A 268784-nucleotide genomic window follows, 5' to 3' on the forward strand; every position below is an offset into this window, starting at 1 on the left:
ACCATCAGAGTTTTAAATTGATATAAAGTGATTTCATAACTCTTTTGGCCTATTATTGGTATTTTGTTAAACTTTCGCATGTCTTTTTGTTTAAGAGGTCGAGGCCTTGGGGGTGTTAGATTGTTCCTTGTAATAAACCATCAGAGTTTTAAGTTGATATAAAGTGATTTCATAACTTTTTTGACCTATTATTGGTATTTTATTAAACTTCTGCGTGTCCTTTTGTTTAAGGAGTTGAGGGTTCTCCAACCTAAGTGTTAAAGTGAGTGTCCGCACAATTCAATGGATTGGATCGTGCCGAATAGATATATATCTTAGACTGACTTGTAAGAATAAATTGTCTAAACCTCTTAATATTGATATAAATATATAACTATTGTGAGTTGTATATGTTAATTATCATTTTGATTTGACTTAATAGTGAAATATTAATTGAAAAAATCGAATTAAACTGATTATATAAATCTCTATATTATATATTAATCGTTTATCCTTTTCATTCTTTAATTAGGTATTTAAATGAACCCTGTTTCCAAACAGTTGGTATATTAAGTTGAATTTTCAAGACATAGTTGTTGAGAATTTATTTATTAAAAAATTTGTCAGCATCCTTTATGTCGTCACCATATAAGATTGAACAGTCTTTTTGACTTTTTGTTTTACGTGGGATGAGCTTGATCTCCGCCAGGAAAAGTGTTTTTTTATTAGTAAAATAAATTGCACATTTCCTGTTATCTAACTTTATCCATCCTTTCTTATTTACTTGTCAAATATTTTTTAATTTAATTTTTCTTTTTATTTATTAATTTTGATAAATTAAGAAAGAACAAATTTTTTCTTCCTATTATACTCTTAATTTATTAAATATTGAATTAATGTCTTTCAAAAATATAGTAAATAAATATGTTTAAAACTCTATCAATTAATAAAAATAAAATAATAAACTCACTATATCAATTATTATTTTCTTAATAAATGTGCCAAATCAAAATTTAATAAATAAAAAAAATGGAAAAAATAATATCTAGAGCTTGTTATAATATCTAGAGATATTCAAAGATTTTTACAAAATGGTTATTTACCACTACTTTTTCTGCACCATCATTGCTAATTTTCACAGTCATCATCACTACTAATCACTATTTATAATTATCACCACCAACCATCATTAATTGTCATAACAATTCACTAAATAACTAGTGATAATCATCACCATCAATCACCACTATATATCGTAAATTACTATCTTCGTTCAACGCTAATTTCATTAGCTATCAGTATCAATCACTATCGCCACCAACTAACACCATTAGCCACCAACATAACTATTACCACAGTTAATCACTATTGTCAGCCACCGTCAACCACTAATTACTTACTACCCACAATCAACACCAATATCCCCAATCAACACCCACAACCACCACTGCTAGCAAACACCAGCACCACCAACTGCCATATAATAAAAATAAGATGTAAACAACGATGGAGTGGTATAATTAAATAGTAGTTACCAGAATATCGAGCCTTCCAAATTTTTTGTTGATGAAGTCTACAAGAGAAGAAATACTAGCTGGATCCATAACATCAAGTTGATGAAACAAAATCTGATCATCACTAGTAATGTTTGCCTCCTTTTTAAGCCTTTCAATAGCTTTAATGCCTCTCTTTTCATCTCTTGATGTCAACACCACCACTACTCCTTTGCTTGCTAATTGCTTGCATGTTTCATATCCTATTCCTTTGTTCCCTCCCGTCACTACTGCATACCTGATCATATATACCACATATTTCTTAGATATGCGCACAAAAATTTAAGTTATATATACTGATAAACAGGAAAACTACTAATAATTAAGTTACCTTGTGCTCTGGAGGCTGATGGTTTTCTCTGCCATATTCAACTTTTTGGACTACCAATGTATTGGGTTTGGTAGACGTACTCTAGCTAGAAGATGAAATTATATAATATGGATATTGGAGAGAAAAAAGGCCCCGTAATTATTGACTATAGTTTTTTTTCCCCTCACGTCAGGCTAGTCCTGTTTCTAGTGTTTAAAAGTAGGAGTAGTTCCATACGGAAAATAATGTGAATAATATTATTAGGCGTATCCCTCAAAGTTCAACAAATTAATCCAATTATAGACTGGGAACAGAAACAACTAAAACTAACCTTGTCGGCATATGTGAAAAATAATATTAGAAAAATATTTTTTACAAGCCAGACATTCCCTTGAAGACAATACTATTTTTTTTATCCAATTATGTATGCTTTGACCTTTATTCATATTTGTTTGTGTTAGAGCGTTTTGAATTGACTTATAAAATGTTTATAAGTTTTTATAAGTTTTTTTTTAGTATTTGACTGATCAATTTAAATTTATTTTGTATTTAAAATTAGCTCAAAAAAATAATTGAATTTGTTTGGCTTAATTTATCTAAAACACTTTATAAGCTGAAAACAACTTATAAATCAAAAAAATAAATTAGTCTATCCAATTTATTTATTTTTAGCTTATAAATAATTTTCAACTTATAAGCTGATTAAACATATTATTAGTCTTATACACTTGTCCTCATTTTTAGGGCTAAGTTGAACCATTATCATATGTCATCCATAGCAAGTTGCCCAAATCACTATTCTTTTGTTGACCATTGTTCTAACTTGCTTAGGTTCGAATTTCAAAATCTATATATGCCTGCATTTTTCACATTTTAATTATTTTAGATGCTAAATAACTGTCGGCTACATGAAGTTTTGTTCTTGAAGAGCTGTAGCATGAAAAAGCACAATTTAGTTATTTCTTAAATTAAGGCTTAATTGTTGTCGTTAAATATGTTGTTCGAATTCTCCAAAAATAGCACTTATGTCAAGGCCAGCCCATTAATGAATATTAAAAGCATTAAAAATGAGCAGGAAGATTATATATTCTTGCAGTACTTTACTCAAGTCTACCCATGTAAATTATTTTCTATAGTGATATCAATTGTTTTTTTCGACTCATTTTCTTTTTCTTATTCAGAAAAAAATTTCACCTAAAATTCTTGGTATGGTATAGCGAACTTTTTTACGATTAAGGAGCTGTTGATTGATATAATCCTGGTACTAAACTAGTCCTGTTACTTTAGTGATGAGATAACATACAAAATGATGATACAACACACATTTGCATTTCATTGAAGATTATTAATCAGTACATGTTATTCTAGGCCTTATTGGCTTATAGCATCAGCTGCGCGTTCACAATGAACAACATACTGTCATTCGAATGATGAGACTTCATTTCGATCAAAGAACAAACCAGAAGGACCATCATCAGGCTGCAAAGCAAGCCTTACAGGACTCTCCGCGCCTTCTTCAATAGACAATATCCCACGATTGTAATTGATATCTGTTTTCACAAAACCAGGGCAGACGCAATTGATCTGTATAGACGGATGCTTCTTTGCCATGACCCTTGAGTAAGAGTTCATTGCTGCTTTAGAGAGTATGTAGGCTGACATGAAAGGCGGCCAGCCCTTTGCTTGAAGGGAATCTTCTTTGAAGTCCTTCAGATATTGATTTATCACCTCTTCTATTTTCTCTTCTGTTGGGTTTTCGCTGTCACTTAATAATCCTTTAGCCCATTCATGTTTCAAGTTCTGGAAATTCAATCAGAAACTTTCAGTCACTAGTCATGGATATTATCCATTTAACGACATTGATTAACAAACTTGTCATGTACAACACATAAAGAATAAGATTGACACTATCAAACATGTCCTAGTCCTCCTATGCATATGTGAAAGCTTTTTCCTAAATTAGCCGGCCTACACTTCGGCTACTAATAATGGAATAAAACCTTACAACTATATAGGATATGTTAACCTCTCTTGAGTGAGTACAGTGAAAGAATCTCGTCTCGCCTCACCCGCCCATTTGTCTTATGGCCTAATCGACTCGCTTTTCAATCAAAGTGATTTTATAACCGTAAAGAAAAACCTTTCTTTCGGGATCAATCCTGTCCCTAGATGTAGCAGTGAATCAGCGGAACATTCAAAGAAGCTACGCACCTTAACTGAATGTTAATGAAAGAAAGTCCTTTCATCCTAAAAATTTAATAGCTAAATCACATTAAACTGAAAAATGCAGCTATGTAGGTATGGTAAAATTGCAAAAAAGATCTGAAGAAATGTTGCCAGGTTAATACCTTTAGCTTTCCCATGGAGGAGGAAACGTTCACAATCCTCGGCGACTTAGATAAATGGAGGAGTGGAATAAATGTTTCAGTCATTCTCTTTATACCATAATAGTTTGTTTCAAGACACTCCTTTGCCAACTCAAATGACTGAGTCAATATGTCATTCCAGTTGACTTGAGATCCTCCTGTCTATAGCAGAGAGAATGATGAAAATAAAGTGTGCAAACGATGAAGTCACATGTCAAAAGTTGAATTTTCCACAAAGAGAAAGAAAGTTATGGCTGCTGATCATGTTGCTTGATTGTAGAATCTAATCTATCTATCTCTCTCTCTATATATAATAAAGTTAGCTATAGAAAAGGTGATGTGAAACTTCTCTATAACCTCTATTACTATTTATCTTTTTTCTCCTTTTTTTGAACATTTGTTAGTTTTCTCTTCATTTTAATGTAGTTATTATTTATATAATTGTTGAAAATTAATGTTTTGTTGTAAATATATTATATTAATGTTGACATTCATAACTTCAAGGTGTAATTCTATCATTATGTGTAATAATACATACACCTCCACCACCTCCTCATTTATTTTCTATATACACCCCTTGATCTCTCCCACATTCTCAAGGATTAATGTCATGTTTATTGTTATCTCTTTGTATGCCTCTATGTAACACTATAAATAGAGATCTTGAAGATTTGAGAAACACTTGAATATACTTGGAAGAATAAGAAAACTCTCCTCTCTTGTCTCTCTTCATTTGAGACTCTAATGTATGTGCGTTTTTATCATATATTTATCATTTTTGTATAGAGAAAAATTTTATATGCTCTTGCTTTGCCTTTATTTTTCTTCTTAAATAATTTCTTTGTAATTTTTCATGGTTATAATTATTTTCTATCAACTCTTCTGAATTTATAAAATTTTCACCAAATAAATGAAGTAAATTTATATTATATTAATCTCAGAACGTTTTTTTCCTCAAAATTCTTAGTTCTTTTCATCTTTTCATTCATAATACTTAACAATTTATTTTTTCAATGAAAAAAACTTAAATTTTTTCATTCGATTTTCAAAAAGAGGAAGGAAGAAACTTAAAAATACAGAAAAGATCAAACGACGAAAGCTTTCAAGGAGAAAAAAATATGTCAAGACAGGAATAATAAAAATTTCATCAACATTCAAATCACCATCATCTTAAAACTTGACTTGTATTAGAAAGATTATGTCAACACATTCCTATTGAATAAGCTAAATATATGCATTGACAATTTCCAGATATTTTAAAGTTAATGCATAATCTTATATAGATAGGCATAGACAAGATGATATGATACCTCTCTAAAGGGCAGTCCGGTGCACTAAAGCTCCCGCTATGCGCAGGGTTCGGGGAAGGGTACCTCTCTATAAATTAAAATATTATTACACCTTCCATCCACTTAACACTATAATTGTGAAACAAATTGGTACTTAATATTTATAATAGAAGGTTTAATTTAATTTACTTTATTAATACGCCATAAAATTCTTCTATAAATTTGGGTTAATAGCTTATATACCGAGTTAATTAAGCATGTATATCTTGCCCATTGTCTTTTCTAAAATTCTTCAAATAGATTGAACATATTATTTTTGTTATAGTATTACTTTGTGCATTTATGAATCTTTAAGACTTAAAAAACTTTATAACTTGATCAAAAAATTTGAACACCGATATAATTACATCTACTCACTAAATGAATATCCATATTTAACGAAACATCTTCATTTAATCTGTTTATGTCATGAATTCATAATATTAGACTGGTGAGTATGAGTAGAAAACTAATAGAAGTTTGTTGTGTTTATATTTTTTTGGGGTGATACAATGAGGTGTGTTTTTTGAGAAATTTTTGATATCATATTTTCATTCAATTATTTCTTGAGTAGCAAAGACTAGATAAACATTCAACTTGGGTGGATAAATATATAGTCAAAGATTTGCCAACAAGTTATTTTTATACATATTATTTCATATTTGCTTAAAATAAAATATAGTTAATGTTTTTATGTAATATTGGTTTAATATTTGAAAACTTAAGTTTCGGAAAAGACGTTAGGTGGATATTATGATTTCTTCTGTTTAGATAACACTTTCGAAAGAAATATTTAAAATACATTGATCCTAATAAAAAATATTTTTTGATGATTTTAATATTCGATTATTAGAAGAAAAAAATAGATCGTGAATTTGATGAGCATTTGTCCATATATAATTAGAAATAAAATATTTTTCATTTTACAAGAAATTTTTAAAATTGGAGTTGTGTTTGGTTATACTTTTTCACAAATGATAGAAAATAGTATTTCATTTGTAATTCTGAATATGGAGTAATTGAGAAGTTTTTCAAATTCCTATTTCAACTTCCAAGTTTAATTTGAAATTTTCTTGATCAAAATTAATTTTTAAATAAAGTAAAAAATATTTCAGAAAGAAGATTAATTTATAATTTTTTATGATGAAACAGGTGATGTAGTTCTTTTACTCCGTGCTTAGCACGGCTAAGTTCACTATTCATAAAACAGGACATGTTCTGGTTCTTGACAATGTACAGCAGAAACCTCATCCCAATATCATGGTTAACTTTACACCCAAATCAAGTTGCACTATTAATCAAATATGTAGTAAAAAGAAAGGTCTAGTATTGTTAATTTTGATGGCCGTGCCTAATTATGATAAATCTTGGGGGTTATGAATTCTCTTAGACGCGTCACAGAACATACATTAGGATATGAGCTTAAGTTCAATGCATGAGGTAATTATAATTACAGGTAAGTAACTATATTAGAACGTAATTACAAGTAAATCTCTATCATAAGCATCAATAGGTAACCTGATGAAAATGGTAACAAACCTGCTACTATTACATTACACTTGATATATGTCATACAGTGACCAACTAGTCTGGTATTGAGACAAAAGTAATTACTCCTTTTATTTCAATTTATTTGTCTAATTTTCTTTTCGGATCCGTTTAAGAAAAATGTTCTTTTTCCTTTTTCGGCAATTTCAACTTTCCACATGAGAATAAGATTAAAAGATACTTTGGTATTCTACATGTCCATAGTTTAAGATCAAAAGATTCAATTATTTTAAACTCTATGTCAAATCAAAATAAAACAAACAAATAAAAACAAAGCGAGTTATTGATTCAAAGTTAAAAAGTCATACCCCACTGGACTCTTGTGTAGCTCCTAAGGCATCAGCATCTATACTGACTCCACCTATTCCTGCATTGTTCACCTAACCAATAAAAAAAACAAAACATCCACATCTCGTTTTACCAAATTATATTGTTTTGGTCGTAAAACAAGAAAGTTAAATCAAGAACATTAATATACCAAGATATCAAGCCTGCCAATTTTTGTCTTAATGAATTCAGCCAAAGAAGCAATACTAGAATCATCCACAACATCAAGCTGATGAAACACCACATTTTCAGCCAAACCAAAGCCTTTAAGTTTCTCCAAAGCTTCAAGCCCTCTCTTCTCATTTCTAGCACCCAAAATCACCAACACTCCATGAGAAGCTAGCTGCCTGCATATTTCAAATCCTATCCCTTTGTTTGCCCCTGTAACTACTGCATATCTGCACGCAAATCAATTTATATAACATAGTTTGAATCTGCATGAAACTTTAAAAAATAAACAAAGACTTCTAAAATTACAATCTAAAACATGTCATATAGTCTTTGTATGACTTTAAATGTTTGAAACATAGTAACATTATGCCGTTGACCATGAAATATATGTTATAAAAACTTAGATTAAGGTAAAATGGAAAATTAAAATTAATTATTTTCAAAGTAAGAAATATTGTTTGAGACATATAAATCAGATAAGGAAAATGTGACACATAGTAAATTACTTTGTGGCTCTGCCTTCTGCCATTGAGAGTAGTTTTGATTGTGATTGAAGAAAACTACAGTTTTATTTTCCTTTTTAGCCAATTGTTTTCTCGTTTCTAGTGAGCTTTATATATATGGCAAAGTGGCTATCCACGTGTATGCATTTATAACTTCACATGATACACAGGGAACAATAAGATCCTATTAGAGATCTGATAAAGTATTTTATTTTATTTAAAGTAAAACTTGTTATCACTAGTCTAGAAGTATCTAATCTAATTAATTTGAAGTGAAAGAAGGTTCCTATAGAACATAAACATTTAATGTAGGTTAATTTTCTTAAAAGATTTCAATTACTTTATAAATTTATGTCAAAAAATAACAAAAATGAAATGAAGTATCTTTGTATGCAAATACTTTTTCTAATAGGAAGGAAAATGATGGATAAGAATTTAAAGTTACTTTTCATATTCTAGTCTAGTTTCAATGTAGGACGTTGTCATTTTAAAATAAGATCACAAGAGTTAGTTTTATAATCATGATTCTAATGTGAGACTCAAAGTTACTTCTTTGGTTTAGTTTCAATACAAAAAAAGTCCCAAGTTCTTCGCGGTGCAACCAAATCCCAACTACAAGCAGATTGACATAAATTAAAGTGATAAACAGATGGAGTAGTAAAATTCTACAAGTGAAGTTTGAGAAAATTGTATATATGCAGTCTTGTTTTTATATATAAAGTAGGTTGAGAGATGCATAATAACAAGTATTGAAAGAAAATACAGTAATAAATAAGTCATGCTACAAATAAAGTAGAAAAGATCAATAACAACAACAAATAATACGATAATTGAAGAAAAAGAACAAGTCATAATAAAATTGATTACACAAATACAATAAATGCAAAACTAGTCTTCCAACTGAGTCGTGTTGCCCGAATAATTATCGATAGAAGACCAATGTGGAATACGACAAGTGAAACTTATTTTTTCTACTTCCACTACAAAAGTCATTTTCAAATTTGTTTTCTAACAAAAAAAATATGTTTTCTAAAAATTTTGACCTATCAAACATAGAAAAATCTCAGAAATTCCTTTTTCTCGTTTCGAGTCTGGTTGGACTGAATGATCAACGAATACTCTTGAGACTAAAATAACCTTGACTTCATCTTTTCTATTTTTCTTATTTGCTTTAAATATTAGGATATCGATTATAGAATTTTATATAATGCATTAGCTATCCTATTTTTTAGGTAAAATTACCCTTTTACACATATTCCCCTAATATATTTACTTTTATTCCCATATACACCAAAAAATTTCCAAATTCCTTCTTTTTCCTTTCTCTCTCTATACCTCTCTGATACATCCGCCTATTTCTTTATTCTTGCCCTAATTTGCTCTAGTTAATTTGTTACTCTTCAAGGTTCCAAATAAGGTATATTTCAATCTTTCCTTATATGGAATTTTACTTCATCCTCATTCAATCTGATTTCTCCTAAAATTTGTATATTTTGATTTCTTCTGAAAATCTTTGAAAAATCTTCTAAATTTTTATCATTTGTTTTCTTCTGTAAATCTTTCTGTTTTTATTTCTCATACCTTCAATGGAATCTGTTCATGGTCTCAAACAGTCCACTAAAAATCAACGAATTTTTGTTTCTCCTGGTTCTGATTCGTCTTGGGAAGGTTACGACGAAGTTAGATCCAAACATCGTAACGATCCAACAGTGATGAATAAGCTACGTGAGAAATTGAAGTCGAAAGTTACAGTTAAACATGCACCCAAAGAAATAGACAACAAGATTGAAGGGGTTACAACACGCCCTAATCTCCCAAAGGTATGTGGTCAATTAAGTTTTTTGTTTTAGAATGAAAATTTTGTGAAGGTTTTAATGATTCTGATACATATCATTTATGTATCAGATTCATAATGTATTTTTAAAAGGAATTTTTTTTGGAGATTTTATATTTCTGATACATCATGTTTAAGTATCAGTTTCTGTTGTTTTAATTTTTAATGATTCTGATACATATACATTTATGTATCAGATACATAATGTCTTTTTCAAATGTATTTTTTTGGAGATTTTCTATTTCTGATACATCATGTTTAAGTGTCAGTTTCTGTTGTTTTAATTTTTAATGATTCTGATACATATACATTTATGTATCAGATACATAATGTCTTTTTCAAATGTATTTTTTTGGAGATTTTCTATTTCTGATACATCATGTTTAAGTGTCATTTTATGTTGTTTCAAGTTTTAACGAAGCTGATACATATCATTTATGTATCAGATACATAATGTCTTTTTCAAATGCAATTATTTGAGATTTACTATTTCTGATACATTATGTTTAAGTCTCAGTTTCTGTTATTTCAAGTTTAATGATTCTGATACATCTACATTTATGTATCAGATACATAATGTCTGTTTCATATGCAATTTTTTGAGAATTATTATTTCTGATACATCATCTTTAAGTCTCAGTATTTGTTATTTTCAAGTTTTAATGATTTTGATACATATACATTTATGTATCAGATACATAATGTTTTTTTCAAATGCAATTTTTTGGAGATTTACTATTTCTGATACATCATGTGTAAGTGTCATTTTTTGATGTTTCAAGTTTTAATGATTCTGATACTTCTACATTTATGTATCAGAATATAATATATAATTATTTTTGATACATCTTCTGTATGTATCAGATTCTCATCTCATGCATCAGATATTTTAATGCATATGATACATCGTATTTATGTATAAAGTTCAAGTTGTATTTAAGCATTTTTATGTCAATGCAGGGAATGAAATACGTCATCAAGAAGATCCCGTCCCACCCATTGAGATTCGGAACGGCATATAGGGCTAATTTTCTTGATGATTTTGAATCATCAATAGGTGGAGATATTGTTGTCAGAAGGCCATGGATGGTTATGTTAGCGATAACGACGATCCAAAAAAAACTAGGAGAGACATCTCTCCAAACCAAGGAGAACTGATTGATGTCCAGTAGTTTTTTTTTTATAGTAAACATTTTAGGTGATTCTGATTCTTTTAATGTATCTGATACATAAACTGTAATGTATCAGATTTAATATGTTTTAATATTTTCATACATCAGATTTACTATGTTTTTCTCTGGTGTCAAAATCGAATATAAAATCAAAGTTTATGTTTTATATTTCTACTGTATCAAACTTGTATCGAGTATAATATTCATAAGTGTCATATTTTGTGAATTTTGATACATGAATCAAGTTTTATTTATTATGATACATCATGCACATGTATCAGATTCTCATTTCTCAATATTTAATGATTCCGATACATTAATTTTTAAAATTCACGTACATAACTGTCGCCTTCTTTAATAGATCAGTAATTGATATAAAGAGCCAATCTTTTATCCATAAATAGCTGATGTGCATTAACTATTCTATAGCTAAAGTTATGTATCAGATACATAACTTATGTATCAGCAAAAGTGAAAAAATAACTGAAATCAAATTCGGTATGAATTTATGCTCTGTTTTTTCCATTCGAGACGATGCTCTGTTTTTTGGCTTGAATCTTCATGAACATAACAATTGATTTTTTTAACAATTGATGTATCAGATACATAACTTATGTATCACCAAAACTGAAAAAAAATTGAAATCGAAGTTGGTTTGAATTTATGCTCTGTTTTTTTGGCTTGAATCTTCAACTTCACAACCGTTATTTTTTTAACCAAATTAATCTCATTAATTAGATTAATAATTGATTTAAAGAACCAATCATCCATTATATTAAGATATTATCCATAAATAGATGATCTTCATTAATTACTCATTAGATAATTGATGTATCAGATACAAAACTAATGTATCAGAAAAGTTGAAAAAAAAGGGGATATCGGGTAATTTTGATACAATGAGGGATGTATAGTAATTAGACTTTTCCATTATGGGATTTAGGTAAAGTTTACTATTTTTTATACAATGACCCAAACATTCACAAAAACAAAAACATACGCAATAGATAATCCAATAATTATTTAACTTATGTATGGTAGTTTATACCGTATAAATAATATGTTCCTGCATAACTTTGTCCATGAAACTATATTTCTCGGCTCCCATAAATGATAATACGATTGAATATATCGGATCTCTACAAATTATGTATTTATTAAGAATCCAATATGAATACAATAATATTTTTTAAAAGTCCAAACAACATAACTATAATTGCTGAGATTCTCAATTTCATTAGAAAGGTGACACCTCTTTCCTATTGAAAAACTTTCCTGATGGACCTCCCTCGGGTAAAAGAGCAAGACAAACAGGACTTTCAGCACCCTCTTCAACACTTAATGTGCCACAATTGCAACATATATCAGTTTTCACATAACCTGGACAAACACAATTGATTAGAAAATTTGGGTATTTCTTAGCCAATATTCTTGTGTAACCATTTAGGGCTGCTTTTGATAGGATATAAGCAGATAAAATTGGAGGCCAATTTTTGCTTTCCAACAAACCCTCCTTGAAATCTTTGAGGAAAACATTCAAAACCTCATCCACTTTGTCTTCTGTTAGATTGTCACAATCATTTAAGACTCTTATAGCCCATTCATTCCGTACATTCTGAAATAAAACATTGTGTCAGATCAGTTTGTTTAATGTACTAAAAATAGATTGTTCGTGATACAATATGTTGTTATAAGATTGGTATGAAATTAGATAAAATATTTACCTCTAGTTTTCCACCACTAGAGGAGACATTGACAATACGTGGTGAATCAGATAATTGAAGTAGCGGTAATAATTCTTGTATCATCCATTTTGCACCATAGTAATTTGTTTTTATACATTCTTCAGCTGCATCATCTGTTTGAGTTGCTACCTTTATCTTCTCAATGAATAGGTCTTGCTGCAATAAGACCAACACAAGATTATAAGCAAATGAAGAATCGACGTGATGACAAGAGGGGGTTGTATTGACGGTAAACACTCTTTACTTTCATTTCTGAGATTGCGAGTTCAAGTCACCTTTTCGATCCTGAGGAGGGGTAAAAAAATATTAAATAAATAAATAAAAAATCGATGTGATACAGTCACTTACTTCTGGGCTTATAGTAACATCTTTATCCAAAAGCACTCCAAGAACTGCCGCATTATTCACCTGTTTAGGTTAAGTATCGTTAAGCAAATTCATGAATCTATTAAGCAAACACAAAACTATACAGAAAATTGAGTTAGGAATGCAAATAGCTTGATTTGAGAAAACATTTTTAATTTTTCATGTTCGGTTGGTCAAAATTTTTGAAAATAATTTTCTATAGCAAAACAAGATCCTTAAAAATGAGAAAAACGAGTTCTCTAATAGAAGTAGGAAAACCAAATTTCATATATGGTATTCCACATTGATTGTGTGCTCCTACAACACACCATATCTTCATCCCCACTCCTACCACCAATAGTATTTATCTAAAATATTACATAATAAATGTCTTTCGAATAATATATATTTTTTTGCTTATGTATCAAACACGAGAAAATAGGTAAGAAAATCAATATCTACCTTAATACCAAACACACAAATTTTTCTATAATCCGAATAGCGCGTCGTAGTAATGGAATTTTTCAATAATATCCATCGTCAATTCATTATTAAATAGGATTAGCGACAGATTTTTGCTGTTTAATTTTTGTTCTTTCGTAGGTTTGGACTCAGTTGTACAGAAAGAAAAAGGAGTGGAAGAGAAAATACCAAGATATCAAGCTTGCCAAATCTGTTCTTGATGAAATCTTTGAGTCTTACAATGCTAGAAATGTCAGTCACATCAAGTTGATGAAAAATAATATTATAATTAGAGAGGCCATACATCTTTAACATATCAATAACAGCTTCATTCCCCCTTTTCTCATCTCTTGCTGTTAAGATCACCACTATTCCCTTTGATGCTAGTTGTCTACATATTTCTAATCCCATCCCTTTGTTGCCTCCACTCACAACTGCAATCCTGATAACAACAAATTAATCCAAATCATAAGAAATTAAAATAATATGTTCATTTATTTGCTGGATCAGGATTTAAAAGGAGTTGATTTCTCAAATCGTCCACTCACAACTGCAATCCTGATAACAACAAATTAATCCAAATCATAAGAAATTAAAATAATATGTTCATTTAATTTGCTGGATCAGGATTTAAAAGGAGTTTGATTTCTCAAATCGTCACTTAATTAATAATTATTAGCATCTCAGAAAGTCAAAACTGGAATCATCAAGAGGAAATTAAGCTGATAATTAACTTTTTGAAACAATAACTATTAGTTAGTAACGGCTCTGAGAAATCAATCCAAATTTGGAATAGGTAGATTCTGCTTTAAAAAGAAGTGAAATTGAGTACTTACCGTTCAGTTGCCAGGAAGTTGAAAGTTTCAGCCATAGTATGAAGATTTTGCGTCTTTGAATGTGTAAAGGAAAGAAAGAAAGAAAAACTATACAGTAGTATTTATTAATAAAAGTATGTATAGGGGTGAGTTTATGTATTGATACAAAAGTTTTTGGCATATAGTCCAAAAAAGAGAAGAAGGTAAATACTTACCAGTACAATAACTGATTAATGTTACGATAGAAAAGTAGTGGATTTTCCAGTTTTTTTAGTAGACTCACTTAAAAGAATAATATTATTCTCTTCCTTACCTTTTTAGATCGTCAGACTATAAATAGTTTCACGCAATGTGTAATGTATATACACAATTGATATTTTCTCAACTCTTTTTCTTTTATTGTTTCTTTTTCTTATTAATTTGTTATGTTTGTTTGTTTTATAACACGTTATCAGCACGAGACTCCATTACTTTGAGCTATTTTAAACAGAAAACAAAAGGGTAAGAATTTTATTTTCTTAAAATGTCTAATATCTGTAAACTTGAATTTGTTGCTCTTGATATACCTGGAAAAGACTACTTATCATGGGCAATAGATGCCGAAATACACCTAGAATCGATAGGTCTGACAGACATTATCAAAGATGACAATAAGGCATCTAGTCAACACCGTGTCAAAGCCATGATATTTCTCCGTCACCATCTTGACGAGAGGCTAAAATTACAGTACCTCACATTAAAAGACCCCTTTACACTGTGGAAGAATCTAAAAGAAAGATGTGACCACGTGAAGTTGATCATCCTTCCACAGGCACGTCATGATTGGCTCAATTTGAGATTAATGAATTTTAAAAATATAACTAAATATAATTTTGTCAGTACAGTTAAATTTATACGGAGAAGAAATCACTAAGCAAGACAAACTTGAAAAAACATACTCCGTATTTCTACCTGCGAATATGCTCCTGCAGAAGCAATATTGTGAAAAGGGTTTAAAAAATATTCTAAATTACTCTCACCTTCTTATTGCTGAACGACATAACAAACTGTTAATGAAAAATCATGATAGTCGGCCCGTTGGTTCTTTGTCACTCTCTGAAGTGAATCAGTCAAACTATAACCAACGAGAAAGAGGTCATGGCCCCAGTTGTGGTTGTGGTCGAAGAAGAAATTATAATTATGATACTCGTCTAGCACCGACAAAATGACCAGCAATATAAAAAGAAGAGTGAAAAGCAAGAAGCTATACCAAAGAAAAATTCAGAAATTATATGTCATAGATGTGGAGGTATGGGGCACTAATCACGAACCTGCCGGTCATCAAAACGTCTGATTTAGCTATATCAAACCTCCTTGAAAAGATCAGAGAAAATAATTCAGAGACAAACTTTATCTCTGAAGAAAATATTGAGTCTATGCATATGGATGTAGCTGATTTCTTCAATTTGCTAGAAGGAAATATGAATATTGATAAGTCTGATAATATTTAAATAATTTTTTTTATTTGTCTGTACTAAATAATATGTTTATATTTTTCTAATCCATGTAAATACATAAAATTTGTATAATGAGCCATTTTTTATTATAATATTTACTTTATGTTTTTGGAAGAAAAATATGGATATGTCTCAAATTTTGTTTGGATCAATGATCAATCGCAAGGATATTTGCGTAATTTATAGTGGAACGACTCATGCCATTTTTAAAGACGAGAAATATTTTTTCTACTTGCTTAGAAGAAAAGGAAATATTACTACAATTTTTGGTAATTTGAAAATGATTGAAGGCTCTAGAAAAGCTATTATATTTCTGTCTAAGGGGACAAAGATTGTTATAGACGATGCACTATTCTCTTCTAAATTCCAAAAAACTTGTTAAGTTTTAAAGATATCCGCAGAAATGGATATTATGTCGAGACACTAAATGAAATGAATATTGAATATCTTGGTATAACCAAGAGTGTCTCAGGCCAGAAATATATTTTTTAAAAATTACCAACTTTGTCGTCTGACCTATATTATGCAAAAATTAGTGCAATTGAAGCGCATATGATGGTAAACCAGAAATTTACTGATTTAAATACATTTGTGCTATGGCATGATCGAATAGGTCATCCTGGATCAATAATGATGAGACGAATCCTTGAAAATTCAATTGGACATCCATTAAAGAACCAGAAGATTCTTACGAATAATGAATTTTCATGTGCCGCTTGTTATCAAAGTAAATTAATTGTCAGACCATCGATCCTGAATGTTGGCATTCGAATCTCCTGGCTTTTTAAAGCGTATACATGGAGATATATGTGGACCTATTCATCCACCTAATGGATTATTTAGATATTTTATGATCCTAATAGATGCATCGTCTAGATGGTCTCATGTGTGTCTCATATCATCTCGCAACCTGACGTTTGTGAAGTTGTTAGCACAAATAATAAGATTAAGGGCGCAATTCCTAGATTATCCAATTAAGACTATTCGACTTGATAATGCTGGAGAATTTACATTCCAAGCTTTTGATGATTATTGCTTATAAATTGGGATAAAAATTAAATATTTTATTGCTCATGTTCATACTCAAAATGGTCTTGCAGAGTCATTTATTAAGCTCCTACAATTGATAGCCAAACATCTACTAATGAAAATAAAATTGTTAATTACTGTTTGGGGTCATGCTATTTTACATGCAGCAACACTTGTACGTCTCAGACTGACACATTATAATAAATACTCTCCATCACAATTAGTATTTGGTCATGAGTCAAATATAGCCCATCTATGAATTTTTAGTTATGCGGTAAACGTGCCTGTAGCACCACCACAACGTACAAAAATGGGCCCTCAACGAAGGTTGGGCATTTATGTTGGGTTTGACTTACCCTCCATAATTTTCTACCTTGAATCGTTGACATGTGACTTATTCACTGCTCGATTTACAGATTGTCGGTTTGATGAAATGATTTTTCTGCCATTAGGGGGAGAGAAAAGGAACCTGAAAAAGAAATTGCGTAGAAAGTTTCATCACTATCTCATTTTGATCCACACACCCGTACATGTGAGCAAGAGGTCCAGAAGATCATCTACTAACAGACAATAGCAAATCTAATGCCAGATGCATTTACTGATTTGCAACGGATAAGTAAGTCACATATCTCTGCAGTGAATGTGCCTATCCGGATTGATGTCCCAAAAGAACCATCTACTAGTATCATAACTTCTGAATCTCAAACACGCCTGAAGCGTGGTAGACCATTTGGTTCAAAGGATAAAAATCCTAGAAAGAGAAGCGTGAGGAATAACAAAAATAATACTACAAAAGAACCTCTCGAAGAAGGTAAAGATTTGAGTAAACCTGATGATCCTGAAGAAATCAGTGAATCCGAGACTCAAGTAAATGAAGAACTTTCAATAAGTTTTACCGGTGATGAGATAAATTTAGATCGATAAAAAATTACGGTGGATAATATTTTTGCATATAATGTTGCACTTAACCTCATTCAAGATAATGAAAGTCTTGAGTCTAAATCCATTAAAAAATATCGATGTAGATGTGATTGGTCAAAATGGCAAAAGACAATTCAATCAGAATTAGACTCACTTTCTAAACGTGAGGTTTTTGGACCTATAGTCCAAACCCCTGAAGGTGTAAAACTAGTTGGATATAAATGAGTTTTTGTGCGAAAATGAAATGAGAGAAATAAAATTTTAAGATACAAGGCACGCCTTGCTTCACAAGAATTCTCTCAAAGACCCAGGGTCAACTATGAAGAAACATATTTACCTGTTATTGATGGAATAACATTTTGATATCTCATCAGTGTAGCTGTACATAAAAATCTTGAAATACATCTAATGGATGTAGTTACAACTTAATTTTATGGTTCACTTGATAATGAAATTTACATGAAAAACCTAGAAGGATTAAAATTGCCTGAAGCATCTACTAAACCTCGGGAGATGTACTTAATGAAATTGCAAAGATCATTATATGGTCTGAAACAATCAGGGCGCATGTGGTATAATCGCTTTAGTGAGTACTTGATAAATGAAGGTTATATAAATAATGTCATTTGTCCATATGTTTTTATTAAGAAAATGGAATCAGAGTTTGTTATACTCGCCGTTTATGTTGATGACATAAATCTCATTGGAACTCTTGAAGAGGTCCAAAAGACGATTGAGTATCTAAAGAAAGAATTTGAGATGAAAGATCTTGGAAAGACAAAACTTTGTCTAGGTCTGCAAATTGAACATTTAGCAGACGGGGTCTTTGTCCACCAATCTGCCTACACTGACAAAATCTTAAAACGATTTTACATGGATAAAACACATCCATTAAGTACTCCAATGGTTGTTCGATCACTTGAAGTAGAAAAAGATCTATTTCGACCTCCAGAAGAGGATGAACAACTTCTTGGTCCTGAAGTACCATATCTCAGTGCTATTGGTGCACTTATGTACCTTGCTAACACAATTAGGTCTGATATAACATTTTCTGTTAATTTGCTGGCAAGGTATAGTTCATCCCAAGGCGAAGGCATTGGAACGGTATTAAACATATCTTGCGATACCTAAAAGGTATCATTGATATGCGTTTATTTTATACTAACAAAAGTTGTGCAGATCTTATTGGTTATGCAGATGCAGGTTATTTATCAGACTCACATAAAAATCGATCTCAGACTGACTATCTATTTACACACGGAGGAACTACTATATCATGACGATCTACAAAACAGTCTATTGTTGTTAGTTCTTCAAATCATGCTGAAATAATAACAATTAATGAAGTAAATAGAGAATGTGTGTGGTTGAAATCAATGATACAGTTCGTTAAAGAAAGATGCAGCCTAGAAAATGATGTCAAAGTACCCACAATTATATTCGAAGACAATGCCGCGTGCATAGCTCAATTGAAAGATGGCTTCATAAAAGGAGACAGAACGAAACATATTTCACCAAAATTATTCTTCACACATGATTTACAAAAAAATGGTGATATTGATGTACAACAAGTTCGTACGAGTGATAATCTTGCAGATTTATTCACAAAGGCATTACCAACATCAACTTTTGAGAAACTAAGATATAAGATTGGAATGCGTCGTCTCTAAAATATCAAATGAAGTTTTCATCAGGGGGAGTAAAATACGCGTTGCACTCTTTTTTCCTTAACTAAAGTTTTGTCTCACTGGATTTTCCTAGTAAGGTTTTTAATGAGGCAACAATCAAGGCGTATTGCCAGATATGTGTACTCTTTTTCCTTCATTAGGTTTTTTCCCATTGGATTTTTCCTAGTAATATTTTAACGAGACACAACATCTATGAGGGTTCAAAATTACTATGTATATTATTTCTTGTAAAAAAAAAAATTTTAACGTGGACATCCAAGGGGGGTGTATTACGCAAGTGGATGTCCACTTGGGCAAATTGCCCACCTTTTCTTGGCAATTTTCCCACCTGTTCTTATCTATATAATGCCAATTTTGGCAACGAAAACGGTGAGACATACAAAAACACAAATACACTGCTTTCTCTCTTCTGATCTTTTTCCTTAAAACGGTGAGACATACAAAAACACAAATATACTGCTTTCTCTCTTCTGATCTTTTTCCTTATTCTCTCCTTATTTTTATCAAGTTAGCTTATTTTATAATAATTATGTATTTATTCGTTTAGGGCAAATATTGCGAGTGCAGGCTCCTCTTTTACCAAAAAGGAGTGTGTGCTAGGTAGAAGGTACTAAAATAATGGTCAAAAAGCACAACAGTGTAGTTGGGAATTGAGACAAATGACAGCAACAAGTTCTTGGACCACAGAAGCTTGTTTCATATTATCTTTTTTGTGTTGGATATCTAAATACAAAATATTATATCAAAAGTATTTGGATATGATCTAGGGAAAACGATATGATATATTCCTCAATTTTATTGCAATTTTGTTATTTAGAATTGATATAACTTCATTATAAAAATGATTCACATATAACCTCTGCCGTTACAAAAATGACTCATATCAACTCTAAATAAGAAAATTGCGGTGTATATAATCTAATATAAATATTATGGAAGATGGAGTGTGGAGCAAATGGGAGTGAACATGAGTTGTGTTGAAGGTTAGAGATGATGTAGTTAATGTGGAATGACACTTGTGAAAATTGTTTTCCTTTAGGGAAGTTGTATTCCTCTTTTTTAAGAAACTTAGAAAATGTTCTAGATAAAATGTACTCCAAAAATTTTGACCAACCAAACATGAAAAAGTTAATATTTTCGTTTGTACCAAACACATCCTTAAGAAACGTCACCTTCAAGCCCAAATCAAATTGTTTCAAATGCTGTTTCATTTCATCAAAAATGAATATAGTTCAATAGATGGGATGCTGGGAGAGGGTATCAGCTTTTATTCTAAGATAACAAATACATCTCCTAGCCAAAAACAAATGTTACATATGCTTCATCAGATCAACAAGAATGGCTTACAACAAAAAAGTGCATTCAAAAATGAAATATTTGAAGAGCCCTCATCTCTTTCGTGGTTCAGCAACATTTGTCATTGTAATTGTACACCTAATACAGTCAGAGTTAACGAATTTTTTTCACCTTAACAGGCAATTTGGAGCACCAGACTTTACTTCACTTCTCGTGGAACTGTGATCTCAACCCAGGAAGTGCTTCACTATTCGTGAACAAGAGGGCCATAAACAGGATACCACATATTTTGTCTCACATATTTAATGGTCTCTTCCTGCATCCAACGAATGAAGCTCTTGAAAAAAAAAGGCGGAAATACATTTTTCTTTACTGTATATACCATTATGATTGTCGTTTCATTTCGTGTAGGAAATTCTAGTAACCTTTTCATACCTTTGACATATGCTGCAACTCTCTTGCCCCAACTTCACCGTGACCTTCTGCCAGGTCTTCAGCCACAGCAGCCCGTAAAACAGAAGCTCCAACCTCTGCTGTAATATCCCGAATACTGCACACAAAAAAGAAATATTAGATACGAGTCGTCGAGTACCTGTAGGAAGCAATTTCGCCTTTGATACCTCTTAAGTGAATGCAGCAAGTGCAAACTGATTACATGCAAAAGATTAACTAGCCCGCATTCATTGCCACAAAGTTTAGATCTCTAAATGCATGTTCAGAAAAATAAGCAAATATATAAAGGAGCAACTAAGGGTGAGCTGAGTGATCGAGTGTTGCTCATGTGAACTAACAAAGATTCGGGTGTAGTAGCATTCACCCGGAGTGGTTATAAGCACTTTACTGTCACTGTCACATGATAGCAGCAAAGTGTGTGCAATCCTTGTGTCAGCATGTAACAGAAAGAATCAAAATCAGGAGAGATAAACCTAGACACTTGTGCTTTAGAAATCTGCACCTTGAAATTGAAGCAGCATCATCATCAACATTTTGTACATTGTTAATTTTGACTCCTCAAATATGCTTACAAAAGTTAAATGGCGTAGTAACAAGGGAGACAGGATTAAGCATGTGATCTAGAAATCCTATAAGGCCAAAACTAGTCGCTAATACATTCAACTAACACAATGTAATAATGATATAAAATTTATAAGTTGAAAAAATCAGTCATATCTAGGTGACTGCAGAGACAGGTGGGGATGATTTAGTGCTTAGGATTTCACGTCTCCAAAATAAAGCTCCGTGAGCAAAGAATGCCTTCTCAAGGACCAAGAACTTACTCATCAATGGATGGATACAAGATTCCTCTTTTGATTTCGTCATCGGACATGTAAGAAGCGAGGCTGCACGATCAAAATAAATATACAAATCAGTAAATAAGAGAAGGTTTTAAGGCACCACATGTTTTAAACTAAACACAATACAAATTGAAAATCTCACACCACTGATGGTCAAGTCAAGTACAAGGAAACAGGATTGTCAGATCATACCACTCAGCAGCAGCTTCTAACATTGTATCACTTATGTTTCGAGCGCCAGAAAGAAGAGCTCCCAGACCAATGCTGAATTGTCAACAATAATCTTAGATGAGTGTAACGTTCAAAACAGTTAAACATAGGTTGTTTACAATCAGCACCTACCCGGGGAAGAGATACATGTTATTCGCTTGATTTACATGGCCTATCTTACCATTCCCTGAGAACATATTAGAATAGGATTCATGAGGTAATACATCATCAATAAGTGCAAAAGACGCTTAGACTGGGTTGAGATGAATTAATGAAAAGGAGTTGCTCAGCGACTGCAACAAGTATGCATTAAGGATAGAGAGAAAAAATGCATTCAAGAAACCAGAAACTACCTAGATCAACATTTGCAAAGGGACTCCCACTAGCAAAAACAATATCTTCTCCAGCAAGCTTGAAAGCATCAACAGGACAGCATTCAGCTGTTGAACAGAATATACAATATGAAATGCCAGACAAACAGCCGATAGAGGAAGCAAAAGATGGATGACAAGACAAACCATTGTTTGTAGGATTTGACATGGCAAAAATTGCAGGTCTAACAGAATCTGACTCTTTCATGGCCCTCAGCACCTGAACATTACGCCAACATTACAAAAACACAAGATGATATCGAAGGAACAGACTTACAGCAAGAAACTTTCAAGTGATTTAACTGATCAAAAAGAATGTTCAAGTGATCTAATCCTAAGAGCGAATAACACCTCACATCATACTTCAATGAGAAAATTCCAGAAAATAAGAGATCACTTCAACAGTCACATATTCTCTTTCTTATGATTTATCGTAGAAAATCTTGAAGTACAAGTTTGTTGAGAAGGGATGAAAAAGGAAAAAAATATCTCAGATGGTCACTCAACTATGGAATTGAGTGACTTTTGAGTTAAAAATCCATAGTTGAGTGACTTTGTAAGTAAAACATCAATAGTTGAGTGACTTTTGAGTTAAAAACTAAGTTGAGTGACTGTATGAGAGAAAAGTCCATAGTTGAGTGACTTTCTGAGAAAAAAGTCCATAGTTGAGTGACTTTCTGAGAAAAGAGTCCATAGGTGAGTGACCATCTGAGATATTACCTCTTTGTTGAAAAGGGATGAAAAGGAAAAAATAATTGTCTGAAAGGAACCTGCTAAAGGTAATCAAAGTAATAGGAAGAAAATCGGTAGATGAGATTAGATATAATTGTCAATGGCATAAGATTCACAAGTATGCAGTAAATCAAGCGAATTGATCAGAAAATACGGTTTATATATGTTATACTCCATGATATCATTTAAGGCGGAGCAAAGGAGTCCAGATGTGGATATATGACAAGAAAATTCAAATAAAATATTGTCCTACACTTGTTAAAGATAAGAGTAAAATGATTGAACGTGCCAAATAAGTAACTTCAGCCAGCTAGAGAATAAAATTCCAACCATTTCCATAAAGTTTCACGATAAGCTAAGATGTCACGCAATTAAAAATAGCTGATCCAATGACACGGTTATAAAATCTGAGCGTCGTAAATAAATGCTAAAGAAGAAAAAACAAAGTACATGACCCACCTCCTCATGAAAAATGCCTCCAACTCCTGACAAACCAAGAAGTACATGAGGCTTCACCTTTTTGACCTGAAAAATATTTAACGCCAGCCTTATTGTATTGGAAATCATAAAGAGCACTAAGATGAAGATAGCAATATTAGTCCCCTACGGCCCAACAATCAACAAGGTCAACAAATTTTAACAAAGCACAGACATCCTTCTACTAAGAGCAACTTAGTTTTGAGATTCTATCAACATTACCACTTCAGCGAGCCCTGCTCCTTCCTGTAGTCCTAGCCCCTCAATCTCGTGATGGGCTTTAGCAAATGGTAATGCTGCTGGATCAATATCTTTCCTATCCATAGTGATAAGACCCTGCATCAACAATCGCCAATGACCATTACTCATCCCGTTGGAAGGAAGCAAATCTTTAACACCAGCTGATGTCATGGACAGAAAGACATATGGTACTTGTCACAGAGCCCAGAGGCCTGTTGATGTGATTAATGAATGAAATGTTGTTTTCATCTATAATACAGTTTTTTTTTCAATATTTAATGCCTATGTTTTCCCCCAATCTAAAATGCAAGTATGGTTAGATATATTTAATAAAAGACGTGTGCAAAATGAGGGAACACATTCACATGTTCTGAATCAACGTGCACTATAAACAATCTGTATATATACAAAACCTCACATTTTTATCCAGAAGAAAAAAGTTGGGATCTGCTGATGGTCCAGCCATTCTTGAAACGGCTTGTAATGCCATCTTAAGAACACCAAGCCCCGCACTGAAATTCAGAAATCAATAAAGAAGAGAATACAAAATTAAGTCACCTCAAACAGGCATCTAAATAAGACAGGATTTATTAGTAACCAAGGATTGGTTGTCAAAATAAATTTTTCCATTACCTTCCTGCTCCAACTACCACTATCTTTTGGTTGGCAAAATCAGTCAATGGCCGGCCCTGTGCCCGAACAGTTCCTAATAGCCCAGCAAGAGCAACACCAGCTGTTCCCTATTGAACAAGAAGAGCACAAGATAATTCTTTCTGCCAGAGGTGGCTGCAGAAAGGAGAACAAGGGCCAACAAATAACCTCCAGAAAAAAATCTACCAAGCAAACTACCTGGATATCATCATTGAACATGCAAAACTTTTTCCGATAGCGATCCAGTGTCTCAAAAGCCCACTTTGCTTGAAAATCTTCAAACTAATTGCATTATTCAGATATATCAGGGCAATAGAAATAAAATAGTATCAGATATCTATCTTTGATAATAAATGGACCTGCACAACAGCCTTTGGCCAACGAGCATGAACAGCTTCCACAAATTCATCAACTATGGACAAATATTCTTCTCCTTCTAACCTAGGTTGTCGCAGTCCAAGATCTGTAAAATTAAAATCATGTAAGAAGCAGTAAACCTTGCACCCAACTTGGAGAACAGAATGAGGAGGGGGTGAAAAAGGCTAATTTACAAAAACTAGAACTATATTATATCTGATAGTTGCATCCTTTCTCAACACAAATTGAATAGAGCCACTGTGTGGCTATATGGCATTAAGAAAATGGACATTGGGCCTAACTCAAGTATTTGGTGTTAAGTAAATGGACCTTGGCCATAACTCAATCCAAAAAGCTAGCTCATAATATGAGAATTTCCCAAGACCATAAAAGGATATAACAACCAATTACCTCAACCAATATGGAACATTAACACCCCTCTTACACGCTTAAGAGTTGACATTTGGTGCATGGACAATGTAACATGGGACCCAACATTGGATAAACCAAGAATAAGGATGGGCCAAACTCTGATGACATGTTAAGAAAATGGAACTTGACCTGACAATCCCAAAAGCTAACTCATGAAGAGAGGTTTGACAAAGATCATATATGTGAACTACCCCAAGAGAGGAGGAGGAGGAGGAGGAACGTGAAACAACTTTTAGGAGTTTATACTTTTACTCATCAAGACTGTAAACTTACAGAATAGTAATTATTGTAGAGTCAACAGTATGTGCAGATTAAAGACAGCTAACAACAAGAAGACCATAATTTTTTAGGATGAACCGCGAGGACCAGAAAATCCACCAGCATGGAGGAAGCCAAAAACAAATGAGGTGTGAGCATATTAGATTACTAATACTTTTTTTTGGAGGAATACTACACATTAAAAAATCTTACTCACAAAGAGGATCTTCTAGAAGCTTCGGATTGTTGGTCCCGACGTCAAGCATAACTGGGAGCACCTGTTAGGCATAGGCATAGGTAAATCTGGCAGACAACATATTTTCAAACATGAAGGCACATCATAACATGGAAGTGTTAAGTTTTTTTTTGGGAAGTATAACAATCACTAGTTCTAATATTCAAGGAGCATATCTTTATTTAATTTTAATTTACGTCTTTTTGGGTAGGCTAGTTAGTCAGATTGATATCCTTGCCAAATCCGTATCAAACGTCTATGTTTCATAGCAGTTCAGATTTACAAAGCAACATATGCAAAAGATACAAAACATATGCAACACATACACTGATAATGATAGCTCATGAATGTGAAATTGCAGAACAAAGCCATACATACTCTTTGTGGGTTGATACCAGCAGCTGCTACATACATGTCAAGCTTTCCAATTGGTATACCTATCCCCTGAACTCCAAGATCGCCAAGGCCAAGAATACGGCTTCCATCTGTCAGCACAATCATGTCTACCTGCAAACAAAAGAAGATAACGCATTGGGTGACTCTATTTGAACAAAGCTGTGAGTCTTCATTCTAAAAAGACAATCCATATCAAAGAGGTTAAGGTCTGGAAGATTTTCTCAGCTACACTTTTGTTTTAAGTTTGCATAACTCTGAAATATCAACTATGTAACTTTCTGTACCCAAGTCTTCCACACAAATTTCTGAAATGAAAAATGTAAGGAATAATATAACTTGGGTCTGAAATTGTCAGTGTACTTAAAAACAAACCAATGACCAGTGCCTTAGCTCCTCATCATCCAAACTAAACATCACAAATTCCTGCATAAGTCAATAGAAGGCAGGAGAAGCTAATGAAATATTTCATGTGAAGGCATAAAGGAGGCAGCACATTTCGGCAGATTGGTTATCTGTAAACTCAAAATTTACAAACATGTTTTCATGGGAATATGTCTCTGGAGATTCACAGACGAGAAGAAAGTTATTTGAAGGTATTCTAAGTAAAGTATGGTGCGGATGACCCTTTGGAATTGAAAATGAACATGGATATCCACTAGGTTCTGGCCAGGACCATAATTGAAATGATCAAGTTTCTAGATTAACAGGTTGGGAGCTAGTGGACGAAGGTTCTAGATGACAGCACCTTTGTTTTGTTTTTTGTTTATATAGAGAAAAAAAAAAACAGGACAACTTTTCATCAAGAGTTCATTGTTGGGCATCAGGTGTTCTCTTTTGTCTACATTGTAATATGGAGAAAACAGGAAAACCAATTTGTATAGAGGATTGGTTAGAATTTTGTAAACTTAATTCATGCTTGTATCATATAAATTTTGTACAGACTACATACAAAAATCATAGAAAAGTTAGAAACTACACAAAGTTGGGGCCAATCACTAACTACACTGTCTCGGCCAATCAAAAACTGATGCATTGGTGAAAGCATCAGTTGTGAACTAACATAGTACCTGAGTAGAAGGCCAGTTGAAGATCATTGACATCATCTCTCCCTTATCTTTGGCACTGAAATACATGCCACGTGGACGTCTAAACAAGCCAGAGTAGTTTTGGCAAACCAATCCTACTGTTGGGGTGTATATTATGGGGGCAAAATCTTTGATATTGTCAATTAGAACCTGAGAAGAAAGTTAGGGATTTAACTTCAGGTAGAAATAGTTTATTTGAGACTTAGCATTTGCAAGCATGATTTGCAACCACCAGACTTACTCGGTAGTACAATGTCTCATTCCTGTCATGCAGCCTGTTTAAGATCCTCCATTTTGCTAACGAAACAACACTGTCTGGTTGACCTTCAGTATTTTTCTCAAGTGACCGAAATGACTCCACTAGCGGTACAGCAAAAGAAAGAATATGGTATCAGACACCACAACTTCATGACATATATCTTACAACAAAACTTATTAAAACGGAAAGACATAACAATACACTGATGGACATGGATAATACATAAGATAGTTGAATAGACAAAAAAATAAAAAGCTTTCGAGAAGATTTGCCAGAATGCAGTAAAAATGGAACATTGGAACCAAGAAGTAATTTTAATTATCAGAAAGAGTAGATTTAAATGTTCCAAAAATTCCTCCTCTATTTTTCAGCAGGGAGGAACTAAATATAAAGTTTTTAATTCATGTTGGTGCCAACATGCAACATGCCTACTAAGACAAGAAAGCCAAAATATAAAAGATCTCAAACTACTTTTTTTTCAATAACCAAGAAATCCGTTGTTTCCAGCTTTGAAATCGGTAGATAATGAGTTCACCCTTTACCAACTTAAATACCAGACTTTTTATTTTGATAAGTAAACTTAAATACCAGACCTTTTCTTTTTGATAAGTAAACTTAAATACCAGACTTGGGTCACAATATGATTCAAACTCGTGATGTGCGTCAAGTATACATTCCATGTTGTATTACCTTTGCCATTAAAACAAAGTCCTAGGGAAAAAAAGTAAAATTGGATGGTGATGTCAAGCCTCCTTAAAAGTTCCACAAAATATTCTTGGAATATTTGGAATTAGAGAGCATAATGTTGGCACCTCATAAATCACAATGGTAGGTAAATAAATATGTCGAACCAACTTAGACAACTCTTCCAGCACTTCATTCCATCAAGCATTTTCTTCTAGTTATTACTAGATAGTCTGGAGAAAACTAACAGAACCGTTCATCCATGTTAAAGAATCCTCACCAACAAGGTACGCTCCGAAATCACTTGTGAAAACTAATAACAACCAGAATTTTGGCTTAGGAAATTTCTAAGGGGATGAACTCTCCACCCTGCCAAAGAAAAAGGAGAATAGATTGATAGATGAAAAAACCCACAAGTATTACTACCAAATTAAGTTGATGTTCTCGTCAAATTTTCATGGCAGTCCTCATTGTCTGTATTGGTTCTCAACATACTTCGACATACTTTTGGGTAATAGTACTTCGAACCAAATAGTACTTTAAAACCAGGTCGTATCTAAGTTAGAAGCCAACAACAACAGGGGAGAGAGAGAAAGAGAGAGAGAGAGAGAGAGAGAGAGAGCAGGAAGTTTCTTCTAAATAAATTGAGCATAGACCCCTCTTTTTCTATAAAGAGCTGAATATTAACTTTCATGCAAGCAACAAGGGCCAAGTATAAAACAGCCAACTTACTGAAGCGGTCATATTGCTGTTCAAATGAAATTACGCGAGGTGGGAGGAGACCACGCAGCCCCAGTCGATCTCTTTCCGTCATTGGGAATCCTGTGTCCTGTATTTTGTTTATTGCAGACAATAACAGTAAGTTACATCAATTGTTTAACTATTACAAACTTTGAAAGCATGACTGAGTAAATAAAGTTTGCTCTCTCTATTAGTATATACTTTTAGATGAGAAAGTTCACATAATTTAGCATGGTATCAGAGTTAGGCAGAGATCCTGTGTTCCCTGTTTCAACACTACCCATTAACAAGAATTTGTACAAATACTTGGCCTTTGAAAAAGAATCAAGACTGTACGTCAAGAGACGTGTTGATGGCATAATAAAAGTAAGTAAAAATGTGTCCTCTCTAATAGTTTAAGTTTTTAGATGAGATGGTTTACACAATTTAATAGGAATCATATCGTATTGTATTCAGTGTTATCAAAGGCAAAAAACGCAAAAAAGCTATAAGGTCCATTGGGGCTTTTAAGCGTAGAGTGCAAATAAAAGTGTGGGTTTTAGTGAAAAAGGCGCAAAGGGAGAAAAAGATACAAATATATATGTTTAGTCGAAGACCAATAATTATAAATATGAATGACAAATATATGACCAAAGAAATTGAAAAAAAGGTATGATAAAGTGAAATATCAATTGTTTAGTGTCACTTCTTCCAAAGAGACTCATTGGCAAGGAAAAGTTTGCCTTAGAACCTTGATGACCACACTGAAGCGCACATAAAGTGAGGTGAAGCGCTAAACACGTTTTGAGCCTCGTTTCAGGGCTTAAGCGCGCTTTTGACAACACTGATTGTAATCTCTTTTCCTTTGTATGTATCTTTAACAGAATTTTGTATTCTTAAGGTTGTATCAATCCGGGTCTCTTTACTAACCTTGTGAGGTTGTATAAATCATGGTCACTCGAGAAACATAAAGCTTAACTCTGAATTCTTGAAGATATAATCATATAATGTAAATTATGTTTTATCTTCTTGTTAATTTATTACCACATGTTTCATATGAAGGTTGATGCTCAGGAAAATATAGAACCATATGCCTTCTTGGACAGCCTAAACACCATGACACCGTGGATATCTCTGCATAATGTGTTACTCATGAAATTTCTTGTTACAAAACACAGAAGATTAAAAATCCTAATGAGGTCATCCGCAGTATGTATTCTATTCTGCGTCTTCGTTTGGCTTATGAAATTTCAGTATAGTTCCTATCAGGCTCTGGAATCACATACCCAAACTTAACTTTTGCCAGAGCACCGCAATTTCTCCTGTTTATGAGTAACTTATAGGACCATTTGGTCCACTGCCATCCCTTCACATATTATACAAGCAAAATTACTCATAATATACCCACATATACAACACCAGTAACAACACAATCATAGTTCAGTCGGCTATATGAATCCTCTATATCCATTGAGGCAAGTGGAAAAATTTAGTCGGGACACACTAATTCGAAAGTAGCATCTCATGACTCATATCACATAAGCCGAGTTTAATAAGTACATCAATACAAACCAACAAAAGTAACCAATTTGGAAAATCCAGTATAGCATTGAGCTTCCATACAACAACAACTACGCTCATTCCAAACAAATTGAGGCACCTCCAGATTAACCAAAAACCTTATTTTACAGTGTAAGAATTTCAACAAATAGTAGCTGAATAACTTAAAAAACAAAATCTCCAATAAGAAAATCCAAATGAACCAGATCACGTTCAAAATACGGACAAAACACTAATTTCCAATCCAAATTAAGCTAAAAGTTGAAAGCAAAATAAAAAGTAAAAATCGAACCTTGTTGAACCAAGGATCATGAAGAATATCAGCACCGCGCTTGTGGACGATACATGGAGCTGAAATAGCCGTGGATAACCGTCGCGTACGGCGGAAAGTCCACGCCGCAGATCGAGCCGCTCTCCACATTGCACACTGCTTAAGAGTAAAATTGAATCAACACAACTTTGAATTCACTTGAAGAAGAAGATGAAGATGAACAACCACTACAACTCCATGAATATGTGAAAGAGTCAAGTACTCGATATGTATACTCTCCTTCAACGCTCTTGCTTACAGGTTGTTGCCTATATTCCTTTTACTTTTCTTTTCTTTTTTTTAGGGGTTATTTTCACTCCCTTTTATCTTAATCTTTATAACATTCTTTAAGGTCCTCTTACTACTTGTTAGGCACATTTTTTAAATGTTTGATATTAATGTTACATCCTCTCCGTCTTTTTTTTTACTTATTCAATATATCAAAAATAGTTATTCAATTTTAGTTATCTAATTTAGAAAATTAAAAAATAATTTATTATTTTATATCAAATATAGACAAATAAAGATGAACGAAGAAAGTGATATAGTAGTTTTTAGCGTTTTAGGACTTCAAAAAAATTAGATCTACTTAACAATCTTAAATTTGAAGATTTTCTTAATCTGACTAACTTTTAAATATTATTTTATTGTTTCTGTCATAGTTACTAAGATAATACATAAATTAAATTAACATATCAAACTTGATCCACCATTATATGAAATTGTTTTGTAATTTTTTTTTTCGTAACTCGAATTCACAATTTTAGAATTAAAAATGAGAAATAAATAAATATGTGAATTTCTCATGGTCAATCATAAGCTCAAAAAAGAAGGCTTCCATATATATTAATATTAGACAAATCCTCTTAGCATTAAATTTATTGGGATTATGTATTTAAATATTTGCAAATTTAAAAATATGTTTATATTTTAAGAAACTAAGAAGGAAATATTTTTATGTACATTAGCAGTGAAAACTTGAAGCTGTTGAACTGGAGCAGACGGGCAGAAGCTAAAGTGGGGGCTGCCCGCCCGATATTGGAGAGTTTTTAGTGAACGGTCAGCATGCAGCCACACGGGCAACATGGGGGTAAAATGGGAAATTTGGGTAAGCCAATAATAGATTATTTGGGCCGTGTGGGGTCAGTAATAAGTAGTACAGTGGCAGCACGTGTAACTTTCTCATAAGGCAGAGCCAAATCAGAGGAATTATTGTTGTACAACATTTAAATTTAGGTAATTTATTGTTTGGTTTTTTGTGTGTCTTCCTATTTTCTTCCACAAAAATTACATGGGTGAATATTTTTACTAAATAATTATTGATTTTAGTGATATTTTTTATTTATTATTATTTATAATAATATATAATAATATTATAATATATTTATCATGTATTAAAAGTAAATTATGCATGCATTATAAATATATTATAAGTGTTTTAAAATATATTATATTTTTTTGGTAAGAAATTAACGCAATGTATTATAAGTGTATTAAAGTGTGCGATAAATATATCATCCATAAATAAAACTTGTATTATATGAGTTTTATAAATTATTTTTGGTAATATATTAAAATTGTATTATAATTGTTCAATGAAAAAAACTATTTTTGCTATAAATGATAAATATTTTTTTAATATAGTATATTTATGTAAGTTTCCCTTTCTTCAATGTAATTTGGGTTGGTTCTACTTAATTAAATTTGATTGCTCGAAATTTCAAATTAATTTGAAGAAAATAGGCAGAATTGTTATTTACATATAATGAATTTAGAATGAAAATGATTTATTTATATAAAATATGTTCGGTATGAAGAAAAATATTTTTATGAAAAATAAGTGAATTTTTTTTATTTGTATGTAAGTAGAAAATATTTGTGTATAATACAAATAAATACTATGGGAGGTGGTTTGAGGGTTGGAGTAGGGGTTGTGGGGTGATGGAGACGAAGGATGTGAGGGTGGAGGTAAAGATAAGGTGTGTTGGAGGGTGGGAAAGACACAATCAGGATCATTTAGTAGGGTGTATAAGAATATTGTTGAATAAAGTGTATTAACAGTGCTGACATTAGCAATGTTGGTATTAGTTATGCTTGCATCAGTTATCTTGAGATTATTTTTTATGTAGTGTTTGATTTGTTGTATTAAAACTAACGTGTACTGCATAATTTCTAAAAGAACATATTCATTTTACAAAATTATTCTCCACAACTACGATGGAAATGATAGGTTTTGAGAGGCAATTTGCCTTTAACTATGTTAATGCGTGCATTAAAATCCCTTGTATTGTTAATCATGGTTTCCCATGTATCGATTATACATAGCATAATACTAAATAGAGTGTATAACTAATGCTGCATAGGTGGAAAAAGAGTACAAAACAAGATATTAGTAACACAACCAATGCATGCATTATTTTTCTAATGTGTCCTACCAAATGACCCCTCAATGTGAATGACACTTGTAAAACTTGTTTTTCTTATTTTCTTTTACTAGATAAAGTTATTTTTTCCATTATTAAAAAACTTGTTTGCCTAGAAAAAAATATTTTTCAAAAACTTTACCAACCAAACATATTAAAAATTATTTTCCTTCATGAAGGACACACCCATAGTGTCAAATATTTTTCAAAAAATGTATATAATTTGAATGATAAATAGTAGTTGAAAACGAATGCATTTTTGAGTTGATAGTTTTAACTAAATCCATCATTTTAGATATGATATTTCACACAACTTAGTAATTTGCTATAGATTAGTCTATGGGTGAAACGAGTAATCTAGATGTTTCTTAAACAGACAGTAAGTAAAGTAAATAAAGAAAAATCCCGATTCATAAGAAAATAAGAAATTAAATCACTATTTGTACCTCTATGGGATTTAAACTCAAACTTCACTAAACACATTGAGGCAACAACAATTTAAGATTACAAACTTAGTAACCTAAGAAATTAACTCTAATTCCTACAACTACACAAACTTCCCAAGGTTTACGTTTTCAAGTCTTCGAGTTGTCCCAACTGGAAGACAATGATCCTACTACAATTTATAACTCATTGGATCTAAAAAGCATTAAAGATACAACTCGATTAACAATCCTAACAATGAATCTATCTCAGCTAACTCCTTAGCTAGCGTTAGGTTCTTCAATATGTTCCACTATATCAGGATGCACTTCAGAAGCTTGCTCAATTGAGAATTATCTTCACTACTCTGGAAATGCATAACCTCCACAGTTGAATGAATCTCCTATTTATACAATTTCTTCACAAAGTTGTATTTCACTTGAGACTCCTCTTGACATCATTACGACACTACTCTCTTGAATTTGAACTCTTCTCTTCTTTAAAAGTTGTAGTCAAACACTAACTCTTCAATCCTCAGCGCTGGTTATTTCTATTCGATTTATCTGAAGTAATTAACAACATTCTTTGAACTAAGCACATATCACTTTATCTACGTAGTGCAGACAGAAATCTCTTGAAACAATTTCTAATGAATTAGTTGTGATTACTTGTTCCATAGTTTTTCGTCAATCATCAAAATTCTACCAAACCCAATAAGATACATAGTATAAATATCACTAAAATATTAAAATTATCATATTATGAATTCATAACTTCAAATGTATAATGAATTCAAATATAAAATATCTCAAAAAGTAAAACCTATCGATGGAGTTTAAATTCTAAATTTGCTTATGCATGATAGTATAGGAGATATTGTGTTTATTCAATGTTACAATACTTAATCCAATGCCTACGCAGGTGTGATGTGCCCATGTTCTTTATGAAGATTCTCCTTTGGAAGTGTTAGGCTAAATTGTACTTTATTTATTTACTGGAATAATTTGGAAGTTTAAGGAGATTTTGATTCTGGTGAGAGGCTAAATTTGGTATACTTGGTGAAGGTAATACCTTTTATAGTACCAGATACCTGCTTTGTATGTTCCAACATGATATTTAATTTCTTTTGTCACCGAGAATTTATTCTCCAAATATGCTTTGCATAAGTAACCTTAACGTTACCTTATTAAAATGCTATTTTTCTTACAGTTTTTCTTTTTTGAGTTTTCCTTTGATCAGCAAACGAATATTAAATAAAGTTTCTTATCATGTTAAATAAAGTTTTTTATACCATATGGAATAATTCTATTTTGTTAGGCAGTTGCTATATTATTTACAGAACAAAGAATAAAGCAGCATAAATATTATGAATGGTGGGCATGTACATGCAACCAAATCAGTGAAAATTTTGGAACAGAAATTGATTTTATTTCTTTTTGATAAGTGAATTAAAATTGGATATTTGGAATTGATTCTAAAAAGAAAATGACCATTAATTTCAATGTTCTCCGCGTAAAGTGTTGATTCTTTCGCATTTTGACTGTTTCATTGATGGGATTTCTATTTTTTCAGCAGGTCAGGCGTTTTTACGATTTTAATTTTAATTTTTTTGAGTTAATTTATGAGACGATCATTTCTAGATCTAAGCGGATTCGATGCCACTGAGTTCAATATTCAACTAATAATTATTATCTCAAAAAATATTTTATTTATTGAAGAAAATTGGAATCAAGAAGGAAGGTAATTTTCTGATAAATATTAGACCATATGAGAAATCAACTCTTATTTTTTCGTATTACTAGGCAAATTTGAAGGAGGAGTTTTGGAATAACTAGTAACGTTGTTATCATGTGACCAGGAGGTCACAGGTTCAAGTTGTGAAAATAGTCTCTCGCAGAAATATAGAATAAGGATGCATACAATAAACCATTGTAGTTCGGATTTTCTCTATACCCCGCATGCATAATGAATGTTTTAGTGCACCAGACTACTCTTTTTAGGCAAATTTAGAATTCAAAATAAAATCTCTTTTTTATTTGACGTACAATCAAATATCGTCAAATATTTGTAATGTCTTCACTACTTCTAGGCAAATTTAGAATTCAAAGTCAAATCTCTTTTTATTTAATTTTCAATCAAATATCGTCAAATATTTATAATGTCTTCACTATTTTTTTGTTATTTGATTCTAGAGTCTTTTGAAAATAATTATTCTACCTCCACAAGATAGTAATAAGGTCTGGTTACATCTAACCTCATCAAACTCCACCGGTGAGATTTCACACTATTATTGTCCTAATTCGAGACATATAAGATAGAATATATCATATACATCATTCTTTTTGAAAATGCTTAGAACCAAAGACAGTGATTACTGTGACCAGACATATAAGCCACTGCTTGTAGTCAATATACTCCAATGCATGCATGTGCATCGGTTCTTTTTAACTTTCTACAAAATTAAGATTCTATTAAATATAGCTTTTGTGATCTTTGATATTTTATGTTGCATTTGTTTCTGAAGCTAAACTTTCACGTACATACTGTAGATGTTTGTTCTCAAAAGTCCATTCGATTCAAAAAGATGCTTTTGCCATATCCTGACTTTCTTTTGATCCTACTCCCACAAAGCTCTATATTCAGTGTTTGATAGCCGAGATAAATTGTGTTTAGTAAGAAATGGTGGCGGCCTTAAGTATGTTTTGATAACTGTAATGTCTGAGATAGCTTGCGCGCACCTTGACTCATTCCACGGAATACTTGTAACTCGGTCCACTAGAATTTGAACATGAAACCTCGTGATTTTTGACTCACTTTATTGACTATTAGGCATACCCTTTAGTGCAAATGTCCCAAAATCTTTTGGTAAAATTGTATAGTCAAATTATATTTTTGAAAAAACGAACATAATTTGACAAAAAGTAAATCTGGAATTAAAATACACAGCAAGATGAGAATTCTGGCAAAGAGCAAGACATAAACTATTATGATACAGAGGCAAATTCAGCTTCAAGTGTCAATTTAACACCATTCTTAAATGAGGTTGGTGACATATTGAGTGTCTGAATCAATCTGGTAATATCCATGGATATATCTGCTGGAGATTTAATGCCACGGTTAACCTATAAAGTTCAGATAATACACACATGTTAGGTATATCTGGTTTGAAGAAAAAAAGCAGTAGTGAAGATACTTTTTGTTGAACTGTTTGTGCTTGTAGTGTAACACAACAGAGCTCGGTAAGGACAATGAAAGCAGATTGAAATCTCGTGTATTTTACCATTGAGGCAGCTTGATACAACAGAATCTAGAAGGCAAATGTGAAAAGTAAAGAGACTACTGAAAATTTGTTTGTGCGCGTGCATGCAAATCTCAGGGTAATGTTAAACCAATGTTACTTACAGTTGATGAGGATACTGACTTGATCAATGACAAATTATAACCTCTAATATGAGCAACAGCTTCAGCCATCTCAACCCTGGAAACTCGATCAGGTCCACCCACGTTCAAAAGCAACTGCATTGACTCTCTCTCTGAAAACAACACACATCAATCATCATGTGATAAAATTCAAAAGGTCAAGGAGAGAGAGAAATCAGGTAAATTGTATCACAAACTTTACTAGAAGGCTTTAAAAGGAAAAAAGTTAGACATATCTTTAAATATAAACCGGTTGTTAGCATTGATAGAGTCGCGTTGTAGAACTTTTCTTGAGTCATAGTGAGTCACCACATTGAACACTGAGCTGAATTATTTGTTCTGGATAATATTCCAGTTAACTCAATCATATATTTCAAAAGAATCAAATCATCATGCAACAAGAAAGGTTGGATTGAATATGTGGAAAACTAACACAAACAAAGAACCAATCCTAGAAGATCACAGTGAAATTTCAGTAACATAATGCATACATGTAAAAAAGAAACTGAAGAAATAAGTATCACATATTTGTTAATACAGACAATGGGTTGTCAAAAAGTTGTGTTACTTTGATCAAGGCAAATCAGTCTTGAGAGTCAAAGCATGTCTGACCTGAGATCCATCTGCTTGTTAGTGTCCATACGATAGTCACAAGATCCTTAATATAGACAGGACAACGGAACTCATCGTGAAAAAAATCCATGGCTTCTCCCTTTGCAAGAACACTATCCATCCACTGCATGATTTTCATGTGAAGCATCAGCTCAAAGCCCAGTAGTCGAGTAAGTTAATGCCATATATCATAATGGAACTGCTTGGGATTTAGATTGCAGTTTTTATTGATGTTGTACCATAATAGAATCATGAGTATGTATTCAAACTTATGTTCAGTTTGATGAAATAACAGTACTATCTATTATAAAGCTCAATAGAGCCACTCACCCCCATGATATGACCATTGAGTCCAAAAGTAGGGGAAAAATAGATGGAATTCAATAGTAATCGCATATAGAGCACCAAATATAACTTGCAAGCTTGAAAAGAAAAAAAAAAGGGGGGGCAGCCCAGTGCACTAAAGGAAAGCTTAGCATAATATGAAGTGATTAGGTTAAGCTTCAAAAGAAGATATATAGTGTTTAAATTCCAAATCACACAAAAGAAAAAGCATGGAGACTACTATAGCCCCCCCACATTCTACTGAACAACAACAACTCTATAATGAAGTTGGACAAATGCAAGAACAAGGTGAAGTTCATTGTATTCACCTGAACTGGAAGTGATTTTGGGACAGGAGAGACAGTCTGAGGTCCATAAATAATACTGCTCCTCAAAATTGCAAAATTTGAGTAATTTGCAGATATAAATTGCTCTGCTGCTACCTTTGATCTTCCATAAACATTCACAGGAAGGGTCTCATCATCTTCCTTGTAGAAGGATTTGGTCCCTTCATAAACTGAGATAAAAGTCTAATTAGTTTCACCTGGTCTCAAGAAAATTGTTTGCATCAGTCAAAAGTCATGATTCATGAGAACATTCAAAAGTTAAATGATTGTTCATCCAGCCACATGAGAACATTCAACAATTTGATAAAAATTATATCACAGGTGAGAGAGCTTGATCTACAGATGCTAAGGTTGTAAACAGCTTCATCAAATCTTTTCATGGAAAGGAATACTGCCAAATAAATAATATGAAGCATTCACCAGCAAACACATCAGGGAAATTGGTGAACAGAAGCTAACATCCTATTTCTCAAAATTTTATGCACCAGGAATTTAAGTCAGTATCTTCCTCATCCAAGTGTCTATTAATTTTAAGCATCTTACCTTTATCTGCCTGAAGGAGTTACAAAAACTTCTAAATACCATAAACCTATTGCCATTTCCTTTATATTAAAAAAATTACCCATGTGTTAGAAGGACCAGTTCATCCTTGTTCCAGAATTAGTTTCTTAGGAAGGAATTTCAGAGGTAACACAAGGAGTTAATAAGTATATAGAGTTTGGCTCCTATGATACTGATTGCCAGTGATGTTAAAGATTTAAGTGAGGTGCGCTTAAGCCATGAATCTAGGTGCAGGGCAGATTAGGCGCAAGATCTCTCTTAGGCAGCGCTTCCATGCAGGCACAAAAGCTCTAAGATGTTCACCTCATTGCCCATGAGCTATATCTTGAAGAATGTGCAACTTAACAACAAATAAAACTAGCAAAGTGCTATATCAATTGTCAAGCAATGCCAAAATTTGCATCTTTGCATCTAACTCAAAAGTTTAGAGAGTGGATAAACTTTAACATCTGATGAAATAGGTGATCCTTTTTTTAACAAAAGAAAAAGGAGAATCTGTTATATCAGTGGAGACGGATTCAAAGGCTCCAAAGCAACATTGAAACAGAGTTGTAAGATGAGGGAAGAATTGACTGTCAGGTAACCAAGTAGAAGTGGAGTATGGCAATAACTGAGGACTACTTGCGTACTCAGCTATGCAACTTTTCAATCCCAGAAGTTCTACAAAGGAAGGAATTACATCCATTTTACTTTTTTTCCAACTGTACCAAATAAGTGAAACAATGACCAAACCCTACCAATGAAAGTAAATCAACTTTTTACCATTCTCCTCCCTCATAGAAACCAACATAGTTAGCATAAGAAGCATAATCAGCTCAAGACAGAAGCAAGAAACTCCAAACTTCTATGAAAAATTAACTATTGTCACTACAATGACTTCCACGTGTCTTACCTTGATCAGTAGACAAGTGAATCAGAAGAGTACCGCCATTGCTAAATTTTGACAACCATTTGACAAGAACAGAAGGCACATTAATAGCCATGGCAGCAGTAGGATCCACTTCACAGGCACGTGGAACAGAAAGTGCAGCACAATTAACCACAACATCAGGCTGCACATCCACATTACAAAGCTTGGTATTAGCTATGATGGACGTTTTAACTGTATAGTAATAATTTTGACCTACTATACAATCCACCAGCAACTTTAGGTATTTATCTAAGATGACAACAAACAGTCAGCAAAGACTACACCTAGATAAATTCAACAGCACTGAGTGATATCAATAGAGGCAAATAAGAATTATCTTATTAAATATAATATTTAAAACTTTCATCAAACTTTATATACATATATGTAGACCGAGTGTAAGACACTGCATCCTCAGCTTATATATCAGATCCGCCTCAGCAGACTGCATATTAGATGGAATAAGAACAACACCAATGGAGACTCTGTTATGTAGAATCCCAAACTCTCAGAAAGAAAAGTTGTACATAACCGAGTGTATAAAACTAAAGAACTGGACATAGTAAACATCTACAAAACAGTTAAAAATTCAAATCCACACTGCAAAAGTAATTCTTGAAGACCCACAAAATGAAAAATGGAATCTATAGAACAATTCAATCACCTACACAGTTATTGGATAACTAAAAAAATGTAGTACATCTTTAAGAGGGACAAAAGAAAAATGGAATATTTAGTTAAGTTTCCACAGTAATACAAACCAAAATTTTCTGAGATGCATATCTCAATCACCAAAATAGAAGTGAAAAACAGAAAAATGTTATCTTCAAGACCCACAATCAAAAAATGGAATCTTTAGGATTATGAGTTCTGAGTTTGAAATTCTACAACAACCCATTTGATTTATGGGTTTATAATCTATTATTTGTACTTATTTCGTGCATTGAACCATATGTTTTACACTTGAGCCCCGACCAAACCTAACCAACATTTTGTGAGATGCTATTTCAATCACCAAAAATGAAAAATGCAAGCAAAACAATTGCAATTCTTCAAGACCCAAAACGAGAAAGATGGAATCTTTAGTAACTTTGTAGTGTAAAATTCATACCTGACCAAAATTTTGTGAGATGTCATCAAAGCCATTGCCGGTTCGTAAATCTACATGGAAGCGTAGGGCATGAGGAATGGCTTTCAAAAGGTGCTCAGGCGGGGGATTGGTGTGGTAGGTAAAGGCTAACGAGAGAGCATATCGAAGAGTATCTTGGATAGCCGTGAATTCTTGCAGAAGATGCTGCCCCAAGTAGCCCGTGCCACCAACTATTAATATCTTCTTGGTGCTCATTTTCAATTTCTCTGACATCTCTTAGCTTCCCAGCTGATTTCTCCTATCGTATCTTAGAAAAGCAAATGCACTTCTTATGGGGCCAAGGAGTCTGCTGTGCCTACTGAGAGTTACAGATTGCTGGACTGCAGCTTGCCGGTTGACAAGCTGAGATCTTGGTGGTTCGTTTTTTTTTTTTTCTCCTCAAAATTTCTGGTTATATCTTTGGTTTTACATAATAATGAAAAGTGTCAACCTATTTGTTGTTAAAAATGTAAGTTAGGCGTATTGTATTGTGAAACCGTGAAAAATGATACAGTACATTACAAAACAATTTATGTGCAACAACCATCCAAACAAGGTTTAAAATGTTGTGTATTGCACAACAATATAAGTTGGCCAACTACACACGAATTTTGCAGTTTTTACTGAAGTTGATACATATGCTTTAAATAAATAGTTTACAAATATAGAAAATATACCATCTTCATGATCCCACATAAACATTGGAAAGAGTTGGTAGATACTCCTAGTAAAGAACAATTTCTAAAATGATATAACAAACAGCGTATGAACTTTTATAGTATAATTTATAACAAATTCAGTCTCTCTGCAAATACAACGAAAGAAATGAACAAAAAACTTTGATGTAGGCTCATGTTTCAAATGTCCCACTAGATATATTCATTGACCAAGACTGTTGGGAAGACCTCTCTAACGAAGAAAAGCTAACGAGGCACAAATCGACCACCAATAGAGTTTCTAGGTGAGCAACTTTTTCTGGCTCATATAAGTGCGGTGATGCAGTTGAGACCAAGGCATATATCAAACTCGGTTAGCTGTGCTTCCTGGAGTAGCTGGGCACATCTCAATAAGCAACTCAATTTTCTGGTCATGTAAGAGAAGATTTGTTACGTGAGAGAGAGTTTTAAATCATGTGGCATGAAGAATATGGTAAAAATGAAATGAAGTTCTAACTCATTGCTATTATGTTCACAGTTTCTAATAAGATCATAACCAGTTCATTTGCCTAACAGAACATCTTAAAAACTTAAACAGTATTCAAGGAGATAAATGCCAAGTATTTAGAAAGCAATAATCAGCAATAGACGGGGTATTCACCTTCACTGATTTATTAACTTCGTCAAGCTTGTGAAGCAGAAAATCAGAAGGTACAAAACACCTGTGATCCAGTGAAGCATGGCGTGGGGAGCCCGTCAGCTGCATAATAGATCGATGCAAGCTCAAATAATTAAATAAAATGAGGCAAAAAGAAGCATTTTGATAGGACTTGATTTACATCGTCCATCCATAATAATGATGGATCATCGATGTAAGATCAAACTGTGTTCTTCTACTACATGCATGAACTCTGGAGCTTGCGTCTAATCAGTTCAGATAAAATGCAATAGGCAAATAGGACATCATTTGAAAGAACAAGATAAGGTGACCCTGCTTCATTATGCTTCTTGATTATGTTTTCCACACAAAAATTGCCCAAAACAAAGAATCAAATCTTCCCTTCTGCAGTACATTATAATGATCAGGAATTTTAATACAACTTTGTGTTTTATTATCATACATTCAAAAGAAAAAAATTGTCTAAGATTTTCATAACTGAAGTTAAGTGCATAGCAGTAACTTGTTTTTCTTTTGATGAATCAAGTCCATAGCAATAAATTAAAACAAACTGGCCTTCTGAAACCAACCTGGTACTACAACATCCCAAAAAGACCCCATGGGAAATATTTATTGGTGACAAAAAGAAATACAGAGACGCGACTTCTAAGGATCTGATTTAGGCTAAAATGTTGGAATATCGTTCTTACCCTTGAAACTTTAGATGGTGATCTCAAAACAGATGGAGCACCATCACCACCTTGAACCACAAATCTCCAACTCCTTCCGACATGTATACCTTTGATGCTTCATTTATGATGACCTGAAAATAATGTAATGACACTTGGCACTTCAGAATCATCAATGTTCTCGTCTGCCAAGGAGCCCACAAAAAGTAAAATTGGAGAGCAGTGAAACTAATAAATTGAGTGACAAACCCCAAACGCAAAAGGGAGAAAAAGAAAGAAGGGGAAGTTTCACAGGACATAACAGATATTCTACCTTCCTTAGGAGTCCAGGGTTGCACACCTTGCACCTGTAGTTCATCAACTGGTGCAGCTTTTCCACGTGCTATACTTTCAACTCTGAAGGTGTGTAGTCCAAACACTGACTGCAAGCAACCTACAAAATTAATTTGGTACAGTTTTAATAGCAATAGGGCACAAGAGATCTTCATGAGGGTACTACAAAGAGTCAAAGAGTGGGGAAAAAAAAACTTTATCAAGTAAAACAATTGAAAGAACAAAAGAGAAATTATTTAAATGAATGGAGTTCAACAAGATAATGAATGTGAAAAAGAACACACACAGGTGAAAGTAATATTGACTGTTATGAACAGGAAGAGAATTGCCAAGCTAGTGCCTATTAGTTGCATTATGGTATGCATAACACCCATCTGCTCATGTCTAAACTTGCTTTCCATTTCTTCCTACTCAAAATTCTAAGAAAATGTTTATTCTTGTTGTAAAGAGTCAATTACCTACTTTATACACCACAAGGCCGTCAAGTAAAATTCTCCTTTGTCTTTAAAGAAAAAAAATCTGATTGGATACTATACCATCTCTACTGCTCTTTACATCAGAGAAAGACATACAGAAGCACAGCTCATGTGAAACTCGTAATGACAAGTTTAAATTGTTTCTCAAAGATGTGGAAACAAGGATCTGCTTATCCAAAATATGAAAGTTGAATAGGGATATATAATTTACATGAATTACTAATAGATGTTCATGAGATTGTAAAATTTGCCAGAAGCAACAGATTGAGAAGTTGTTGCTCCATAACACGTCTAAAAGTTTTGAGGGAAAGGGAAGACAGGTAATTATGTGCTTTGGCTATATATAGATAATAGAAGCCACTAGCAGGGCAAAGCATTCAATGAGACTGGAACGTAGTATTATATAAAACATTTAGAATTTAGCCCACAAGTCTTGATGGATAACTCCAACTTTTAATAGGAACATAAAAAGCATTTGAAAGTTTGCTCTCTATTTCGGAATTGAGGAGTAGTTGATTGCTTTGTGTCCAGCTTAACATTCCAACAGTACGACCTCATTATCAATGGATGGCCAATCAATGCAAAAATTTGAAATGAGGTGGTACAAAACAACAATAGAAGAATTTTAAAAGATACAGGATATGAAAAGTTGCAGTTAACCCTTGCTCAATAATGATATCTATCACTAAAGGAAGAGGAACATGCTTTTCAAATTTTATGTCTTTCCAAAATGGTATGAATGAAGCTCTTGAAACCTACAATTGACACAAAAAGCAGATGTATCAGCTCTATATTGTTTCAAGAAAACAGCACGACTTGATCAAGCTATGCATACCTTGTAAACTATTTCATCTGAAGTAACGTAAAGTTTGTGTGATGAAATTTCCTTTTTAAGCACATATCTTTGTATGGGCAGATAGAGTAACATAAGTATTCCAATTCCCCAAGCTAAAACCAGAAGCAACGATAAAGAGAGCCATATTATAGTGTCATACTGAACACTTTTCGCTCCAAGTTCATCAAAAGAAGCCATATTATCTTCTCAGGAGTATCAGCTTCTTCATCTCCATCTGACTCTGATTCAGGGTCAGAAAGTAACAACTTTGTCGACCAACCCAGTTTTGGAACCCCTTCTGCATGTCCCATCAACATTTTCCAGTTCAAGCCTGAACAATGTCGGAAAAACATAAACACAAGCATGCCAGCAAATACAACACATGTCAAACTTGAGCTTCCATTACAATGATTGATCTGTGATGCTCAATCACCAAACTTGATCCTATATCGAATAATTTATGGTCATGTGAAAATGCATCTCTTATGAGAAGAGATTATGTTAAGATGGATAATCAGTTTCATTTTATTTCTCTTATTGTTCTAGTAAAGTTGAATGTTTAAAGCTTCCAAAAGACAATCAAAGGCCTTCAATCTTAGCTGCATTTCCATTTTCCAGTCTTGTTCTCACTTCTTTTCCTCAATGAATCAGCGAAATTTTATTGTTGTATAGTGTACACCAAGAGAATGTTTATAAACAAAAAGAAATTCTAATGTTTATAAACAAAAAGAAATTCTACAACTGGTAGAAAATGACCACACAGAAAGCCTAAAACTCTGGTTACCTTCCTATGGCTAAAACTCATAAATACACATAAGAAATGAATAACTACAACAACAACATATCCAGTGTAATCCACAATTGGGGTCGGGAAAGGGTAACATGTACGCAAACCTTAGCTTGAGAGGTAGAGAGAATATTTCTCAAGGACAGAGAAATGAATAACAAAATAAACAAAAGAACAAAACTTTAGGACAATCCAGTACATTTGTTGTGGTAAGGAATCAAGATTTTGGAAACCCAGAAACTAAATCAGCATTATTATACTCAAAACACAAATGAACAACGAATTCATGTTGTCCACGACTCTATCTGGAATCATTATAATTTTTGGTAAGTCAGTAAAACACAAGAATTGGAAAGTTTCTTCCTTTTCGCAGCTTTGGATTACACTCACAAAAAAAAATGTTTGAGCCAATTAGGGTTTGATTTTGGGAATGCTGATATTGTTCATAAAATTCGCAGTCTACCCAAAAATTGCTGCACCTGACTGACACTGATCAAACATTCAAATCACCCGCAGAAAAGAATTTGAGTTATTCGGATAATAAGACCCGATCCTTTTGCTATTCGGGTTAGTCGATGGGTTAGACTGTCTCAGAAAAGGTCAATTGTGCTATGATCTTTGAAAAAGCATTGAAAAAAATATCTGTTTGGATTGATTTTTCACTTTTGATTTATAAATTGAAAGTTATGGCTTATTTTTGATATTTTAGATTGAAAATAAGTGTTTATAAGTATTTTTTATTTTATCCGAATACTATAAGATTGCTTAAAATTTATTTTGATTTAAAAAAACTTGAAATAAGTCAATTCAAACAGACATGTTTGAATTGATTTATTTCAGATGTTTTTAAGCTAAAACAATTTCTAAGTACTTTTAGAATTTTTGGATAAATTAAAAAAATATTTATAAATATTTATTTTAGATTAAAATGATAAAAATAAGTCAAAAGTTAAATTCAAATATTAATTCGCAAGATTAAAAATGTGTGTCTAAAATTTGTAATTTTGAGAATTATACGTGTCGAGCTTATAATGTGTGACATAGTTATTTTAAAGTTTTTTTAATAATCTTAATCTTAGACATATATATGAACCAAAAGAAAATGTTAAAAGACATTTATAGACCAAAAGAAAATATTAAAGGGTATTTATAGATCAAATGGATGATTTTTATATATATATATATATATATATATATAAGGTGGATGAGCCATTTTCAATACATCCTTTTGGATTAACTTATAAGCTGTTTTCAGTTTTTTAAGTATTTAATTAATCAACTTAAAATTATTTTGTGCTTAAAATAAGTACTAATAAATAATTAGATTTGCTTGGATGAACTTATTTTAAACAGCTTATAGGTTGAAAACAACTTATAAATCAAAAAAAAAAGTTAGATTGCACCTATTTTGTTTTTTCTAATCTATAAGCAAATTTAAACTTATAAACCGTCTAAAATAAAATTTCTTTTTTTGCGGTCCTTTTTCGTTTTTAATTTAAATGATTAGGTGAAATAATTATTTAAATTATTCTTGTAAAAAATAGAGACGGAATCCTGCAGACATCACAGGATGAATCCAGCGAGTGAGCGGGTCCCACTATTGTTTGGGCCAATGGAAGCTTCCAGAACCTCGTCAGCAACCAATCAAGTGTTTATACGATAGCAAACTTGTCTCCCTATTCTTTTTTCAACGGAAAGTAAAAAACTGATAATAATTTTTAATTTTTTTTTACCTAAATACACATTTCATTATTATCTATTTATGAGAATTAGTCGCAATTGTAATTATTCAAGCACTAATTATTTTCTTTAAGAAAGTGCCCAAACTTGTGAGTTGTGGAACCTTCAAAATTAGCGTTGGAGAAAACTTAGGTAAGTCTTGTCTTAAACTCCCCTCTAAATCTTTGCTTACTCAAACAAGTTGTAATCTCATACGGGTTTCTCTATTTCTTCACTTGTTGGTTTTTTCCTTGCCATTTTTACTGATCAAGATTCAATTTTTACTGCTAATTCCAGTACCCTTTGTTCAAATTTGTGCATTTTTTTTGCTGTGGAGATGGATAGAAGTTTACTTGCTGTAAATGGGTGTGTTTATGTGTTATGTGAACACTTTTTAAACCTTATTCAATTTGTTTCTGTTATCAACTATTTTGTCTACCGAATATGTCAAAGTATGAAATGTACTGCTAGGATTTGAGATGCTTGTTACTGGAAATTATGTGTAGCTGGAACACGATGAGATCATACCCAAAACCTTGTAGTTGAATTTTTTCGTCTTAGTAGCTCAGTTGGTTGACTACCTCAACTTTCACCAGGCTGATGAGAATTCAATTCCCCACCTTGTATGTAATCCTCTCCTCCATTTCCCTGGTAAAAAAAATCAATTTGAAAATTAGGTTTCTTAGACTCTTCAAAAATACCGTCTGCCTGCTGCAACATTTTTGGACAATCCGAGCAATATAGTTTGAAAGAAACAATTTATGTGTCTATATGCACTTCATGGAATTCATAAATAGCTTAAAATTTACTGTGCACAGGTGGCCTTTCCTGAATCTGAATGGTTTTGTGTAAACAGCTGCAAATAAATTGTCTTGATATCTATATATGGAGAAGAAACAACACATTACCATATTTACAACGGCAAGCATCCCATGGCTAACTGGAACTGCTGTCAATCCTCTGTTTCGTGCGGCCTATCTTGCAAAAGATGGTAGGATGAAGGTCACTTTGGTTGTTCCCTGGCTGCCGCTGATAGATCAGGAACACTTGTTTCCCAATAATATCACGTTTGATTCACACTTGGAGCAGGAAAAGTATGTACGCCAATGGGTTGAAGAGAGGACTGGATTTGTGTCGAATTTCAACATACTTTTTTATCCTGGAAAGGTAACTCAAAGCCTGAAATATGAACGAGAAGTCGTCTAGTATTTATTGCACCAAAAACTCCATTCTCTTAGATTTGTGGGAGTGTAGCCAATCTCATACTTCAACTGATGGAAATTTTATTCTTCTGAAGCAATTATTGGCACCATGTTAATTGAAAATGGCTATGTGATTGTTCATCAATGACTATTAATATTTGGTTTGGTTTGTTATGAAAATCAACCAAATAATCATGCTTGCTTTTTGAAAAAAATAATAAACGAGTTACTCTGATTTACTTTCTCTCCTTACCAGGATGATTTATAGTGTGCCGGAGGGAAGCTGCTCTGCATGCATTTAGAATGTCATATAATTCCCTTATAAAGTTTTGTGTATCCCTCGAAAGAATAATTTTTTTGTTCATTTCCTTAGTTTCGTACATATTCCCCCCCTTTTTCATGGAATGGAAACCTGAATTTTGTCAATAATCATATCTTAAGTTCAATAACGATAAGTTTCAGGACATGAGAGGGATGACCTAGTTGTAAGGATCTTCGAGCTCTCCCTTTTGATCTACTTCTTGAATTACTGTCATTTCATCAATGATAAGATTTTAATATGAACTCTTGGAGGGGCATTCCTCTCATGTTGAAAAATAGTCGGTGCAGCTTATTTTAGTTTATCGATACTTCTATGTTTTGCAATTGATATGATTCTGGAGTGTTGTATCAGAAATAGAGTGTTGCATTCTCTATTGCAGTTCTCTCTAGATAAAAGGAGCATTCTTGCTTTGGGTGATATTACAGTAATTATACCAGATGACGAAGCAGATATTGCAGTCCTTGAGGAGCCTGAGCATCTTACATGGTATCATCATGGGAAGAGATGGAAAGAAAAATTTCACCTGGTTGTTGGAATTGTTCACACCAATTATTGGGAGATTGTCAAGAGAGAGAGGAACATATTGGTAGCACTCCTGATAAAGTACATTAATGGCTGGGTAGTCGATATATATTGTCACAAGGTATGATGCTACTATTCTTTACTAATTATTTGTTTGTTTTGAGGATCTACTTGTCAGCTAACCTAGGTTGAATGCAACACTTTGACATTTGGCACTTTAATGTAGTGATGCTTGTTCTCTGTTTTGGTTAAACTTGCTAAGTTTGAATTGCGGAAACATGCTTGCGTATTAGTTTCCATTCCTAACACAATCATGCTCAAAAGTTGGAAAACTGTGCAGTTCGTTTTGCATGCTTAGGCACACTATAGGAAATGATGATTACTTAGTTGGCCCGATTTGTCCTACTATAATTATTAACCACGATCTTTCGTTATCTCCTTACTTCTTTTTTGGGGGGAAACATGGCTCCATTAATGATGTAAAACCCATGATTGACCTTTTGAGCTCTTTACACAACATGTAATAACTTTCCTATACATACTGCCCATGCATACTCCTATTGCTGGTAATTGATAAAACTATCTTTTACTGATTAAAGAAAAAACCATGATCTTTTGGTATTTTACGTGTAATGCCTTGACCTATAGAAGTTGCTTGCATTAAATGGCAGGTCATCCGTCTATCTGCTGCAACCCAGGATCTACCGAGATCTGTGGTCTGCAATGTGCATGGGGTTAATCCAAAGTTCCTTGAGATTGGGCTGAAGACTAGGGAGAAACAGCAAAATGATAACCAAGCTTTCAACAAAGGTGTCTACTACATTGGTAAGAAGTTGTGGAACAAAGGGTACAAGGAGCTACTTGATCTTTTACGTGATCATCAAAAGGAACTTTCTGGATTTGAGATCGATTTATATGGTAGTGGTGAGGATTCTGCTGAAATTGAGGTGGCAGCTAAGAAGTTGGCATTGACAGTTAGGGTTAATCCTGGACGTGATCATGCAGATCCTTTGTTTCACGAGTAAGCACCTGCAGAGCTATCCTCTTTGACACAGATTTCTATTTTTTCTGTCTATTTGATAAATTAGTGTTCTGCCATAAAATAAAGAGAATCTAAAAGAAGGATAAAACAAATAGTCAAAAGTTAATATTGCTATATATGTTAGAAGCTGGATAGGCGACGGAATATTAGTGTATTAGTGTATGAAAGTGCTCTAATAATCGTTGATTGCTAATCTTCTTCATCAATTGTTCATGTCTTTGTCACAAAAGTATAATTGAGATGGCATGGACCTCTTTCACGTAATGGAAGAAGATGATGATAGAAGTTGTCAGTTGTTAGTTGTTACCATCTAAAATGTAGGCCTCATGGTTCTTATCATGCTTGTTTTGGCTGATTTACTTTTTCCTTATCTTTACTTCCTTTATAGACAAAGAAAATTGTATCCCACAAGTTGAAAAATAAGGCCTTAGCCTTCCACTTGGCATCCTCCTTGAGTTTCAAGTTGTAGGTTGGATATCTAACTCTTATATATATCATTACAAAACAGAACTGCTGCAAACGTCACATTTTTTTTAATAATTAACGATTAAGAAGCATCACAATCAAGTTTCTTCATTAAAAACTCCTTTTAGTGCTAACAAGAAGAATAAATATAGCAATATTTTTCTGAATTTGGTTAATAAATAAATACAACATCTAAAAGCACTCCTCAATTTACCAATGCCATTGACTTGACTAAAAATGAAAATTTTGCTAGTACAAGGTCCCTAATCTAGAAATTTAGAAAAGCTAAAGAATCTATGAAAAAGGAAACAAGTCATTGATCAAGGCATCATAGCCATAAGACTTCTCTCCTTGCATTTGTCTTTGTCAATGATGATCTACCTTGTTATTACACTAAAGCTTTTCATTTCATATCTCTCCAAAAATATTGAGAAATGTTGAATGAGGCATAAATGTGGCTGGTCTATCACATTTGGGATGAAGTTAGTTAGATCATTGTTTTCTGTGACAGTTGTGACAGTTGGATAAACGTTAATGATTAAGCGAGTCCATGGATACTTTTGTCATCTTAAAGATTAATTTGGGCCTTAACTTTGTAGTGTAGGATCTCTCAAATGTTGGTTAAAACCTCCTTAGAACCTCCATCCCTTTTTTTTAAAGTTTTGAAAGATGAAATATTTTGGGACTTGGAAAGACAGGCATTCACTTTCAGACAAACTTATTCAAGGGACAGAAACTCTATTATGACGAATATGAACCATGCTAAAATCAGCAGTCAATAGATTCTGTTGTTAGTTCCTTTCATTATTTGGGTTATATTGTGTTATCTCAAGGCATAATTTAATTTGTCGAATACATTTTAATAACAAAATCCGCCTACTTTTCATTGTAGGGAGCTTAATATTTGCTGTCTTTCATCGTTTTCTGATTCATTTTACTTCTTTTTTCCCCTTTTGGTTTTAGTTATAAGGTACTCCTTAATCCAAGTACCACAGATGTAGTTTGTACAACCTCGGCTGAAGCATTAGCTATGGGAAAGATAGTTGTATGCGCCAACCATCCGTCAAATGAGTTCTTCATGCAGTTCCCGAATTGTCGAACATATGATGATGGTGAGGGATTTGTTAAAGCTATACTCAAGGCATTGGCTGATGAGCCTGCCCCCTTGGCAGATGCACAAAGGCATGCACTTTCTTGGGAAGCAGCAACCGAGCGCTTTCTGAAAGCAGCAGAGCTGGATACTCTGCCAACAAAGAATCAATCACAGACTACTACTTCAGAGTCTTTTCTCTCTACATCACTGAACTTAACCAAAAAACTCGAGGATGCATCAGCGTTAGTTCACTTCGTAGGGACTGGATTTCTGAGCTCACAACCTGATGAAGAGCAATGTAAAGAACTTGGCTTGAAAGTTCCTCCAAAGAAAACCGGATTTTCATCTGGAAAATGGATCTAAGACTGAGTCCAGAGTCTGGCAAGGCAGATGGTTTCGTCGTTATTGATCGTAGTATTGCTTGTGTTTGATTGCCAAGAATAATTAGGAGTAACTTTTGTTGTTGTAATGAAGGGTTTAAGGATTTAGATGTTGTATATTAAGTAGCTGATTCCAACTCATTTGGGATTTGAGGCACTGATGATTGATATGTTATGAAATGTTATTCTGTTGTACATACTCTCTAGGTGGCTTCATTCAACTTTATGTGGGAGAAAGAACAAATCAACCATCGTTGGCCCCATGATGTCTTCAATGTTAGCTAATTGAATGTTTAAATATGAAGAGTTTTTCTCTGGCCTCATGATGTCTTCTTGCATCTTTAAATAAAAGTGTCAAAAAATTTATCCTATCAAGGTTGGAGAATCTTAGCTTGAGGTCTTAGATAGCTTAGTTGGTTGACTAGCGTTGAACTTTCACATTATTGGTAAGGATTTGATTTCATACATTATAGACAAAAAAAAAATGCAGCTACTAGCTAGGGAAAGAGTTTTTTTAACAAATGAATGCATAGGGAGGATCGATAAGAAAAAAATAATTAAGGTTTATATATTTTTGATTGAGCAAATTAAGAAACAAACTAATTTAGCCAAGCAAGAAATTTAACTTTGAAAGTAAGTTTATGTTTTGGTAGGTTTTTAAGTGAGGTTAAGTCAATTGATGTAGTAAGTTAAAGCTTACCCTCCTCCCCCTCCCCCCCACCCCCCCACATTTCCTCCATTTTGGGATCATAATTCTATCTTTTTTAAATGTCTCATAAATAATCCAAATTACCTAAGACCAAATTCAATGTTGAATCCTTTCTCTGTATGTGTTTATGAAATTAATATTGAATCAATGAGTTATGAAGTTGTTACTGTTGGGTTTAATTGATAGGTTGAATGAGAAATGGAGGGAAAAAAAGTGAAGGGAAAAATGATTTGTTCAAGTGGAGGAAAAAATGATTTGTTCTCTCTTACTTTATGAAATAAACATTTGTCCCACATAGGTGGTGGAAATAAAAAGTCTCTTACTTAAAAGTAGAAGCACTCCTTCATGTTGCTAAAGGGTCAAGAAGAGGGTTTCCCTCATGCCGTCGTCATCATCACTCACTCGGCTTGGATTCAACTTTGAATTTGGTCAATTGATTGATAATCTTTTTGGATCAAATTTTCTTTAATTTTTTAATTAATTAATATTATTTATTTATTTAATTAATTAATTGAAAATCCTGACCCGTGACCCGACCTGTTTCTTTCTTTCTCGAATTAATTTAAAATATTTCTCTCCGTTTTTCCAACGGAATTTTTCTGAAAGGTTGCAACCCTGTCTGAAAAGTTGCAAACCTTTTTCCAACAGGTATTTTTTCTTAAAAGTTGCAAACAAGCTATATATATCTGTTGATCCTCAGAATGTTCCTTACGAAAATTTCTGATAGACATCTTCTTCTTCTTCTTCTTCTTCTTTTCTGCACTTCTTAAAAACTCGTGTGACATACTGCCTTCAAGTGGTTCACAATCACTATAATTTGCTGTACCGCTATTCTGGTGAGTAAATCGTTCTATCCTGGGAGGAAAGATTCCAAAACCTTAGGTACATTGAGGGGAATAATTTCCTTAAGGACACACTATGAATTCACTGGGCTCGATTTCTTGTTCTTACACAATTTTTCCAGACACTGTTCTTATTTTCAGTTTCTGTTCTGATTCTATCTTTTATTTCAGAATTTATTATTGATATTTCATCATTTGTTTTCAATACAGTTTACTAACAGTTAGAGAGTCAAAATAGTGTTGCCTATTTATGGTATTAGAAACCTAGTACAATCGTTTATCATTTAAATATATATTAGTAACAGTAGAGTAGATAGGAGTTACTACACATTGTTTTTTCTATATTCAAAAAATAGTGTTACAACCTCTTATTCTTATAAATTTATCTATTGCATGCTCGTAAATTATTTGGCTAAAACAACAACTAATTACTAATTAGCTAGCTTTAAATTTAATTTGACTCACTATTATTAGATTAAAAAAATATGTCGTAACTTATAATTATTTATAGTTAGATAAAAGGACAATCACGTACAGTGGTTTTCCTAAAAAGTAAGGTATAATATAATTCAATCAATACAAACCAATGAAATTATAATTAAAATGTGAGTCAAAATAATCTAAACTATCAAGATTAATATTATAGACTACAAGGTATGAAATTGAGTTGTTAACATATTTAAGTAGATAAAGATGAGAAAACCACTACCGGGCAAAAGTTGACTTAATAATAATAATAGTTTGTTTACGTATTCTTTGATTTTCCTGCAAACATAATGTTTTGTTTTTGGTACATATTTAAAGATGGATAGATTTGATTTAATTTTGAGATCTAGTCAAATCTAATGTAAATCAATATATATAGAATGTTATTTACAATATATCCTAATTTATCTTGTAAAAATACCTCACACCAACTATAAAACCTCGTCTTTTGTTCCTCAATTTTCAACCCCTCAATTGCATTCTCTATTTCTCTTTATACATGTCCTCCACTTTGGAAATCACATTTTAAGCTTTCTTTTCTATAGTCCAAAAATATTTTCTCAACAACTCTCATCAGTACTGCTTGAGGGCATATCTGTGAGTCCCCTTGAGCTTTTCAACTGGTATAGTAATTTGTGCACTCATGTCTCAATTCGTTTTCCCTTATATAATACTATATAGTAGTAATTACATGTTTGTTCTCCTCTGAACTCACTTTAGTTTGAGATTCACACACTCTCATTCAATAAAGAAATTTATATAGTGTATTATCTTATTGTGGTAATCATGGTAAGAAACAAGTCTTAAATGCAAAAAAGAAGTGAAAGAAAATACATAAAAGATAAGTGTTCTAAGGAGATCATGTTCTCTAAAATGCGCATAGCTCTATGTAAGAAAGCAACAAGTTCTTCTGTTTTGTATGGAATTGGATTTTCTATTATTATTTCTTCAATTGCAGGTAAACCATTTATATTTGATAAACCAGACGTTGGATCAGTCGTCTATAGATTTTTGCAAGAAAAACAATCATCTGGGTATTCCTCAAGTTGTAGGATGGCAATTGAAAGAACTTGAGATCACAAAAACATGAGAAGAGACAATATCCATTTGATAGCTCATGTTTTTGTGATCACAATTTTTTTTTAATTGTCATCCAAATACTCAAGGAACACTCAGTTGATTAATTTGCCTGCAAAAAGTGATCGACGATAGATTCAACATCTGGTTTACCAAACATAAATGGTTCACCTTCAATTGAAAATAATAATAATAATAGTGAATTTGATTCCACACAAAATAGAAAGATTCGTTGCTTTCTTACATAAAACTCTCTATATTTTGGAGAACGTGATTTCCTCAAAACGCTTATATTTTATGAACTTCCTTTCACTTTTTTTTCTTCATTTGAGAGCTCTTTCTTGCCATGATTATCTCAATAAGAGATACGATATATAACTTTTTTGTTGAATGAGTGTGTGCATCTCAAATTAGAGTGAGTACACATGAGAGAAAAAAATGTATATTTGTATACGGGGAGACAAAAATTGAGACATAAGTGCACAAGTTACTATACCAGTGTAGGAAAGCTCAACGAGACTCATAGATGGGCCCTCAGGCAGTACTAACAAAAGAGTTGTTGGTTTTGGTCGATCACTTCTGTAATGACCCTGAAGGTCATTTTTGAATTTTTTGTAAAAAGATTATTTTACCCCTTTCGGTAGTTTTTTCAAGTCATATTTGATTGATATCTGATGTCTGTTCCATAGTTTTCTTGAAAAGTTGAGATTTTTGGTAAACTGAGTTTTAGAGGTTTAGAATGACTCAAAAATGGTATTTGAGGTTATTTAGAGTTTCGAGTCTCAGAATGGAATTCCGTCGATTCCATCAGTTCCAGATCATTGAAATTGGTCTAGGAGATTGACGGAACCATATTTGGGGTCATATCATGGATTTGAGGTGTTGAGTTGGAAATAATTAAATTTTTGATCGTAGGTTTGACTTTGGTCAACATTTGAGTATTGGATGCTCGGAATTGAATTCCGACGACTCCGTTGGATTTGGAGGGTGATTTTAGGTCTAGGGGGAGTTCGTGTGTATTTTTCGAAAGCTCCGAAGGCGATTTGGTCATTTGAGGCATAAAGTTGTTTTAGTTGTGACTCTTTGGTTTCCGGATTAAGGAGGCCTAGAAATCAAAATCTGATGATTTTGTTGAGTCCGAAACGTCTAGTTTAGTAGGGTTGCATATATGGTTTGTTTATACGGGATCCCGAACGAATCCCGAGGATCAATTCGGAGACTTTGAGATTTAAGGGAAGGCGGTGTCGCCTTAGCGACCTCCGCTTTAGCGGAAACCCTTTGCAAAAGCGAAGGTAAGGCCGTGCAGGCTTCCCTAAAGCGAAGTGTGTGTCGCAAAAGCAACCTTCACTTAAGCGAGCACTCGCTAAAGCGACGACCGAGATTTTTGCAGGCTTCGCTTAAGCGAACTCAGTGTCGCTTAAGCGACATCAGAGATGAGTTTTGCCGGGGTTTAAGGTGTTTTTCACAACTTTCATATATGTGCAGCTGAGTAGCATTTTTCGATCCGCAAATCTATATTTAGGTATGACTAATTAGTCTCTTGTATAGTAAACAATTCATTCCTCCATCTCCATGTTGGAAGCATTTTTGGTATCATATAAGAGAAATATTCAAAATCAAAGATGGTTGTCTGCCTGCACCCTACTAAGAATACACGTAGGATTATTTTTAAATATTCTCTCAAAAAGTTGAAGCCACTGGAAAGGAAGACAATTTCTCTCCAAGCTCCACACAGTTTTGTCTATATCTCTTAAATAGGAGATCTTAGTATCTTAATTGGTTGACTATTTAAATTGTCATCTTAATTGCGATGGTTCCATTGCTCACCATCTTATCTCCCCCCCTACAAAATAAAAATAAAAATCTCCTCATTTGCAACGATTTGCTTCTGGTAATTCAAATTATTAATTAGTCCCTTTTTGCCTGAGTGCCACCTATTTCATTTTTTAGTTTTAATTAAGCCTATTTTCCAGGAAGTAGCTTTTCTGCCATCTCATTTAGTTTTATCCAGAAGATTTAATTTATCGGTGTTGGAGGAATTAGGAGTACCCTCATATACGTATATATCACCAGGCCAACTCACTTAGATAATTTGGAAGAGATATTAATTAGATTTCTTTTGTACCTGGATATATAGTTATAGGTTGTTGAAATTCTTTCCTTCGCTACTGATATCTTAGGCTGATCGTCTGTACCTAGTGATGGAAGATGGTGCGGTTGCAAATCAAGCCTGCGAAGACTCCAACCCATCTCACTCCACATAGGAAAATATCTATTTTAACCCACGCTATCGATCCCACATATTTTTTTTCTAATTATATTTTTTTAAAACTAAGTTTGATACTAGAAATGATTTTTTTTTGAAGGAAAATTACACCTAATAGATCAATTGTGAAACTATTTACCTAAATTGGATCCAACTCAAACTATTTATCCTTAATAAACTCATTATTCAAACTATTTACCCTCTTATCCCACTTTTTTCCTTTTAATTTCGTGTATGACGTCATGCTGACGTTAGCATCACTGCTCCTCTTTGATACCAGTATAATATACTCTAATGGTATCAACCAGTTTCGCTGAAGCACTGTGTTTTCTCTCTTGATACCATCAGAGTATATATATATACTCTCATGGTATCAAACGTGTATTTATGCTAGTGCCCCTTCCCTTGTTCCTCTTTGATACCATTAGAATATAATATACTCTGATGGTATCAAGCAACTTATCAAGCAGTTTTTTCTTGATACCATCAGAGTATAATATACTCTGATGATATCAAGAAGGAAGAGACAGTGCTTCAGCGAAACTGCTTGATACCATCAGAGTATATTATATATACTCTTATGATATCAAATGCGCGAAATAGTTAAAAATAAGGGGTATGAAAGTAATGGGTATCCAATGATAAATAATTTTCTTTTTTGGGTATAACAATAATTATCCCTATTTTTTTCCCATTTTTCAGCCAAGTAATATTTAATTTAATAGATAATGACTTGAAATTAATTGCTTGGAGGTCAATTGTGGATTTTTCCTACCAAATAGTATCAATTTTGCATGATCTTCTATTTAATTTGGGTTGACTAGGCAAAGAATGAATTGAGAATAATAATAATTCATTTTCCAATTTTATGATGTTGATTTTCATACTACGATTATATTTTTGGTAGATTTTCAAGATTAATAAGTTTGATCTATTTTTGACTTTTGATCAAATCTAATATAAATTAACATATATATATATAGAGAAGGTTATTTATAAGATTTCCAAATATTATTTTGTAAAATCATCCTACACCAACTATAAAAATCCTTCTTTTGTTGCTTAATTTCTACCCCTCAATTGCTTTCTCTAATGCAACTTGAGAGCTAGGGATATCCAAGAACCACTTCTTGCTTTCTTTTCTGTTTGTTTTCTAGTTTCTCTCTCGCAACATCTAAGACACAGAGAAACAAATCATGTCATCTTTAACCGCATTGAAGAAAAACAATGAAAATGCTATACTTAGCGCAACTGATGTTGAGGAATTTATCAATCATACTCGAGGAGAACATAAGAAGTACAAGGAGAAGATCGAAATAATGAAAAGGATAATGGAAACTTTGAAGAAGAAAAGGGAATCTTTGAAGAAGAAAATTGAAGATATAAAGATAGCACATCTTGAACAAGAACAAGCACATCAAGTTGAAAAGGCCAAGGTGCAAAAACTTGACATCCAATTGGAGCATGCTCAAGCAAAGCAAAAGGAGATTGAGCAGCTCAAGAATTCAGCTCCTCCAAGGATTAAATCTACCACTCAACCTCTACCTCCTCTAGCGTATGCAGAATTTTTTATAGGCGGTGGTCGACCTTTGAAGAAGAGAACAAATTAGAGGGAATAATATTTTTTTTTTCGTTGGGATTTCATTTTTTTTTCTTAGAAGAGAAAAAATAAAATACTTATTAAAGAGTGGCGAGATAAAAAAATTTAAAAGGAAATTAAAGAATACCAAGATAAACTTTAGCATGTAATAGATTCTCCATTAGAGTTTCTTGTTATACTTTCAGTTTTTAGCTTCAGTTACTGTCAACTTGTGTTCTAAAAAAAATGCTCCTTCTATACATGTTCTCCACTTTGGAGATCATATTTACAAGTTTCTTTAATGTCCTCCAAAAAATTATCTCAAATGTATGAGCTATTTTAAGATAGATATTTTAATCAATCTTATTAAATCTATATTCTCTTTGTCTCAATTTATGTGATGGTGTTGAAATTTTGAGAGTCAAATTACTTCTATAGGTTCTCGAAGAGACAAAGACGAATTATTTTAAACTCACGTAGAGATGTTCAATTTACTTTATATTTATGTGATGGCCTTGACTTTTTGTTGATCCGGTTTTCTTTTTCTTTGTCTCTTTAATATATTAGTGTTCTGCCATAAAATAAAAAGAATCAAAAAGAAGGATAAAACAAATAGTCAAAAATTAATATTGCGATATATGTTAGAAGCTGGATAGGCTCTAATAATCTTTGATTGCAAACATAGACCTCTTTAATGTAATGGAAGAAGATGATGATAGAAGTTGTCAGTTGTTACCATCTAATATGTAGGCTTCATGGTTCTTGTCATGCTTGTTTTAACTGATTAACTCTTGCCTTATCTTTGCTTCCTTTATAGACAAAATAAAGTGTATCCCACAAGTTGAATAATAAGGCCTTAACCTTCCACTTGGCATCCTCCTTGACTTTAAAGTAGTGAGTTAGATATCTAACTGTTGGGAGCGAATAATCAAGTGTTATGCGGAAGCTATCTGTTACAACCCATATTTTTGTACATTTGGACATTTGGAATAATTGTAACAAGTGAAGGATAATGGTACGTTTTGGTCTTGTTTGATACATAAGTTGGTTATGGAATTTTGGAGATGGAAATATTGAAAAAAAAAGAATAAGGAAAATAAATAAATATATATATATATATAAGTTGGAAGTTCACAAAATGTAGTTTATGAAAACATATGGGCCAAGGGATTGGGCTTTGAAAGAAATCAAAATAATAAGAGAGGCCCAACACAAGGAAAGGGCCCAAGTCTTGGAACTTAGCCCATTAATTAAGTGGCTTATATATATATATATATGTTGATGACTTTTAAGTCATATTTATCCATTAAGTTTTCTTTATCAACAAGAGGATTCAAGAGAGTTCTAGAGAGAAAGGAAGAGAAGAAACTTGAAGCTAGAGAAAGAATAGGTTCGGCCAAGGGAAAAAAAAGGTAAGTCTCCGATTTTGCTTCGTGAATTAATTATCTAGGGTGTACCAAGGTGTTATGAAGGTATTGGTAATGAATTTTTATGGTTCGGAGCAGCCCAAAACGTCACCGAACAGCCCCAAAGTTTTAGCCGCGCTAGGAGAGCTTCCGAGGCAAGTTTTGGAGAGTTTCCGTAAAGGTAAGGTCTCTCCTTTAAAATTGGAGTTTATGATGTTGTTATGAGGTGTATTACGTGTCCTAAATATGGCTGGAAGCAGACAAAATGTATAAGGGGGCATGATGTTGGAAACTACTAAATTAAAGTCGTAGTAGCTAAATCGAAGTCGCGTAGTGTATGGTCGTTGAGGCGCTGCGGGTGCAGCTGGTTGGATTGTATGTTGCAGGGCTTTAAAGTATTTTAAAAAGGGTGTGGTTGCTGCTGGTTGCAGCCACACGACCCCCCATTTGGTATGGTTAAAGATTTTACGAAATAAAGGTTAAAAACTCTATTTTGGTATCATAGTTTTATGCTAGTTGTTTGGAGCTTGTGTTGTGTAAAGTTGAGGTGATTTGATTGTATATATACTGCTGGTTGTTGTTGTTGATATGATTGTTGACATGGTGGCCGAGTTGAGATCTCGGGGATGGTGTATTTATAGGGGAGATGCTGCCGAAATTTCGGCAGATTAGAAGTTAATTTGTTTGAAGGATTAAGACGAGTATATGGTGATGAATCTAATGACTATGTCAACTCTATTGAATGTAGACTAACAAGTTGGAAGAATAAGAAAAGCTAGTAAGGCGCGATACAGGTATGTAAATTTAACCGTTCCTTCTTTTGGCATGTCTTTGGCATAAGTATGTAAGGCTTACCCTTCTTTTTCAAGGCATGATTCCGATGTTATGGTTTCATAAGTGCTTCCATATATTCTTTGTTTTCAAAAGCTAGGTGTCAATGGTCCCAAGGAAATGACTATTTTTTTTCCTATAACCTGTCAATGTTTTCCAAAATGTCTATGATTTTCCAAAACAAAGGTTTACAATATTACAAGCTTTTATGACAATGACGATGGATATGTTTTACAACGACATTGATGATGTCGAGGATGAGAATATGTCTATGATGGATATGATAAGAACGGCTTCATGTATGTAATGTTTACTCTTCTTTCTCTTGGCATGTTTTGACATAAGTATATAGAGCTACACTTTCTTTTGGCATGATATTTATGAAACAAGTATATGTCCTTTTGTACAATTTCAAGGAAGTCCTATTCGTAGAGCCACTAGGATGGTCAATTTTCTTGAGTTTCCAAAAGATATTTTTCTCGTGCTTAAATACGTGTATATGATTCCAAAAGTTTTATGTTGATATAATCCATGTAAATTTTTGAAAGGTACTTGACATGACTCTTATCTTGTTTTGTTAATCATAGCTCATTCCGATTATTCTATGAGTCTTGAAAATTGGTCCTATGTGCATATGTATACGATTTGGCGTCTTATGAGATTGTGACCTTATTCTACGTTCTCTTAATATTATCTTTCGTTGATAGTCTCATCCTATAATAATTGTTCCTTCAAGGTGAGACAAAGCGACCATGATTAGTCAATAATACAATCAGAGGTTACCGACCTTCCGTCACTCCGATAGATACATGACTTTCGTTGAGCTCTCCTGCATGCTGTCTATATGTATATGTATACGTATATGTATATGGGGGCACGCCGACGTTGTTCGGTGATATGACTTTTATTTTTTATGCATATGAAAAAGAAATATTTTTAAAGATAAGACAAGCATGCATGGCATCCGGCCTAAAAGGCACACATATGTACAGGTTACCCTCTTATCTCATTATATGCTCTATGATTCTATGATATGGTTATTCATACCTTATGTTCTTTGTTATGCTAATTTTCATGACTTACATACTCAGTACAAAGCTCGTACTGACCCTCTTTTTCTTCGGGGGCTGCGTTTCATGCCGCGCAGGTACACCCAGATGAATAGAAGCTATTATAGAAGATGTTCCAGTGGGGTTAGCAACTCCACTTGTTCCTGGAGTGCTGCCGAGTCAGAGTATATGCGCTATGATGTTTCATTCAAAGTTAGAGACTTTGCAGATAGAGTTGTGGGTATAGAGTGTCAGCTTTGTAAGCGGCGTCCCCAACCGATATGTTATTATGTAGTATGTCATGAGTTTATGAGATGATAGATTTTGGATAGCAAGATTCGGAAAGCGTAGCTATGTTTTTCATTTCTTTTTGATGCAAAATTCTAAAGAGATTGAGAATGTAATATGAGTTAGCGGGTTCGCTCGGCTCCGAGCACGGGGTTGGGTGCCCATCACACCCTGTTGAGATCGGGGTGTGATACTATCAAAACAAACCTCGGAAGACAATGAGTAAAAAGACAAATGAGAAATATACCAAAAGAGACACAAATATTTAATGTGTTTCGATCAATCGACCTACAATTCACTAGATAAATATGAAAGTACAAAATATCGAGAGAAATAACCTCACACAATTCACTCGGATTAAAACTAGGTTCACACTAGTGTTAACGTAACACTTGTGTCTCACAAAGTTTCCCCCTACACAAAAACTCAAAGCCCCCTACATTGTAAATGCTACTTGTTAGAAGGAATAAACCTCTATTTATAGAGGTTTTGATGAAAATTACACCTAATAAATCAATTGTGAAACTATTTACCCAAATTGAACTCAATCCAAACTATTTATCCTTAATAAACTCATTATCCAAACTATTTACCCTCTTATCCCACTTTTTTTGCTTTTAATTTCGTGCATGACGTCATGCTGACGTCAGCATCACTGCTCCTCTTTGATACCAGTATAATATACTGTAATGGTATCAAGCAGTTTCGTTGAAACACTGTTTTTTTCTCTTAATACCATCAGAGTATATATATACTCTCATGGTATCAAACGTGTATTTATGCCAGTGCCCCTCCCCTTGTTCCTCTTTGATACCATCAGAGTATAATATTCTCTGATGATATCAAGAAGTAGGGGTGCTCACGGTTCGGTTTGGATCGGTTTTTATTTAAAAAATAACCAAACCAATTGAGTCGGTTATTCAAATTGTCAAATCAAACCAAATCAAACTATATCGGTTTTTACTATTCAGTTTTTGTCGGTTTTTATCGGTTTTTTCGGTTTTTGTCGGTTTTTAAATCACCTTGTAGACACTAGTCACTATTTGAATTTAAACTTATTTGAAATAGTATTGCCAAGAATAGTCACTCCTAAAACTAAACTCATGAGCATAATTATTCTTAGCAATGATGATATGAAGTCCACATTTTGTTTACTTTTACTTTGGGTCCAACCATGCAAGATGGACTCATTTCATTAGAAGTCCATCAAAATATTTTGACCCAATCTAGTATAATTCAAAAGCATGGCCAAGATCAAGAATATAAAAATTCAATATAAATTGTATTTTTTCATAAAAAAATTAAAACACACACACATATATATACAAATTTAATTTTTAAAATATGTATATATAAAGTCGGTTTGGTTCGGTTTTTTCGGTTTTTTTTAGACTTGAAACCAAAACCAAACCAAATATAGTCGGTTTTTAAATTTAAAAACCAAACCAAATCAAACCAAATAAATGTCGGGTTTTTTTTCCGGTTTGGTTTGGTTATCGGTTTGGTTCGGTTTTTCGATTTTTCGTGTTCAGCCCTATCAAGAAGGAAGAGACAGTGCTTCAGCGAAACTGCTTGATACCATCAGAGTATATTATATATACTCTTATGATATCAAATGCGCGAAATAGTTAAAAATAAGGGGTATGAAAGTAATGGGTATCCAATGATAAATAATTTTCTTTTTTGGGTATAACAATAATTATCCCTATTTTTTTTTTCATTTTTCAGCCAAGTAATATTTAATTTAATAGATAATGACTTGAAATTATTAATTGCTTGGAGGTCAATTGTGGATTTTTCCTACCAAATAGTATCAATTTTGCATGATCTTCTATTTAATTTGGGTTGACTAGGCAAAGAATGAATTGAGAATAATAATAATTCATTTTCCAATTTTATGATGTTGATTTTCATACTAAGATTATATTTTTGGTAGATTTTCAAGATTAATAAGTTTGATCTATTTTTGACTTTTGATCAAATCTAATATAAATTAATATATATATATATATAGAGAGAGAGAAGGTTATTTATAAGATTTCCAAATATTATTTTGTAAAAGCATCCAACACCAACTATAAGAATGTGTTTTAAAAGAAAATATGTATATTTATTTGAAAAAAAATGTATTTTGACCCATTAAGTAATAATAAGAGTATTTTCAGACCAATTTATTAATGATAAAGATATTTTTAGACTAAACTGTTAACAAAAGTCATTTTTATTTAATTTCTACAATTGAAAAAATTGTCATTTAGTGCTTTTATCTAATAATTATTATTTAGTTATTTATTCTAATATTTAGCATTTTAAAACTAATTAAAATTACATCTATTAAATATTTACTTATTTGTAAAATGCAAGAGTCTGACAAGGCAGATAATTTCGTTGTTACTGATCGTAGTATTGCTTGTGCTTGACTGCCAAGAATACTTTAGGAGTAATTTTGTTGTTGTAATGAAGGGTTTAAGGTATTAGGTGTTGTATATTAAGTAGCCGATCCCAACTTATTTGGGATTTGAGGCCACTGATGATTGATATTAAGAAATATTATTCTGTTGTACATACTAGGGTTGTACAGGGCAAACCGATAAACCGCACCAAATCGACAAATCAAACCAAACCGGAAAAAAAAATCGACTGGTGGTTTGGTTTGACTTGGTTTGGTGTTTGGAAAAAAAATCCGACCATTATAGGGTTGGTTTGGTTTTAACTAAAAAAAGTCAAACCGAACCCAAACCGACCCGATTATAGATATACAACTTTTAAATTATGTTATACATAAAAATATTTATTAAAATATAATTTATAAATATTTTTTAAAAAAATTTCATAATTTTTTTCCTTACATTTAGATTTGGACTTGAGAAACCCATCTAAATAATATACAAATAAAGTCCATCTTATAAAGTTAAAAAACTTCAAACAGTGTTCTACCTCCATCTTATATGTTAATATTTTGTTCTAGAACTCTTTTTAAGAAGCACTGCTCTGTTATTTTTATTAGATACTATAAAAAATCCGAGAAATCCGAAAAAACCCGAAAAACTCGAGAAAAATTGATATCGAAAAACCCGACTTTATTGGTTTGGTTTGGTTTATAGATTTAATAACCCGACACAAATGGTTTGGTTTAGTTTGTAAAAAATCCGAACCAACCCGGTCCATGTACACCCGTACATACTATATATATATATAACTTCTAGAGACCTGGAATTATATTAAAATTGCTTGATCTAAACCATTTTAATTAGATAATCTTGTATAGAGCTGAGCACAAAATTGATTTTAATGATTAATAAATAATTATAAAAAACTCAGGACTTTAGAAGATAATTCATATGCTACTAATTTGGTATCATGCAAACTATTTCTAGGTTTCTAATGAATAAGCAAAAAGATTGTGCCAATTCAATGTTGAATTTTGTTTTCTGTGTTTTTGAAATTAATATTGAATCAATGAGTTATCAAGTTGTTACGGAGTCATAATAATGTTCCTTATTTGTGGTATTAAAAACCTAGTACAATCGTTTATCATGTAAAAATATATATTAGTAGACAGGTAATGAAAAAACATTCAAAGATAGTGTAATGACTAAAAGATCTAGTACAACATAAAGTTGTAACAAGAGAGTTCTTGAAAATGTTGTCGGCTTAAACTGTAGCTTTAGGAAAGTCGAAACTTTTCTCTTCCCACTTCTGATCGCCGGTGTTTTCTCTTGATGAAGTTCCCCGGAGCTCAAGCTCGGTGATATGTTTGCTATGATTCTCTCGTGGACCGCATACCTCCGCAGGTGTTGCTGTGAGCAAGAGTCTTCATCTTCCCCTTTCATCATCTTCTCAGGTAATCTACTAAATTCTCCTTTCATTCTTGAGTAATTTTGTTGGGTGTGAGTCCCAAAACTGATGTGTAGTACTCTAGGTGTACTAGATACGTCTCCTACTTTATTTCGCCCCACTTGAAATCCCTGTAGCTTCACCAGATCTGTGAAAAATTGGATGAGCTGTTGTAATTGATGTGAATGTATCCCATGGTATGCTGACTCGTGATATGAATTAGTATATAAGGCCTGTGGGTTTCATCTTCAGAACCTTTCATGTAATATATATTGTTGTACCTTCACCCCTCTCACTATCATGCTTGAATTCACGACTGAGTGTGGGTACTTGCTGCTTATCTAGATTTAAGATCTTTCTTGCTTGCCCGAATAAATCAGCAAAATAATTAAATTCAGATCTTCCTGAGTTACTACACATTATTTTTCTGTATTCTGAAAATAGTGTTACAATCTCTTATTCTTATAAGTTTATCTCTGTAACGACCTATTCTATCGCTACTAAAAATATCTATATTAAAGGTATACGAACATCATTCGTCATAAGATTAGGATCAATTCCTTAGTATGTGAGTACATTAATTGTGAATAAAGGTCGTACTATGCTCCTTTCTCAAAGTTAAGTTGAAAATATTTTTCTGATTTAATTTTGGACTTGAGTTTAAACTAAGGTCAACTTCGAACGACCATGAATTAGGTGTCCCATGACCTATCAAATTAAAAGTCTATGAGTCTTCCTTCCAACTCCATCGAGTTTGCCTCATTTGGGGTTCAGAGTAAAAAGTTATGCCCATTTTACTGGACATTGTCCATGCTAATTCCGCTGTAGCGGGATTAGGCCGCCAGAGCGGGATTCAACGGGAAATAAATAAAAAAGAGGCGTATTTTATTATCTCCTTCTTTTCTTAAGTAATAAAATAGATGAGGGTTACCCTAAAAACTCTCAAAAAGCTGTTCTAGGCTTGGAGACAAGGGAAGAAGGGAATTCTGGCACAAGGAAAGCTACAACCCGCGGATTTCAGGCGCGGCTCCGTAGTTTTTCTCTTCAGAAGTCAAGGATCATGCTTTAATCCTTCTACAAGTGCTTGACACCCAGGTAGACTAGGTTTTCTCAATTGAGTAGTTATAAATTTATTCTCATCACTTAGTATAATGTAGATTGACGAGAAATTTCATGCCTAGGCCTTCAGGCACGGAGTCTGTATGGTTAGATGATTGTCAAGTATTGTTTAGAGTGGGAATGTATATTATGGGTCATGATTATTACGGGACTAGTGATAAAGGTCCAATATTTGAACGTAAACCTTGGTGAAATTGTTTAGAAGGCCAATGACTTTTGTGAGAGTAAGTGTAGACAATAGCCGGGTCATAACGAAATTCTGAGACATGGGGATTGATGTATATAGAGAAATGTATTTATACAAATAATTTTGTGTGTTCATGTTGATTATTCTCTATAAATTACTTGAGTAATGCGAATCATGAAATAAATAGTGAAAATGAATGACTTAGTGTTGATAAATCTCATGCCTTGAACATATTTGATTACATGTGGTTGTAGGTTATGATTTAGTCTATATCATAAAGAGACTCTTAATAGTGATTGAATAATCTTGTGAAGTTTTTTATGCATTTAATTATTGTGGGTGGATGATTGATATACTGTTATGATCAGTCTACAATTCCAAGACTGTAAAATCCATAATCTTGAACTTGCTCTACCAAAAGTGATGTCTTGAATAAAGAAAGCTTGATAAAATATTGTTAACGAAGAGAAAGATAGAATGAAACTAATGAAATGACTATTTGTGAACAATTGCATGCAATGAAACTGTTACTTGATTATGGAACTATTCATTGTAGACTACGAATGTGTTTGTGATTGTAATATTGGATCAAGTGTCACATTCCAAAATATATATTGGATCGGATGTCATATTTCGACATATATATTGGATCATGTTCCGACACATTTATTAAATTGGGTGTCATGCCGACACATTTATTAAATTGGGTGTCATGCCGACACACTTATAGTTTGGATATAGGTTCCGTGAGAGAACCATTGTGTGACTATCATCTGTGAATTGATGTTGACTATATGTGTGATGATAGAGAAACTGACCCGATTATAATTGAGCATGCCTATCCTATGTAATAATTGATATGAAAGGACCGAAGGTCCAAGAGTTACCATGTTGACTATTGTATTTGAGATTTACACATGAAAATGTATATTGCCCTTGAAATGGTAAATTGGTAATGTGCTTCTGTATACGCATGTCCGAATTGTGTTGTGGTGGCTAGATGCGTCTGTATCGTAGATATGAGATAGTGGATAAATAAGTGGAGAGTAGTTGATGTGTGGTTTAGTAAGATTAGTGACTTAAAGTTAGATATTGATGTTATCCTATTGGTACATGTGAAGAAGGGGGATTGCGAGAGAATTTGGAGATTCTGTCTCTAAGTAGGCCGCCCTAGCGAGAGGAATCCCGCTATGGAGAGGCAGCCAAAGCGGGTTAGGTCCCGCTATGGCGGGCCAGTGCATTAGAATATAAGACTTAGTCCATCTAAATACTTCCCTTTTTTAAGTGAGATATTAATTATTCTAGGGTCGGGTGTTGGTGTGATAGCTAAAGGTAGTAGACTGGTTAGGTAGAGTTAGTGGTGGCCCATAGTTCAAAAACTTTACTATGTGATAGAAGGGCTAGGCCTTGATCTATATTAGAGTTGGCAGCGGACCAACTAGAAGGGATGAGAGTTAGGCTTGGGCGACTTTAATGGGGTTAATGGGAATGATAAGGGTTGTGCATAAAGGTTTGGTGAGCGTATTTCCTTAAGATCATGATTTCTTCTTGTTGATTTCTTTATATTATGCAGTGGGTATTAGGTTGACCGATGATGTCTACTAGTACTTGTTGTTTGTACTGATACTAATCTTGTTATGCCTCATGGCATAGTATAGTTGCAGGGTTAGTGATGTTTCATAGTTGAAGATGAAGATGAGTTTCCAACAACTTCTACTCTTCCTTCCTTATGGTGGGGAGCTATATCTTATTTTTATTTATAAACTATATTTTTAGATACTCTTGTCCTATTTAGACTAAATTCCTTTGGGGTGTTAAAGTGTTCTTGTAATAAACCTTGGAGAGTTTTTAATTTAACATATAGCGATCTCCTAATTCTTTTAGACTTTTTAATCTGCATTGTATCAAACTTCGGAATGTTCTTTTATTTAAGGGGTTGAGAATTCTTCCAACTAGATATTAGAATAGGTGACTGTACGGCCTAGTGAGTTGAATCGTGTCAATTTGTAGCTTGCTAGTAAATTGTTTGGCACTCAAAAAGACAACTTATGACTAATTAATTATCTTTAACTTTAATTTGAGACATTATCATTAGATTAAAAAAATATTGTAACTTATGTTTATTTACAGCTTGATAGAAGGACAATCACGTATAATGATTTTCCTAATAGTAAGATATTATATAATTCAATCAAGATAAATTAATGAAAAAATCAAATTATAATTAAAATGTCAGTCAAAATTATTTAGGCTATCAAGATTAATATTATAGACTACAAGGTATGAAATTGAGTTGTTGGCGTATTAATTTATATAGAGAAGAGAAAAACACTAAAAGGTATTTAAATGTTGACCGGACAAAAGTTGACTAATAATAATAATAATTTATTTACCTATTTTATGATAATAATTTTCTTGCTAAGATTATGTATTGTTTTTTTGGTAGGTTTTTAAGATTGATAGATTTGGTTTAATTTTGATTTCTACTCAAATCTAATGTAAATCAATATATATAGAATGTTATTTACAATATTTCCAAATTTTATCTTGTAAAAACACCTTTTACCAACTATAAAAACCTTCTTTTGTTCCATAAATTTCCACCCCTCAATTACATTCTCTATTTCTATATACATGTTCTCCACTTTTGAGATCATATTTAAGCTTTCTTTTCTATCGTCCAAAAATATTTTTCAAAATTTGAGGATCAAAATCTGAAACTTATGACCATTTTTTTCAAATTAAAGCTCTATGAGTCTTCTTTCCAATTTCACTAAGTTCGCATCCTTTGAAGAAGTAAAAACTTATGACCATTTTTTCAAAGACTACCTCTACAGAGCTTTCTGAATTCTGTCTTTAAGAAAGAAAGACAAATTTTTAAAATTTATGATTTAAAATAAATTATAAATGTTGTGTGGCTATAAATCATTGTTAAAATAGATATTTTAAAGTTAAATTGTTACTAAAGTTATATATATATGTATACACACGTAGCTTGTATCTATAATATTATTCTTGATAGTTTAAATTATTTTAACTAATTTTTTTTTTATAATCTGATCATTTTATTGTTTTGTCTTCATTGAATTATATAATGATAACTATGTGGTTAGGAAGATTCCAAATTAAGAATTGAATATCTAGAAGTGTGGAATAAAATAGAAAAGAATATAAAAACTAGAAATAAAGTTATGGGAAATGCTTCGAAGAACTATCCAATTTTCAAGAATGCGATGTTCTAAAGACTTGCAAAATCTAAGCAACAATATAAATTATGAATAGAAATCTAACAGATTTACTTGAGAAAATGAATCAAAATGATAGATTCAGATCTTGACCACTTAATGGTTCAGGTAGCTCAGGTGTGTGCGTGTATGTTCTATAGATTTACCCATTGTTGATAATGAATAATTTAAGATTACAATGAGTATGAATCAAAGATATCACAAGAAAAATTACCTTATACTATGAAACTAATAAAGGTTGAGAACTAAACTCTCAATATTACTATCAATAATCTCAATATAATGTGTCCTTAAGAATGAAAAAACCACTCCTATTTATATATAGGATAAAGAGGTGGTTGCCAATCTTGATAAAACCCTAAAAGAATAATCTAGAACTTATAAAAGCCTAATTTGTGGCAAAGCTAGAAACTACCTAATTTGTGGCAAAGCTAGAAACTAACCTAAAATTTGTGGCTAAAATAAGACCTTTTTAGTCTCTTTTGGTCATGGCTTTTGAGCTCCATTTGAATTTGATTGGGCTGTTGATTTCAGCTCCACTTAAGATATGAAATTGGCCTCCATTTGGACGTCACTTTAGACCTCTTCAAGGCTGAGTGTTTTAATCCAATATTTCTCCTCTTAGACTTCAACTTAGGACATCAAATAGTTGTAACATTTGGACAATCATCTCCTTTGGGCTTCAGCTCTTCCTCGAACAAGACCCTTTTAATCTGTGATTGAAGCCTATTGAACTTATCAATGAATTCCTTGGTTTGAGATCCTGTCATGGGTCTCCTTGAAACTTCTAAAGCTTCATCCTTGACCTTCAATGAGTAAAGCTTCCATGAATGTTGTTATATAAATTTTTACTAATTTCTAGGAAAAACATTGTATGAGATTATCACTCTATGTAACTAGAAAACAATATAATTTATGATATAGTTCTTTTTTATAATGTAATGATAGTACATCAAATTAAATTTACTGCTAATTAATTAGAAATAATTTTTTTTATTTTTCTGAAATAAAAAAATTAACTAGCACGCAATAATAGATAAATTTATAAGAATAAGAGATTGTAACGTGATTTGTTTTTTAAAAAAGAAGTATCGATCATACATGAACAAATAATAAATTAGTAGATCAAGCTTCCTGTTCAAATGAACTTTCTAGAGTGATATCAAATTGAGTCCATAATCCAAATGGTCCTTCAATATCATAAATACAATCTCACATAACTTTTAGCGTTTATGAAATGGAGTCACACTTTCCCATCCACAAACCTATATTTAGGTATGACAAAAGAAATTCATATCTCTTGTAGAGGAAACAATTCATTCCTCTATCTCCATGTCTAGAGTTGGAAGCATTTGTGGTAAATATTCAAAATCGAAGAGTACTATCTTCTTGCACCCTACTAAGAAAGGAACAAACTTTATTCTATTGTACAACCGGGGTTTCCAAATAAACTCTCAAAAAATTATAAGCACTGTAAAGGAAGAAAATTTCTCTCCAAGCTTCACAGTTTTGTGTAGTATTTCCTCATTAGGAGATTTTAATAGCTAAGTTGATTTAATTCCTCATCTTCTAATTTTTCTTCCTACAAAATAAAAATAATAAATCTCCTCATTACCAATGATTTGCTTTTGTTGATTCACATTATTAATTAGTCCTTCTTTGCCTTATTACCACCTATTTCATTTTTTAAGTTTTAACTAACCCCATTTTCCTGGATACTATATATGCCTCTAGGAAGTAGCCATACGATTTAGTTCCAATTCAGAAGATTAGTTTGTCGATTAGGCGTACCCTCTTCTCCCCACTAATTCAAGGTTACAGTCCCAATTAAGTCAAAGAGTTCGGTATGAACAAAGGTGTACATATATATTATTAGGTTAACTCACTTAGATGACTTGAAAGAGATATTAATTAAACCTCATTTGTACCTAGATAGTTATAGCCTTAATAAGTGATTGGTTGGTTCGGTATCGAATTAGTAATTAACAACGGTCATTGGACGGTGTATTGGCTCTATCATTTGATGCTCCCTTCTTTTACTTTCACTCATCAATATATTGATCTTCCTTCAAACAACACATTTTTTTTAGCCCTACTTAAGTTGATAATTCTGTAATTATAAATCACCATGAAACACATATGAAAGTCTAAATTTTAAGAGTGCACACACATAAGCATTTACTTAATAAATATACTTACGGTAAAAATGTAACTACGATAATTTTTAACGGTTAATGATTTATCTAGTAAGAAAATTGAGTAATCCGCCCCCGCAATGATAAACCTTAACTATAAAATTTTAATCCCTTCACCAACCGTTAATTGGATAATCCAATACCAATAAATAAGCAAATTTTACAGTTGGCTTATTGGTTACGGTTCGATTTTGAACCACCCTAATTCCAATCCATAGGAAAAAAATCTATTTTAAATCCACCCTGCATGTGTTTTTTCTAATTATATATTTTAAACTGAGCTTGATACTAGAACTGAAATTTATAAAATTGTTTTTCATTTTTCTGCCAAGTAATATTTAATTTGATAGATAATTACTTGAAATTAATTTCTTGGAGGTCAATTGTGAATTTTCCTGCCAAGTAGTATTAATTTTGCATGATCTTCTATTCAATTTGGGTTGACTGGGCAAAGAATGAAAATATAATAATAATAATAATAATAATAATAATAATAATAATAATAATAATAATAATAATAATAATAATAATAATAATTTATTTTCCTATTTTATGATGTTTATTTTCTTACTAATAATTAAGAATATGTTTTTGGTAGGTTTTTAAGATTGATAAATTTGGTCTATTTTTGTCTTTTGATAAAATCAAATATAAATCAATATATATAGAAGGTTATTTACAAAATTTCCAAGTATTATCTTATAAAAACATCACATACCAACTATAAAAATCCTTCTTTTGTACCTTAATTTCTACCCCTCAATTGCTTTCTCTAATGCAACTTGAGAGTTAGGGATATTCAAGCACCACTTCTTGCTCTCTTTTCTGTTTGTTTTCTGGTGTCTCTCTTGCAACATCTAAGAAACATAGAAACAAATCATGTCATCTTTGACTGCATTGAAGAAAAACAATGAAAATGCTATACTCAACGCAACTGATGTTGAGGGATTTATCAATCATTCTCGAGGAGAACATAAGAAGGCCAAGGAGAAAATTGAAACAATAAAAAAGATGATGGAAACTTTGAAGAAGAAAACGGAATCTTTGCAGAGAAAAATTGAAGATATAAAGATAGCACATCTTGAACAAGAACAAGCACATCAAGTTGAAAAGGCCAAGTTACAAAAACTTGACACCCAATTGGAGCATGCTCAAGCAAAGCAAAGGGAGATTGAGCAACTCAAGAATTCAGCTCCTCGAGGGATTAAATCCACCACTCAACCTCTACCTCCTCTAGCGTACGCAGAATTTTTTATAAGTGGTGGTCGACATTTAAAGAAGAGAACAAATTAGAGGGAATAATATATGTTTTTATCATTGAGATTTCATTTTTTTTCTAGCAGAGAAGTTGTTTCTTCGTTTAGTTATCGACATGTAATAGATTCTCGTTAAAGTTTAAGAAATCTACTTATTGAAAAAATAAAAGTAGTTATTAAGAGTGACAAGATAAAATTTAGCATGTAATAGATTCTCCTTAAAGTTGCTTGTCATGCTTTTAGTTTTTAGCTTAAGTTACTGTCAACTTTTATTTTTTTAAAAATTGCTTCTTCTATACATGCCCTCCACTATGGAGATTATATTAACAACATTCTTTTATGTCCAAAAAATTATCCCAAATATATGAACTATTTTAAGATGGTTATTTCAACCAATCTTATTAAATCTTTATTCTCATTGTCTAAATTTATGTGACAGTTTGAGAGACAAATTACTATTCTAGGTTTTCGAAGAGAAAAAGAAAAATAATTTTAAGCTCATGTAAAGATGTTCAATTTACTTTATGTTTGTGTATGAGGTATGTGTATTGTAAAATTTGTTCAATAACCGCTTCTACTACATTTTAAGGAGTAAATGATATATATACTTACCTTTTAATAATTATGAGGTTTCAGATACAAGAACATCTTATAACCAGTGTGAGATATTAAATTGTTGACGATAGTAACAAATTTAAGATAAAGCTTCGCAGTGGAAACTCTATCAACCAAAATATGGAATGCAATAGTGAGGAGCGATCCACCAAAATCAGCAACTCCTTCCATCAATACTAAACCTAAGGGCTCATCTGAGAGTATAGAAACAGAGCGCTTTTTTTTTCTTTCGAAAATCGAGACTCTTGATTGAAATTTTCTAGTGATGAAGTTTATCAGCAAAGTGTAGAATTAGATCATCAAGTGTATTAACATTTCTGTCAAATTTGCTTCGTTTTCTTTATGTAAATTTCAATAGAGCGGTTATGAATTTTTTTCTTCCTAAAATAATGCATATGCTAGATTGTTCGTTTATTTGAAGGATTAATTGTAAAGTAAGATAAATAAAGATGTAATAGTTGTTTCCTGTATGAAATTAGTTAAAGGGAGTAACTAATTGGAGATTAACTACTTAAAAAAATTAAATTAGGCTATAGCCTAGTTATGTTGTATTTCATTATAAATGTGAAAATGCGAGGACCAAACCTTACCTTCAAAATACAATACGAGATATCAATCTCCCAAAAAGGTTCTGAAACAGGGAATTAAAATCTTCTTGTTTAGCGAAAAACTAACAAAAAATATTAACTTTGTCGTAATGTGACCCTATCAAAGGTAATTTGAAGGGCCTTTGCTTCTGCAGCATTGTTGTTGTTGGAGGAGGAAGCACCACAACTAAAGTTTGATATGATGAAAATAATGAAAATAAATTAGACACGAGAATTTTACGTGGAAACCCCTCTAACTGATAGAAGGGAAAAACCACGGGGTAGAAGGATCTCACTATAAAAATATGGAGTACACAACTCTCAAATACAAGGAGAAAACAACAATTAATACTTCTCTCTTGTAAAAGGAACAACTACTAAAGAGGACACTCAAGACTACAATATTTATCTTGGTGTATAACTCTCTTTGTATTCTTACTCTCTCTTTCTAGGATGGGATAAATGAGGGCAAGAGGTCTTCTATTTATAGGAAACTAAAAACGCGTAAAATCCGCGTATTGAACCTCCCTTTTTGACTACGCGTTCAAAACGTGTTTTGTTCTTTTTTTGACTACGCGTTCAAAATGCGTTTTGTTTCTTTTTGACTACGCGTTCAAAACGCGTTTTGTTGACTACGCGTTCAAAACGCGTTTTGACTATCTTGCATGCTCCCACTTGAAGATTTAATTGAGAATCAATTAAGTCTTCACACCATCCTTTCTACCCAATTACTGCAATGTTACGTTTCTGCTAGGCCAATAGAAAATCGACACCATATAAACTTATTACTGTTGATCGGCTTCGTAAACATATCTGCCAGGTTGTCATTAGTGTGAATTTTCTGAATATCCACACTGCCTTCTTCCACCTTCTCACGAACAAAGTGATACTGAACTCGTATGTGCTTTGTCCTTGAATGAAATGCAGGATTCTTTGCAAGATGCAAAGCGCTCTGACTGTCACAAAATAAAGCAATCTTCTCTTGTTTGTGCCCGAGCTCCTCCAGTAACATCTGCATCCATATTGCTTCTTTGCTAGCTTGTGTAGCTGCTACATATTCTGCTTCCGTCGTAGATGTAGCCACGATAGATTGCAGTTTTAAAACCCAGCTTACAGCTACTCCAGCAAGAGTAAACACATAACCTGTGGTGGACTTGCTTTTATCAAGATCACCTGCATAATCTGAATCAACATAACCTTTAACAGTAAAGTCTGATCCTCCATAACACATTGTAACATCTGAGGTACCCTTGATGTATCTTAGAATCCTCTTAACAGTATTCCAATGCTCTCTACCAGGATTAGCCATGTATCGACTAACCACTCCCACTGCTTGTGCAATGTCAGGTCTTGTACATACCATAGCGAACATTAAACTTCCCACTGCTGATGCATACGGTACTCGAGACATCTCCATCCTCTCTGCTTCATTGCTAGGACACATACTTGAGGATAACTTGAAATTAATAGGAAGTGGGGTAGAAATTGACTTACAGTCTTGCATCTTGAAGCGTCTCAAGATTTTCTTCAAGTAGTTCTTTTGAGAAAGCCAAATCTTCCTATTATTTCTGTCTCGGTGAATTTGCATCCCTAGAATCTTGTTTGCTGGTCCCAAGTCCTTCATTTCAAACTCCCTAGCCAACTGTGCCTTTAATTTTGTAAGACGATCTTTGTTGGGGCCTGCTACCAACATGTCGTCAACATACAACAGCAAAATAACAAAATCTTCATCACCAAATCTCTTGTAATAAACACAAGGATCTGAACAATGTCTGTTGTATCCAAGGCTTATAATGAAGGAATCAAATCTCTTATACCAACATCTCGGCGCCTGTTTGAGACCGTATAGAGATTTGTTCAACCTGCAAATCAAGTTCTCTTTTCCCTGTTCTTCAAAACCTTCTGGTTGGAGCATATAAATTTCTTCTTCAAGCTCTCCATGAAGAAATGCAGTTTTGACATCTAACTGCTCCAAGTACAAGTCAAATGTAGCACACATCGCCAGGACCACTCGAATTGTTGTGAGTCGAACCACTGGAGAAAATATCTCATTGAAGTCTATACCTTCTTTCTGAGCGAATCCTTTTACCACCAATCTTGCACGATACTTCTCCACTTGATCATTACCATTGCGTTTGATCTTGTAGACCCATTTGTTTCCAATGGCCTTCCTTCCTTGTGGTAATTGAACAAGATCCCATATTTTATTTTTATGAAGAGCTTCAATTTCTTCTTGCATTGCTGCCACCCACAGAGATGATTCTTGGCCTTTCATAGCCTCGTGAAAATTTGAAGGCTCTCCATCTTCTGTTAGTAGACAGTATGCAATATTACTCTCCATAGAATAATCTGAGTGCCAAGCTGGTTCTCTTCTCTCCCTAGTTGACCATCGAACTTGTGGAGTTTCGATCTCAGCTTGCTCTTGTTCTTCGTGCTCTGGTGCTGCTTCAGAAGAAACTGGAACTTCTTCTATTTCTTCAACTTCAACTGTAGTAGTCTTTGATTTTTCTTTTAAAGTGCTATTTTCTTTTGCTTGTATCTTGTTTTCAACAAATACAACATCCCTGCTGATTACCACCTTGCGGGCTGTGGGATTCCACAAGCGATACCCCTTGACTCCATCAGCATACCCTAAGAAAATGCATTCCCTGGATTTTGGATCCAACTTTGATTTTTCTTGGGTGTTGTACATAACATAAATAGGACTTCCGAATATATGTAAGCGAGAATAATCAGCTGGTTTTCCTGTCCACATCTCCATTGGCGTTTTCAGATCAATTGTGGTTGATGGTGACCGATTGATCACATAACAGGCGGTTTTGACTGCTTCTGCCCAGAATGGTTTTTCCAACCCTGCAGTTGCCAATATAGCTCTTGTCCATTCCAACAAGGTTCTGTTCATCCGCTCTGCTACTCCATTTTGTTGTGGAGTATATGCCACCGTGAATTGCCGTTTAATACCTTCTTGTTTACAGAAGTTATTAAATTCATCACCAGTGTATTCTCCTCCATTATCTGTCCTCAAACACTTGATCTTTTTCTCAGATTCAAGTTCCACCCGCGCTTTGAACTCTTTGAAAACTGGAAAAACATCTGCCTTCCTCTTGATTGGATACACCCAACTTCTCCTGGAGTAATTATCAATGAATGACACGAAATATTTCGCTCCTCCTAGAGACTCCACCGGTGCTTGCCAGACATTAGAGTGAACCAGATCTAGTATTTCCTTGCTTTTAGCAGAGGAACTCCCTAGCAATGTCTGTATTGTTTGTCAGGTTGATGATGAGTTGATCATACGAGTCAGGCAGACTTTGAAGTAGAAGCTCCGCACGTTCAGTACCCTCTATTTTGCAACCCATTGTTGTAAGTTGCGAAAATAAAGTATTCAAAGTATTGATGTGTTCAGTAACTGACATGGATTCTGCCATTCGAAGAGTATACAATCTTCTTTTTAAGAAGATTTTATTATGTAAAGACTTGGCCTCATACAACCCTGTAAGAGTATCCCATATTTCCTTCGTAGTTCGCTTTTCTGCCACACTGGACAACACTTGATCAGCTAGTGCCAAGTGTAGATCAGCAACTGCGTTGCTGTCTATGTCGTTCCACTTGCTGTCATCAACAAAGTCTGTGGGCTTGCCTTCAATTGCAGCTAAGCAATTGTCTTTTCTCAATATCGCTTTTATTTTCATTTTCCACAATGAGAAATTAGTCCCATTGAATTTTTCAACATCAAACTTTGTTGTACTCGACATTGTTATTTGCTTCACACCCTTCTAGATCGTTTCTGAATATTTTTGTGAACAATCGTGACAAACTGTACCGTCACCGAAATTTACTATTCACGTGAATAGTACTGTTCACCAAATTTACTATTCACAAATAGTACTTTCGCATAAAACAGACAGAATAACTAAGGGCTCTGATACCACTGTTGGGGGGAGGAAGCACCACAACTAAAGTTTGATATGATGAAAATAATGAAAATAAATTAGACACGAGAATTTTACGTGGAAACCCCTCTAACTGATAGAAGGGAAAAACCACGGGGTAGAAGGATCTCACTATAAAAATATGGAGTACACAGCTCTCAAATACAAGGAGAAAACAACAATTAACACTTCTCTCTTGTAAAAGGAACAACTACTAAAGAGGACACTCAAAACTACAATATTTATCTTGGTGTATAACTCTCTTTGTATTCTTACTCTCTCTTTCTGGGATGGGATAAATGAGGGCAAGAGGTCTTCTATTTATAGGAAACTAAAAACGCGTAAAATTCGCGTATTAAACCTCTCTTTTTGACTACGCGTTCAAAACGCGTTTTGTTCTTTTTTTGACTACGCGTTCAAAACGCGTTTTGTTCCTTTTTGACTACGCGTTCAAAACGAATTTTGTTGACTACGCGTTCAAAACGCGTTTTGACTATCTTGCAGTTGTTATAAAACTTGATAGTTAATAGGTATGGCAAAGGCTATAATCAAATCACCCAACTCATTCCTCACTACACTTCCAACAGGCACCAGCTGAAGCCAGCAACTCTAAAAACCATCCAAACTTGGAATCAATCCTCAGAATTCATTCGAGACCCCCACAGAAACAAACCAATATGCAAATAAGTCCAAAAATTGACCATGGTCAAACCCATTTACTAAGTCATAAATAACCCTCCGGTCCTAATGGAAGAATAAAAACTCAATTCCATGTTCGTTGACCCAAAATAATGACTTTCATCAAACTTCTAATTTTTAAGTTATAGAATTAGATATTCTTATATCCATGTCACGATCTGAACTAGGGTGTGATAACACTTGTCCTTTTCCACCGGAACAAGTTAACCTAAACTCAATCAACTACGAAAATTAAAGCAGAAGCAGTTTAAATATATATATATATATATATATATATATATATAAGTGGAAGTCTTAGTCAACTACAATATCCCAAAGACTGGTTTTCACATGTACAAGTCTCTAATACATCGAAAATAAAAATAAGTACAAGTCTCAATGTCTTTGTTTCCCAAATAGAACAAAGCATAAATAAAAGAGACAAGGGAGATTGTCGGCATCGAACATCTACCTCTCAAAAGGAATGAAAACTGAATCACTGTCCGAGATCAGAACCTACACAAGTGTAGATAGCAAGGAGTGAGTACCAAAAATTACGATACTCAACAAGCCAACTAACAAAACAGAGTAAATCTAATAGACACTAAACTTCTTTCATCCCAATCGAACCTTCTCAATTACAATCTATACTAAACAGTTCATATAAAACATAGATCAACCATAGTTCGTTAGCATCACCGATTGAGTCAGATCAGTAACAAAAACATCAATCGCAAAGTTACAAGGGGCATATACACAACTTCACGGTGACATAATTAAGATGTAATGCAATGCAATGCAATGTGATGTCACGTAAAGTGATGCATGTTTGTCCTAATGATACACATCCGTTGTATAGCAAATCAGAATCCATGGGGGCCGCACAAGGACCATGTATCCGCTGAAACCATTTTCCATTGGCATCATCATTAATCGCCGGAATCATTTTCCATCGGCATCGCCGAAACCATTTTCCATTGACATAAGTATCAATCATTGGAACTATTTCACATCGACATCATCGAAACTATTTTTTATCGGCATAAATATCAATCGGGTCTCATCACAGTCTTCCAGAATCAATTCAAATAAGCATATTCACATAAATAATGAAAGAATGCTAGTATCCACTATCACAACATAATTCATATCAATGCAATTCACGCGTCACACTATCAATAAAATATCAACATCAATAATTACATTATTCACATCATTATAAGTCATTAAGTCTCCATTTCGTTACCTCTTTTTATCACAATTACTGATCAATTGGTGAGCAAGTATTTCCACGTCCATTCCTATAATCAACAATGAGCAAATAAAAATTTCATCAAGTTCACAATCACATTTAGGCTATCACAGCATTTCATCAAGTTCACGTCAAGTTCAAGTCAAGAGGTTCATGTTTTCGATCACAATCATAGCACACTTAGACTTTTATTAACCCGATCTTTCATTAAGCATAATTTACATGATTATCACCCCAAACCTTGTTCCCATTACTCTCCAACACACATACAAAAGCAAGTTCAAATAATCTACAAAATTTTGGGGGTTTTAGACGTTCACTTGCATTAATCGATACTTGGTCCATCACTAGCTAACTTGAGCCTTCCCTTTTTGAATAGAGTTCAAAATACCACAATCTATTCAAATAGTGATTCACAATCAAATTACGAAACTAACAACACCAAAATCATCAAATTCAGGGAAAATGGTCAAAATGGGTCAAAAATCCGATTCGAAAATGGGGTTTAAATTCAAAAATATTTGGATGAAAATGATCCTCAAAGAATTTGGAACTTATTAGTGAAAATTATTTCAAAAAATGGAGTTCAAAACAGCCCATAATCACCATTTAAAAAAATTTAAAGTTCTTGATGAAATTTCCTAAATTTGGAGTCCAAAATCCTTAAATTCGAAGTTAAATCATGATATAAACAATAGGTAATGTAGATTTTAGGTTAAGAATACATACACAATCAAATAGCCTCAAAAAATCATTTCCCAAATTGCCTAACCGAGATCTCAAGGTCCAAAAATAGAGAAAATGGACCAAAACCCCTCTAGTGTTGCGATCGCAACCCTCGCTAAAGCGAAGCCTAGTTGTGAAAGTGACCCCCGCAAAAAAAAACAGACTTCACTAAAGCCCCCACTTTTTCAAAAATAAATTTTTAAATTTTCTTTTATGGGTGGAGGAGGGGGTTGGTGAGGACGGGGGTGGGGGCTGGTAGGGGGTCGGGGAGGAGATGGGGGTAAAAAAAATAAAAAATTTAAATTTTGAATTAGTTTTCTAAAAAATAAAGTTTTAAATTTCTTTGGGTGTAGGGTGGTCGGTTAGGGATGGGGTAAAAAAAATGAAAATTTTAAAATGTGAAATATTTTTTAAAAATAAACTCTTATTTTTTAAAAAATGAAATTTTAAAATTTTAATTTTTTTTTCGGGGAGGGGGTCGTGGTAGGAGTGGGGTAAGAAGAAAACATTGTAATTTGAAGTTGGAGGAGAGTTTTGAAAAATGTTTTCCTTAGTTTTTCGATGAAAGTCATTTTCCTTAAATTTGAGAAAAATAAATTAATTTGAAAAATATTTTCCAAAACATTTAAGCCAATCAAACATGGGAAAATTGAAAAACATTTTCCTTCGTACCAAACACACCTGACATGTTAATGGCTATATGTAAATTCTAAATATCACTCTCCTAGAGCCAAATCGGTGCCCCATTTTATACGTTTGAGCCAGGGAATTTAAACAGAATTTCCTACATCTGAATTTTATCAAGAATTTCTTTCTTTGGGTATGTCTCCTCAGTTTCTTTTCTCTTTCATTTCCTAATTATTAACACAGTCTGGTCATGTAGCCTTCTATATAGCTCATCGATAGTTGCCTTGGAACAAACTCCTCACTCATCTTGTTGTCCCAACTCTTCCTTCTTCCATGAGTTTTATTGCGTTATTGCCTAGGAGAAATGTCAGCATTAATCCTAGCCGCATTTGCAAATTAGTGCATCTTTCTTCCTCCTCGCCATCTTGTCTTCACCTTGTAAAGTATTTGGAGAGAAAACACTTGTTCCAACAACTTGTATTTGTTTATTAAAACCAATAGGAGTTAAGAGACCCGTATTTGAATTTACAAATGCATCTAAGAGTTGTTTATCCATATATAGTAAGACATTTATTCCAGGAAGAATTTTGATGCGTAAACAGGAAGCATGAAGTAAATAGGTGGTGACTTACAAGAGATAAACCAATCTTGAATTATGCTTTTCTGGAGAAGGATCAAGGTTAATGTGAATAATTTGCTCACAAAGAAAAAACGAGTTACATATTGAAGGAGAAGGCAGAAAGTATGGCAGAACGGATATAACAGGGCATAACTGTTCTTTTGTAGAAGTTGGATGCTTGATGGGACAATGCTATCTTTGCTGGATAGTTTTTAAGAGTGTGAAACGATAAGTTGCACCTGTTCAGGAATAGAGATGTTGGGGTCTGTTCAAGCTTGAGAATTGATGGAAGAGTTGTTGATTCTGGTGGATCGCTTCTCACAATTGCATTCCATATTTTGTTCCATAAAGTTTCCACCGCCAAACTTTCTCTTGAATTTGCTGCTACTGTTAACAATTTAATCTCTCGATCCATTAATAATATCAAGGCTGTTCTTTTACCTAAAACCTGATGATTATTAGATGAGTAAGTATACATTATCTACTCCTAAAAATCTAATATAAATCGGAAATTGAACAAATTTTATTAAATAGTGGCTCCCTTACATCCCTCATTTCACAGGAAACCTCACATATCCCGTACACAAAAATAAACTAGTTTGAACATGTCTACATGAGTTTCAAATAATTTTTCTTTTCTCTTCGAGAATCTAGAGTAGTAATTTGACTCTCAAAATCCAAACATCTCCACATAAATTAACACAGAGAAAGTACGAGTTTAACTAGATTGGTTAAAATAATCATTTTAAAATAGGCTATACATTTGGATTTTTTCTAAATTTTTTTATGACGTACAAAAATGCTACAATGTGACTTATAAAATGGAGTACATGTATAGAAAGAAATAGAGAATGTAATTAAGGGGTGAAAAATTAAGAAACAAAAGAATTTTTTTTATATTTGGTGTGAACAAATCTACCAAAATAAATATCATAAAATAGATAAATAAATTGTTGCTATTGCTTATTCAATTTTTGGGCAATCAACATTTGAATACCTTAAAGCAGTGTGCTAGTATCTATATACATTAATATGTTAACTACTCAATTTCTTACCTTGTAATCGATAATATTAATCTTGATAGTTCAAATTACTTTGACTCGTGTTTTAGTTACAACCTGATCATTTTAATATTTTATCTTGATTGAATTATCACCATGTCGCTTCCAAGTGAAAAGTTGAATTATCTTTTTTAATTTATACAAAATTAAAATTTTATAAAATATCTAATTAATTAAATTAAGTAATAATCATACAATATTAGCCCTCTCCAATAAGTAAATTTGCATTTTATTAAATTATTTAATAAACATATACAAATATTGAACTATTGAACGGATAAAATGAGAAGTGGAACTTTCAATATTTCAGGGGAAGCTATATAAATTTCATTTAATGCTACTCCTAAGTCATTACGGCTTTCAATTGGAATTAATATTCATTGATTGCCTTTTATTTAATTCTGATTTGATGGAGGCGAGTTGTAGTGTGCGATCCGAATTGAAGACGATTTCTTAGGGATCAGGTCGCGATCGATTTTCAAAAGTCGGTGATAAAAAATTTGAATTTGTCACTCTTTTCTTTGGCCTTTTTTCCATTTTTTTCATCATTTGTTGTACTACGTTGTTGATATAATTTCCGTTTCTGATGTGAATAACTATTAAGTATCTGGTAACATAAATAACTATTTTTTTTTGCAGTTGTATGCCATAAAATTTTCAATAATCTACTACTCATTCCTAAGGAAAACACTTGAGAACAAATTTCTCTACATATTCTTGAAAAAATTTCTTTTATTCCACAACAAATTCTTAATATAAATAAGAGTCAATAATTTCATGAAGAAAAAGTATAAATTTGAAGATAAGAAGCATTTGCAGCCATATCTAATGATCATATTCACATTTAAAACTACGGGTTTTAGAAAATCTTAAAACAAGAAAATTATAAGTAGGTATTTGATATATTAGATGAAATGTATAAGAAAATTATAAACGATAGTGACCAAAACGAAATCAACATTACTAAACAAATATTTCTTTCTCTCCTGAAAATGAAGAATATTCTTTCAATTTTATGCTATTTCTGATAAGATTGTACTTCGAAATGATAATAAAATCAATTGAATAGGTATTACTGTTCATCTTTTTGAGCTTACATTTTCAAATTCAAATTGCATGGAACTCATCAAATACTTATTCTAATAATTCTTATATCATTTAAAAATATGTATAATCTTCAAAAGTAGGCACCGTTCTTCTTTTAACTCTGTTTTTTTATGTTGCAAGTCCACAAGTTTTAAGTTACAAAAACTAGTTCCTAAACTTCAGTTTTACACCTTAAATTTTAAGATAATTTTTTTAAAATTTTATTTTTTAACTTGTACAAGTTGAAAGTTCAAGACATTGTACTGGAGTTTTGCACTATTTGATTATCTAGAGCTATTTTTGTCCTGATTTTTTTGAACATTAAAATATGATTAGCTTTTAAGCTTTGTAAACATTGAATATTTTGCGATTATAAATCTGAAAATTGACCCATCATCGCTGTTTTTACCGTTGTGATTGGGTATTTCTTTTAGTATTTCCTTGTCATAATTCAGCATATTTATATAAAATTATTATATTTAAGAAGATTTGATGAAACTATTGTATGAAAGTTTTTAATACTAAATCGTTAACTAAAATAGTGAGTCTAAAGATTTAACCTTAAAAGAGAATTCTATAATTGGTAACTACACGATGACTTTCAACATGTTTGTATCTATGAACTTTCATAGTTTGTGTAAATGCATTTTTAAAGAGAGAAAAACAAATCCAGCTAAATATAACATTGGATTCTGAGATACTATATATTTTAGAGCTAACATAAGCTTGAATTTTGATGAATTTAACACCTCTGATTCTTCTGTGTGACCAAAAAACATTTGTTGTCTTTATTTTTTTTTCTTACCTTTCCAAAGTTAGTTATCTCATTTTTAGGCCACGTGTCAGTTAGTTAGAATACTGGTTTTTGTAGTCAACTTAAACTTTGTCTTGGTGCAGTGTGCTGGCCTCAAGAAATTTACTGCAACACAACCGTTGAAGCACATCTTTTCTCGTATTTACTGCTCTAAGTTATTGTTACTATACTGTAAACAAATGATATAGCTCAACTAGAATAAGACGTGTTAACTTAAAGTGAAGACATCTTGTGATGTCAAGGTCAAGAGTGGCCAAGTAAGGATTGTTTAGTACGAGGGTTAAGAGATAATGATTCTAGGTAAAATGTAGGATTACTTAATCATGTGTTGGTAGAAAATAGACATTTGTACTATCATAAGGATGTTCATATTCCAAACACAAGCCAAGTATAGAGAAGGTTATACATCATTCCCCTCTGCCAAGTGTGTATTCAAGTCAGCTCCTATACATTTGTCTACAGACAAAGGGGAACCACAAAACACGTATCACATATGTCGTAATCATCTAGACATGATTCCCTCAGAATTATGTACCTAGTGATATCCAAATTTTGGCTAGTAACCAATTTAAGTTCTTAAGTATGTACACGTACAGTCAGGACGCTGACCTGCCCAAAAAACAAATACATCGTCTGTCATAAACTTTTGTTTTAACTTTCTTGAGATTGCATAAAATATTCAAGAGTTGGGCCTTTAGTTTGCACCAAACTCTTGATTCCACCTTTCAAGCTCCTCCCACTTGCTCTTTTGCAGACTAGGCCTAATCACTGTCATGGCCTTCTGAAAATCTCCATATCTTAAACCCCTCACCTGCAAAATCAGAATACCAATTTTGGATGAGTCAATACCCACAATGTGATTCGTCGATTAACATGGTTGGTACACAAACTGACTTGCTTCCAAGTGTCGGTCATGATACTTGGTGGCCAGCATTAGCAAAGAGATATATATAATCTCAACCCTCAAGAGATAGAACCAGACAAATCATAGAATTACGAAACAAACTTAGAGCTTTAAAAATGCTATTTCCAAATTGTCTTAACACTCCTCTTCACTAAGCTTTTAAGATATCCTGCTATCCAATTTCAGATAGTACACCTAAAGGTGTATAACAAACTCAAACTTACATCTAAGACCAAATGACATCAACCTCAGGGTTTTTCCAAGGGAACTATTAGGAGTATGAATACTCCTTCCATCCTGTATCTGACAAGGTTGACTGAGCAGAGAGTTCAAATTTCAAAGGAATTTAATTCTTGACAATAATTATATCTGTATTAACTTCAGTATAAAGAGTTGAACATTTTGAGATAGCCCAAAATGAGAAGTGAGTCCAGTAACTTGGGACAGGGATGGAGTACCTAAATGAGTATGGGAAGAGTAGTCTTCAGATTTCAACTTCATAAAAGAATACAAGGACATCTTTGGAGCAGTATTTCAACAACTCTTGGCATTATACTTTTTATTGCATGTGGAATCATTAACTATACTGGCAGAACAAATTCAAGAGGTAGCACCGTAAACTCCAGAGGAGAGTTACCACCTGATTTGCCTCGACTGAGAGAATGTTAGCACCAAGCTCTCTGATTGGCATCATTGCAGCCTCCTCGCATAAGGCTTGAAGATCACTTCCAGAATACCCTGTGGAAATGTAGATTTCAGATGAGCTTCCCATGAGAACAAGATATGTTGATAACGATACTTAAGAATTAGATGTTCAGTTAAGAAAATTTCTAATGGCAAAACCTTTTAGCACTTTTTACCTTCTGTGTCTCTCACTAGTCGTTCTAGATCTCCATCTATCATCATCCAATAAACAAAACTGAATTAGATTACATAGGAATAGCAGGCAATTAAACTGACTCTGCTTAATATTTCACAAAATAAAAAGAAATGGTGTCTCCAAATACAATAAGAAGTCCTTCAAATGATTAGATTTGATCCTCTGTCATCCTCATAAAGATTGTACAAGAAAAACAGTTTGAGCATAAAACAAGTGAGCAGGATTATCAGTAAGCTTAAGAAAGATAACTCCACAACACACATTGAACTTACTGATAACACAATATAATTCAAACTCATATAGAGGACAAACTTTTGTCACGAAAATGAAGAACAGAAGTGAAGCATTTTCTTTTCAAGATAACTTACTTCAGAGATGCTTGATATGCTTTCAGATAAAGAAGAATATTGTGTAATGGCCTCGAGTCTTCCCACTTTAAAATGGATGTGAATGGAAAAATAGCTATCCCACACTCATGCAGAGACCACTCCCAGCCCCAAAAAAGGAGGGTCAGGGGAGGCGTGGTTGGCCTTAAGCCAGCAGCGAGTGCACAAGATTTTTGTAGATGTAGGGAAAACTTAGTGGTAAACTATGAGACACAAGCACCATTATTTAAAAGAGCTCTAGCTTGCAACTATCTTACTTTTTGCTCAGAAGTAAATTATACATGTTCAATCATAATAGACTTTCCCGAGCTTATATGGAAGGAAAAGAAGGGAGGGGAGGACGCATCAAAAGAGATTCCTTATACCCCCAGTTTGAATTAGACAGAAATTTCAAGGTTTTTCAAATTTTCCTTTTTTTGTTTAAATTTTGTAAATTTGATATTTGATTAAGAACTTGCACATCATCATGCATGTATTTAGCTGTTATCCACAGTTCACATCTCATACTGCTGATTGGTCTTGGTAACTGAAACATACGGATGAGACAAGTACATATATCTCAACATCGACTGACTTCATTAAAATCTTTAAAGGGGGAAGGAGGTGTTGCAAAATATTAAGACTCCTCATTTTAAATGAGAACTCTACTTTATGGTCTATAAACAAACAGTAGTTAGCCAACATCAACAAAATAATAAATGCATCTAGTTTTCAAATGCAATCTCACCAGGCAAAGAAAAGGCTTTTCCCTTTAGTCTGTGTTTCAGAAGTTGTCTTCTTACACTAGCATCAGGTAGAGGTATATATATTCTTTTCACCTGTTTCAAACAGTAACAAGCACATTAAGAAGAAAAAAGCCCTACAGATTTCTTTAGTATTTTTTTTCTTTTTGGAGAAAGGCAACAGTTAATCTAAATATCCACACATATACTACATCAAAAAATGTAGTCCCCCTTCAGAAGTGTTGTGATTACATATGATCCTATACTTTGCTAGATTACAACCAATCTATAGTTGTATAAATGTCTTTTGATTGACCTATCACTACCTGCTTACACCAAATCTAATACAAAGCTAAACAATTTAACTTAATTTCTGAATGTTGCTCTGCTTCTCCTCAAAACACCTCTGAATTCTCTCCTTCCATACAGTCCACCAAATGTTGGCTGGGACAATCTTCCATCTCTACTCCTTTCTTTAGTACTTTAAAGAACAATTCACATTGTTCTCGAGATTAAAAATATACTCTCCAGTAACATATTAATTAAGCTTCTGTGATCAGAGGCATGGAAAGGAAACTGCTTTTTTAAAATAACGGACAGCTTGTGATGCAATTTACAATTTAGTTTCTCTACAAATTTCTCTTCTTATTATAAGCTGCTGGTCAGATTCAGATCATTCACTTAGTTTCTAGAGTCTAGCGAGGCACATGTATTCCAAGAGTTCAAATTTGAATTTCCAAGTAAGATGCTGCAAGGATATCAAAGTGAGAACTGAAAATGTTAATTGGTTTTTTCTTTGATCAAGAACTAATCGGGTTAGTTTAATAACTTGTTAGATAAGATGGGCCTATGTAACTTCTGATACTAGAGTTTTTTTTTTACCAAGTAAAGGCGTCTTACACGAGAATTATGTGGATTTTGTCAAGAAAAAACTCAAACATGCAGCGGTGAAGTATAGTTGTATATCCATTCTTCTGTCAGTATTATCTACTTTACCTATCAGACCCAAGAAAAAAAATACATGTTTAAGCAAGCCAATGATGAAACCATAACTATGTTCTCAGAGACAAATTGCATTCTGATCAAGTGACAGCACTTACCAATCTCCTTAGAACAGCATCATCCAACTCCTGTGGCTTATTTGTTGCACCTGCATTGGCATAGGCAGACAGCTCAGACACAGTAGCCAGAGAATACAAGGACCAAAAAGATCAACTTCTGCAGACTGATAACATATGCGCAACAATCATGAAAGTCTATAATTCTCAAATTTCCATGGGCCAGAGAGTTTTAGTTGAAAAAAATTAATTGATTAGTAATGGAAATTTCAGAGGGCCCCTCTAGAAGTCACTGCATCAGAAGACGTTTGACATTGAAAACCAAAGCATACTGGAGTTTCAGACTAGAAAAGGTTTGGTAAAAATGGCTTTTCCTTGATGCTAATGAGAAATACCAGAACTTCACATCTTTGTAGTGTCAAGATAATACAAGGTGTCTTAAACATACTAGGTCATTAGGTTCATTATGTTTTCTTATAGTTTGCAATAAGCTGTTGACAGATCTTACTTATATAAATTACATTCTTACAAGCTTTAGCTTATTACTTTCTTTTTTATCTTTTTCTGATAGTCTATTTTCATACAGTGGCAGAAGATTCTACTTTTCAGTGGCACTTTCATAGCGCCGCCATAAAACTTGGCACTTTTGTGGCATTTCCTTTATATGTTGACTTGTAGGAATTAACTTGCTTGGAGATTAATACAAGAGTTGTCGTAAATGACACACTTAAGAGAAGAAGAAAATACTCTTTTGACCGATGATTACACCCAGAAAACACTAAGTCATAAGCATCAGTTAGCAGGAACAGCTATCGGTGACAGACCATAACTAAGATAATAGTTCAGAATCAGCATGAAGCTTACCAATTACAATTACCAGGCCATTGGAATTTGATGTCACCCCATCAAACTGAACTAGAAACTCTGACTTCAACCTTCTGCTTGCTTCGTTCTCATTGGTAGTCCTAGTTGACATAATACTATCTATCTGTTAACCACAAAGATAGTCTGAAAGTAAGGTTTGCTACCATTAAGTGACGGGATGCACCATTTAGATGTCTTTACCAATGAAATACCCAACCAAGCCTAGTGACAGATATGTACTTTTTAGCAGCAAAGTCTAAAAGAAAAAGTACTGATTATACTTTTCTTTTGGATAAGTGAAGAGAAAAAAATGCAGGCGTTTTTTACTAGAGTATCTGCAAGAACATAAGAGACTTCATACAGAGTAAAAAAAAAAAAGACATATTACACAAATATTAAGAATGAAAGTAAGAATGCCAATCAGTTTGAGGTAAACAGATAATCTAAACATGATGGTAGAAAGAAATAGATGAATCTTTCTACCATACTATCTATTAGAATACTGCCGCTAATTACTTTCCAAAATGGTATAGCAAATATTGAAAATCAAAAAGAGGTCTATCCAAGACTTGACCAAGAAAGCCTCACTTCCAGGCAGATGTGCCAAGCTCATTAGACTTTGGAAACCGGTAACAAAACTTGATGACAGAGAGCTAGTCAGCTAATTCAAAATTATCACAATCCAGGAGTAGTTTCTATAACACCTTGGAAGTCTCTGATACAGGGGAGTGTTTAAATTCATCATCAAACATGATATTGGTTTTGAGTAAGTGATTAGCTAATTTCAAAGGCATTGACGTAGGTCAAGATAGAAGGTGCACTTATCCAGATCATGAAGGAATCTAGCAAAAGTTTGAGGTAGAATGGCAAGTGGAGCTACTGCTTCTTCAGTTCTGTATTCTATTTTCTATAGGTTTGTAAGGAGGAGTGCGCATGCGTTGGTAAGAACATCCGTCGTGCGACCAGGAGGTCACGATTTCAAACCGTGAAAATAGCCTCTTCCAAAAAATGCATGCTATGGTTGCTTACAAGTTACAACAGACCCAACGTGGTTAGCCTTCCTCAGACCCCGTGCATAGAAGGAGCTTAGTGCGCCAAGCTGTCTTTTTTTTGTTTTTAAAGGGGAGTTCGAGATGGTCCAGGCTTCACTTTTATATGGACAAAGCAATTTTCACTTATATCACTCTTTTACCTTTTTCTATTTAATTTGTCCCCCACCCACCAAAGATTGTCCATCTTTAATGGAAGAGAGCTAAGTTTCTAATTTCTTTGTACATTTAACAGATATTAGTCACAAGCTTACTCCTTTTTCTTCTTCTTATTCTTTTCTGTGAAGTTGTTGTAAAAACGAAGAATTAAATTCGATTTTCTCTCCTATTTACTCATCAGATACAGATGAAATAGTTTTTTCTCCTTTTTAGATTTAGAGAAGTCAGCACCCAGCTCGATGAATCTAAAGCAGCAGATCTGCAAAGACTCGGTGTATTTTTCTTCTTTCTCAGTTTAAAGAGAGAGGAAAGGAGAAGCAAACAGTTGTTGATCATTTTATTGACGACATTTTCAATGAAAGCTGAGATGGGGTAAGTGTGAAGAGTCAACTATTTCCCTACTTTTATTGTTTCTTAGAAGAATGGCCCCGATATAAGCGAAGAAGACAATTGACGATGACTCTAATTTTTTTGTCGGTATTTCTTGTATTGATTAAATGAAGGCCTAGTAGGAAAAACATTGAATTAAGTATATTAGCCAAGGCATCAACTGACATAATAATTTCTGATGAAGTCTCACCTCATCCATGAAAATTACAGATGGCTGCCTGGAAATGGCTACCATAAAAAGTGTCTTGACAAGCTTTTCACCCTCTCCGACCTGTCATAATGTGAAGCTCAGTAAATCAAAATGATACAAAACAAACTCAATCAAAAGGCACAAACAAAAGAGACACACACCCACTTTGATGTTAACGAAGAAGCAGACACATTGAAAAATGTTGCTTGCGACTCTGATGCTACTGCTTTGGCCAGCATGGTTTTTCCAGTACCTGGTGGGCCAAAAAGAAGTAGACCTGTAATACAATAACATCAACCTTGTCAGAGAATAGTTCCTGGGTGTGTTGTAATGTTATTCATGTATAGAAGCAATACCTCTAGCAGGCCTTCTTAAGCCAGTGAAGAGGTCCTTTCTTTTGGTTGGTAGAATTACCATCTCTAAAAGAGCTTGCTTTGCCTTTTCAAGGCCAGCTGCAGGAAAACCAAATTCAAGATTAAAATATTTAACAAATCATTACAAAGGGGTAGGAGGCAATGGAGAGGATAAAACTTTGACTTCTCACCAATATCTTCCCATTTAACAGAAGGGCTTCTATCCACAATTACAGAATTTATCATCTCCACCAACTTTGGATCAGACCCACTAGCAGTGGCAGATTCCTGTGAAGGTTTATTGCTTGATATGCTATTACTCGGAACCCTCATAACAGAGCTGACTTTCCTTGAACCAGGTACAGATAGAGATGCTCCTTTTCGAGCAGATGAACTTGATTCTGAAACAGCCACTCTTTGGGTTTGTGGTTCTGAATGCTGGGGAGAACATGTCAAAACCCATTATGATCACATAATACTTAACCAATTTCGTAACTTAAATCACAGAAATTCACAACATCTCCAACTCTGGCTTCATTCAAAAGTACAACCCAGTGGGAGTAGGGGTACCATGAACCAAACCAGCTTGGTGACAAACGCCTTGCTCAGCTCGTAAAACTTTCTATGATAACATATTTTCATTTCAAAAGGATTTGACGGCCATGTTAAAATTTTACCTAACGACTCGTCATAAACATCCGTTTCTAATCTTGTCCCTGGTACTTTGTATTTTCCATTGAATATGACTTAGAAGTTGAACCCTTTATAGGCAAAGTGATCGAGCTATGTTCAAGCCTTCTAAATCAAGTTTGCCTCAGCTCTATCTATGGTCAAATTGCATCAAAACCGAACTGAGCTTGTTAAAGGTTGAGCTTGGCTTGTTTAGAACCCTTATGTGGGAGTGTTTTAGTTCCTTTCAAGTGACAAATGAAGAGGATTATCCTTTTTTCATTGCTAAGGTAATACAAGAATTAGACCAAAAATAGAAAACCTTATAAAAAGACATAGTTTTCTACTAATGACACCAGTCATCTCATCTGTACAAATAGGAATCTCAAGGGTGCACCAAAAGGAAATAAGGGGCAAGAGTTCATTCCTCAAGTGTACAAAGTCCTTCTCTACTCCCTCAATATCTCTCCTATTCCTCTCTCTCCACATGGTCCACATAAGTGTTAGTGGAGCAACATCTCATGCCCTACATCTTCTCTTTTGTCTTCTACCGCCTAGCTAAACATGATTTATTTCACAATGCCCGGCATGTAAATAATTAATTACATTGCTTCTATTAACAAAATAATTACTAGGAACTAAGAAACTGGAAAAAAAAAAAGAAATATAGAAATGACAGCAGGCAGATGCATCAAAGAGAAGAACCACTTTGAGCAACAAAATTGCTCCACATTAGCAGTTTAGCACCAAGAGATCATGGTGAAGTTATAAAATTAAAGAAGGAGAAGTAGAGTTATTAGGATGCGCCATGAGGACGAGATAGGAAAGAGAACTGCATTCCATCTGATGGAAAAGATGTATTTGTTTCCTTAAAATGAACATCTGAAATTGTCTACTCAACAGAACAATCTTACACTTCAGACAGCAGTTCATACCTTGACAGAAGATGTGCCACCTGAAACGGGAGTATGGGCAAAGGGAAGAAAGAAAAGTACTCAGTTATTCTCCCTGCTACTAAGATATGATTAGAAACTCAATGCAAGAAAGATAAAGCTTTTGAACCTGCTCGTCGACTTAGAGTCTGAAGTCTGCCTGACACTTGAGACTGCCATTTTAATATCTTTTGACGATATGATTTCACCTTCTCGTGTTCACTGTTTAAAAAACACAACAGGAGAGTTGTGGCTCAATTACTCCATAATCCATCAGATGGCCAAGAAAGTCACATATGACAGAAGAATGATTTGTTTCCACATATTACTTTAATCACAAGGTTTTCTGTTCATTTTACTAGGTATAGTGAAGGAACCCAACCCATTTTACATCTTATGTACCTAGCCGACATTTTACTTCAAAAATCAAAAACATTGCATGAAAGATCAAAGAACTCCTGTTACAGAAAGAAAAAGAGACTGCCAATTGTTTAAGGCACAAGCATCCAGTCTACACAGACAGAATTGCGGCATCTTGGTGTTCAATGAGTTAGCATTCTGTACAGGTGCATGATGCTCAATTGCACACAAGTAGAAGAAATAATATTCAAAAGAAAATTCAGAAATTATAACTATCCACATAAAACTCATATTAAGAAGAGCACGAGCAGTGTTAGCTGGAGAAAAAGAAAGAAGCCAAGTCATATAAGAAACAGACTGGTCATGGTTCTCCAGGTTACCGTGCTGCTAAACATATATTTGTTTGAAAACGTAGTTGCAGAGGCAATAATCTCTTCATTCTGCTGCACTGAAGTATAATAGCTAAAACGCGACATGACAATCAAATGTCACAAGTTATGTTTAGATATTAAAATAGAATTCTAGAGGTAAAAGAGATTGCACTTCATTCCTTCTTCAGACTTCTCAGGCCAACCAAATAATCAATCAATCAAATACACCTCGATCCCAAACTAGTCGGGGTTGGCTATATTGTTACACCCCGTACTCTGGTACCTCGGAACGCTTCTTAAGCTTCTTAAGTTTCTGGGAAGGCTCTTAAGTTTCTTAGAAGTCGTCATGTGAGTCGGATAATCTATAACGCTATCAAATAATCCTAAAGAAAGAAGAATGAGATGCTTCATAATAGGGAAGATTGAAAATAGGGTTATAAGAATTCGAAAGGAGTTGGAGGCCGAGAAATGAGTCGTAGGACTCGATTGACTCGCGTAAGCTACCAACTTGGATGTCCTACGTAATTAAGCTACTTGAGTACACGTCGAGCTTCAGTAGCAAGGACTACGCAGATTACCGAAGTGAGATGAGATGACGAACCTACGAGAGGGAGCAACAACTAGTTTTCGAACTTACAAAAGCAAAGCAAGAAGGTGACTCACCTACTTGAGGTGGACCCCCACATGCTACGTGGCAGCACGTGAGTGGCCGCATGGTGTGAGATGGCGCCCTAGGGGAGCTGCCATGTGTCACCCCTAGGGGATGCCACGTGTCAACCTCTTAAAAAGGGTATATATACATGTAAAGATGACTAATCTCTCATCTTTGCTTCATTTGAGACTTGGAAAAGTTAGGAGCAAACTTGAAAGAAATAGAGAGAGCTACGGCAGCAACCAAATAAGGTAAGCCCTCCGTTTTTGATTCGGAAATTAATTATTCAAGGTATACTACGATTAAATAACGGTGTTTGACCATATAAAATTTATCGTTGGGGCAACGAGGAGTTTTTTGTTTTTTTTAAGCAACCCGTTTTTGAATAGGACTGCTGTTAGTAATACTAGTATAACTCCTTGTGTAAAGCTTCGTTTCAAGTGATTCAAGATGTTTTGGAAAGCTATTTTATAGGGCTATAACTTTCATTTAGCCTCAAAAATCCAGTTTTGCTTTTCTCTGCTCGAAAAAGGGTGATGAAGTATGGGGGAGGTGCTGCCCAGATTTTGTTTTGGAAATCCTACACGGACTGCTGTTGGTATTTTGGGCACATCCTTTTGTACAAAATTGTTGTAGGGGTGATTCGAAATTGTATGCGACCTTAAGACACATGTCTATAACTTTCCTTGAGGCCACCAATCCTGTTTCCCTCAATTACCCTTCGAAACTAAGCGACAATACAAGACAGTAGGCTGTCCAAAATTCACGTTTCGATAGTTTTGGCGAGTTTGACGAGTTTAGGTTAAGGTAAGGGTTTTTCTTTCAATTTGGAGTTTATGGTGTGGTTATGAAGTGTATTTTACGTTGTGTAAGTGGCTGGAATATGAAAATTCCATAAATATGCTTGACGTTCGAAACAAACCAAATTGGAGTCGCTATAGTTAAATTGTAGTCGAAGCAAGGTGTTATGCTTGTGGTGTGTGGCTGCAGGTGCGTGGTGATGTGTTGCAGGGCTTAAAAGTGTTCAAAATAGGGTGTGGGAGCTGTTGGTTGCAGCCACACGACCCTCCGTTTCGTAGGGTTAAAGGTTTTACGAGACAGAGACTAAACACCCTATTTTGGTATCATAGTTTTGAACGAGTTGTTTGGAGTTTGTATCTTGTAATGTTGAAGTGAATTACTGTATATGTGCTGCAGGTTGTTGTTGTTGGTTGGTTGTGGTAATTAGGTAGGTAATTGGAAGTTCGGATAGGGCATGTTATAAGGGAGATACTGCCTGATTTCCGTTAACTTCTTAACCGATTAATAAACTACTTGAGAAAGACTCCTAAGGAAATGATTCCTATGGATGCTTGGTTGTAGTTTTAGAAGCTGGAGAGTCGAAGGTTATTAATATGAGTATTATTTTTATGATTAAATAGGTTCAGAGGATGACGAAACAAGCCGGGTTAAAAGCAATCGATAAGAGGTATGTAAAGCTTATCTCTTCCTTTCTTTTGGCATGTCTTCAAGTTAAGTAATGAAAGATATGAGCTTGAGGGTAAATCTACTCATAAATGCCAAGCATAATTCACGGCCCTTATTTACTTCTTGATGAAAGCTCTCTCACAGTAATTGAACTAAGGCTTCTCAAGCTTTCCATACGTTAGGAAGTGATGGGCAGGTAAAGCTATCCTTCCTTTCTCTTGAGATGTATTTGGCATGGAAACGAGGCTATGATGCCATGGTTGTTCCCCGAGCCCCATGATGGGCCGAGTACGAAATATGTATGTGATGACCACATAAAGGAAGGTACAGACTGTGTAGAGTTCATTCTCTTTCTTCTTTTGGCATATCTTAGCTGTAAGTTAAACATGATACGATCTCTGAGATAATTTCATTCCTAAGTGTCTCGTATTCACTTCTGGACGTTGGACTCTCATAGTAGTCGAACTACTTTCCTAGAACTTTCTATATGTTAAGGAAGTAACGAAGGTACAGGCTCCTAGTCTTAGAGATTATATGACAACAAGTGCTTCTGATTTCATAAGCGATTTGGCCTTACTTTAATATGTGTCTAGGGGCCCCGAGATTCTAAATGACATAGCCCCTAATGGCATTTAGCGGGCACTTGAGAGGGCCACCCTACTACTCGGGTTCTTAGACGATAGCTTAATTTTCTTATATGGCTGAGTCTCGGATAATGATTTAGCTTACATATGGTTACTTACTGCTCTGCTTGTGCATATGGTTTACATATCTTTTACCGAGTCTCATAGAGGGTCGGGTACGACCGAGTCCCAAAAAGAGGCCGGGTACGATATAAGATGATATAAATATTCACTGAGTCCCAAAAAGGGCCGGGTATGCTATGTAAATGCAATAATAAGACGACATGATTGTAGAACGAGTCTCATTAAAGAGCCGGGTACGGTATATTTATGCATATGGTGACATAAGGATAGATTTGTAACACCGAGTCCCGCAATGGGCCAGGTGTGGAATATCATACTGAGATACATGACCTCATTTTAGAAGGTGCAGGTAATGTGATTTATTAATTGTTACACTAGTTCTCTGCATCCCTGTGTCAACTATACTTTCCTTGTGATATGTTATGCTTTATATACTCAGTACATGTATCGTACTGATCCCCTTTCTTCGGGGGAGTGCGTTTCATGCCCGCAAGCACAGATATTTGTTTCGGGGATCCACCAGCTTAGGATTTCCACTCAGCTACGTTGGATGTGTTCCACTGTTCCGGAGCCTAGCCTTTGGTGCTGGTCTGCAAATATATGTATTTGTTTATTCAGGGGTACGGCGGGGGCCCTGTCCCGCCATATGTTACCGTACTATTCTTAGAGATCTGTAGACATGTGTAGGTGGGTTGTTTATAAGTTATTTCAGCTATGCCTGTATGTCATGTTGTAAATGTTATTATGTTATGGCAGCCCTGTCGGCTTGCATGCCCTTTCATGATATGATACAAGTGAAAGAAGTTATAGATATATGAAAAGGTTTTGACCCATTGGGGTTTTTGTGTATAGTATCACATCACACATAGTTCAACTTGACTATAGCTGATAGATACGTAGATGGGGTCCAGGTCGGAATCCAGTCGCGGCCTACGGGGTTGGGTCGTGACATATATAATCTTATATATCCATTTCTCAACCACTGAGCATAAGATTATATTTATCTTCCCTAACACAACCACTTAATCAAATTAGATAACCTATACTTATTCAATTTAAACTATTTTAAGCAAACAATGAGATAAGGTTGATCATACCCCCTGCTCTCGGGTTGAACCATACATGTGTAGTTGAGCAAATTTTTTTAAAATACATATTTCTAGAAGGTCCGCACTCCCTTTCACAAAAATATAGTGTCTGCAGTAGATTCTGTAGCATCTGATTTAAATTCTTGGATTTGTCTCTGTTAAAGTCCCAGTCTTTCATTCAACTATTGTAGCATTAAGCCTCTAATAACTCTAATCAAACAATAACATACATAAATACAGCAAAAGATAACTTGATTGAAATAGAAGGAAAAACTAAATACCTAGAAGCTATATAGGAAGGAACCGGAGTAGAAATGCCTTCGGCGAGTATCTTTTGAGCATTGTGGTAATGTGAAATTGCATCATCAGTCAAGCCCCATTCTTCAGCTCTAACAGCTTTGGCGATCTCTTCTTTTGCCAATTCGAAGTAGCCTTTTAGCTTATACGCCGTCCGTTCGTTCCCGGTGGCAACGCCATCCATCGTCCGATCGCCGGAGTTCTGCTGAGGATCGTTCAGAGACGAAGGCGATGATGGAGTATCAGAGAAGATCGAGCTTAGGGTTTCTGCCAGGTCTTTGAGAAAACTCATTTGGGAGAAATTTGTATTAATGGAGAATCGGAGAAATTTAGCATCTTAAGGTCCTGTTTAGTATGAGGTAAATATGATCTTCAAGAAAATGTTTTTATGAATACTAAGAATGTTTTGTAAATTTCCAGATTTACTTTTAAGAGATTCTATTAGTAGCTTGAAAATCAATTTCCTTCTCGACTATTTTTCATCAGTTTGGAAAGAAAAGTATTATTCCAATATAAATATATTTTTTGAGAAAACCAAGTGATTTTTTGTGTTTGATATATAAATATAAAAGATTATTCTAAACATACTTGTATATAATTAATCTAGATAAATATTTATTTATTTATTTTTTTGGGGGGGGGGGTTAATATTAGTTTTTCATTAATCAAAATATATTACTAAGTTTTATGCCTTTTTTTAGTATTTTTCTTTAATAGTTCTATTTATTGCCCTTAAACGTTTGTAATTATTACCTTCCACATGTCGCATGTTGTTTGTTATTTCGATCATGTTATGAATTAACTAACTTGACAATTTTATAAAGGAAGAAGAACAAGAGAATATGTATATAGAAAGTATTAATAGAGAGAGTAGTAATATAGAGAGAGTAATAGTAATTCTTTCTTTTATGTGTTTGTGTGTATTTTACATTGAAGTTTAAGGCTATATTTATAGCCATATTTACAAGTGGAGGAAAATATTAATAGGCATTTTACCCACTTAAAAAGTAAATGGACTATCCACCATTTTAAGTGAACAACCATTTTACTTGGTTGATATTACTTGGTTGATAATACTCCCCCTTGGATGTCCACGAGAAATGTGCCTCGTTAAAACCTTATTAGGAAAAACCCAGTGGGAAAAAACCTAATGAAGGAAAAAGAGTACACATATCTGATAATACGCCTTGAGTGCTGCCTCATTAAAAACCTTATCAGGAAAACCCAGTGGGACAAAACCTTGACTAAGGGAAAAAGAGTACAGCGCGTATTTTGCTCCCCCTGATGAAAATATCACTTAATATCTCGAAGACGACGCATTCCAATTTTGTATCTCATTTTCTCAAAGGTTGAAGTTGGCAATGCTTTGGTGAACATATCCGCCAAATTGTCACTTGAACGAATTTGTTGGACATCTATTTCACCCTTCTTTTGAAGATCATGAGTGAAAAAGAATTTTGGTGAAATATGTTTTGTTCTGTCTCCTTTGATGTATCCTCCCTTCAGTTGAGCTATACATGCAGCATTGTCTTCATACAATATTGTTGGAGCGTCTTTTGTCAAAGAAAGACCACATGTTTCTTGAATGTGTTCAGTTATTGATCTTAACCAAACACATTCTCGACTTGCTTCATGAATGGCTATTATCTCTGCATGATTTGAGGAAGTGGCAACCATAGTTTGCTTTGTTGAACGCCATGATATAGCTGTACCACCACATGTAAATAAATAGCCTGTTTGCGATCGACCTTTATGGGGATCAGATAAATATCCCGCATCTGCATAACCAATCAATTGTGACGTGGAATCATTTGAGTAAAACAATCCCATATCAATGGTACCTCGAAGGTATCTGAATATATGCTTAATTCCATTCCAGTGTCTGCGTGTTGGTGAAGAACTAAATCTTGCTAACAAGTTTACTGAGAAAGCTATATCTGGTCTAGAATTGTTGGCAAGATACATTAATGCACCAATTGCACTAAGTTATGGTATTTCAGCACCAATAAGCTCTTCATCATTTTCATAAGGCCGAAACGGATTTGTATTAATATCAAGAGATCTCACAACCATTGGAGTACTCAATGGGTGTGCTTTATCCATATAAAATCTCTTTAAAATATTTTCAGTATATGTTGACTGATGGACAAATATCCCATTTGTAAAATGTTCAATTTGTAGACCAAGACAAAATTTTGTTTTTCCAAGATCTTTCATTTCAAACTCCTTTTTCAGGCATTTTACTGCCTTTGAAAGTTCTTCTGGAGTTCCAATAATATTTAAATCATCAACATATACTGCTATTATGACAAATTCAGATCCAGACCTTCTCATAAAGACACAAGGGCAAATTGGATCATTTTTATATCCTTCTTTTAGCAAATATTCGCTAAGACGATTGTACCACATTCGCCCTGATTGTTTCAACCCGTACAAGGATTTTTGAAATTTTATTGAGCAATTTTCTCGAGAATCCTTGTATGCTTCAGGCACTTTGAACCCTTCGGGAATTTTCATAAAAATGTCGTGGTCCAATGAGCCATATAAATAGGCAGTGACCACGTCCATTAACTGCATTTCAAGCTTTTCATGAACTGCCAAATTCATTAGATACCTGAAAGTAATTGCATCCACCACAGGGGAATATGTTTCCATATAGTCAATGCCAGGTCTTTGCGAAAAACCTTGGGCTACAAGTCGTGCTTTATATCTTACGACTTCACCCTTTTCATTTCGTTTACGCACAAAAACCCATTTGTGCCCTACTGGCTTGACACCTTCAGGTGTTCGAACTATTGATCCGAAAACTTCATGTTTTTCAAGTGAAGTTAACTCTGCTTGAATTGCATCCTTCCATCTTGGCCAATCATTTCTCTTTCTGCATTCATCGACAGATTTTGGTTCAAGATCCTTATCTTGTTGCATTATTTCAATGGCAACATTATAAGCAAAAATATTATCGACCACAATATTATTTCGGTTCCACCGTTTTCCTGTCGACACATAACTTATTGAGATTTCTTCATTCTCATTATTTTCAGGTACTTGGACCTCCTCGGTGGTATCACCATTTGTTGTGTCTCTGGGCTCTTCTTGAGCACTCACCTCCAAATTATGATCATCTTGATCATTCATTCCTTTCCTTTTTCGAGGATTTTTATCTTTGGAACCAAATGGTCTTCCACGTTTTAAGCGTGGTCTAGATTCATTTGCCTGAATAAGTTGTCCTACCGGGACATCAACTCGAACTTGAGCATTAGCAGCTGGGATATGCGATTTAGTAACCCGTGGAAGGTTAGTAAATGCATCCGGCAGTTGATTTGCAATATTCTGCAAATAAATCATCTTTTGAACTTCTTGCTCACATTGATTTGTTCGAGGATCTAAATGAGATAGTGACAATGAATTCCAATTTATCTCATTTTTCATCTGCTTATGTTCTCCCCCTAATGTTGGGTATACTGATTCATCAAAATGACAATCAGCAAATCTTGCCGTAAATAAATCTCCAGTCATAGGTTCCAGATATTTTATAATAGAAGGAGATTCATACCCAACATATATTCCCAACCTTCTTTGGGGACCCATCTTTGTGCGATGTGGTGGAGCAATTGGGACATATACCGCACACCCAAATATTCTAAGATGGGATATATTTGGCTCTCTTCCAAACGCCAACTGTAATGGGGAAAATTCATGATAATTTGTTGGCCTTACGCGCACAAGTGCTGCTGCATGCAAAATAGCATGCCCCCATACAGCATTATCAAGACGAATTGTCTTTATTGCATAATCTGGAAATTGTGCTCTTAACCTTATAATTTGAGCTAACAATCTCGCAAAAGCCATGTTGCGAGTTGATAATAAGCACACATGTGACCATCTTGTAGATGCATCTATCAAGACCATATAATATTTAAATGGTCCACATGAAGGGTGAATTGGCCCATATATATCACCCTGTATACGTTCCAGAAACGCAGGGGATTCAATCCCAACCTTAGTTGCTGATGGTTTGATAATCAGTTTTCCTTGGGAACAAGCAACACAAGAGAATTCCTTATATTGAAGAATTTTCTGATTCTTCAAAGTGTGCCCATGTGAATTCTCAATAATTCTACGCATCATATTATAACCGGGATGGCCCAACCGGTCATGCCAAATGATAAAATCATCAGAATCAGTAAACCTTTTGTTTACAATGGCATGTGATTCAACAGTACCAATATTTGTATGGTACAACCCAGAAGAAAGTGCAAGTAATTTTTCGTGCACAATTTTCTTCTCCATATTTATTGTAGTAATATAAAGGTATTCAACCTTTCCTTCATTTGCAGTCTCAATATGATAGCCATTTTGGCGAATAACCTTGAAACTTAACAAGTTTCTTTGAGACTTACTACAATATAATGCATTATCAATTACCAATATCGTTCCTCCAGGTAGTAATAAGGTTGCTTTTCCAGAGCCTTCAATTAATTTTGTACTACCAGATATTGTATTGACATAGTCCTTTTTCATAATCAAATGACAAAAATATTTCTTTTCTTTTAATATCGTATGAGTTGTGGCACTATCCAAAATGCACATATCTCCATTATTCATCTTGAATCCAATTGAAGACTGATAAATTTATTTATCTTCATAAAATAAAAATGCATTGTAAGAAATAAAATAAGTAACAATTTTGCTAGAGAAACATAAGTCCCTTTTTTTTTTTTAAAGTTAAATTATGGTAATTTAGAATTTAAAAAATTATATGATTCAATTATGATGAATGTTACAATAATTTAGTTTATGGAATTATATACTTATTAACCTTAAATAAATATTATACACAAGTATTAAAAACAAATATAAAATATTATAAAACATTAATATAATATTATTCATCATGTATAGATAATTTGTTTATTGACAAAAATAATACAATCATTATATATTATTAATGTCTAAAACATTAACAAGAATAAATAGTTATTATAATGACATTAAATAAGGCGAATATTATTTTTAGTAACAATATGATATTAAGATTAAATAATAGCACACTAATAGTAATTAATTACAACATTGTAAAATAGCACAATGTAATAAATAATATACAATTATCATAAAAATGTAACCTTGATTATTATTATTTTTTTCTTCAAATACATAAACGTAAAAACACAATAATTCAAAGTACATGATAACATATTGAAAAACATGAAATTAAACATCAATTAAGATCCTTAAAAAAATCTTCAACCTCCAAATGAGTAATATCATTGAGGTCATTAAAATCATCATCCCTTAAGGCCATATTTGCTTCAATATTATCATTATTCAAAGGTCTTGCCTCAACATTATTTTCGAACGCCAAGTGTGACTCTATCCGAGCATTAGAAGAAGAGGCACCACCTCTATTTGCCTTTCTTTTAAAAGAATTTTGATAAAGTCTTACAAAATGCTCAGGCGTCCGACATTCATTTTTCCAGTGGCCTTTCATGCCACAACGATGACAGTTACTTTTTGAAGGGCCATTTTGAGAACTGATATTGTTCTCCCTTTTATGTTGACCACCACCACGACGATTATTATATCGTCCTCTGCCATTGACACGCCCACGCACATTATTATGACCTTGATATTTATTATGTCTTCTTTCAGACTGGCCATGTGCTTTTACCATATTTGCCTCCGGTAACGGAGCAGTTCCAGTGGGACGGGCTTCATGATTTTTCATTAAAAGGGCATTATGTTGTTCAGCCACCAGAAGGCATGATATCAATTCAGAGTATTTTTTAAAACCCTTTTCACGGTATTGCTGATGTAATATTACATTAGAGGCATGAAAAGTAGTTAGTGTCTTTTCTAACATGTCCTCATCATTTATATTTTCCCCACATAATTTTAATTGGGAAGTTATTCTAAATACAGCAGAATTATACTCAATTACGGTTTTAAAATCTTGAAACCGTAAGTGCATCCACTTATAACGAGCCCTTGGCAATACCGTTGCCCTGAGGTGGTCATACCTCCCTTTTAAGTCTTTCCACAATTCAAGTGGATCTTTCACTGTCAAGTATTCCATTTTTAGGCTTTCATCTAGATGATGACGAAGGAAAATCATAGCCTTTGCTTTATCCTGACTTGATGCTGTATTTCCTTCAATTATAGCATCACCAAGACCCTTAGCGGTAAGGTGAATTTCAGCATCAAGTACCCATGACAAATAATTTTTACCAGAAATATCAAGTGCCACAAATTCCAATTTTGACAAGTTTGACATGATGAAAATTAATTTGAAAGTAACAAAGATAACTTAAAAATTAAATTTCTTTAGTAGATATACCTGATATAGAAGTTAATTTTCTGAAAAATTAGAGCTTCGTGCTGATAACGTGTTATAAATTAACTAACTTGACAATTTTATAAAGGAAGAAGAACAAGAGAATATGTATATAGAAAGTATTAATAGAGAGAGTAGTAATATAGAGAGAGTAATAGTAATTCTTTCTTTTATGTGTTTGTGTGTATTTTACATTGAAGTTTAATGCTATATTTATAGCCATATTTACAAGTGGAGGAAAATATTAATGGGCATTTTACCCACTTAAAAAGTAAATGGACTATCCACCATTTTAAGTGGACAACCATTTTACTTGGTTGATATTACTTGGTTGATAATAGATCCAACATTATGCTCGTTCATGTTTGGATAATTGTGTAACGGGTCATTTGGTAAAGTGTATTAAAAAAAATAATATTTGCATTAGTTGAATACTCTATTATGTATTAAAGTGTGTATTATTAATATCATGAATTTTATGTACTTAGTAGTACAAAGTGTTTCAACATATGCATTAAATTGATTAATGACATAACTATTCCTCAAATCCCTCTTGAGATATTTTCCAAAGCTAAAGATTGTGGAGAGTATTTTGTAAAATAAACATTTTTATAGAAGTTCTGCAATATATTTTATTTTTAATACAACAAATCAAATATTGCATAAGAAATAATTTCAGAATAACTACTGCATGCATTACAGTAAAACCTCTATAAATGCATATACTTGAGATCGGAAAAAAATATTTATTTATCGAGATTATTAGTTTATCGATAAATACATAAAATATTTATTTATCGATAAATAAATATTTATTATTTTAGAGAGTATTTTGCAGTATGTGTCATAAGAAAGAAAAAAAATATATTTGAATTAAGAATATCAAAAGTTTAAATCTAGGAAACTAAAAAATGTTGTCTTTGCATATTTATTATTTAAATCTAGGCAAGCTAAACGAATTTAGTGAAGTTTAATGTTTCTAATTGTATTGATGTATATAGAATTTGAAGAGATTTTATGTTAACTATAAAAGGAAAAAGTTAGATGAGATTAATTTTTATTTTGGTGGGAAGAAAAAACAATCAACTATAGCATCATAGTTTTAAAAGGATTAGTTATTGGTCTAGTATTATTGACTGATTAAATATATATAAATTCTTGATATATTCTAGTAATTATTACTTTATATTTTTTCTGAGTCTTTAATACTTTATTTTTAATTATCATCTAATGCATTTAGCGAGAATATTACTTTAATATAACTGGCCCAAATCGAGACCGAAAAAAATATTCATTCAACGAAATTATTATTTTATCGAGGTTTTACTGTACTAGTACACTTTATGGTCACTATTCTTCTTATACAGCTTACCAAACAATCCGTCAAATTAGTCCTCATAAGTATATAAGTTAAGGATGGTGATTGCTGGTATGAGTACAAACATGCAAAAACAGCAGGGTGAGTTGCATAGTAGATAAACCTTTGCTATGTGTGATGATGAAGCGCCCATATGTGTAAAATAGTCAAATACTACAAAACGCGTAGTCAAAAAGAGAACAAAACACGTTTTGAACGCGTAGTCAAAAAGGGAGGTGCAATACGCAGATTTTATGTATTTCTAGTTTCCTATAAATAGAGGACCTCTTGCCCTCATTTAGATCATCCACAAAATACAATCCAAAAGAGTTTGAATACAAAGAGAGTTATACACCAAGATAAATATTGTAGTCTAGAGTGTCCTCTTTAGTGAGTTGTTCCCTTTACAAGAGAGAAGTATTAATTGTTGTTTTCTCCTTATATTTGAGAGCAGTGTACTCACATATTATTATAGTAAGATCCTTCTACCCCGTGGCTTTCCCCCTCTATCTGTTTGAAGGGTTTCCATGTAAAATTCTTGTGTTCAATTTATTTTCATTATTTATTATCATATCAAACTTTAGTTATAGTGTTTTCTCTCTCAACAATATCTATATTCAATCCAAAAGGGGGCCAACTTATAATAGTATAAATATATAATAAAATCATACTCCAAGGAACAGTGACATGTTCTATTGTTTATTCTGCAAGTTTCTGTCAATTCATTTTCTTTATGATTTGTGAACAATTTTCTTGATTTGACTTTGCATTTGTGTTAAATAGTACATAGAGATGGTTGTCATCTCTCAAAACGTACAACAGACCTGAAAAAAGAAATGGATATTCTCTATACCATCTTCACCTCTATAGCTATTCTCTTGTTCATTTGTGTGACTCCAATATTAGTTTTAATAGTAAGGATCTATGCTGGCAAGTCAATCCAAAACCCCAAATATGCACCAGTGGAGGGGACTGTGTTCCATCAGCTCTTATACTTCAACAGGATCTATGATTATCAAACAGAATTGGCTAAAAAGACCCCTACTTTCCGGCTTCTGGCACCGGAGCAGAGTGAAACATATACCACTGATTCAAGAAATGTTGAGCACATTCTTAAGACCAACTTTGGCAAGTACTCCAAAGGCAAGCGAAATCAAGAGGTTATAATGGATTTGTTTGGCGAAGGGATTTTCGCGGTGGATGGTGAGAAATGGAAGCAACAGAGAAAGCTTGCAAGTTTTGAGTTCTCAGCTAGAGTATTGAGAGACTTTAGCTGCAAAGTTTTCAGAAAAGGAGCAACCAAATTAGTCAGCAAGGTTTTTGAGTTCTCTCTTGCCAACCAAGTTTTTGATATGCAAGTAAGTCATTGAAAAACTTGATGAATTTCAGGGTTATATCACTAGGCAATTTTTATCACCAAAATATGCTACCCCATTTATAGGAACTGCTAATGAGATGCTCCCTGGAATCAATATTCAAAGTTGGCTTTGGAGTTGATCTGAACTGCCTGGACGGATCTAGTGGAGATGATAACAAATTCATTAAGGCCTTTGATGATTCAAATGCATTGTCATATTGGCGTTATGTCGATCCATTGTGGAAGCTCAAGAGATACTTCAACATCGGCTCTGAATTGCTCCTGAAAAATAACATCAAATTCATCCGAGAATTCGTTGATGAATTGATTAGAACAAGGCGCAAACAGCTAGAAATGAAACAAGATTCTGTAAGTCTTAATTTTTTATAATTAGAATGTTTGGAGCTAGAAATGAAACATTTCCTTCTTCTGAAGCTATTTTGGAATCTCTTTGAATCTAACATAATTATTAACCTTTTGTCTGTTCTGAAAGATGGATAAGGAGGACATACTCTCAAGGTTTTTGGTAGAGAGCCAGAAGGATCCAGAAAAAATGACTGATCGGTATCTCAGAGATATTATACTGAATTTCATGCTTGCTGGCAAAGATAGTACTGCTAATACTCTTTCATGGTTTTTCTATGTGCTTTGCAAGAACCCCTTGATCCAAGTCAAGATTGTTGAGGAAATAAGAGAAGTTATTGGTAATAACATGAAGGATAATGGAAGTGTGGATGATTTTGTAGCAAGTATTACAGAAGAAGTCCTCGAGAAAATGCATTATCTTCACGCAACATTGACAGAGACCTTGAGGCTATACCCTGCAGTCCCAGTAGTATTATTCATGTCCATAAACTGCAATATATGCATAACTAAAACCAACAAAATCTATCGTTTCTACTCGTTTGTATCAATCTGTGATTGTATCTCATATGCAGCATGCTATTTGTTGATATTCAGGATGGCAGGTGTGCGGATGCAGATGATGTTCTTCCTGATGGCTTTCACATCAGGAAAGGGGATGGGGTTTATTATATGTCCTATGCAATGGGGAGAATGTCTTACGTTTGGGGGAATGATGCAGAGGATTTCCGACCAGAAAGATGGTTGAAAGATGGGATTTTCCAGCCAGAGTCACCATTCAAATTCATAGCATTTCATGTAAGAGTATGTTTTAATTATTTGTACCTTCATACTTAGCGTCTCCCAAAGTGATATAGGTGATCACTGAGGCATATAGTTGTTGTTAAGTACAGTTCGCGTTAGAGTGGGCTAGAGTCCCACATTGGTTGGGAATGGACGGTCTGCTTATATGGACTTGGACAAGCCTCACCTCATAAGCTAGCTTTTGGATTGAGTTATCCACAAGTGCCATATCTTTACAGTTTGAAAAATAGGAGATTATGCTCAAAGATGTCAAGTTCTAGCAGAGAGCTGGTCAAGATCTCGCTTAGGGATTTTGATGCTTATGTTGGTTTGTAACCGGGAAGATAATCTGTGTAGGATACCATAAGGGATACTGCTAAATCTTACTTGACGTGGGCTGCATCATATTATCTTTTCTCTAACTCATTGGTTCATTAAATTTACAGGCTGGTCCAAGATTATGTCTAGGCAAAGATTTTGCTTATCGGCAAATGAAGATATTATCAATGGCTCTTCTCCATTTCTTCAGGTTCAAATTATCCGATGACACGAAAGAAGTAACTTATAGAACCATGTTTACACTCCACATCAAAGAAGGGCTTCAGGTTCGTGCAGTTCTGAGAAGAGAATTAGTAGAAGCATGAAATACAGAGACACTTTCAAATTTCAATGTATAAATGTCCTATTTAAAGTTAATCTACAGATGTAATACCTGTCCATCCCTCCATATGAACTATAAGTTCAACTATTCACAACTTCGTAACAATAAAGTGGATGCTAATATTTCATCATGTTCTTGATTTAGTCTTAAAAGTAAGAATGGCTTCATTTAGAGAGATGTTGCCCTTAGAATTTCATATTCGTAACCTGGCTTGTTTTAGTGAACTTGAATAACAAACTAAAAAGTAGGAGTTGAAATTATAACAAACTACCTTATCTTTATCACAGATTTGTGACACACTCAACAAGCTATATTTTAGCCCATTTACATAGTAAACATCTTCAATAGAATATTCTAAGGATTTTCCAATTCTACCAATCCCTAGAATGTAACCCTTTTTTCCATTTCTAAATGAAACACTACCACCTTGTAATGCTTTAAGAGAGAGAAAATTTTCATTCTTGGAGCATCCATTATCCATAAACCAGCACTGACTGCTTCCTCCTGACTGTTCCTGCATATGAGATCATTTGTTAGCTTTACGAACCCATTTCAATTTGAGCTCCCAAAAGACAGACAAAGGTGTTATCAACGACTTCTTGGTCCAAGAGGGCAAAATTTTTGTGATTTCCGAATTCTCGAACCTGATCATTTTTTCACTAATTTCTTGTTATTAGCATATTTTGACTGATTTTCAAACACCCTTTTTAGGCATAATACATAAATAGGACCTTAAACTTGGCTTCAAATTTTAAGTTGGACCTTGAATTTTCATAGTGCACAAGTAGGTATTTTAACTATCCCACGCTTAAACAAAACAACACTCGAGTCCTACCTGGCAAAACGCGTGTAAGACTATTTCTGGCCTTGATTTTTACACGCGTTTTGCCAGGTAGGACTCGAGTGTTTTTTTGTCTAAGCGTGGGATAATTAAAGTGCCTACTTGTGCACTATGAAAGCTCAAGGTCCAAGTTAAAATTTGAAGTCAAGTTTAAGGTCCTATTTATGTACTATGCCTTTTATAAACCAATGAGCATGATAACTAATCGATTACATAAATTGGATTGGCTTTTGCTGTTTTTCTCCTGCCAAACAGGCTATAAAGAAACGTTGCACAAATTACGTAGAAACATTGGATACTGAGGACTTAGCAGCTGCCTAACTCACAGGGAACCTAAATCAGAAAATTGCAAGGCCTCACCATATTTGCACAAGGATACGTTAGTGGTTGTCATGGATATTCTTCAGAGCTCCACCTCCATAACAGACACAATTCTCTCATTTCTCTTTTGTGTGTTCATAGTTCATCTTATGACCAGAAAACTACATGGAAAAAAGAGAAACCATCCAATTGGCGGCACCATTTTCAATCAGCTTATAAACTTCCACAGGGTGCACCATTACATGACTGATCTTGCTGGCAAGTACAAGACTTACAGATTGAATAGCCCTTTGAGCAATAAGATTTATACTTCTGACCCTGCTAACATCGAATACATTTTCAAAACAAACTTTGACAACTATGGCAAGGTACACCATTTTCTTGACATCCTAGATAAACTTTTCGCTTGTCCATAAACTAGTTACTGTTTGGGGGAGGAAGCACCACAACTAAAGTTTGGTATGATAATAAATAATGAAAATAAATTGGACACGAGAATTTTACGTAGAAACCCCTTAAACAAATAGAGGGGAAAAACCACAGGGTAGAAGGATTTTACAATGATAATATGGGAGTACACTGCTCTCAAATACAAGGAGAAAACAACAATAAACACTTCTCTTTTGTAAAAGGAACAACTCACTAAAGAGGACACTCAAGACTACAATATTTATCTTGGTGTATAACTCTCTTTGTTTTCTTACTCTTTGGATTGTATTTTTTTGTGGGATGATCTAAATGAGGGTAAGAAGGTCTCTATTAATAGAAAACTGAAAACGCTTAAAATACGTGTTTTTTGTGTAAAATATGCGTTTTCTTGTCAAAAGTTGCTAAATGAGGCAACAACTTTTGAAACGCGTAAAATATGTGTTTTCTTCTTGGACGGTGCATGTACACCTCCCTTTTTGACTTTCTTGCAGCTACCAAATAAGTTGCAGCTGGCTATATGGATCTCACAGTAGATGTAACAAAATGGTGAAACGATTCTCAGATTGCCAACTTGATATTTTTTAATAATCTGCAGGGTATAATTATAGCATACTACAGGACCTATTCGGCAATGGGATTTTCGCAGTTGATGGAAATAAGTGGCGGGAGCAGAGGAAATTTCAAGCCACGACTTCTTCGCAAGGGTCTTGAGGGATTTCAGTACTATCGCCTTCAAAAAAGATGTGGCAAAGCTAGCTCACATATTGTCTGAAGCTGCCAATTTCAACAAAACAGTTGACATTCAAGAAAGTTTCCATGACTTGATTTCATTAACAAACCCTTTTTTTCCCACCAAACAAGTAAACCTAGTGTTGCCAATGCAGGATCCATTCATGAAAGCATCTCTAGATTCTATTTTCAGAATTCCCTTTGTAGTTGAGCTAGACAACAATGTGCAGTTCAAATGAAGAAGGCAAAAAATTTAGCGATGCATTTGACAATGCTAATGTAATGACAACTTGGAGATATGTTGATGTCTTCTGGAAGATTAAAAGAGCTCTCAATATAGGATCAGAAGCCAAGTTACGGGACAATATAAGAACTGTTGATGCGTTTGTTTATAAGTTGATCCAGAGAAAAACTAAGCAGATGACTAAACCAGAAGCTTATTTATCTGTAGGTTAATCGTCTTAGAGATACTTCTTTTATTAATGCAGATAGATGCTTAGCTATTATGATCTTTTGCCAGTTGCAGTGGAAGAAAGAAGACATTTTGTCAAGGTTTCTGCAAATAACTGGTACAGATCCAAAGTATTTGTGCGATATAGTATTGAACTTCATAATAGCTGGCAAAGATACAACAGCAGTCAACCTTTCTTGGTTCATATATGTCCTATGCAAGTACCCTCATGTACAGGAGAAAGTAGCACAAGAGATTAAATAAGCAACAACTGTGAAAGAAAATGCAACAGACATAACTGATTTTGCTGCCAGTGTGAGTGAGAATGCCCTTAAAAAGATGCAATATCTTCATGCAGCACTGACAGAGACTCTTAGGCTCTATCCCGCAATTCCAACAGTAATAAAGAACAACTTTTATCATACAGAAGCGGCTAAGTAGGTGTATGCTTTAAGTTTTCATTATTATGTCTCTTACTGCAGGATCCGAAAATATGCTTTTCGGATGACACCTTACCAGATGGATTCAGTGTGAAAAAATTGACATGGTGAGTTACCTACCATATGCAATGGGAAGAATGAAATTTATATGGGATGATGATGCAGAAGAATATAAACCAGAGAGATGGCTTGATGGGGATGGTTTCTTCAGGCCAGAGAACCCCTTCAAATTTACAGCTTTCCAGGTTGGTCAAAGTTCTTTAATTATCATTTGTTAAAGCCTCTGTATAAATTTTCCTCGTGCCTATATACTGTCACATTAACTAGCTAGCTAAGCACATTCTTTTGTTGATAAAACAGTCAGGGCAGAGGATCTGCTTGGGTAAGGAGTTTGCTTATAGGCAAATGAAGATATTCTATGCAGTTTTGTTACGTTACTTTGTTTTCAAGTTGAGTGATGACAAGAAGGCTATCAACTACAGGACAATGATTAGTCTTCACATTGATGGGGGACTGCATGTTCGTGTCTTTCGTAGATAGGGCAATTAGAAAGATCTAGTTTAGATTGATATGTATAATGTATATAATTAGTATTGCTCCTGTTCTGCCTGAATGTTGTTTATGACATCAATATCCAAAATAAGCCTATGGAAATAAAGTTTGCTATATCTATGGGATGTATCATTGTTACAGATTCACTTTTTCCTTGTTTTACCTTCCTTTCCACATTTTTTCATACCATGTCAGTTTCTAGATTTTCTATTCTCTAGCTTCAAACGCACAACCACAGATAGAACTTGTATGAACATTGTTTACCTCATTGATGTTTACTGTTGAATTAGGAAAGTATTTTATTCATAAACTCAAAATCTCTTTAATCTCACTTCAAGTTCTCTATGTTTCTTTTCTTTTCTGTATTTTGAAAATAACTAGCAACATCCTTATTTATAATAGTAAAAAACCAAATTAAAGGGAAAAGAACACTTACACCCCAAAAAGGAAAATTATTTACAAGCAGTTACCCCCTTACTTTCATATCACTCTTGTTTTTAACTGTTAATTCACGTTTACTGTTTGATATCATTGAAGTATATATATACTCTGATAATATAATAAAAGGAAGTAGAGAACACTACTAAATTACTCTTTGATACCATTAGAGTATATATATATATATATATATATAACAAGTAGTGTTTCAATGAAAAGACAATTCAATTATTGTTTAATACCATCAAAGTATATAGATATCATCAAAGTATATAGATACTATCAAAGTATATATAGATACCATCAGAGTATATATGGTGAAGAAACAGTGGTTCAGCAAATAGAATAAGGGGGTAGGCGGGTAAATTGTTTGGGTCGTGGGCCCAACTCGAGTAAATAGTTTATTAGGTTGGGTCCAATTTGGATACATATTTGGGAAAATTATCAAACTACACACTTTTATAATTATATTTGCTAAAAGTCCCAACCCTTTAAAAAAATTACCAAAATCCCTTATTTTTAGTTTTTCCCTTCATCTTGCGGATACATCACTCAAAAAATATTCTCTCTCCTCTAAATCCTTTTCTCTCGTTCTCTCTCCGTTTTCAAGATCCAAAAATTTAAGAAATTTACTGAGCATATCCCTAATTTCTCGCCTAAAATCACTCACACGAGTTAGAGGTTACAATCTATCATCTCCTTTTGATTTTCAATTGCATTCTCTCTTTATTTTCATAGCTTTTACTGAGCATATCCTTAATTTCTCACTCGTGATTCTGATTCTTCTAATAGTGGTGGTTTTGATGAAAATAGATTTAAACACCGTAATAAGGCCTTTAATTATGAAGAAATTGCGAAAGGATGCTTGTTCAAGTTTGAAATCTTCAGTTCTCATAGTCTCAAGTTCAAAATCTCTGGTTCCAAAAGCTTCCAAAAAAGGAGAAAAAAAGTCAAAATAGTAGTCTATTTTCTATGTATCACTATGTATCTAGATTTGTCATATACTTGATACATAAGTTCGATATGTATCTGCTACTCTAATGTATCATATTATGTTCTGTTTCCTGAAGCAAATTATATAATGTATCAGGTAGTATTTTGATCTGATTCATTTGTTCTTTCAAGCTAATACAACAATCTTCAATGTATCAACCATAAATTTGTCGAATGGTCATGTATTACTATGTATCTGGATTTGTCATGTACTTGATACATAAGTTCGATATGTATCTGCTAATCTAATGTATCATATTATGTTCTATTTCCTGAAGCAAATTATATAATGTATTAGGTAGTATTTTGATCTGATTCATTTGTTCTTTCAAGCTAATACAACAATCTTCAATGTATCAACCATAAATTTGTCGAATGGTCATGTATTACTATGTATCTGGATTTGTCATGTACTTGATACATAAGTTCGATATGTATCTGCTAATCTAATGTATCATATTATGTTCTGTTTCATGAAGCAAATTATGTAATGTATCAGGTAGTATTTTGATTTGATTCATTTGTTCTTTCAAGCTAATACAACAATCTTCAATGTATCAACCATAAATTTGTCGAATGGTCATGTATTACTATGTATCTGGATTTGTCATGTACTTGATACATAAGTTCGATATGTATCTGCTAATCTAATGTATCATATTATGTTCTGTTTCATGAAGCAAATTATGTAATGTATCAGGTAGTATTTTGATTTGATTCATTTGTTCTTTCAAGCTAATACAACAATCTTCAATGTATCAATCATAAATTTGTCGAATGGTCATGTATTACTATGTATCTGGATTTGTCATGTACTTGATACATAAGTTCGATATGTATCTGCTAATCTAATGTATCATATTATGTTCTGTTTCATGAAGCAAATTATGTAATGTATCAGGTAGTATTTTGATTTGATTCATTTGTTCTTTCAAGCTAATACAACAATCTTCAATGTATCAACCACAAATCTGTCGAATGGTCATGTATCAGTTATCAATGTATCAAACTCAAATATAAGATGAAAGTTTATGTATCAGATTCTTGTATCAAGCTTTACTGCTTCTGATACATCTACAACATTTATCAATACAAGATGTTATGTATCAACCACAATTCAGTTGAAAATTAAATTATTTTTTCATCAGTACATGCCAACTATCACAGGGTGAAATATAAAAGGCACAAGAAAGAGCCCCCAAAAAATTGAAAAAAGGAAAAAAAGAAGAAAAGAAAATGAGATCCACTATCACAGTTTTGCTACAGCAAGAATCAAGCAGGATGCTTCTTCTTCTTCTTCTTAGTCTTCAACCTATCACATAGAAAAGTTTTCTCTAATTGATCCACCCTCTGCGCTAGCGAATTCAACATCCGTGTTTGTATTTCATTTTTTTGGCATAGTTCATTCATCTTTCTCATCATATTCTCATTCTTTTCCATCATTTTCTCCAACAACTCTCTGTTTCTTCTACTCTCCTCTCCCCTGTCAAGCCTTTGTGATTTTATATCGGGATATTCATCTCGATTCGGTTGATGAAATTCGAATTTTGGATTGAAGTTTTTGTTCGATGTTATGCTCTGTTTTTTGAGTTTTTCATGTCCCTCATAACTGTTACGCTTTATATGGATTATTTCCCTTATTTAGCAAACTAATTGATTGAAACAAGGAATCCTAAATTAAATCACGTTACTATCCATAAATAACTCAACAACATTAATTATACTATACCTAAAACGTGATGTATCAGAAGAACCAGTAATGTATCAGAAATCAGGGAAAAATCAGGGAAATCGGGTAATTTAAGAAAAATGAAAGATAAGTTGTAATTGGGCTTTTTCACTATGAGATTTAGGTAAAGTTTACTAAATATTTTGTCTAATGGGTCCAATTTGTGTAGTTTAGGACTAGAAAATTTATTCCTATATGAATTAGGACAAACAAATCATAACTAGACATTAATTAAATAAATATAAAAAATAATAAATCCTAAACAACTTAAAATTTCTACTCCAACTTTAAATTATTTTTTCACAACTGTTCATGAGTAATCAACATGCATCTGAAAAGCTTCATTCGTAGAATGACATTAGTGCTAGCAAACCTCAAAACAATACTCTCTTATGTATCAATAACAGTTTCCCTCTTCTGTTCTTTTACAAAAGAGAACCATCATCATCCTATATTATAAGTGGAAAATTATGAAGTTAAAAGTTAGATTACGAAAATGGTGTTCCCTCAGAAAAATGAGATTTGTTTTTTTAGTTCTATGAATAATTTTGGTATACTAAATTGGATGCATGATCTCTAGCTTTAATTACTGCTCCTTTTCAGTTCACCATCAAACATACGTTAGAATTACCCTTAAATTGAATGCTCATAATATCCTTCAACAAATAAGTAAACTATTGATTCATGACCTTTAAATTTAAAGTTCCTTAACAATAATACAGGAGAACATGAAAAAAAAGAACCTTGCCTAATAAATAGAAAGGGACGTTTGATAGAGTGTATACGAGTAATGCTAAATAAAATGTATTAGTAATGCTGACATTATTTCTTATACACTATTTTGTTTGATGTATTAGAAATAATAAGTCTGGCATAACTTTTATTAAAAAAATATATATTTTTCTTACAAAACTACCCTCCACACACTTTAACTTTGGAAAATAGAAAATATTTTGAGTGGGATTTGATGGGTAGTTGTGTCATTAGTCAATCTAATGCATGTGTTGAAACCCTTTGTATTACTAATACATGAAAATTCAGGATATTAGTAATACACACTTCAATACACAATTAAGGAGTCGTTTGGTAGAGTGTATTAGAAGAAATAATGAATATCTTTTTGGTATATTTTTTCAAGCTATGTATAACTAATGCTTGCATTAGTAGTGTGTATTACTAATACATGAAAATTTATGACATTAAATTTTGTATGCAGTGCATGTTATATTTAATATACCAAACCAAATAATGTGTAATAAATAATCTCTGCATAATTAATATAAGCATAACTAATACAATCATTACTAATACACTTTATTTAACATTATTCTTATAGACTCTGTCCACCAAACTCATAATAGACAAATGTACTATTAGATCAGATTATCACAAACTTTAACACTATTATATATTAGCTATCCCAATGATACAAACAGGGGCAGAGCTACTGCCTTACTAGGGTGGTCAGCTGACCACCCTTCGTCGAAAAATTAGATAGTTTTTTTTTATGTTATTTGATTATATTAATAAATAATGCACACCCTTAAACACAGTTGAGGTTGGTAGCCTAGCGGTAAGCGTGTTCATTCAAGTGTCCATAAAGGGACTGATTCAGGCGGCAAACGGAGTTCTTCCTCTGTGGAGAATATTCGTGAGGGAGAGACATGTATACTTCTTTTTTTGGAACATGTTAAGGCTTTACGCTCTAACTCACCTTCATAACTCTAGGTGTTGTCGCGCTTAAGTTATCATTCTTTTTCCACTGTCTGATTGCAGTAGGGGGTCACATAGTGGTTAAGAGGTTCGAATCTAGGTGTAGCAATTTTGTAATAATCTTTTTAAGTTGTAAAGAAAACAGAAGGGAAATAAATAGAAATAGCTACCTCTCTTATAACTAGCCCTCTCACTCATTATTCAAGCCCCATTAAATACCTTTTTTTACTAATACTATGAAAGTTTGTCCCATCATCATAATGAAATCCACATTAAAAATGGTACACATTTCAATTTTTTTTTTTTTAAATTACTGATGGAATTTTTTTTTTATTATTTATATAATTCAATAACTTCTTCTGTCTATCATTAATTGTCCAATATATAAAAATAGTTATTCACTTTTATTTGTTTAGTTTAAAAAATTAAGAGATAATTTATTATATCATGATTATTTTATCCCTATTGCTAAATACTATTCATTTCTTAATATTTAAACAACTTATAATTAATATGAATAATATAGTAAAATTGCCCTTCTATTTATTGTTTCTTAAGGATATGCCAAGCCAAACATCAAGAAAAGATGAACGAGGGAGTAGTAGCTAAAACCGTTTTTGTTGACTTTTCTTTGTTAGTTTTGATTTATACCATTGATAGTTTTATAATTATAAATTTTCATATGATTTAGTTAAATGATATGTAATTTAATTTTAAATTTGGATGCACCCACTCATCAGTAAAAAAATATATATTTTATGCACACATTCAGCTAAAAAAATTCACTCTTTAAAGTTTGAATACCTTTAACAAATTTCGTAGCTCCGCCACCGGATACAAAGTACCTTCCATTGTTAATAATAGAAAGGCTACAATCCCTAGGTTTGCACCAGCCCCTGCTAAATTCTTGTTTCCCCACTTGCTCAAATAATAGCCAGCGTGGGGTTGCTTCTTCCTGAAAGTAAGTTGGCGGAACTCAGACTTCACTAAAAATCAAATTTCATAATGTCGTTAGCGGAACTCAAACTTCACTTCCTCAAATAATAGCCAACGTGGGATTGTTTTAGTGTAGGGATAAAATGGTAATTCAACTTTGCATTTTGAAGTTTTCCACTTTTAATAATAACTAGTTTAATATAGATGTTTTACAAGTGTGTGTCACGCTAATTAATATAAGCATCAGATTTTGCTATCTTCTTTTAGAAGCACTACATGAACTCAAAACTTGAACATCGACTTGTGTTAATAGTTCTCTCAATAGTTCTCCATCATTTAGAGGTGAAATATGATTTTCAAGAACTCTCTTCCGAGCTTCTTGATTCTCCTCAAAACACCCGACTGCAATATTAAATGCATCTTTCAATGCCATCTACCCCCTTATTGGGTTTAACATACATTATCTTCTGTACATTTTGTATCTCTTTTTCTCATTAACTTTACTTTTCCTTTGCCATTTTCAAAAACTGCCATAGTGGATGTCCTTTTTTCATCTCATATAGATGTATATATACGTATAGACATAAATAGATTAAACTAGATTTATAATGAATATTGTTCTTGATCCGCTTACAAACTTAATTAGTAAGACTATAACCCTAAATTTATAGGTTCATCATTCAAATAAAAGTTTTGCATATCAAGATTGACTACTTAATTATAACCTTATATTTCAAATTCAACAAATTAATAATTTGATTAAAGATTCAACTATAATACTAACAAATAATATACCAAAATATAGTTAAATAATATAATAAAAAATATCACAATTAAATAAATAAAAAAAAGAGATAAACCCTTGATTTATCTTTTTGGCAACTTCAAAATTTGAATCAAGTCTATTTTAGTGGAAAAGAGATTCTTCGTGTAGGGAATTTAACCACAATAAGAAAATCATCTCCATTTAATTTTTATTATGTTTATTATAGTCAATATTTAATATCATTAAAATGATGGTATAATAATTGAAGAAAAATGGTGAAAAATAATTTTATCTAAAGCGAAGTCTTTTAATAAAGGGTAAAAAGTTCAAACAACACATTTCTAAGATATCTCTCTCTATATATATATAAATATAAATATAATCAAACAGACTTTTATGGACTTTAGAAATACATCTAGAATTTAATAGCTAAAAGTAGATTTTTTTTCTTCTTACAGGTATATAATTTTTAATATATTTTCCTCCAAATATATTTACCAATAGTTCATTATCTAAAAATGATGGCATTATATTTCTAGAAGTTTGAACTAGTATGGTAATGTTCATTTAACAAAATAAATCAATTAGTTACAACCATACTATGTAAAATTGTAACTGGAAATAATCTTTTTGATTCTAGATAAATTAATATATTAAGAATTGTATGATTATTATAATAAATTTGTCTTTTTCCACATAATTTGCTATGAACTCTTGAAATTTCAAAGGCAAAGTTCATTCAGAATTTAATTTATTGTCAGTGTCTTCAACCATGGGTACTAATTGAGGCTCAAAACGTGGGAATTCTTAATTAATCAAATATAATACGACGATTTTAACGACTAATTTTTATATTTCAAAGTCGTAGTCTGTGGTCTCTATAAATAGAACGAGACAGCTTTGGAAAATGTAACAATATTTACCTTGAAACCGTTTTTTGGTATATTACATAGTTTGAGAAGAATATATATCGATGGATTTAATACTGTCATCGAAAAAAACAGATAAAATAGTAATGGAAGCTGAAGGAGTTGGTGGATATTACGCTTGGTCAAGTAGCCAATTTCCTCTTCTTAGACAGAAAAAACTTGCTGCTGGATTATTTCTTCTTCAGCCTCGTGGGTTTGTTCAACCTTACTATTCTGTTTCCTCAAAAATTGCTTATGTTTGTCAAGGTACGTATCACATATACATATATATTTTTTCATGCAAGGTTTCTTCTTAATTATATCGTCTTGGACAATCCTTTCCTGTTAATTATTATTGCTACAACGAAAATTTAATTTCACAGGTGAATGCATTGTTGGATTGATATCATCAGAAGATTCAAAAGAAGAAGTTATAAAATTACAAAAAGGGGATACTCTACCAGTTACCTTGAAACAAGTGTCATGGTGGTACAATGATGGAGACTCTAAACTTGAAATAATTTTCTTAGGAGAATATGACGATGAATACACACCTGGAGAATACTGCGGTTTCTTCTTAACTGGATTCACCGGTATTTTAAATGGATTCTCTAATGAAGTTATAGCTAAATCTTTTCACATGACCAAAACTGAAATCGAAAAACTTATAAAAGACCAGAGTAGTTCTAATACTATAATTAAGATAAAGGAAGGCACAAAAATGCCAGAACCATGCAACAAAAACGCGAAACACAAGTTGGTTTTCAACTTGGATAGTGCAAAACATTGTACTGTTGAGGTAAAAAATGGTGGAATTTTATCCGCGGTAACTTGTAGGAATTTACCATTGCTTAGAAACGTTGGATTAAGCGCAAATCGCGTAGTTTTGGAAGGTGGTGCTTTATTTGGTCCGATTTTTACAGCGGATATGTCCGTTCAATTGAGTTATGTTACGAAAGGAAGTGGACGTGTTCAAATTGTGGGACCTTTACGTAAGGTTGTGTTGAATACTAAAGTGGAGGAAGGTGAATTGTTTTTCGTACCAAAATTCTTTCCGTTTGTTGTAGAAGCTGATGAAGGAGGAATGGAGTTCTTCTCCGTCATAACATCATCAAAGTAATTATAAGTACTGCTATTATTTAGCTATATATGATAACTTATGCGACAATTTACTTAAAATGTAATGTAATTGATTCATATATATATATATATATATATTTGCAGGCAAGTAGATGGAGAATTATCAGGTGGGAAAAAATCAATCTGGGAAGCAATATCTCCATCGGTTTTAGAGGTCTCTCTAAATATGACTCCAGATTTGACAGAGTATTTCAAGTCCAAGATTGCTAAGGGTGCAGTGATTGCCCCACCTTCAACTATTTAAGTAATTGTTCCAATTGTTACTTGTTAGTCATTTGAGATGTATACATATGTTTAACAAGTGTATAATAATATTAGTATGTAATACATCTATATGCGTGAAAATAAGATCTATGGTGAAAAAGATGGGAGCTTTTGTTTTAGCTTATATTCTGCTGTGACGTGCCACGGTGCCAGTATGTAAATTATATGAATGTCTTCTTATGAATACAAGGGAAATGCATTTGGTTTAGTTCTTTGTCAGTTCGTGTTTACGTTCAAATATGTTTTAAAAATATATTTTTTTAGTCGAAAGTCTATAGAAAACAATAATTCTATTCAACACACAATAGTCGGGAGTAAGTTTTGTGTATCTTTTTCAAATCCGATGGTGCATATATGTTATTATTAATTAATGTCGACACTAAAGAGTACAGTTGCAATTTTTTCACAAAATAATGTGATCTGATATATATATATATATAGGTGGAGTGGAAAGAAATAAGAAATAAGTCCTTGTGAGGAATAACAATAGTTTTATTATAGAAGCTAAAAATATAGTTAATCCCTAACAATACTTTTTTGAAAAATACTTTTGAGAAAAAAAATACTTAGAAGCACTTTGAAAAGTTTGGCCAAAAATTAATTATTGCTCAAAAAGTATTTTAAAATTTATTGGCCAAACATAAATTATTTCTTACAAAAGTCTCTTTTTTTTTTAAAAACAGACACTTCTAAAAATAAACTTAGTTTAGAAGCTTGGTCAAACAGAATATTAGTGACAAACTATCATGTTGTTAGCCTTGTGGGAGATGAATTTTAGTATTCTTCCATCGTAACTTTCAGGTTGTTATCTTCTATCTTACTATAATCCTTTATGTTATAGTTAATTTATTACAAGTAGTTAGGAATGGCAATGGGATAGGGCGGGGCAGGACGGATCGGGTTCAAAAACTTTTATAAGAAAATTTCGCGGGGCGGGGCAGGTTGCTGGTAGGGAATTTTGATCGGTTGCTTCTTTGCTTGCTGGAATTGGTATCAAGTTTATCTATTTTGTTGACTTTTATATTATTCCCTTCCAGTTATAGATTACTTTTAATACTATAAGATTATTGCTATGTATGAACATAATTTAAGAAAATAAATATGTAACTAAAAAAAATAAGGAATACAATTAGTAATTATCTCATTTAAGAAAATAAGTACTGCAAACGAGAAATAAAGCAAAATGAAAAAATTAGTGAGAAGTAGCTGGAAAAACGAAACTGTCTACAAGCCTTTTAAGTGTGAATATTACGTAGAATTCATTAAAATGTAAGAAAAAATAACTTACTTTTATAAATAATCACAATAATGATTACATTAACTAATATTACTTAGCACAAAAATGAACGAGGAATTTTGGAAATAGCATATCATACTGTCAAATTAGTTCAAAGAAGTAAGAAAACTAGAGCGGGACGGGGCGGGGCGGTTTCAAAACAGCAAATTATGCCATGTGTGGTGGGGCGAGGCGAGGCTAGTTAAATTTTTTACAGGTTAAGCCTCAACTCGCCCTGTCCTATTGTCATCCGTATTAGTAGTTGTGTTATATTATCATGCTTATATATAATGCCTCTTATTTTTTTACCTTATTGTAACAATATAATTTTGACTTTTGATATCAATCATGAAATTTTGTTCACAATATTTAATTTTGTTCATTAATTGTTAATATGATAATGAGTTATCATGCTTTTTTTAAGTACTTTTTTATCTTAAAAAAATTGCTTTATTTTTTTTAAAATTTTATACTTAATAATATAACATATACACAAAAGTTATTCCTTTTTATATATTTATTAATAGTTATTGTTAGGGCTGTTCACAGTTTTAGTTAAAACCAAAACCAAACCGAAAATTTAACCAAACCGAATAAAAAAACCGACATTTGGTTTGGTTTGGTTTTAAATTTGAATAACCGATAATATTTGGTTTGGTTATGGTTATAGGAAAAAATAACCGAATAAATAACTGAACCAAACCGATAATTATATACATAAAATTTATAATTATTTATATGTATAATATTAGTTTTTCATAAATAATTAAAGATATTTTATACCTTTTAATTATTAATTTAATATTAATCTACTTATTTTTAAGGCCCAACAATCCAAGCCCAACTCTCAAGCCCAATTCTAAATCCTAAATTCCTAATAAGCACTAAGCACTTAAGCAGCAGGCATCAACATAATGTAAAAGTTAAAACTTTAAAACCCTAGTATCTATTTTTCTTTTACATTTCTGTTCCTCTCACGTTGGTTTCTCACAAAGTCACAGACCCACAGTCATAGACTAACAGTGAAGGCTCAAAAGCAACCTCAACTTCTCAACCCCAAGTACAAGATTGTCAAATTTTGAGAAGGTTTATAAGAAGTTTTTCAAATTTTAAATTGATTTTAAGTTGTTTTCTTTTTTGTTTAGAATGTTTAAGTTGTTTCCTTTTCTGTTTCGAATCTCTGTGGGCCGTGAGGAAAAAAGAGCTTCGTAAGAATTTGAAGAATGTAGAGAGAGAATATTTGAATTGTCTCGGCTAGTCATAAATCGAATAACTGAACCAAATCGAACCAAACCGACAATAACCAAACCCGTGGTTATTATTTTACTTGGTTTGGTTATGGTTTTAGACATTTAATAACCGATTAAATTGGTTTGGTTATGATTTTAATCAATAACCGACACAAACCGAACCATGAACACCCCTAGTTATTGTAATACACATATAAAATACGTACACTAGCTAACTAGACATTGATGTGACCCCATATAACCCTCACGTGTCTATATACATACTAGTGGTGGCGCGCAATTTTTGAGCACAGGCCTAATATATGCTAGTTTCATCTTTACTCATTATTGCCTCCACTTTGATAAAGTTTGTGGTCCAAGGTTAAAGTGTTTGAAATCATATATTATTAAAAGCTGAATTATTATTTTATCTCTATTTTAAATAAAATATATAACAATAATAATTCAGTGAAATTCTACAACGTGGGTTTGGAGAGGGTAAAGTGTATGCAGATCTTACTCCTACCAAGGTAGGACGGATGTTTTCGAAAGACTCTTGGCTCAATAAAAGCATAAAAGCATAGAAAGAGGTTAGATAAGGCATATATGGGAGAACAAATAATGAGAGCGACGGAAATAAAATAGAATAATCAAAGTACAGAAAGTGATAAATAATAACAGAAATCAGAGTACAAGAAATTATAGTGCGTTAATACGCCTATTAATAAGTAGGAATAACGAGACTATGTACTAGACTTCTATCCTAATGTGGGTCTTCCACACCCTCCTATCTAAGGTCATGTCCTCGGTAAGCTGTAATTGCGCCATGTCCTGTCTAATCACATCTCCCCAATATTTCTTCGGCCTACCCCTACTTCTCCTGAAATCATCCATAGCCAACCTCTCACACCTCCACACTGGGGCATCTGTGTCTCTCATCTTCACATGTACAAACCATCTCAGTCGCATTTTCCGCATCTTATCTTCCACCGAGGCCACTCCTACCTTGTCCCGAATAGTCTCATTTCTAATCCTGTCGCTCCTGGTATGCCCACACATCCATCTCAACATTTTCATCTCGGCAATTTTCATTTTTTAAACGTGAGAGACCTTAATTGGCCAACACTCTGCCCCATATAACATAGCCGGTCTAACCACCACTTTGTAGAACTTGCCCTTAAGTTGTGGTGACACCTTCTTATCGCATAGCACACCGGAAGCGAGCCTCCATTTCATCTCCCCGCTGCCTTGCATGATAGACCTAAGGTACTTGAAATTAATTTTCTTTTGGATTGTCTGGTCACCAAGCCTAACTTTTATGCCAACCTCCTGAGGTGTCTCACTGAACTTGCACTCTAAGTACTCTGTCTTGGTACTACTCAGCTTAAACCCTTTAGACTCTAAGGTATGTCTCCAATCCTCCAGCTTAGCGTTAACTACACTACGAGTCTCATCGATCATGACTATGTCGTCCGCGAAAAGCATACACCATGGCACCTCACCTTGAATTTATCGCGTCAATCCATCCATCACCAAGGTAAATAAAAATGGAATGAGAGCTGATCCTTGATGCAACCCCATCCCGTCTGGGAAGTGCTCTGAGTCCCCTCCTACTATCCTTACCGTGATTTTGGCACCCTCATACATGTCCTTGATCACCCTAATGTACGCCACCGGTACACCTTTAGCCTCCAGACATCTCCATAGTATCTCTCGTAGAACTTTATCGTAAGCCTTTTCTAGGTCGATGAATGTCATATGCAAGTCCCTCTTCCTCTCCCTATACTTCTCCACCAGTCTCCTCATAAGATGGATGGCTTTTGTAGTTGAGCGTCCCGGCATAAATCCGAACTAGTTCTCTAAAAGAGACACGCCTCTCCTGACCCTCATCTCCATCACTCTTTCCCACACTTTCATAGTATGGCTTAGAAACTTGATACATCTATAGTTGTTGCAGCTCTGGATATCCCCCTTATTTTTGTATCGGGGGATCATTACGCTCGACCTCCATTCTTCGGGCATCGTTGCCATTTTAAATAAAATATCTAATTAATTAAATATCAAATAATGTTTTTACTGAGCCGAGGGTCTCCAGGAAACAGCCGTCCTACCTTGATAGGAGTAAGGTCTGCGTACATTCTACCCTCCCAGACCCCATGTTGTGGGATTTCACTGGATTGTTGTTGTTGTTGTTGTTGTTGTATAATACATATTATACTATAAATATTAAAAGTGGGAAGGTGTTAAGTCAAAAGTTGATTAAAATGAGAAAGACATTAAGAATATGATAATGAAAAGATCATGGTTTCAAGACCCTTCATTTCAATAAATTAAATTTTAAAACTCTTAATTTTTCATTTTCTCATTGAATGAAGGAAATAGTTGGTCTTGCAACCTATAAATTAAGACATTGGACAATATCAGATAAATCATAAAAAATGATATTGCTCAATTGTTGATTTCAAAGTTTTTTCTTTTATTTGATTTCTTCTCCATCTATGCATTACCACATTTATTTGTGTTTATGTTTTTTATTTTTATCATCTCTCAAATTTGATGGCATCATAATATAACTGGGGTGACAATTTGGCCGGTTGAGTCAAGTTTGAGCGGGTCATAATAGGTTAAGACAGTAATTGAGTCAAGACCCAACCTAACCCAAATTAGTTTGGGTAAAAACAGGTTGGGTTAAAATGAGTTAGGTAATGGATTATATAACGAGTCCAGACTAACCCAACTCAATTTTTACTAAGCTTAATTATTTTATTTGTTCTTTTAAACTATTTTAGTACCTAATAAAATTATTTTTTTCTTTATTATAGCTATATATAACATATCAAATTGAAAAAAAAAATCTTAAAATTTTTTTAACAAGATTTCTCATGAGCCAATTCGGGTTATACATCAACCCAATTTTTAATGGGTTGGGTTGAAATGGATTGAACTAATGAATGGGCCGGTCAATAATCAACCCAAACTTAAACGGGTTGGGTTGGGTTGGATTTTGCCATCCCTAAGTATAACTATAATTATAGGTGATAAGTTCGATGATTCATTATATTTGTTTGGCAAGAATCTCTTATTTCTTTACAACAAATTTTTTATGTTGCACAATATCAATTTTTGAATTTTTAAAATTTGTTGATTATGTGAAAGATGGGATGGATTTATTATTGCTTGAGATAAACGTCCAGGTGTATATTATTAAAACTGTAGCAGTATACAAAATATATAACCTGATAAAAGCAGAAATTTCAAGTTTGTATAGAAATTTCAAACCGTTTTTTTGTCCCAGAACTAAAGATGATATAATTGTATTAACAATGTTAAACCAGGTGTATAGATGAACACACTTCCAAATAAGAGGATAAATAAATACTTCAAATAACAAATTGATGAAACATGTATAACATATAAGCTTTTTTGAGGAACAGTTTTGTTTATAAACATATATACGCTGGCACAGCTGATGGTATCTATATTGCGGAATTTTATGAGGCATGTGACTTTTGCAAATAACTGTTGTATGATATGTTGGTCCGCAGGACATGGTTCCCAAACATCAGAATGAACTAGCTCAAATGCTGATTCAACTAGCTTATTAAATCTTGAACCAGACGACATGTGATGGTGTTTTGCAAATCGACATGACTCACATTCCAATGAAGAAATATTCTGAAACTGAGGACAAAGCCTCATCAACAAAGGTAGAAAAGAATGTCCCAATCAACAATGTGCTTCAAATGGAAACACAACACTGGAGCATGCAATAGACTGAGAGTGCATGAACTAGTATACACATAACTGAGTCAAATGTTATTATGGCTTTTGAATAATACAATTCTTGGAGAGGAATTGAAGCAGATGATACCCTATAGAAGACTTCTAATTTATGTTGGCTCCATACATAGTAATTAAATAAACGATTTTTTCCGTATTTCAGAATATATTCATCTGACATGTTAAATAATCGATTATGATAAATTAGATCAGCCTTAGCTGTTCTTTTCCTGCCAAGCAGGCTATGAAGAAGATGATACCCAATAAAACATATTGCACAAATGACATATAAACACTGGATCGGATACTTGACATTTTGAGGGATTAGCAGCTACCTAACATCAGAAAATTGCAAGTCCTCTTAATATACAAGTATTGCAGAATTAGACTACACCCTATAATTGCATTTTCTATTTCTCAAAAATCAAATGCCTAACAGTAGCATTTTGTAGGGGGAAACCAAATCTTGAAGATGAATTAATGGATTAATTGTCTAAGCATTAGATGTAACACCTTCTACTCCTATGAAGTATATAAATGATAGTACATTATAAGCCAAATATGCACAAGGACACAGCTGTAGTTTTCATGGATATTCTTCATAGTTCCATTATCTCCATAACCGCCACCATTCTCTCACTTGTCTTTTGTGTGTTCATACTTCATCTTCTGACCCAAAAAGTAGATGGAAAAAAGAGATACCATCCAATTGGCGGCACCATTTTCAATCAGCTTATAAACTTCCACAGGTTGCACCATTACATGACTGATCTTGCAGGCAAGTACAAGACTTACAGATTGATTAGCCCTTTCAGGAATAAGATTTATACTGCTGACCCTGCTAACATCAAATACATTCTCAAAACAAACATTGACAACTATGGAAAGGTACATCATTATCTTTTTCAATGTTGGAATTTGATCAACTCTGAAAAGCTTTATTAGTAATTGACTAACTTATTGAATTCATGGCTTAAACGCCAGCGAAGTTTAGCAGAAACTTCTACAATGATACAAATGATGAACAAGTAGTGTTATCTGCATTTGAAAATGTGAGCTTTGTTACATTAGATAATTCAAATTTCTTATTTAGTGTTGTTGACAGATTTATACAGTAGGGCTGTAGTCGCTGTCTGATAAAAGAGAATTTTATAAATCTGCATATTTTAGTCAATAGATGTATAGTAGTACCAAATCATGGGTAAATTATATTCCAAGTATTTGGAGTTGGGAAATTGGAAATGTATCTGACTGAATTCCTGGTTCTGTCAGTGTTTCAATTAATTACCAAATAAGTTGCAGCTACGCTATATGAATCTCTCAGTAGATGTAACAAAATGGCGAAACGATTCTTGGATTGCCAACTTGATTTTTATTAATAATATGCAGGGATGGTATAATTATAACATTTTAAAGGACCTGTTCGGGGATGGGATTTTCGCAGTTGATGGAGATAAGTGGCGGGAGCAGAGGAAATTATTGAGCCATGAGTTCTCCACGAGGGTCTTGAGGGATTTCAGCAGTGTGGTCTTCAGAAAAAATGTGGCAAAGCTAGCTCACATATTGTCTGAAGCTGCCAATTCCAACAAGACAGTTGACATTCAAGTAAGTTTCATGACTCGACTTCATTAAGCAACCCTTTTTGTTTTCACCAGACAGGTAAACCTAGTGTCTTCAATGCAGGATCTATTCATTCAAACCTCTCTAGATTCTATATTCAGAGTTGCCTTCGGAGCTGAACTAGACAACATGTGTGGTTCAAATGAAGAAGTCAAAAAATTTAGCGATGCATTTGACAATGCTAATGCAATGACAACTTGGAGATATACTGATATCTTCTGGAAGATTAAAAGAGCTCTCAATATCGGAGTAGAAGCCAAGTTAAGGGACAATATAAGAACTGTTGATGCATTTGTTTATAAGATGATTCACATAAGAACTGAGCAGATGAGTAAACCAGAAACTGATTTACCTGTACGTTAATTGTCTTATAGCTACTACTTTTATTAATGAGGATAGATGCTTAGATATTATGATCTTTTTCCAGATGCAGTGGAAGAAAGAAGACATTTTGTCAAGATTTCTGCAAATAACTGATACAGATCCAAAGTATTTGCGTGATATAATATTGAGCTTCTTAATAGCTGGCAAAGATACAACAGCAACCACCCTTTCTTGGTTCATATATGTGCTTTGCAAGTACCCTCATGTACAGGAGAAAGTAGTACAAGAGATTAATGAAGCAGCAACTGAGAAAGAAAATGCAACAGACATAACATATTTTGCTGCTAATGTGAGTGAAGAAGCACTTGAAAAGATGCAATATCTTCATGCTGCATTGACAGAGACTCTTAGGCTTTATCCTGCAGTTCCATTGGTATGAAAGAACTTCTTTTATCGTACAGCTGTGGCTAAGGAGATGCATGTTTTAAGTTGTTATTTTTTTGTTTTTCCTCTTACTGCAGGATCCAAAAATATGCTTTTCCGATGACATCTTGCCCGATGGATTCAGTGTGAACAAAGGGGACATGGTGAGTTACCTACCATATGCAATGGGAAGAATGAAATTTATATGGGGTGATGATGCAGAAGAGTATAAACCAGAGAGATGGCTTGATGGGGATGGCTTCTTCAGGCCAGAGAACCCCTTCAAATTTACAGCTTTCCAGGTTGGTCAAAACTGTTATTAGTTTTGTTAAAGCCTTGAATACGAGTCTGTACAATTTTCCTAGTGCCTATATACTGTCACATTAACTAGCTAGCTAAGCACATTCTTTTGTTGATAAAACAGGCAGGGCCGAGGATCTGCTTGGGGAAGGAGTTTGCTTATAGGCAGATGAAGATATTCTCTGCTGTGTTGTTAGCTTACTTTGTTTTCAAGTTGAGTGATGACAAGAAGACTATCAAATACAAGACAATGATTAATCTTCACATTGATGGGGGATTGCATGTTCGTGTCTTTCGTAGATAGGGCAATTATAAAGAGTTTACATAAATATGTATAATGTATATCAATATCGGTCCAGTTCTGCCCGAATGTTGTTTATGACATCAATATCCAAAATAATCCTATCAAATAACATTAACATGGCATGGAAATAAGGTTTGCTATCTATGGGATGTATCATTATTACACATTCACATTTTCCTTGTTACCGCTTCCCTGACCACACCTTAGGAGAAAGTGGAAGTAGCATTTCAATTCAGTTCTCTAGCTTCAAAGACAGAACCACGGATAGAAGTTGCTAAATCTTCTATTGGAGCCCCAAGCCATTGCTTTAATTGCCTTATAGTTAAGTCACCCCTGTATTTATGCAATTTTTATCAAAGCAACACCATCTATTGTTAGTTGGCATGAAATAGTGTCCATTTTATCTTTTCCCCAATAATCATGTAGACTCTTGTATCAAAAATTAAAACCTTAAGCAGTAGAGGATTTTCTCTCTCCAACTTTCTTCTTCTATTTGAGTTCAATATTCTTTCCGTTTGTATTAATTAAAATATGGAACACTCATAAGTCATAACAGAGTCAAATGTTATTATTGTTTTTGAACAATACAATTCTTGGAGAAGAATTGGAAGCAGATGATACCTTATACTTCTAACCAATATATTAACTAATCAATTACAATAAATTAGATCGGCTTTTGCTGTTTTTCCTGCCAAGTAGGCTACACCTGTAAGAAGTACTTGACATTTTGAGGGCTACCGAACATTAGAAAATTGTAAGTCCTCTTAATACTATCAATCTAAGAAAACCAAACCTATGTTCTTGTGGACCAAATCTTGAAGATGAATTAAGTCAAAAGGAAATTTTATTAATATGATTGTAATTTCCATGATAGTTTCAAAGTTAGTACTAATTGTGTTTAGTAAGAAGGAAAATATTAGTATGGAAAACAAGTTGGTTTCTAACTTATTTTTTCATGTTTGGTTTCTAACTTATTTTTTCATGTTTGGTTGGTGAGTGGAATATATTTTCCAGAAAATAGCTTTTATTTTTGGCTAAAGAGTAGAAAATTACTTTTAGGAAAATAGTTTCTGACATGAAAACCAACTCCAATAACCGTTTCGGACTTGACCCAGACAACTGAATCGGAACCCGATCCCGACGACCAATCCAGAATCCGACTCCAATGACCGATCCGGGACCTGACCCCAATCCTCCACCTGGGAGCTGACCCCAACTTCTGGATCGGGACCCAACTCCGACCCCAACACTTGATTTGGGACTTGACCGCGACTTCCGACTCAAGACCAGATATTTGAACTAGGACCCAACCCCAACCCCAACACCTGAACTAGGACAAGACCCCGATGATCAATTCAAAATTCGACCCTGACACCTAACCCTGGACCTGACCTCGACTTTCGCTCGAGACCTAACATTCAAACTAGGACCCGACACCGACATACGACTCGATCCCGACATCGACATCCGACTTAGGACCTAACCCCAACTCCCGACCCAAGATAAGACATCCGAATTGGTATTCGACCCAACCTCGACACCGCAATCGTGACACGACACCAACAATCAATCCAAAATCCCACCCTGAGACCAGAATAGAAGCTAACCCCGACGCCTAAACCTGAACACAATCGACCAATCTGGGATCCGACCCCGACATTCGAATCGAGACTCGACTTCCAAACCATTATCCGACCCCAACACCTGACACTAGATGCGGGAAACAAATTTTGAACGGAGACCCGACTCGATTTCTTATCCAAGATTCGACTTTCAAATCAGAACTCGACCCCGACTTTCGAACAGGGACCCGACCACACCCGACTCGTGACCTGGCTTTCAAATTGAGATTTGAATTTTTTTAAAAAAAAATCAAATTTCAACTTTTTTGTTTGAGGGGGTGGGGGTGGGCTGGTAGGGGGTCTGGGTAGGGTGAGGTAAAAAATGAAAATTTTAAAATTTTAAATATTTTTCAAAAACAAAATTTTAATTTTTTTTGTAGGGGGTGGTAGGGGTAGTCAGGGGTAGAGTGAGGTAAAAAAAACTACAAATTTTAAAATTTAAAGTATTTTTCAAAAACAAAATTTAAAATTTTATTGTTTTTGTTTTGGAGGTAGGGTGGAGGGTAAAAAAATTGAAATTTAAAAGAAAAAGAAAGTTTAAAAATAATAATTTTTTTTGAGGGGGAGGGTCGGGGTATATGGTGGAGTAAGAAAAAAAATTGTAATTTGAGGTTGGAGGTGAGTTTTGAAAAATGTTTTCCTTATTTATTGAAAGTAAGTCATTTTCCTCGAATTTGAGAAAAATAAATTAATTTGTTAAGCATTTTTCAAAACATTTAAGCAATCAAACACGAGAAAATTGAAAAATATTTTCTTCCTGCCAAACGCATAGATTACCTAAGCATTAGTTGGACCACCATCTACTCCCATGACACATAAAAATGATACATTATAAGCCAAATATGCACAAGGATACCTTAGTGGTTTCCCTGGATATTCTTCAGAGCTCCATCTTCATAACAGCCACAATTCTCTCATCACTTGCCTTTTGTTTGTTCATAGTTCATCTTTTGACGAAAAAAGTAGATGGAAAAAAGAGATACCATCCAATTGGCGGCACCATTTTCAATCAGATCATCAACTTCCACAGGTTGCACCATTACATGACTGATCTTGCTGGCAAGTACAAGACTTACAGATTGACTAGCCCTTTCAGGAATGATATTTTTACTTCTGACCCTCCTATCGTCGAATACATTCTCAAAACAAACTTTGAAAACTATGGCAAGGTACACAATTTTCTTGACATCCCAGATAATCTTTTTTAATGTCGGAATTTGATTGACTCTGAAAAGATATAAGAAGAGAAACTTCTCAAATAATATTCAAAACAATTGTATCTAATGAAAAATAACAAAATTCTGGAATCTTATCCTAAGTAGCATGACATTTGAATCTTATTTTTATGAAAATAATAAATAATAAAATCAAACTAGGAAAGCATGTAAAAATAATACTAAAATGCTTCCCAAAACTACCTAATAAAAATAAGGAAACAAGAACCAAATTTTTGGCAACAAAACACACTCCTGTTAAATAGGAAAAATTGTCAATTTCTTGAGCCAAAAAGAAGTCCTTCCTTGGCGTGCATTCAGCCCCTCTTGGGTGTGCATTCAGGGCAAACTTTTCAGATCCTATCTTCGGCCTTCATCTTGGGCTCCAATCTTAAATTCTCTTGGACCATAAAATATGTGTAGCACCTAGTCACATATCGTCACAATTCTTGTGCTCTTCTTCCATGACAAGAAACTTCTTCCTACTAAGCATCTACTTGATTTTTCATTAAAATCCATCAATATTTAACAGAGGTATGCTATCGTAGATGCTATCATTTCCTAATGAAATGATGAACAAGTATTCAATTTGAAGTATGAGCACTGTTACATTATATAATTCAAAGTTTCTTATTTCGTGTTGTTGACAGATTTAACAGTAGGGCTGCAGTTGTTGTCTGATAAAAAAAGTAGTTCATAAATCTGCTTATTTTAGTCAGTAGATGTTATAGTAGTACCAAATCTTGGGTAAATTCAAAGTACTTGGAATTGAGAAATTGGAAACTAATTGACTTTTCCTTCTGGTTGTTGTTGTTCATTGAGGCTCTTCCTTCTTCTTCTTTTTTTGTGTGTGTGTCAGGGGGATGGGATGGGGGTGAATTGAATCTTATTTCCAGCATCTGACTGAGTCCCTGAATTTGGCAGTCTATCAGTAAATTACCATGCCTTAACTCCCACATAAGTTGCAGCCGGCTATATGGATCTCCCAATAGATGTAACAAAATGGAATAATGATTTTCGGATTACCAATCTTGAGTTTTTCGAATAATCTGCAGGGATGGTATAATTACAACATCCTGAAGGACCTGTTTGGAGATGGGATTTTCACAGTTGATGGTGATAAGTGGCGGGAGCAGAGGAAGTTGTCGAGCCATGAGTTCTCTGCAAGGATCTTGGGGGATTTTAGCAGTGTTGTATTCAGAAAAAATGCAGCAAAGTTTGCCCATATATTGTCTGATGCTGTCAAATCCAGCAAGATAATAGACATTCAAGTAAGTCCACAAATCGACTTCACAGCATGGTGCCTTGTTTATTCTTACCAGACGAGTAATCCTAGTTTTATCCATGTAGGATCTGTTCATGAAAGCAACTCTAGATTCTATATTCAGAGTTGCCTTCGGAGTTGAGCTATACAGCATGTGTGGTTCAAATGATGAAGGCAAAAGATTTATCAATGCATTTGACGATGCAAGTGCAATGACCCTTTGGAGATTTGTTGATATCTTATGGAAGATTAAAAGATTTCTCAATATCGTATCAGAAGCCAAGTTAAAAGAAAATATAAGAACTGTTGATGCATTTGTTTATAAGCTGATCCATAGAAAAACTGAGCAGATAATACTCCAGAAGATGATTTATCTGTAAGTGAATCACCTTATAGCTACTACTTTTATTAATGCAGATAGATTCTTAGACATTATAATATTTTTGCAGTTGCAGTGGAAGAAGGAAGACAATTTGTCAAGGTTTCTGCAAATAACTGGAACAGATCAGAAGTTTTTGCGTGATATAATATTGAACTTCATAATAGCAGGCAACGATACAACAGCAACCTCCCTTTCTTGGTTCATTTATGTGCTATGCGAATACCCTCATGTACAGGAAAAAGTAGCACAGGAGATTAAAAAAGCAACAAATGAGAAACAGGATGCAACAGAATAACGGATTTTTCTGCCAATGTGAGTGAAGATGCCCTTGAAAAGATGCAATATCTTCATGCAGCACTCACAGAGACTCTTAGGCTCTATCCCCCACTTCCAATGGTAATAAAGAACTATTTTTATTATACATCAGCGGGCAAGTAGATGTAGGCTTTAAAGTTGTTATTTTTGTTTTTCTTCTTACTGCAGAATGGAAAAATATGCTTTTCGGATGACACCTTACCAGATGGATTCAATGTGAACAAAGGGGAAATAGTGGCTTACCATTCATATGCAATGGGAAGAATGAAATTTATATGGGATGATGATGCAGAAGAATATAAACCAGAGAGATGGCTTGATCGCGATGGTTTCTTCAGGCACATGGAGACATGTAAGATTATCACCAACAATCGAAAACAAGTCAGCCACATATATATTCTTACACATAGTACACATCTTCGATAGCATGTTCAAGATTTCTTCAAGTTTTCCAACACCAAGAATGTATTCTTTCTTTTCATTCCCAAAATGAGACGCCTCCACTTTGAAATGCTTTGAGTGAGAGGAAGTCTTTTCAGTTTGGCGAGTCATATGCTTGGAATATCCGCTATCCATGAACTAGCAATGACTACTTCCTCTTACTCTCACCTTCACCAAGGAATTACCTGTTAGCCTTAGGAACCCATTTAAGTTTGAGTTCCCAAAATACAGATAGAGGTGTAATCAACACTTTCTTAGTCCAAGCAGGCAATTTAACTTTCTTCACCTCAGATACCCGACCAGGTCACCTTCTGAATTTCTTTCTCTGTTCATTATAGTTTGAAATGTTATTTTCAATCCTTTTCCAGGCTTCACAATCCTTCTTCAGATGTCCATCTCGTCCACAGTGAATACATAGCAAATTGTCAGACTTGAATACATGTTTATTGTGGGGATTGTATGAAGGATCAATCTTCTGACACCCTAGATCCTTGCTGTTGTTATGCCCTCCACTGGTTAAACTAGCTAGAATTTTAGAGGATGTAGTCCACTTAAGAGATTTGTTGAGTTCTTCCTTAACCCGAACCAGGTCCGTCTCTAACTGAGAATTTCTTTCTAGAGGCATTGCAAGATTTAGTTCAGACTTCTTCAACCTCTCTTCAAGTTCTAGCTGAAGTCTACTAGCCTCACTTTTTCCTTTCGAAATAGACTCGGGAATTTTCTTCAACTTCTCCTTAAGGTCTATGTTTTCGACACTTACTGAAGCCAATTTTTCTTCAAAATCAGAAAGCTGAGTAGTCAAAGCAATTTTTTCACTTTCAAAAAATGTCTAGACTATCACCCAAAACATCCTTTTCAGTGTGAACTCATAGAGTGAGTCAATCAGGACTTTAGCTAGACTTTTCAGTTTTTTGAGTGAATAGACATTAAGGTTTTGCTTAATATCAAGAAGTGTTACCTCATCATACTCATCATCGTCTGATTTTGCCATGAGGACAAAAAGTGAGTCGAAAATACTTTCATTATCTTCCACTGCTATCATAGACACATTTTCAGGGTGCTCAGGTTCATTAGATTCACTTGATGAGTCTCCCCAAACAGCAAGATCTTGCTTGACAATATCATCGGCAACAGCTCTTCTCCTAGACATTTCTGGAACCTGGTCCATTGGTTTGTTACTGTCATCACCAGCTTTGACATGATCCTTGTAATCCACCTTGTGCATTGAACACTCTCTTCTGAGATGACCGGGTTTGCAACAATTATGACAAAGGTCATTTTCATTTGAGAGATTTCTTGGACTTCCTTTTTCTAGGTCTTTCTCAGAGGGCTTATTTTGCTTGTTCATTTCATGAATTTGGATTGCTCCAACAAGCTCATCAAGGCCAAAAGCTTTTATGTCCATTACCTTTGTAATAGCATTAACTTCACTTTGCCTAAATTTTGAAAGAAATTTTTGAACATTTCTTACTTGCTTTCTTGGATGAATCTTCTCATCCAAACAACGCGGATCATTTGTGATTGAGGTATGCCTGATATGCATTTCTTGGATGGTTTCACCTTCTTTCATAGTGAATTTCTCGTTTTGGGTTGTAGACATATCCACATATGATTCTTTCACCTGACCTGCTCCTTCATGTGGTGACTTTAAACAATCCCAGATCTCCTTGGCAGGCTCAGCTCTTTGTGAGAAGGTCTATGTACTTTTTTTTTATGGGTAAGGTTTTGACATCCTCCCCCTTAACCCGTCCTAACCCGCACATCAATAACTTCTTTGCTTTTCAACTCTTCTCAATCTTCTTTCTATCAGTTTCGTTGTACTCCTTTCGTGTTTTAGGAACAACTCTAGTGGTTTCTCCTTCAAATACTTCCTTCGTTGCCACATATGGTCAATCAAGAATGATGTCTCATAGCTCACTATCTTCAGCCATAATGAAGTCATACATTCTAGTCTTCCACCACCTATAATGTTATCGATTGAAATTGGGGGGTCTAGTAATTGACTGGGCTTCTTCCAGATATGGTGGAGCAGCCATCTTAGCAGGATCCTCTCTAGGTGTTAGCCTTAAAGAGAGTCCTTTCTCTGATACTAATTGATAAAATATATACGTCCACCACACGAGTTAGGGGACCAGGTCCCTTGACACAATCTGTTAACAGAATGCTCAAGTTAGGTGCAGAAGATAAAATGACATACAATGTTTACGTGGAAAGGCTCCTTGCTCAAGGGAGAAAAAACCATGACTTGTCCAACAAAATTTCACAACCAATTTCACTAAGATGCAGGAGCAAAGTAGTCTATTACAACCTATTGTAACTAGACACTAACCCTCTCCATTCCTTGGCTTGCAATACCTCTATTACAAGACTTTGAGCCTAAGCAATACAACTATTGCCCACTACCCCAACTAACTCTAGTTGACATAGAATTTGAACACTCCGATCAAGCTAACTCTAGCCATGACTCGAAAACTAAGCAATAAATCTATTGTCCACTATACCAACTACCTCTAGTTGACATAGACTTCAAACACACCTTTCAAAGCTAACTCTAGCTATGAACTCGATGCAAAACTGATACAAGGAAAGATGATCAATATTCCTTTATAGATTAGGAATTGATCTTACAATATTTAGCACACTACACTCAATATTACAACAAAGCAACGACCTAAAAACTATTCTTCAAAAGTAGCTCGATCAGGTCCCTTGCTGCCTTGAGGAGGTTGTTCTTCCGTGAAAGAATAATGGTTTTTGCTTGTGTATACTTGATGTGCAAAAACTTGGTTGTTTCTTGTCCAAGGATAAGTATTAACGTATGGACAAAAACAACCTCGTGCATTCTGATAGGCGGAGAAGGTCTGTTGTCCTCTGCACGGTAGGCAGTGACAGTTTTTACGGTTGGTATCCATTATATTGTTGACATTCCGTGTTCATGCGACCAAGTCTGTCTATCAAGTCCCATGGTTTGTCGATACACAAAATGCGAATATTCACCTATGCTGTAATGCCCACCAACCTCAGCAACTTTTGTAGCTTTACAGTTGTACTCCACTTTCTTGCCTGGAAAAAACATTATACATGGGACTAGGTCCCTCTATTATGTCCCATAATGTGTTCAATCATCAAACACGAATGTGAACCTCTGTTGTTGTGTCCACTTACCTCTTCAGCTTTTGCAGCTTTACAGCTAACTTCCACTTTCCTTTCTTGTGTCGACGTTACTCATGGGACCAAGTTCCTCTATCAGGTCCCATAGTTTGTTAAATCACCAAAGCACAAATATAACAGAAACATTTGGAGGGGAAGGTAAAATAAGGAAAATGTGAATGTGTAACAATGATACATCCCTTAGATAGCAAACCTTATTTCCATGCCAGGTTAATGTTATTTGATAGGCTTATTTTGGATATTGATGTCATAAACAATATTCGGGCAGAATTGGAGCGATACTAAAACACATTATACATATTAATGTAAACACTTTCTAATTTCACTGTCTGTGAAAGACACGAACATGCAATCCCCCATCAATGTGAAGATTAATCATTGTCCAGTAGTTGTCAGTCTTCTTATCATCACTCAACCTGAAAACGAAGTAGCGTAACAACAAAGCAGAGAATATCTTCATTTGCCTATAGGCAAACTCCTTCCCCAAGCATATCCTTGGCCCTGCCTGTTTTATCAACAAAACAATGGGCTTAGCTAGTTATAATGTGACAGTATACAGGCACAAGAAAAATTAAGTATAGCCTCGCGTTCAAGGATCTAACAAATAATAATTAAAGCTAATAACGAGCTTTGACCAACCTGGAAAGTTGTAAATTTGAAGGGGCTCTCAACAGATATTACTGGGGGAGCTCGGGCACAAACAAGAGAAGATTGCTCTATTTTGTGACAGTCAGAGCGTTTTGCATCTTGCAAAGAATCCGACATTTCATTCAAGGACAAAGCACATACGAGTTCAGTATCACTTTGTTCGTGAGAAGGTGGAAGAAGGCAATGTGGATATTTAGAAAATTCACACTAATGACAACCTGGCAGATATGTTTACAAAGTCGATCAACAGTAACAAGTTCATATGGTGTCGATCTTCTATTAACCTAGCAGAAACGTAACATTGCAGTAATTGGGTAGAAAGGATGGTGTGAAGACTTAATTGATTCTCAATTAAATCTTCAAGTGGGAGAATGAAAGGAAGTCAAAAAGGAGGTGTCGTCCTTTTTGAAAAGTAAAAGCAAGAAATAGCAGCCAAAAAGGAAAAGGGAATGGAGGAAAAAGTTGGCAGACAGTTGTTTACGCGTTTTGATGAAACGCGTAAAATCCGTTTACGCGTTTCATCCTCCTATAAATAGAAGGCATTCTGCCCTCATTTAAATCATCCAAAAAAAAAGAGAGTAAAAATACAAAGAGAGTTATACACCAAGATAATTATTGTAGTCTTGAGTGTCCTCTTTAGTAGTTGTTCCTTTTACAAGAGAGAAGTGTTAATTATTGTTTTTTCCTTGTATTTGAGTGTACTCCATATTAAATAGTGAGATCCTTCTACCCCGTGGTTTTCCCCTCTATCAGTTAGAAGGGTTTCCACGTAAAATTCTCGTGTCCAATTTATTTTCATTATTTTCATCATATCAAACTTTAGTTGTGGTGCTTCCTCCACCCAACATACACCTCCAAAAATAATTTAACAAAATAATAAGTAATTTACAAGTTCTTATACACATTACTTATTAATCAGGGTAATAATTAAGTAGTCTTTATTGAATTTTTAAAGTTTTTATTTATGTGTACAACTTTGGTTTGAAATTTGTATATTTTGAAAAAATTTCAATACTAAACCATTGTTCTGTGTATGATATTGATATGAAATTTTTATACTTTGATCTTTTTTTAACATCATTATATTTACATGTGATTATATCTTAAAATCTGATTATGAACTTTGGTATGAAATTTGTATATTTTGAATATTTTCAACACTAATCATATTTAATAGTGTGCTTTCATTGGATTTACAAATCCAGACAACTTTAATACTCAAATTTATATTTGGATACAAATTACATTCACTATTATACACAGTTTTATACAAACACTTCTGAAATTTAAATTTTAACTAAATTTCATACAGTAGTGGATAAGAACTTCTACATTCCAAATTCAAACAAATTTCATACACAGAACATAAAGTTCTGCGCAACTAATTGAGAAAATTAAGGATAGTAAATGTGAATTACTATTACAATTAAATCAACTGAATGAGATAAATAAGGTGTTTAACTCCTGAATTGATGGAAATTTCAGATTTTATGGTAACTAAAATTAATTGTCCTTTTTTATTCCATTTTAATTAATTTTTTTATATATTAAAATAATAAATCTCAGGAAGGAAGTAGTATATCTAACCGCATCAACTAATTGATAAAATCAAGGACAGTAAATGCAAATTATTGCTACAACTAAATCAACTAATGAGAAAAATAAGGGGTTTAATTCCTAGATTGATGGTAATTATGTTACTTTACAAAATTTATATAAAAAATAAATTAATTTAAAATCATGGATGAAAACAGAAAAATTCTATTGAAGACAAATAGGGAAGAAAAAGGAAAAAAACGTGCATAAAAAATTAAAGAAAAAAGAACTAATTGAGTATATTAAGGGAGAAAATTGTGTGAGAATATTAAGGAGAGATTTAAAAAATTAAACAGATTTAAAACATAAGAATACTAAGTTCAACATATAGATTTCGCGCCAAATATGTGACAGCGGTACTTTATAATTCCTTGAAAAACTTTAAAAAGTGAAAAGCTTCCAAAATTTTCTGGAGTTGGAAGTGAAGAAATCTGCCAATGGATTCATTTTGAATACGAAAGATGATCTATGTAAGAAAAGGTAACAAAGGTCTCTACCACATGATGGAAGTGCTTTTTTGTTTTTTGACAGTCATTTCAGAAGGAAACATCTGAATCTTATCGAAAATGATGATAAAATCTAGATTTTTTTTGCATCTTCATGTGATATTTACCAATGTGATGCTTCTGAATATCTGTATGGCAATTATGCCTGCACAAGACTGATTAAAAAAAAAAAAGGTTAGATTTTGCCTGTGTCCATGAGTATTGGAATTAATAGAAAGAAACATGAAGCTTTGTTCTACTGTCCAGTGGTAAATTTTACTGATTTGGGGGTGAAGAGAAAAAAGAGAATTGATTTGGGGTGATTTGGATTTAGTCGGTGTATTAATTAGGAGCGGGGTGGGTCTAAATTGGGTGAGTTTTTGTTTTTTTTTTAAAATGGGGTTCGTTTATATGGTATGATTTTTTTTAAAATGGAAACGACAAAGGGACAAGATTAAGATACGTGTCTCCACATGTCCGTCCGTTAGAAAGAAGTGTATTATAGCATCACTTTTTGGACGGCAGGAGTGTCATTGTATCAATAGTATAACAAAAAAATGTGTTAGTACCATTTCGAAAGTTTGGGAGTATATATATATCCTTTTTCGCCTTTTTTAATTCTTAATACAATAAAAGTATAATTTTTAAAATTTTGGTAACAAATACATATGCAACAACTTATTTTCTCACTGATTTTGTCTCTTTTCTTAATGATTTTTTATTGTAATAAAAATTAAACGTTATAGGATTATCTTTCTTATATGTCTTTATCCATTCAATATGTTATCCAAAAAATAATTTGAAAATAAATTTATAAAAATACCATTCAACTATAAGAATTATATAGTACTAAAATATCAAACAATTATTTGATTTTTTAAAAACATCATATAATTGATATATGATATTTAAAAAGATTGAAAGATAAAATTTTAAAAATTTGAATGGCAGGCCTACAATTTGATATTCAAGTGATTAAAATTCAGGGTTCGCTTCGTGTGAAGGATAAAAAAAAATAGTCTTTGGTTAAAAAAAATAAGTTTGGAATAAAATTTTGATGTCTTGTTTGATTGCCAAATTTGGAATAGCTTATCCCACCATTTATATCATAGTGATGGGATAAGTTATTCCTTATACATGATGGGATAACTTATCCCAACATAGCTAATTTAATGATAATTAGTCCCGAGATAATTTGTTCCCAACCAAACGACCCTTAGTTCTATGCGTAGCATTATCCTAATTGTAGGACTTTTCTTAGTTACATTTTTCTTTAATCTAACGAATAAATTTTATTATATTTTTATTATTCTAACAAGAGGATAATATGGAATGTGTGAGAGTATTTACGACTTTGAATAATTTAAAAATAAATAAATAAAATAATGCTAAAAATTATTTTATCAAATTTAGACGATGACTTAAACTTATAGATTGATTTGTTTTCATAAGGATTCTATTATAACTGCAAATAGGCTAAATGTTAACATTCTCACATCATTTTATAATAAGTTAGACTTTTCAAATTGTCATTAAATTAATATTTACAAGAGCATTTATCAACTGACCGGTACGTATACTAAAATCTTAGAATAATTAGAATATTACATTTATGATTCTTTCTCCTTACGCAGAATATATATGATCCCAGATTCATGGGATTCAGGTAACTCTATTACGCAATCTCTTACATATATAAAACCATTTATATGCATAGAAAAATGTGAGTGAAATTAGTCAACTATCTTTTTCCTAAATTATCTAAGCACAGATGGACGACCTTCTACTCCAATGAAACAATAAAAAGATACATTATAAGCCAAATATGCACAAGGATACGTTAGTGGTTACCATGGATATTCTTCAGAGCTCCACCTCCATAACAGCCACAATTCTCTCACTTGTCTTTTTTGTGTTCATAATTCATCTTCTGACCAAAAAAGTAGATGGAAAAAAGAGATACCATCCGACTGGCGGCAACATTTTCAATCAGCTTATAAACTTCCACAGGTTGCACCATTACATGACTGATCTGGCTGACAAGTACAAGACTTACAGATTGATTAGCCCTTTCAGGACTGATATTTTTACTACTGACCCTGCTAACGTCGAATACATTCTTAAAACAAACTTTGAAAACTATGGCAAGGTACACAATTTTCTTGACATCCCAGATAATCTTTTTTAATGTTGGAATTTGATTCATTATGAAAAGATGTAAAGGAGAGAAACTTCTCAAATAATATTCATAATAATCGTGTCTAATGGAAAATAACAAAATCCACCCCTATATAAGGAAACTAATCCAAAATAGCATGACATTTGAATCGTGGTTTTATGAAAATAATAAATAGTAAAATCAAACTAGAAAAACATATAAAAATACCAGAATTCTTCCCAAAACTACCTAACAAAAATAAAGAAATAAGAGACAAATTTGGCACCAAAATACACTCCTGTTAAATAGGAAAAAGTGTCAATTGCTTGAGCCAAAAACAAGTCTTTCATGGGCGTGCATTCAGGGCAAACTTTTCAGCTCCTATCTTTGGCCTTCATCTTGGACCCCATGTAGCTCCAATCTTAATTCTATTGGAACATAAAATATGTGTAGCACCTATTCCACTCATCGTCGCAATTCATGTGCTCTTCTTCCAAGATAAGACACCTCTTCCCAATAAGCATTTTCTTGATTTTTCATTAAAATCAATCAATCTTTAACATAGGTATGCCACCATGGATGCTGTCATCCATTTCCTAAAGAAATGATGAACAGGTATTCAGTTTGACTCTTTGTACTTGGATTTACTATACTTGAGCGGAGGGTCTTTCGGAAAATAGTCTCTCTATCTCCACGAAGTAATGATAAGGTGCGCGTACACTCTATCTTTCTCAAACCCACTTGTGGGATTCCACAGAGTGTGTTGTTGTAAAATTTCTTATTTCATGTTGTTGACAGATTTAACAGCAGGGCTGTAGTTGTCTGATAAAAAAGTTCATAAATCTACATATTTTGGTGATTAGATGTTATAGTAGCACCAAATCTTGGGTATATTTAAGGCATTCAAGCATCTATGCCCTCCAACTTTGGGTGTGCACAAGTAGGCACTTAAACATGTATAAAATTGAATAAATATACACATGTGTCCTACGTAGCATAATACACGTAGGACACAAAATTGTCACGTAGGACGAATGTGTCTATTTATTTAAGTTTTAGATAGTTAAAGTGCCTACTTGTGCACTATTAAAGTTAGAGATCATAATTTCCAGCTGAAGCAAGTTAAGGATTATATTTATATATTATGCCTAAATTCAAAGTATGTGGAGTTAAGAAATTGGAGCAAGGTCAAAGTATCTAGTTGTTATTCATTGAGGCTCCTCTTCTCTTTTTTTTTCTTTTTTTTCTTTTTTTTTTTTTGGGGGGGGGGGGTGTTTGGGGATGAGATGTGGGTGAATTGAATCTTATTTCCGGCATCTGACTGAATTCCTGTCAGTCTATCAGTAAATTACTTGCCTCAACTCACACAATAGATGTAACAAAATGGTATAACTATTTTCGGATTGCCAACCTTGAGTTTAACGAATAATCTGTAGGGATGGTGTAATTACAACATCCTAAAAGACCTGTTAGGGGATGGGATTTTCACAATTGATGGTGATAAGTGGCGGGAGCAGAGGAAGTTGTCGAGCCACGAGTTCTCCGCAAGGGTCTTGAGGGATTTTAGCAGTGTAGTATTCAGAAAAAATGCAGCCAAGTTTGCCCATATATTGTCTGAAGCTGTCAAATCCAACAAGATAATAGACATTCAAGTAAGTCCACAAATCGACTTCACATAATGGTGTCTTGTTTATTCTTACCAGACGAGTAATCCTAGTTTTATCAATGTAGGATCTGTTCATGAGAGCAACTCTAGATTCTATATTCAGAGTTGCCTTCGGAGTTGAGCTAGACAGCATGTGTGGTTCAAATGATGAAGGCAAAAAATTTATCAATGCATTTGACGATGCAAGTGCAATGACACTTTGGAGATATTTTGATGTCTTGTGGAAGATTAAAAGATTTCTCAATATCGGATCAGAAGCCAAGTTAAAAGAAAATATAATAATTGTTGATGCATTTGTTTATAAACTGATCCATAGAAAAACTGAGCAGATGAGTACTCCAGAAGCTGATTTATCTGTAAGTGAATCGCCTTATAGCTACTACTTTTATTAATGCAGATAGATGCTTGAACATAATAATCTTTTGCCAGTTGCAGTGGAAGAAAGAAGACATTTTGTCAAGGTTCCTGCAAATAACTGGTGCAGATCCAAAGTATTTGCGTGATATAATATTGAACTTCATATTAGCAGGCAAAGATACAACAGCAACCACCCTTTCTTGGTTCATATATGTGCTATGCAAATACCCTCATGTACAGGAAAAAGTAGCACAGGAGATTAAAGAAGCAACAAATGAGAAAGAAGATGCAACAGATATAACGGATTTTGCTGCCAATGTGAGTGAAGATGTCCTTGAAAAGATGCAATATCTTCATGCAGCACTCACAGAGACTCTTAGGCTCTATCCTGCACTTCCAATGGTAATAAAGAACTTCTTTTATTATACATCAGCGGCCAAGTAGATGTATGCTTTGAAGTTGTTATTTTTGTTTTTCTTCTTACTGCAGAATGGAAAAATATGCTTTTCGGATGACACCTTACCAGATGGATTCAATGTGAACAAAGGGGACATAGTGGCTTATCAATCATATGCAATGGGAAGAATGAAATTTATATGGGGTGATGATGCAGAAGAATATAAACCAGAGAGATGGCTTGACGGGAATGGTATCTTCAGGCCAGAGAACCCCTTCAAATTTACAGCTTTCCAGGTTGGTCAAAGCTCGTTATTAGCTTTAATTATCATTTGTTAGAGCCTTGAACGCGAGGCTGTACATAATTTGTCTAGTGCCTGTATACTGTCACATTATAACTAGCTAAGCCCATTGTTTTGTTGATAAAACAGGCTGGCCCAAGGATCTGCTTGGGGAAGGAGTTTGCCTATAGGCAAATGAAGATATTCTCTGCTTTGTTGTTACGCTACTTCGTTTTCAGGTTGAGTGATGACAAGAAGACTGTCAACTACAGGATAATGATTAATCTTCAGATCGATGGGGGATTGGATGTTCGTGTCTTTCACAGATAGTGAAATTAGAAAGAGTTTACATTAATATGTATAGTGTATATTAGTATCGGTCCAATTCTGGCCGAATGTTGTTTATGACATCAATATCCAAAATAAGCCTATCGAATAACATTAACCTGACATGGAAATAAGGTTTGCTATATATGGAATGTGTCATGGTTACCGCATTCACATTTTCCTTGTTTAACCTTCCTCCCCCTATATTTTCATGCCATGCAAGTTTATGATTTTCAGTGGAATAACCATTACTACCTCAGGAGAAAGTGGTAGTAGAATTTCAGATCTGTTCTCTAGCTTCAAAGACCGGAACACAGACAGAAGTTGCTAATAACATTTTCTCTCTTCCTTTCTGTTTCATAATGTATCATATTGTATTGTATTGTATTGTGTTGTACTAAATTATACTATATGGTTTTAAGAAATGCAATAGTTGGACAAATTAAATTCTTTTCCGTCGTTACATAATGTCACACTGAAGGTAAACTCAGAGAATGAAGAAGAAGCAATGAAGATGACAGCTAAGCTAATTTGAGAGGACTTTCATTGATTCAACTAAAACAACATGTGATTACAATGAATAGAGGTGCTATTTATAGCCTTCACTCTTAGTTAGTTACAAACAAACTAACTTCTTGAAAGTTGTTACAACTAACTTTGTGTGAAAGACTAATCTACCCTTAACTACATTTTAACAACTTAACTACCTCCAACTACACCTTCATATCACAACACTCCCCTTCAAACTAGGTGGTGCAAAAATATTCAAAACTCCTAGTTTGGACAGAAGATATTCATGCTGTGACTTTTTCAACCCTTTTGTTAAAATGTCAGTTGGTTGTTCTGCAGTAGGAAGGCAGTTTACTTTGATTTAACTTTGTTGTAGTTTTTCCCTTATGAAGTGATAATCAATTTCTATGTGTTTAGTCCTCTCATGATATACCGGATTTGCTGCAATCTGGATGGAAGCCTTGCTATCACCGTAAACCTAAAACGGTACTTGTACTTCCGCATCCACTTCTTTTAGCATTCCCAGCAGCCACACCAATTCAAATACTGTAGAGGCAAGACTCTTATATTCAGCCTATGCTGAACTCCTTGAAGCAGTGGTCTGTTTCTTTGCATTCCAAGACACTATATAGAACCTCCAACCTTTATCATGTATCTTGTTACAGATCTTCTTGTAAGTGGGCAGGAAGCCCAGTCAGCATCATAGAAGGCACTAACCTCTCTATCTGAAGAGATTGATAGTAATAGTCCTTGTCTAGGTTGTCTTTTCAAGTATCTAACTACTCTCAATGCAGCATCCAGGTGAGACTTCTTAGGTTGTTGTAAGAATTGACTCAATATTTGAGTACTAAAGGAGATATTTGGTCTTGTCATGTTAAGATATAATAACTTCCCTATCAACCTTTGATACATTGTCCGATCTATCAGTGGGTCATATGTGATGTCTTTTGTTTTGTTCACATGCTCATCATACTGTTTAGATGTCAGTTTGACATTAGTGTCAATTGGAGTTCTTATAGGCTTAGCTGCTCCCATTCCAACTTCAGCTATGAGTTCCATAGCATACTCTCTTTGATGCATTAATATGCCCTCTGATCTAGTAAACTTAATCCCCAGAAAGTACTTTAAGTCACCTAAGTATTTCATTTTAAATGCTTGTTGTAGAGCTTTCTTTGTCTCTTCTATCAGTTTCAAGCTGCTGCCAGTCACTAGCATGTCATCTACATATACAAGTATAATAATTATGCCTTTATCTGATTTGTTGATGAATAGATAGTAATCATATTGTCTTTGTCTAAACTTGAGTTTGACGAGGGCTTCAGTGAGCTTATGGTTCCACTGCCTTGGTGCCTGTTTAAGTCCATATAAAGAATTTGTCAGTCTACACACTTTCTCCCCTTGACTGACAAAACCTTGTGGAAGTCGCATATAGATTTCATCCTCTAAATCACCCTGCAGAAATGCATTAAACACATTCATTTGATGAATATGCCAGTTTATAGAAGCTGCAAGTGCAACTACATCTCTCAGTGTAACCATTTTAACAACTGGTGAGAATGTTTCATTGTAATCTATACCTTCTTGTTGACTGTAGCCTTTAGCAACCAACCTTGCTTTGAATCTTTCTATTTCCCCTATGGACTTGTATTTAACTTTATAGATCCATCTACATCCAATAGGCTTCTTTCCTTGTGGTAACTCAATGATCTCCCAAGTTTTGTTGCTTTCAAGGGCTTGGATTTTAGCTTGCACAGCATCCACCCATCTCTTTTTCTTTACTGATTCTGTATAAGTAGCAGGTTCCTTAATAATAGAAGTGGCTGCAATATAACATTGATAAGTAGGGGATAGATGATCATAGCTCATGTAGTTTGCCATTAGATATTGAATTTCCTTGTGAATGTTTAGAGAAACAAAATCTTTCAACTAAGTGGGAGTTTGTTTGGGCCTTGTAGACCTTCTAATAACAATTGAAGTAGGCTCATCTTGAGTGTCAGGAACTAGTTTATCTATTAAAGTACCATACTCAGAGTATTTGGTAAGAGTGCATCTGAAATTCAGTCATTCTCCGATTGTCCTCCATTAGTCTCAGATGTTGTATCTACTGAAATATTTGGATCCTCAGTACACTTTGTAACCTTAGAGGTTGGTTGAGGAAAGTCTTGAAACATTACCTCTAACCCTTGCAATGTGTCTATAAACATAGGTTGTGTTTAAGATGCATGTAGCTGAGAGAAAGAGAACAGGTCCTCTCTAAAAATAACATTCCTGCTAATAAAGAAAGACCTATAAGTCAAGTCAAACAACACATATCCCTTTTGTACCTCAGAATACCCCATATGAACTACTGGTCTTGATTTAGACATCATTTTATTGTGCTCAGTAAGATTTTTGGCAAAGCACAAACATTCAATAGTCCTTAAATGTGCTAATCTTGGTTTGGAACCATAGAGTCTCTCATAAGGAGTTTGATAGTTAATAACTCTTCTAGGCAACCTATTAATAAGATATGTTGCAGTTAACACATAATGTCCCCAAAACCTCAAAGGTATTTGTGCCTAATATCTCAGAGCTTTTATCATTTCAAGCAGGTGCCTATGCTTCCTTTCAGCTACCCCATTTTGTTGAGGAGTATATAGACAAGACCTTTGGTGAATAATCCCTAGTTACTTAAACATATAATCACAAACTGAATTAACAAATTTAGTTCCATTATCAGATCTTATTACTTTGATAAGTTTCCCAAATCGATTTTTAACATATTAAATGAACATGTTCAGAGAAACACATGCATGAGATTTTTGCTTAAGCAGAAACAACCAAGTCATCCTTGAAAAATCATCTACGATTGTAAGAAAATACTTGTTCTCATCAACAGTAGGTGTATTATAAGGACCCCACAAATCAACATGAACTAGATCAAAGCACTCACAGCTTTTAATAGTGCTAGAAGAAAACTGAAGTCTAGTTTGTTTAGCATAGGGACATACTAGACACTTTGCACATACTGTGCTTGTTTATATCAAATAGCCTACCAAGGATTACATAAGACACATGACTCAATCTTTGATACCATCATTATATATCTTGTTCTTGAGTATTGGAGTGAACTTTATCAACAACCAGTGCAACCTCTTTTTCAGTATTATCAGCTTTCTAAAATAGTCTGCTCCACAAATACATGCCTCCTTCTTTTTTACCAACTTCCTTCACCTTCCCACTGAAGAGCTCTTGAAACACAAAAAAACCAGGGAAGAAGGAGACTGAGAAGCCTAGTTCCTTTGGAATTTTACTCACAGACATCAGATTGTGTTTAAACTCAAGTATGTGGAATACATTTTTAATAACACTTCCAGGTGATAAACTACAAGAACCAATATGAGTAACCTGAGTGATATCACCATTTGGCAAGCCTACATCCTTAGGAATGTTCAGTTTTGTGATTGAGCCTTTAGTCAGCATATCTAGTCTAGACACCATATGATTTTTTGCACCAGTATCTATAATCCAAACCCCACAATTTTCAGATACAAGTAAAGCCTTACTTGCAGTGTTTGCAGCAGTGATAGACTTTTGTTACATCTCGCACTTTTGCGCATTCGAAAAGAAAAAAAAATTGACTTGCAAGGGAAGAGGTTATGCTTTATTTTATTTAATACCGGTATAATGTTCAAAAACAATTGAGGTGGAAGTACGGAGGAAGGCCGAGGGAAAATTTATGTAAAATTTTGAAAATTAGTTTTGGGAATTACAAAGTAAGATTCATAAGTTTGGGCTAAAAAAAATAATAATGATAGAAGAATTGAGGTCCAACACAAGAAATGACCCAAGTTTTGGAAATTAGTTCATTAACTAAGAACGCCCATTACCCATATACTATCTATATAGATATATCCTCTAGTTTGCTAGAAACTTCAAGAAGTAGAGAAGTCAAAAGATGACGTAGTAGTCATCTTGTTTCAATTCCTAGAACTTTCAAGAAAGTTGGAGAAAGAAAAAAGGGAAAAAAAATAAAAGAGGAAAATCAGCATAGCTAGGGATTTTATCCCTTGAAATCTTGTTCCAAAAATTACCTCTTCTAGTATTTCAAGCAAGTTGAAGGCTCTAATCAACATAGAGGGATTGTTGGGACAAGAAGACTATTCATTCTTGCAAGGCACAATTCTAGCCAAGTTGAAGAACTAAGTGGAAAAGGTAAGGATTCAATCTTCTTTATATGTTATGGATGGTTGGTATATGTTGTATGGATGAAGTATATGAAAATAAGTGTGTTGGTGTTGGCCGTGTATGTGTGATGTTGTGTAGAGAGAATGGATTAATTTTATGTAGTATGTGGTTGTTGTTGTAAGGTATAGAAATGGATGAAAAATTCATGAAAATATGCATGTAGTTGTTGTTATGGATTCTATGTTGCTAATAAAAGCTTAAGGATCCTTATAAAGTTGTAGTAGTTGGAGACTTGTTTTAGAAGTTTGTAAAGTTAATATGATGTTCTTGCATATATGGAAGCTAATGTTGTTAGTATGATGTGGTTAGTGTGTAAATTATTGAGTTGTCGTAATTGAATTTGAAAGAAGGGATTAGATTGTTATTTTTCTTATGGGAGTTGGAAGGTCTTGGAGGAAGTAGTATATTGATTTGGTATTGTTGTTGGTAATTTGACCGAGTTGAATTCTCGGATTGTTGTTGATAAAATTGGCCGAGTTAGATTCTCGGGAATGGTGTATTTACACGGGAAGTGCTGTCGAAATTTTGGTAGACAAAATATTACTTTAGGATGAGGTTCTTGGATATCTATAGCTAATGTTTGCATTCGTTAACCTTGTTATAGATTTTAGGAAGGCCAAGAGTTAAGTGGGATTGACTAAGGAAGCGGACAAGGTATGTAAGGTTTACCCTTCTTTCTCTTGGCATGTTTTGACATAAGTATATAGAGCTACTCTTTCTTTTGGCATGGGTTTTATGAAACAAGTATATGTCATTTTATACAATTTCAAGGAAGTCCTATTCGTAGAGCTACTAGGATGGCCAATTTTCTTGAGTTTCCAAAGGATATTTTCTTGTGCTTAGATACGTGTATATGATTTCAAAAGTTTTATTTTGATATAATCCATGGTAATTTTCGAAAGGTACTTGACATGACTCTTATCTTGATTTTTGAATCATAGCTCATTTCGATTATTCTACGAGTCTTGAAAATTGGTCCTATGTACATATGTATACGATTTGGCGCCTTATGAGATTGTGACCTTATTCTATGTTCGCTTAATATTATCCTTCGTTGATAGTCTCATCTTATAGTAATTGTTCCTTCAAGGCGAGACAAAGCGACCATGGTTAGGCTATAATACAATCGGAGGTTACCGACCTTCCGTCACTCCGATAGATACATGACTTTCGTTGGGCTCTCCTGCATGCTGTCTATATATTTATGTATATGGATATAGGGGATATAGAGAAGGTTCATATGTTGCGCTATAGACGCATTGCCACCTGGTCAGTTGGCGTAATTTTCATCCCGAATGCGGGATGCCCGGACGCGGGACATATGTGGGCGATATGACATGTTCTATTTTCTATGTATATGAAAAAGAAATGTTTTTAAAGAAGAGACAAGCATGCATGGCATCCGTCCTAAAAGGCACTCATATGTACAGGTTACTCTCTCATCTCACTATATATTCTATGATTCTATGATATGGTTGTTCATACCTGTAATGACACTCAAGGTCATTTTTTTGGAATTTTTGTAAAATGACCATTTTACCCATCCCTTTAGATGCCCCGAGTCATTTCTAATTGTTACCGAATGTTGATTTTTAGAAAATCCTATGAAAAGTTAAGTCTTTGAAAATTTTGAGTTTCATAAGCTTTAAGTGTTAAAAAGTGGTATTTGGGGTCAATTGGAGCTACGAGTCTCAGAATGGAATTCCGTCGATTCCAGCAGCTCCGAAATGTCGAAATAGGCTTAGGAGACTTTACGGAATCAGTTTTGGAGCTGTAACGAAGATTTGAGGCCTTGAGTTGAGAATTTGAGGAACTTTAAGCCAAGGTTTGACTTTGGTCAACTTTTGGAGTTCCGATACTCGGAATAGAATTCTGACAACTCCGTTGGATTCAGGATATGGTTTTTGGTCTAGAAGAAGTGTTGTTTGAATTTTTAGAGGTCCCGAGTCCATTTTGGTATTTTAAAGGCCTAAGTTAGTTTAGTTGCGACTTTTCGAGTTTTGGGTCAACGAGATCTCGAATTCAAATTATGATGGTTCCATCAGCTCCGGAATGACCAAATTAGGCTAGTAACACTGTTGGAATGACTATCGAGGCAATTGATACGAGTTTGGGGCCATTTGGCGCTTTTGACTTTGAAACTTAGCCTATAGTTGACTTTGGTCAACATTCTTGGAAAACGCGCTCGAATAAAAATTCTGACAGCGCGGTTAGTTCTGGAATGTCAATTTTGGTCAGGAATGACCTTTCGTTCGTTTCCCGAGGCTCCCGAGCTAATATCGAGACCCGTTGTGGAAAATGACTCTTGGGCGTGGGACCCACTTTTTATTAAAATGATCTCGTATGGAAATTCTGAATGCGCCATTGAGTCCGAAATGTCGAATTTAGTGGGGTAGCATATTTGGTTTATTTTTATCGGATTCCGAACGAATCACGAGCACCCCGTCGGAGATTTTGGAATTTTCCTTTGAGATTTGAGTTAGTATAATGTATATGTTAATTCCATGCCCTTTATTTACTCGGATATATTTCTATGTTCCTTGTTTTTTTTTTTTCTAGATATATGTATGTTGTTAGTCACTATGTTATTTTATTATGTACATATGTGATCCTTTTAAGTGCTATGCATATATACACATATGTGTGTTTTGATATTTCATTCTTATGCCTCAAGTACTCACCATATCAAGTTGAATTTAGTGGTAATTTGATCATGAGTTGTGTTTTCCGTATTCATTTACTGTGAAGTTTATGTGGTTGTTTGTTAATATACAATAGCTCATATTTGTATTATTAAATGTTATGCATGAATTGGTATCTTAGTACAACACGTGATTAATTAGAATTAATGAGGTATCTCATCCTTAGATGCAAGTTTCTAATTGGTTTTCTTTATATCCTAGTGATTGCACTTAAAATGAGATGTTTAAGTATCTTTTATTCAATTAATAAGAATCATGTCTCAATTGCTTTCTCTCTATTCATTTGCTAATGTTATCCTTTTTGTTTATTGTATGAGCCATCATTCGAGTCCAATATGGACTTTCTCCATTATTTGCAATTCGACATTGAGGCACGGAGGCCCAAATACCCTTTTTTGAGTCATCCTCTTCAAAAAATGAAAAGAGATGCTGATTTACAGGTTGCTGGAGCTGAAAATAGGTTATATATGATGTATATATAGTTTGATATACATGAAAATAGTATTGTATACACTAATATACAGTGTATATACATCTTCGATATATAGTAGAATTGGGCCTAAGACCCAAAATGTAGGTGACCCAATAACTTAGTCCAGACGTGCAGAAACTAAATATTGGGCGAAATTTTCATACTTTATTCATTTATATTTAATTCGGATTGTAATAATTTATTTATTTATTTAAATTTATTTATACTTGCGTATAAGTTGATTTAGTTTGGCTTAACTTAATTTAACTCCCGTAAAAGAGAAGCCATTTTTTCTGCTAATTTATTCTTTAAAAATAATTTCATTTAAATGCTTTGTTTTACTTAGACATTTCAACAAATAAAATTTTATTCCAAATTATGTTAAAGGTTTTTAAGTTGATGTTCTTTCAAATCAATTGAGTTTAAAATGTCTTTCTCTAAATTAATTTTTCCCTAAATAGCTCAAGTGATTTTCCTTATTTAATCAAAGTATTAATTGTCTTTAATTTAGTTAAAATACATTGGATCTATTACTTCTCTTTAAACATATTTAAAATTCATTTACAGGGTCATTTAATAGAGTATATTTTCTTGATAAATTATCTCAACTATTTCAAGTTGATTTATTGCTCAAATAAATATATTTATCTTTACTACTTACAAGTAATTTTTTCAAAGTAAGTCAAATAATTTTTAAATAATCGGATAACCGCACCTTAGCGGCCATTTTGAGTGCTAACACCTTCTCAAAGTTTAAAAAATTAAGTGGCGACTCTCTTTTATAAAATTAATTTTTTCTCTAAAAGGTTGAAATTATTTTTAAACCATCTTTTTTCGACATAACAATCATCTCTTCAAATCTAACAAATATTGTAATCAAACTACAATCTATGATTATAATGTTAGTGTCAATCGCAAATTGATTGTTAGATAAAACAATCACTATCATACTTGCTTGGAGGATAATAATACATAAATTAATAAAATATTAAGAAAACATGAAAGTACATAAAGATAAAAAGAAAGACTTGAGAATGAAATATTTTTTACCTTCATGTACTTCTTTTTTAATTTGTTATATGTGAGTTAAATCACAAACTAATATATTGAATAAGAGAAAAAATAATCTTAAATGTGAATCTCTATGAAACTAAATATGAATTTATATAGGCAAAACAGAGAAAATGAAAAGAAAGACTTGAAAATAAAACATTTCTTATCTTCATATACTTCTTTTTTGTTACATGTTACTTCATTCAAAAATTAATATGATGAAGAGGGAAAGGATAATCTTGAATGTGAATGTTCATAAAATTAAATATGAATTCATATAGACAAATAGAGGAATACCATAAGGCACCATAAACTTCCAAATTAAAGTTTGGAGGTTATAGACATGAAAATTATGGGGGTTATAAATATTATTAAAAGTAAAAATTAAAGAATGGGTAATTACTCCTTGTAAATAAATTAAATAATAAAAATATAAATTCTTAAAATATTATGATTTTATGATTTATGATTAGAAGAAAGAAAAAAAGAGAAAAAAGAAAAATAAATTTATTAAGAGTAGAAATTAAAGATATGTGAGTTATAAATAATTACTTCTTGTAAATTGGCATGTGAAGAGTCTTTGTTCTAAATGTTCCTCCATTAATAAAATATTTATTCGTAATAAATTAAGTAATTTACTTTTACAATACAATAATTAATTTAAATAAGAAAAAAAAGCCAAAAAGGAAAAAAAAAGATAAATACAAATAGAGGTCATAGAGAAATGTCACATCATCTTGTCTATGTTTCTCCATTATATTATATATAGATTATTACTTCATTACTAATAGACAAGTAAAGTTACTCTTTAGTATCAAAAATTAATTGGATGGCAAAATGGTCATTCAAACTTTTAAAGGATAATTTGGTAATTCAATTTTTAACTTTTTCTGTTCCCACTTTTAGTATAGTATGGCGATGATGATAGAGTCATAGAGAAATAGAGAAAGAGAAAAAAAAAATTCCTTATAGCATCAAACACAAAAAGATAAATAATAAACCTCACTTATTTCCAAGAGAACATACTCCTCCATACCAAACATACACTCTAAAATATATTTTTCAAAAATCTTTGATTAACCAAACATGGAAAATTTGAGAAACATTTTATACTAAATATTTTCCTCCATGTAAACATTTTAGAGTTGGTCTTTGTTTTTTATGACATGGTCCCTATTGGATTAATTATATAAGCATTAGATGTAACACCTTCTACTCCTATGAAGTATATAAATGATAGTACATTATAAGCCAAATATGCACAAGGACACATCAGTGGTTTCCATGGATATTCTTCATAGTTCCATTATTTCCATAACAGCCACCATTCTCTCACTTGTCTTTTGTGGATTCATAGTTCATCTTCTGACCAGAAAACTACATGGAAAAAGGAGATACCATCCAATTGGTGGCACCATTTTCAATCAGCTCATCAACTTCCACAGGTTGCACCATTACATGACTGATCTTGCTGACAAGTACAAGACTTACAGATTGATTAGCCCTTTCAGGAATGAGATTTATACTTCTGAACCTGCTAACGTCGAGTACATTCTCAAAACTAACTTTGACAACTATGGCAGGGTACACAATTTCCTTGAAATCCCAAGTAACCTTTTATTTATTTTCGTATCCATTAGATTGGGAAAACCCCAACAGTTGCATTCATGACTATACCCTTTGAAGTTGAGGAGAAGCATTCATAATGAAATGATAAACAAGTAGTTTCTTATACAAGAAATAATTCAAAATCTCTTATTTCGTGTTGTAGACAGATCTATTGGGCAGGGCTGCAGTTTTCGTCTAATGAACGAGAAATATATAATCTCTTTGCTTAATGTGAATCAGATCTGTCTATTTTAGCTCTCAGCTGCTATAGTAGTATCAAATCTTGGGTAAATTCGAAGTATTTGTAGTTTGGAAATAGGAAATTACTTGACTTTCATATCTGGCTGTAAGGTCAACTGTCTAGTTGCAGTTCATTGAGGATCTATCTTTTATCAACTATGCCTCAGTTTTCAAATTAGTTGCAGTCAAGCTATGTATGAATCTACTAGTCTACTACTGTAAACAAATGATAGAAGGATCCTCGGGCTGCGACTTGAGTATAATCGACAGGGGTGGTATCATTACAACAATCTAAAGGACCTGCTAGGGGATGGGATTTTCACAGTTGATGGTGATAAGTGGCGAGAACAGAGGAAATTGTCAAGCCATGAATTCTCGACAAGGGTCTTGAGGGATTTCAGCAGTGTGGTCTTTAGAAAAAATGTGGCAAAGCTTGCCCATATATTGTCCAAAGCAGCCAGTTCCAAAAAGACAGTGGATATTCAAGTAAGTTTCAATGACTACTTAAATGAATAACCCTTTTTTGTTTTCACCAGACAAGTAAACATAGTTTCACGAATGAAGGATCTTTTCATGAAAACAACTCTAGATTCTATATTCAGAGTTGCCTTTGGAGTTGAGCTAGACAGCATGTGTGGGTCAAATGAAGAAGGCAAAAAGTTTAGTGATGCATTTGACAATGCAAGTGAAATGACACTTTGGAGGTATGTTGATGTCTTCTGGAAGATTAAAAGAGCTCTCAATATCGGATCAGAAGCCAAGTTAAGGGACAATATAACAACTATTGATGAGTTTGTCTATAAGCTAATCCACAGAAAAACTGAACAGATGAGTAGACCTCAAGCTGATTTATCTGTAGGTGAATCTTCTTATAGCTTCTAATTCTAGTAATGCCGACAGATGCTAAGATATTATAGTATTTTACCAATTGCAGTGGAAGAAAGAAGACATTTTGTCAAGGTTTCTGCAAATAACTGGAACTGATCCAAAGTTTTTGCGTGATATAATATTGAGCTTCATAATAGCTGGCAAAGATACAACAGCAACCACCCTTTCTTGGTTCATATATGTGCTTTGCAAGTACCCTCATGTACAGGAGAAAGTAGCACAAGAGATTAAAGAAGCAACAACTGAGAAAGAAGATGCAACAGACATAATGGATTTTGCTGCCAATGTGAGTGAAGATGTCCTTGAAAAGATGCAATATCTTCATGCAGCATTGACAGAGACTCTTAGGCTCTATCCTGCAGTTCCAGTGGTAATAAAGAACTACTTTTATCATACATCAGCAGCCAAGTAGATGCATGTTTTATAGTTGTTATTTTTGCTTTCCTCTCACTGCAGGATGGAAAAATATGCTTTTCGGATGACACCTTACCAGATGGATTCAGCGTGAACAAAGGGGACATGGTGTCTTACCAACCATATGCAATGGGAAGAATGAAATTTATATGGGGTGATGATGCAGAAGAATATAAACCAGAGAGATGGCTCGATCTGGATGGTTTCTTCAGGCCAGAGAACCCCTTCAAATTTACAGCTTTCCAGGTTGGTTAAAGCTCCTTATCAGTTTCACCATCATTTGTCAAAGAATCGAAGATGAAATTCCTACCATCAACTTTCTTGTGCATTTATACAGTCACATTAACTAAGTCATTCTTCTGATTATAAAACAGGCAGGCCCACGAATCTGCTTGGGGAAGGAATTTGCTTACAGGCAGATGAAGATATTCTCTGCTGTGTTGTTACGTTACTTTGTTTTCAAGATGAGTGATGACAAGAAGACTGTCAATTACAGGACAATGATTAATCTTCACATCGATGGGGGACTGCATGTTCGTGTCTTTCACAGATAGGCCATGGATATACCAAAGATAGCAAATATGACAATGCCAGTCCTCTTATTCCAGAATGTAAGAAGTCTTATCAAATTACACTGGCCATGCCAAAAGGTGTCATTGTTACACATTTCTCTTCTTTTTACCCTTCACACTCTTTGTTTTCATGACAAGTAGTTTGAGTTTTCCAATGGAAAAATATATATAAATATGATATGAATTTAGAGCTATAACTGAAATTGTTATGGATCTTTGGGTCAATAAAATCTTCATCATTTAGCCCTTTGGTTAGCTTCATTTTGTGTCAAGGACAAACATGCAAGTTTATTTTATACAGTTGAGAAAAAATGTCATTTTGTCAACTAATCGTCAATTAGGAAGATACAAATTTAGACCTACTTATTAGAAACTTCATTAAGCTGTAAGTGGTTCAGATGCCAATTGGATGTTGAACAAGAAAATTCACATAAATAATCAACCTTAAGATTTTATACCTTCTGGTGACTGATGATGTAGTTAATACAGTTCTTTGTTTAATAGATGTGAAGCTTCTATAGTTATTTGTGTTCTAAGTTATGGGCATTAACTTGCTTTGAAGACGATAAACAGAACTTCTCAATCCCAATGACCAGCAGGATTCAGTATAACAACTCAGGTTCATTGGAAAATTATATATACACATACATTTACACACATTGTGTTCATCTCTGTGTGACACGCGTCTCAACTACGTCTCGATGCCAAAATAAGAAAAGAAATGAAAAAAATAATAATGAGGAACTGAGATAAGCAACTAAATAAAGATGAAAAAACATATCTTACAAGAGAACATTTACAAGGGAGTGTCTTAGACTGTGATTCTGTGACACAAGTCCCAATACACTGACTGAGAAAGGGGATAAACAGAAGGGAAAAAAATGGCTAAATTTCCTATACTCTAACATCAAACAATTGGACAGCATGTACAACTATATCGATTTTCAAACAATAAAAAATAAAAATGCTGAACACAGTAAAAAACTACTGGACAGCCTTGTGGTTTACCTAATACATTACACTCATGTTACATGTCGAAATATTGAAACGTTATCCTCATCGCCCAGTGATTATGATACAGTCAAGAGATGGAGCTGTCGTGTCAGTTACGTATCCAAATTGTATGACCCATAGCAGCACCTTTCACCTTGCAAGATATGGATGGAATTTTCTTCAGGAGAAACTTTGGCTAACCCTTATTAAATCGAAGTCCAGTATCCTGAAACCTTCACTTCATAAGAGGGCTGAGTCCATCACCTTCCCAACCCAGCTTAAGCATTTGATCTACTACCTTCAAGCTCAACTGCATATGGATATGGATGGAGAGTCAACACTAAGATGTTTATAAGCCATAGAAAGTCCCAATTGCACAAATTCTAGGAGCCCAAACTATGTGATTGAATAAATCTTCCCATCGCACAGAGGTTGCAGTAGTAACTAACTATACTGGTTTTATCAAGTACATTAGGTTTTAGCTACCCAGCAAGATTACAATGCATAACTCTTGTCCAGAAAACTTCAGTAATCAGATTGGCGGGCATCAAATTATGATCATCAGTACTGGTTTAGAAGTAAAAAAGGTACAAGACTAGTAAAGTAGGTTTTGGCTATAAGTTTCTCAGTAAAGAAATGATGAGCCAGTTCTCAGTTGATTAAGATATGGCATATATATGAAACAAACACCTTTCTTTATATACCTAAACACTATAACAAATAAGTAGATAAAAAATGTATACATATAGAATAAATTCAATTTTTATTTCAGTAATCAGATTGGCGGGCATCAAATTATGATCATCAGTACTGGTTTAGAAGTAAAAAGGTACAAGACTAGTAAAGTAGGTTTTGGCTATTAGTTTCTCAGTAAAGAAATGATGAGCCAGTTCTCAGTTGATTAAGATATGGCATATATATGAAACAAACACCTTTCTTTATATACCTAAACACTATAACAAATAAGTAGATAAAAAATGTATACATATAGAATAAATTCAATTTTTATTTCATATGTTCTGTTTTATTGTAGTTCTCATATCAAACAACCAAATTAGCATGCATGTTCCAGCGCTCATGGTGGTAAAAAAATTGGTACTCAATTTCTAAGGTATTTTTTTTGAGAGTGAACAGACTCAACTTCTTAAAAAATATTAATCAGGACAAACTTTTGCCATAACCATGAGCTCCAACTTTCCAGCTTCGAAACTTGGTGGTTGATGGCTTTCACCCCTCTTACCATCTATACTCACAATGGAACTCATTTGACACTTCAACAGGGAGATTCTCTTAGCAGTCGTTTTCCAGGACATATTCCTGTAAATTTTCTTCCAAGGGAATGAAACTTGCGCAATACTTTTGTTCTTTTCTTTTGTTTCATTTTATGTGGGGGCAGGGCACGTGGAGTAGGGAAGAGAAGGAATTTCATGAAAGAGTTGATAGTGTGACACAGACAAGTGAGGATATGGTAGATCAAAACTATCATTCTATATTGTATGTTCAATGGTTAAGGTCGCATCTTTTAAATAATAAATATATTCAAAAAGTGAAATGCAATTCCACAAAGATCTGTTAAACATAATTATCAAAGAGATATCATGGCCCATAAACATCCACAAAATGCAATTTGACACGAAACCAAAGGTGTGTGGGGTTTAAAGAGTGACGCAAACTGCACTAACATTTCATATATCTACTCACTTGGAGATATTTATAGAAGGAAGAAGATAGGGTTAAAAATCGGAAATAGAACCCAAAAGTCAGCATTAGCAAAACACTCTTAACACAGAGAGAGAATTCAACTTACTGCAGGATCTGTGAAGATTATCAACTGCCTATCAGCTGTCGATAACAAGAGATTAGTGTTATCCTTGTTCAGAGCCAGAGCCATAACATCTTGACCCTCTCCAAGCTTCATAATGTGAAATACCTGCATGCCAAAACATCAGCTTCTAGTTCATACATATATGCGAAGCATGGTGGGAAATGGGTCCTATTATCAAGCAACTAAGAAAAAGGGATGTCTAGTTGCATTGGTCAAAAGGTGCTCAGAAGCAACATACACAACCTAAACTTGGCAAAGCAGCAAACAAACTAGATGGTCTGTCTTACAGTTCCTCACTTAATGGTGCCAGTATTAAGTGGCAAGTGGACAGGAAAAGAAAAAGAAAAATAATGTCCAAAGGAAGACTTCACTCTACCTTTAAAGTATAAATGTCGAGGAAGCAGATTGAAGGGACAGAGATATCTAATCTATTTCCTTCATTGTTTTCATCTAATTCTCCATCAGAATCTCCAAGTTCTGGCTTCTGCCACTTCATAGACTTGTTGTCCGATGGTCCATCATTTTCAGAATATGGATTTACCCCAAGCAAAGCATTTTTTCCATCAACAGAAACCTCCATGCAACTAATGGTGGAGCAGAGAGGAAACTGAGTCCTAGCAATAAGAATCCCATTAATAGTAAAGGTGCTTAGTGTTTTATGGGATTTATTCCAAGCCATTATAATTCCATCAGATGACAGACAGACAGAATGTGCCTCCACTCCAACCAGCCTTCTGACCAACCGACCCCTTCTTATAGTATGTAGCAAGACATCTGACGAACTGGAGCATGAAACCACAATCCCAAGATCTGAACTCACACAGCAACATAATATTTCCCCAAGATGGCCTCTAAGGACATGTATGGGACCCTCAATTCGATGCCTCTTACTTTTATCTCTCGAGCTGTTTGGTGTAGTACTGGTTGAAGGTGTGCTTGAACCAGTGGAAGCCTCTGCTGTGCTGCTGCTGCGCGGTGTTGACGCCCTATTTATTCTCCAGAGAAGGACGGTGGCGTCTCTAGACCCTGTAACAAGATAATTGCTATCTGAAGACAAAGCCAGACATGTTACAGGAGCACAATGTCCTCTGGCTACTTCTAAAGTTTTTGCCCCATCTGATGATATCAGCCGCACACTGTTGTCTACATGGCCACCTAGATTAAAGTGCAGAAACTCCTATTAGTCAGTATGTATAGGATTCAGTAACAAATACACACGCAATACTGATATCGCTTCGTAAGGAAGTTTTGCACTCAAATTATTCTATACTTTTTAATTCGACTCTTTTTTTCCCTGCCAACTAAGGAACCCCTGGGCACTCTCATAAATCAAAACAATTGAAGTTCTAGATTTCTAGCACATGATTTCCAGACACAAGCTCTCTAGTAGTTCTAAATTGAGAAATGAGATGAATGAAGAAAATAACAAAATGACCACGAATATATACTCCCTCCCTTTTCATTTTATGTGGCAGTGTTTGACTAGGTATGGAGTTTAACAAAAGAAAGACATTAGGAACTAGTCATTTCAAATATGCCATGACATTTCTGTGGCTATAAAAGCATGTCATTAAGGACAAAATGTGAAGTCTCAAAGTTAAATTGTTTCCAAATATAGAAAGGTGTCACTCTTTTTGAAACAGATTTAAAAAGAAAGAATGCAACTTCAAATGGAAGAGGGAGTAATTCCCAACCTCATTTGCAAAACATCAAAAGCAGTAAATCATCTAAGGAATCTTGCCTTACGTAATTGAGCGTTGAATACTAAAATGTTGTTATAAGATGGAAGTATGCTAACTATCCACTAACCCCAAATACAGAAGAACAAAAATAAAGATATTTCTAATTGGTGCACTGAACTTAACTATCATTCCTTCACAACGGTATTTAGATAACTAAGATAATTTTTAGATATAAATAAATAGAATATATAATGCTTGCCTGTGAGAATTTCTTTGTCACATGTAATTGCAACAACGGATGAGCCTCTGATTCCAGAAGCTGCAAATGCTAGGGCTTGAGGGAAATGCCATTCCTCTGATTCAGAGCCAGTTGGCCCCTTGAACATTCGCATGAATGTTCCACCAGCTGAACTAGCACCAGGTTTTCCATGTTGGAAGAGGAAAGGTGCTCCCTGACCATCTGGTGTGTTTGGTTGCCATTTATGCTGAGCTACATGAGCAGCCGGCGCATTTGTATCAACAATTACGAGTGAATCAGAAGATGCCTGCATCGCTGCAGCAGGTAAGTTGCAGCGCTCAGGGTGGGGAACCGTATATGGTTTAGCAGCTCTAGGATTCCGGAAGATGGTCTGCGCAAATGAGAGAAGTGTCAAGGTTACATTTGAGCCCACCAATTATGAAAACATATTACTATTTAACTGAAAATGAGCCACGCCATCCGCTGAAAACTGCATTATGGATTATCGTAAAAACATGATACAATCTGAGACCTTCCCGCAGAAAGGAACTTCAAGGCTTAACAATAAGTTCTCTAGATTCATAAGACAAACAAACTAGCTCAAGAGAATAGGATACAGCAAGAAAAACAAAAAGAAATCATGGTTTCCGAGAAGGGATTCAGGGGGGAGTGTAACTTGAAAGTTTGACAAAATAAAATATAGAGGCTCGGAAATAAAGAGACACATACATATAAAACACTGGTGATATACCACCAAGGTGGAAAGAATAAACCTACACATAAAACTGGCGGAAAATGTCTAAGAAAACCTGTGTTCTTCAACCAGACCATTGAGTTCTTTTTCTTTTCCTAAAGAGATATTTACGTCACCTACAACAATTAAACAATTCACCCTTCTATACAAGCAAAAGATAGAAAGTACTAGATTTACAGTTCCCTCGCATTAATTAATCGAAAAGATAAAACTACTAGTACTCATTTGGGCCAACTTAAATTTTACTCTTACATATGTTACAGTTGACTCCGAGAACTTAAAAGGAGAGAACTATGAATGCAAAAATCTCACCTGTAGCTGAAGAACTTCTTCCAGTGGCATCCTTTTCATGTGTGGGACAGTAAGAAGTTGAGATGGTGTTTGTCCAAAGTAAGCAATCTGATCTTGCATAGCACGCTGCTGGACCTTTTGACAAGATTTAGCATTTCAAAATTACTCGTACTCAAGTCAGTGGAATAACCAAAGCAAAAAGAACAGGAACAAAAGCATACTGGATCTGTTATCTTGTCAATATCCACTGTTCCTTCATACGTCAAGTAAAAGAAAACATTATTTGCCTGTATAGCTTCTTTTCCTCGTTGCTTATACCTGAATATGCAAAGAATTTTATTTGAAAAGAAAAGAGAAAAAAAAAGAAAAGACAATAGTTAAGGCAAATAGCCAATTTAAATGCATCCAAAACAACTTATGCACACTTCAAATTCTCAGGGAAAGCAAGAACAAAATCTAAACAAAACTAAATTATATAAATGATCTTTCCAAGTGAAAGACAGACAAAACCTACCCAAAAATGAGATCAATCCATTCATGTAGATGAGCAGAGACGTGCTCACTCTCAAGTGCCATCCGATGTTTATGAATAAAATCAACTTTGTTTTCAGCCCAAGGTGGAAGCCGCACAGAGTCTGAAACAGAGATGAGAAACAAATGATTACAGTTGAAGACCAGGACAAAATTTAGCACTATATGCTGCTATATTCAATCAAACTGTATTCCATACCCAGCTTTTCTCCCAACTGCGTCGTACCAAAGTCAATCGAATTTTCATTTGTTAGCATCTCTGGAAGATAAAATAGCTCCGGAACCTAGGTATTAAGAACAATATGCCATTATGAATTTATGAGCACATTGAGCAAAAGCTTTAACTGACTCCAGAAACAGCAAAAGATAACAAATCATTAGCAGCGTAAAGCATTATCTGCATCTTCTGTTTCTAATTGAATCTTACTTCCTTTTCCAGGACATGCCAAAAATGACGTCCAAAATGGAATACTTTGTCACTTTATATATCCAAAAAACAAAATTGAATCTATCATTTCACTTCAGGACCCACTTGATATAAAAGTGGTTGGTTGACTATCCAACTTGAATAAACTCTACTAATTTGCTACTCCCCCTGTTTCAGTTTATATAAGCCTATTTCCTTTTTAGCGTGCTCCAAAAAGAATGACCCCTTCCTAAAATTGCAAATAATTTATCTTTAATTCCCATTTTACCCTTATAGACAAGCTTTTAAACTCTGTGCCGAGTCAAACAGGACTGGATAAAATTAAACAGAGGCCGTACATTCCTCTCAAGAATTGAATGTCAACGAATAATATTCAATTTTTTTTTTGAGAAGGTAACAATTTATAATCGAAAGCACAAAGGTTGTGCTGACCATAACTACCAAGAAATGATCCAAAAGTATACACAACGATAATATAATCAAATTGTAACAGAGTATTGAAGTGGCAGAAGAAATATAGTTCATACCAATTCTTTAACATCACTCATCTCCTCAAAAACACTTTTCCAAGTGGCAGCAATATCTGAGAACATCCTGTCTGCATGATCAAATTTGCCACCTTGGAGCTGAATAGATAGGGTAGTGAAGGGCTCCAGCCTGATTAGATAATATAACACCTGGTGTACATAAAATTCATAGCGAAGGCTTAGAACAGAATCTGTAAAATCACTGCCGACTATGTTCACACTCAAGTGATGCATATTCAACATGTATAATAAAGAATAAAGGTGGAATAATCTATGAAGTAAACCGAATCAGAAAAAGTAAATATGCAAAAGTGTTAGTAGGTCAAGAGATGAATGAAGATGCATGCATCTCCAGATAGGTTATTGTTTGGTCGAGTATGCATTGTCTCGTTCAAAGTTAAAACTCAAATCCTCTAGCGCTGAAGAAGATAATAAAACTCATATTCTCGATTGTTCCGACATACATAAAATTTTACTTTCATCAATTTGAGCTCTGCTTAAGTTTTCGAGTGACCTGTTAAAGCAAATAGTAAATATCATTACTAATCCTGAGGTGGAAAAGATTGTTGGCACATTCTTTTTTTTTTTGATAAAGTGGTATTAATAACGGCATCAAGAAGATGCAAGAATTACAAGATATGTCATTTGAGATTACAAATAAAGTCTGCAAGACTGCAACACTAGCTGAAGAAAGGAAACAGTCTGGTTATCCTTTATGGCCCTTAAACCTGATGTATACTTGAATGTGTTCACACATTCAAGTATACATCAGGTTTAAGGGCCATAAAGGATAAGCAGACTGTTTCCTTTCTTCACACATTCAAGTATACATCAGGTTTAAGGGCCATAAAGGATAACCAGACTGTTTCCTTTCTTCAGCTAGTGTTGCAGTCTTGCAGATGTGCATTGCAAACACCAAGAATCATTCACAATATTCCTTTAACTGACGCTTCATATAAAAGGAGTCAAGAAATTATGACATATGTACAATAGAAAGTGGCTAGCAATGGTGGTAATATTGATTAGTATGCTAAAAAGATCTTAATACTGAAGTCCTTTGACCATGGCTTATTTACGAGGGATACTGGCAGCAAACATACAAATCTAACTGCTCCAGCTATGCCCCCTATAGGCTAAAACTTTTCCTACAGCAGCCACTTGGAACTGCATAATGACAGTAAACAACTTCAAGAAAAGGAGGAGAATTCACATCAATTGGTGCTTCTAGTGGAAAGAAACTGGTGCAGTATCAATCATATGCTAAACCATAGCAAAGTGACCTTAGAACTATGGAACTCGTTCCTAGTTACGACAAGCGTATGGAACATCTGGTAGATGAATAAACAGAGAAAAACCTGTAAGGTCACAACAAATTCATTATAAAAAAGCAGAGTTTCTATTTCTTTGGAAAACAATCATGTCAAAACTCCTAGACCTAGACCCAAGGGGTGATTTAATGGAAAAGGATGTGCTTCTAGCTATGGAAGAGAATGCAAACGGATTTATAATACAAAAGGTTTAGGAAATTAATGACTTTTGAGTTGTAAAGAGGACTTCTAGTGAAACTTACCTGTTTGTAATGGCATTAAATGTTCTCCATGAGAATAAATTTTACAAAAGAGAATCATTTCGCAAAATCATTTCTTGGTGTTTGGTTGAACAAAAGTTGGTATAATGACAGGGGGCGTGTAGGGTGGAGCATAGGAGGCTGTTTGGTGATAATCATAAGTAGTCAACAATAAAAATGAACATTTAATATTGATAAAAGAAAGTGATACTGGATTAGGAAGAAGAACGAAACAACTTATGACTATAAAAGGACAGAATTGTTCTTCTCATTTTGGTGTAAAGCATAATTCTTGATGATTTTGACATCCCAAATAATTAGGCCAAGGAATGCATTTACGTGATACCAAATAGGACATTAGTTGAAACAGTTTCCAGCAGTTGAGGTTGAGGCTACTTATAAATATTATTACTTAATGGCATTATAACTGTCTATTCATATTGAATCAATCAAGTAATTAACAATCATGAGACTGCTAAACCTAAATGAAAATGGTAACATTTCAAAATAGCAACAAGTACGTTAAACCATTCAGGATATCTAACAATATAGAATGGTACAGTCATCGCAGATAATAGTTTAAATGGCTTAGGACAACCAACTGAAAGAACGAGCACGTACTGTTCCTGCACTTGAGTAATGTGAGCCATAGTGGAACTTTGGGATGACAGGGTCATCAAAACTAGAGTATCTCTCTTGAAACTTCCTTAATCGGTCAGGATTTAATGCTCCAACTGGCTGCAAGTATACACTTATAATGTCAATCATACAACAACCTGGAGATGATTTGACACATGAAATATTCATATATGCCAACCTTTGAGAGGTCCCGGTAAGATGATAGATTAGCAAGATCCAAGTCTGTTGAAGTATAATCAGAAATGACCCAGGGAAACACAGGATACTGCAAAACCGAAAGGAAACTGATCGAGTAAGCACATGATTCCTCTCGAGCCCTCACAATGAGAAAATGGTACCTGAGTAATATCATTGTAACTACGTCCGGCCAGTGTGTTAAGCTGCATTAGATACTCAAAGTTGCTGATCTGAAAAGATATGGATGAGCAGATAATGAATCAGCTTAACAAAGGGAAAACGAGAACTTGAAACCAAGGGACTGTGGATATATATTTTTAGAAAATGCATGTCTCCCTCATTAATTAAGTAGGAATTCCCAAAGGGGTTTATTATAATGTTTTGAGCTGCTCCAACCATTGGCTTATGGTATTGGTCAGATGCTTAGGTTCTATCAAGTGGTATCAATACATTCTTTCACATGGTAACCATCCTTTGATAAGCACATGCTCACACTACCAAGTCCATAATGAAATTCACCTGTGAATCCCAAAATCAGGTTATACATGTAGGGGATGTTAAGCTATATCATATAATTGGCACATATAGTTGTCTAAGGGGTTCTTAGAGGCTTTCGGCTATTCCACTCATTGCCTTTAATTTTAAAACTTTTTTTTGAGAAAGGTAACAGTAAATTACCTTAAGTTTCACATTAATGCTTAGACTCTTTTCACATGGTATTAGAGTCAAATGTGGAGCCTCTATTTTTTCACAACAGTTTAAGAAGGGGACAGAGAGATTGTGTTGGGAGATTTGGAACATACAGGGAGGCGTCACGATTTTGGGTGTTGCAGGAGTATTACGGTCGAAGAGGTTAAGGGTGTTGTGCGTAGGATGCGCTGGGGAAGAGCGACCGGACCTGACGAGATTCCTGGGGAATTTTGGAAGAGCGCGAGCTCGGTAGGTTTGGAGTGGCTGACTAGGTTATTTAATGTTGTCTTTAAGACGGCAACGAAGCCCAAAGAATGGAGGTCGAGCGTAATGATCCCTCTATACAAAAACAAGGGGGATATCCAGAGCTGCAACAACTATAAAGGTATCAAGCATAAAAGCCATACTATGAAAGTGTGGGAAAGAGTGGTGGAGATAAGGGTGAGGAGAGACGTGTCTATTTCAGAGAACCAATTTGAATTTATGCCGGGACGCTCAACTACAGAAGCCATCCATCTAATGAGGAGACAGATGGAGTAGTATAGGGAGAGGAAGAGGGACTTGCATAAGGTATTCATTGACCTAGAAAAGGCTTACGATAAAGTTCCATGAGAGATACTATGGAGATGTTTGGAGGCTAAAGGTGTACCTGTGGCGTACATTAGGGTGATCAAGGACATGTATGAGGGTGCCAAAACCAGGGTAAGGACAGTAGGAGGGGACTCAGAGCACTTTCCAGTTGTAATGGGTTTGCATCAAGGATCAGCTCTTAGTCCATTTTTATTTGCCTTGGTGATGAATGGATTGACACGACAAATTCAAGGTGAGGTGTCATGGTGTATGCTTTTCGCAGACGACATAATCCTGATCGATGAGACTCGTAGCGAAATTAACGCTAAGCTGAAGGATTGGAGACATACCTTGGAGTCTAAAGGGTTTAAGCTGAGTAGACCAAGACGGAGTATTTAAAGTGCAAGTTCAGTGAGATACCTCAGGAGGTTGGCGCGAAAGTTAGGCTTGGTGACCAGGCCATCCAAAAGAAAAATAGTGTCAAGTACCTTGGGTCTATCATGCAAGGCAGCGGGGAGATTGACGATGATGTCACACATCGTATTAGGATAGGGTGGATGAAATGGAGGCTCGCTTCCGGTGTGCTATGTGACAAGAAGGTGCCACCAAAACTTAAGGACAAGTTCTACAAAGTGGTGGTTAGACCGGCTATGTTATATGGGGCGGAGTGTTGGCCAGTTAAGGTCTCTCACGTTCAAAAGATGAAAGTTGTTGAGATGGATGTGTGGGCATACCAGGAGCGACAGGATTAGAAATGAGACTATTCGGGATAAGGTAGGAGTGGCCTCAGTGGAAGACAAGATGCGGGAAGTGCGATTGAGATGGTTTGGGCATGTGAAGAGGAGAGACACAGATGCCCCAGTGCGGAGGTGTGAGAGGTTGGCCATGGATGGTTTCAAAAGAGGTAGGGGTAGACCGAAGAAGTATTGGGGAGAGGTGATTAGACAGGACATGGCGCAGTTACAGCTAACCGAGGACATGACCTTAGATAGGAGGGTGTGGAGGACCCATATTAGGATAGAAGGCTAGTACAAAGTCTCGTTACTTTTCCTTATTAGTAGGCGCATTAGCGCACTATAATTTCTTATGCTCTGATTTCTGTTATTATATTCTACTCTCTGTACTTTGATTACTCTATTTTATCTGTGTCACTTTCGTTATTTGCTTTCACATAACGCTTTGAACTTCTTGTACTTCTTAGCAGTATCTGACCTCTTTTTATGCTTCTATTGAGCCGAGGGTCTCTCGAAAACAGCCGTCCTACTTTGGTAGGAGTAAGGTTTGCGTACACTTTACCCACCCAGACCCCACGTTGTGGGATTTCACTGGGTTGTTGTTGTTGTTGTTGTAGCTGTATAACAATTTGCAAAAGGTTTTAACGTTCTGACTACTCTACCCATCCCACCAATTGCCGCAAGATCTTGGGTTGCATGCTAAGATTCTTTCTACCGCTTCCTCAAATACACAGATATAAACAGCAACTTCATTTTCTTCTTCCCCTTTCCCAAAAAGAGATAGTAATTGAAATTTCAATTTTCTAACATACCTCCCTGCGAGCCCAACGTTCCATGAGTTGTGTTCTTTTAAGAAGTTGTTCAGGTCTCTGCAAGATGAGAAGTGGCATAAACATATAATGGGATAGAAGATTGGTGAATGCTAAAGAAAGCAGAATCTCTTGTTTGACCATGAAGATTTAAAGTCTTTGTGCAGTGAAATTTTGAATGGATTTGGATACAAGTCAATGTGTCAAGCATGACCCACACATACTATTGCAAACTAACTGAAATAAAGTTTGTTCACTTGCCAAAGACCGATGAATAAGCTACAGAGAAGTAGAAACCTGAGTTGCGAGGTAGATATTGTTCAAATGAGAGGGACGAGTTTGAACAATAGCTCGATATGCATCTCTTCTTGCCTCAGTACTCTGATTCAAAAACCAAGAAAATTAACCTAATTCTTGAAGAAGTAAAAAATTGAAAATAAGAGCATGATATCATAACAATGTAGTATAAGGTCATACCCCAAAGTCAAAGAAAAAGTTTGACCGGTCGACCATAAATAATTCCAATGCACTTCTCCTTAGAAGATATCTGTAAAGACAAGAAGTCAGGCAAAATGGCTGCTGAAGAAAGAAAGCTTTCTAAATAGAAAAAATCATGTGATTTTTCCAGAGACAATTCAGATCGATTAATGAAATAATCACTTCACAACACCCATGGGGTCCATAAAGTGAACCCTCCGGGGAAAATCACATAAGAGAAACCAGGAATCTAGGAAAGGAAAAAGGACTATTAAATTTTTGACAAAGGGGGCAGCATGTGAAATGTGACTGAAATATGTAAGAGTGCTCGCAAATCCTTTTCCAGATTGAAATGTTAGCAACATGTCAAAGAATGCAAATCGCCTTTCAAGCTTCCAACCAAATGAAACACATTATCAAAGAAAATATGCTCGTTGACATTCGTGATTTATTCATGTAAACCAATTCTATGTTTATAAGCATCAGATTCTCCATTTGTTATGGTTTGGATATCTATTTTAGACTTTGTTCATAAATGAAACAGTACCTACTCTCAACTACCTAGAAAACCCTCGAATCTACAATAAAACAGAAACTGGATGTCTGCTCAACCAGCAGAGTAGAAGGTCAAAGAAATAGTAAAAACAATAAATGGGAATGAGCATCTCAAATTGAACCACAACAGCAATCAATTGAGGGTTTTTTCAGATAACTTTGTCCTTGTATTATTCGAATAGATCTTAAGCAGAAATTCAATTTACTCTCACCTTCTGCTATAGATCTGATGAAGGGAAGAGATCAACCAGCTTCGATCCTTTCCTTTAACTTTTTCTTCACTGCTGCAATCAAGACCATCCCCAGCCACACCAGTCTCAATGTTATCAATGATAAAATTTATTCTCCTCGTTGTAATCTGGCACAAGAAAACACTTCACAAGTTAATAACTTTAACTTGTGTTGAGATGAAGATTGGCAAACTTGTGTCCCAACTAAAAAAAAAATGATCCGTTCCCTACAAAAGCAAACTTTGGAATACAAACAAAGTCTGCAAAAACTTATAAAGATACATGCAAACAGCTTATTTACCAAGGAGGCAGTGAATCCTTTTAATACCGAGAAATCCCTGAGGGTCGGTGGTGCACAATTCAAAACTCAGTGGATAATGGGCCCACCCCTCTATCCTTCTCCACTTAAATACCATGCTTTTGTCTGCAGCATGATTCGAATCATTAAATGTGAGTTCTGCCTATGTGCGCTTTGCATAGCTGGCTCCAAATCCCAAAAAAGTTCAGTTGTTGTAGGTAGGCAACCACAAGTCATATCTGATGAACCCTATAAACATTGCTGACCCTTTAAATTTTTATTGGGGAGGCTTAAGCCTTAATTGATTGATTCATAATAATAAACTCGGACATAAAATGAGCTAAGGTATACATAGAGGTATTTTTTGGGTAACAAGAAATGAAAAATTGATCTCGAATGTTCAAAAAAAAATTAGGACCTCCTACCTAAGGATATATACAGAGGATCTTTTGGATAACACAAGGAAAGAAAATAACAGACAAAACATAGCAGCTCTTCAGCTCTAATCCTCCAGCTATTCTATTGGGTCAAACCATTTTGCATTACCCGTATGATTGTCATAAACAACGGAAGCGGGTCGCCTGACACAGTCTACAGACCAATGTCCATCACCTAAGTTATCAAAAACAAACTTCTTGCTACGCAGGATTTCACTAGAAACTTATAGATAGCAGGCTAGAGAATTTCACAACTGAGTTCACGTATAGGTTGGCAGCTAAGACTGTCATCATATGATGAGGACAGAAAAAGGATGGCGTTTTGAGTTTTCACAAAAAAAAAGGATGGCGATTTGAGTTTTTTAAAAAAAGGATTGCGTTTTGCACTTGAAAAAGAAACAAGTGCATTCTTCAGCCAACAAATTAATAGTATTTCTATCAATTAAAAGCATAAGCATTTGACCTAAAAAGAATAGCAAGATATCTTACGAATAGTTTATATTTAAGCACCAAGCAATTAGTATCTTTGATATGGCTCTTCATATTCTGGTCCACATGCGACTCCAAATATCTCTATAAAGTACCCTAGTAGTACTCTATGAATATGGGACATCATACCATAAATTTGGGATCTCTTTACAGGAGGGGTGCATTTAAATCTTTCTGAATTGTCTAAGCAAATGAAATGTTCCCCTGGTATCAGGAGTATACCTTGTCCATGAGAATTCTTCAACTCAGAAACTAATTGGATGAAATGCTTTCGAAACCACCCCACCCCAAAAGTAATGGCAGCTCTGGCCCAACAGCAGGGGAGTGAGGAAAACCTTAATTTCAAATGCTTTCACCAGTTTGCCACAACTCTTTTGACCTTCTATCCCTTCCTCAGTTCAATAACATTTCCTTTTTTTCAGTAATATGCAAATATTATTAACGTAAAGGCGGCACTAAGATGGTTACATAGAATGCACAACTTCTTCAGTCCACCAAATTTCCAGTCATCCTTCTCATCAAGGCAGTTGAGTTTCAGAAGACGTGCATTTCAAAATGTCAATCATTGGAAAATTAGCAGCTTATACATAATAAGCCAATAAGTCTATTAGTAAATAGAAAAATTTCATAGAAAGCATATTTTTTATATGCAGACTTACTTGGAAAGTTCCTCTAGAAACCTTCAACGGCCTAACCATTGATGATGGAACCTCAAGGACAATCCTTTCATCATGTTCGCAAGGAACATAACCAGGGGCAACTGCTGAAGGACTCTGCACCATGTCATAGTGGTTAGTAACTGGAGTGTCTCCAGATTCCAAAGATGTCTGCAGTGGCTGCTCAGCAGTTCCAGACATTCTGCTCTGAACGTCACCATGATGTTCCGTGTCATCTAACTTACTATCCAAGTTGGGACCATCTTCCTGTTCATAATCCTCGTTTACTGGCTCAATGGAAATAGCATCTGCTGCCAAAAGAGAGGTTTTTGATGGACTGATTGTTTGATCTTCCCCCTCTTTTAATCCAGTATGATCAGCATAATCTGCAGCAGAACCAAAATGATCTGACCCTCCATAGTTCCTTCTCAAACATTTCCGCATTCTTGCAGATGTTTCCATATTATCCAGCTTCCAGTAAACCTAGTCATAAACATAGTCATTCAATACTGAGTTGTAAAGCCACTGATCAGACAAATAAAACAAAAGCAGCAAGAAACATACACGCTGAGGATTGTACAGATAATCACTAAATGGGCCAAAAAGACATTTAATCTCTATCAAGCTATGGATAAGTTTTCTCCATTGGCGTATTCCAGTATACAAGCGATGCTGAGCAATTACATTCACTTGTGTCCGCCTCTCAACCTATAACCACATAGACAAACAAGGAATCATATAATGAAACTAACAATGTCATAGAGACCAGTTTTATGTACCTATCAGAGAAAAAGACTAGTGGCAAGTGTATGAAGATGACCTCTGATCGCTGCATGTTTCTGGCTAAAGCTAAACTTCCAACAAGGACAGCAATGAATTTGTAAGACAGGGCATTAAAATCTTTCCCATACACAGATTTAGTATCAACTGACTGCAAACATTCCATCCACGCTGTTCCCATGGCTTCAGAAACATTCCATCTCATCACGCGTCCCATGTCGCTTCTACTCCGTCGCTGTGCTGATGTAGCCATTGCCACTGCACTGAGACCTCTTCCTGATCCTATCTTTGCATTGCGTTCAAGGTCTCGTGCAGCAGCCAATGCCGCTGCTTTTGCTGCCGCCTTGTCCTTGGGAATAGCTGGAGATTTGCTAGGTGCCTCTATAGGTTTCTGAAAACTTGAAAACGTATGAAGTCTAGCCGCTTTGCGCTCTAGCAATGAAGAATCCCGCTTTAGATGTGTGGTTGTTGCTGGTGCTGGAGCTTCCCCTCCAGCAGCGCCAGCAGCTAGCATTGCCAGTGCCATAGCAGCAGGTGGAGATGCAAAAGCAGCAGCCCAGCTAGGGGATATCATAGACAGAGCAGCCTGAAAAAAAGAATATCTTAGTTCTTGGAGATTAACATATACAGAAGACTTTAGTAAATTCTTAGAAGCAACTGACTAACAAAATGCAGCAGCATTAGTCCAATGTTTCATAGCTGAAGAAAGAAAGACTGTATAAACAAAAGCGGAATTTACTCATTTGCGGTAACAGAAGTAAAAGAAAGCAATGTCAGTGATGGACAACATAAAAACTGCAGATATGAATGGTAACAGAAAGCCAACCACAAAGGCATAAGCTGGAAGTGCCAGATTCTAATTAATTAACAGAAATATTTCAACAATAATGATAACTGTAAAGACCTTGTCACTTTATTCAAGATTCTTTTGCCAAACTCCAACTCTCAAGAAAGTTTGGAGACTTACAGTAAAATCTAGACTGAAATTTCATCACTATGTACATGGAAGTCTAATATATCTACCTCAAGGGGTAAAGCATCTGCAGCCAATGATCGGTCATCAACAACAAAAGGATTTACACCATCTGCAGTCGCCAGTTCATGAATTCCTGCCAAAAGGGGTCGCCACCTCCTTAAGGTTGCAATGAAAGGTGGTAAAATAACCTCTAGGTATTGCTTCCTTAGAGGAGTTCGATCCCTACCAACAGCATGCCAAACCTGCAAATACAGGTGACAGAAACATGAATCAAAATACTGAAAGCATCAGAAACATAATGTACGGCTAAACTATAAGAACGAAAGAGTTCTATCTTAAACCTCCCTATAATTGCTGACTCAGACAAGTCACAAGGTAGATATAATACTAACCTCAGAGAACATAACACAGGAGGCAACCAACACTCTCTGTCTTCTGGACTCAGAAATAGGCATGTTGAGAATTGGTGAAAGCACGCTGTCCACAAAAAATTGAGTAATGAGCAGGATTCCAATTAGCATAAACAGAGATATCAGAATAAATATTACTATTACTAATCAAGCATGTGGTCATAGCAGACAGCTAGCATACATGATAGCGTAATTATTTTTCTTATTCTTTTAATAATAATGGTGTTCGGACCAGCTTGCGTGCACCTAAACTATTCCACCGGGTACATGGTACCTCCTACCAGCACAGGTACCATGTAACTCTCCCCACCAAGATGGAAAGAAATCACCTAATATTTTTTTCTTGGCAGGGATTTGAACTTTCGCCCATAAGTTTTAGACCCACTTTTCATTGACACCCTGGGTGCCATAAAAGATAGTGTAATTATGATAAAGAAATATAAGCATATGGCCATAAGTACCGACACAACAAGAGCTAATGAAATAGGCAGACATAATAGGAGAATATCCAACTATGAAAGTAATAGGATGCCAAACTTACTGGAGAAACTTAAATTGGCAAAAGAAACCAGCAAACAAGAAAAAAACAAAATAAAATACAAAAATATTGACATTACCTCGAAAAAAATACAGAAATGTTGACATCACCAAAAGCTAGAAGCTAATGCCGAGGGGTACAACTACAAAATGCTAAAGGGCAACTCTTAGGGGTGTTAAACGAACTAGGACAAATTTGGCAAGTTAAAATGATTTGAGTAGGTCAAAGTCCAACATGTCCAACTCAAAATCAATTTTTCATTTGTTCGTTTATCTTTTTAATCTCTATGTTACTAAAAATGATTTATTTTACGATAAAATCAAATTATATCTCTATTCAAAAGTTTTGTTCTTTTCATTTCCTTTTTTTTGGACAAACTATAGTATGGTTAATTTGGACCAGTAATGTTGTTCAAGTTGCCAATCATTTTTTTATAACTATGGCGTTTGGGCCAGCTTGCCCGCACCTCGACTAATTTACACAGTATTTTTGCCTTCGCTGGAATTTGAACCAGAGACCTCAAGTTTCTCAACTGACTTTATTGACCACGAGACCACACCCTTGGGTGCTCAAAGTTGCCAATCTTTTGGATGGGTTAATTTAGGTTCTACCCATTTTAACCTTTAAATGAATACAGTACTAACCTTGAAAATTTAGGCAAGTTACATGTTTATGGGTATAAATTTACGCCAATATCAAGGAAGATATTTGGTATGTTTTCTTTAAGACGAGTTATTGCAATTAACAAATCATCACACTGCTCTGAGAGCATGTTAATATAAAAATTACTTCGGGAAAAAAATTGAAATTTGTTAATAAGTTAAGAGTTATAGAGTAGTGTAAGTGTTAGTATGAAATTAGAACATTAAATTGTACTGCATGTCTATAAATAGGTATGCTTTGCATAGTATAATCATCAAGTCTTCAGTATATCTTTTCTTGTTCTTGTTCTTTTTCTTTTTGCTTCCAGAGGTTTTAGTATCCGAAACTTTAGTGATCTCATTCTCACTCTAGTAAGTCACCTTAAGGTTCACGTGCGATTTATGGTACCTTAACCAGAAGTCTTGTGAATATGCAAAACCTTAAAAAGTTTGAAAACAGAAACACAAACAAAAAGAAGAAAGAGGAAAATTGAGTAGCTCAAAAAAGGTCAGCATATTGATACCTCCATAACAATGAGGATCGTGGTTTTCTTGATGGTATACGAGCATTCACATCTAAAATAGAAAGATTGCTGGTCTGTCTACGAAAACCCTCTGACGTCCCATCTTCTGTGTTTCCATGCCTCATTAGCATCTGATTTCCACCATCATCTTCCTCCCTTAATGAGACAAGCACCATTCGCATCATGCAAAGAAAAGGCTGGTCACTGTCTAACAATTGATATAGTGCTGCCATGCCTCCCATTCCAGTACCTGATCCTCCTCCAATACCTAGACCACCACCCAGACCAGACTCATCTAACAACAGTGCTTCTAGCATTGCAACCGACTTCTTTACTAAAGGAAGTTCAATCCAGTTTCCATCAGCATCTTTTTCCAATGTAGAATTCCAAGCTTCCCAACCACTGCCACCACCACCAATAACCGAGGTGTTTGAGGGAAGGCCAACTCCATACCATAATCGACTCCTGTATTTCCACCCCTCAGCTAAATCTAAGGTACAGCTGCCATATGACACAAATGCGCAAGAAACAGATTCATAAGGTTCAGTAGCTGCTGCTGCAGCTAGCCGTTCCATCACAGTTGCAGATATCTGTCCATTAGGATCAGCCATTGACGCAAGAACCTAGTTGAAACCAGCATCAGTAAACTAAGTTCAATGAACAAGAAACCAAATATAATATTGTAAACTGTTACAAGCATTTCAATATGGTCTGTCCAATAAATCTGGCTATAAACATATAGAGAGCATTACAAGCACGAGTGAGAATTACACTTGCACCTTAACCCAGTTAGCAGAGAGATTGAAGATTTTCCAAAACAATTACATGTAGGTGTAGGTGAAAATGCAGCAACCACAGAAGACAAAGGAAATAGAGAACAACGAGAGATGCAGACAAGACCTAGAAGCGGGAACAAACTCCAACAGAACTGTCAGGAAAATATGCACATCACAGAGGTAGAAATAGAAAAGATCTGCAGACTAATGTGACCAGATAGTACTTTTTAAACAAAAGAAAAAGTGGAACAGATAATACTTGAAGAAGAGGAATTACTAAACTCAAACATAAGTCTATAAATACATACATCAAGTGACATTCTTCCAGAGCCATTGGATGATTTACGATCAGCTACAGTGTCAAGAGCGTCTCCACCAACTACACTGGCAGACTGACTACCTACAGGAACAGCATTTGACAGAGGGGAAACAGAACCAGTAGGAACATGTGCAGTCCTGTAAAGTTTGCTCTGCAGCCTCAGATGGTCTTCAACAAGCATTAAAATCACAATGGCATTCTCTACCAAGGCGACAGAAAGTTGAGCCGCATTTTCCGCTCCCAGCTTGGCATCCTTAGCTGACAACCCTTCAGCTGCCACACCAGCAGCAGCTGCGGCGATAACCTGAGTCTGCAGAAAAAGAAAAGCTGGATGTAGACATTGTTGAAGTTTTACAAATGTTAATGTCTCGGGATGCAGAAAAGGTAAGGATGAATTCAATCAGAATATAACAAAAACTTTAATTACTGTGAAGAGGCAAAAAAAAAAGTTTGCTATATTTGATAAGGAGCACAGTGACACCAAGCTAACAGACAAGCAACCATATTTGTGCTAATTATACTCAAGTTCATAGAGAGCAAAACACGCAAATCCTGTCTCTCCCCATACAGATTCTTCTTAGAATTTTTCTGTAGTTCTTTTTTTTCCATGGACGCCTAGTTGGTGCATCATTAATATAATTACTTTGCCTTATCAAACAGAAAATTACTCTGAATTTGACAAAAATCATAACTGGCAGTGAGACCCTAAAACAAAGTTGATTTTGAAATTAAAATAATTCGAAAAGGATCAAGGTGACACCAATGCTCAAGCTAACTTCAAAGGCAACAAATTTGGGGACAATTAAGACTTCAATTACTCCCTCCATCCTGATTCATGTGATTATAAAGAAATAATCCTTGGGTCTAACTCAACCCAAAAGCAAGCTCATGAGGTGAGAATTGTCTAACCATACAAGGAGACCAATTACCCTATCCATGGACGATGTGGGACTTCTGACACCTCCACATGCCCAGGCTGGACATTTAGAAATACAACATGAGGGCCCAACATCGAGTAAACCAATTAATAGGGTGGGTTTGGAGATACCATGATAAGAAATGGACCTTGGACCTAATTCAACCTCAAAAGTTAGCTCATGCGGTGAGGATTATTCTAAGAAAATACAAGGAGACCAATTACCCATCCATAACCAGTGTGAGACTTCAGGCAATGATGTAGTTGACTGCATATGTAGTTTAAGAAAGAAACAAACAAACAAACAATTGAGGGGCAGGCATCACAAAGCATTATCAGAATGAGACAAAAAATTCCCAGCTGGAATGTGAGGGAGTGAATGAAATGGAGCAGAGGATCACCCTGAAATCTCTTATTCAGAGGTGGAAAATTGATATCGTAGGTTTACAGGAAACAAAATTTGAAGAATGGTCACCAGGTCTTGTTCGACAAATTTAGGGGAACAGATGGAGCTATTGGGCTGAGCTTAAAGCCTCTGGTACAATTTGGGACAAAAGATAGTGGACTTGCTCAGGGATACAACAGGGACTGTCTCTACTCTCTTGTTTATTTGAAAGCTTAAAGGAAGATTTTAGGTGGGTCTTTTTAGGGGTTTCATTTCTATCGTTCACACTTTGCTTCTGAAAGAGGAATTGTGGAATGAGTTGGTTGCAGCAAAAGGGCTCTGGGTGATTGGTGGTGACTTCAACATTTGCAGATTTAAAACTGAGAGACTGAATTGTAACCACATATCAATGAAGGAATTCTCAGATTCAATTGAAAACCTTGGTCTTGTGGACTTACCATTACATAGGCCTTTATACACATAGTGTGAGTTAAACCCAAGACCTAATGTAAAGAAATGTATCTTGGTTCTTACTCAATCCTAAAAACTAGATCATAGGGAGGAGGCTTGTTCAAGTCTTATAAGGAGTTCAGGGATCCCATTCCTCACCGAAGTGAGATTCTTTCCATTCATCACACAAACACATGCCCAAAGCCTTTTTTTTTCGGACCGGAGCATGCACATTCATGGACCGAGAGTATATTCACAACTCCTGCTGTACCGCACGGTCCAAGGGCCCCCACATTGGACCCAATAGGCCTGGCCTCTGATACCATGTAAAGAAATGGATCTTGGGCCTAATTCAACCCCAAGAGCTAACTTTTGGGGTTGAGTTAGACCCAAGAACCATTTCTTTACATGGTATCAGAGCCAGACCCAATCCGATGTGGGGCCCAGGGTCCAAGCAACATAGGGAGTGGAAATATCCTGGTCCAGGAATGGGCACACACCAGACTGGACAGTGCAACCTGGATATAGACTCTGGATCTGGGCGTTAGGGGGTGATGAATCCCACATTGGTGAGGGACAAGATCCCTGGACTCCTTATAAGGCTTGGGCAATCCTCCTCTTTGAGCTAGCTTTTGGGTTGTGAGTTAGGCACAAAACCCAATTTGACCAAAAAAAACACTGGAGAAGGTCTTTCTGATATCATACTGAAGATAAAAGTCATTAGCAGAAAAGGAAATAAAACAAAAGAATTATGAAGTCACGTCTTCAGCTTTCATCATAGAGACCGGAGCTAGAAGAATAAGGTTACCTGAACTTGCAACTCCCGTGCAGCAAAATCCAGCAAGCTTCCCAACAGCCTTCTTTTGAAGATGGGCAGTGACTCTTCACGTCTTGGGATATAATGTAAGCAAAATTAAAAACTAATGAGAACCCCAAAATTGCCTTTGGATAGAAACATAAGATGTTGTCTTTGCAGACAAATTATCATATCTAGTAATCACTATCATAGACAGGACAAACACTCGGGAAAAAGTCCAAAAAAATCTACGCATCCAAGTTGTCATCCTCAAACAGTGGTATCAAGATCAGGAAGACCTAATGTGGTTTAGCTCATATGAATTGAAGGAGACAATTGGTAACTAATTTTGTGATGGAATAAGCAGGGTAACGAGTCCAAAAGTACATTTGCAATAGTGGTGTTCCACACAACACTCATGAAACAAGTGGGTCTGAGTCGCCAGAAATATACAAGGTGACTAGCTTTTCCTCTCCCATATGTTGCTGGTTTCAGCAAAGTGGGGAACTTTTCACCAAAACTCTGATATCGTATGAGAAAAACAGGCACGTAAAGACAATTGACTTATGCTAAATCATTTTTATATCCAATTACATAATCATGTTTTCCTGGTGTGAAATACCAGTACAAAGTATAACTATATACACATTAACTATCTAACATAATCTTAAAGAAGTGTAAAGCCAAAATCCAAAATTTCCATTCTACTTCATTTAAACAGATTGAAAATTGCAATAACCAGCGGAATTATTCATGAAAGTACATCTAACAACATACTCAAAATTATTCAATACAAAGCAAGTTTATACAGAAAAAGGGGGGATGGTCTCACTCTAGTACTCCAACATGTAGCACTTCAAAAGAAAAGAGCTTTTCCGAGAGGAAAATCATGCAGCAAAATCAAACACAGGGATCTATTCAACAAACTTGTCAAGGCTAGTACCTGATTCTCAGGTCTCCTGTGCTAGAACCACCCACCATGGAAAGCCATTCTGCACAATGAATTGTAGCTTCAATATCCTGTCCAAAAAAAAATATATCAAATGAAATGTTTGATGCAGATATAAAATAGGAGAATGGCCAGTGCAGGGGATAAAACGAAGAGAAAAATGATTTAGAAATACATATATAAATTAGTCATGACTAATTACTGAAGCTTCCTCAATCCTATCAGGTCAATAAGCAAGAGATATAAAACACCAAAGCAATCTAACACCTGAAAGTCTGAAACAAAAGGAAAATAAGACCGGGAGATGACTCATAACCAAAAATCAGAAAGAGCAATCATCAAGTGTTAAAGTGATTTGAAAGTAGCAAATCTCATTTGCTCATTGTGGTATTGCAAATATAAAGGTTCTTATACATCACTTTATGTGAGTGGAGAGATTAGTGAGTATAAGCCAGTCGAGAACCCATAGGAGGGTTTTGGTTTTTCAAGTCTTAAAAGGGTAGAAGGCTGTGATAAGCAGGTCATGGTTGACATTTTAGAGGGCCTATAGTTGGTGAAAGACAATAGAGAGATAAATAGTGACAGTGGCAGCAGAATTTAGTTGTGTAGGACAGAGAGTAGCAGAAGATTTTAAATTGCTGCTGTCCAAGGAAGGGGAAGGATGAGCACTATAAGATTTCAGGCAAGAGGGGGAACTTGGTCGAAGAAGCCAACCAACATCGTGAAATCCCTTTGGGAGGTCCTTCAAAAACAGGTAGCAAAGTTTTAATGAACAGACTGATTATTTTGAATTGTTCAAGTTGAGGGGAGCTATCTGCAGAGTGCTCTATGAGGAAACAGAAATTAATTAGAGAACAAGCACTGAGAAATTCATGAAAGAGGCCAGTCTCACCTGCACAAAGCAGGAACTATAGAATACACTCTAGAGACCCAGACCACAAGGCTAACTATCAAAGGGCAAACTATGAATCAGAACATTCTGAAACCTGACTAGTGTCTCTATCTTCCCACTTCCATTGGCAAATAAGGTAAATCCAAAAGATATTGGATCCCTAACTTATAACAAAGACTCCAGAAGAACGTTAGCAACCAAGCTCTGGTCTTGATGAAACAAGTATCTTCTCTTTGGCCATATATCTATCATACAAGTCCCTATTTGAGTCCTTCGTGCCCATTCCAAGCAACCAAGAATTAAAAAATGCGTGAAGAATCCAGGACTGATATAATCATTCCAAGACTACCAACATATCCATTCAGCTCTCGGTAGTAAGATATCTTATCCATTAAATCATATAGTGCCAGCTCACCATACAGATAGAATCATTCACCCTATTATTCTCCATCTTAATGAATACACTCTGTTAGTTATCATCCTACTGGTGCTGCACCTATTTTCTAAATGTTTTGATGTCACATGAGAAAAGAAAATGGCTACCAAACTTTACCTGCCATCCATCCTTCTGGCGCATTGAGTGCTCTAACACAATTATAAGGAAGTTGTGTATGAGGTCTTCTATATCTCTCAAGCTTCCTGGGTTAGCAGTCTTACTTGCTCCTGTCTGTCACGGAAAGATCATAAGAATCAAAGTCAGAATCTTTACATTTCTTTTAGCATCTGCTGATATCGGAAAAAGCTCACTCTAACCACTACTTCACAGGGAAAAGAAGTATCAGAAGAGACATTTAGTAGTTCCACCTATGAGCATCACTTTTAAGTTAAAAAGCCAAAAAAAAGTGGATCACTGACCACATGGGAAACTATTCCGGTATACAGAATTACAGGTGCATAAAAAATGCAAGACGACAGGCAACGTGCACAAAAAGTATCAAATTAGTGAAAAACATAACATAATTTTTTTGTATCACTCTTTACAGTGACTTCCAATAAGAAAGATAAGTATTTTTTTGTGAAATAGTATAAAAAATGCTACCTCATAGTTAGATATCAGGATCTCCAATATCCACTCAGGCCACTCATCCATTTTGGTTAGATTGATTCTGTTTTCTGGATGACTGCAAGCCATAATCAGAAGATCCTGAAACCAAACAGAAAATTGAAGTGAGAGAGAGACATGAAAAGAATGTTCAACAAAGAAAACATATGAAGCCAATACATTGAGACAAAGGTGTCATCAAAATAATCCCACCGACCGCTCAACAGGTCAAAACATGAATGAAAAAAAAGTTGCAGGTCTGTAATGTCTTGCAAACTAAGACATTTTCCCTCCCACATCAACTTCAAAAAGAAAAAAATTGAATTTTCCTTGGTTTCTCGCTCTTTAGCAGGTCTAATTTTTTGTCTTCCCCCTTCAACCAGGGACCAAAATGACGAACAAGAAAATGAAAAGAAGAAAATTAATCATGATTTTGCTATGTTCTAGAAAAAAAATTCTCATCTAAGACCCCTTTTATCTCCAATCCTCTTTTCTCCACATATTTCAATGCAAATAAGGAAACTCTGAGATAAATTGTTACCAGATGCAATTTCAAAGAGGACGATGATAATTAATTTAAAAAATTGGAATGTTGCTTGGTTGGGACACATCCCCAAAGATAAGCTCCCTGACTTGTCCAATCGTACTGTAAATGTAACAGCTACCATTGCACAATGAAAAACAAAGTATGGACTGGTGCTAAGGTTTAGAAGGAATTGCCATGATTGGGAGGTTGACAGGATATTCTCAATACTAAAGACGCTGGGAGTCGTTAATGAACAGCCTCCTGAACCCCCACTCCTTGTTATGGGGTACAAACAAGAGGCAAACTTTGACTGTTAGGTCATGCTACAGTTCATCATTAAAAACAAAGTGTCCTACTGAAAATTGGCAATGGAAGATGATTTGGAAAACAAAGCTCCTCTTCGACAGGTTCAGCTAGATTGCAGTACATAATATTTGCCTGACCCTGCATATGTTACATGTGTGCTAGGGAGCTTGAAGATGCAAATCATTTATTTTTGCATTGCCCCACTGCAACACAATTATGGAACATGATAACATTTTTAGCACGAGGGTAGGCTATGCCTTCATGAATAAAGCTTAAGTGAGCTGGTCAGGTAGAACAAGCAACATAAATGATTTTTAGCGGTAGTCATCTGTCCTCATTCTCCTCTTTGAATTTCCCTATTGAGTAGGGGTCGGTGTTTGCAAATATGCATTCAGTCAGGCTGGAAAAAAACAGAGATGTTGAAGTGATGCCAAGTCCAATGGCAATGCCGTCGCAATGCAAGCTCTCGGTTAACAAGCCAACCTCGTCCGCTCGAAAGGACACAACCTTGGCCAACCTTCTGACTCCTCTCCTCGCTGTGCCATTACCAAAGGTCCGACTGCCCCTGACCTAAAACTATTTAGAAACACAGAACTAATGCATTTTGTGGGTCCTTTCGGAGAATGGTTCTACTTTTCACTATTTGTTTTTTTTGACAACAGAAAAATTCCCTGCGGATTAGCTGGCCCAGCCCAGTTGACGCACAGGTTCATACTTCATGGATTATGGACTATGGACATGTCCCTCTACCCTTCTCCCATTCAAATGGCAAACTATAGTCTTTAACAGGGTTCAAACTAGTGACATACACCTACAACACATCCCATGTTATGCTTCCTTTACCACTGAACCACAGCCCTGAGCGCCATATGCATGATCTTACTTTTGATAATCAATAAATTTTCAATTTACTTATTCAAAAAAATGCAAGACATCAGTAACTACTCTCTCAATTTCAATTTGTTTGTCCTACTTTCCTTTTGAGTCCATTTCAATTAATGTCTCTTTTCCTTTTTTGGCAACTCTTTTAATTCCAACTTTCAACATGGCATGTTTAAAACCACAAGATCAAAGGGCATTTTGGTATATAGACTACAACATTCAAAAGTCTTCTTTACTTTTTTTAACTCCATGCCAAGTCAAAATATGACAAACAAATTGAAACGGAGGGAGTACTTAAATCCAACAAACAAGGACTTATTAGCTGACTGTACTGATTCCTCTCCTTGAATTACTTATTGAGAGCTTAACAGTTGACCGTACTGATTCCTCCATCAAAGAAAAACGTATAAAATTAACTATGTAACATTCTTATTATAAACAACTGTGAAACTTGTTATCACAGCCTATACTCGCAAAGATCCTTGTTCAGCCAGAAGGAGTCAGAAGCAATGTTATATTTGCCTTATTCAACAGAAGTAGTTCCGATATTAAAGTTTGATGTTAAATTTTATATAATGAACTCGGAACCAACCGATAACCAAACGCTCAATTTTAAATCAGTCAAGCCCAGTACAAACTTTAGAACACCCACAAATGGTAATGAAGTGCCAAGAGCCAACGACCGCTTCAATACAAAGAAGATAAGGCACAATAAGCTGTTAGGAAAAAGGGGACACAATTCAATACCTGCAATGCTCGGCTTTGCAATGGCTTTGGTGCATATGGAAGTGACCTTAAAAGAATCAATAAAAGTTGGATATGTTCAAACCGATGCCCAGAATCATAGAAGTTCAATCCATCATCTGTTGACGAGGCATTTATCTACATCAGGAGCAAAAAATCTTCAGCTTTATCTTTGATAGACTGCCTAGAGCAGAAACTCAATGGTAAATAGAGTATAGCCCCAAAACTCTTGCATCTATAAATAAAGTGACTATCTGAATGAGTAGCAGAGAGGAAATTCAAAATCCAAACAGTGAGGCATTCAACAAAACTAATCACAAAAAGGATTATATGAGCCCAAAAACAAGATTAGGGAATACTGATCATGGCATAAACTATGTCTAGATACCTGAAAACTGGTTATTTCCAATTTAAAAAAAATCAACTATTAATGGTGCAAAGAAAGGTATAAAAACTGATTTTCATATCAATATCACGCGATTAAATACGGATTTATTACTCACGAGGTAAATAACCCTAATATTGATAAGCAGATTATAGTCGTGTGATTCCAGTTTATCAAATCTTATTCTACTCAATAAAACATAAATTAAGAAAGTTATATTGGTGACATTAACGATACAGTATATAAAGTGCTAGAAGAAAATTATTCAAAGGGGAAGCTAGCTATATAATCTACTTATTAAAAAAAAAATTACTCTTGCATGAGAATCTCCAATACCTAATGAAATCAAAGTCATTATGCCACTTGCTCCGTAAAACACTTGTAGTAAATAAACATACTGCAAGTACCTTATCAAATCTGGGAAAAGTACACATGGCTTATTTGATAGTCTATACACGGTATAATTTCTCCAAAAGATATTCACTAACATCGTATTTTATAGAAGAAAGGGAAGCGATCCTCACTGATATTATCGTTTGAACAACTCAAAGGGATTACTATTATCATGCAGTTTTTTCCATCCAAATTCCAAATGGATGAAAAAGCTGTAGAAGGAATGCTTCTTTAACTTTCAAAGTAAAGCCAAGAAACATATAAACCCTCATATTGATCACAATATAATACAATTCCATCACTTTACATACTTGTTCCAGAACTATTTAAACTACCAGAGGCCAGAGAGATATCTATTACCACATGGTGCATCATACCAAGATGTTGCATAACAGAAATGCATGATGATATGAAGTCTGAGTTGTAACTTGGTCAACTTCCCAGGGCAAACACATACCAAAAGTTTTTTTCTACATGTTTGAGATATTTACAGTTGCCATTCTCTGGCTTACATATCTAAACAGGATAGGCAAGAAAAGGGAAAAGAAAAACAGCAGTGATGATAAAGAGGTATCTACTTTTTGCACCAATAAAGAAGTATTTACCTATTTCAGATGTAAAGCGAGAAGCTAAAAAGGTCATGTATATGTTTGTTACTATGCATATCATCTTCAAGCAGGGACTCTACGCAATGGACTGACTTTCTTTCATCTATTTGAGCATCAGTTCCTACGCAGACATAGTATACTATCTTTTTGAAACACAACAAAGAAAGGAAGTTTTCCTAGAAACGTACTAAGAGGGTTTTCACACAGAAAAAACAATTGATGAAGCAGTTGGCTTTCACAAAGAAAAATTGTCCAAAGAAATGGCAGGAACTGAATGACTAAAGAAGCAGCATATCAAGAGGAAAAGCATATTAATACCGAGGCACCCAATAAAGCTGTGTACACTCTGCCAGTCATGAGCCTATTTGGTGCTGCTTGGAAGGCCTTTTGTAATGCAAAAAGTAGAAGGGAAACCTTATCATCAAACATGGTACCCCCTCCTTCCAGCAACCCCAAAAGGTTGTTTGTCACATCTGGGGGAGCATGTGTACCAAATTTCAGATAGCCTGATGAAACTAAAGCACCCAAGAGGTTAATAATTCCAAGCACAATTTCATCACTTTTATCAACATTGTATGCATTATTCCGAGCATTTTCAGCACTTATTGAAAAGCTTATACCACCCAGGTTTTTTAGAAATGCATTCTCTGGGATAGACTGCATCTTTTCAATAGTAGACCTAGTGGAAATTGTTGCGCCCGCACCATTGAAGGACTCAGGTACAGATTCCATTGCATTCAAACTTGTCTCTCTTTCTTTTGTATATCCTGTTTCACCAACTTCACTACTTCCCATGGGACAATGTGCCTCAGTATCCAGTTCAGCTTCCTGGGCTGATGCAGTAGTGGTATTATGATCTACAGTGGATAAATCATCACAATCTCCAATCTTAACTTCTCGCTGCAATAGGACAAGAAGTGTTTCTATACCACCACCAGACAAAAATGCGTCAGCAAAGGTTTGAGCCCTGGACATATTTGGCTGCACAACCAACCTGTACATGAGATGTAGCACCCTGGCAACCTGAAATAACAAAAGTATTATATTAGACTCAAATAGAAAATAAGGCACGTCCGTTGGGAAGTATCAATTAAGAAAATGAAGTATCAAGAAAGTTCTCTTTTAAGAATAAGATTTTATTCCCCAATATACAGAAGTTAGTAAAGACAACAAAACACCTCTTGTTCACTGTACAGCCATATGTGGGAAGTGTTCCTAAACATTATTGTGGACAATGTCATGCCTTTACTTAAAGAGTTATTTTGCTGCTGGAGTGGATGCAGTTAGAAAAGACTGAGACTAGAAGGGTATTTGGAGGATAATACCAGCCTCATCTTATGTGTTTTGAGGAACGAGAAAAAGCAGAGGTGCTTTGGAGGAAAGACTACAGCTGTACATATAGTAAAGTGCAAAAGGTCTTAGACTGTATCAAAAGAGCACAAAATGTCTTAGTTTGTTAGTTATCTGGTGAATTTACTGCATGTGCATGATGAAAAGAATATGACAGATTTCATTAGCTCATTTTTACTTTCTCAGTCAAGTTTTCGGCAGATGGTAATTATCAAATAACTGGCACAAACTTTATCAAAGAGCACTAAAAAGAGCAAAATTTTAAAATTCAAATTGAGAAGTGTTTCTTGAAAACTACTTTATGCTATTAGAGTTGTTCCTCTTTCTTATCCAAATATGAAAACCAAATTACAATATTTTTAACTCAATAATGGTATGAAATTTTAGGACATGATACATGTAACAGCAACAACATACCCAGTTAAATCCCACAAGTGAGGTCTGGGGAGGCTAGGATGTAAGCAAACCTTACCACTACCTTGTGAAGATAGACAAGTTGTTTCCGAAAGACCTTTGGCTCAAGTGCAACAAATTCCGGTATAAAGAAGAAGGAGACAATTAAGAAAATATAGCAAATAACAAGGAAACAGTGCAAAAGTTTACCAGAGAGGAGCCAAAACAACAATAGAATCATGTGAAAATCGAAACAACATAAACAACATACTAGGATAGAATATTAAAAACAATAATAAACAATGATAGAAATAAAAAACAAGAACTACAATAATAAAACTAGTACCATCGCAAACAACAGCCACCCTAATAAGAAATTGCCTATAATGTGTACCATTATGAGTAAGATACTATGGATACTACAAGTAAGAAAACCATAAGAACTTATTTGATTAGTCCTTTTGCACTTTTTAAGATCGAAGAAATATGAGCATATTCAAATATAGTATCATCAAACAGTGTGAGCGTCTAAAAGTAAGGTTACTGAAATGAGACACTGATAACTAGAAAATAAGTTAATAATTACGAAACAGGAAGATCTCAAGCGACAAAAGAATATGGTGTGAAAAAACTGACAAGATTTGAAGAATAAAGATACAACAGAGTAAAAAGTTTGAGAAAACTACTACGAGTGTATTCTTGAGTGACTAAGAAAATATAAATACTTAATATAATAGATGTATATGTCAATCAAAGCTCAAAACAAAGACATAATAATCCGTCAAAACTAGACACCAACAAGGAACGGTAGTCTAAGTTTTCTTATAAAGAGCAACAAGAGACTTATTTAAACTAGAAACTTCCCCACCACTCAGCATACTTATATACAAAAAACTGCACGTTACCTGATTTGGCTGTGGACAATCCACCATGAAACCAAGCAAACAACGGACATCATTTGTAGCTACCGAAGGAGGCGCAGCCACAACTAGGAGTTCAATAACAACTAAGAGTTCATCAACCAAAGCGTTTACTTCACCCACAGGACGTGTTTCGTCATTCATAAATGTATCGGTAGAGTCACTTTCACGGCTAGTCCAATAACATCTCCTGCAGCCATCTAGAAGCATTTGAATTGCATTAGCATCACGCATCACAGATGACTCTGTGAAAACCATATCTGCAAGAGAGGAGAGAAGCTTCTTCTGAAGACCATAACTGCATAAGCTCCAAATCTTCAGATCCAGTAGAAGCATACTGAAAAGCTGCACCTTGAGTGTGTGGTTGTTCTTTTGTGATTGGCATAACGAAACGACTGCTGCTACAAGCGCCTCATCCCCAACTCCATCACGCTTCGCAACATCAAGGGAGGACAAAGTTTGTAGAAGGTAGTTTAAGATTCTTGACAGGACTTCTGGACCTTTTCTACGGCTCAACTCTTCATTGTTTCCAGGATGTTCAATGGCCCTAGAGATGATTCTGAATATGGGAGCGGCAATAGCAGTTGTGGCTAATGATAAAGAAAGGTCACCTTGCTGAGGTTCCAAGCTATTCTCTTTCACATTACTCACTGCCAAAGGAAGTAAGGACATGGGACCTCCATACGCCAATGCCCAAAGAGCTTCCGTTGGACGCATTCTTGTTGCAACATGGACTTGCCCAAGGATCTCTGCAGGTCTTCTAAGCACACCTGAAAGATTCAGAATCATTAACAATAATAGATAGACAACAGTTACATTCTTCAAGCTACATTTAGAAGAGACAAAATAAACATGTGAGGTTAAAAAAAGATAAACCTTGGTTACTTACATGTCTTTGTACCAAATGAAAGAAAGACATAAAGAGGGAGGGCCAGAGAGAAAGAGAGGTATCAGATTCAATTTGTGTACAGAAAAAATTTGCCAAGCACTCATTCATCCAAAATGATTTTATGTTTTAGAATTTGAAACTTAATAAGGTCACATTCAGAATTGCAACAACTATAGCCACACTCTGAAAGTTTGAGAGAGGGTAGTGGAGATGAGGGTGAGGAGAGGTGTGGCTATTTTCGTGAATCAATTCGGGATTCATGCTTCTTGTTGGGACGCTCAACTGCAGAAGTCACATGCTTCATGTTGGGGCTCTCAACTGCAGAAGTCGTTCGTCTTGTAAGGAGACTAGTGGATCAGTATAGAGAGAGGAAGGACATACAGGTGGTATTCATTGACCTAGAAAAGGCTTACGACAAAGTCCTAAGAGAGGTTATAAATAGATGCTTGGAGGTTAGAGGTGTACTGGTAGCGTACACTAGGGCGATCAAGGACATGTAGGATGATGTCAAGACTGCAGTGAAGGCAATGAGAGGAGACTCGGAACACTTTCCAGTTGTGATGGGGTTACACCAGGATCAACTTTTAGTTCGTTTTTATCTATCGGATGAATTGACGTGGCATATCTAAGTAGAGAGGTCATGTTGTATGTTATCTGCGGATGACATAATTCTGATTGACGAGACACACGGAGGAGGTAACGATAAACTGGAGGTTTGGAGATAGACCCTGGAGTGTGCAAGTTCAATGACATAACGTATGAGGCTAGTGTGGAAATGAGGCTTGAACATAGACAATTCAAAAAAGAAGTTTCAAGTACCTTGGGTCCATTATCCAAGAAAATGGGGAGATTGATTATGATGTTAAAACACCAAATTAGTGCAGGGTGGATGAAATGGAGGTTAACGATACACTGGAAGTTTGGAGACAGACCCTGGAGTGTGCAAGTTTAATGACATAACGTATGAGGCTGGTGTGGAAATAAGGCTTGAACACAGGCCATTCAAAAAAGAAGTTTCAAGTACCTTGGGTCCATTATCCAAGAAAATGGGGAGATTGATGATGATGTCAAACACCAAATTAGTGTAGAGTGGATGAAATGGAAGCTCGCATTCGGAGTCTTGTGAGACAAAAAAGTGGCACCAAAACTTAACGGGAAGTTCTACAGGGTAGTGGTTAGACCGACTATGTTGTAGGCTGCAGAGTGTTGGCTAGTCAAAAAGTCTCACATTCAGAAATGAAAGTTGCACAAATGAGGATACTACGACGCATGTGTGGGCATACTAGGAGGAATAGGATTAGAAATGAAGATATTCGGAACAAGGTAGGAGTGGCTTCAATGGAGGACAAAATGCAGCAAGCGAGGTTGAAATGGTTTGAGCATGTGAAGAGGAGAGGCATGGATGTCGCAATGCGTAGGTGTGAGAGGTTGGCTATGGATGAGAGGTAGTTGTAGGCCAAAGAAGGATTGGGGAGAGGTAATTTGACAAGACATGGCGCAGCTTCAGCTTATTGAGGACATGACTGCAGATAAGAAGTAGTGGAGAAGACAGATTAGGGAAGAAGGCTAGTAAATAGTTGAGTGTTATCATGCTTATTCTTCCATGCTAGTAGTCATAACATTACCTTTGTAGTTTCTTGTCCTTCGATTTTTTATTACTATTTCTCGTTTAGTGAACTTCAATTATTGTTTTATTTTGTTGTAGTTACTGTCCATAATTGTTTTGTTGTAGTTATTGTTCAGAATAATTTCTTATACTCATACTTTCTATAGTATTTTGTCATGGCTTCTTCACTTCCATTATTTCTTTCCATACTGTTTTGAACTGTTTTTTCCTTGAGTCAACTGTCTATCGGAAACAATCTCTCTACCTCCAAGGTAGGGCGGTAAGGTTTGCATACACTCTACCCTCCTCAGACCCACTTTGTGGGGTTACACTGGTATGTTGTTGTTGTTGTTGTAATAGAATATGAAACTTAAAAGCTCCCTTATTGAATAGGAAGCTCTAGAATGTGAAACTTAAAACTTCAATTATTGAATAGGAGAAAGAATAAATGAATGTGAACAGCACAACCAAGAAAAGAATTGTTAACAAGAAATCTACTCAATACAACACCGCCACCTCCAAACCCATTGACCCCTGTCTAAAATATACACATAGGGGAGGTTTGGCCATGTAAATGTTTTAATATTTTTGCTTTGGAAAACATGTTTGGCCATAAAACTCTCGAAATCAACTTGACGTTGAATTCCAAAATTTTCAATAATTTAAAAACAAAGAGGGACTTAAAATGCCCCTCAAGCCTCAACTATTTAAATTGGTGCAAAATTACCCTCCATCCACCTTACAGTCCCCAAATACTCCGAACATCAACCTTTTGGTTCAAAAATACCCTCAATATCAACCTTTTAGCTCATATTTTTCCTTATTTTTAACAGCTCCCCTAAAGTAAAATCATTAAATATTTATTTATTATGTTGCCTAATTTGATTGGTCTAAATTTAAACCCTTCTCAAATAAATAATAAAAATAACATATGATTCATATTTTGACCCGATACACTTGAAAAGAATATTCAAAAAACTATTAATTTTATGATATCTTCCTATTGGCCTATTTTAAATCAACCCCCAATTTATTATAACCCAACTTATAACTAGTGATCCGACTAAAATTCATACTCGCCCCACCTAATTGTCTATCTAAAACAAATAATATTATGTTTTATTAATATAAAATTTTCTATCAATTATCCAATTGTCTTGTTCATTATTATTTTTTTAATCTCTTATTCTTAATTAGGATATTAGGGACTCAAATTTGAAATGAACTTACAGGTTCATATTTTTTTAATTTGTATTATTATCATGGTGGGGGCGGGGTGGGGTGGGAAAAGGAGAAAAGGGCTATTTTCATTCTTTTGCTTTGAATTTCGGGCACACAAAAGAAAAATGTAGTGTACGTACATTGTTGCTTAATTAAATCAGCTTCTATTGAACTAATTATTTCTATATGAATGTCGTCGTTATTTTCCTCCCTTCTTTTGTCTTGAAAAAGATTAAAATTTAAAATGGTGGACAAGATCGAAGAAGGAAAAAAAAGTGGAAGAGAGAGAAGGGGGGGGGGGCGGGGAGGTGAGTGTAGATAGTAGAGGACTAACCTTTTTTTTAATTTACTATGGAACCCAAAATTAGGCTAATCATATGAGCCCATATATTAAGTAATTTCAAATTATTTTAACTGAGAATGGCCTAAATGCCCTTAAACTATGAGATTTGGTACAATATTGCCCTCCATCCAACCTTATGAGTGTGGGCCGTTAGAAATAAGGATATGTTTGAGCCAAAAGATTGACGTCGGGGATATTTGGAGGCCGAAAGTTGGACTGAAGGTAGTTTTGTACCAATTCAAATAGTTGAAGGGCATTTTAGGCCCTTCTCCGATTTAAAAAACACCAAAGTTGTTTTCACTTTTTTCACTCAAAAATACTCGCAAAAAATCAAACACAACTCCAATTTGTATTCATGGCCAAACACAACTCCAGCTTTCAAATATCATTTTTCACTTTGAAAACAAAACTACATTTTTCAAATACTAACAATTTTGGTAGTCAAACGCCCTCAAAGTTAAATGTAGACAGATGGGGTGGTCTAAGTATGAAGTTTAAATGATCAGTGCTAGCAACTCTAAAGCATCAAGCTTTGTAGACTTGTGATAATAATCTAGAAGATAATAGACATCATAATTGATATTGATATGTGCTGTAAATGTAACAGAATTGTCAAACCTGCTGAACCAGAAGGAGAAGCATCTGGACAAAAACGTCCACTGAGCAAGCCAGGATGATAGAGGAGATGAAGACATCCTGAGATTTCAGCATCCAGAACAGAACTTTCTTCAGACAACTTTTGCACGTAGTCATTTGTTGCTAACCACGGTGAGCCAGCTCCATGACCAAAAGAAGGAAGCACATCTCCTCCCCTAGAAGCTAAACGTGCCATTTTTTCTGGCCCAATTGGTTCCTTAAAAATGTATACAGGGCCCATCTCAGCAAACAAAGGGCATTGACGACGACGACGTTGTAATCCAGCCATAGTTGGGGGTGGATTAGTCCCAATACAGCAGAATGCAAGCGGCTTGGATATTCGGGGAAAGTCAAATGGTCGACTCTCATATAATGATCCATCTATGTACAGCCTCAGTTCACTATCTGCTTTCCCGATGAGCCCTTGCTTACAAGAGTGTTCAAGACCAATAAAGTACCAACACTGTGGCTTGAACGCGTGAGTGAAATGCAGAGAAGACTTCCTTCCTTTCCCACTACCGCTTTCAACCACCAAAAATTGGGCATGAAAGTATGCTTCAATCCCTTGATTATCAGCTGACAAGAAGCTGAAGAGCCGTGGCATGTGAGCTGTGCCTTCCCCAGCCAGTGCAGTGGCTGCAGCAGCAGCTGACATCGCAGATGATTTTCCTGACGTGGCAGCTGCAGCGGCAGCAATGGCAGCTGCTGCAGTTGCTGTATTTAGAGTATCAGCAAAGGACTCAATGTAGATCCATGTAGCAAATGCATATCCATTAGTAAAAGGCCAGCGACTCTCCCCTGGACCCAGCAAGCCAGAACTTTCACCATCAAATTCAAAGGTGCATGCTGGACCTCTTGACTCTTTCCCACTCATGGCCTTCTCCAAAGAAAGCAATAAACGAGCTGCCCACTTAGTGGCAAGTGTTTTTGTGACTACTTGAAACCAACCGTGCAGATCCCTTACACTAAGAGAATATGCAGCTAAGTGTTGAATGCAAAGGCATAAAGGAGTCCCATTCCATCTTGATGGCTCTGAAGTAGCAAAATCCTGACTAAATATCTTTTCAGCCGAATGCAGCAGGACATGCAACAAACCAGCTGTAGAGCACATTGCTCGGTTTCTAGTGCAAGCACGCAAAATAGCAAGCAAACCTTTAACCATGCGAGTCCTAGGTGACATGAGACCTGCAATGTCCCCAACGGAGGGAAGCCAAGGAATGAGTTCGCCTGCCACAATGGCTGCTCTAGAGTTCAACATCACACTTGGCGGATTATTATCCTCATCATCCTCAAAACACTCAACCCCTCCCATGGTGGCGAGAAGTGAATCAACTACCAGAAATGCAATAGAGTCAGCATCATCTCCAGTTCCAAAACTCTCAACACCACTTACAACATTTTTCAGCTTGTCCAAGCCTTCAGGCTTTCCCATAATAGCAGAGTCTACTAAATGCAATAGTTCTGGTTCCACATTTGGCACAACCTGTTTTGTCTTAGGTTTTGGTGGTGATCCAAATGGAGAATATGTATCATCCCCATAGGAATACAAGGCAGAATCCACCGAAGAAGAAGACTGTCTGGTTTCATCTGTATCCATAAATTGCCTATCAGGATTAGGGCTTGAAATATCGTTTTCATGGTGCACCTCAATGTCTACATAATCATCCCCAGATGGGATTTTCCCCAAGGAAAATTCAAACTTGTCCTCAGTCCCACCTGAAGACCGCCTTAAATTATCAGATCCTGGAGGTTGATTTAAGCCCCCAACAATCTTATCTTGATCTTTCAATGAAACAATGTCGAATAGCTCAGCATCTACCATAGGAGCTGAAGAAGAATCAACCCCTTTGGAGTCTACATTACTATGTACATTATCTACATTATCACCGCCCAGTTCGTTCTGGGTATTTTTGGGTTTCTCCTCTTCCATTCTGCAAACCCAAATGCTCAAAAATACAATCTTGGAAATGGAATCATAACAATAACGATGGGAAAACTTGAACTATGCACGTTTTTTTCCAACAAAGGCAAAAAGGTCAAAACAAAATGGTAATCAAGATTATACCTTTTCTGAATCTTGATCCAATATCTGGAATTGAAAGATCAAGAAAATGAAGAATCAGCTATGTTGGGTGAGGGGGGGGGGGGGGAAGCGAAATAGAAGGAAAGTTGAGCCAGCCAACTGGACCTGGTGACGATGATGGTTTGGGTTTCGATTAGTCAAATAAAGAGCCCATTTGCTTTCAACAGCCCATTTGTTGTAATTTTCAATTATTTTTCTTTCTTTTTCTTTTTCTTCTTTTGCTTTTTGTGGGGGTGCTAATTGCACATTCTTGTTATAAATTAACTAACTTGACAATTTTATAAAGGAAAAAGAACAAGAGAATAATATAGAAAGTATTAATAGAGAGAGTAGTAATATAGAGAGAGTAATAGTAATTCTCTTCTTTTATGTGTTTTTTGTGTTTTTACATTGAAGTTTAAGGCTATATTTATAGCCTTATTTACAAGTGGAGGAAAATATTAGTGGGCAATTTACCCACTTAAAAAGTAAATGGACTATCCACCATTTTAAGTGGACAATCATTTTACTTGGTTGATAATACTCCCCCTTGGATGTCCACGAGAAATGTGTCTCGTTAAAACTTTACAAAAAATAAAATAATATACATTGTTATTTTGAACATCCATAAATGTTGTGCCTCGTTAAAACCTTATTAGGAAAAATCCAGTGGGAAAAAGCCTAACGAAGGAAAAAGAGTACACACATCTGATAATACGCCTTGAGTGCTGCCTCATTAAAAACCTTATCAGGAAAACCCAGTGGGACAAAACCTTGACTAAGGAAAAAAGAGTACAACGCGTATTTTGCTCCCCCTGATAAAAATATCACGTAATATCTCGAAGACGACGCATTCCAATTTTGTATCTCATTTTCTCAAAGGTTGAAGTTGGCAATGCTTTGGTGAACATATCCGCCAAATTGTCACTTGAACGAATTTGTTGGACATCTATTTCACCCTTCTTTTTAAGATCATGAGTGAAAAAGAATTTTGGTGAAATATGTTTTGTTTTGTCTCCTTTGATGTATCCTCCCTTCAGTTGAGCTATACATGCAGCATTGTCTTCATACAATATTGTTGGAGCGTCTTTTGTCAAAGAAATACCACATGTTTCTTGAATGTGTTGAGTTATTGATCTTAACCAAACACATTCTCGACTTGCTTCATGAATGGCTATTATCTCTGCATGATTTGAGGAAGTGGCAACCATAGTTTGCTTTGTTGAACGTCATGATATAGTTGTACCACCACACGTAAATAAATAGCCTGTTTGCGATCGACCTTTATGGGGATCAGATAAATATCCCGCATCTGCATAACCGATCAATTGTGACGTGGAATCATTTGAGTAAAACAATCTCATATCAATAGTACCTCGAAGGTATCTGAATATATGCTTAATTCCATTCCAGTGTCTGCGTGTTAGTGAAGAACTAAATCTTGCTAATAAGTTTACTGAGAAAGCTATATCTGGTCTAGAATTGTTGGCAAGATACATTAATGCACCAATTGCACTAAGGTATGGTATTTCAGCACCAATAAGTTCTTCATCATTTTCATAAGGCCGAAACGGATCTGTATTAATATCAAGAGATCTCACAACCATTGGAGTACTCAATGGGTGTGCTTTATCCATATAAAATCTCTTTAAAATATTTTCAGTATATGTTGACTGATGGACAAATATTCCATTTGTAAAATATTCAATTTGTAGACCAAGACAAAATTTTGTCTTTCCAAGGTCTTTCATTTCAAACTCCCTTTTCAGACATTTTACTGCCTTTGAAAGTTCTTCTGGAGTTCCAATAATATTCAAATCATCAACATATACTGCTATTATGACAAATTCAGATCCAGACCTTCTCATAAAGACACAAGGGCAAATTGGATCATTTTTATATCCTTCTTTTAGCAAATATTCGCTAAGACGATTGTACCACATTCGCCCTGATTGTTTCAACCCGTACAAGGATTTTTAAAGTTTTATTGAGCAATTTTCTCGAGAATCCTTGTATACTTCAGGCACTTTGAACCCTTCAGAAATTTTTATAAAAAATGTCGTGGTCCAATGAGCCATATAAATAGACAGTGACCACGTCCATTAAGTGCATTTCAAGCTTTTCATGAACTGCCAAATTCATTAGATACCTGAAAGTAATTGCATCCACCACAGGGGAATATGTTTCCATATAGTCAATGCCAGGTCTTTGTGAAAAAACTTGGGCTACAAGTCGTGCTTTATATCTTACGACTTTACCCTTTTCATTTCGTTTACGCACAAAAACCCATTTGTGCCCTACTGGCTTGACACCTTCAGGTGTTCAAACTATTGATCCGAAAACTTCACATTTTTCAAGTGAAGTTAACTCTGCTTGAATTGCATCCTTCCATCTTGGCCAATCATTTCTCTATCTGCATTTATCGACAGATTTTGGTTCAAGATCCTTATCTTGTTGCATTATTTCAATGGCAACATTATAAGTAAAAATATTATCGACCACAATATCATTTCAGTTCCACTATTTTCCTGTTGAGACATAACTTATTGAGATTTCTTTATTCTCATTATTTTCAGGTACTTGGACCTCCTTGATGGTATCACCATTTGTTGTGTCTCTGGGCTCTTCTTGAGCACTCGCCTCCAAATTATGATCATCTTGATCATTTATTTCTTTCTTTTTTCAATGATTTTTATCTTTGGAACCAAATGGTCTTCCACGTTTTAAACGTGGTCTAGACTCATTTGCCTGAACAAGTTGTCCTACCGGGACATCAACTCGAACTTGAGCATTAGTAGATGGGATATGCGATTTAGTAACCCGTGGAAGATTAGTAAATGCATCCGGTAGTTGATTTGCAATATTCTGCAAATAAATCATCTTTTGAACTTCTTGCTCACATTGATTTGTTCGATGATCTAAATGAGATAGTGACAATGAATTCCAATCTATCTCATTTTTCAACTGCTTATGTTCTTCCCCTAATGTTGGGTATACTGATTCATCAAAATGACAATCAGCGAATCTTGCCGTAAATAAATCTCCAGTTATAGGTTCCAGATATTTTATAATAGAAGGAGATTCATACCCAACATATATTCCCAACCTTCTTTGGGGACCCATCTTTGTGCGGTGCGGTGGAGCAATTGGGACATATACCGCATATCCAAATATTCTAAGATGGGATATATTTGGCTCCCTTCCAAACGCCAACTATAATGGGGAAAATTCATGATAATTTGTTGGCCTTATGCGCACAAGTGCTGCTGCATGCAAAATAGCATGCCCCCATACTGAAATAGGAAGTTTTCTCCTCATTAGCAATAGTTTAGCTATCAATTGAAGGCGTTTAATCAATGATTCTGCTAGACCATTTTGAGTATGTACATGAGCGACCAAATGCTCAACTTTTATTCCAACCGACATACAATAATCATTAAATGATTGAGATGTGAATTCACCAGCATTATCAAGACGAATTGTCTTTATTGCATAATCTGGAAATTGTGCTCTTAACCTTATAATTTGAGTTAACAATCTCGCAAAAGCCATGTTGCGAGTTGATAATAAGCACACATGTGACCATCTTGTAGTTGCATCTATCAAGACCATATAATATTTAAATGGTCCACATGAAGGGTGAATTGGCCCACATATATCACCCTGTATACGTTCCAGAAACGCAGGGGATTCAATCCCAACCTTAGTTGCTGATGGTTTGATAATCAGTTTTCCTTGGAAACAAGCAACACAAGAGAATTCCTTAGATTGAAGAATTTTCTGATTCTTCAAAGTGTGTCCATGTGAATTCTCAATAATTCTGCGCATCATATTATAACCGGGATGGCCCAACCGGTCATGCCAAATGATAAAATCATTAGAATCAGTAAACATTTTGTTTACAACGGCATGTGATTCAACAGTACCAATACTTGTATGGTACAACCCAGAAGAAAGTGCAGGTAATTTTTCGTGCACAATTTTCTTCTCCATATTTATTGTAGTAATATAAAGGTATTCAACATTTCCTTCATTTGCAGTCTCAATATGATAGTCATTTTGGCGAATAACATTGAAACTTAACAAATTTATTTGAGACTTACTACAATACAATGCATTATCAATTACCAATATCGTTCCTCCAGGTAGTAATAAGGCCGCTTTTCCAGAACCTTCAATCAACTTTGTACTACCAGATATTGTATTGATATAGGCCTTTTTCATAATTAAATGACAGAAATATTTCTTTTCTTTTAATATCGTATGAGTTGTGGCACTATCCAAAATGCACATATCTCCATTATTCATCTTGAATTCAATTGAAGACTGATAAATTTATTTATCTTCATAAAATAAAAATACATTATAAGATATAATGATTGTATAATGACATTAACAAAAATAATACAATCATTATATCTTATAATGTATTTCTTTTCTTTTAATATCGTATGAGTTGTGGCACTATCCAAAATGCACATATTGAAGGTTCTGGAAAAGCGGCCTTATTACTACCTGGAGGAACGATATTGGTAATTGATAATGCATTGTATTGTAGTAAGTCTCAAATAAATTTGTTAAGTTTCAATGTTATTCGCCAAAATGACTATCATATTGAGACTGCAAATGAAGGAAATGTTGAATACCTTTATATTACTACAATAAATATGGAGAAGAAAATTGTGCACGAAAAATTACCTGCACTTTCTTCTGGGTTGTACCATACAAGTATTGGTACTGTTGAATCACATGCCGTTGTAAACAAAATGTTTACTGATTCTAATGATTTTATCATTTGGCATGACCGGTTGGGCCATCCCGGTTATAATATGATGCGCAGAATTATTGAGAATTCACATGGACACACTTTGAAGAATCAGAAAATTCTTCAATCTAAGGAATTCTCTTGTGTTGCTTGTTTCCAAGGAAAACTGATTATCAAACCATCAGCAACAGCCCATTTGTTGTAATTTTCAATTATTTTTCTTTCTTTTTCTTTTTCTTTTTCTTCTTTTGCTTTTTGTGGGGGTGCTAATTGCACATTCTTTATTTGTTCAATTTTTTGAATGGTCAAAATTTTATGATAATTATAGTTGCTCTTCAAATGTCAAATAAATTGAATTGAATTGAATTATTCTAGAAAAATTAAGAGATTATCAATAAAAAAAAATTATATGAAATTATAATAAAATAATTGATATTATTATATACCTGATAAAAATAAAAATAAATACAAATAATATATCTATCACAAACAATATTTGCATATATCTAGAACCTTATAAGTACAACATTTATATTATTCCATGTGTATTGATTTAAAGATTTATTATCGAAATATTTACAAGTCGTCTCCTTATGAGAGTATAGTATTCAAATTAGTATTAAGTTTTAAATTACTCTATTTTATTTAAAAATCATACTCTAGCTCGATTAAAAAAATTAAATGTTTTTGTGTTCTACGAATTTTTAATGAATATAATAAAAGACGCAGAGTGAAATACTTTTATTTTTTTGTGCGAGAACATTATTGTTGTTGTTATTATTATTATTATTATTGTTATTATTATTATTATTATTATTATTATTGAATATCTTAGATTATATATTTATCATTTATTTTCTCTTATTTGCATGACCCTTGTTGCGGATTAACCATAATAAATGTAGATTGACATTTGACATATATGATTGAATTAAAATATAAATTTGAAATAGTGCAAAATTTGATCCATTTATTTGATAGGTGATATTGTCTTTGTTAAATTATTTAAATACTATTTGCAATACTATGAGTAGAGTTAAATAGTATATTTTTTGACTTAAATTTTTTTAAAGGATAGTATGTTATATATTTTTGAAATATATACAACAACAACATAGTGAAATTCCACAACGTGTGTCTGGGGAGGGTAAAGTGTATGCAGACCTTACTCCTACCAAGATAGGACGGTTGTTGCTAAGAGACCCTCGGCTCAAATATATATTCAGATTAATTATAATGAATGTTTGTCGTATTTTATTATTTTGATGGATTGTTAATGCAAAATTTTATAAAGACATTTACAGTTGCTATCCTATACGGTCATTGCTATATTAAGTCTAGCAAAAACAAGTTAAAAATAGTGATTCAAGCTTTCCAAAGTCCTCTTTGATCTATTGTGTATTGACTTCAATTTTCTGATTTTAAAAGATCTTGATATTCCTTGCAAATAATATTGTCATTACCAAATTACTATGAAGTCTATGTAAGCTCCCATGTTTATCTCATACGTAGTTCTTCTTCTTATCCCTTGCCATAATAGGTTCTAACATACGAGCACAAAAAAAAAATAGTCGATTGATTCATCCTCGTTGCAACATAAAGGGCATTTTTTGCTTGCTGCTGTCATCCTCTCAGTCAAACTATTTCGTATGAGCTGTTCATTTTCAATAGTTAAACACAAGACGTAACGTCGTCTAGGAGCTCTCAGATTATTACACACGATCCTTTTCCATCACACTTTTGAAAAGTTCTTTCTCAAATTTTCATATACACAACATTTTATTTGTAGCGTTGCATCCTCAAAATATTTAGCATCATTCAAAATTGATTTAGTTTTAAGATTTTTTTGAACAACCAAAGATGTTTGAGGAATTTGTACATCTCAAATTTCTCTTCCGTTTATAAAGTGATTAGTAGTTTTCATCGTACCCATAATCTATCATTTTCTTACATAGACTCCATAGTAATTTGGTAATGACAATATTATTTGAGATAAAAAAAATATTCTGATCATTCATTCATTCATCCAATAGCCTTTGATAAACACAAAGCATCCCATGCCACCAAAAATTTTCTTAATAAGTTATCGTCATTGATCAGAAAAATCTTTCACATAAAGACACAATTTGTTAGACCATTTTCTTCTCTAAAACAAAATTTTGAAATCAATAAATAAATAATAAGATATATTTAATCAATTGAAGTCTCACATTATAAGAAAGAAACGTTGTTGTCTAAGCTAACATGCGTGGCCAAAAACAAAACAAAATAATATGTCACAGGATTATAATTGCATAAAAAATGTGGATTTCTCTCTAAAAAGATCAACAATAATTGTTTCAGATGACATACACACTAATGTTAACTATCTTGAATATCACATACGAATAAAAAATTCAACATATAAAATTATAAAATAAAATGTATAAAATCAATTACCAAGTTCAAGAGGTGAAATTTTAAGAATCGTTCACACATTCCCTCCCCCCCCCACTTTTTTCTAAAAAAAAAGAAAAAAAGAAAGAAAGGGAATAAACAACATTTAGTTATATACTCAACTGATTTGTTGAGGAAAAAATAATCTAAAATGAATTACAAATTTGAAAAAGTGAATTTGATTAAAATTGCAAGTAGATTTTCACGCACAAAAAAATCAATTTGATTTCAAATATATATAAATACATATCTAAACACAATTCAATTTTTATTTTATTTTTTAATATATGCTTGAACATTTATAAAAATAAAGCTAGTGTTTGCTCAAATATATTTGGATCAAATTTTTAAATATTTATTTGATCACAGATTTTGGATCAAAAATTAAAAATATATCTTTTTTTTTCAAGTTCCAAAAACAAATCCAAACCAACTTTTAAAAAAAATTTCACTTTCACTTATAAAAAAATATTCTAAGTAAAATACATATCAAATTCTAAAAATTATAATTTCAAAAACTTTAATAATTAAATTTCAACTTCAAAATATACAACAATATCATCAGTTAGCGTCTCCTTCTGAACACTAGCATGTGGTCGCATAATAATAAAATTACGTGTCCGATTGTCTGATAATATTCTTTATACCTTACCTATGTCACGAGTAAGTTCAATCCATCTTCACATTTATTTTTCAGATCGTCAAACGTTTGTGTGCCCATTTCTCCCACATGGCCATGGCGGTGGTTGACTCCATGGTCTTCCTATTCCTATTAGCGGTGGCTCTGCTCTTCAACCCGGCAGCTTCACAGGCAACTGGATACACCAACCACACCGTTGGTGGTCCAGCTGGTTGGTTCTTTAACATCGCCACTCAAAAGCCTTCAGCTGATTACTCTGCTTGGGTTGCTAAACAGACCTTCAATCTTGGTGATTCTTTGGGTGAGTTTTTTTTTGATATTTTCGAGAACCCTTTAGGTCATTGTCGTTTGCTCAATTAATAGTTATTATCTTTGAAATCATGAAAAAATATGGCTATCTGAGTAATCAACTCTGCAAATCTGTATGGATCAGTAGGGGAGATATAGATGGAATTTCTACTATTTGAAACTCAAATTAACTTTTCCTGAAGTTGCTGAGTTTTTGAGCAATTTTAGGGAGAGAGAGAGAGAGAGAAGGGTGATTTTTATTTTTTATTTTGGATAAAGATTACTCCTTTTTGGGTTATTATGATTGGAGGAGTTGAATCTGCTTGTGCATTTTTGGAGAAGATAGACTTGTTTATGACTATTAGTAAAACCTGGAGTTATTAGACATCATCTAAACAGTGACTGATCTGTATTATGCCTCCGGTTTGAGGTTATATTGTTGAAATGTCAAAGAATGTACATATTTATGTTCCGTTCGTGAGTCCAGTGGTACATTACATTGGTTGACTTAAGTTCTTGGATCTATCATTGTATCTAAGGCAAGGCATACAGATCTCAGTGAAGAGTCTTGAGAGATTAGAAGTTTTTTAACTTGTGTGGTTCTTGCCGATTACTTGGAGATGTTTGATAAGTTTATGTAGTACTTGATTAGGTCTTACGTTCCGTGGTCCTGAAATCCTAATGGCTTCTAAGCTGAAGAATGCTAAGGATTTCTGCTTTTCTGCTGCTACATCTCCTCATGTATATCTCATGTTATAGGCTTCTCTGTTTGATAGAGTAGAGTAGATCAGTGGTACACAATCTTTGTTGTTGATAGATCTTTACTTCATTACTTGCACTTGTTTGATTTCTCAGATCTCGAAAATTAGTGCTACATAAATTAAAGACCACTGACCAGAGAAGTTACAATATGTGTTGGATATTTGGTTCTGGTGGAAAGAGCATTTGCATTTAAGTCGGAGAAAGATATCTTTGTGGAGTAAAATGATGGTTGAAATGTTTTGCTAGATTGCTCTTTCTTTCATGTGGTAATAGCAGAAACAGATTTGGGCATTGTAGAGAGAGTTCAATGTTCCCCTGATCAGAAACTGTTGCATTGACCAGTTCTACTGATGGTATAGTTGAATGAGCAAGAGTTTCCTAAATGAAACTAAGCCCGTTTGGATTGGCTTATTTTAGGTGTTTTTAAGCCAACATAGCTTTTAAGCACTTCTATAGTGTTTGGTTAAAATAAAAAAGTGCTTATAAGCTCTTGTTTTTAAGCTAAAATAACAAAAATAAGTCATAAGCCAAAAGCTAATCCAAACAGGCTCTTAACTGATTTTCTTAACTAGAAAAATGAAACTAACTATATAGCCTGTTTGGATTGACTTATTTTTAAGCAGCTTATAAGTTTTAAAAAAAAAGTAGGTGCATGCCAACTTTTTTTTTGACTTATAAGCTGTTTTTAACTTATAAACTGCTTAAAATAAGTTTATCCAAATAAACCCAACTATTTATTGAGACTTATTTTAAGCACAAAATGACTTTAAGTTGGCCAGCCAAACACTCAAAAAAAAGCTGAAAACAACTTATAAGCAGCTTATAAGCCAATCCAAACGGCCTCAATCTTATTAGTTTCCCCTCAACATTCTGCCGCCATAATGGTTCAGACGTATGATGTTTTAAATTATTGTTGTTTAAAACAAGTTTGAAATTTTATGTAACTTGAGAAAAATGGATTTCAGGCATGCTTTTCTTGCCAGGATCTTCATATGATATTTTTTAATTATAATAGGGCGATTTCTTATTTGAAGGGGAGCCTTGGAGTAACTGGTAAAGTTGCTTCCATGTGACCAGGAGGTCTCGGGTTCAAGCCTTGGAAATAGCCTCTGACAAAAATGCAAGGTAAGGCTGCGTACAATAGACCTTTATGGTCGGGCCCTTCCCCGGACCCTGCGCATAGCGGGAGCTTTAGTGCACCGGGCTGCCCTTTTTTTTTTAGGGCGATTTCTTATTTCAGCCACGTCATCTGATTTACAATCTCCAAATGTGCTGTGAAGTGATTAGATTAGATTCAAAGTGAGACAAAAGATACGACTTAGGTCACAATGCCATTCTAGTGAGTTGAAATGAAATGGAGTTCGGAACCATAGTTAATGGCTTGCTCAATTGTTTCCTTGAAGGAAAAAAGTGGCACTAAGGAAGAAGGTTTACTTCCTATTCCATGTTCTATTATCTTGATAAAGTTATAATTTTTAGTGACAATTACTGTGATCTAGAAACTGGAGTAGAGTAGTTTTCAGTTTCTGATGGCAAAAAGCCTTAACTTGAATCTTTCTAGTCTACAAGTTTACTTATAATAACTGATTGTGTGAGGGAGGTGTAGCTAACAAATTTTACGACAGTTCAAATCTAAAGAAGGTTGGATATCATAATTGAGTCATAATTCTTATTAAAGGTTGCATTGTAATTTATATGTGATCATAACTATGAACCTCATATATGTAGTTCTTGCCATCATACAGAACATGCCATATCTGATCAGGTTTCACTCGAAAATCATCACTCTGCCAATGATATGAACTGTTTCGCATTCACTATTCTTTTTAATCAAGTTGACAACCATGGAATGAATTCCAAATTTATATTGCTGTGCGGGAGAGTTCCTGAATTGCTTTTAATTACTTAAACATATTTATAATATCCGCAAATGAAAACAAACACGTCTTTATCATTTGTTGGTTTTGTATCTCACAGTTACTGCTATTCTGATTTGTTTTAAATTTATGTGTACAGTATTTAATACAAACACCAACCAGACAGTTATTCAAACATACAATAAGACCACATATATGAACTGCACCGTGGATTATGATTCAAATGATGACACATTTCAGTATCAAGGAGGCAGCAATGAATTTGGGAGAGCGATGACAATTACTGTTTCATTGACCATCGAGGGCCAACAATACTATTTCTCTGATGCTTATGATGGGACTCAGTGCCTGAATGGCATGGCATTCGAGATCAAAGTGGGGCATGGTATAGGACTTCCTCCGAGCCTCAACCAACCACCTCCTCCACCCTATGTGGAACCACCATCCACCATTGAAAATGCCGAGTCACCGCCTATCACCGTGGTAACCAGCAGCCCTAACGGTGGTGTGAGGAACAGTGCTGGACTCTTCTTGGTAGTTTCTGTACTTGTAATGTTGGTGTTGCATTTGGTCTGAGGTGGAAAGCTATACTTCCTAGTTCTTTTTAGGATCTGGATAGCTCGGAGACAGATCCAGTGTTGGAGCTATCCTTATATTGTTTAGAAATAAGAGAAGGGAAAGGAGTTAATTCAAATTATTACAGGTTTTTGTATTGTAACATATTATCACATTTTTCATTCAATTGTCCTGTATTTACACAGGCTGTTATATGGAGCAATGTACTTTAGTCAAGAATATTCTAATAAAACTTCCTGATGATTTTGTGACTTTTTGGGCTTCTTTATGGCTTTGATGCAAAGGGAAATTTTATCCAGGTTCACTGAACAGATTGATGGATGTGGTCTTTGGTCAGTGGGCATGAGTGGAGAGAGATTTTGAGCTTTTTTTTCTCCTTTTCCTAGATTTAATTTAGTGTGCATGCCATCCTGAACTCATAATTTTGAGTCTTAACATAGAAAATAAAAATAGGATTATAGTTTACTTACTTTAGATAGATTAACGAGATATGAGATTCTGAGTCTCTTGAGTTTTGACCATATAAAATATGGTAATCAACCTCTTCCCGGAGATGTTGAGGTGTTTTGATGTATTTAACTTTTTAATCAGATGATTAAGAAGTTGATCACGGCTTGTAGATATAAAAATTGGCTGATCTTCTTATAATGTAGTGCCTGAACAATAATTATGGCAGGGTATTCGAGAAAATTTTCCAGTGCTTTATGTGACATATATATGCAAAAATTCGTAAATGAGAGGAATTGAATATCGAAAAAAAAGAAGATCATTTTAACATTGGTAGAAAGTAAATTAAAATTGTCAATCAAATGATCAAAGCAAAATAGTAAAATAAAACTCTTTCATGTGAACAAAATTACTCAATATATTACTTGATAGGGCATTAAAAAAATTGATGTGTAAATATATATAAGCATTCAATAAAGATAATTTTTTATCCAATTTTTGATTGTGAGCTCCATGTTACATCCTATTTGGATAAGCTTTTTTTAAAGCTGTTTTTAAACTGCTTATTTTAAGCTAAAAAAAAGTTGGGGTATCAGCTTATATACTGTTTTTGATAAGTTAATTTAAACAAACTGAATTATTTTTTGAGGCTTATTTTAAGTACAAAATAATTTTAAATTGATCAACCAAATACTCAAATAAATTAAAAACATCTTATAAGCAATTTATAGGCTAATTCGAACGGATCGTAGCCCCATACAAGGATCCAAAAAGACAAATGAATCTTTCAATCATTGAGGAGCACCACCTATGGATAAGTATCAAGCATTCAATTTGGTGACCCCAAAATATAGGGTCAACCTACAAAACCCAAAAGTAATATGTCCGTATTACTAAAAATATTTATTTTAAATTATTTATCAATTTATAACATTAAGATAAAATTAAATTATTTTTTTTCCATTTTTCATTTTGACCTTAAATTTTCAAAAATAAATTTAATTTTTAATAATTTGCATGATATATTAATTATAAAATATATAAAATGAATTATTATAGGGTGAAACTAAAATATAGTAATTTCATATGAGGCGTGTAAAAAAGGGAAGTGAATAAATAATATGGATTGAGAAACTAGTAAAACGGACGAAAAAAGAAAATCAAAAGGGTAGACAAATCTGAAAATTCATTGCAGAGAGAGAGAGAGAGAAAGCAAAGACTACCGTGAGGAGTAGGGGTAGGTGCTTAAAACGTTAAATCCTCATTAAAGCACACAATGAATTTAAGTTTGATACTATCTTTTTCTTCTTTAAACTGAAAGATTTTTTGGAGGAAAGGGATGCCAAGCAACACCAGTTTAGTGGCGACCCACTTCTGAAAAGGGTCAAAGAAACAAAGAGTGATCGTTTTCTTGTTGGAGAAGCGAAAAAGTTTCAGTTTTGTTGCATACCCAAATATTTTCTTGAGGTGGGGTTTGCTTGTTTTGGAATAACTTTTTGATTCTTGAAAACTTTCTAGTTAAGTTTTGTCTTCTTTGGGTTTTCTGTTTTTGGAATTGTTTTATATTTGAGGTCTCAATGTTATTAGGGAAATTGGGTTGAAGTGATCTGAAGTAGAAATGGGGTTGATTTCTGGGATTCTGTTGGGGATGATCTGCGGGATTGGTTTAATGGCAGTTTGGAAACATATGACGAGGCACAGGGGCAACAAGAGAATTGCTAAGGTATTCTTGTCATACTACAGATTGTAATGTTTTTCAAGTTTGTCATAACTACAATCTCTGCTCCATCTGGATCCAGTTCATTCCAATACTCAATAGTTTGTCTTTTAAGAAAAATTTTAGGGTTCTGTAACACTAGCATCTATAAATTTTCTGGCAAATAATGGACTTATGGTAAGTATCAACCCGATAATGAAAATTTTCCCTTTTAGAGGTTCTCTTTGACAATTTATTTATTATTATCAAGATGAAATTTTTTGTAGCCAGGTTGTTTCTCTTTGCCCTGTAGTGTACTTCATTGCGATTTATGAGTGAGGTAGCTAGTATTAGTTACAACTCTTAGTTTTTTACCAGAAGAGCAATTTTGGGAAGCACACTGAAAATGGTGATGATTTTTTGTGATTCTGTTATGCGACTTAAGTTAAAGTTTCTACTAATGATAGGTTTGTGAGTGCGTTACTTTAGAAGATGTATAGTGGAGTGTTTGTTAGTTTCTGCTATTGATGTGGATAGAGTGTTTCATGGTTGCTGCCTAAGTGATAGTATTTGGCTACTTGATGCTAGACTTTGTTCAGATGAGGTGGTAGCAGATATAGCTACCTGTGGTACTTGTCATAAGTAGTATAAAAACTGGGCAATGTTGTTGCTTTAATGCTAGTGCCAAGATTTACATCATGCTCATCATCATGTTTGCAAACAACAGTCAAATTTCTGATATGCGTTTCTACTTTCTGAAGGACTGGTATTCGTTTCTTTGTTATATTTTACATCTTTTTACAGGCAGTAGATGTGAAAGTAATGGGCGGCCTCAGCAGGGATGATCTAAAGAAAGTTTGTGGCGATAACTTTCCTGAATGGATATCATTCCCGGTTTTTGAACAGGTTGAATGGCTTTACTTGTTTCAGTTTCCCCCTTTTATTTCATTGACTCTTGTTCTTATGACACTTAGTTCATTATTTTTCCCTTTTGTTGCATTGACTCTTGTACTTATGCTACTTAGCTCATTTACTTTGCGATGGGTACTCAAGCTGAATTGTTCGCTGAAATGTGAATAATTTTGTTAACATCTTTGGAAGAAGAGCTCGAAGAATTAGTGCCCTCGTATATATATATATATATATATATATAAACCAAAAAATCTTCCTGTCTTTGAAGAGATGCATATTGTGCATATTGTTCAACTGGCTTTGTTAGCTTATCGTTATGATAGGAACAAAGATTCACATAATTCCTTCTTAAAGTTTAAAAGGCAACTTTCTTCACTGTGCGCTAGTTACAACTAATGTTTTTTTCTTGAGGAATGAAGTCACTGAAGATCAGTTTTACTTACAACAACATACCCGATGTAATCCATAATAAGTTGGGCATATGACTCAATATATTTAATCTTTATTTAATTAAAATATGTGATTTTGATCCCTTCATATAGGAGATATGTTACATTTAGACTATTTTTTAAAGTATATTACCCTCAAATATGGAGTAGCAATACAATCTAACATAGAAATGGGTAATTTAATGGTAGAACGATTAATAATTCAGGAAATTTATGATAATTTACAAGAAAGGGGATCAAAAGTGTGTTGATAAACAGTAATCTCCATATCTTATCAATGTCAATTGTGAATTTTAGTGGTTATGCATTTCTGGTGTTTTTGCAAACTTTTTCTCCACACAATTTAAAGAAATAAACTGATGTAGTGATCATGTCATTGTTAATTTGTCTCATTTTATATGTCATGGCAGGTCAAATGGTTGAACAAACAATTGAGCAAATTGTGGCCATTCATTGCCGAAGTAAGCTTTTTACTCATCTTTAGCTATCCTGATCAATTTTTGCTTTGTAAACTAGTTTTGGTGTAACTTAGTATAATAAAACTTTGTTTTTTGTTTCGGTAACTGATAAATCCCTGAGGGTTGGTGGCATACGGTTCAAAACTTGGTGGAAATGGACCCATCTCTCTACCATTCTCTACTTGAATACCAGATTTTTTTTTTGTCTATGGTAGGGTTCGAACTCGTGACGTGTGCCTCATATCACTTGCTAGGCTCTTGCCACTAGACCAAAGCCTTCAAGGGTTATAATCAAACTTTTTGGGGATAATTGGTTCACAACAAGCTACAGAGAGATTATAATACATGAATAATTATCACTGAATCACTAAAATTTTATATTTGTTGTGGAATTTAAAACATGGGTTTTCTTCATCAAAACTTTAAACATGGATTAAACTGATTGTTTTGTCAATATTGCTTAATTTATGCATCATTCATTCTTCACTTTGAAAAATTATGCTCGTATAGAAATCTTACTCAATAAAGGATGTCGGAGTAAATAACATTGCAATTCTTTGTGGCAAATGTAACTAAATTTGTGTTATTTATAGTTTTCTTTTTAATATTTCAAAACTTACATTGTGATACACCAAAACCAAGATTTAGCTCTAATAATCAGTACCAATGTATGAATATTAGTATTTAAACTCAAAATTATTAGAAATTCTTACTATATAATACGATCATGAGTTTTATTCCTATTATGAAAAGTTGATAAGTACGCCCAAGAAAAATATATATTAATACATTATTGCTATTAATACATTATTCTTATTACATCATTCTATCCCATATGAAATAATACATAACTATATAAATTATGTATTTCATAGTGATGATGGGAAGGCATACGGGCCACTCATTAGTAAGTTAATTAAGAGCTATCTTCAGCTATGCACCAACAACTTTTAAGCCAAGGGTCTTTCGGAAACAGTCTCTCTATCTCCATAAGGTAGTGGTAAGGTCTGCGTACATCCTACCCTCCCCAGACCCCACTTGTGGGATTTCACTGGGTATGTTGTTGTATATAAATTATGTATGCATCAGTTATGCAAGAAATGCAAATGGTAACTAAATGTTGTATCAGTAAAGTAGAATTTTATGGTGAAATAATTTTCTCCTATACGAGAAACCAGAACCCCAAAATTTCTTGTTTTCTTTTTAAATTAATATTATTCAATGTTTAAAAGGTGAGACACGAGCCTGGATTTTTTAAAATTTCCTATTCTATATAAAATAATAATAATAATAATAATAATAATAATAATAATAATAATAAAACAATTATAATTGGCACCTTCTCTCCCCTATAAACAGTATGGATAATTTTTTGGATTTTGTTAGCTCCCTAACTCTAGCATAGTAGGGTTTAAGGGGGTTTATCTTTTTAATTGCTTTACAGGTTTTTGCACAGTTAGCTTCATGTTAATTTCATGTTTGAAGCAACTTTATTTTTAGTTGTAACCATTGCATCTCCTTGATGCCTTTCTAATACAATTTAATTACTTCTCCATAAAAAGAAAAAAACAACTCATTATGAACTTACATTAGAAATTCAAGGAAACTAAATTGATTTAAAAGTTATTGAAAATTTGAACATAAGTATCTAAGCATACTACTAAAAGTAAAAATATATCTTTTTTATTACTGAGAAATCCTCGAGAGCCTAAAACTCCGTGTACCTCTGCCTATCTCCACTTAAATATTCCCTCCATACCATTTTATGTAATGGTGTTTGATTGAACACAAAGTTTAAATACATAAGAAAGACTTTTGGAACTTGTAGTTTAAGACAAACTATAAATATTTGTGTGGCTAGAAATTATCCCATTAAGGGTAAAACGAGAAGTTTAAAGTTAAATTGTTTCTAAATATAAAAATATATCCTTTTTCTGACAAACTAAAAAGGAAGTACGTCACATTAAATGGGACAAAAGAGTACTAAGCATCTAGTTTGTCACAAGGTCGAACCCGTGACATGTGCCTAACCCACTTATCACGTGTTGCACTCTTACCACTGAGATGAAGCCCCGGGCCATACAAAACTATAGAATATCACAAATACAAATTAAGTACAACGTCTTACCAACCTGAGCATTATACGGGAAAATCATCACAATTTACGAAAAATATGTTATCAAGCTATACATGTACCTTCTAGAAAGTAAATAAATCACGAAAGTTCTTTAATACTACTTTTCAATGATTATTCCTTTTAATATTAAATTTTAGCTTTAGGTCCAATCAAATTTCATATAAATTAAAAAACGACTGAAGTACGACTGACATTTTGCTGTTCCAACAAGTAATGGAATCAAGAAACAATTATTAGTTCTACGGGAAGTTAATGCTAGTTGATAGGTCCTTCAATCATCGTGTACACAAGAGTAATGCTTGAAGAGTATTAGTCGGATGTATTTTCTCGTCCTTCAATCATCGAGTACACATGAGTGATGCTTGAAGAGTATTAGTTAGATGTATTTACTCGTTAACACTTGTTAGTCAAACAAACTGGGTCCATCACCCGCCAACACAGAAGGATAACATTGTTATCAGACGGAAGAGAACTTTTTTGATATTTGGTGAGAAGAAAATATACCGCGGGGTGAGCTTGCTTTTGAACGTCAATTACTATTATTAGAGTCGTTAACTATTAGCATATCATATTTTACCTGTCTTATAGTCTATTACCAGGATCTTCTATGTATAGATTTCTCCCCACCAATCAAAAATAACTTATATTGTAATATTATTTTTTTTAACTTGGTAACTTATAACTTATATTATAATATTTGGAATGCTCAAAGAGTAAAGTTTTTTCCTGAATAAGGAATCAGCTTAGATAACCAGGAAATACTTAGAAGGCAGAACTCTGAACTAAGCCCAAAGGCTATAGGTCCCTTCCCAGTTCAAATTTTATGTTCGAAGCATGTTGGCATTTAATTTTAACCGGAAAGAGAAAACCCAGTTTAAAAGAAAAAGACTTGCTTCTCGAGACCAAGCATAAGTGACAACGTGAAGACCAACTATCTATTTGTGATAAAAGGTACCGATGAGGTTTACCGGTAAAACGTTCCCAATCGGAGAATATACAAGTTCTGGACTCCAATTTAGAGTTGCAAATGCTGAAATTTCATAATTAAGATCGAAAAAGAGTAAATGAGGAGTCAAAGATTAGCTTAGGAATTTTGATGGTGAAGGCTAATTAAGAAGTCATTTTGAGCAGTTTTGTTACTCCCTTTGTTTTGTTTTATGTCTTATTTTGATGAGGCACGAAATTTAAAAACACAAAAGAATTTTTTTGAATCTTATGATCTTAAACTAGGAAGGGGATCCTTGGAGTAGCTGGTAAAGTTGCTGCCATGTGACTAGGAGGTCACGGGTTCAAGCCTTGGAAACAGCCTCTAGCAGAAATGTAAGGTAAGCCTGCGTACAATAGACCCTTGTGGTCGGGTCCTTCCCCGGACTCTGCGCATAGCAGGAGCTTTAGTGCACCGGGCTGCCCTTATGATCTTAAACTAAAGATGTGTATAACATTACCAAAATTACCCTTTGAATCTTGTTGTCTTATACATGTCACATCATTCTTATAAAGGAATGTCATTTAGGGCAGACATTCTTTTTGAAACAGATAGAGGGAGTATTCTTCTTCTGAGCAGTGAAGCCTAAATTAGACAGTGTTGTACAAAATTTGCATAGAAACTGTTTGATGAGCCTCAGTCATTGATTTTCAATGTAATGACCAAACTGTCTCTTTAAGCGATTTTCAAACCTTTTGTCCTTTTAAGCACTGTATTTCTTAGTGTTCTACTTTTTCAATAAAAAATTGAACTTATTAATATAATAGCAAAGCACTAGACACATCTCATGCTGATATTGCCTAATTCATAACAAATTAAGGTTTCTTTCATGTACATGGACTTCTTACCAAGCCATATAAATGCCCTTTGAAGATTCTCCAATGCTTGGAAGCTGCTTTGTGAGAAACGATTCTGCCTTGAAGTTAAAATTCATTAGGAAGATAGGTTTAAAGCACAATAGAGACTGATGATTCTTTCCCCCCCGAAATTTGATACGACAGAACTTGTGCTTTCTGTATAGCTCTTAAGCCCACTGCTCTGTGCAATGGAATTTAGTTTATACTGTTATACATCTCATCATGCATGACAGTTATTCCGCACTGAGAATAGCACGGTAATGGTCATACTTTTCTATGGTTACACATGCATATCAAATGGAAAAATATCTCTAGTCTCATTGTTTGTGTGTGAACCATGTTTCTTTTCCAACTTCTGTATTGCGTCAGGCAAGATCCAACCTCTTGAATATGTCACTATGCAGGCAGGAGAGGCTATTATAAAAGAATCTGTTGAACCTCTTTTAGAAGATTATCGACCTTCTGGAATTACTTCATTGAAGTTTAGCAAATTATCATTGGGAACTGTGGCACCTAAAATAGAAGGTAGCAACATCAAAATATTATCCATATTAAAGTAATTTATAATTCATTTCAATGAAGTTAATTATCTCTTAGGCCTTGGAAACAGCCTCTGGCAGAAATGCAAGGTAAGGCTGCGTACAACAGACCCTTGTGGTCGGGCCCTTCCCCGGACCCTGCGCATAACGGGAGCTTAAGTGCACCGGGCTGCCCTTTTTTTTTGTATAACTGTTGATCAGCAAAAAGAGTAGTAAATTAGAACTCATGCTATCCAGCTCTTTTTCAATCAACCTGCATTTGGAAAGAAAAGGCAGTTTGCTTAGTAGGAGTTTCCACGCTGCTACTGGTTCTCCTCATTGTGCTAATTTTCTACTCTTGAGATTCATCTGAATCTTCATATCTATTAACGTGAATTAATTTCTGGTTTTGAATCTTCTGCAGTTCATCAATGATTCAATATTCATGCCAAAAGGTTTTAGTTGAATTAAGCCATATAGGATTTAGGTTTCCCATGATAGTCATCATGGTCATTTGAGCTTTCGTGCTGGTGTCAGTTTTGTGATTATTTAAGAAGACAAAGATGCAGTATGCGCTCATGTTCCGTTTGTTGTCTGAAAAGTCACTGGAATGATTATTTCTTATTTGTCCTATAATATTGTGAATACCTATTTATCAAAGAGATACTATGAATGCCTGAAAGGATAAGACAATCCGCTGGGTGCACTGAAAATCTAGTTAGTTGCATTTTTGCTAATATTGGTGTTATTGGGTTAATGTATTTGCGAAGTTTGATCTCTTTTTAGGGTATGCTGCTGTTTATAAGTGAAAAGAAGTAGGACCAAGTTTCATTTTTTTATAACTCCTAAACTTCTATATCTTATGGCTAAGAAAATATTCCTTGTAATACCTGCTTCATATTGCAGTTGATGCCAACAAAGAATCTGCCAAGAGTTTATCTTGTCATGGTTATTGTTACCCTCCTAGCAATAGTGTTGATAAATTGGTGGTCACATAACACTTTAGCATGTTTAATACTTAATTAATGCAGGTATTCGTGTTCAGAGCCTTAAAAAAGGTCAAATCACTATGGATATTGACCTCCGATGGGGTGGTGATCCCAATATTGTCTTAGGTGTTGAAGCTGCAATGGTTGCTTCTATACCCATTCAGGTGTGCGCCTAAGTACTTTCACCAGTTTATTTTGCTTGGACAATTCAATGTTGACTACTTGGTTATTTAGGAAGAGAGTTGCACTGACCATTGTCAAATTGGTTGCAGTTGAAAAATCTTCAAGTTTTCACTGTTATTCGTGTTATCTTCCAACTAACTGAGGAAATCCCTTGCATCTCGGCTGTTGTTGTAGCATTACTTTCTGAGGTATAGCTAAGTTCTATATGTCAATTTACTTTCCTCTATTCTTTTGTTTCATTTCTCCTTTGTGTTGTGGCCTTCTCCAATATTTTAGCTACCTTTGCCTCTCGTTATTCGTGTTATCTTCCGACTGACTGAGGAAATCCCTTGCATCTCAGCTGTTATTGTAGCATTACTTTCTGAAGTATAACTAACTGAGTTCTATATGTCAATTTGCTTTCCTGTAGTCGTTTGTTTCATTTTTCCTTTGTGTTGTAGCCTTCTCCAATATTTTAGCTTCCTTTGCCTCTTGTTTTCTCTAGGCTGACAGATCCTGGGATGATCCAAACCAAACCATCTAAAGATATCCTCCCATAATCTTGTGGCTAATTTGCAATGTATCAAATTATGGTCCACGTTTTCACCCCGCCTCTTTACAAAGAAAATATCAACTCATGAACAACCTTTTGTATCCTAAGATTCTTCGCCATAAAAGTCACCCTTCTAAACTCGCGAAGAAGTACACCTTCCTTCGACACCTTTGGAATCCATACCGAACTATGTAAAAAAACTAACCTCTGTCCTAACCAGAAGCTTCCTAACTCCCAACTCAAAACATTGGGTCTGGCTCACATTGCTTTTGAAGTAAATCTAGCAATCTTTGAAGCTCAGACATCTCTCAATCCTGGAAATTCCTCCTAAACCCCAAATCCCAAAAAGTCTTATCCACTTGTATCCCCCTAACTTACTGAACAGACACTTCCTTTTGGCAAGAGACTCAGTACAAAACCGGGAATTCATCCGTAAGCACCAAACCTCCGCACCACTTTTGCCCCCCAAAACTAACTCTACTCCCACCCCCAATCTTGAAAGCAATGTTATCATTAAAAACATTCCACCCCTTCATTATATTACTCTACACACCACACCTGAAAGGCATAGTGATCACGTTTGTTCCACAACCCCTTCCATTTCACCATATTTATCCACAGTCACCCCTCTCCAAAAAGATCCTCCCTCATTAAAAGCTTCCATTTCACAATATTCATATATATGGAACAATGTGTAATTGTTGATTGATACAAATAATATGGAGTAAGAGTTGCGATATCTGCCATGGAAAATTGTTTTCGTTCACTAGGAGGGAAGTAATTACTCTCTTTGATGGAAAATATTTAAATTGGATTTCACAATTCAAATTAACACACACAACATACCCAGTGTGACTGATGAATACTGGAAATGAGGAAATCATTTTCTGAAAAAAAAAGAATTCTTCCTACCAAACAACCCTTACTTTCTAGCAATTTTGTTTGACTAAAGGAATATAACGTGGATATATTACCTATCTATTTCGTGCTACTGAAGCACCCAACCCCAACCCCTTAGAATGAGTACCATGTTCTCACGGTCACTTTAAAATTACCATGCCCAAAGTGGCCAATTCAAACTATTAGGTAAAAATAATATAGGGCTAAATAGTCCTTCCACTACTAGGTAAAAATAGTACTCTTACCTTTTGCGCACAAGCTCCTTTAAACATGAGTTCTCAACTAAACTCATAAAAGCATTATTTTTCTTCAGAATTTGGTAATTTAAATTTAAATTGAAATATAAGGAATTTTTTTGGCATATATGCTCTCATGAGTTGGCCTCCATTTCTAGTATTGAACTGGAATGCTAAGTACTTGGTCTAAAGTTTAGACGTGTAAGGGAATGTCTTGCTTCCAAGGTCACATGAACATGCAAAATCTTCAGTGGTATCAGGAGGATTTAAGTATAGTCAGCATGATAAATCATCTTGGTTTACTTCTACATTCTTGTCCAATATGGTTTTAATCCTCCTTTTTTTTCATTATTTTGATGTTCCTTCTATTATATCTGATCTGCTACGTGGTTTTCTTTTGTTCATCGTTATTTGCTGATGACTATTCTGCCCTAAATTAGATTATTGATCCGAAGATGCTTATGTCCTGATAGATTTGATTCCATTTTTGTTCAATCAGCCCAAACCTAGAATTGACTATGTCTTGAAGGCGGTCGGTGGAAGTTTAACAGCTCTTCCTGGACTTTCAGATATGATTGATGTGAGTGTTAACATCTTCTCTAACAGTATTTCTTATTTCGAGTGTTTCCATTTTTGAATGATAATGCTTTTGTTTCTTATTGGAAGGACACTGTAAATACAATAGTGACAGATATGCTAGAATGGCCGCACAGAATCGTTGTTCCAATTGGAGGCATACCCATGGATACTAGGTATCTTCATTTCTACAAATATTCTAGTGACCAAGAACTTCACTTATTAGTTTCTTATCTTCTTAATCCTTGTAATGTGCTAATAGGAATAGTAGATTTTGGGTGCATCTACTTGAGGAATAACCTGTTTGAAATCAATTCATACTGCTGTTCCTTTCCCGTTTCAATGTGAATTCAGGTGTTTCTTTTGTTCAGATACATGTGAGAAAACAAAGATCAAGTGGCTTTTGGTAATTGAACACCGAAGTGCTGTGGTTTGTGATCCAGTAAAACATGTATATCTAAAATTTTGAGACTGTTTTAGGTAAAAGGTCTTGCAGTGGCTTATGATCGTCGCTGATTGTGTCAGTGTGTACCTGTTTCGTACTTATAAATGCTTGCTATTTACTTGGGTTTCACTCTTATCAAGCGGTTTCACATGGTGCAATGTATTTATTTGCTTCATTTTGCCTACTGCTATTATTTTTAAGCTCTATGTCAAGCGCTTCAGCAAATTTGTTGTTGGATGGGGAATATAAACACGAGGTCATTTACATGTCTGCAGATATAGTAGTAGTACTTTATCTTCTCTTCATGCTTATTTTTCATCATTTGTAACCAGTATTTCCCTCTATGCAGTGATTTGGAGCTTAAGCCACAAGGGAAGCTCATAGTAACTGTAGTCAAGGCTAATGGCTTGAAGAACCACGAAATGATTGGAAAATCCGATCCATATGCTGTTGTACATATACGCCCACTTTTCAAGGTTAAGACAAAAACCATTGACAACAACCTAAATCCTGTTTGGGATCAGACGTTTGAGTTAATTGCAGAAGACAAGGAGACCCAATCCCTATTTGTTGAGGTTTGATTTCAATTACCATCACATTTGTTCCTGTGCTCTGCTCTGTACATCTGCTGTTTTAAGTGGATTTGTGTGATAGTTGAGCTTCGTGTCATTTTGAGCAGGTCTTTGATAAAGACAATATTGGGCAAGACGAGCGAATGGGTGTCACAAAGTTGCGTCTCAGTGAGCTAGTAGCTGACACTGCCAAAGAAATTGAATTACGATTACTGCCAAAGTTTGATATGCTCAAAGTCAAAGATAAGAAGGATCGGGGAACTATCACAATAAAGGTACGACGGTGATTCAGATTCGTTTGTTGAGGTTTCGTTGTTGCTATGCGACTATCAATCAATCAATCAAACCTAAATCCTAAACTAGTCGGGGCAGATTACATGCATCCGATATATCAGCATTTTATAGCATGCATCATAGTTTGATTAGTTTTCAATTTACTGCAACCCTGATCCGTTTTGGGGTTTGGAACCGGCTACGCTATGCTGAACATTCTTTAATCATGTATGAAATTTTCGTAACTCATCTCTTTTAACAACCAGGGTAATAGGATGGTGGGCTGGCTTTTAAAGCTTGTTCATTGTGGTGCATGCAGGTGTTGTATCATGAGTTCAACAAGGAAGAGCAGTTAGCTGCTCTGGAGGCAGAGAAGGTGATCCTAGAAGAAAGGAAGAAGCTGAAAGCAGAAGGGGTTATCGGGAGCACAATGGATGCGGTTGGTTCAGGTGTCGGTATGTTGGGCAGTGGCATTGGGGCAGGTGTGGGGCTTGTTGGAACGGGGCTAGGTACCGGTGTAGGCATAGTTGGAAGTGGCTTTGGAGTTGTTGGCAGTGGCCTAAGCAAAGCTGGAAAATTTATGGGAAGGACATTCACTGGTGGACATTCCAGCAGTTCAAAGAAGAATGGTTCCTCAACTCCAGTAAACTCTGTTCAAGAAAATGGTGGTGCAAAGCCACTCAAAAGTGAATAGTTATGTGAACTACAACTCAAGCTTTTTTTTCATTTCTTAAGAACCTGTTTGAATAATGGAAATTAAGTTGGTGTTGATAGAATGGTGATAAATTATGCCCATTTGTGAATTTGTTTATGGTGTTTGGTCCTGCTGAATTGTAAGTACATCTTAAGTTGATAAATTATTTTCATGAAAAATTATGTCTATATGTCATATTTATTTGTTTTCTTTGCTAGAATTGAACTAGGTATGTCAGAAAATTGTCAGACAAAGGTTTCAGCTTTCTCGTGGACTCATTATTCTCATCGTGACCTTAGTAAAAAAAAAGTGTTGCCATGGGAGATTGAATCTATACAATAATATACCCAGTGTGATCCAATATGATGTCAAAAAAGATATATACGAATTTATCCTTATTTTGTTCGAAATAAGTAATTATTTTAGACAGACCTTCAAACATTTTTAAAAGAAAAACACAATAGTGAAGAAGCAATCTCCCATTGAATCCAACTAAAATTTATTTTATAGATAGAAAGCTTAGGAGTTGAACAAATAAATGATTTTTTTTATAAAAGCACGTAGAAAAATGATGTACCTTTTTATAAAGAGACTTATTATGCGTCTCGAAAAAAACAAGTGGATTCTCTACATCAGACAAAGCGTGCTTAATGCTGATTACTGTATGATTTAGAAATGAGAATTGCAATTTATAATTCTTGTATATATTTAAATTTTTTAAATATCAAATTAATTTATTTTTTTTAATTTAATGATTTCCTTAATACTACTATATTTCATTTTCTTATTGATTTTAATACGCTTCACTTGAACCAAGAGCTTATCGGATACATTCTTCCTACTATCATAATATAGGAATAAAATTTCGTCCATATTATTCTTTTTAGATTTTATTTGTGAGGTTACATTCAATATATCATCGTTATATTTTTAAAAATCAAGTAAATTGGACAACTATTTCAAGAGGGAAACAATAAAATATAATATGCAAAAAAGGGCCAAGACACCATTGGGCTATGGTGCTGTGTCAGTAGACTATAAAGTCAAAGACGACATTCATAACCTTAGCTACCTTCCAACCACAAAAACAAATATAGGATACAAAACAACAAAGGACTTGCTTATGATTCCTTCGTATAATATAAGCTTTTTATGGTAGGCCATTTGCACATTGATTGGTGTTATTTGAAAATATTTTAAGTTAAATGTTAAAAATTTGAAAATAAAGTCGTGCTTGGAATTTGGACATGAAAATTAAATACAATTGAAATTTTATGATTAAAAAATTCAAGAAGTTTCTACAATTTATTTTTTCATATTTGATAATGATTGAAATTGAAATAATGCTCTAGTTTGATAAACAAAATTTATTTGATATCTGTCATTTTACAACATATTTCTTTTTTAGATATCTGTTCCTTAATTTTGTATGAGACATGTGGGGTTTGAAGAAGAGAAAATCACAGAGAAGAATGAAAAGAAATAAGATAATACACCCGTTTAGACTATACTTGCACTACGACAACAAAAAAATATTTAGCAATAATTGACTAAATTACATCAAGAATCATTAAAAATTTTAACGATATTTATATAGATCTGTTAAATTAGTAGGCTAAATAACAACACAACATATGTATTTGACCTTTTTAAAAAGTACTACAGTAACTAAGCGTGTAAACTAAGAATGAAAGTACAAATTGGGTCAACCTCTTTTTCATGCTTTGGTAAACTCTGCTAGTACCTTTTTTCCCCCTTTGTTCTACAGTAACTAATTAAAAAGCATTAAACTAACAAAAGAGAGAATAAAAAAGAAGCTAATACTAATAAATTAATAATTTCTGATAATTAATATTAAAGAATGATAAAACTCTCATATTGATGGTTTAATGAAATGAATGAACTTTTTATAAGACTCGAACAATGCTTCTTTTTTTGAAGTTTAAGCTAGTTTTTGAGCGTGAGTTAAGCACGAGGCTTAATTTAACAATTAATAATTTGATAGTCCACTTTAATTTTTAAAATTTTATAAATGGAAGGGGAATAAATGATGTTTACACTTTGCTTACACAGCTAACCTTCATTTGGTTTTCAACTTGCTTTCTAAGTAGCTCCTTCATTTTTGCTTTCCCTTTTTTTCCCTCTAATTAATTCCTTTTGGTTCTTTATGTGGGGTAGGAAGAGAAAAATCTATAATTAAATTGACTATATATTTACTTATTTATTGTTAAAGAATGACAAAAATTCATATTGGTGGATAATAAGACGAGTGATATGACAATCCTTTTTCTTTTGAGCTATTTTTTGAATGTAAGTTAGATCCAAGACTTAATTTTATATATATATTTATATCTTTCTTTTTGTAATGTTAAAAACAGAGTATAATATATGCTTATTCAAGTATGTAATATATGAGTTTTCTATAAGGAACCTACAGGCAGGGGCGGACGTACATGGTGTCCAGGGGGTTCATTCGAACCCCCTTCGTTAAAAAATTACACTATATATAAGATAATTTTTTTAATTTATGAGTATATATTTAACATTGAACTCCCTAAGCATAAGTTAAGGGAATAACTCAATGGCAAAGGGGTTCAATATTTTGCCTTAGCTTGTCTTAGCTCACGGGTTCGAATCCGAACTAGCACATTTTTTTTCTCTAGATTTTAGGTAATAAAATGCTGAACCCCCTTCATAAAATTCCTGGTTCCGCCACTGCCTACAGGACAACAAATGTTCAAATATTGTAAAGGCAAATAAAATTAAATTTTTTTTTGCTTTACTGATTATTGTTTCCATTAGTAATCGTAAAATATTATGATTTATGAATGCTTGTATTAACGTTTATAAACCAAAACAACAAAATAAAAAGGGTACAAATAATACTAATAAAAAGAAAAACTGAGAAACGACAAGATGTTCCTTAGCTGTTTGGACCATTTCGATTGTTTGTATCTTTTCTTGTTTTCTTGGTTGAAGGTCACGTTTAGTTATGGGTAATGTCTCATCTTCATTAATAACCTGTCATTAAAAGACAAAAATTTGTTTATTTTTTACAAAGGCCAAAGAGGACTTTAGAACATGCAAATAATTGAAAATTACAGTAAGTATTGACTAAAATTGTAAGTTGACTATCAATTTTGCGGGGATTTTTTTCTCCCCTCAAGTCTCAATTATAGAGTGAAGTGCTTTTCGTGGATTTTATTTAGGGATAATTTTAGATATATATAATAAATTAATTAATTTATAATAAATATAGTCATATTTTATTTATATAAAAAATAATTAAAATTATAGAAAATAAATTTCAAAGGAGAATTCTTTTTATTGGTCATTGTTTTATTTTCTAGTGATCAATTTCAGCAGATCAAAAGTCATGAAAAATATATATTGACTATACAATATAGATTACTTATATATGAGCTATACATTAAATATATATTATGATACACTCAAAAACTGGCTATACATGAAATATACACTGACTATACATGTTATATAGTGAATGATCACTTTTTTAATAATTACTTTTGTCGAATGATCATATGACGTAATTATCCCCTTTATATACTTTAGAAGTTTCACGACCTCACGTAATTTCGATCTATTTATGATAAGTTGTATTTTTGATATATTCTTTTCAAAATTATATAAAAGAACGAAATATATATTTTTAGAAACACCAATGTTTGAAATATTTTCTTATTTAAAAAAGAAAAATAACTTATTTTTAAGCAGCTAATAAGCTGTTGCTTTAAATAAATTAAGTCAAACAGACTCAATTATTTTTTTAAAAATTAAGCTTATGCCCCATAAAAACAAAATAATTATAGACAAATACCCTTTTACATCACTCAATTATGTAGGGTGAGCAAGCGTTGACGTTAGCATGACATCAGCGCGCGAATTTAAAAATAATTAAATGGGTACAAAAATAATTAGTTTTGGCCGAATGGGTATTTGAAAGAATTGTTTTGGGGTGGGGTATGAAGTGGTAGATAGTTTGTTTAAAAGATTCATTTTGTGTAGTTTTTTCATTATTTTTTAAGCTTATTTTAAGTATAAAATGATTTTAAGTTGGTCAATCAACACTAAAAAAAAAAATAGTTTATAAGCCAATTCAAACGGGCTTTTAGTGTTGGAATGTATCAAATAAAATTCTCAAAATTGTACCTAATTAAATGATGACACATAATATAGGATAAGTGAGTAATTATTACCTTTAATTTCCATCCCAATTTGGTTGTCCAATTTTTATTTTTTATTTTAAAAAAGAAAAGTGAGAAAAAAGAGGATTGAAGAACCTGAGACTTATGTCACGGGCCCCGTGACTTTAGTTTTTGACTCAGCCAAAAAGTAAAACAGATCTATTTTTTTTTTGTGTTTCACCGAGTAGCATACGTAGTAGACACAGAGACTAAAAAGAGATGAGAAGATAAAGACTACACACAGTCACACAGTGCTCCTCACATTACACTCCAACACTCTTTCTTCTTTGTTCCTTCTTCTCCCATTAGTCCTTTTCCTTTCTCTCTTCCTTAAAACAAATCTCTCTCTTTCCCCATCACTACACTCCATAAACACACACCAGTCCTCATTTCTTGTTTTTCTTCTTCCCAAGCCAAGTCCTTTTCATTCATATAACAAACAAATCTCTCTGCAAATATGGATCTCTAACTTAATTCCAAGATCCCCCCTTTTCTTTCATCACCATCACAAATCTCTCTGCTTATTAAAATATGTATCTTTACTACTCGACCCTTTTATTCCTCAAGAAAATGCATACACTATTCTCTCTGCACATGCCATTCTTCTTATTGCATCAACATTGACAAATCTCTGCAAAAATTACATCTTTAACTGTTTCAACGGTCACCCACAATAGTTTTTATCACCATTCTTCTTCTTCTTTCAACAATATAACACTTCCAAGATTACCCCTTGCTTCCCTTAAGAAATGCACACAGTCAATCAGTAGATTCCATAACCCCACCAGTCTCTATTCCTCACAAATCTCTGTAATATTCATCCTTTAAACTCTTCCAACATTACCCCTGACAGTCACATAGTGGACTCCACACTCCCACCAGTAACCATTGTTGTTTGTCACTTGTTCTCCTTTTCCTGCAAATATGCATGGTTAACTCTTCCAAGATTACACCTTTACTCAAGAAATGCCTCCAGAAAACCCATTCTCACCTCCCCTAACACCCCTTCCTGTCTTTCCCACCACCTACCTCCCACCCCCACCACCCTCTTCCCACCATCACCATTCTCACTCTCCTCTCATCCCACCCTTCATTGCTGCTTCTTTTGCCTTGACTTTCTTCATTGTTGCTGCCATCATTTACCGCAAAGTGTCACGCAACAGGACTGTTCCTGCAGATCTGAAGTCACCTCCACCACCCCACAAGTTCACCTACTCTGTCCTCCGCCGTGCTACTGGGTCATTTACAGCTTCTAATCGTCTTGGCCAAGGTGGATTCGGGTCTGTTTACAAAGGTGTCCTTCCATCTGGACAGGAGGTAGCCGTGAAGCTCATGGATGCTTCGGGCTCCCTCCAAGGCGAGAGGGAGTTTCATAATGAACTCACTCTCGCTTCGAGGATAGACACTACGTCTTGCCATCACGTAGTGCCTATCCTCGGGTTCTCGTCCGATGAACATAGTTATAAACACCACTGTTCTAGTCGGAGGAGAAGATTAGTTCTGGTATATGAGTATATGCATAATGGGAGCCTCCAAGATGCTTTGTTAGATCGAAAATGTCCCGAGTTAATGCAATGGAGAAAGAGATTTGATATTATAAGTTCCATTGCAAAGGGTGTTGAGTATCTTCATTATTCGTGTGATCCTCCTATAGTACATGGAGATATCAAGCCGTCTAATATATTGTTGGATTACCATTTTGATGCAAAAATAGCTGACTTTGGCCTAGCACAGTCTTTGACTAAAGATGATCAAGTTGTTGAGTCTTTCATTGAAGATGAGGAAAGAGTTGAAAAGGGGGCAAAAGGAGATGTTTTTGAGAATGTGGAGGAAAATGGGTCGATTCTTGAAGGAAATGACAGTGTGGTCACAGATGAGGTTGTGATCAATGTGGATCAGTTGCCGGAGAGTTGTTGTGTGAGGGTGTTGGATGGGGAAGCGGGAGTGGTGTCACCTGAGGTGGGAGTTCCATCAGAGGGGATGGAAAAGACTAGTGTTTCCGAGGTTTTTTTTGACGCGGCTAGTGTGGATAGTGGAATTTCGAAAGGGATTGGGAGGGGAACTAGTCAATCAGGCAGAGATTGGTGGTGGAAACAGGACAATGTGAATGGTGGATCAGATTCTGGAAGGATCAAGGACTATGTGATGGAATGGATTGGTAGTGAAATCAGAAAAGAGAGGCCTAAGAAGGATTGGATCGCGACCACGAGTGCAGCAGAAGACATTGCCAAAGGGGGGCAACAGAAGCAAAGAAAGAAACTTGAATGGTGGGCATCTTTGGATGAGGAGAGAATGAGGAGAGAAAAGAAGAATAGGAAGCCAAGAGAATGGTGGAAGGAAGAGTTCTGTGAGGAGTTGGCCAAGAAAAAGAAGAAAAGGGATCTCAAAAGTGGAGAAATGTGGTGGCAAAGGGATGAAGAGGTAGCGCCTGAAAGAAAGAGGAGCAAAAGCAAGGGAAGTAGGAGCAGCATTGATTGGTGGCTCGACAGTTTCAGTGGCGAGTTTCGGATTGGAAGACGAAGTAGTCAAGATTTTGCCAGTGGAGATATTCCCAAGAGTGGTGGTGTGAGTAGTACCCCTAGTATGAGAGGAACAGTTTGTTATATCGCTCCAGAGTATGGCGGTGGAGGTCAGCTCTCAGAGAAATGCGATGTGTACAGTTTTGGCGTTTTGTTATTGGTTTTGGTCTCAGGGAGAAGGCCACTCCAAGTTACAGCTTCTCCAATGTCAGAATTTGAGAGGGCTAATCTGGTTTCATGGGCTAGGCAGCTTGCTCATTCAGGCAAGCTTTTGGATCTTGTTGATCCCAATATTCAACTACTGGATAGAGAACAAGCATTGCTTTGCATCACAATTGCACTACTCTGTTTACAGAGATCACCTAACAAGCGCCCTACAATGAAAGAGATTGTTGGGATGCTTTGTGGTGACTCTGAGCCACCCCACTTGCCGTTTGAGTTTTCCCCTTCACCACCCTCCAGTTTCCCTTTCAAGTCACGGAAAAAGGCCCGGTGAGTTCATGAGTGCTCGATTTACCATTTCACTGTTCATTGTAATCTTCATGTATTATTGTGTAGAAATTGTTAGAAGAAAAGCATAATGTCATAATTTTCGTATCAGCTTTTTCTATTGCATAATCATCTCTATATTTCCTGCGCTTTGCAATTCTTTTGTGTTATGATGATGAGTACATTAGTTCTCTTTGGCTTTTGCTCCCACAATTTGCTGAATTGAAGGAATCCCAGGCTAAAAGTATCTGATATGACTCTTTGCTTCCACTTTCTAAAAGGTGAGTCCACCAGTAATTATAAAATTCAGTGCCATTGAACTATAAGGAGCTTGCTTTATTGCTTTCACAACTTACTTTTTTGGGTCCCAGAAGATATTTGACTGTTTCTGGTCTGTTGCCTTAAAAAAGTAGGATGAGTTTGTTTATAGTTTACTTATTCATTACAGATTAAACCCTCTTATCTCATTGTCCCAAGGGCAATTACAAAGGATTACATGAAATTCATTAAACCTTTATTAGTTGCTACGTTTTCTTCATTGTCATTTTTTTCGTTTTCATACCTACTTTAATTTGTTGCACTCGATCTGAGAGTCCTCCAGATACAGTCTTTCTACCCTCCCTAGACTCCACTTGTGTGATTTCATTAGGTATGCTGTTGTTGAATTCACTAATAATGTATTATCTAAGTAATCTCTGTGACCCTATACAATGCACTAGTATAAATATGTACTTATAACTGTTCATACTGCAAAATAAATGATATGCTTTGGGACATTAGAGAGAAAAGCAACAAGACGAGAGGTTAACAATACGTCCCTTGATAAGACACCAAAATGGTTTCACATTTTTTGCATTCACGAGGGACTAACGTCAATTGTCAATTACTGTAAATAGTTAGTGAAAGTTTAACAGTATTGTCAAAGATGAGGAGGAGCTGAGTACTATTCAGTACCACGGAATTTTGTTATCCTTGCAACCTACATCGTCATAATTACGTCCCTTGATATGTATAATGAAGTACATAAGCATCGTTTTGATGATAGAGTCATGGAGATCATTTGTATTGGACATACTTTAATAGCCAGCGTATCATCATGAGTATAATATCTCTGCTAAATATATCTCCTTGTGCAGATAACTCACTGTTCATATCTCTAGCTAAATGTAGCAGAATTCTTTTGTGTGAACCCTTAGATATTCTTTTTCGTTTATCATGTTACTTCGGTTTGATTTAAGACTGAATTAGTTCTTCATCACGCTTGAAGTTGACATATGATAAACTTGAAAAGCACAGATGTAGACTTTGTGATGTTAGTTATATCTGTATTTTTGTTTTCATCACATAATATTTGTATTGTTCATCAACAATTTGGATAAGATATTTTACTTTAGAGGTCACTGAAAGTTGTCTTGTTGTCAAAGAGGAGCAACTCCAGTTTAGTTCTAACACATGTCCCTCAAAAAAGCCTTTGACCCACAAGTGCCTTATGATAAACCAGACAAGACACATTGGTTGTCTTAGCAAATCATCATGATTTTGAGTTTATCCTCTCCACATCATTAGCCCTCTGGATTCATCATTTGAAATGTTGTGTCATCTAGATATTTACGTGTATTGGACTTTTCTGATGTAACCGAAAATACGTATAAAAAAATTATATATCGATCCCAACTAATTTTTATTGATTGATTTACTAATGGTCAAGGTGGTCACCATTTGAATTGTCTCACGTTCAAATCTCAATGGTCTTAAAATCCAAGTTGTCAAGCAATGCCATTGCCAGGTGTTAAGGATTGTAGAGAGAGAGATTCATTTATTGGGATTTGGGGGTTGATTTCTTTGCCTCATACTTGAAATTGAAGGTGGTCAATTTTATTTGGTTGTATAGTATTGGCATGACTTGTACGTAAATAGATTTATTGTGTGTGTTCGGATCATCTTATATGCATCTCAACTAATAATAACTAACGAATTTAATATAATTTCACAAACTCTAGGAGTATATGAATCTCAACTAGTGCACTAATTACATGCTATCTTTTCACTAGCATACTTCACTCTTAACAAAATATAGACAATGAAATAAATAAAAATAATAATTTGAAATGTAATGCCTTATATCGATGGAACTCCTTTGTGCTTCGTCGATTATTAGACCATACTTATCGATACAGGGTGGAGTCAGAGTTTTTCATTAAGGAAATCAAAATATAAAAAAGTAAAACACATTAATTAATCAAAAAGAGTTTGATATTTATCATATATACAAAAAATATATATATATCCATCGAAGAGGATTTCGATAAACGCCTGACCCCAAGCTACCTTCACCCTTGTATCAACGCATTAAAAAACTAGATATTTTCCTTGTGCCACGTCAATCCTCCCAAGAAAAAATAAGTGGAGTATTTCTTTTTGGTTCAAAGAAAAAGACTATTTTAAAATTCAATGTTCAAGATCCTACATTAATGTAAATAATTTTTTTTATATTATCAGTCAGTCGAATGATATTTTTAGTTGAACCTCTATAAAAATGAAATTTATAATTTTAAAAATAAGATAAGTTTCATATTACCATAGGTAAAAGTAATTTTAATAATATATAAAATCTTTATTATTAAGGTATTTAAAAACTTAAACTCAAAGGGAAGATTAAATATCTCCACCAATTTCTGTTCTCTAAACCACATCTACCATAAGTGGTTGCTGTTATTTCGAAGTCATTGAACTTTATTAGGTTCATATTTTATTTTTCTTTTGATTGTGAAACTACAATATTTTTTCAGAAGTTGTATTCTTAAAAACAAAGTCAGGGAGGTGATTAAAATTAATTAAATTTTGTTGGAGGGCAGCCGCACTCGGCAGTTAAGAATTAAATAGTGTACTAAACTTAGTTGAAAGTCAACCAAAATAAATGAGAGAGAGAGGCTCTAAATTAATTTATATTTTACCAATTTTTTCAAAATTTTACACGTTTTAATTTGAACACTTATCCATTTCATCCGCCCTAAATAATTTTTTCAAATCTATTAAAGTTTTTTGGAATAAAGTTATTTCCCGATGAAATAATTAAATGCACACAAATTGATCTAAACATCAACATCATAATAAAATATATCAACCACTCTAAATAACAAACTTATGTACAATTAGTTTTTAACGTGAGCTAGCAAATTTTACACGATATTTAGATAAATCTTAATTAAAATTATAGTACTTTATAGGAGTATATTTTTCAAGAAAATTATACATACACCATCATTTAACTAAATATGATATGTTAAGTATCCACCATTATTACTTTTGACAGTTAACTGCAATGGACTTTTAAGTGATCAAAAATTTGAGTGAGTAAAACTTATACACTCTATAATTGGAAAATTTTTCAAAATGATAAAATTAAGAATCTCATTTTTTGTTGGAATTTATTTTGACCCATTCAAAATTTAACTTGCCAACAAAAAAATTTGTGAGTGGATAGTCTCGAAAACAAAAAAATTGTTCTTGAGTCAATTTTTAAAAAAATTAAATTAGATTTTAAAAATCTAATATAATTTTATGATCAAATAAATATAAAAAAAATAAAATTTTAAAAATATCCTAAATTTATGGGTCCATTTAATAAATTCATTCGCTATTTCACCAAACTCAGCTACTCATCTTAATTACCTCTTCTCTTTCTCCTTTATAACTGAGAGAGATTTTTTTTGAAAAATACTATCTCAGTTCTTATTCATGGCAGAGCAAAAGAAAATAGCAGAAGCCACCATGGAAGATGCTTACAAGTTGCTCAATATTACACGAAATCCAGATGGGTCTCTCACTAGAAAATACCCATTTCCTAATGTCCCTTCAAATCCAGAAATTGATTCAAATGAACAAATTTCACTCTCAAAAGACATACCTCTTAACCTTACCACCAACACCTTCATACGCCTCTTCCGTCCCGTTTCTCCGCCCCCTAACGCCAAATTACCTCTCATCATATACTTCCATGGTGGTGGATTTGTGCTATGTAGTGTAAGTTCTGCTATTTTCCATGGATCTTGTAATTCCATGTCAGCTCAGATCCCCGCATTAATTGCTTCCGTTGAGTATCGCCTCTCCCCCGAGCACCGCCTTCCTGCAGCCTATGACGACGCCGTCGATGCAATCAAATGGGCTAAAGATCAAGCTATTAACGGTGGTGATCCATGGTTGAAAGAGCTCGCTGATTTCTCTAAAGTTTTCTTAATGGGTAGTAGTTCAGGAGGAAATATTGTGTACAATGCAGGTAAAAGTGTCAAATGGGTGAGTTAATAATTCACGGTTATTTGAATTAATTTTGTGATCTTTTAATTAAATGCAGGTTTACGTTCACTCGATCTCAATCTCGATCCGATTAAGATAGTGGGGCTGATAATGAATCAGCCCTACTTTGGTGGGGTTGAGAGAACAGAGTCGGAGGTCAAGTTTGTCAATGACAAGATAGTGCCTTTGCATGTAAATTATCTGATGTGGTCGCTCGCATTGCCTGAAGGTGCGGATCGCGATCACGAATTTTCTAATCCGTTGATTAATGAGGCGGAAGTAAAAGTGAAGATCCAACGATTGCCGACGTGTTTGATCAGAGGGTATGGAGGGGACCCACTTGTTGATAGGCAGAAGGGATTGGCTAAGATGATGGCGTCACATGGGTTGCACGTGACTCCTCAGTTTCTTGAAACAGGATATCATGGTGTGGAGATATTTGATCCAAAAAGTGCACAAGATCTGTATGATTCTATAAAGGATTTTATCAAATCTATTTGTGTTGAAAATGTGGGCAAATCAGCCATGTGATAATGAGTTAAAGTGTGTTTGTTTTGTTATAGTTTGAGTATATGTGTTTCCTCTTATGTTATTGGCACCACATGAATTTAAAGAAGAACTAGTCATTTAAAATTATATAAGAAAGTCACCCTGTATGCATCAAGAACAATTCATTTCCAATAAAATAAATTAGAATAAAGTCTGAAGGCAAAGGGACAAGATTTTTTGTTGAAAAAACCCAAAAAGGCAAGCTCATTCAAGAAAAAAATCAAACGGCAAAAGCGCATGAACCCATATGCCTCGCCCTTCATTCGTTAAGTGCCGTCAACTAATGTCGAGGCAAGGTATATGGCCCCACACATCTTATAAAGTAGAGGGACTTGTGCACCTTAGACCTTATTGGTGGGCTCCCCTTCTTTCCCAAAGCCCCCCTCACACTGACACCCTTGACGTTTAGTTGACAGCTGTTAAGGAAAAAGGACAAGGCATGTGGAGCCATACGTCTTTGCCCCTTTGATTTTTTTCTCTATTTGTTTGTTCCTTTGGCATTTTTACAACAAAATCTTTGCTCCATTAGAATATGTAATTTAAGTATGTATATTTTCTTCCAAAGATGTATAATACATACATATGTTGCACACTTGTTTTTCCTGCTGTCGTATAGGAGTATCTAGTTTTCTTTTTTTAAAAAAGAACTTAACCATCACAATATGTAATTTTATTTTTTTTACAAGGGATTCAGGAGCTGAGCAACCTCCCAAGCCTTAACATAAATAAAATAGATAAAAGTATAAGGAGAGGGACATAAAAATTTACCTCTGATTCTAAGGTGATTCATAAATCGACTAACCTATTAAGGTCCATCAACTTATATCCAATACTATGAAAAGTAAACCCAGGGACTTGCACCTAAAAAAAAGACTCCTCTCGATACAAAACAACCAGGAGACTCTCTCCATACAAAAGTAAGAAAAGAAATAAACCTACACTACCCCTAAACGTAACTAGAAAATAACTATATTGAAAAAGGATAAGAGAGAACAAAAGAAGTATAAAGGGATCCATACTATAAAATAAATAAAGGAACAGAAAGCAGGGGGGTTTCTTAATTCTCTTCAGTTTTCTCCTTCTGAAGTTAGTCATTTCCAGCTTCTCCAAAATGCAGTGTCCTTTAGCTGCTGTAGGAAGTTGTTGGTAGGCATAGAAGTGCTGTGCAATATCAAAATTATGACTCCACTTGGAGATGGAGTCAGCAGTACCATAACTTCCCTATAGGTGTGATTGCATTGAAAAAACTCCAGCTGATTGATAAGTTCTTGAAGCTGCTGAATGTAGTGTTGAATCTTCCTAGGTGGTTTGCTGGTATTATTGAGCCACTTAGTGAGTAGCTCAGAATCAACTCCCAGAATGATCCTTTGATAACCATGCTGTAAACACCGTGTTACTGTTTCCAATTCCTAATTGCACAATTAGGTGTGTCAAATGGGCGAGTTGGGTTGAAATTGAAAATATTAAAATGAGTTGAAATAAAAATCGAGTTGGTTCATGACTCGCCCAAATTTATTTTGGGTTCAAATGGGTTGAGCTCAATTGGGCTAAAAATCGGGTTGGTCTATGACCCTTCCAATTTGATCCGCTTATTCTCAATAATTTAATATATTATTATTTACATTTTATAACCACAATTTAAATTTCAACTCAAAAAAATAAAAATAAAAATTTATAAATAGATAGATTAATTCTAAAAGATATAAAATAGATAGTAATTCATACATTAAACTAATGTAAATAAAGAGCCTTAAAACTGGTTGAAATTATAGATTAAGTTGAGTTCAAATGGAGATTCTTTTAAAATGCGTTAAGACTTGAATGAATTGAGATTGAATCCAATACAAATTATGTTGAACCCAATCCATAAAAGTTTGAACGGGTTGAACGATTTACCTATATTTGAGCTTTTTCTAACAGCCCTAGTCACAGTGAATACATAAATCACAGCACCTTGATGGTCCCTCAGTATCCCTCCACCTCCAATTTTCCCAAGGTTATCTATTGCACTTCCATCACTATTGAGCTTGTAAATGTTGATAGGTGGTTTGGTCCAGGTAATAGGGGTAATCTTCATTTCCAGAGTGTACTATTCCAACAAAATAGTCAGGTCCCTCCAGTTATTTGGCCACTGGAGGTAAGGGAATGCAGTGGTGAGGAGATGGGTGCTGTCTTTAAAAATCAAGTACTTAACCTTGGAGATATTAGATCGATTAGCCCCATACTTTACAGCACATCTATTCTTTAACAAGTTCCAACAAATTAAGATGGGGAGAGCCTGAAACAAGAGCTTTTGAACCTTATTTTTGGACTCCAAAATCCACAATCTCATTAACAGGTTTCTCAAAGGAGTTTGGCTATGAGTCACAGCTAAATAATAAGAGAAATATGTAAATTTGATTGGTTTTGTAATACTAATCATAGAGTATGAATTATATTTAGAAAAAGTACATTTCAAATTCTAAATGTTCTTTCCAAAAAGTTTAGTGCCGGAGAGAAGAGAAACTGATAAGAATCTCTCTTCTTTGATCATCGAGAAGTTGGGCCAAATAAAATTTCAACTTCAAAAATTTCAAATAATTTTTTTTAATTTTTATGATCAAACACACACTTAATATAATGAGACATTATTTTTCGTAAACAAGTCATGTCTTATATTTTTAGAATTCTTTGAAAATAAATAATTATAATTATTTTTGTAATTATAAAATATTAATTGATATAGAGAGGATTTTTTTTTCTTAAGCATAAACTGAATTTTATATTTTTAATTATCTTATAAACTTTTAGTACACAAATTTTAATTATAGAAGAATTTATTTTTATTAGCATATACATTAAAAAAAACAATTGCAAATTGGCTAACAAATTTAACGGAGGACGATAGCTTTTTTCTTGTACATGTATATAATTTTTATCAACTTTTTTTTTCTTCATATGTTATTTTAGTAACTTTTCAGTTTTCACACGTTATTTAGGTTTCGGACTCACAAGTTGTAAACATTCTATTACACAATATATAGAAGAATCTTTTTAGGTGGCGTTTGACCACAAAATTTTTGTATTCTTGGTAAATTATTTTAAGGTGAAATTTCACTATACCTTTTTGGTCACAAAATTTTTCAAGTTTTGATGAAGTTTTAAAAATATTATTTTATACTTGTAGGTTCTAAAAATTATTAAAAATATCCATAAGTTTGTATTATCATTTTATAATGAACATGTTCTGTTAAAAAAAACTTATGACGTGATTGATAACAATTAATAACAACAAAATAACAATATGAGCATGAGCAATACATTAATTGAATTAAAAACAAATTGTTATTTTTTTCAATCTTGTCAGCCAAACTATTCTTTTTTGGGGAGGTAATAACAAACTATTATTTTATAAAATTTTCCCATATTATACGAACAATCTCTTCCCGATAAGTTTTCATTTTTAGATAAGATACCTGAGAAGACGAAATAATGGAGTAAATTGGTAGATAAATACTCTCTCAGTCCCATTTTAATTGTCATGATTTTCTTTTTGAGAGTCAAACTATATGAATTTTGACTAACATTTTAAGATATATTTTTTTATCGTATTTATATGAAAAAAAATTATAATTATAGTATTTTTTTAGTATAGTCTTTGAATATCTAATTTTTTAGTTTATAATATTGAGTTAAAATAATATAATTTAATTTTAAAAATTAGTTGAACTGACTTTCGAAAAATGCAACATGACAACTAAATAGGTCGGAGGGAGTATTTAATTGGAATTAATAAATAATATGTGTTTTTATAAAATATAAAAGTTTGAGATAATTTAAAATTTTTAAAACTTCCCAAATTCTAATTTTTTCTAGAACTTGGGAACTTGAGGTTTTTACCAAATATAATTGCTAAATAATAATAAATTATATAGACAAACAGTCAAACATTAGTTTCTAAATTTTTTTAAAAAAATTTTCAAAAACTATTTGGAGCCCAAACACTTACTTAGTTTCCAGATATTTATGTTTATCAATAATTAAAAACTAATTACTATCTTTTTATTTTCTCTCTCGAGGAATCCAACGAACAGACGGAATAAGTATAAAGATTTGTAGTATTTCTTAGATCGAGAAAAGTTTGAATAAACTTCTCTACTAAGTTTCTGCTGTGTTTGGATTCTCTTGCCAACAGTAGTATCTGACCATGGCCGGCGGAGGAGGCGACGCCGCATCGCCGCCGCTTTCCTCACAGTCAACGGCGTCGAATGGCGGGGAATTTCTTCTTCAATTGCTTCAGAATCATCCACACCAACTTCACTCTCAGCCGCAACCGCAGCCGCCGCCACGACCGGAGTTGCAGAGTCTGCCGCATGATCCAGCAGTTGCAGCAGTAGGTCCCAGTATGCCGTTCCCGCCATTCTCTCAGACTCCAACAAACCCTTCTGCTTTGCCCTATTCTCACTCTCCTCCTCTTTTTGTACCCCATAATTTCTTCATTCGAGGGTTTCTCCAAAACCCTAACACTAGCCATACCAACCCCAATTTCTCATCTCCTCCTGCCGCAAGTGGATTCAGTCAATTTCAACATGCTAGTCCACTTGGATTTGGATCAGTCGGGGAAAACATGGGCAATTTGGGGATTTTCGGTGCCAATGCTAAGGCCAGTAATTCAAATAATGAGTTTGATCAAAATCTGATTTTTGGATCTTTACGTAGAGATATTCAAGGTAATGTGAGTATGCTAAATGACCGTTTCAGTGATGATTTAGCTAATAAAGTTGGTAACTTTACACAGAAAAACCAAGAATCAAGATTAGGGAATGTTAGGATGTTGAATAGTGTGGAGGGTAAGCTTGAGAATGCTATTGTTTCAGGTCGGAAACAGTTGGGCAATTTAAGGAGTCTTGAGCAACATAATAATGCTAGTGGTGGAGGTGGGAGTGAGAGTGGTGGTTTGGGGCGGGGAAGACAGTTTCATAGTGGGACTGTAAGAGGGGCTGTGCCACCACCAGGTTTTTCAATGAAGCCAAGGAGCAGGGATTTTGAGCATAATGTGGATAATGAGAAGAACAATTTTGTTGAGTTGAACCATAGGGGTATTGGCTTGAATCATAAGTATGAAAGGGAAAGTAAACATCTTTCCAGGAATGGTAAGAATCATGCTATCAGTTCAGATGATCGAGGGGTTTTTCGTGAGCTGGATTCACCTGGCCCACCAGCAGGAAGTAAACTTCACTCCGTTTTGGTTTCTGATGTTGAGGATTCTATGTTGGAATTACATGGTGAGGATGCTGAGAGTAGGGAAGAAACGGTCACTGGGATGAGGGATGTGCTAGGTAGGAGTTCTGCTCGAGGTCAAAGCGAATTGGATGAATTGGGAGAACATCTTATCAGCTCTCTTGGACTTGAGGATGAACCAGATGAGAGAAGTGATAAAAAGAAACATCATGCCTCTCGTGATAAGGTATTCACTGCCCACATATGTGCAGATTTTATGGGCTTGATTTGGTGTGATGGATGTGCCTCTTGTTCTTTTTTTGGTTTCCTTGCGATTTATAGCAATTTAAAGAAATCTAATTGTTTTATAAAATGGAAATGTACACATGCATTGATAATATTTGTTAGCTTTAATGTGCGTCTTTGTGCTCGTGTATGTTAAAAAGTTCCGTTGCGCAATTAAGATTTAAGGTTACTTTTTCAGTGTTTGCACTTTGTAAAAGAAACGTGTTTGTTTAACCTTTTCTCATTTATGCTACAATGTTTTAACTATTTGGTGATATCAATTCTTATAATTATAATACAGCTTATTTGTTTCCTTCCAATGCAATGACCGGAATTGTATTAACTAATCCTCATTTTTTGGGGGTCCTAGAGAAACTAATGAACAAGTTATCTGGCTTTGACAGCACATATTTGTGAGACTGATAAACCCCTGACTGTGAGCAACTGTATGCACCGACTACCTGAATTGCTAACTCATTGCATTTGAAGGTGTATGTTAAATGCTGCTAAAACGACCTCTTTATTTTATGGTTTCACTATTTAGGATACCTTGAGAGCGAATTAATATTGACTTGGATATTCAGTTTGATTTTGGATGACATTTTCCTTACGACATGGATCAGTGTGTCGAGCTAACTTGACTTAAATTAGAGTTTCAGGATGATTAGTACACCAGTTTCGCGGAGCTTTAATTTGAAATGAAGCACATTGGTTTGAATTGTGATTTTTTTTTTACTTTGCGGGTAACATTGAGTGTTTTCAGTGTATATGAATACATGCTTTAGTGAGGACAATTCTGACCAATGCATATTCGAAAGCTAGAACTTGACCAATTATATAAAAAGGATGTTTGCTTTTTCACCCTCTACTTCTTTTCAAAGCGGATCAAACATCATAATTAGTTGTTTTTTTAAAAGTCCAACTGTCAAAGGATACTTTCCTTGTTTGTAATCATTACTTTGTTCCAGGAGGAACATCTACTTGATTGAAAGACAAACATGGGAGTTGATGAAAAATTCGTGGTCCTAGTCCATTCCCTTATCTGGTAGATTGGACTGTCTGGATGTGTCTTGGCACACCCTCTAAGAAACTTGTAACCATGTTCTAATTCTCTAGCATATTGTGTTTTATCGGTGTCTCTGGTACAATGTTCCAAAGAGTTGAGCAATGTATGGTTGGGTGAAGACGAGCGGAGGCAAAGTGAGGAGTATGTGTCTTTTGACTCATTTCCCTTCTTTGTTAATGATGGCAAACAAGTTAGGAGTTAACAAAGGTTAACTCATCTATCTATATCTATGCTATATGTTAACTCATCTATCTATATCTATGCTTCAATCCCAAATATTTATGTCTTGTCTAGAACTCGGCTAATCATTTCTGACGGACCTTCAGAATGGCATATACATCACATATCCTGGATCAAGTAAAAACTCTAGGTTCCTCGTCATGGTGATAAATTATTACCTTGCGTGCTCATTTTTACTTCCCTCAACAAACATACAGAGCTCAAGCATGCCATGACAAGATTGTCGAATTTTACAATTACATAAGCATTGTCAATTATATCAGGCACCTGAATGTCGAAAAGAGAAGTAGTTAAAAACATGTTACACAAGATAATATAGGCAAACAAGTGTTGACTCAGTTTCCTTGTTTGTTAATAAAAGTAAAAGTGGGGAGTATGTGTCATTTGACTCATTTTCCTTATTTGTTAGTAAAGGCAAAAAAGGAGCTGGAAGGTTCCCTTCATGTCAGATCTTTCACTAAACTTAACTTGAATGCAAAGAAGGAAGTATAATGATTTTACTTTCTTCCAACTGCCTCAAACAATTGGAAGTAAATCACTAAATATCTCTTTGTTTTAGAATGGTAACAAGTAAATCGCTAATATCTCACGAGTTCAAAATAAACCAGTTAATCTCTCTAGCCTTTCTCCCCATCTTTTCTCCTATCCTTCTTGAAACTAAACATACTGTTACTGACTCATTTTTGTGCTACTTTCATCAGGACTACCGATCAGACAAGAGAGGAGCATATATACTTGGCCAGAGGATGAGGATGTTGAAAAGACAGATTGTATGTCGGAGTGACATTAATAGGATGAATGGTGCTTTCCTAGCAACATTTGGGTCCTTAATTCCTCCTGAGGAAGAAAAGACAAAGCAGAAACAGTTATTAGCACTGCTGGATGGAATTGTTAGCAAGGAATGGCCTGATGCTCGGCTCTATGTTTATGGATCATGTGCCAATTCTTTTGGATTCTCGAAAAGCGATATTGATATTTGCCTTGCAGTTGAGGATGGAAATATTGATAAATCAGAGGTATTGTTGAAGTTGGCTGACATGTTGCAGTCAGCCAATCTCCAGAATGTGCAGGTATTTTGAAAAGTCTAGCTACACATTTATTAGTATAATAATATTCATTTATGTACCATATACCATATATATCCAGAATATACATGATGGCGTGTCTGACATTGGCCAAGCTGGCCTCTAAAGAGGGTCTTGGTGTGCACTATATCAGGTCTAAGCCAAAGGAGAGCGAGGACCAGTCCAGGACTGGCCGGGAGGGGTCCGGTCCAAGGCCCTTTTTTTTTTAATCTAATAAGTTATTTATGTCCTTGCATATTGCAAGAAAACTTCCTGAAGAAAATAAAAGAAAATTGGGCTCGACTGTAAAGAAAAGCCCCTAAGCCCTATAGATTTTGGTGACAACAACAACACCTACGATATACCCAGTATATCCCACAAGTGGGGTCTGGGGAGGGTAGGATGTTCGTAGAGCTTACCTCTACCTTTGTGGGGTAGAGAGGTTGTTTCCGATAGATCCTGGAGACAATAAAAGAAATAATTGATATATATGTATATACACACATATATCTATTAAAGAAATACCTCAAATTTTTTTTGAATTACTTATAGACGAAAACTTCTAGTTCTATAGAATGGCTATTTAAGCTTAAAAGATAAAATACACTAACTGAGCAGAATTCATATGGAGGAGTCTTATATCCGATTGCAACTACTTTATGATTTGAGAGTGATTGAGCTTATAGGTCGAAAATTAATAAACAATTCATTCATTAAGTTGTTTATATCTTCGTTTGAATTAATACTTTCTTGATTCTATAAACTAAAACTAGTGCTTTGTTTGTTCTTCTTATTGACGAGTCTAAAACTAAATTTTCTTATCCTTTTAATCCCATTAAAAGGCACTTTTGACTTCATAAGTCATAACTATTACTCTCATTAATATCATAAACATTGGCTTAAAATTAGGGATGCATGAATGGAATTGTGGACTGGCATAATTTTATGCTTGTTTGTTTGTTGTGTTCTGTTTTTTTTTCATTTGGTGTATTTTTCTGAGATCTAGCTACCCATGCTGTTGTTGGGTGGTTTGATTCTTCAATTTATGAAAACATGGAGTTTTACATTTTCCGCCTAATTGTGAGAAAATTTCAAAATTTTACTTAACAGGGTCAAAGTCAATAATATATGGAGGTCAATATAAAAACTTAAATATTAATATCAGATCCGACCTATTTTTTGGGCCCCAAGCCGTTTCGCTTGAAGTCCACGTAATTCAGGTTGACGCGCGGGCGGTCTCTGGCCTCCCCTTTGTGAGCTGGATTAAGTCCACTTATCATTTTCGATCCAGAGTGGATCTAGATTCTTATAAGCTTCTGATTTTTTATATGGTCCTTAAGTTGTGTGGCAAATTGTTTTTCCTATGGTGCTTCCTTCAGATTTGATTTCTGTTCTAGTATGGTTTCTAACTCAAGTTTCCTTGCAGGCGCTTACACGCGCTAGGGTGCCGATAGTCAAGCTTATGGATCCAGAAACTGGGATATCTTGTGATATAGGTGTGAATAATGTTTTAGCTGTTGTTAACACGAAGCTGCTTCGAGATTATGCACAAATAGATGTACGACTAAGACAGTTGGCGTTTATTGTTAAACACTGGGCTAAGTCGAGAGGGGTGAATGAAACTTACCGGGGGACATTATCTAGCTATGCGTAAGCCTACATTCCTGCTATTTCCTTTCCCCTTCTCTTTTTCTTAATCAATAGGGGACATTATCTAGCTATGCTATGCATAAGCCTACATTTTCCTGCTATTTCCTTTTTGCTTCTCCTCTTATTTGTTAGGCTAACTTTTATTTTCTGCTTCCAGGTATGTGTTAATGTGCATTCACTTTCTACAGCAGCGAAGACCTGCCATCCTTCCATGTCTACAGGTGTGTTTTCTTTAGCTCTGATGTTATGATATATGCATTGTATGTGAAACTTGTAAGGTGTGCACACTACCTGAACTGTTTGATTGGTAAATCATCACTGCAAGGATGTGTAAAATATCTGCTGGTTGGTTGAGCCTGGACCACTTTTTTTCATCAATTGTAGTTTATTCTCCTAGTCAATGACTGTGAATTCTTAGTTGTTTGATTGAGGTCGAATTGCTGTGGTCGGTCATTCTAGTCACATGTACTTTCTTTCCATCACCTGCCTCTTCAGTTAAGCATGTATAGTTTTCTGTGAGGAACCCAACTGTTGGTTTCTACGTGGTGATTTTAGATTGTGGAAGAAAAAATTAAAAAGTGCATCATACCTATTGTCTAGTCCTTTTTCTTGTTCCTTTTCCCTTTTTCCTGTTGGGGGTTTCAGTTGTGCAGTGTTTCTTGCTCTATGTGGAGAGTAAGCTTGGAATTTATCTTTCTTTGGGATCTGTAATATCATGTTTCTGCTCAACCAGATGCTAGTTTGGGAAAATCCCGAATTATAGTTGTATTTAATTTCATATTAAGACTTTGGCGTGGCTGTTGACGACACATCTTCGAGTTAATAACCAAATCTTCGTCTTAGAGCTAGAGCTATGGAGTGTGAAAGACAAAGTCTAGCTGCTTTCTTTTAACGGAAAATGGTCAAAAATGCCCTTATAGCTACACAACAACAACATACCCAGTGAAATCCCACAAAGTGAGGTTTGGGGAGGGTAGAGTGCACGTAAACTTAGTGAAATCCCACAAAGTGGAGTTTGGGGAGGGTAGAGTGCACACAGACCTTACCACTATTTCGTGGAGGTAGAGAGGCTGTTTCCGAAAATTCCTTGGCTCAAGTGTAACAATAAGGGTATTTTTGGACCAAAGTATTGAAGCAAGGGCATTTTTGGACCAAACTATGAATAGAGGGCATTTTTTGTTCATTTCACGTAGTTTAAGGGCATTTTTGACCCATTAAAAGAACGATTCAATCATATCATTTTTCTATTGAGAATTGTTTCACCTTAGGTGTTTGCCACCTACTGCCCTTTGTTTTTTTCCTCATTTGTTAGAGTGGAGGGATTGTTTTCATGTAGAGATTTTGATATGGCTAATGAACTAGTTGCGTGGGGATTGTGTAACTGCATTTTCTATTTTCCCTTCTCTTCAATCTTCACTGTATGATTGTCCAGTGATACCATCTAAACTTGTATCAATATTCTGTACTAGTTAATTTATTCTTGCATAAAAGACGTAAATCTTGCAATTCGGTCTAATTCTGTACTGTATTATTAAAGACTAGGTAATTTTCCCGTGCGAAGCGCTATAATAATTGACCTCATTGAACTTGTGAATAATCTTAATTTTATTAATATCGAAATATTAATTATGAAAAGCTAAGTTGTTGTGAATAACTTTTAGTCCTTGAATACAAATATATTAACTTTCATGTTTGGTTCCATGTTATTATGGATACTTAAGTTTATATTTCTTTCTAGTTTCTATTACTCAAAAATCTTGTCTTTTTAAAATACTTGACCTATTCTGTATAATATAATTCTTACTTCCCTATAATTTTATTTTCTTAAACGTTGCATCTCTCTTTATTTCTTCTTCTCTAATTCTAAGTAATGAGAAAAGAAACGGAAGAGACTCAAAAGCACAATCAAAATAGGCGAGCAAAGAGATTCAAAGCATTATGGTTCAAATATAATTCAATAATAGGAATTTATGCTTTTTCTCAAGGTAATGAATTATTATTGACAGTATCAAGATCCAAGATTATATGAAATGTAGTATAAAAGAAGCAAACTTTACAACCATCGATGTTCAAGAATCCAAAAATTCCAAATGTTATTCCGTTGCACCAGAATGCAATTTTGCCAGGCATTTTAACTTAACAAAAGAACTATGTTCAACTTTCTCTTTGAAATTCCTTCTGCTACTTCCAAATCATGCTTTCCAAATGATGCACATTGAGATAGAACCCCTCGTAATAAGCCATCCATCATAGCAAATAAATTATTTTTGTCTTTGATAAGCCACATCAAATTACCTCCATTGATCCCTGTTTGCCAAACCTAGTATAATAAAAAGTTATTTGAATCTTGTATTATCCAACTTAATTCAAATAGAGTGAAAGTTTTTAGGTGGAACATCTCACTTCCAAATCAATTTTCATGGCCATTCATCCTCCCAACACCAACCTGCTCCCAAGATAAATAATAGCAGCTACAAACAAAAAAAATTCAGGCATATTACTAACAAAATTTACAAATCTATTTTGTTTTCATATAGCACCACTATTGTATAGTTTCCAACAAAAAACTAATATTGACATGTACTTTGACTTTTTAACCTCATGCCACGGGGTCCTCGAATAAGAGCTTGGAAACTTATCAACTTTGCATTCAACTCCACTGTTCAATCATCAACATTGCCAACATATAAACTGCTCTAGGACAAGTTGGCTCTATGCTCTATCAATTTGTCCTTGCAAAATATACATACCAAAAACAAAGTTATCTAAGAAATGTTCAGGTGCAAAGGTTTCAACACCTTTTACCCGCTGACCCAACTATCGTATATTCTAGAAATCACCATAAGCATAGGAATTAAGAATCTACCAGCAAAAGAAGTCTTTATGTGGCTCCCATCTATTAATCAATTTGTGCACAAATGTAAGAATTGATCAATGTATACATCAGGAGTATATAAGGAATAGAAATATACTTCGAAAGTAGCATGTTTGTACTTACTATGATTTCCGAAAGTAGCATTAAAGTGATTGTAGCACAAATATGACACAAAATACTTCAATGAAGCATCATGAAAAAATATCTTTAGGGCTTCCAAAATATTATAGTAATGTAAAATGACCAAAATATTGTTAGAGCATTATATCTAGAGCAGATGTATAAGGAGCTATTGCTTCATAGACTCAAAAAAATTAGCAAAACATCCTCTTTTTTTTAAAAAAAACAAATCTTAGTATTATTATAGCAAAATTTCTTTGACCAATTTCATTGTCATAGAAGCAAGGAAATCTATATATTTTATTTTATTTGCATTTTGTGAAAAGGAGAATTCTACTAATAGTATTATATTACCACCTCGAAATTTAACAGCATGAATGATTTTCAGCTGATAAAGTTGAAGAATTGAATAAATATTGGGAACTAACAATACTTAATAAATGAATACACCTAGAGTTCATTAGCTTCATCATCTGTTCAATTATATAATCATATGAATGAAAGAGAGTCTTCGATCAATATAATACATACCTCAATTTCTAATTCTAATCACCTCAGAATGTTCGATCCTGAGGGAGATCAAGAAAAATCTTGAATTTTTGGCTCGTCTCCATAGTTTTCCACTATTTAAGTACTATTCTTTTGTGCACAAAAATAATATACAGTACATAACTGTGAAAAATAAGTAAAAGATATTAATAAAGCATGCTCACAAATAATTGAAAGATCAGGAATGAGTGATGATATAAACAAACATACCTTACAAATGAGAATAATGTGGAAGAGAAACAATTAATCTAAAGGCACAGTTACAAGCAAAGAACGACAGTACACAAGGCCTAAACATTTAAAATCTATATAATAATTAGTCAAAGAACAAAGAAAGGCACAAAAAATTATCATAAACCTATAACTATTGGAAAAAGTTCTGAGCAACAATGTATGTGATTCTGCCACACTATGGATTTAGTTGAGAAATTTTCCAAGAGACACTAGGAAGCGATGATGTATTTTGAAGGAAAAAATATTAAATATATAGTGAATTTGACAAATTGTCCTCCTAAATCCTAATCATCCATTAAACACAAAAAATTCCCTAGCTCAACCAAACTACAAAAGTCTCCAGTAACTATGACTCTCTGAGTTCAAAATCAAGCCAAAAATTCAATCTTTTATTCTTAAAAATCAAGAAACTCAGTAAAATTTGCTACAAGAAATCAGAAGTTTCCACCTTTCAACTATTTCTCAAATCCCCAGAGAAAAATAACGGAGCTCCCCACTTCACAAATCACCAAACAGGAAAAAAAAAAAGGAAGAAAGAAAAGAAGAAAAAATAACTTACAAATTATCAAAATTGATGATAAGTGAAAAACTGCTTTAGAGTGCCTTTCAGAAACAAAACTGTAATCTTTTTCTCTCAAAATACACATATACTACTCACAAAAAGAAAAAGAGAGCTCTATGTTTGTATCAAATTAAACATTCACTTAAAATAAAGATACGATAGCAAGCAATAACTAAGCACAAAGTTTTGTCGTTTGGATATTTCATACGAATGGTTAATTTCCTTCCTCTGTTGATTAATTGTTACTTTTTTGCAAAAAATTGTCTGATTCTAGCCTATGATTTGGTTGAAGGATGCGAAGAGAACATTGATGGGGAAGGAAAAGTGAAATTGAAGGATTTGGTTGAAATGACACAATACTTTGATGCGAGAAATTGGAAAAAGTAAAAGTTATCAATGGTCCAAAATAGGCACTTTTCCTAACACGGAGGTTTACTTTTCCTTAGCAAAACATTAAACATTTAGAGGAAAAGTAATAAAAATAGGAGTACATAGGTAAAGATACTTATGGGCTTGTGGTGGCGCCATGTCACCGGACTTAGGATCCTCTTTATATATATATATATGTTTGGAATTTAGCATCCCATTTATGTATCAAAATGGGATTTATTGTGGAGTTCCTATTCTAAGGTTTTCTTTTCCTTCTTGAAACTGGAGGTTAAAAGTTGTAAGCAGAACTTTTACTTGCATATACATAAGTCACCAGTGTTTTATAAATTCAAAATTTTATGCTGTTTTTCAAGTTTAAGCCTTCAAGGCTACATTGAGCGAGTTTAGGCGCAACAATAAAAGTTATCGCCATGTGAACAGGTTATGGGATCAAGCTACAAAACAGCCACTTGCATTTGCTAGTTAATGCTGCATAAATAATACCCAACTTGATGTAACCCTTCCCCCGAACCTGTCCAAACGGGAGTTTAATGCACTGAACTTTTTTTTTCTCTAAGTTTATACCAAAAATTGCGTGCTATAAAGCTAGCAACAAAATTATGTGGCACAAGATTCATTGCTAATTATTCTAATTCTACGCGCCTACACAAAACTCAAGAAACACCCTCTGTTATTCTTTAATTAAACCCAAATGCCTAACAGACTCCATTTCATTGTGTGGTAGTAGATATGGAGGGGTGTAAACAATTATGATTCTGCAATAAGTGTGAAATTTAGTATAAATTGAATACAAAGATAAATGAAACATGAAGCAAACATTGAAAAAATTAAACCTAAAAATCTCAAAAAGATAAAAAGGCGATTTACCTTCATGACGAGGTGTACATTGAAGCTGATTCCCTAATTTTCTGCGGAGAAGAATAATCCTTGTTTTGTATCCACTATCCTCTGTTGAGAGGAGTAATCCCTTAAATATGTAGCGCATAAAATCCCTGTACATTGGGGCTGATTTCCGCTTTCTAACTACTTCCTTTCACATTATGTATTCCTCCATTCAAATAAAAATAGCCGGAACATAATTTCTTTCAGTTAAACTATCCACAAGAAGATTGATGTATCTAATTTTTTGAATCATTTTTGAGATGAGATGGAGAAAGGAACGGAAGAAGATGAAGAGAGGGAGGAAGAGGAAGAGAACCGGTTGGGATGAAAATAGAGGAAGAGACACCAATTATATGGATTGTTAAACATGGCTTTTGGTTTTTTATTTTAGGAGAAGTCAGCAAAAAAATGGAAAATGCACCGAAAAATAAATGCACTTCCTATTTTTTTAAGGGCGCCACGTAGGTGAGACTAAGATTCTCTTTTATATATATATAAGATTGGTTTAAAAAGTATGACTAAGAACAAATATAAATGATTTGTGCACATGGGTCGAACGAAAAGAAAGAGGTTCCCTTCTATGCTTTAGCATTTACCATAAAGAAGCATGAAACTTGCCATTCTCGTCTTTCTTCTCTGTCTAATAATCAAGTATAGTTCGTTACTAACATTGGTTAATCGATTCCTTATCGAAGGAAATCAATTTCCTAATGTGTCATAAAACTGTTTTGGAATATTTACCCTTTACATGTGCTATTCCTCGGCCTTGCGAACTAATTGGGACACTGTCATCTTGCCTTTGATGTATACAAAAATACTCCTCTGCTGCTGTAGTCTTGAGGAAACAAAAAATAAAACAATAAGGGGTGGGGGTGGTATTCAGGCAATGTATAGTTGAAAGGGCATTTCTAGGTTCTACTTTGTTCACATTCTTTTTCCCTGTCCTCGTCTCAGGGAATGGAAGCAACCTACTCTGTTACTGTTGACAACATTGAATGTGCTTACTTTGATAAAGTGGAAAAGCTTTATGGTTTTGGATCTCACAATGGGGAAAGTCTTTCTCGGTTGGTGTGGGCATTCTTCAACTACTGGGCATATTGTCATGATTATGCAAATGATGTTATTTCTGTTCGTTCAGGATGCACAGTGAGGTAACACGTTGTTGCTACTACTGGTTTTGTTCTTGTTGATTATATGTTTATTACTTCTCAAAGTAAACTGACATTTCTCGTAGTGGGGTTCACTTTTGTGTTGTTTACTAATTTTCTCTGTGTTTGATTATGTACAGAAAGCGAGCCAAAGACTGGACTAGGAGGATTGGGAATGATAGGCATCTGATATGCATAGAGGATCCATTTGAGGTTTCTCATGATCTTGGTCGGGTGGTCGACAAGTTCAGCATAAGAGTACTGAGGGAAGAATTCGAACGAGCTGCTGAAATAATGCAGTATGACCCGAACCCTTGTGTGAAGCTCTTTGAACCCTATGTACCTAGCTGATTTGGCCTTTTATTCAAGAAAAACAAGCAATAATTATAGGAATGTCCCTCGTGCTGTAAATTTGTTACTAAGTTTGTTTTTTGTATCCCTTCTGGTTTTGGCTTTCACCTAAGTGTATTTAGGCGCTTTTGATCTTCATTTAGCATCTAGGTGTTTATGATGTAAAGAACAATCTCCTTGAATTTAATGGTATGTATTCTATTTATTTTGCATATTGCTGAGGCATGTGGATAATCAGCTATTGTTAGGTGATATTAAAACAGAGAAATGTTGCAAATGCAACTTGATTTATATATTTTTGGACCTGTTGATTCATAATTGACCAAGAGAGTAATTACTGTTGAAAGATGTTCTTCTTCCTCGGCTATCGACGTTGATGAGAATTTCATCCTTCCAGTATATGACAAGGATGTTGCAGTCAAATGCAAGTGGTCTGAACTTGGCATATATAGCTCATGTTCCTGAGGTGATTTGCATGCTTCCCTTCTCTGCGGGAGTTGAAGTTGTAGGGAACTGATTTCTTTTGCCTTGGAGTTGTATGAAGCCAAATTTCTTTGGTAAGTCACAAGTGTGTTGAGGGTTTTAATGTTCCCAGAAATTTATTTTTACCATCCCAATACTTCCAATTAGAAACCATTTTATGTTTGATTTATTAGTTCTTTTTTAGATCGTCTTCCGAAGTCACCGAGTTGCACTCAAACTCATAAATGGCGGAACCTAAAACTGAGTTACCGGAGGTAATAGTCGTCGGCCGGCCAATAGTTTTCCAATTCTACGACGAACAGTTATTACAAAAATTCCGAATTCTGAAACCATGGGAATCTTCACTCCCATTGGAGCAATTCATTTGTACACATGCTCAATCCGTACAAGCCATGATTTGCTCTCCTAATCGTATCGGCAGCCAGATTTCTTCCTCCTTGCTCCGTCTCTTACCTTCACTCCGCCTTATCGTTACCACCAGCACTGGTGTTGACCATATTGATCTCGTTGAGTGTCGCCGACGCGGAATCTCCGTCGCTAGCGCCGCAACTCTTTTCTCTGAGGATGTTGCTGATTTTTCTGTTGGATTGTTAATTGATGTTCTTAGAAAGATTTCTTCCGCGGATCGGTTTGTTAAGAAGGGACTTTGGCCTCTTCAGGGCCACTTCCCCCTCAGCTCAAAGGTACTGTCTCTTTGTCTTTCTCTACTTTCGTATTTGTCAAATGAATTAGCGATGTGATTCAACAAGTGTAGCTACCTTAGCTACTCACATTTCATATTAGGTAGCAAGATAGGATTAAATTAGAATAAAATTAGAAAGCAAGTGAATTTGTCGCGTGCTACGCATATTTATTACCTTGAAAGCTTAGGAAATAAGAAGAAAGCTAGTGAACTTATTGCATATTGTTGTTTTGCTTTTATATCCATAAAAAATGAACCTGTTTGAATTTGTGGTTTGGAAAATCATCCTTCATGACAAGTTCTTTCATTGACTATTCCTTTTTATTTCAACAACAACAACAATATATTTAGTGTAATTTCACAAAGTGGATTTGAGGATAGTAAAAACTAAAATGTATGCAGACTTTATCACTATGTTGCGTTGGAGGTAGAGAAATTGTTTTTAATAGACCCTAAGCTCAAAGAAAAAACAATCCAAAACAGTATAGAGAAAGAAATAACGAAAATGAAGAAAGTCACGACAAATTGCAATAGACAACATGGCAAATCATTCTAAACAATAGTCATAACAAAATAAAATAATAATCCAAGTGTAAAAAACGATAGATAATAACCTAACTCAAAGGATAAGAAATTTCAAGAGTAATACTAAGACTAATAATATGGCTAATCGTATAGAATAATAAGCGAGTGAATGCTCAACTATCTAACTAACCTCGTACCCTAATCTGTATCCTCCGTAAGACCATAACCTCCTATCTAAGGCTATATCTTCGGTAAGTTAAAGTTGCATCATGTCCTGTCTATTCATCTCTCCCAATATTTGCCTACCTCTACCTCTCTTGAAACCATCCATAGCCAACTATTTCTTTTTATTTATATTTTTTAAAAAAGTTGGGGACAGGGGAAGTGGAAATGGAAAGAGGATTACAAGATGTATTAATCGACCCTTCAACAACAAGGTGAAAGTTCAGGTAGCTAAGCTACTAAGATTCCTTATTGACTGAAAAGAACATGTAGTTACATTAAAAATGTATTAGGTTTTCCATATCTACTTCCCCAAAGTAGGAAAAAAGATCTTATTTCCTAAAAGTGGATTATGTTCAGTGTTGATGCAGAGGAAACGCTTTTTCCTGTTAAAAGTATAAAGACTATTATACTTTCTTTATGCGACTAAACCTGCTCATATTTGATTCAAATCAGTTAGCACAATTTTCTCTTATCCCTCCCTACTCCTACTGTCTATTCAGAAGCTTTGTCCAATGGAAGGCAAAAGTAAAGAACAGCTTAGCAAGGGGCTCCTCAATTTGTGTTCTCTGTTATATGATGCCTTAGTTAGCTCAAAAGGACATTCACACACACTCGTTGCAAATATAAGATTGGGTACTGTGTAGGGCTAACCACTACATTTAAATGAATGCAATTGACATCCCTCATAATAACTTGAGCCTTGCCTATGCATTACGTAAATGAATTATTTAGCATCGCAGCAGGAACTATTGCATGGAAAAAGGTACATGAAAACTTTTGACTTTCGAGATAAGGTGAGTCAATTCACATTTTCTTAAAACGTTATTAATAATCAAATAGACAATTTTTTATTGAGGAAGTAAACAAATTAACAAATTGAATTATTTAATAATTCGAAGTCCTAAATTTGGAGCCCATTTTGGAGAGCGGAGTAGCACAAATGCATCTGTGCAGTATAAGATGGTTTATGATTTTAGTTGTTTTTCATTAGAAAACTGACTGCAGAATCCTTCCTAAGAAATCAGAGAGAAAGAAAATGTCATTATGATTTCTGAAACTATATATAGTTGTCCTCTTTTAATGTTTGTTGATGCTAAGGTTGGTTTCTGCTGCATAATTTACTATGCTTTGGTCATGCAATGTTCTTCAGTAAAGTGATTACAAATTTGAGGGCTACAAGGCTGATAACAAGTTTTCAATAATCAATAGTGCATTCAATTAGAGTTCCACTTAGTAATATTATCTCAGGCTCAAGATTTGGGGTCTTAGAGCTTTCCTCATCCTGAATAGAGTTCTATGCAGTGGGGATTGAAAGGTCACATGTATCAATTGTCCCTAGTTTGGTGTCAAGCCTTAGGTATGGGATGCATTCATGGGTGGACCTAAGCTGCAACGAGAACAAAGCTGAGCTCTTGGGTAGACTAGATCTGATACTCAAGCTGTAACTGTCTGGACAAAATCCAAATGTTAGCAAACGAGTGGCATCAAAATATACTTGATATTAATGGGGCTGTCAATAATGATTTCTATGCTGTGCTTGGGTGGCTGGGCAGTAATCAAGGAATTCTTAGTTTATTTCATGCCCCTTGACTGGACTTTAAGTTTGAACCACATTTCTTTCAATATGCTAGTGACCCATGGTTTAAATCTTCATCAACCAATCTCATTTGCTTTTCACTATGCTTAAGATTTCAAGCCTAGCAATTTTTTTTTTGTGGAATTTAAAAGCGTATTCTTGATGATGGTTGCTGATGGCAGGTGGGAAGCAGGAAAGTCGGAATAGTTGGGCTGGGAAGCATAGGTCTAAAAGTTGCACAAAGGCTTGAAGCATTTGGCTGCATTATATCATACATATCAAGGAAGAAAAAGCCTGCAGTTTCTTACCCTTACTATCCTGACGTTCGTGAACTAGCAACCAAATGTGATGTCCTCGTCACTTGTTGTGCTTTGACAGACCAAACTCGCCACTTGATCAATAAGGAGGTTCTAATGACACTTGGAAAAAAAGGAGTAATCATTAATATTGCACGAGGAGCCATAATCAATGAGATGGAGTTGGTGCAATGTTTAAAGCAGGGAGAGATTGCGGGTGCTGGGTTGGATGTTTTCGAAAATGAACCTAATGTTCCTGAAGAACTCCTTTCATTGGATAACGTTGTGTTGACACGGCATGTTGCTTGTCATACCGAGGAATCATTTAAAGCTACGTATGAACTCGTATGCGGGAATCTGGAAGCTTTGTTCTTGAACAAACCTTTGCTTTCTCCAGTTTTGGATGAGTAAAAGATATTTTTTTTCAGCTTAGAAATCAATATTATATTCTGATGAGACTTGATATTTATCAGCATCTCATTCTGGGTTCTCTCTCTGCCTTTGTCCCGCTCGAGAAGAATTTTCTTAACCTCCATGTTAGTGGAAGCTAGTGGTTATCGGAATTGGAAAGCATTTTCCATTGCAAATGCAAAACTACAATAACTCTGCAGAAGGGAAGCCATTTGTTATATGCCATGTCTATTATATATGGGTTTTATGAGCCTCCATGTGTTTGTCTGTGTGTGATTTTTGAACTAGGAGAGCTTAGAATTTCAGTCCTACTCATTAATATATTTAAGAGCTTTACATGACTGATCGACATCTTTTATCGACGTTGCATGTGAAGAATATAGTAGCAGGTATATGTGTTAGAGATTGATTTGTGTTAGAATTTCACTTAAACTGTTTGATGTTAGCGAATTTTCAATTATCATCGTTACATGTACATCTTCCTAATGCCACAAGTGAAGTTACAGATTTTGTACACAATTTTTTTCAATTCAATTTCAATAGATAGACTGGAAATCTTATATTCCGTAGAGAGTCTGGGTTGCTTGACAATAAGTTCTTGGCTTCAATACATAGTCATGAAAATTCAGGCAATAACGTTTACTCGATTAATTTTCAGTTTACTTAAAACTTATACTATGTTATATTTCCTTTACAATAATCACTAACACTCAATTATGCTGTTTCTTAAAATGTATACAAAAATATTTTTCTGGTGCTCTAGGCTTGCGGAAACAAAAAATAAAATAATAAGGGGTGGGGGGTTGTATTCAGGCAATGTATAGTTGAAGGGCCACTTGTACGGTCTTCCTTTCTTCATATTCTTTTTTCCTTGGTTGTAAGAAATTTTGCAGCCAAATTCCTTTCCAACTTATTAAAAATAAGAGTATAAAAGACAAATTGAAAATTCAACAAAAGGCTAAGGGTGGAAATTAATTATATAGTGTATTCTTATGAAAGTGGATGTCACAAAACTTCGTCGACGTCCCTTTCCCTTTTCCCCATTTTTCTTTTCTCTTTTCCTCCGTTCCATTCATCGTTGTCCCTCTCAATTATTAACTTCTATTTATAAATAAGGTAGTATAAAATAAAAAGGGATGCACTTAGTTGTCTGAATTCTCTCCTTTCTCCTTTTCTCTTACTATCTTTTCTCCTTAATTTGCTAAATTAGTTTATTTTATAATACGTTATCAGCATGAGCCTCCATCGCTTTGAGCTATATATTTAAGAAGGTAACAAAAAAGGAAAAATATGGATATGCCTCAAATTTTGTTTGGATCAATGATAAATCATGGAGATATTTGTGTAATTGAAAGTGGAACAACTCATGCCATTTTTAAAGATGAGAAATATTTTTCCAACTTGCTTAGAAGAAAAGCAAATGTTACTACAATTTCTGGTAATTCAAAAATAATAGAAGGTTCCGGAAGAGATACTATATTTCTGCCTAAGGAGACAAGAATTGTTATAGAAGATGCACTATTCTCTTCTAAATTCCCAAGAAAATTGTTAAGTTTTAAAGATATCCGTAGAAATGAATATCATGTTGAGACACTAAATGAAATGAATACTGAATATCTTGGTATAACCAAGAGTGTCTCAGGCCAGAAATATATTTTGGAAAAATTACCAACTTTGTCATCTGGACTATATTATGCAAAAATTAGTGCAATTGAAGCACATTTGATCGTAAACCACCAGTTTATTGATCTAAATACATTTGTGTTATGACATGATCGAATAGGTCATCCTGGATCAATAATGATGAGACGAATCCTTGAAAATTTAACTGGACATCCGTTAAAGAACCAAAAGATTCTTACGAATGATGAATTTTCATGTGCTGCTTGTTATTAATGCAAATTAATTGTCAGACCATCGACTCTGAAGGTTGACATCGAATCTCCTGACTTTTTAGAGCGTATACATGAAGATAAATGTGGACCTATTTATCCACCTAGTGGATTGTTTAGATATTTTATGGTCCTATTAGATGTATCGTCTAGATGGTCTCATGTCTGCCTCTTATCAACTCACAACCTGGCATTTGCGAAGTTGTTAGCACAACTAATAAGATTAAGGGTGCAATTTTCAGATTATCCAAATAAGACTATTCGCCTTGATAATGCTGGAGAATTTACATTCCAAGCTTTTGATGATTATTGCTTATCAATTGAGATAAAAATTGAACATCTTGTTGCTCATGTTCATATTCAAAATTGCCTTGTAGAGTCATTTATTAAGCACCTATAATTGATAGCAAGACCTCTACTAATGAAAACAAAATTGTCAATTACTGTTTGGGGTTATGTTATCTTACATGTAACAATACTTGTACGTCTCAAAAAGACGCATTCTAATAAATACTCTCTGTCACAGTTAATATTTGGTCATGAACCAAATATAGCCATCTATGAATTTTTGGTTGTGCAGTATATGTGCCTGTAGCACCACCACAACGTACAAAAATGGGCCCTCAACGAAGGATGGGCATCTATGTTGGGTTTGACTCACCCTCCATAATTCAATACCTTAAACCGTTGATTGAAGACTTATTCACTGTTCGATTTGCAGATTGTCGGTTTGATGAAACAACTTTTTCGCCATTAGGGGGAGAGAAAAAGGAACCCGCAAGAGAAATTGCGTGGAAGGTTTCACCACTATCTCATTTTGATCCACGTACCCGCACATGTGAGTAGGAAGTCCAGAAGATCATCCACTTACAGAACATAGAAAATCAAATGCCAGATGCATTTACTGATTTAAAACGGATAACTAAGTCACATATTCCTGTAGTGAATGTGCCTATCTGGATAGATGTCCCAAAATGATCATCTACTAGTATCATAGCTTCTGAATCTCAAACACGCCTGAAGCGTGGTAGATCATTGGGTTCAAAGGATAAGATTCCTTGAAAGAGAAGCGTAAGGAATAACAAAAATAATACTACAAAAGAGCCCTCCGAAGAAGGTCAAGATTTGGGTAATCTTGATATTTCTGAAAAAATCAGTGAATCCGAGACTCAAGTGAATGAAAAACTTTCAATAAGTTCTACCGGTGATGAGATAAATTTAGATCGATCAAAAATTACAGTGGATAATATTTTTGCATATAATGTTGCAATTAACCTCATACAAAATAATGAAAGTCTTGAGCCTAATTCCTTCGAAGAATGTTGACGTAGATATGATTGATCAGAATGGCAAAAGACAATTCAATCAAAATTAGGCTCACTTGCTAAACGTGAGGTTTTTGGACCTATAGTCCAAACTCATGAAGGTGTAAAACCAGTTGGCTATAAATAGATTTTTGTACGAAAACAAAATGAGAGAAATGAAATTGTAAGATACAAGACACGCCTTGTTGCACAAGGATTCTCTCAAAGATCCGGAGTCAACTATGAAGAAACATATTCACATGTTATGGATGGAATAACTTTTTGATATCTCATCAGTTTAGCTATACATAAAAATCTTGAAATACATCTAATGGATGTAGTTACAGCTTACCTTTATGGTTCACTTGATAATGAAATTTACATGAAAATCCCAGAAAGATTAAAATTGCCTGAAGCATATACTAAGTCTCGGGAGATGTACTCAATGAAGCTGCAAAGATCATTATATGGTTTGAAACAATCAGTGTGTATGTGGTATAATCGCCTTAGTGAGTACTTGATAAATGAAGGTTATATAAATGATGTCATTTGTCCATGTGTTTTTATTAAGAAAATGGAATCAGAGTTTGTTATATTCGCCGTTTATGTTGATGACATAAATCTCATTGGAACCCCTGAAGAGGTCCAAAAGACAATTGAATATCTAAAGAAAGAATTTGAGATGAAAGACTTTGAAAAGACAAAACTTTGTCTGGGTCTGCAAATTGAACATTTAGCAGACAGGGTCTTTGTCCACCAATTTGCCTACACTGAAAAAATATTAAATGATTTTACATGGACAAAGCACATCCATTAAGTACTCCAATGATTGTTTGATCACTTGAAGTGGAAACAGATCCATTTCGACCTCTAGAAGAGAATGAAAAACTTCTTGGTCCTGAAGTACTATATCTCAGTGCTATTGGTGCACTTATGTATCTTGCTAACGCAACCAGGCCTGATATAACATTTTCTGTTAATTTGTTGACAAGGTATAATTCATGCCCAACGCGAAGGCATTGGAACGTTATCAAACATATTTTGCTATACCTAAAGGGTACTATTGATATGTTTTTTTATACTAACAAATGTTGTACAGACCTTATTGGTTATGCAGATGCAAGTTATTTATCAGACCCACATAAAGCTCGATCTCAAATAGGTTATCTATTTACACAAGGAGGAACTGCTATATCATGACGATCTACAAAGCAGTCTATTGTTGCTACTTCTTCAAATCATCCTGAAATAATAACAATTCATGAAACAAGTAGAGAATGTGTGTGGTTGAGATCGATAATACAGTTCATCAAAAAAAGATGTGGCCTCGAAAATGATGTCAAAGTACCCACAGTTATATTCGAAGACAATGTCGCGTGCATAGCTCAATTGAAAGGTGACTACATAAAAGAAAACTGGATGAAACATATTTCACCAAAATTATTCTTCACACATGATCTCTAGAAGAATGGTGATATTGATGTACAACAAGTTCGTTCGATTGAAAATCTTGTAGATTTATTCACAAAGGCATTACCAACACCAACTTTTGAGAAGGTAAGATATAAGATTGGAATGCGTCGTCTCCAAAATATCAAATGAAGTTTTCTTCGGGGGAGTAAAATAAGCGTTGTACTCTTTTTCCATTAACCAATGTTTTGGCCCATTGGATTTTTCTGGTAGGGTTTTTAATGAGACAGCACTCAAGACGTATTACCATATGTGTGTACTCTTTTCCTTCACTAGGCTTTTTCCACTGAGTTTTTCCTAATAAGGTTTTAATGAGACACAAGATTTATGGATATTCATGATAACTATGTATATTGTTTCTTGTAAAATTTTTAATGAAGCACACTACACATGGACATTCAAGGGGGAGTGTTATGAAAGTGGATGTCCATACCTTTTCCCCCGTTTACTTTCCTCTTGTCCTCCATTCCACTCATCGTTGCCCCCCATTATTAACTTTATCTATAAATAAAGCAGTGTAAAATAAAAAAAAAATGCACTCAATTCTCTGAATTTTCTCCTTTCTCTATTTCTCTTACTATCTATTCTCTTTAATTTGATAAATTAATTTATTTTATAACATGTATTTAATTTTACAGAGAAAAGTATTTATATACTCTTGGATGGGGGGTATTGTGTTAAACTTATCCTGTCTTCCTCCTTTGTAAATAAAGGGTCCAAAAGTGAGTTGCTCTCAAACTCATTAATGGCAGAACCAAAATGTGAGTTGCCGGAGGTAATAGTCGTCGGCCGGCCAATAATTTTCCAATTCTACGACCAACAGTTATCACAAAAATTCCGAATCCTGAAACCATGGGAATCTTCACTCCCATTGGAGCAATTCATTTGTACCCATGCTCAATCCGTACAAGCCATGATTTGCTCTCCTAAACGTGTCGGCAGCCAGATTTCTTCCTCCTTGCTCCGCCTCTTACCGTCACTCCGACTTATCGTTACCACCAGCTCTGGTGTTGACCATATAGATCTATTTGAGTGTTGCCGCCGCGGAATCTCCGTCGCTAGCGCTGCGACTCTTTTCTCTGAGGATGTTGCTGATTTTGCTGTTGGATTGTTAATTGATATTCTTAGAAAGATTTCTGCTGCCGATCGGTTTGTTAAGAAGGGACTTTGGCCTCTTCAGGGCGACTTCCCCCTCAGCTCAAAGGTACTGTCTCTACTTTTCTTTTTCTGTCGAATTGATAGGGTTGCTTGGACCCTCCACCTTCAATCCCACCACGAGTTCGGGAAGAAATCTCATCTGCACTGCATAGTCATTGAGGCAAGGCATAGTTGATAGATTGATATATGGAAATTGAGAATATCAATCATCTAGCTGACTTTTTAATGTATGGCTCTTATTATTTTGTGATAAATGTTGAGCTCATGATTAAATTTACAAGTCTAATGTATGTTAAATCAGAAATCTTCTGTGTAAGTATTTGTCAAATGAATTAGCCACGTGATTCAACAACTGTAGCTACCTTGGCAACCCACATCTCATATTAGGTAGCAAGATAGGATTTTCATTCCTATTCCAATTTCAAAGACCCATTATTAAATTAGAATAAAATTAGAAAGCAAGTGACTTTGTTGCATGCTACACATACTTTTTACCTCAGAAGCTTAGGAAAATATAAGAAAGCTAGTGAATTTGTTGCATGTTGATGCACATGTTGTTGTTTTGTTTTTATAAAAAGAACCAGTTTAAATTTCTGGTTTTGGAACATCATCCATTATAACAAGTTCTTTCATTGACTTTTTTGTTAATTAGGAGGAAAAAGAATTGGGGGTAGGGAAGAGGAAATGGGAAGGGGATTACAAGGTGGGAATCGAATCCTCACCAACAACGTGAAAGTTCAGATAGCTGAGCGACTAAGATTCAACATTCACTGAAAAGAACAAGTAGGTACATTAAAAATGTATTGGGTTTTCCATATCCACTTCCCCAAAGCAGGAAAGAAGATCTTATTTCCTAAAGGTGAATTATGTTAAGTGTTAATGCAGAGGAAACACTTTTTCCTTTTAAAGGTATAAAGACTACTATTCTTTCTTTATGCCACTACACCTTCTCATATTTGATTCAAATCAGTTAGCCTAATGTACTTAGCTTCTCTTATCCCTCCCTAATCCTACTGTCTATTCAGAAGCTTTTTCTCATTTAGGCTGCTCAAGGGTTTTCCTCTCTTATACTTCCTAGTTCCTTTTGATAAAGCTTACACTACCGCTTCTAATCTTTGTCCAATGAAAGGCAAAAGTGAAGACAACTTAGCAAGGGGCATAGACACACACCTGTTTGCCCATTTTAGGTAGTGTGTGAGCTCCATAATTTGTGGACTCTGTTATATGATAGCTTAGTTAGCTCAAAAGGACACACACACTCGTTGCAAATATAAGCATGGGTATTGTGTGGGGCTAATCACTACATTTAAATGAAGCAATTGACACCCCTCATGATAACTTAATCCTTGCCTATGCATTCCATAACTGAATTATTTAGCATCACAGCAGAAACTCGGCATATGAAGTGGGGAAAGTTTAGACACCGAGGGACTATTGCACGGCAAAATGTGCATGGAAAAGTTTTGACTTTCGAGATAAGATGAGTCAATCAACATTTCCTTAAAATGTTATTAATAATCATATAAACAATTTTTTTTTTGAGGAAGTAATCAAATTAACAAATTGAATTATTTAATGATTCAAAGTCCAAAATTTGGAGCCCATATTGGAGGTAGCTTAAATGCATCTGTGCAGTGTAAGATGGTTTTCTGATTTTAATTGTTTTCATTAGAAAACTAACTGCAGAATTCTTCCTAAGAAATCAGAGAGAAAGAAAATGTCATTATGATTTCTGAGACTATAGTTGTCCTCTTTTATTGTTTGTTATGCTAAGGTTGGTTTCTGCTTCATAATTTACTATCCTTTGGTCATGTCGTGTTCTTCAGTAAAATGAGTACACATTTGAGGGCTACAAGGCTGATAACAAGTCTGCAATAATTAGTAGGTCATTCAGTTAGAGTTCAACTTGCTAATATTATCTCAGGCTCAGGATTTGGGGTGCTTAGACCTTTCCTCATCCTGAATAGACTTCTATGTAGTGGGTATTGAAAGCTCACATATATCAATTGTCCCTAGTTTGGTGTCAAGCCTTAGGTATGGGATGCATTCATGGGTGGACCTAAGCTGCAACGAGAACAAAGCTGAGCTCTTGCGTAGACTCTGATACTCAATCTGTAATTGTCTGGACAAAATCCAAATGTTAGCAAAAGAGAGGCATCAAAATATACTTGATTTTAATGGGGCTGTCAATAATGATTTTTATGCTGCGCTTGGGTGGCTGGGCAGTAATTGTGGGATTCTGAGTTTATTTATGCCCCTTGACTTGGATTTTAAGTTTGAACCACATTTCTTTCAATATGCCAGCGACCCATGGTTTAATCCTTCATCAACTGATCTCATTCGCTTTTCATTATGCTTAAGATTTCAGGCCCAGCAAATTTTTTTTTTCTGGATTTTGCATTACGGAAAGCGTATTCTTGATGGTGGTTGATGATTGTAGGTGGGAAGCAGGAAAGTCGGAATTGTAGGGCTGGGAAGCATAGGTCTAAAAGTTGCACAAAGGCTTGAAGCATTTGGCTGCATCATATCATACATGTCGAGGAAGAAAAAGCCTGTTTCTTACCCTTTCTATCCTGACATTCGTGAACTAGCGACCAGATGTGATGTCCTTGTCCTTTGTTGTGCATTGACAGACCAAACTCGCCACTTGATCAATAAGGAGGTTCTACTGACACTCGGAAAAGGAGGAGTAATCATTAATATTGCCCGAGGAGCCATAATCAATGAGCTGGAGTTGGTACAATGTTTAGAGCGGGGAGAGATTGCAGGTGCTGGGTTGGATGTTTTCGAAAATGAACCTAATGTTCCTGAAGAGCTCCTTTCATTGGATAACGTTGTGTTGACACGACATGTTGCTTATTATACCGAGGATTCTTTCAGAGCTTTATATGAACTCGTATGCGGGAATCTGGAAGCTTTGTTCTCGAACAAACCTTTGCTTTCTCCAGTTTTGGATGACTAAAACATATTATTTTCAACCTTGAAATCAATATTATATTCAGTTCAGCTTTGATATTTATCAACGTCTCATTCTGGATACTCTCTGCCAAAGTGGAATGTGCAACTCTGCCTTTTGTCCTGCTTGAGAAGAATTTGCTTTGCCTACATATTAGTGTAAGCTAGAGGTTATCGGAATTGGTAAGCATTTTCCTTTACAAATGCAAAACCACTACAACTCTGCAGAAGGGAAGCCATTGTTATATGCCATATCTATTATATGGGTTTTATGAGCCTCCATGTGTTTATCTGTGTGTGGTTTCTGAACTAGGAGAGCTTGGAATTTCAGTCCTACTCATAAATATACTATAAAAAAAAGTGGCTCTCCTTCTCTTATGAGAGAGAGGCGCAAACACCCCCATCCCCTACCCCCAACTAGTTTATATGGGGTAGGGTGCTTGTGAAAAGTTGTTGTACACGCAGACGTGAAAATGAGTGATGTTTCTTAAATTGATAAATGAAGAGCTTTTCATGACTGATCAACATCTTTTATCAACGTTATATGTCAAG

The 268784-nt window shown here is 34.5% G+C and overlaps 18 protein-coding genes, 1 long non-coding RNA gene and 3 pseudogenes across 27 annotated transcripts in view; 16 read left to right on the forward strand and 6 right to left on the reverse strand.

The window, feature by feature from the left end:
- Nucleotides 1-14612, reverse strand: part of LOC129884041 (uncharacterized) — an 18687-nt gene extending 4075 nt beyond the window's left edge. Inside the window, exons 1-12 of the mRNA XM_055958417.1 lie at nucleotides 14480-14612; nucleotides 13833-14085; nucleotides 13185-13244; nucleotides 12816-12992; nucleotides 12332-12706; nucleotides 8089-8150; nucleotides 7563-7809; nucleotides 7393-7464; nucleotides 4191-4370; nucleotides 3274-3642; nucleotides 1864-1913; nucleotides 1515-1770 (exon numbers count right to left, since the gene is read on the reverse strand). Of these exons, the coding sequence (XP_055814392.1) occupies nucleotides 1515-1770; nucleotides 1864-1913; nucleotides 3274-3642; nucleotides 4191-4370; nucleotides 7393-7464; nucleotides 7563-7809; nucleotides 8089-8150; nucleotides 12332-12706; nucleotides 12816-12992; nucleotides 13185-13244; nucleotides 13833-14085; nucleotides 14480-14514 (2136 nt within the window). The 5' untranslated portion in view covers nucleotides 14515-14612. The remainder of the gene's footprint in view (nucleotides 1-1514; nucleotides 1771-1863; nucleotides 1914-3273; nucleotides 3643-4190; nucleotides 4371-7392; nucleotides 7465-7562; nucleotides 7810-8088; nucleotides 8151-12331; nucleotides 12707-12815; nucleotides 12993-13184; nucleotides 13245-13832; nucleotides 14086-14479) is intronic.
- Nucleotides 14613-20782: 6170 nt separating this feature from the next.
- On the reverse strand, nucleotides 20783-31475 carry LOC129886596 (NAD-dependent malic enzyme 59 kDa isoform, mitochondrial). Its single transcript, XM_055961354.1, has 19 exons — nucleotides 31143-31475; nucleotides 29303-29399; nucleotides 27869-27987; nucleotides 27610-27777; nucleotides 26525-26653; nucleotides 26129-26189; nucleotides 25224-25327; nucleotides 25063-25146; nucleotides 24847-24953; nucleotides 24632-24725; nucleotides 24196-24309; nucleotides 23956-24021; nucleotides 22912-22984; nucleotides 22747-22833; nucleotides 22526-22580; nucleotides 22376-22447; nucleotides 22166-22228; nucleotides 21324-21438; nucleotides 20783-21204 (listed from the first exon to the last, which is right to left on the reverse strand). Exons 1-19 carry the CDS (start codon nucleotides 31269-31271, stop codon nucleotides 21136-21138), a joined length of 1806 nt encoding a protein of 601 aa, XP_055817329.1. The 5' UTR covers nucleotides 31272-31475; the 3' UTR covers nucleotides 20783-21135.
- Nucleotides 31476-36785: 5310 nt separating this feature from the next.
- On the reverse strand, nucleotides 36786-41803 carry LOC129884748 (uncharacterized). Of its 2 annotated transcripts, XM_055959032.1 has the most exons (6): nucleotides 41292-41801; nucleotides 40163-40322; nucleotides 38692-38879; nucleotides 38039-38162; nucleotides 37409-37539; nucleotides 36786-37128 (listed from the first exon to the last, which is right to left on the reverse strand). In XM_055959032.1, the coding sequence occupies exons 1-6, from the start codon at nucleotides 41541-41543 to the stop codon at nucleotides 36991-36993; spliced, it is 993 nt and encodes a 330-aa protein (XP_055815007.1). In that variant the 5' UTR covers nucleotides 41544-41801; the 3' UTR covers nucleotides 36786-36990. The 2 variants fall into 2 exon arrangements, with proteins under 2 accessions (XP_055815007.1, XP_055815008.1); XM_055959033.1 differs by lacking the exons at nucleotides 36786-37128; nucleotides 37409-37539 and adding an exon at nucleotides 37570-37765 and having other exon boundaries at nucleotides 41292-41803.
- A 274-nt stretch (nucleotides 41804-42077) lies between these two features.
- Nucleotides 42078-46227, reverse strand: LOC129886597 (uncharacterized; annotated as a pseudogene).
- A 1283-nt stretch (nucleotides 46228-47510) lies between these two features.
- On the forward strand, nucleotides 47511-52683 carry LOC129886598 (digalactosyldiacylglycerol synthase 2, chloroplastic). 5 transcript variants are annotated; one of them, XM_055961356.1, is made up of 5 exons: nucleotides 47511-47615; nucleotides 48319-48629; nucleotides 49366-49629; nucleotides 50180-50529; nucleotides 51979-52683. In XM_055961356.1, the coding sequence occupies exons 2-5, from the start codon at nucleotides 48348-48350 to the stop codon at nucleotides 52469-52471; spliced, it is 1389 nt and encodes a 462-aa protein (XP_055817331.1). In that variant the 5' UTR covers nucleotides 47511-47615; nucleotides 48319-48347; the 3' UTR covers nucleotides 52472-52683. The 5 variants fall into 5 exon arrangements, with proteins under 5 accessions (XP_055817331.1, XP_055817330.1, XP_055817335.1 ...); XM_055961355.1 differs by having other exon boundaries at nucleotides 47521-47615; nucleotides 48281-48629; XM_055961360.1 differs by lacking the exon at nucleotides 47511-47615 and adding an exon at nucleotides 47684-47700.
- An 8074-nt stretch (nucleotides 52684-60757) lies between these two features.
- LOC129884750 (uncharacterized) lies at nucleotides 60758-63242 on the forward strand. Its single transcript, XR_008765979.1, has 4 exons — nucleotides 60758-60859; nucleotides 60953-61034; nucleotides 61602-61647; nucleotides 62832-63242. It is a non-coding gene; the product is annotated as an uncharacterized LOC129884750 (long non-coding RNA).
- Nucleotides 63243-87183: 23941 nt separating this feature from the next.
- LOC129886599 (uncharacterized) lies at nucleotides 87184-100806 on the reverse strand. The gene is made up of 13 exons (XM_055961361.1): nucleotides 100340-100806; nucleotides 95544-95635; nucleotides 95417-95436; nucleotides 94004-94250; nucleotides 93816-93911; nucleotides 93621-93736; nucleotides 93460-93540; nucleotides 91672-91795; nucleotides 90850-90899; nucleotides 89755-89845; nucleotides 88622-88657; nucleotides 88402-88499; nucleotides 87184-87668 (listed from the first exon to the last, which is right to left on the reverse strand). Exons 1-13 carry the CDS (start codon nucleotides 100645-100647, stop codon nucleotides 87552-87554), a joined length of 1476 nt encoding a protein of 491 aa, XP_055817336.1. The 5' UTR covers nucleotides 100648-100806; the 3' UTR covers nucleotides 87184-87551.
- A 7991-nt stretch (nucleotides 100807-108797) lies between these two features.
- On the forward strand, nucleotides 108798-111369 carry LOC129886600 (cytochrome P450 704C1). Of its 2 annotated transcripts, XM_055961362.1 has the most exons (5): nucleotides 108798-109404; nucleotides 109488-109772; nucleotides 109897-110238; nucleotides 110364-110564; nucleotides 110996-111369. In XM_055961362.1, exons 1-5 carry the CDS (start codon nucleotides 108883-108885, stop codon nucleotides 111191-111193), a joined length of 1548 nt encoding a protein of 515 aa, XP_055817337.1. In that variant the 5' UTR covers nucleotides 108798-108882; the 3' UTR covers nucleotides 111194-111369. The 2 variants fall into 2 exon arrangements, with proteins under 2 accessions (XP_055817337.1, XP_055817338.1); XM_055961363.1 differs by lacking the exon at nucleotides 109897-110238.
- A 724-nt stretch (nucleotides 111370-112093) lies between these two features.
- LOC129886601 (cytochrome P450 704C1-like) lies at nucleotides 112094-114989 on the forward strand (annotated as a pseudogene).
- A 7488-nt stretch (nucleotides 114990-122477) lies between these two features.
- LOC129884751 (cocosin 1-like) lies at nucleotides 122478-124050 on the forward strand. The gene is made up of 3 exons (XM_055959034.1): nucleotides 122478-122723; nucleotides 122840-123572; nucleotides 123681-124050. The coding sequence occupies exons 1-3, from the start codon at nucleotides 122522-122524 to the stop codon at nucleotides 123838-123840; spliced, it is 1095 nt and encodes a 364-aa protein (XP_055815009.1). The 5' UTR covers nucleotides 122478-122521; the 3' UTR covers nucleotides 123841-124050.
- A 6632-nt stretch (nucleotides 124051-130682) lies between these two features.
- LOC129884042 (cytochrome P450 704C1-like) lies at nucleotides 130683-133568 on the forward strand. The gene is made up of 6 exons (XM_055958418.1): nucleotides 130683-131033; nucleotides 131535-131750; nucleotides 131829-132119; nucleotides 132193-132522; nucleotides 132611-132814; nucleotides 132937-133568. The coding sequence occupies exons 1-6, from the start codon at nucleotides 130683-130685 to the stop codon at nucleotides 133114-133116; spliced, it is 1572 nt and encodes a 523-aa protein (XP_055814393.1). The 3' UTR covers nucleotides 133117-133568.
- A 1991-nt stretch (nucleotides 133569-135559) lies between these two features.
- On the forward strand, nucleotides 135560-139871 carry LOC129884043 (cytochrome P450 704C1-like; annotated as a pseudogene).
- Nucleotides 139872-146106: 6235 nt separating this feature from the next.
- Nucleotides 146107-149808, forward strand: LOC129884044 (cytochrome P450 704C1-like). Its single transcript, XM_055958419.1, has 7 exons — nucleotides 146107-146403; nucleotides 147044-147121; nucleotides 147849-148064; nucleotides 148144-148434; nucleotides 148514-148837; nucleotides 148925-149128; nucleotides 149263-149808. The coding sequence occupies exons 1-7, from the start codon at nucleotides 146107-146109 to the stop codon at nucleotides 149440-149442; spliced, it is 1590 nt and encodes a 529-aa protein (XP_055814394.1). The 3' UTR covers nucleotides 149443-149808.
- Nucleotides 149809-159604: 9796 nt separating this feature from the next.
- On the forward strand, nucleotides 159605-162322 carry LOC129886602 (cytochrome P450 704C1-like). The gene is made up of 6 exons (XM_055961364.1): nucleotides 159605-159987; nucleotides 160522-160737; nucleotides 160816-161106; nucleotides 161186-161509; nucleotides 161596-161799; nucleotides 161928-162322. The coding sequence occupies exons 1-6, from the start codon at nucleotides 159637-159639 to the stop codon at nucleotides 162105-162107; spliced, it is 1566 nt and encodes a 521-aa protein (XP_055817339.1). The 5' UTR covers nucleotides 159605-159636; the 3' UTR covers nucleotides 162108-162322.
- A 537-nt stretch (nucleotides 162323-162859) lies between these two features.
- LOC129886604 (BEACH domain-containing protein C2) lies at nucleotides 162860-201455 on the reverse strand. 2 transcript variants are annotated; one of them, XM_055961366.1, is made up of 32 exons: nucleotides 201383-201454; nucleotides 199300-201248; nucleotides 194608-195392; nucleotides 192278-192982; nucleotides 190577-190711; nucleotides 188113-188217; nucleotides 187627-187740; nucleotides 186176-186252; nucleotides 185245-185326; nucleotides 182675-182995; nucleotides 181591-182213; nucleotides 179870-179954; nucleotides 179525-179719; nucleotides 178542-179087; nucleotides 178286-178429; nucleotides 177725-178204; nucleotides 175824-175969; nucleotides 175057-175126; nucleotides 174877-174960; nucleotides 174583-174639; nucleotides 171938-172006; nucleotides 171778-171864; nucleotides 171582-171698; nucleotides 169394-169543; nucleotides 168639-168723; nucleotides 168423-168543; nucleotides 168130-168226; nucleotides 167930-168043; nucleotides 166885-167254; nucleotides 165320-166098; nucleotides 164926-165048; nucleotides 162860-163428 (listed from the first exon to the last, which is right to left on the reverse strand). In XM_055961366.1, exons 2-32 carry the CDS (start codon nucleotides 201245-201247, stop codon nucleotides 163354-163356), a joined length of 8889 nt encoding a protein of 2962 aa, XP_055817341.1. In that variant the 5' UTR covers nucleotide 201248; nucleotides 201383-201454; the 3' UTR covers nucleotides 162860-163353. The 2 variants fall into 2 exon arrangements, with proteins under 2 accessions (XP_055817341.1, XP_055817340.1); XM_055961365.1 differs by having other exon boundaries at nucleotides 199300-201455.
- Nucleotides 201456-209203: 7748 nt separating this feature from the next.
- Nucleotides 209204-212976, forward strand: LOC129886605 (cucumber peeling cupredoxin-like). The gene is made up of 2 exons (XM_055961367.1): nucleotides 209204-209521; nucleotides 212287-212976. The coding sequence occupies exons 1-2, from the start codon at nucleotides 209311-209313 to the stop codon at nucleotides 212721-212723; spliced, it is 648 nt and encodes a 215-aa protein (XP_055817342.1). The 5' UTR covers nucleotides 209204-209310; the 3' UTR covers nucleotides 212724-212976.
- Nucleotides 212977-214320: 1344 nt separating this feature from the next.
- On the forward strand, nucleotides 214321-226768 carry LOC129886606 (calcium-dependent lipid-binding protein-like). 2 transcript variants are annotated; one of them, XM_055961369.1, is made up of 13 exons: nucleotides 214328-214407; nucleotides 214492-214637; nucleotides 214758-214893; nucleotides 215671-215772; nucleotides 216638-216688; nucleotides 221069-221189; nucleotides 222214-222335; nucleotides 222444-222542; nucleotides 224522-224602; nucleotides 224689-224774; nucleotides 225393-225618; nucleotides 225723-225890; nucleotides 226208-226768. In XM_055961369.1, exons 3-13 carry the CDS (start codon nucleotides 214789-214791, stop codon nucleotides 226580-226582), a joined length of 1536 nt encoding a protein of 511 aa, XP_055817344.1. In that variant the 5' UTR covers nucleotides 214328-214407; nucleotides 214492-214637; nucleotides 214758-214788; the 3' UTR covers nucleotides 226583-226768. The 2 variants fall into 2 exon arrangements, with proteins under 2 accessions (XP_055817343.1, XP_055817344.1); XM_055961368.1 differs by having other exon boundaries at nucleotides 214321-214637.
- A 4257-nt stretch (nucleotides 226769-231025) lies between these two features.
- Nucleotides 231026-233909, forward strand: LOC129886607 (receptor-like serine/threonine-protein kinase At2g45590). The gene has a single exon (XM_055961370.1). The coding sequence runs from the start codon at nucleotides 231757-231759 to the stop codon at nucleotides 233803-233805; it is 2049 nt and encodes a 682-aa protein (XP_055817345.1). The 5' UTR covers nucleotides 231026-231756; the 3' UTR covers nucleotides 233806-233909.
- A 3547-nt stretch (nucleotides 233910-237456) lies between these two features.
- LOC129886608 (probable carboxylesterase 8) lies at nucleotides 237457-238651 on the forward strand. The gene is made up of 2 exons (XM_055961371.1): nucleotides 237457-238074; nucleotides 238150-238651. The coding sequence occupies exons 1-2, from the start codon at nucleotides 237537-237539 to the stop codon at nucleotides 238620-238622; spliced, it is 1011 nt and encodes a 336-aa protein (XP_055817346.1). The 5' UTR covers nucleotides 237457-237536; the 3' UTR covers nucleotides 238623-238651.
- A 4025-nt stretch (nucleotides 238652-242676) lies between these two features.
- LOC129886610 (UTP:RNA uridylyltransferase 1) lies at nucleotides 242677-255467 on the forward strand. The gene is made up of 6 exons (XM_055961372.1): nucleotides 242677-244086; nucleotides 246132-246500; nucleotides 247921-248144; nucleotides 248302-248365; nucleotides 254711-254907; nucleotides 255045-255467. Exons 1-6 carry the CDS (start codon nucleotides 242827-242829, stop codon nucleotides 255253-255255), a joined length of 2325 nt encoding a protein of 774 aa, XP_055817347.1. The 5' UTR covers nucleotides 242677-242826; the 3' UTR covers nucleotides 255256-255467.
- Nucleotides 255468-255565: 98 nt separating this feature from the next.
- Nucleotides 255566-259962, forward strand: LOC129886611 (glyoxylate/hydroxypyruvate reductase HPR3-like). The gene is made up of 3 exons (XM_055961373.1): nucleotides 255566-255812; nucleotides 255923-256421; nucleotides 258929-259962. The coding sequence occupies exons 2-3, from the start codon at nucleotides 255963-255965 to the stop codon at nucleotides 259451-259453; spliced, it is 984 nt and encodes a 327-aa protein (XP_055817348.1). The 5' UTR covers nucleotides 255566-255812; nucleotides 255923-255962; the 3' UTR covers nucleotides 259454-259962.
- Nucleotides 259963-264789: 4827 nt separating this feature from the next.
- Nucleotides 264790-268290, forward strand: LOC129886612 (glyoxylate/hydroxypyruvate reductase HPR3-like). Its single transcript, XM_055961374.1, has 2 exons — nucleotides 264790-265323; nucleotides 267718-268290. The coding sequence occupies exons 1-2, from the start codon at nucleotides 264865-264867 to the stop codon at nucleotides 268237-268239; spliced, it is 981 nt and encodes a 326-aa protein (XP_055817349.1). The 5' UTR covers nucleotides 264790-264864; the 3' UTR covers nucleotides 268240-268290.
- The last annotated feature ends 494 nt before the right edge of the window (nucleotides 268291-268784 follow it).

Source organism: Solanum dulcamara, chromosome 4, assembly GCF_947179165.1.
Source record: "Solanum dulcamara chromosome 4, daSolDulc1.2, whole genome shotgun sequence".
NCBI lineage: Eukaryota > Viridiplantae > Streptophyta > Magnoliopsida > Solanales > Solanaceae > Solanum > Solanum dulcamara.

Excerpts from the sequence above, each read along its gene's own strand:
- LOC129886596 (XM_055961354.1), bottom strand. The coding sequence starts at position 31,271 with ATGTGGAGAGCGGCTCGATCTGCGGCGTGGACTTTCCGCCGTACGCGA. Across the intron at positions 24,310-24,631 it reads TTTTTCTTCTGGATAAAAAT|GGTCTTATCACTATGGATAG; the intron begins GTGAGGTTTTGT and ends TTGTTGATGCAG. Across the intron at positions 22,985-23,955 it reads GAGGCATTTTTCATGAGGAG|GTGCTGAGGGCCATGAAAGA; the intron begins GTGGGTCATGTA and ends CGTAATGTTCAG.
- LOC129884748 (XM_055959032.1), bottom strand. The coding sequence starts at position 41,543 with ATGTCAGAGAAATTGAAAATGAGCACCAAGAAGATATTAATAGTTGGT. Across the intron at positions 40,323-41,291 it reads TCTCACAAAATTTTGGTCAG|CCTGATGTTGTGGTTAATTG; the intron begins GTATGAATTTTA and ends GTGGATGTGCAG. Across the intron at positions 37,540-38,038 it reads AACAAGCAGATGGATCTCAG|AGAGAGAGTCAATGCAGTTG; the intron begins GTCAGACATGCT and ends TGTTGTTTTCAG.
- LOC129886598 (XM_055961356.1), top strand. The coding sequence starts at position 48,348 with ATGGAGAAGAAACAACACATTACCATATTTACAACGGCAAGCATCCCA. Across the intron at positions 48,630-49,365 it reads TACTTTTTTATCCTGGAAAG|TTCTCTCTAGATAAAAGGAG; the intron begins GTAACTCAAAGC and ends TCTCTATTGCAG. Across the intron at positions 50,530-51,978 it reads GCAGATCCTTTGTTTCACGA|TTATAAGGTACTCCTTAATC; the intron begins GTAAGCACCTGC and ends TTTTGGTTTTAG.
- LOC129886599 (XM_055961361.1), bottom strand. The coding sequence starts at position 100,647 with ATGAGTTTTCTCAAAGACCTGGCAGAAACCCTAAGCTCGATCTTCTCT. Across the intron at positions 95,636-100,339 it reads CCTTCCTATATAGCTTCTAG|TGAACACGAGAAGGTGAAAT; the intron begins GTATTTAGTTTT and ends TTTTTTAAACAG. Across the intron at positions 90,900-91,671 it reads TGGCCTGGTAATTGTAATTG|GTGCAACAAATAAGCCACAG; the intron begins GTAAGCTTCATG and ends ATGCCAATGCAG.
- LOC129886600 (XM_055961362.1), top strand. The coding sequence starts at position 108,883 with ATGGATATTCTCTATACCATCTTCACCTCTATAGCTATTCTCTTGTTC. Across the intron at positions 109,405-109,487 it reads ACCAAGTTTTTGATATGCAA|GAACTGCTAATGAGATGCTC; the intron begins GTAAGTCATTGA and ends CCCCATTTATAG. Across the intron at positions 110,239-110,363 it reads TATACCCTGCAGTCCCAGTA|GATGGCAGGTGTGCGGATGC; the intron begins GTATTATTCATG and ends GTTGATATTCAG.
- LOC129884751 (XM_055959034.1), top strand. The coding sequence starts at position 122,522 with ATGGATTTAATACTGTCATCGAAAAAAACAGATAAAATAGTAATGGAA. Across the intron at positions 122,724-122,839 it reads AATTGCTTATGTTTGTCAAG|GTGAATGCATTGTTGGATTG; the intron begins GTACGTATCACA and ends TTAATTTCACAG. Across the intron at positions 123,573-123,680 it reads TCCGTCATAACATCATCAAA|GCAAGTAGATGGAGAATTAT; the intron begins GTAATTATAAGT and ends ATATATTTGCAG.
- LOC129884042 (XM_055958418.1), top strand. The coding sequence starts at position 130,683 with ATGATAGTACATTATAAGCCAAATATGCACAAGGACACAGCTGTAGTT. Across the intron at positions 131,751-131,828 it reads ACAAGACAGTTGACATTCAA|GATCTATTCATTCAAACCTC; the intron begins GTAAGTTTCATG and ends TCTTCAATGCAG. Across the intron at positions 132,523-132,610 it reads TTTATCCTGCAGTTCCATTG|GATCCAAAAATATGCTTTTC; the intron begins GTATGAAAGAAC and ends CTCTTACTGCAG.
- LOC129884044 (XM_055958419.1), top strand. The coding sequence starts at position 146,107 with ATGGATATTCTTCAGAGCTCCACCTCCATAACAGCCACAATTCTCTCA. Across the intron at positions 148,065-148,143 it reads ACAAGATAATAGACATTCAA|GATCTGTTCATGAGAGCAAC; the intron begins GTAAGTCCACAA and ends TTATCAATGTAG. Across the intron at positions 149,129-149,262 it reads TCAAATTTACAGCTTTCCAG|GCTGGCCCAAGGATCTGCTT; the intron begins GTTGGTCAAAGC and ends TTGATAAAACAG.
- LOC129886602 (XM_055961364.1), top strand. The coding sequence starts at position 159,637 with ATGATAGTACATTATAAGCCAAATATGCACAAGGACACATCAGTGGTT. Across the intron at positions 160,738-160,815 it reads AAAAGACAGTGGATATTCAA|GATCTTTTCATGAAAACAAC; the intron begins GTAAGTTTCAAT and ends TCACGAATGAAG. Across the intron at positions 161,510-161,595 it reads TCTATCCTGCAGTTCCAGTG|GATGGAAAAATATGCTTTTC; the intron begins GTAATAAAGAAC and ends CTCTCACTGCAG.
- LOC129886604 (XM_055961365.1), bottom strand. The coding sequence starts at position 201,247 with ATGGAAGAGGAGAAACCCAAAAATACCCAGAACGAACTGGGCGGTGAT. Across the intron at positions 185,327-186,175 it reads ACAGGAGACCTGAGAATCAG|ACGTGAAGAGTCACTGCCCA; the intron begins GTACTAGCCTTG and ends TTATATCCCAAG. Across the intron at positions 174,640-174,876 it reads ATATCTACCTCGCAACTCAG|AGACCTGAACAACTTCTTAA; the intron begins GTTTCTACTTCT and ends CTCATCTTGCAG.
- LOC129886605 (XM_055961367.1), top strand. The coding sequence starts at position 209,311 with ATGGCCATGGCGGTGGTTGACTCCATGGTCTTCCTATTCCTATTAGCG. Across the intron at positions 209,522-212,286 it reads CAATCTTGGTGATTCTTTGG|TATTTAATACAAACACCAAC; the intron begins GTGAGTTTTTTT and ends TTATGTGTACAG.
- LOC129886606 (XM_055961368.1), top strand. The coding sequence starts at position 214,789 with ATGGGGTTGATTTCTGGGATTCTGTTGGGGATGATCTGCGGGATTGGT. Across the intron at positions 222,336-222,443 it reads TTGCTTCTATACCCATTCAG|TTGAAAAATCTTCAAGTTTT; the intron begins GTGTGCGCCTAA and ends AATTGGTTGCAG. Across the intron at positions 222,543-224,521 it reads TTGTAGCATTACTTTCTGAG|CCCAAACCTAGAATTGACTA; the intron begins GTATAGCTAAGT and ends TTGTTCAATCAG.
- LOC129886607 (XM_055961370.1), top strand. The coding sequence starts at position 231,757 with ATGCCTCCAGAAAACCCATTCTCACCTCCCCTAACACCCCTTCCTGTC.
- LOC129886608 (XM_055961371.1), top strand. The coding sequence starts at position 237,537 with ATGGCAGAGCAAAAGAAAATAGCAGAAGCCACCATGGAAGATGCTTAC. Across the intron at positions 238,075-238,149 it reads AAATATTGTGTACAATGCAG|GTTTACGTTCACTCGATCTC; the intron begins GTAAAAGTGTCA and ends AATTAAATGCAG.
- LOC129886610 (XM_055961372.1), top strand. The coding sequence starts at position 242,827 with ATGGCCGGCGGAGGAGGCGACGCCGCATCGCCGCCGCTTTCCTCACAG. Across the intron at positions 246,501-247,920 it reads CCAATCTCCAGAATGTGCAG|GCGCTTACACGCGCTAGGGT; the intron begins GTATTTTGAAAA and ends GTTTCCTTGCAG. Across the intron at positions 248,145-248,301 it reads GGGACATTATCTAGCTATGC|GTATGTGTTAATGTGCATTC; the intron begins GTAAGCCTACAT and ends TTCTGCTTCCAG.
- LOC129886611 (XM_055961373.1), top strand. The coding sequence starts at position 255,963 with ATGGCGGAACCTAAAACTGAGTTACCGGAGGTAATAGTCGTCGGCCGG. Across the intron at positions 256,422-258,928 it reads ACTTCCCCCTCAGCTCAAAG|GTGGGAAGCAGGAAAGTCGG; the intron begins GTACTGTCTCTT and ends TGCTGATGGCAG.
- LOC129886612 (XM_055961374.1), top strand. The coding sequence starts at position 264,865 with ATGGCAGAACCAAAATGTGAGTTGCCGGAGGTAATAGTCGTCGGCCGG. Across the intron at positions 265,324-267,717 it reads ACTTCCCCCTCAGCTCAAAG|GTGGGAAGCAGGAAAGTCGG; the intron begins GTACTGTCTCTA and ends TGATGATTGTAG.